General features: G+C 39.4%; 4 protein-coding genes, 2 long non-coding RNA genes and 1 pseudogene across 6 annotated transcripts; 5 read left to right on the top strand and 2 right to left on the bottom strand.

Annotated features, from left to right (window-relative positions):
• The first annotated feature begins 6,327 nt into the window (after positions 1–6,327).
• Positions 6,328–10,596, top strand: LOC137034839 (uncharacterized). Its single transcript, XM_067408042.1, has 2 exons — positions 6,328–6,420; positions 6,647–10,596. Exon 2 carries the CDS (start codon positions 6,894–6,896, stop codon positions 10,479–10,481), a length of 3,588 nt encoding a protein of 1,195 aa, XP_067264143.1. The 5' UTR covers positions 6,328–6,420; positions 6,647–6,893; the 3' UTR covers positions 10,482–10,596.
• Positions 10,597–26,998: 16,402 nt separating this feature from the next.
• On the top strand, positions 26,999–125,715 carry cldn15b (claudin 15b). Its single transcript, XM_067407525.1, has 5 exons — positions 26,999–27,215; positions 60,064–60,228; positions 124,908–124,989; positions 125,226–125,336; positions 125,595–125,715. Exons 1-5 carry the CDS (start codon positions 26,999–27,001, stop codon positions 125,713–125,715), a joined length of 696 nt encoding a protein of 231 aa, XP_067263626.1.
• Positions 125,716–127,112: 1,397 nt separating this feature from the next.
• Positions 127,113–128,882, bottom strand: naa38 (N-alpha-acetyltransferase 38, NatC auxiliary subunit). Its single transcript, XM_067407526.1, has 3 exons — positions 128,724–128,882; positions 128,294–128,462; positions 127,113–127,781 (listed from the first exon to the last, which is right to left on the bottom strand). The coding sequence occupies exons 1-3, from the start codon at positions 128,757–128,759 to the stop codon at positions 127,666–127,668; spliced, it is 321 nt and encodes a 106-aa protein (XP_067263627.1). The 5' UTR covers positions 128,760–128,882; the 3' UTR covers positions 127,113–127,665.
• Positions 128,883–141,043: 12,161 nt separating this feature from the next.
• On the top strand, positions 141,044–145,317 carry LOC137035054 (uncharacterized). The gene is made up of 5 exons (XR_010897013.1): positions 141,044–141,153; positions 141,736–141,800; positions 143,346–143,412; positions 143,528–143,578; positions 143,846–145,317. It is a non-coding gene; the product is annotated as an uncharacterized lncRNA (long non-coding RNA).
• A 22,022-nt stretch (positions 145,318–167,339) lies between these two features.
• sat2b (spermidine/spermine N1-acetyltransferase family member 2b) lies at positions 167,340–215,599 on the bottom strand. Its single transcript, XM_067405483.1, has 6 exons — positions 214,785–215,599; positions 177,353–177,404; positions 177,161–177,244; positions 176,794–176,895; positions 176,669–176,709; positions 167,340–176,503 (listed from the first exon to the last, which is right to left on the bottom strand). The coding sequence occupies exons 1-6, from the start codon at positions 215,019–215,021 to the stop codon at positions 176,330–176,332; spliced, it is 690 nt and encodes a 229-aa protein (XP_067261584.1). The 5' UTR covers positions 215,022–215,599; the 3' UTR covers positions 167,340–176,329.
• A 3,514-nt stretch (positions 215,600–219,113) lies between these two features.
• On the top strand, positions 219,114–231,690 carry LOC137033552 (uncharacterized; annotated as a pseudogene).
• Positions 231,691–233,244: 1,554 nt separating this feature from the next.
• LOC137033554 (uncharacterized) lies at positions 233,245–236,638 on the top strand. Its single transcript, XR_010896850.1, has 3 exons — positions 233,245–233,476; positions 233,588–233,721; positions 235,909–236,638. It is a non-coding gene; the product is annotated as an uncharacterized lncRNA (long non-coding RNA).
• The last annotated feature ends 7,155 nt before the right edge of the window (positions 236,639–243,793 follow it).

Below are 243,793 nucleotides of genomic sequence, written 5' to 3'. Positions count from 1 at the left end.
GGTTTCATCTGGCATTACAACAACACTTGGAAAAATGTTAACTAGAATACAGCAAACATTAACAATCTTATCAAGAAGGATAAATTCTTCATCCTTACAGGGAAGCAACAAACTAATTGGTACTGTTATGTAATAGTGTGTACTTATTGCGCAAGCTACCTATTACCCTTTCTTCGGGTATCCTAAGGTGTGCTATAGCACGTGTGTATTCCACATCCTTAGAGTTGACATTTGCTTTTAGTGAATGCAGGAATTTTAACATCATAACCATCATTCCCACACTGTCTTTAATATCAAAGCCTCGGTCCGCTAACACTAAATTGCCAGGCAACAGTTTGTTAAGAATGCCACAATTCTCGGTTATGTGCTTGTCAGATGGGAAAGATGTGCTTGTCAGTGGGAAAGGATTGTGCGCGCGCCATTAAATTTGACGGCCTCTCTGTATGTATTTCAAAACAGTCGACAATAATCGCAACACGCTTTCCAAAAGCTTCCAAAAATCGATGTGGCATTGTGGCTTGTAAACAGTGTCTTTCAGGCCAGTACAACAAGGGAGAAAGGCGTGCATACAGCACATCGATGGTTTTGGCAAAGGTAGCAGAAAGAGTTCTACGTGACACATTAAAAATGTGTGAAAGACGCTGGATTGGAAGATCAAACCTTAGATGAATGAGTGTAAGTAAAACCATTTGAAATTGTGACAGCTTCTTTGAAACTGGCAGGAAGGGCTTAACAGTAGCAAACATTGACAACAAAATTGCAAAACATGGACGTCCTGTATAATATTGTACCTTCTCTGTATTATCTCTGAAAAACTCTTCATCCATCTTTAGCTTGTTCAACTCAGACCTAAACTCCCTATTTTCTTGCAAAACACGGTTTAGTTCTGCACAGCTTTGCATACAGAACTGGCATTCTACTCTAAGTCTCTTAGCTGCTGGTTTGTCTGTTTCTGTCTGTTCACTATATTCCTCCTCTTCCACAGCTCCTGCCTCTGCTTGATACCCATGCTCCTCTTCTTCTTCTGCAACTCCTGCATCTGCTTGATCCACATATCCCTCTTCTTCTGCAGCTTCTGCATGTTCTTGGACTCCATCTCTCTCATCTTCATTCATGTTGTTTTGTTCACTTTGGCCTCCTCCCTCAGATTCTCTCAAATGGTGTCTATGTTGTCTGCAGCCATGCCAATCTGACACTGTGGCTGTGACTTAAGAGTGACCCAGGTGCAGGGTTGCCCAGTCTGGATGAGACTCGTCCATCTCACGAGATGTTGATGTTGTATTATACTAGGCTAATAATGTAATTTCTGTCAAATTTCTGTTTAGTCTAAATGGCGCCAAATGCTAATAAATACTCATTTCAACTGCTTAACTTTTTTTTTAATTTCCATATTTTACAGATTACAGGTAATCTGACAGCAAACATTGTGTTATGTGTGAGGTAGCTGTTTAAATATTACAATTGCTAGATATCAGTAATCAATTTAAAAAACAAATGTTATACATTTATGTTGCTTATCACTTCTAACAGTACTGCAAGAGATACTGATGATAGTCTAGTGGTGGTGTGTGTAAGGTCCATTTAACATTTTAGCCATGGTCCAAAATTATTAGTCGGCAAGTGTCAAATGTGAGTAAGCTTTACAAGTAGCCTACATGAAGCGATATGTTACTCTGTCACACATTGCGGCATTTGAATATAAATCTGACGTCACGCGGCTCACAACGTTTGGGCGCCACCGTCATTTTAAACGCCAAACAACAGTATTTGAACAAATTAACGACAATATTAGCTATATAGATCCACAAGTTGACTAGAAATGGATTACAAATACCAAAACACTACCACCACTGACACTGTAAACTATCCTGTATATTATAACATTCTTGTTTTATAACTTAATGGTGCATAAACGGTGTCTTTACATTGTTACATGTTTTTACAATTACTCAAATCTGTTGTGTAATTAATAGAATTCTTTAATGTTCTCTTGAGATCATTTAAAGAAAGAATTTCTGAAATGTTTTACATGCCCTGCTTCTGTGTAAAACAACTTTTTATTTTTTTATACATCATTTGAACATTTTGTCCACATTTTTTTTCTAAAGCAAAGGTTTAATGAGATGTAAGCTGCATAAACATTTTTTTTTTATTAATTGCCTTGCAAGTTCACCTTGAATCTGCTAAAATTTTATTTGATAATAATTTAAATGAAAACATAATAAAACACAACATAACATGTTAAATTAAATATGGGTAAAATAAACACTACATACATGCATGCATGCATACATGTCTTACAAGTTTGAAACAACATTAGTGTGAATAAGTTTATTTTTGGTGTGAAGTATTCTTTTAATAGTTTTTAATCAATGTATTATAATGTTAAAGGTGCCCAAGAATGCTTTTTCACAAGATGTAATATAAATCTAAGGTGTCTCCTGAATGTGTCTGTGAAGTTTCAGCTCAAAATACCCCATAGATTTTTTTTAATTAATTTTTTTAACTGCTTATTTTTGCGCATCATTAACAATGCACTGATTTACACTCGGCGCCGCCCCCTTAAATCGCGAGCTTCCTGCCACATGAGCTGTCGACTATATTACAGGGCATTTACAAAGTTCACACAGCTAATATAACCCTCAAATGGATCTTTACAAGATGCACGCTTCGAATTATGTGAGTAAAGTATTTATTTGGATGTTAAAGTTTTATTCTGAGTGTATTTGAGGCTGTTCTCCGTGGCTAACGGCTAACACTACACTGTTGGGAGAGATTTATAAAGAAGTTGTGTTTATGAATTATACAGACTGCAAGTGTTTAAAAAATGAAAATAGCGACGGCTCTCTTGTCTCCGTGAATACAGTAATTAACCGATGGTAACTTTAACCACATTTAACAGTACACTCGCAACATGCTAACAAAACATTTAAAAAGACAATTTACAAATATCAGTAAAAATATCATGCTATCATGGATTATGTCAGTTATTATCGCTCCATCTGCCATTTTTCACTGTTGTTCTTGCTTACCTAGTCTGATGATTCAGCTGTGTGCAGCTCCAGACGTTAACTGGCTGCCCTTGTCTATTTTATTTATTTATTTATTTATTTTTAAAAGAGGACAATGCAAATTAATTAACACAAGAAACAAGTCTCTTATGTAAATGTGCCAGATTTAGCCATTCTGGCTAATTTTCATCTGCAGTCTAATGCCTTTCATAATGTTGGGAACATCATGGGCTGGTATTATGCAAATTTTGGGGCGTACACCCCGACTGTTACGTAACAGTCGGTGTTATGTTGAGATTTGCCTGTTCTTCAGAGGTCTTTTAAACAAATTAGATTTATATAAGAAGGAGGAAACAATGGTGTTTGAGACTCACTGTATGTCATTTCCATGTACTGAACTCTTGTTATTTGACTATGCCAAGATAAATTCAATTTTTCATTCGAGGGCACCTTTAATAATTAATAGAAGCAGAAGTATTTGGGCCATTCCACCGAATGGGTGACATTTAAGTCCCCAGGACATTATATGTATAAAAATGCATGAACATTAACTCTAAAATACATTTTATTATTAAGCAAAGTGTCCTGCACATTATGCTAACTGCAAATTTAAAATATATAATTAAAAACATTTATAAAAACTACTTAGAACACTAAAAATTAGCATTTGTTGCATGTCCCCACGCTCTATCTCTGTATTTACCATGAAATATAATGATTAAAATCCTTCAGAAATATTATTTTGTTTGCATTGTTGTGACGTTTTATCCAATTTATGATATAAAATGTTTTTTTGCATGAGAAATTCATAATATTTTAGATATAATGCACATTTTAGTCGTGTCCCCCGGTTTTCACTCAGTCCTGTTACCCTAACACATTTCCCCCCCTTAAAAACTTGGAATATTCCATAAGGCACATTTTCAACAGGAAGTTGCATCATCTGAATCTTCTGAAGGCAATGGGAAGACCAAAAGTAAGTCCTCTCATTTTCTTTTTTGTATATTTGATGATATTGCAACTTTGTCTGAGAAGGTCAATCTTAACATACTGTCCTGTTACCTAAATTATTTTTTAGATGTTATTTGTTTATTTTAAATTTACAAATGTTTGATAAATCACTAGAATTTGCTTGTATCCTCATGCTATTAGCATTTATGCTATGTGGCTATATTTCATGTATTTGCTAATGATATGCTAAAAACTCAGTCCTGTTACCTTCAGTCCTGTTACTCTTATAAACCATACCAGGACTGAGTAATAGGCAGGGCTGGACTGGGACAAAAAAATGGCCCTGGCATTTTTGCTCAGACCGGCCCACCACAATCGGTCGGACACCACCCACCAGAGTATTACAATTATTTGGTAGAGTTATTAAAAGTACACTTAGTAAGAGTAGGATTTCTAGATGGACAATGTGCTCCATGATATAAAAGCTAACCCTTAGAACGTGGATGTAGAATACTGATAATTCTATAAAGAATTAAAAAAAATAATAATAATTTCAATGAAACAGACAGCAGAAAATCTATAATTTACAATTACAAATATACTTTGTTTTAAAGAGCACAAACCCCTGTTTAAGTGTCAAACATTTACCTCTCATTGTTTAGATACTCCCCATTAAAAACAATGAAAAAGAAAACTATACTACCAAATTACTCACAAAAAACGTCCTAATAAAATGATATTCATGCTATTCACTTGCCATAAACAACCAAGTGTTCATACCAGAGTAATAGGGTACAAGAGCTACAAAACATAACTTTTTATAGCCGAAAAGTGAGATCTAGTAGACCATCATCACGACTAACAGCTATAACACTTATAGTCTCGTTGTGAAATAAACACATCATCAGTAATATTACATTATAATAATAACCTGAATTTTTTTTTTTTTTTTTTTGAAAAATCAAATTGCATCATTTCAGGTTTTTCTATGAGAAGGGCCGTTACTGCATAAGTGAACTATGATAGCTACAAGGGCACTGCTAACTACAAAAAACAGTGCAAAATAACTTTTGCTGTGCTATTTGACTTTAGCTGACTGAGTGACCAGTGCAGTAGGTGACAGTCTGACTTTATAATAACGACGACGATTATGTTGTCTTATAATATTAATTCATTTAAGCATCATCGTCATCGTCGCCTCATGAGTCCCTCGCTGTTAATCATGTAACTACCCTGCTTACCGCTTCTATTATACTCCTGCTTACTCTGTCCCTCATTGGCTTCACTGTCAGACACCTGCTGCTCCTCTGCCTTACAGGTCTCCTCCATGTTCTTCTATGTTCACCTGTTTTTGCACGTCAGGTACTGTAGGTTTGGAAACTGAAGCTACAGTAACCGCACTAAACATGCCAGTAATTTTTGCACGTTGAGGCATCAACCTCTACATTTTTTTATTTTTTTGCCCGCAACTTCTCCGCACCCCCCTTGCACTTGCACTTTTGTTTCTCCATCCTCCTAATCCACAGATGTTCTGGTGAAACAGAGGGGACGGGGTGGAGTCTAAGAGATGTGATTGGGCCAGCCCAGTGTCAGTATGGAAAATGAACCAATGGGCCGCTGTCCCTGCTTAATGGGCCGGTCGTTGGCCAATTTTATGTTTATTAAAAAAAATCATATCATATAGCAGCCCCGCCCTCAAGTGCGTCGGCCCACCGGGCATTTGCCCGGTATGCCAGATTACCAGTCCAGTCCAATAGGTAACAGGACTGAGTATCATCATATGGTGTATTGATTTATTAGTGTGAATATAAGTTTATGTAATACAATTTACTCAATTTTTAAGTTTTACAGTTACTTAAGTTGTAGTTGTCAGTTTTACAATGTGAATACCATGCTTACAGGGAGCCAATCCACCCCTAAGTGCTGCAGAAAAGCAGCGACTCTATCGCGCTCGTCGCAATGCAGACCCAGAGAGGAGACAGAAATATTTAGAGAGAGAATGTGAAAAATACAGGAGGGACATTGAGTCAGGCAGGAGGAAACTAATCAGTGACCTCAGTCAGAGAGTAAGCGAAGACGTCGCAGACAGTGGAGGGAGGATTACCATAGGATCAAGGACAGGAAAGAAGCCCTCCAACATCTCGTCACCCCTCCGCACAGCCCCCAGTTATCACCAGAGCAAGCAGTACATCCAGAGCCAAGCACTTCCAGGTCTACTTCATGAAATGGATCATGTCATGGCATACATTTATTTGTTATTTTTTAGCACCATCTTGTGGCAGTTTGGTGTAACAACAAAGAAAATTGATGACTGTGAGCTGTTTTCTTAGTGGTTGGTTTAGGTCATGTGACTCTTGGGTTAGAGGTTAACCAGGAAATAGTCGCAGTGTTCCAGATTCTTTCCATGCGGTTGGCTCTCTGTTTCCTTTACGTTTTGTGCCTTGGAAAGGCTTTGCCTGTAAGTTGTTACCTTTCTTTTAATATGTGTATATATTTGTAATTAATAAGTTTGAGTTTAAATTGAACTATTCTCTAACGATGGTAATTCACGAACAACAATAATACTAAGCGAAGTTGAATGCAGCCAGTTGTGCGTTCAGAGAACATTGTAAATGCTGTAAATTCATTCATGTTTATTCGTGAACATTCTGTAACAAGACATTTGTAATCTTTGTATGTTTCAGTTTTACAAAAAAGAGAAAGAAGAGGAAAGAACATAACAGTAAAAACCCTCAACTTTACTCCCGCGTCTGACCTTTTCTGACTCCTGTTAGCTATCTGTCAGTTTTGCGTAGATGAAACACGCATCTGGGACAGAATAGTAAAAAGGCATCCGTACAGTGGGCACAACATTTCAAGGAAAGCAAGCTCTAATTCCATTATTCTTCGTTGAAAATCACATCTTGCACTCCTAGACAGAATCAGCAATACATGATGGCGGAGAAAGTTACGGAGATTGAGGAAGCTACAGAGCAAAGCCAAGCATTAGAAACAAGATCTATAGCCTCTGCTTTGACTAATAGATCTAGAAGCTCATCAGCTAGCATTGCTGCTGCCAAGGCTCGTGCCAAGTTGGAAGCTACACGGGCCAAGGCTGAATTCCTTAAAAAAGAATCTGAGATCTTGATTGAAAAGGCTCAATTGAAAGTTACGGAGGCTCGCATGGAAGCATCTCTATCAGCGCTAAAGCATGAGAGTGAGGTGGCAGCAGCCCTCGCTGAGACAAAGGTGCTGGAGGCAGCAGCAGAAAGTGAGCTCGGAGAAAAGATTTCTGATGTGAGAGAGATTTCTGATCGCACTCGTGATTACGTCATGCATCAGTCTCAACTTGAGTTATCACCACCTGTTGGAGACGAACCATACCAATCACCTCTAGAGCCCATTGTTCATGTGTTGAAGCCTGAAACACCCCAAAGACAGCACCGCTTTACTGCTTGGGATGTAAGAGATTCCTACAATAAACCTGATACTGAGAGTATAACGCAGCAGCCTCAGAGGTCATTGCAAACTCCTAGCCATAAATTCCAAGCACCGCCATTCACCTCCTCACCATGTAAGACAACACCACAGCCATCATTCAACAATGACGCTAATGTGAGTGAGATCGCCAGGTACTTAGCGCGCAGAGAGCTTATTAACTCGGGTCTCTTCAAGTTTGATGATCGCCCTGAGAATTATTGGGCGTGGAAGTCATCTTTTGCCAACGCAATTGAAGGTTTGCACCTGTCAGCCACTGAACAGTTAGACCTTCTCTCGAAATGGCTGGGAGAACAGTCTTCGCATTATGTACGAAGGATCAGAGCTGTGCATACAGGTAATCCAGACACAGGCTTAAGAAAGGCTTGGGAGCGCTTGGAAGATTGCTATGGCTCTCCAGAGATTATTGAGAAATCCCTCTTTGACAGGATCGACAGCTTTCCAAAGATCAGCAACAAGGATGCCAAAAAGCTTAGAGAGCTCGGAGATCTTTTACAGGAAGTGGAGTCTGCGAAACACGAAGGCTACCTACCCGGACTTACTTATCTTGACACCGCACGAGGTGTATCCCCCATCGTAGATAAGTTACCTTACAGTCTTCAAGAGAAGTGGATGGCTCAAGGTTCTCAGTACAAAACTGTACATCAAGTTGCCTTTCCTCCATTCTCATTCTTTTGTGATTTCATATGCAGAGAGGCTCGAACACGCAACGATCCGAGTTTTGCTCTGGCTTCTGGAATCAATAGTGTGTTGAAAATGGAGCAGCCAGTCAAGAGGCAAGTGAAAAGTCCAGTCTATTCTCACAAGACAGAAGTTTCATCAGGTACTGCGAGTCAGACAAGCAGCTCAAACTGTGAGTTGGATGATGTGGATAAGACTTGCCCAATTCATAAAAAGCCCCACCCTCTCAAACGTTGCAGAGGTTTTAGGAGCAAACCTTTAGATGAGCGCAAGACTTTCCTAAAGGAGAAAGGGGTTTGTTACAGGTGCTGTGCTACTACCACTCATCTGGCTAGGGACTGTAAATTAGCTATTAAATGTAAGGAATGTAGCAGTGATGCTCATGTTGCAGCACTTCACCCAGGACCGCCGCCTTTAACTTTATCTGAGCATGGCGGGGAGGGAGAAATAGACAGACCTCAATCTGTTGTCACTTCCAAATGTACGGAGGTTTGTGGTTATGGCAAAAATTCAAGGTCCTGCTCTAAGATTTGCTTGGCTAAGGTTTACCCAGCAGGCCGCCCAGAAGAAGTGATCAAGCTTTATGTGATCTTGGACGACCAGAGCAATAGATCGCTCGCTAGAACCAAGTTCTTCGATTTGTTGCATGTCAAAGGAGAGAGCTCAACATATACTTTACGTACCTGTGCAGGTGTGACAGAGATGGCAGGGAGGAGAGCCACAGGATTTGTTATAGAGTCTTTAGATGGAGCGACAAAGGTGAAATTGCCAACTTTGATCGAATGCAATAATATGCCGGATGACAGGGCAGAGATACCGACTCCTGACGCAGCACGCTGGCACACTCACCTAAAGCCCATTGCTCATTGCATTCCTCCTTTGGATCCAGAAGCCCAAATTCTTCTTCTTTTGGGTCGTGACATCCTTCAGGTTCATAAAGTACGGGAACAGCGTAATGGACCTAATAATGCACCCTATGCGCAAAGACTAGACCTAGGCTGGGTCGTAGTAGGAGACGTCTGCTTAGGATCTGTACACAGGTCTGCAGCACTTAGTACTTACCGCACCCATGTACTTGATAATGGACGTCCTTCTCTACTCCCTCCATGTCCTAACAAGCTTAGCGTCAAGGAGAAGTTTGACATCAAGCCTCTGCCTGAGGTATCTTTGGCACGTGACACCATCTTTGATGACTACGTAATAGGGGATACCATCTTCGAGAGGTCAAAGGATGATAACAAAGTCGGATTGTCCATTGAAGACAGGCGCTTTCTTGACATCATGGATAGCGAGATGTTCATGGATGAGAGCAATAGCTGGGTCGCACCACTCCCATTCAGAACACCTCGCCAACGACTCCCTAATAATAGAGACCAGGCATTAACACGCCTATCCTCTCTTCTGCGCACACTGGAAAAAAAGCCTGAGATGAAGTCTCATTTTGTTGCCTTCATGCAGAACATCTTTGATCGTGACCATGCCGAGGTAGCCCCTCCTCTTCAAGAAGGCCAGGAATGTTGGTATTTACCTATCTTTGGGGTGTACCACCCACAGAAGCTTGGTCAGATCAGAGTTGTCTTCGACTCTAGTGCGCAAAAACAGGGCATCTCCTTGAACGATGTTCTTCTCTCTGGTCCAGACTTAAATGATAGCCTCTTAGGAGTCTTATTGCGTTTCAGAAGGGAGCTGGTAGCTGTAACTGCGGACATCGAGCAGATGTTTCACAGCTTCATTGTGAAAGAGGAAGATAGAGACTTCCTTCGTTTCCTTTGGTTCAAGGAAAATGACACCAGCAAAGAGATCATCGAATATCGAATGAGGGTGCACGTTTTCGGAAATAGTCCATCTCCTGCTGTAGCCATTTACGGTCTTCGACGAGCAGCGGCTTATGATGAGAAGGCGTATGGTTCAGACGCCAAACATTTTGTAGAGAGAGAATTCTATGTCGATGATGGACTTTTGTCAACACCCGCAGCTGCGGAAGCAATCGACCTGTTGACAAGAACAAAGGAGATGCTGGCCACTTCGAATTTGAGACTGCATAAGTTCGCTTCTAATAGCAAGGAAGTAATGGACGCATTCCCAATCGAAGATCATGCAAAGGGACTTAAGGATCTCAACTTGGAAGTCGACCCAACTCCTATCCAACGTAGTCTCGGACTTAGTTGGGATGTGAAGAGAGACATATTCACCTTTCATGTAACAGACATCAAGAAGCCCTTTACTCGCAGAGGGATACTTGCTACTGTCAACAGTCTCTTCGACCCACTTGGGTTCGTTGCCCCTATCATCATTGAAGGGAAATTCCTATTACGAGAACTCTCAGGTGAGGCTTTTGACTGGGACTCTCCTCTCCCTTAAGATAAGGAAGAAGCATGGAATGCATGGAGGAAATCCCTAGGAGATCTCAAACTGCTGGAGATTCCCAGACCGTATGTACATACTAGCCTCTCTACAGCTCTGAGAAAGGAACTTCATATTTTCTCAGATGCTTCTGTCAGAGCGATTGCAGCAGTAGCATATCTTCGTGTAATTGATGTAGAAGGAGCATGTCACACTGGGTTTGTCCTAGGGAAGGCGAAGTTGGCTCCACAAGTTGCTCATACAATTCCCAGACTGGAATTAGGAGCTGCGGTTCTAGCTGCAGAGTTAGCAGAGATAATCATAAATGAGCTGGACTTCTCTTTAAATGCTGTGGAGTTTTACACGGATAGCAGAGTTGTCCTGGGATACATATATAACCAGACAAGACGCTTCTACATATATGTAGCCAACAGAGTGCAACGTATCCGCAAAGTGTCAAGCCCAACACAATGGCACTATATCTCTACAAAGCATAACCCTGCAGACCATGCCACCCGCTCTGTTTCAGCAGCACTGTTGAGCACAACTACCTGGCTTACAGGACCCACCTTCCTGTTGCAAGTGCATCAGAATCTGCCACTGGAGGAGGAATTCGACCTCATCAGGCCAGAGTTGGATGTGGACGTTCGTCCTCTTGTTACTACCCTATCTACTGATGATTCTCATCTTGAATGTCAACGATTCGAGCGATTCTCTTCTTGGAGATCATTAGTCAGAGCCATAGCTTCTCTCATACATGTTGCTCAGACTTACAAGTCGTCTGATGATACAGAAAGAACCTGCAGATCATGGCATTATTGTGCTAAGCCTCGTACAGGGAAAGAGTTGCTGCAAGCAGAGGAAGTCATAATCAAGAGTGTGCAGAGGAAAGCTTACCAAGAAGAGCTTACCTGCATTACCAAAGGAAATGACATTCCCAGGTACAGTGCTCTGAGAAAACTGAACCCTTACATAGATAGCAGAGGCCTTCTCAGGATAGGAGGTCGGCTCAAGAATGCAATTCTGGATCTCAAAGAGAAGTTTCCTTTGATCATTCCAGGACGCAGTCATGCTGCAAAACTTCTGGTGGAGCTTTACCATGATCGAGTCAAGCATCAGGGTCGTGTATTCACTGAATCCGCTATCCGCAATGCAGGGTATTGGATCGTCGGAGTCAAGAAACTTATCAACAGCATTCTACACAAGTGTGTCATGTGTAACAAGCTTCGTGGGAAGGTAACTGAGCAGAAGATGGCGGACTTACCCGTCGATCGTCTGAGCACTGAACCCCCTTTCACCTATGTTGGGCTTGATGTTTTTGGACCCTGGACAGTAGTCGCGAGACGCACACGAGGAGGACAGGCACAAAGCAAAAGATGGGCTGTTCTTTTCACTTGTATGAGTACTCGTGCCATACACATCGAGCTGATTGATTGCATGGATTCATCCACCTTTATAAATGCCTTGAGAAGGTTTTTTGCTCTGCGAGGGCCTGCAAAACAAATTCGTTCGGACTGTGGGACCAATTTTGTAGGTGCCTGTAAGGAGCTGGAAATTGTGCTAACCGATTCTCAACAGCCTAGTGTGAAGAGGTATCTGGGTGGAGAAGGTTGTTCATGGGTCTTCAATCCACCTCACGCATCCCACATGGGAGGAGCATGGGAGCGGATGATAGGAGTCTCCAGGCGCATACTGGATTCCATGCTCCAGCAAATCAGTCCTTCCTGCTTGACACATGAAGTGTTGTCTACTCTGATGGCAGAGGTTGTAGGAATTGTCAATTCAAGACCTCTTGTTCCTATTTCTTTAGACCCAGACTCACCTTTCTTGTTGACGCCAGCCATGCTCCTAACTCAAAAGGGTCATTCAGTCCTCTCACCTCCAGGTGACTTCAAGGAAACCAATCTCCACAGACAGCAATGGAGACGGGTACAGCATCTTGCCAACAATTTCTGGAGTAGATGGAGGCCTGAATACCGCACAACGCTTCAAAGCCGAAGCAAATGGCAAAGGGAACGACGAAATCTAAGAGAAGGCGATGTGGTCCTTAAGGATGCTCAAGCCAAGCGCAATGAATGGCCTATGGCTCTTGTAACAAAGATTTTCACCAGCAGTGATGGAAAAGTGAGAACAGTTGAACTAAGAGTTGCAAGGAATGGGACAATCAAGACATTCCTCAGACCTATATCAGAAACTGTTCTTCTCTTGCCAACAGAGGACTGATATTTTGTGAGGTTTATATGAACATTCCCTTTATCTCAGTTGTTTATATAGTGGTATCGAAACAATACCAGGCGGGGAGTGTCATGGCATACATTTATTTGTTATTTTTTAGCACCATCTTGTGGCAGTTTGGTGTAACAACAAAGAAAATTGATGACTGTGAGCTGTTTTCTTAGTGGTTGGTTTAGGTCATGTGACTCTTGGATTAGAGGTTAACCAGGAAATAGTCGCAGTGTTCCAGATTCTTTCCATGCGGTTGGCTCTCTGTTTCCTTTACGTTTTGTGCCTTGGAAAGGCTTTGCCTGTAAGTTGTTACCTTTCTTTTAATATGTGTATATATTTGTAATTAATAAGTTTGAGTTTAAATTGAACTATTCTCTAACGATGGTAATTCACGAACAACAATAATACTAAGCGAAGTTGAATGCAGCCAGTTGTGCGTTCAGAGAACATTGTAAATGCTGTAAATTCATTAATGTTTATTCGTGAACATTCTGTAACAAGACATTTGTAATCTTTGTATGTTTCAGTTTTACAAAAAAGAGAAAGAAGAGGAAAGAACATAACAGTAAAAACCCTCAACTTTACTCCCGCGTCTGACCTTTTCTGACTCCTGTTAGCTATCTGTCAGTTTTGCGTAGATGAAACACGCATCTGGGACAGAATAGATCATGTGCCAAAGACAATGTGCTAGAGGGTTAGGGTTAATGAAAATAGACATGATTATGTTACACAATGGCCCGGTTTCACAGACAGAGCTTAGGTTAAGCCAAGATTAGACCTTAGTTCAATTAGGACATTTAAGAAGCTTTAATAAATGTGCCTTATAGAAAAAACATTACTGGTGTGCATCTTGAGACAGAACAATGGCAGTGACATATTATAATATATGTTAGTGTAAGTAACCTTCAGTTAAAACAGCTCAAACATGCATTTTAGTGTGAAGCCTTGTCTGTGAAACCAGGGTTATGAATTTAGCTATCAGGTCATAGAAGTTAATTTAACAGTGTAACAGTACATTTTCCTGACTATTGCAATGTGTAATTTACTGTGATGCATGTGTTTTTTTAGGCAACATGATCAAGGGCAGAGAAGAATCCGGAAAACACAAAAGAAGCTTCATAAACAAATTCAAGAACTAAAGGTTCTGTTGAAAAAAGAAACCAAAAAAACACAAAAGTACAAGAAAAAACTCCAACGCATTAAAAAGAAAAATGCATCTCCACGCACAAAGGTAAACAAAAAATTGAAAGATGTTTCAAGTGTGGCCATTCGGAAGACTCTTTTGTTTCATGAAGCTCTGGTGGAGGACATACGAAACAATTACAAAAATGCACAGGGGGAGAGGGAAAAGCAAATCGTTTCAAAAGTGATAACAGGAAAAGTTCTGAAAAAGTACAGAATGCAACGCTTAGCTCAAAATTCATTGGGCTTTTCAAACAAAAGAAACAATGAGAAGAATACAGTTAATTACACCTACCAGCGGAAGCGGAACAACAGGATTGCGGATGTTCTGATAAGTAGAGTGAGGGCTTTTTACTCAAGGGATGATGTGAGTCGCATCACAACTGGGAAGAGGCAGACCCTCACTCAGAAGAAAAACAAAAAGCAAAAACGATTCCTTTTGGATACCATGAAAAATTTACACAGGAAGTTTTTGGCTGAAGAACAAAGCTTCATCTCTTACTCACTCTTCTGTAAGCTCAGACCTGCTGCACAGGTTCAAGAGACACACTTTTAACATTAACAATCAGTTTACCCACTACAGGGCATTGAGACAAAGCTTAAAAGCACATGAATGCTTAAATCATGTTGACTTTTCTGAAAATTACCTCTGCAATAACAGCAAAGAAATACAGGCCGTCCACTTCGGAGCATCACATCAGCAGGCAACACTGCACACAGGTGTGCTTTATGTGCATGCAGCCCCTCACCCGATGTCCTTCTGCACAGTGTCACCCTCAAGAATAAAGGGCCTGCCAGCAATCTGGCAGCACCTGTCCCCTGTGCTAGACTATGTGCAGAGTGTATATCCGGAGGTGTCCACTATCCATTTTTACAGCGATGGCCCTTGCACTCAATACAAACAAAGGGGTAATTTGCTCTTGTTTTGTACTGAGCTCTTCAGGCAAGGATTCACTGCTGGTACTTGGAACTTTTTCGAGGCGAGCCATGGGAAGGGTGCCCCAGATGGTGTGGGAGGGGCCCTGAAGAGGAGAGCGGATAGTCTGGTGAGCCAAGGAAGGGACATTACTGATGCTGCAGAGCTGTTTGAGGTGTTGCAAGAGACAAACACAAAAATCAAGCTGTTTTTTGTCAGCGAGGAAGCAGTTGATAAAGCAGTTTTGGAGATGCCCAATGATGTGCCACCAATTCCGTCCATATAGTACAGTAACAATTTAGTAGTTACAGTATAAAGCCTAAAAATAATATTTTTGTTTGTCTAATATTTTGTAATAACTGATAATTTGTCTTTTGTCTTCACAGACATGTGAAATTGGCCTTTTAAAGTGTGACATTTCATTATCTACGTGTACTGCAGGTTACCTTACAGTAAGTTACCTTAAATCTGATAATCACTGAAATGAAAACATAATAAAACACAACATAACATTTAAAATGAAAGGCCTTGTAAAGTGTGTGACATTTCATTATCTACATGTACTGCAGGTATCCTTATCTACAAAGATTGCCCTCAAAGGTGTAGTTGCAGTAAAACAAGTATAAATTATTTTTAACTAACTGATATTTTTCTTTTGCTTTTGTTTAAAGATATGTGATTGTGGCCTTGTAAAGTGTGTAACACTTCATTATCTTCCCGGTACGAGTTGCTGAAACATTTCCATCGAACCTTCTCATACTAGGGACAAGAAATTCTTCAGGAACCAATGATAATAGAGGTCCGAAATCGATGGCCTGCTCTGTTTCAAATTGGAGAAGTAAGTGTAGGAAACGTACTCGGTTACTAACGTAACCTCGGTTCCCTGAGATATGGAACGAGTACTGCGTATGGGGAAAAGTCTTCCTTTTTTCCCCGCTACTGAAGCCTTTTCAATAACGCAGTGTAACTGCACCATCATTGGTTCACTCATAGACAAGTTGTTGAACCAATGGCGGCGCGGCTCAGCTGTGCGGTCTATGGGAAGAGAGCGCGCGCACATTCCCGGCAAAAGGGGCGGGGTAATGTGCTATATAAGTGAGCGATTCGCCATAGGCCATCAGGCCATATCGACTGAAGCGACGACCTAAGCCGCAGCCTTGTGGCACGGCAAGTAACGCAGTACTCGTTCCATATCTCAGGGAACCAAGGTTACGTTAGTAACCGAGTATGTTCCCTTTCGATATTTCACTCGTACTGTGTATGGGGGAACAAATTCAACCGTGCCTTGCCATGGCTGGGGAACGACAGAACTTGAGCAGGCACCAGAAGGGGCCGAGGACAAGTGAAGCCCTGTTACACTACGGAGGAGAGAACTCCTAAGTTTGTGATGTGCAAAAAAGCGGGCCACGAATTTACACTGAAAGGACCCGAGCATGCAAGGTCGGAACATCCAACTGGTAGAATCTGACGAAAGTGGACGGCGAGGACCAGCCGGCCGCCTCACAAATGTCTTTGATAGAGACTCCACTGGACCAGGCCCATGATGAAGCCATGCCTCTAGTGGAATGGGCTCTACCCTTTGGTGCGGCCACCAAAACAAACGAATAGCTGATCAGATTGCCGAAAGGGCTGTGATCGCTCGATGTAGACACGCAAAGCCCTTGGGAATGTAGCCAACCCTTGGTTTAAGCACAACCGTAGAGTCGTTGGGCCCGTATTCGAGGCATGCAGGGCTCACAGAGAAAGCCTGCAGATCGCCAACGTGTTTAACCGACGCCAATGCAAGTAGCAGGGTGGTTTTAAACGTTAAGGGCTTGAGGTCTGCTAGACTTAATGGCTCGAAAGGAGGACCTTTAAGAGCCCTGTGGACCAAAGAGAGGTCCCAGGGGGGAACAGTGAGGGGACGAGGAGGATGCAATCGCCTAGAACCCCTCAGAAACTTTATAATCAAGTCGTTCCGCCCTACAGATTGTCCAGCAATGGGCGAGTGAAATGCCGCAATGGCTGCTACGTAAACCTTGAGCGTGGAAGGGGCTCGCCCCGAGTCCAGTTGCTCTTGGAGGAAGGTTAGCATGGAAGATACTTCGCATTCCTCCGGGTCTATGCTGCGTGTAGAACACCAGCTAGCAAAGACCGACCACTTCTGGGCTTAGAGACGTCTCGTGGACGGAGCTCTTGCCTGCGAAATGGTATCTAGCACATTCCTGGGGAGGTCAGACGGCTCTGGAGCATAAATTAAATGAATTGAATTGAAATGTTAAGTCCAAATATCTATAGAGACTTGATTGCTTTATAAGATAAACATATTGAATTTAAGCTTTTATTTGCATTATAAAATTCATAAATTAAAGCAAATTAAATTGAAGCAAAAAAGAATATTAGTATATGCTTGATGTGCAAGAACCACTGAGGTACTTTCATGTGTGTTATACAGCACATTTGAGCATCCTCGTGTCGTCAAAATGGACTAAACCACTGTAATTAGTTTTACAATCTCTTTATGCACATTTTGGAGTGTTAAAGTGGTAGTTGTGTTAAGTGTCAATGGATTGACAGAATTCTTTCAAATCCTATTTAAAATGCCCACATTTGTGACCTTGCCTAGGAAAACCCATCAATTTTTTTTGTGATTTACTGTTTTTGGCAAAAAAAAAAAAAAAAATGTATAATGTAAAGAATGTTCTGTGAAAATATAACCTTGATATGTTTAATGTTGACTGAGTAAGGTCATGTCATAAATTGAAATTATAGTTAAATTAATAGGTGAAGTCAACCACTCGTTACCTCAGAATTAGAATTTTACACTTTAGCTTGGATTTCACAGACAGGGTGACACTTGTGTTTCGAAGAAGAACATTATGATCTCATTTAAAATCTCCATTTGTTTAGAATAAGGCCAAAAGTATTTGGGGCAATTGAACATGCTTTAAAATTCAGCATTACTTAAATTATCTTTTTTTTGAGAATGAAGACAGACATCTATCTCAATGAACACTTGGAGACACTCATCAAAGAATATGTGGTAAGTGTATGCCCGGCTACTCACATACTCCATGTGCAGTGCATGTACACTATGTGTACATTTATATGTAAGGGATAATGTACAGGCATACGGCTGTTATCGCAGAATAATTATTTCTTTGCAATAACAGCTGTATGCCTGTACATTATCCCGCTTATTACACGGCTATTTACCTCATAATTAAGTTATTAAACAAGAAACATTGTTTTGAAATATTTTATTAGCACATTTTTAAAGCATACTTTCCACCAGGTAAACTCGTTTACTTTAAATTTTAGGTTAAGACACAATGTTTAAATGACACAAACGTGCAATTTGGTTTAATCATTTGTAAATATAATGTTTTCTTCACACTAGACTGAGTCATGCTGGGATAAAAATGGCCCTTCCCAAAGTTTTGCTATAAAATCACAAGTTCACAATTCTCTGGAATATTATTATGTACTGTAGCATTAAGTTCATTGCTCATGGAAATGACTAAAGTAGTCAAACCTGGTCTTTAGAAGGGGCTGTCCCAATACTTTTGACAATGTAGTGTATTTAGGTTGCAGACTTGCAATGCAGAGAGTATATGAAGGTTTGCAAAACATGTATTTAAAACGTTTGCCTGTTGTCAGAACTCTTTGTTTCTCCTCCAGGACTGTGAATGTGAAGAGGCAGAGTCTAGGATTGCACAGACAACAATGGGCATCTATGTTATTCGGGGCGAGGATGCTGATCCTGGAGATGAGCCTGCAGATGTTGGTGTGGTTCTCAAAGTTTTGGCAGTCCTCCAAAACCTGCAGAGCAGTGTGATGCTTTTTGGACTCATTTATGCCCTTAATCTTAATTACCCAAAAGACCTCAAGTGCACATTTCAGAAAATTCTCATGGAACTGGATTCAGCCAAGCTTTCACAAAAAGTCCAAGCCCAAGTAGGGTTTGACTTTTCCATGTACCAAACATAGTTTGCATGTCAGAGTTGTCGGCGATTCTTCCTATTGTAAAGTCATGCAGTGTGAAACCTTCTGTCGCCGATCCATCGTGCAGTTTGAACACAGCAGCGACTGAATGCTGGCCAAGATAGTCATGCAGTGTGAAAAGAACAGTGACCCGACTACTTTGAAAATCATGCAGTCTGAATTCGGCTTTAGATGACACAAAAAACTTAACTAATACACAGACTACTGCACTGCCCAGTGAACACTAGTGAGATCAATTCATGTAACACTGTAACAAAAATACAATAATAAATTTACAGACACAGTAAAATACAGCAATGATTTTTTTTTCTTTATTTTTTTCATTTTACTATTGTAAATTGATCTGGCAGTAGATATGTATGAACTTGGTATGCACCACAATACAGTATACCGTCAATTGCAGTAAAACTAAATTCAGCATCCTCTGCACATTTGGCCAAATTTTATTACAGTATATAAGGTAGGCTACTGTAGCAGTGTATTGGTCTTCTGATACAAGACAGTAATTTCTCAGTTCTGCAAAATACAGTACAACAAATAGCTACAGAGAAAGTTGACAATCACAATGACAATCACAATGACAATGACAATTTAGATGACAATTCCCTCATCTAAAGTACTGGTACTGTGTAAGTTTAAAACCCCTGTAAATTATTCATTCAGCTCTCTCTCAGATTTTAACTGGTGTGTGTCATCAGTTTTGCTACCTAATGTAGTCATTGTTAAACGTTTTGAGAAATGTGTCTTTGTTTTGAGAACTGAACGAATGGTTTGGGAAACTGGGCCAACTGAATCACTTATAGTGATAGCAAATGAGAAAAGCTAAAATACATTTAGATTCTTACCTAACTAGTTTCTGTGATCGGGATCTTCTTATTTATTTCATGTTACCGTTTCGTCGGATGGCAAAAAGACCTTTATCCATGATGAAAGTGGAGCGGGTGGTCGGTGAATCAGCTCGCAAACAATTACGAAAACTCAGGACTTCTGAGTTAGCCGAGAAGCAGTAATTTTCCGATTCACAAACAAATTCGTAAGTGAACTTGGCTGCGCTGTGTTTTTGACTCCCAAAGAACCGGTCCATAAGAGTCATTTGTTAATGAAGCTGACTACACTGGGCATGCTACGTGCGCGTGCAACCGTCATGCAGCTTATTGAAAGATGTGTTTTCTTGCCATTATTTTGCAATACGCTGTCTTTTTTATGTCATCACATTGAAGCGCCGCTGCTGAAAAGCAGTAGTACTTGAAACACTGCTAACATTTATATTTTATCCTCTGATAATTTTGGGGTGGCAAAGCTTTTTCTTAGGGTGGCAGTTGCCACCCCAGTAGATCCGCCCCTGGTAGAAACGCGGCTGGCTCTGGCACGCATGACAGGTTAGGAGTAAAATATAACATCATATGGCTTTGGTGTATCAGTGACAGGTGAAGAACAGACAGCAGGTTGTTCGTGTATTGCAGGGTCAGGATGCTCTTGTAGTCATGCAGCAGCACTTATGTGGAAGGTCAGTAAAGTAAAGGGCAATTAAGGGCACGAAAACTGTTTATTGTATTGTGATATTATTAACTAATAAATGTACTAAACTGAAATGTTGTCCCTGAGCGCCGTAACGATATCTCTCATAAAGATTTGCAACTTTAAACAATGATCCGAAAAACACTTAGCCTCTTCGCTAATTAACACACAAAACACCATTGGTATGCTACTTCCGCTGCCTCACCGGAAGTTGTACCCACATTCTTTTTTACAGTAGCGCCCCGCGGAAACAGGTGGATAGAACCCGAGTGTATATTCTTTGCTTTAAGACAAGCCATCTTTGAAACGCCTCTCGGGCATCCAAGTGCAGCTCCCAGGCACGCCGTTGGCACGGGGGACAGGGGGGTCAGGACCCCTGCAGTTTTGAAAAGACAGAAAGCAACCCCCGCACTTTTGATAAGGGCTGCTTCAATCAGTCACAATATATCATCTTTTAGCTTAGGATATTTTCTTTCAAATGAGATTGTTTTCACGTTTCTGTGAGTTTTTGTTTGTAAATAATCAACTGCTTTGTCGCAGATGTGAACAGGAAATGCGCTCTCGAACGGAGAAACACGCGATCTCCAAGCAATCGATCACAGCGTGTTCAGTATGCACCGTCCCTGGTCATAACAATAACAATCTCAACCAAAAATCCAAATCCATTTAGTTAAATTTTATTTCACCTGCCCAATATTTTCCTACAAACAATGTTCATAATGAAGGCTATGAAAACAAACATGAATGTAACCGTGTAGTCTGTTATATTATGTGCAAAAAAGGGGGTCACATTACATTAGGCCTACATTCTAACATTGTAAAACTACAATCTAAAAACAAAATGTTTTTTAAAGCAGAAGTTTAAATTCACTAAACTAAAAATGAAACAAACAAAAAAACAAAAGCACAGACAAATTTTTATTTGATTACCCTACAGTAGTTACTTTACAGTTACTGCTATAATAAAAATACACTTAGTTGTACGTTCGAAATTCTACATATGGCACATTTATGTTCTCAAAAACAAATAACAAATATTTTAGCTAAATGTATATTTTAGTCAGAATTATTGCGCTCCATCTGTTTGGTGCGCATGCACACGGCGGTGCTTGTTCACGGAAGTTTGTGCTTCCACTCCTGTCTACTGGACAGCAAAATGGAAATATTTTCTCAACTTTCTAACATTTACAGATGGAGAAATGTCTGTGAAATGTAAGTTATGCACTGAGGAAATGACTGGATGTCACTTTAGCTTAAAGATTATAAATAGAGACGTTCCCACCAATCGCTGCACAAGTTAAGGTTATGTATGATGACGAAGGCAAGTTAGTGCTAGCCCTCCCGGAATCCATAGAGATTGCATTGCAGTGCCTGGCAGCAGTTTGAAAAAAGTTTTTTGAATGGAAGTCTATGAGAGCACTCAGGGCAATTGTCGGCCAGAGTGAAATTGCCCAAAAAGAGGTGGTACTCCGAAGACAGTGACAGGACGCTGATTGGACTATAGCCTATATCCAGAGGCAGAACAAACAGCCTAGCAGTGACAGCTAGCATAACTCTGTGATTGATTGTGATTGAAAAAATCCATCCCTTTCTCACTTTGGTGGTGCGTCACCCGATTGCCCTAATGAAGAAACGACCCGCCCAGGTAAAGTCTATGTGTGAAAAGCACTGCATAAGTGTGTTACAAGCCTCAGTGCAAGTAGTCCATTCTTTGCCATAAACCTGATTACATCACAAGTGAAATTAGGGGCAATACTTGCATTAACAAAACCATATTTTACATAAGGTCATTTTTCCCCCTTCCTGGTTCTAGAGCCATGTTTAGGGTATATGTGAAAGAGCCTAAAAGCTGAAAAGCAAAGAGAGAGAGATAAAGTTAAAGCTCTAAGAGCTCTATACGCCATCAAGAAAAAATTCCAAAACATTGAATTACCTATTCCAATCTGGTGTAAAATCTTTGATAGTGTGATTCAGCCCATTGTGCTGTATGGAAGTGAGGTTTTAGGTCCACTCAGTGATCAGAGCTACACTAGATGGGACAGACATCCAACAGAAGCCCTACGCACAGAATTCTGCAAAATGATTCTAAAACCACAAAGAAGAACACCCAATAATGCATATAGAGCAGAATTAGGCCGATTTCGATTGATTATTAATATGAAAAAAAAGATCCCTCAAATTCTGGATGCATCTAAAATCATGTCTCACAGAATCGCTGCATTTTAAAGCATTACAAACCCAAGAACTGAACCCCGAAAAAAGGCCCCCTCAGTCAGCTGGTTCTGAGACTAAGTAACCTGACTAACTCTAACACTAACCAGTCTAAGACCAGCACTGCTTCTCATCCAAATATCAAAATAAACCATACTTTCAAATCTAAAAATACATATATGGAACATTGGGATCAGGAAACACAAAAGTAAATTACAATTATTTGTCATAAACCTGATACACGTGAAAATAAGCACAACTCGTACGTAAACAATGGAGCTTCATCAGATGATTCAGCCTGAAACAAGAAGAAAAAAAAAAGAAAAAAAAATTTAAAAATCAGGTTGTAAGAATATATGAACATATGCTTTAAAAAATTTCAAAAGTTTCACATTTCAAGTAGATGACAAAGTAGATACACGAACGAAAAAAAAATTCAGAAAAGACTATCGTATTCTCAGCCGAATAATCAGTCTTCTCTCAGGCAAACTGATGCTTCAAAAGCGAGAGTCGACGTAAAACACTAAAAGCATTGGGAAAGAAGCTAAAATGTATGCCTGGCCTAGAAATTTGAAATGAGCGTGGGACAAAAAAAATATATATATATAAAAATCCCATAATGCAGTGCCTCTATGGTATTGATACTGTATTACGAGTAAAACTAGCTGAAAACAGAATACTGTACATTTACAGACATTCTGTAAAATATACAGCATGTTACCGTTTTATGAAAATACAGGAATATTGTTAGAAATTAACTGTGTTTATAGTAAAGTTTTACAGTGAGCTTTTATGGCATTTCATCGCAAATCAATAGGGAGACGGAAAAATAAATGTTCCTCAAAAGTGTTACGGGTAGCTGGTAGAGAGAGCAGGCAGATATGGATTTCCACAATAATAGATGCTCTTTAATAAACAAAGGCAAGGAACGCCAGACATACACCTTAACACAACAGAGACCACTCCAGGGCGGGTCCAAGAACCATGGCGGGTCAGGGGCCGAGGGCAGCCATGGTGGGTCAGGAGCTTTTGACGAAGCCCTAAAGCAGTCGAGCCCAGGTGCCGCTGAAGTACCGGCGGGAGATGGCGGAACCAGTGGCTCCGCCGACTGAAGCACAGACAGGGCTCCAGAAGGCCGCAGTAGAACCCAGACGACACAACAAAAGGGAACACAGGAGGGAGTGAGGAGGCCAACTGAGACTGAGGGACGGAGGGACGGAGCGAAGACGGAGGAGTGCAGTCCAGAGGTGAGGGCAGGCTGACGAGGGACCAATGTGTGACCGGAGGCAGGGTGGAGACTGGTGAAGCTGGTGGACTGATGGGCCATGGTGGAGATGAGGGAGGTTGGAGCCAAGGTGGAGGTAATGGGACAGAGGGCCGAGGTGGAGTACTGGACGAAGGGGCTTGAAGTGGAGGTGACATGTGGAGACAAATGGGAGGAGGTGGGAGAGGGAGGCAGGGAGGGAAAAACAGTCTTAGGGCTGGAGACCAGCGGGGAGATTTTTATAACAAAGTTTATAGTTGGAGCGGGCTCGTGACAGGCTGGAGCTGAGGGCTCGGCGGCAGGGACTGGAGATACTGGCTCGGACCAAAAGTCAATTAACCAGGCCGCATCACATGGCAGCCTGTGTGTGGCTGGAGCCTCCTTGGTGAGGGCTGGAGCGGCAGGTTCGTGACAGACGGGGGCAGCTTTTTTCCTCCTCCTCCGCTTTTTGGACCCAGCGGAGGAGTGTGGGTCCAGCGTGGGACAGGCAGGGAGTTCACTGTAGGGGTATGCGGAGGAAGACGGAGGCTGACTAACTGGCCCGGCCAACTGTGTCTCTGGACGGACTGGACGAAACAAACACTCATCCTGAACCTCTTCAACTAGGAATTTGAAGCCATTTAAACAAAATTAAATTGATAGTTCCGCTTAAGGAGAAACGATAATCAGGTTCATCAAAATGGATAGTGTTGTCGTCCAGTCCATCCAGAAACAGGGCGATCAAATTAGCGTCTGGCCAGTCAGTCAAAAAAGCGAGCTCAACGAACTCCTCCACATACCTCTCCAGCGAACGACCAACCTGCAAGAGCCCGATGAGACGATCGCCAGCCGTCATGGAAGTGGGAGGCATGGGAGAAGCTGGAGCCAGGGAGATGATGAAAGCATCCATGCTTTTGGTGGATATCCTGTCGATTTTTAAGGTCCGTTCTTCTGTTACGGGTAGCTGGTAGAGAGATGAGGCAGATACGGATTTCCACAATAATAGATGCTCTTTAATAAACAAAGGCAAGGAACGCCAGACATACACCTTAACACAACAGAGAACAGACAATGAGTGAAGGGAGTGAGTGCAATATAAAGGGGAGTGAGTGCAATATAAAGGGAGTGCTGATGATCAAGTCCAGGTGCAGGTGATCCGTGATGATGGGGAGATGACGAGGGAAGTGAGTGCAGGTGTGGAGAACAGGAGGATCATGGGAAATTAAGTCCAGGAAACAAGGGATCTGTGACAAACGTCTGTTGTGTCATATTTGACATTTACATTAAAAAAAATGTCAAAAGAATTTTTATTTTTTTTAACATTAAAAAATGGTGTATGAATAATCAGGTAAACCCAAGTTGCTTCAGTACAATAAATGTTTATCTTATTGTAACTAACTTTATAAAAATCATTAAAGATTTCTGAGCAAAAAAGACTTTACATAATAAAAAAAGTATGAATTATCAACCAGAGGGCAGAAGACATGAAATAGATTGTGTACAACAGTTTTTTCAGCAAAGTTTTGGTCATATTAATAATTTATAGGGCCTAGAAATTTGCATATTAAATATTATAGAGCATTATACAATTCATAAATAGTTCATTATTGTTCAACAGAATTTTACAAAGAATGTTTAGTTTACGTTATGAGAGAATAAATGGTTCTAAAAATGTGGCTAAAATGTTGTAACATGCATTGACAAACAAGTATACTGTTTTCAATGGATTTATAACCCCAAACAGGCAACGTGACATGGGTGATACAAACATTAAAATCAAAAATAAAAGTTATGTTTTTAAAAAAAATCATGGAATTGTATAATTTGTGTCCTAAGAAGATGGAAAATAGCAATAAATTAATTTTCTGATGTCTCTTTATGGTCTTGCCCTTTTTATGGTTAAAGTAAAAGATCACATTGTCAGGGTGTTATCCAGTTATCTAGTTAGTTATTTATTAAGTGGACGCCTGAATACTTCAAATGCCTATAGCCGTGTTTAAAAACAATATGATAGTCGAGGTGGTGTGTAATTATCAGTCAGATAATAAGTCATCAAAGATTCCTTGATATATCTTAATATCATAGCATATTCAGCTGGATGTGCCAACAGAGCAGAACTATTTATACAATAACATCAAATAGTCAACCCTGAACAAAATCAAGCATTGTTTATGGATTTTATATATTAGGGAAAAAAATGCTAAGTCCTCATCAGCCAAATAGGGGTTGGGGGAATGGGGTGTTGGGAAAAATACACTGTTTATGGTATGTCAAGTAGTACTTTGAACCAATTGACCCTTTTTTTACAGACTGATGACACATTTCCACAGTTATCAATATCGCAAATTTATAGTAATGTTTTTCATTTTTTTATTTTTAAGTAAATATCTGAAATTTTCACGTTCAGATTTTCACGAAATACCTGAAATTAGAATGTTACAAATTAAATAGAAACATTTGGATTTATGTATGGCATATTAATTTTATTACTTTTTGAAATCTAAAAATAACTTAAATAACATCTATCTTTTACTATCTTTATCAAAACTTAGTAAAGATTTAGTGCTTACATTACTAATTCAAAATACACAAAATAAACAATACAATATAACTGAATGTTGTATCTATTAATTCAATCCCTCCAATATAAACAGTATAAAAGATAAAACTATCTATAAATATCTTGAGCTATCCGTTAATACTATGGCAAATATAAACATTTTGTACATGTATTGATCCAAATACACTTTTTAATAAGTACATTCTTAAATATAGCTAACTCTTATAATTGCTAACTCTGTCATTATTTTTTCTAAATATCTGATACTAAATGGAACTTTAATTCTTAGGAGTGTGGTTATATTTTTCACATTTCATTAAACCAGTTCATGAAAAGCTATAAGGCATTGTCAAATTAAAAGGCTTAGTCAAACATTGTTGTACAATAAAATCATAAAAGGCATTACAAGGTTCAGTTCGATTTATTGGTGCAACATATCACTGAATACATACGTTATTTATCACTATCTAGCAGTAGTATTATGAAATTCCATGGTGCTGTATAAAAACGTGAGCGATTCATTGGGTTCATTTGGGTTGGTGGTTCCCTTTTGTACCTGTCTGCCTTTGTCAAAACTCTGCATTTATGTAAGACAATGTTTAACAGGTAACACGGCAAGACAAGCAGACTATATTACTTGGAATGCACAACAGAACATAGACTAATCTCCAGCCACCCAGAACAGATCCAGAGATATGAAAGACATATTGCAAATTATTGCACTTATCTTGGGATTTTTGGGGTGTGGATCTGCTGTATTATCATTACATAGTCACTACTGGAAAGTGTCTTCAGATGACGGTAGTGTCATTGTCACATCCAACATCTTTGAGAACCTCTGGATGTCCTGTGCAGATGACTCCACTGGTACTTTCAATTGTTGGGATTTCCAGTCCATGCTTGCTTTACCAGGTAAATTGCATCCATGATAACTGTATAAATAACTGTTATACTGATAATAGTATACTACTGCTATTGCTATTATTACTATTATTTAGTAATAGTAGAGTAATAGTTATTACTCTTTACTGATTAAGAAGTTACAATTAAAATATACATGTGATTCTTTTCTCTTTTTTATGTTAAAAAGTAACTGTTTTTAGCATTTTAGAATTATTGCAAAGTCACAAAACTCACTCATGGCATCAAAACTAATTATGTTGTGACCAAAAAAAAATGTTATAAGTAAAATAAGTAAAATTTGTGCTTGAACTTCTTTCAATTATGTAAAATTCATTTGCGAAATCACCACCAGATGGCGGAAAGGGAAGGTTAGCACCATTGCTCAAAAAGGCTGGAATTGTGACGTTTTCACTTTTAACTGAAGATAAAATAATTAAATAAATTAAACCGGTCCTTTTTAAGTTACTGATTGCTCCTGTATCACTGCTTTCTGAGACATTATGAAATTATTATTCCTGTGCCACTACTGAATCTAACAGTGAGACACTCCAATTAGTTTGGAAGCCAACTGATTATTTGATACTGTTTATTGAGACATTTCAATGTATTTTAAAGGTCATATGCTTTTTGCGGGTCTTCAAGTGCCTTATGTCAAGTCAAGTCATTTTTATTTGTATAGTGCTTTTTATACAGATTGTGTCAAAGCAGCTTCACAGTTATAAAAAGGAAAATAGCAGAATCAATTACGGAAAATCAACTATGGAGATTGTGTGTGCTGTAAAGCAGCTATAAAAGACAATAGTCCTTATTTAGCTTAAATATAGCTTATATTACCTGTTTTTTGCCATGGTTGCCTTTTTTATTTACAGTAAAGAGCCATTTAAAAGAATAATAGTAGTTTATCTCTCTTTGTTATATACCATTGCCTGGACTGTCGTGAAAATTGGTAGATAGTTATAAATACATTATCACTTCATTATAAATAAATATATTATCACTTTTCACATTAAAAATATATTTTATGTTTTATATTATAAGAAAAAAACCACAACCCCTCATCAGCAGGGCTGGGCGATATATCGCATGCGATTGTCACGCGCATTTCGTCAGTAAAGCCGGTTCCCTGATTACCGCGAAATCGCCTTCACCTGCTTTCAAATGGAGTGGCATTTAATAGACAGAACTCTCTGCCATGCAATATCGCGTTCATATCGCAGATGAATTGCCTTCGATAATGAATGCGATATTGCGTGGCTTGTCAGTGATCTACGGCTCTGTCTATTAAATGCCGCACCATTTGAAAGCAGGTGATAGCGATTTAACGGTAATCAGGGAACCGGCTTTACTGACGAAATGCGCATGACAGATAGCAAAAATCATCTGGCCCAGATCTGGCCCAGATACTTCTTAAGTTCTGGCCCAAATCCGTAAAACGGACTCGGGCCGGTGTCTTTTGGCACAACGGGCCAATACCGGCACGGATCCGTTTTTCCTCATCTGGACCAGCACTGGGCCAGCTCCGGACCAGATGTGGATTCCTTTATGCCGATTTGGGCCAAATGTGGGCCAGATCTGGTCCATCTCTGTTCTGGATCTGGTCCAGAACTGTGCCGGATCAGGGCCATCTCATTTTGTATACAGTACCCCCTCCTTCACCCCTCTAAATAGTATACATATCTAGAATTTCAAGAATCTTCTCATATACGTGATTAAGTATTTTATTGTCTGATATTTTTTCTGTTAAGTTTTAACATGAAATACTTAGGCAATACAAAGTTTAAAGTACTGATTTAGATTTATAGACAATTAATGTACTGATGTACAATTAATGTACAATTCAAAATACAATTGGACAGAGTAAATTTGACATAATCAAGGGCTTTATCTTTTAATCCATCTTCTATTTATTTGGCATATTAAAACAAATACACAAAACAGTGGATCTTTTTCTTTTGATCATTTTTGCACAAGTACTCAAAGTTTATATAAAACACTTAAGTGTCTCTACTTGCCATTAAAGTGTTAGTTCACCCCAAAATAAAACAATGTCATTATTTACTCACCTTCATTTTGTTCTACAACCATAAGACTTTTCATCTTCGGGACACAAATGAAGATCTTTCTGATAAAATACAAGAGCTTTCTGTTCCTGTTGACAGCTATGCAACTACCACTCTGATGCTTAAAAAGTTCATAAAGAGATAGTAAAACTAATCCATATAAATCGAGCGCTTTAGTCCAAAATTTTCTGAAGAGACACAAGCCCTTTATATGATGAATGGATTGAATTTAGGATTTTCTTCACATATAAGCATTTATCAACTCACAAGTCAGTTGTGGTAAAGGGAAGCTATAAGGTTCATTCTTGTGCAAGAGGTTTGTTCATCATATAAAATGATCGTTTAATCCAAATTCAAGACAGTTTGGATTAAACCACTCAATTTATATGGATTAGTTTGGCGATCTCTTTATGAACTTTGTAGTTGAAGTTCATAGAAGTGTAGAAGAGTTATTGTGTAGCTGTCAACAGAGAGACAGAAATCTTTCAGATTTCATCAAAAAGATCTTCATTTTAGTTCCAAAGATGAAAAAGTATTACGAGTTTGGAACAAAATTAGATGAGTAATTAATGACAATTTTCATTTTTGGGTGAAATATCCCTTCAAAGGATTAGTTCACTTTCAATGAAAATTACCCCAAGCTTTACTCACCCTCAAGCCATTCTAGGTGTATATGACTTTCTGATGAACACAATCGGAGATATATTAAAGTATTAAGCTTGAGGGTGAGTAAAGCTTGGGGAAATTTTCATTTGAAAGTGAACTAATCATTTAAGTCTCTAGTTACATCATATTCACTAAGCTTAAAGGGATCATTCACCCAAAAATGAAAATTTGCCATTAATTTACTATCAGTAAAGAAGATTTTTAGCTGAAAATGTGGTCCTTGGTGATTTGTATAATATAAAAGTCAATGGCTACAGTCAGTTTGAAACTCAAAAAAACATATACAGACAAAACAAAAAGAATACCTGTGGCTCTGGATGATTCATAAGACCTCAATGTAACGTCAGCATCAGTCACAGGTATTAACTTTGTTTGGCCTGTAATATGTTTTTATGACACTCAAAGTGACAGTAGCCATTGACTTGTATTATACGAATCACCAAGGGCCATGTTAAAAAACTTTTGTGTAAACTGAAGAAAAAATGTCACCTACATCATGGATGGCTTGAGGGTGAGTAAATTAACAGCAAATTTTCATTTTCCGGTGAACTATCCTTTAAAACATTGATACATGAACAGTTAAAACAATCTCACGAGTTTTCTTAATGTATATTTAAAGAAGAAAAAATAGAAGAAATGGGGGAAAAAAAGCATACAAAAAATAATTTCATATAATGAACCATAAACATATCAAGAACCAATCAGGACAGGTCGGAAAACCATGGTATTACAAACCACTTCATATGTGCCATTTAATTCCCATGAGGCATCTGCAGAAAAAAAAAGAAGAAAGCTGTTAGATATTCATGTAATTGTCCCAGTAAATCAAGAATCTGACAGTTGTGAGGCTCATCTAATATGAGCCTCTACTATTGCTTTGTGTAGTCAATTCTGACTCCACAATTGGTGGAGATGTAAGCCTCATTCAGACTGTCAGTCCAAATCCGTTTTTTGCGCAAATCCGATTAAAATGTGATCATTAAGTGTGAACCACAAAACAAATTACATGAAATTACATTTACACCAACTTTAAACAACTGCTGCAAATTAAAGGATTAGTCCACTTTCAAATAAAATTTTCCTGATAATTTACTCACCCCCATGTCATCCAAGATGTCTTTCTTTCTTCAGTCGAAAAGGTTTTTGAGAAAATCATTCCAGGATTTTTCTCCTTATAGTGGACTTCAATGGCCTCCAAACAGTTGAAGGTCAAAATTACAGTTTCAGTGCAGCTTCAAAGAGCTTTAAACCATACCAGACGAGGAATAAAGGTCTTATCTAGAGAAACCATCGGTCATTTTCTAAAAAAAAATAAAAAAATACAACTGTATATGCTTTATAAACACAAATGATCATCTTGTACGTGCTTCCGCTTTCCTTATTCTTTAAAAAGCTTGCGCTGTATGTCCTACACCTTCCCTATTCTACTTACGGAACGAACGCAGCGCCAATTCTGTTTTTTTTTTTCTGTAAGTTGAATAGGGAAGGCGTAGGATAAGATACAGTCTGTCTGGAACCACTGAAGTCCACTATAAGGAGAAAAATCCTGGAATGTTTTACTCAAAAACCATAATTTCTTTTCAACTGAAGAAAGAAAGACATGAACATCTTGGATGACATGGGGGTGAGTAAATTATCAGGAAAATTTGATTTTAAAGTGAACTAATCCTTTAAAATTACCAGAATAAAAAAAATTCACTCATGTACGTATCATTTGTGATAAAAGTCTGTTCTCTTATACATTTTCACCGTTGTATCCAAGTAAAAAATCTGTAAATTTCTCCTTATGCTTTTCTCATGTACAATTTGAACTAAATATGAAGTGTCTTCAAAATATTAATATAATGCTTTCTGTATAATGTTTTCTAAAAAGATAAGACAAGCCCAGTCCACAGAAAATAATCTCTAAATGTAGAGGTAATTCAGTATTATATAAATAAATGTGCTGCAACCGGGCTTGGCATACACTAACATGTGACAATACAAACTCAACTGCCCCTTTTTTCTTTATGAAGTCAGCTACTATTGCTTATTGTAATGGTATGGTGATGAAACACAACCCGCCACTATGCTGGTTCTATCTGAAATTTACCTCAGTTAAGGCCTCTTTGGCTTTGGCCCGTTCCTTCTGGCCACCGCCACAGTCAAAGGCAAGAATCTTCTGCACTGGTAGAGGACTGGTTATTCCTTACAGCTCCTGTTGAGAAAAATATATATATATGTGCAGTAAACATCTCCAACCTCCAGACTAATAAGCTCCTGAATCTTGATTGAAATCAGTTAAAGGATAAAAAGGTATATAAAGAATTTAAATAATTTAAATTTAGCAGAATCATTTAATATGCTGATTTGGTGCTCATGCAAAATTCCTAATTATTATCAATGTTGAAAATGGTTGTGCTGCTTAATATTTTTGTGGAAATGGTGATACTTTTTTCAGAATTCTTTGATGATTAGAAAATGTTAATTAATTTATTTGCATTTATTGAATTAAGTTTATTACTAAATGTACTAAATAGAATTTTTTTTTGTTATAAATGTCATTTAGGGTTGACTGTCACTTTTGATCGATTTAAAGTATCCTTGATGAAGTGTTAATTTCTCTTTTTTAATCTTACCACAAATGTTTGAATATATGTTTGATATAATTGTTTCCACAAAAATATAAAGCAACACAACTGTTTTGAATACTGATAATAATCATGTTTCTTAAGCATCAAATCAGCATATTAGACTGATTTCTGAAGGATCATGTGACACTGAAGACTGGAATAATGATGATGAAAATTCAGCTTTGATCACAGGAATAAATTATATTTTACTATAGAATGCAGGTTAATAATATTGCACAATATTACTGTTTTTACTGTATGTTTTATTAAATAAATGCAGCCTTGGTGAGAAGAGACTATATCATTAGTTAGCATTAGTTGACATGAACTAAGAATGAACCACTTCTACATCATTTATTATAATAAATTATGTATTTTATAATTATAATCATTGTTAATGTTAATTTCAACATTTACAAATACATTAAATTCTAATGTTGTATTTGTTAACATTAGTTAATGCACTGTGAAGTAACATGAACAATGGACAACTGTATTTTATTAGCTAACATTAACAAATAACTATGTAATGTTATAGTTCATGTTATAAACTAAGAAATGAACCCTTGTTGTAAAGTACGGGTCTGCGGTAGGCCTTAGCTAACTTAAGTTAACACTAGCTTATCACTAGCATTACCGCGCAGTTAAAACTTTAACAGTGAAAATTAAAGCAGTTAAAATGCGTCAGTTATATAATTATAATCCTCTGGATCGTCTGCGTGTTAGCGTGCCCTCTGCTAACATAAGAGTTAACTAACATTACGATTCAATACCGATCTAATAAGCAATAAAAACTCCAAACCTTAAGTTTAAACTTTAAGCCAACGGGTACACAATATAATTAATAAGAAATTAATTAATTAATTGAACAGTTTGACTTACTTTGGTGATGTTTTTGAAGTAGGATACCGACCGAGCACCGTCTGTGTCTGCCTACTCTTCTAAACTCCAGAAAAAAATTTGCGCGCTCGTTTCTGCGGATACGGGCCGAAACTGCGTTGCGACTGTTGTTCCCGCCCACGGAAACCGGGACCGGGCTGGATCCGTTTTAGAGCAGTGAAACGGAGGTGACTGTAACGCGGATTTGCCGGTTTGAAAACGGATCCGGCACGGAATCACTTGCTGTCTGCATCGCATGCGATATCGCCCAGCCCTACTCAACAGCCCCCCCCCCCCCAACTCAGTAACGAAGGCAAATACCAATGACAGGGAACACAGTCAAACAAGAACAGAACAAAACTAAACCAAAACACAGTGAAACTAAAGAGGACTAAAGACATTACACCCCCCTCCGGGTGGGCCTGCCTGGCCACGTGTGGTGTGCTGATCACCGCCAAGGATCCGCATTCCTTCTGCCTGGTCTGCTTTGGCCTTAAGCACGATGAACAGGCTTTGGAGAACCCGGAAAACTGCAGCCACTGCCTCACATTGCCTAAAAAGCTCCTTTGGCACTGTCTCAAAGTCGCCGCGACCCAGTGCGTCGAGCTCGGCCTTTCAGATGATGACGTGCCACTGGTGGCCAGTGGGGGTGCAACATCTCTCAGCTGGGCTGACCAGCCCAATCCTGCATGTTCGTGGGTAACCTCCCGTTTACCAACAAACCGGCTGGTCTCGTGCGAAAACAGCCATTGTCCTATGTTCTTCTCGCTAAAGGTTGAGGACGCGCCCCTTGGGGTGGACGCACTGGCCCACCCATGGCCCAAAGTGCTGCTGTATGCTTTTCCTCCCCTGTGTCTGATAACTCCCACACTGGCCAAGGTGAGAGAGAAGGGCCATTCTGATAGCACCCAGGTAGCCCAAAGCACAAATGTTATCTGTTATCTCCAACGAGGATCAGAGGCAGAATGCTCTGTGTCCGGTTTGTGCATTAAAGATGTATATGACCAGGACCAGTGCTTTCCAGAAGAGCTACCAGATCTTTATTTCATGGGGGCCCCCTCACAAGGGGAGTCCCATATCTAAGCAATGCCGCTAACATTGGCTTGTGGAAGCTATTGACTTAGCATATGAATCGATGGGTGTGCAGCCCCCAGGGAACATCAGAGCTCATTTCATGATGGGCATTGCTGCTTCTTGGGCCTTGTTCAGGGGAGTGTTGCTGCAGAACATCTGCTCTGCTGCCAGCTGGGCCCCTCCTCATATGTTTGTGCGTTATTACCAACTAGATGTCACCAAAACTTCAGTAGCACATTCTATTTTAGGGGCGGGGTCTGCATAGCTCCTTGTTATCTTCCTTCCAATTTACACATTGTAGTAAAGGAATGGAGGGTGAGTGGTTTGGCAAGCCACGCACATTCGTGTCACCAAGCATGCATTTACATTCCTGCCTGGGTGTTTCATATGTGTTGCTGAATTTTTTTACATGTGTGGGCCTCATACATGTTTCATGTCCTGCTGGTGCACAGCAGTCATGTGTGTGCCAGGTGCATGATTTTGGGACATGTCAGGCACGCACCCTTGGGGTGACTGTCCTTCTCTGGCTTACGGAACCTCACTGTGAGTGTATTGGGCAATCAGGGAGCTGTCCATGTCTCTCCCATAGGTGGATCTCGAACACGAGATGATGAAAGAGAACAATAGGTTACTGGATTGGATGCTTCTGCAGAGGTTCGGTACGGATGCCCTTCCCATTGGTGGATCGCTCCACTCAATGTTTTAGAGAAAGTAACCTATTGTTAATTATTATTACTTAAATGCATAATTACACTGTAACACTGACACCTTAAAAATAAAGTGGAACCCAAAGAGGCTAGCGGATATAACCACACAATTCTGCATTCATCTGTGAAAAAAGGATGCACTGACTTTCCAAAAAAAGAAAAAAGAAAAGAAAAAAAGAATCTGGTTGCATCCAGTCTTCACATAGGCCTGTTTGCGACAGCAAACATTAAAGCTGAGTGATACAAACAGTGAAAGTCCTAATGCTGTTGTACTAAATAGAGTGCTACAGGGATGACGTATTTTTCCCAAAACCTTATCATTTTAACATTTCCAGTTCCATCGACCCAAAGTCAGTAAAAACATGGAAAACATATCTCAAATTAAGTGCAATTTTTCAGTTTACCAGCTGGGAAACAAAATAATGGTAAAAGTGAAAGTAAAAATCAATGAAAATAAACAATTTAACCAAAATGTGGCTTTATAATTGGTATTTATATATTTATAACGTATATATTACAGATTCATAATTTCTGAACCGCTTGAATGTGTAAGTGCTCACACTATAAATAATGTATGAAAACACATCTGGAAATGTGACTTGTGGTAGCTCGTTGTGATCATTCTATGTAGTAGCACTCCTTCTCAGCTTCTGAGTATAAGGAACATTGTAGTTGTTCCATTTAAGTCCAGTAAAATTTTTATTACAGAGGGCCATACTGTTATGTTATCCCATAATGCTTTAATATTGAGAATTTAGTGCGATATTATATGTTCATTGAATAAATAATCCACTGGCTGAGATCAAGCTATATTGTATTTATTATTGTATCTTGTAGATAGATCATTGCCACTTTTTAGTTATCAAAAAAAATAAAATGCAAAAGAGAAATCAATTTGGTCTTGTGTGTGGTCCGATAGGTGGTTGAATGATTTTTATGAGTGTGTTTTTGGATAAATGCCTGAAATAAGGTCTGTGGTTAACACAAGCGTATTGTTTTATTCTATGTTCATATATATGTTTTTTTTTTATATATATATATTTCTTGAAAAAGAAGGCTGCTAGCAAGTGGCTAAACGGGACTAGAGGTTGTCGGGGATGTTAATTGTCATCACACCAAACACTAAATCTGCACACTTGTTGTGACTGGAGACTCAGGCAGGGGATCCAAGTGCAGCGTTTTATTAAATGTAAGCGTGGTCGTACAGACAGGGTCAATCAGGAGCAAGCAGGTACAGCAGAGGGTAGACAGAATCGTAATCCAGGTACAGGCAGAGGTCGGGACTGGCAGATATCACTCACAGGTCGGTATACAAAGCAGGGGTCAGGACAGGCAGCAACGGGTCAATAAACAGGGAACAAGCAGGACCGGAAACAGCAAAACAGGCAGACAGAAAACACAGGGGAACGCTCAGAATTGCAACAACAGTTAACAATACTTCGCGGTGAGGTGGTGTGAGTGGAAGTCCTTTATAGTCCTGATAATGAGCAGCAGCTGGGTGTGGTGATTAGTGATTAGTGTTAAGTGTGTGCATGTGAGTGGCAGAGAGGATGATGGGAGATGTAGTCCGGGAACTGACAGGAACAGACGGTGATCATGACATCACGCCCCCCTCCCGGAAGGCGCGTCCTCGCGACCTAAAGGAACAGCTAGGGAGGGGGGGGGTGGGTGCATTGGAGATCTAACAGTAGCCGGGAACGGGATCTCCAATGCAGCCCCAGGGACTCAGGCAGCCACGGTGGGTCAGGTGGCTCGGGCGGCCACGGCAGGTTAGGTGGCCTGGGCGGCCACGGCAGGTCGGGTGGTTCAGGCAACCACGGCAGGTCAGGTGGTTCGGACAGCCACAGCAGGTCAGGTGGCTCGGGCGGCCACGGCAGGTCAGGTGATTCGGACAGCCACGGCAGGTCAGGTGGCTTGGACGGCCACGGCAGGACAGAGTCCATACATGGCCCTAGTGGCCTACAGTCCATGAATGGCTATAGTAGTTCAGAGGCCCTTAAAGGCCATGGTTGAACAGGGTCCCCACCCACAAGCTCCCCACCCCTAGGTATACTGCCCCCCCCCAAAAAGTTCTTGGGGAAATCAAGGGAGGCATTGGCGGGTTCATGGGCAAGGAGCTCGGGTGGCGCCAGCAGGGCAGATGGCCTGAGCGGCAGCGGTAGAGCAAATGGTCCAGGCGGTGGTGGCAGGGCCGACCAAGGCTGCTCTGTGGCCTTATCAAGGAGAGCGGGCAGTTCGGTGACGGCCTCCATGGCCGTATCAAGGAGAGCAGACAGCTCCGAGACGGCAGCGGGCTCGGGCTGCTCCGGGACGGCAGCGGGCTCGGGCTGCTCCGGGATGGCAATAGAGCTCGAGTTCCTCAACGCACGTAGGACAGCCAAGACATAAAAAGTGAGCACAGCCCTCTGGGCCAAGACAGGACAGACCAGGAGAGCAGGCTGTGCTGGAGCGGACTCACTGGCTGGAGCGGACTCAATGGCTGGAACAACCCCTGCATCCTTGAGCACCGCAGGGGCGGCCATCTTGCCCGTGGGCACTGGCAAAGCAGCCATTTCGTCCATCGCGTCCAGGGTGCTTAAGTCCACTGCAATCGGCGAACAAGAGTCCATAGCAACCGGCGAGCTTGAGAGCGTTGAAACCGGCGAGCTTGAGAGCGTTGAAACCGGCGAGCTTGAGAGCGTTGAAACCGGAGAGCTTGAGAGCGTTGAAACCGGAGAGCTTGAGAGCGTTGAAACCGGAGAGCTTGAGAGCGTTGAAACCGGCAGGTTTGAGAGCGAAGCGGCCGGCTGGCTTGAGAGCGAAGCGGCCGGCTGGCTTGAGAGCGAAGCGGTCGGCGGGCTTGAGTGCGAAGCGGCCGGCTGGCTTGAGTGCGAAGCGGCCACCGGGCTTGAGAGCGAAGTGGCCGGCGGAGACTTGAGTGTGGAGAGCGAAGTGGCCACCGGGCTTGAGAGCGAAGCGGCCGACGGAGACTTGGGGATGCCAGCTGCTCGGACTGAAATCAACGGTGGATCGGTCACACTGGAACGCAACCCTCTCCGCTCCCGGACTGATCTAGAGACCTGACGTGACTCTGGGCGATCAGCGGCGACGTGACTTTGCTCTGGGCGATCAGCGAAGGCGTGACGTTGCTCTGGGCGATCAGCGGAGACGTGACTCATTGTTGCGGCCGCCATTTGGTGAGTGTCATCTGGCGCGGCGGCCATCACACACCCAGACGAGGAATCGCGTTCCTCCGCGACACCCACAGTAAACGGAGATCCACTCAGTAGCAACGCCAGCTCTATATACTGTTCTAAAGTCCCATTTGGCTCATGTATTGGCATAATAGAGCTGAGCGGTTCAGACAGTCCCCCGCGAAAGAATGTCATAAGACATAACTCATCAAAGCATGTTAATGGAGCCAGTTCAATAAAGTCCAAAACATATTCTTCAATGGATCTGTCTCCTTGACGGAGACCGATCAACTGGGCGGATGGATTCATAATTGTTGAGACAGGAACACTCACGGTAGCTGCTGGATCTTGGTAGTGGCGAAGTATTCTGTTGTGACTGGAGACTCAGGCAGGGGATCCAAGTGCAGCGTTTTATTAAATGTAAGCGTGGTCGTACAGGCAGGGTCAATCAGGAGCAAGCAGGTACAGCAGAGGGTAGACAGAATCGTAATCCAGGTACAGGCAGAGGTCGGGACTGGCAGATATCACTCACAGGTCGGTATACAAAGCAGGGGTCAGGACAGGCAGCAACGGGTCAATAAACAGGGAACAAGCAGGACCGGAAACAGCAAAACAGCAAAACAGGCAGACAGAAAACACAGGGGAACGCTCGGAATTGCAACAACAGTTAACAATACTTCGCGGTGAGGTGGTGTGAGTGGAAGTCCTTTATAGTCCTGATAATGAGCAGCAGCTGGGTGTGGTGATTAGTGATTAGTGTTAAGTGTGTGCAGGTGAGTGGCAGAGAGGATGATGGGAGATGTAGTCCGGGAACTGACAGGAACAGACGGTGATCATGACAACACTAGTCCACTTTCACAGCCTCATTGTGTTTAATAAGGCTGTGAACACTCTTGCAAACTATTCTAAATCAAACATTCAGGGAAATATGTTTTTTAAATAAAGACTGAAAAGGTTGTCACAAGCTCTGTGCTGGTGACTTTGAAGTCATTTGACCATGGTGTATCTTATAGCCTATGTTTTTGCTTTTTACTTCTGGCAATTAGGCTTCAAAACTTATTGAAGTTCTGTTAATTTTTGAAGATTATCATGATTACCAAAGTGTGTAAATCACTTTTGTTGGTCAAATAGCTTATTTTCTGCAACAATCCAAAAGCCAAAGGAAAAACCTTACTCCGTTTTTGTCGAGGGAACAGGGTGATAGTAACTTCCTGTTTGGCCTACAAAAATACATCATCACTGCAGTTCTCTACATCAAAGGGCAAGCTTTTGAAGCCCCACTTGTGTTGTAAGGCCTACATAAATGTATTGTAATGTTTAGCTTTACAAATAAATGTATATTTAAAACTGTTCCCAGTATAGGCTGTTGCACTTGAGTCACTTGACAGTAATATTGTTTTTTTAGAAGGTATAATTCATTCTGGTCACTATTATGATAAAACATATTGATAATATCAATATATAATGATTTTGTTATGACTGATGCACTTCAGAAATAGTAGGCTTATGTTATTTTTCTTATGAAATCAGAATCAATTATCATAGCACTTATGCATTCAAAGCGAACACCTAAACAACATGTAAAGAAGAATACAACGTGGAAACAAATCTTTCTTAGGTTTTGAACTTTGTTATTGTGGCCAGCTCTCTTTGAGCTGGAGTCTTACACCTGTTCTCGATCTCTAGACCCTACATAACAGAAGAGGGTTGCTGAAGGAAAAAATATTAGATTATAAAGATTTCTAAACATCATTAATCCTTTGGTAAACGCTTCTAAAAGTAACATACATCGAAGTGCGCAGAGAAACTTAATGCATTTGTAGTGCGCACGCAATGCAGCCCATGAACGGGATTGAGAGCGCTTGATTGTTGATCGTTTGAAAACCACACTGTGAAGACACTACGTATTTACCGGGGTTAAAAAATTGGCATTATGGATGCTGTTGTCGAGGCATTGGCTTTTTTCTTTGGTTTTCTGGCTTGGGTGATGATCTGGGTTGCTTTGCCATATAGATACTGGCGGGTATCAAAGACGGGAACGTCATCACCACATCCACGATCTATGAAAATTTATGGATGTCCTGCGCTACTGACTCCACTGGAGTCCACAAATGCCGGGAATTCCCCTCTTTTATTCCTCTCTTTATCAGGTATGTGTAATGGTTCATCACTCGACATAGGATCCATTTTGCAAGCTTTATTAAGAGATGTCGTGGTCATACAGGCAGGGGTCGGAACCAGCAAACACAGCAATGTAGAGCAGACAGAATCGTGGTCAGGGTCAGGCAAGGGATCGAGGCAACAGGCAAGATACACAGTCCAGAGAACAGGCAGAAGGTCGGTAGGCAGGCAGCAACGGGTCAATAAACGATAAGCAGACAGAAACAGCAACAGGTAATCAAACAGGGTACAAACGCTCAGAAATGACAGCCGGGGCAATAATCAAGACTTCGCGTCAGACCAGTGTCTAAGAGCCGCTTAAATAGCGGTCTAAACGAGCTGCAGCTGGTAAGCAATCAGAGTCCAAGGCACGGGGTTATGGGAAATGTAGTGAGGATCAGTATAAGTGGCTGAGTGGATGCGTGATTGTCAGTATTCTGGGGATGGAGCCCTCTGCTGGCTAGGGGTTCGTCTCCGTGACAGTATGTCAGCATGAGATATTAAGTAAACCTTTATAGCCTATATGATGTAGCTGCGCTTTGAACAAAAATTTATGAATTTCCAACCCGATCTCACGGCAATTCGTACGTATTTTACGAGGTGGCTAAATCGTATGAATTCATACGACCTCACTCGTACTAATTCATACGTTTTTTGCTAAATCGTATGTATTTTACGAGTTGACAAATTCGTATGAATTCATACGAATGACCTACCCCAAACCCCGCCCCTAAACCTAACCGTCACTGGGGTTTAGACAAATCGTACGAATTCGCACGAGTGAGGTCGTATGAATTTATACGAAATAGCCACCTCGTAGAATAAGTACGAATTGGTCGTGAGATAGCGTTGGAATTTCATTATTAGGAAACAAAATATCATACGAAGTGATACGGATCTTAAAATTAATCTGCTAAAATCTGCAGAGTAGCCTAATACTGTGTATACTAATATGTATATTTATTTTAAATGCATAAAGTGTCTAAAAAACAAACAAACAAACAAACAAAAAAACAACAACATTTAAATTAGCCACCATACTACGGAGCACTAAAGGAACTGTGTTTGCTAAGTTTCTCGGGGGAACGCAAAACATTTGCGAGAGAACGCAAAAGCATTGACCTATTTTCCTCCCATCTCATATTTTTTCCCCATCAGCATCCAAAGTTTAGAGGATCCATACTAATCAGACACTTAAGCATGTGCGAGACATCACACAAACTGGAGGTGTGTTCCAATTGACAGGGTCCCTACTTTGTTCCCTGCTCCCTACTTCCAGAGCATGGGTTATCCGTTGAAGTGGACTTCGCTAACAATAAACGCTATTTTGGAACGCCCTGCAATATCAAACAAAGGCAACAATGGGGTTGTGAAGATTATGATATAACTAGCCTATTTTAAATAAATAAATATTGTAATTTACTTTACTTAACTGAAATTTACACATAATATATTATATACAAAATACACATTATGTATACCAGGGGTACTCAAGTTCAGAGGCCAAGAGGGCCGCATTTTAACCAAATGAAACGCGAAGGGCCACAAATTTTAACTTGGATCGTAAGACTTTTATTTAGGCCTACTTAAGACAATATTTGTAGTTTTACTGTTTATTTACTAAAAGTGCAGTTTTTAAGGTCTGGCTGTTGTTCACTGGCTGATAAGAGTTTGCCCATAAGACGAAAACATTGCACTTTTTTATAGTCTTTTTATACTCCATTGCACCTTTTTAACACTTTTTATAGCACCTATTTATACTCAGAGAATAAATGTTTTATTATTTGTATTATTATTACCTACCTTTTAATTTGGTCAGAATCCAAAAATATTTTTTCTTTTTTTTAATGTTCAATCACAATTTTATGAATTATCTAACTATAACCAACGTTGTAAACATGATAAATCAGATATTCTCCGTGAGCTCAATGATGTGATGACAGATCTTTAATGGGAGCGCTGCTTGCTTTCTGTTTATAACACATTGACATTAAGAATAAAAGGTGTGTTTTTCAACTGCGGTCAAGTGGGCCGCGCGTCGAAAATACATGGTCAAGCCAGCCGCACTTTTTTTAGGTCGCTCGTCTATTCCTGCACTTACGGTATGGGTGCTGGAAACGGTCTAAATGCATTTAAAGACGGCAGTTTCCTTTATACTCTTGCAGTTACCGTAAAAAGGACAAGAACGTAAAGAGACATCAGATAAGTTATATATTGCTTTTTTCCCCATCTTATTATGTCTCTATATGTGCTCATATGTTAATGTTAATATTAATGGTAATTATTATGAATCATTTATTAATTTGATTTTTTTTAATTATTTTTTTATTATTGATTTTAATGTTTTATAAATATTATACATTAATTATTATACATTATGCATATTAATTAATGCTAATAGTTTTATACATAATTTATTAATTTTATTACATTTTTTGTTGTAATGTTTAATATTCCTTTATTGTTCTACATTATTAATGTTAACATTGATCTTAATAGTAATGTTAATTAATATTGATCATTAATTTTACTATTAAATTAAATTTTTTGATTTTAGTGTTTTTATATATACAATAAATATTTAAACATTATTTCTGAATTTTAATGTTAATTATCATACATGCTTAATGTAAATTGTTTTATTTTTATATATAAAACATATATACATCAAAAATAAAAATTGTAAAAAGTGTCTTCATAGGCTAGCTCATTCTGTCAACTGATATTTATTCAGGGTCACCCTGGCTATTACTGTACCAATTTTCATATAATTTTACTGTACAGTTTGCGAGAAAATTAAAGTCAAACTCACCCACAATATCCATTTTCAAACACTCATAAAAACTTTTTCTTTACATATTTGCTCATTCTGTCAACTGATATTTATTAAGTGCTCTGGCTATTACTGTACTTATTTTTGTATCATTTTACTGTACAGTATGGGAGAAAATTAAAGTCAAACTCACCTATAATATCAAAGTGCATTCAAGCACTTGCACTGTAGCCCATATTCAAACACTCATAAAAATCTTGTCTTTATAGGTTAGCTCATTCTGTCAACTGATATCTATTCAGGGTCACCCTGGCTATTACTGTACTTATTTTCATACCATTTTACTGTACAGTTTGGGAGAAAATTAATGTTAAACTCACCCACAATATCAAAGTACATTAAGTTTGCACCATGGCCCATTTTCAAACACTCATAAAAATCTTTTCTATATAGGTTAGCTCATTCTGTCAACTGATATTTATTCTGGGTCACCCTGGCTATTACTGTACTCATTTTCATACCATTTTACTGTACAGTTTGGGAGAAAATTAAAGTCAAACTCACCCCCACTATCAAAGTGCATTTTAGCACTTGCACTGTGGCCCATTTTCAAACACTCATAAAAATCTTTTCTTTTATAGGTTAGCTCATTCTGTCAACTGATATTTTTTCAAGGTCACCCTGGCTATTACTGTACTCTTTTTCATATCATTTTACTGTACAGTTTGGGAGAAAATTAAAGTCAAACTCACCCATAATATCAAAGTGCATTCAAGCACTTGCACTGTAGCCCATTTTCAAACACTCATAAAAATCTTTTCTTTATAGGTTAGCTCATTCTGTCAACTGATATTTATTCAGGGTCACGCTGACTATTACTGTACTTATTTTCATATCATTTTACTTTACAGTTTGGGAGAAAATTAATGTTAAAATGAATTTTGATATTGTGGGTGAGTTTATCACTTCCACCGTGGTCCATTTTCAAACACTCATAAAAATCTTTTTTTATAGGTTAGCTCATTCTGTCAACTGATATTTATTCAGGGTCACCCTGGCTATTACTGTACTCTTTTTCATATAATTTTACTGTACAGTTTGGGAGAAAATTAAAGTCAAACTCACCCCCACTATCAAAGTGCATTTTAGCACTTGCACTGTGGCCCATATTCAAACACTCATAAAAATATTTTCTTTATAGGTTAGCTCATTCTGTCAACTGATATTTATTCAGGGACACGCTGGCTATTACCGTACTTATTTTCATACCATTTTACTGTACAGTTTGGGAGAAAATTAAAGTCAAACTCACCCACAATATCAAAATGCATTTTAGCACTTGCACCTTGGTCCATTTTCAAACACTCATAAAAATCTTTTCTTTATAGATTAGCTCATTCTGTCAACTGATATTTATTCAGGGTCACCCTAGATATTACTGTGCTCATTTTCATATATTTTTACTGTACAGTTTAGGCGAAAATTAAAGTCAAACTCACCTATAATATCAAAGTGCATTCAAGCACTTGCACTGTGGCTCATTTTCAAACACTCATAAAAATCTTCCCTTTATAGGTTAGCTCATTCTGTCAACTGATATTTATTCAGGCTCACCCTGGCTATTACTGTACTTATTTTCATATAATTTTACTGTACAGTTTGGGAGAAAATTAAAGTCAAACTCACCTCCACTATCCACCTCCACTTGAATGCACTAAAAGTGCATTCAAGCCCTTGCACCGTGGCCCATTTTCCAACACTCATGAAAATCTTTCCTTTAAAGGTTTGCTCATTCTGTCAACTGATATTTATTAAGGGTTACTCTAGCTATTACTGTACTCATATTCGTATAATTTTACTGTACAGTTTGGGAGAAAATTAAAGTCAAACTCACCTATAATATCAAAGTGCATCCAAGCACTTGCACTGTAGCCTATATTCAAACACTCATAAAAATATTTTATTTATAGGTTAGCTAATTCCTTCAATTGATTGTTATTCAGGGTCACCCTAGATATTACTGTACTCATTGTTGTATCATTTTACTGTACAGTATGGGAGAAACTTAAAGGCAAACTCACCTCCAATATCAAAGTGCATTCTAGCACATATGGCCCAAATTCGAACACTAATAGGTTTGCTCATTCTGGCATATCATTTTACTGTAGAGTTTGGGAGAAAATTAAAGGCAAACTCACCTTCAAACATCAAAAGTCATTCTAGCACTTACATCATGTCTTATTTTCAAACACTCATAAAAATCTTTTCTTGATAGGTTTGCTCATTCTGTCAACTGATATTTATTCAGGGTCAACCTGACTATTACTGTACTTATTGTCATATATTTTTACTGTACAGTTTGGGAGAAAACTAAAGGTGAATTTACCCTAAATATCAAAGTGCCAACGTATCCCATCAGATGGTTGATGTGCCAATTCATCAAGGGAGTCGCCCATGAGCTGAAGGCTATTCTGCAGTCACACAGGGCCCCAAACCCATCTTGGAGATGTCTGTCATGACCACTTTCCTTCTGGAAACAGAGCCCAGCATTATCCTGTTCTAATAAAAATGGGACGATTTCAAGGGGACCAAGAACTCAGTGGTGGCGAACTCTAAGAAGGTGCAGGCCTGTGTGCCACTCACGAGGTGGAACACGTCTTTCAACCAGTGCTGTAGTGGTTGCAAATAGCCTTGCCGCTTCTGAAATCTATTGAGGGGAAGAATAGACCCCAACTTGAAAAAGGCTGCCATGCTCCCGATTTTCTGTTCTGTTGCAAAAAAGAGAGGGCCGCGTCTACACACTTCATAAAGTTATGCGGAGCTCTAGAGAGTATGAATTGAAGGAATTTAGGAATTCGTATACCACTCCCTCAAAGGCAAATCTCAAGAATGGCCTTTTGTGGGGGCTTTCTAGATATGAAAGTCAGAGTCTTTCAGATTGACCAATATAAATTAATCTCATGAGGATCCGGTTCAGACGTCACAGATCAAGAATGGGCCTGAGACCGCCATCATTCTTTGGAACAAGGAAGTAGCAGCTGTAAAAGCCTGACTCTCTGCATTCTGAGGGAACTATCTCCACATCACCTTTTTCTAGCAGAGACTGCACTTTGGCTTGGAGGACACGAGACCTGTTGCTTGAGACTGAGGAGTAAATCATGCCCAAGAAGCGTGGTGGTCTGCGAGCGAAATGGAGCTAGTAGACTCGTTCTGTTATTTCTGATATCCAGCTCGACAGCATGGGGATGGCCTGCCATGCCCGGAGTTGAGTGGCGAATTATTAAAGTGCTACTGGCTGTGTTTCGCACTGAAGCAAGTAAGAGGCACCTGTCACAGCATTGAGAGGAGGGGAATGCTATTTTCATGAGAATGCCAAAATTTTGCTTGATGTGTTACAGGCTGCATCTCATGCTGGAGTGGGAGAGCGGCACCTGTTATAGCATTGAGAGGAGGAGGAATGTTCTTTTCAATGACATTTGTCTTTTTGATGAACACAATCAGAGTTATATTAAAGGGTTAGTTCACCCAAAAATCACATTTGTTTCATGTCAAATTATGATATTTATGCAAAATCCAAGAGGTTTTTTCATCCTCCATTGAAAGCAACAAAGTTGCAACAGTCAAGGTCCAGAGTAGTAGTAATCTATTACTATTAAGTAGTAATAGCATCAATAAAATTGTCAACATGACTACAGTGTCACATGTCTGCTGTGTTGTGTTTCTTAGTTTGAACAGTCTGTTAATTATGTAATTAGTTTCCTCCAGTGTTCATTTACTCCGTTATTAGTTCCTTTGTTTGACCTCACCACCAGTCCCACTCCAGTGCCAGAGGCCAGCCAACCACCACCAACGATGAACGATGTGACGGAGATGCTGTTTGAGCCCACCGCAGACAGTGGAGACCGGCCACCATGAGAGACAAGCCCATACCAATGATAAGGAGTGTTTTGTAGCTCAGACCACCTACAGAGTCTTACCAGGTGTGCAAGCTGGCAACACCATTCATCACTGAGCTAGTGATTGTGGAGTTTGAGGGCTGGGAAAAAAACTCTGCCCACAACACCACTGCTGTGGAAATGTGTATGTAAAACTCTGGCAAATATTTTGATGAACTGAAGGATTTGTTGAAGTGATCTTGATAGACTTTTTTGGAGAGGTGATTCTACCCTGTATTTCCAATGGGGCGCTATTCTGCCTCCCACCTGCGACTCCACCCTGGGGCCTCTTCCTGTCTGGTCTCTGGTGTACCATCTGTATCTCCAGCACCTGTATCTGTAGTGTCCCTTGTATTTCCTGAATTCCCACCCAGCCTCCCTCTCACACCTCTTCATTCAGCCAGTTCCTCAGCCCCACCATCACCTTCTACATCCTCCACATGCCAGCAAGAGATGCCAAGTGTCTTCAGGCCAACAGCTCCTTCTCGCACAGAAGATCCCGTTTCCACCTCCAGCCTCTGTGCCCACTGCTCCACTTCAGCCCTTCGACACTTCAGATCCACCATCGGCCATCAGCTCCCCCTTGGTCAAGCATTGACCTGCCTACACCTACAGCTCCATCTGGCTCTACATTCCCCCCAGCTCTGCCTCCATCCTCAGTCCCACCTACTCAGCCTCTGTCCTCAGGATTCCCGGCTCCACCTCGGTCACCGGGACCATCGGCTGCACGTGAGCTCATCAGCTCCATCTGGGTCTCCATCTTCGGTTGCTTCTCTGTTGGTTGTCCTCAGGGTGTTGTCTGCCACCAAGTCGACTGGGTGCTGCAAGAGTTAGAATGCACTTATATAGTGGAGTTTTGCCTTTAATTTGATTCAAAAATGTACAGTAAAATGACATGAAAATAATTACAGTAATAGCCATTGCCATTCTAAGCAAATATCTATTGACAGAATGAGAAAACCTCTAAAGAAAAGATTTTTATGAGTGTTTGAAATCGGGACATTATATGTGCTAGAATGAACTTTGATGTTTGGGGGTGTGTTTAACTTTAAATTTTTCCCAAACTGTACAGCAAATTGATAAAACAATGAGTACAGTAATAGTCAGGTTAACCCTTGTAGTGAACAGCACATTCTAGGGCCCAGTTTATGGCCGGGCCCCTCTCTATCTGTAACAGTGGACAAAGGTTTGCTACATTTTTATTGGATCTTGGTGGCCTAACACATACAAACTGTCCAACGCCATCAGATAAAGATGTAAGGACAACATCCAGACCTCTCTTAGAGGGCAAGAAGAAGACCTCTTGTACCAAGCCTGGGAAGGACAGGACTTCTCATTGGTCCATAGGCAGTTTCAGCCCTTCACCCATCTAGAGACTACTTCCTAAGGTTGGCCACAGGCCTGCCATAAAAATTCCCCGGGACCTTAGCAGTAATGGGTGAAACAAAGAGAGATCACAAAGATCCATCCAAATCCATTCAAAACTATGTTTGAAAACCTTAGAACTGATGCAAACTACACATCCATTTCACCGAAATAAGTATTCTCAGTGACAGCTATTTGTAGTGCAACCTCTGATACAAATCCAGCTGTTAATGTACAATTGAATGTTTTTCTATCTGTTTAGAATATTTCCAAATTTATTCTGGTGGTGGTTTGGAAAGTGAGAAATGCATTGGTAAACTTTAAAGACACTGTAAAGACTTCCAACTTTGTGCTTTATGCAAATGAGTTCCACAGGAGAAAGAAGGGTGGGCCACATTCTGTGTGTCCCCTCTGATGCCAACAGCCAATCACAGCACTCGAATGAAGAAGCGCCAAAATGCAATCTCCTCCTCATCAGAAAGGGATAAAGGGTACCCTCTCAACAGACACTCCCATCGGGTGAGACACAACAGATATGCCGTTCTGAGTCTGTCCTGCACGGAGACAGACATTAACAGACACAACACCGTTCTGAGCCTCTGGTCCATCCAGAAGAGACAACAACAGATCCTGTGATCTGAGTCTACAGCTTGTGAGGCAGCAACAGAGACGACCACATTCTAAGCCTCCAGCTTGTGAGGAAAGAAACATTGACAAACACTACGTTCAGAGTTTCCGTCCATCGAGTAGCGACATCTGCAACAAGGTTAAGCTCAGGAGAGCAAACCTTCACTACAAGGTACCTTCGTCTGTGTGTTCCATATTGTTAAGGACCTTCTGCACCTACACCAGGGCCTCATCTGTATGTTCCAGATTTTAGGACCCTTTGGTGCTTCAGGAGATCAGCATCCCACAGAGCTTCGTGTTCAAGACTGTTGAAACAGATTCTGGCTCCTCTCCCCACTGCATCGTCCCCCAGCACAACCAGTGGAGGACGTCAACGTCGTCGGACTCAACCAAGTGGCACGTAAATATCACTTAACCAAACCTCTTTCCAGACACCTTGGCATTGTTGTATATTATCAGTATATATAATTTCCTAATTTCCATTAGATGTAATATAGCTGATGTTAGTTAATAACAAATAATCTTTCGTTTATTTGTTTGGTGCATAATAAGGTTCTCCACCTTATTATTTTCAGAGAAACACTTTATCTTTCCATAAGATAACGTAACTCTTCCATAGCCACACCCAACTTAATCACTTGTATTCTATGTATCTTATGCACTTTATTCCTTTATCATTCATAGTATTCATTTAGTTGTTGTGTTAGTTATTCTTGTTTATCTTTTTGTTAATAAAATTTATTTTATTACACTTGTGTCTTCCTTGTGCTGATAATACAGAAAAGGTTCTACAAGTTAGCAATATCACCAATCTTTCAGATAAACCAGCTGACCACTTTACATTAATTCTAAATGAATGAAAGCCCCTGCTGGGAGTGTTCTCATACTGCCACGGTAAAACACTTTGACTGGTGCCCTGAACTACGTAAAAAGGGGAAGTGGTCATCTGATGTACTCATAATCACCCCTTAAGTGACGTGTGGTCCTAAAATCACAACGTCAGCGGTGACGTGAATACCAATCCCTACTTTACTTTGTGTCCTTTGATGGACGAAGTAAAAATCACTAAACCCTGAATAAAAATCAATTGAAGGAATGAGCTAACCTATAAATAAAATATTTTTATGAGTGTTTGAAAATGGACCACGGTGCAAGTGCTAAAATGCACTTTGATAGTGGAGGTGAGTTTAACTTAAATTTTCTCCCAAACTGTACAGTAAAATGATATGAAAATGAGTACAGTAATAGCCAGTATGACTCTGAATAAATATCAGTTGACAGAATGAGCTAACCTATAAAGAAAAGATTTTTATTAGTGTTTGAAAATGGACCAAGGTGCAAGTGCTACAATGCATTTTGATATTGTGGGTGAGTTTGACTTTAATTTTCTCCCAAACTGTACAGTAAAATGGTATGAAAATAAGTACATTAATAGTCAGCGTGACCCTGAATAAATATCAGTTGACAGAATGAGCTAACCTATAAAGAAAAGATTTTTATGAGTGTTTGAATATGGGCCACAGTGCAAGTGCTAAAACGCACTTTGATATTGTGGGTGAGTTTGACTTTAATTTTCTCCCAAACTTTACAGTAAAATGGTATGGAAATAAGTACAGTAATAGCCAGTGTGACCCTGAATAAATATCAGTTGACAGAATGAGCTAACCTATAAAGAAAAGATTTTTATGAGTGTTTGAATATGGGCCACAGTGCAAGTGCTGAAATGCACTTTGATATTGTGGATGAGTTTGACTTTAATTTTCTCCCAAACTGTACAGTAAAACGATATGACAATGAGTACAGTAATAGCCAGGGTGACCCTGAATAAATATCAGTTGACAGAATGAGCTAACCTATAAAGAAAATATTTTTATGAGTGTTTGAATATGGGCCACAGTGCAAGTGCTGAAATGCACTTTGATATTGTGGATGAGTTTGACTATAATTTTCTCCCAAACTGTACAGTAAAACGATATGAAAATAAGTACAGTAATAGCCAGTGTGACCCTCAATAAATATCAGTTGACAGAATGAGCTAAACTATAAAGAAAAGATTTTTATGAGTGTTTGAATATGGGCCACAGTGCAAGTGCTGAAATGCACTTTGATATTGTGGATGAGTTTGACTTTAATTTTCTCCCAAACTGTACAGTAAAACGATATGACAATGAGTACAGTAATAGCCAGGGTGACCCTGAATAAATATCAGTTGACAGAATGAGCTAACCTATAAAGAAAATATTTTTATGAGTGTTTGAATATGGGCCACAGTGCAAGTGCTGAAATGCACTTTGATATTGCGGATGAGTTTGACTATAATTTTCTCCCAAACTGTACAGTAAAACGATCTGAAAATAAGTACAGTAATAGCCAGTGTGACCCTGAATAAATATCAGTGGACAGAATGAGCTAACCTATAAAGAAAAGATTTTTATGAGTGTTTGAATATGGGCCACAGTGCAAGTGCTAAAACGCACTTTGATATTGTGTTACAGAGCCCCATGTTTGTCTTCCCCTGTGACCTAGTTTCCCCGTTCTGTTGATTAGTTCATTTGATCCACCTGTGTCTTGTTAATCATCCCATCACCTTGTTTAGCTCCCTTTGTTAGTCATCTGTATTTATACCCTGTGTTCCCATTCACTCCTTGTCCGTTCTCGTTGTTGTCAGATGCTAGTTTGGTGTACTCTGCCTTTGTTTATATTAAAGTCTTATATGTTTGTGGAAATCTGTTATCTGCCTCATCTCTACACCACCAGCCGTAACATATTGTGGGTGTTTGACTTTAATTTTCTCCCAAACTGTACAGTAAAATGGTATGAAAATAAGTACAGTAATAGCCAGTGTGACCCTGAATAAATATCAGTTGACAGAATGAGCTAACCTATAAAGAAAAGATTTTTATGAGTGTTTGAATATGGGCCACAGTGCAAGTGCTGAAATGCACTTTGATGTTGTGGATGAGTTTGACTATAATTTTCTCCCAAACTGTACAGTAAAACGATATGAAAATAAGTACAGTAATAGCCAGTGTGACCCTGAATAAATATCAGTTGACAGAATGAGCTAACCTATAAAGAAAAGATTTTTATGAGTGTTTGAATATGGGCCACAGTGCAAGTGCTAAAACGCACTTTGATATTGTGGGTGTTTGACTTTAATTTTCTCCCAAACTGTACAGTAAAATGGTATGAAAATAAGTACAGTAATAGCCAGTGTGACCCTGAATAAATATCAGCTGACAGAATGAGCTAACCTATAAAGAAAAGATTTTTATGAGTGTTTGAATATGGGCCACAGTGCAAGTGCTAAAACGCACTTTGATATTGTGGGTGAGTTTGACTTTAATTTTCTCCCAAACTGTACAGTAAAACGATATGACAATGAGTACAGTAATAGCCAGGGTGACCCTGAATAAATATCAGTTGACAGAATGAGCTAACCTATAAAGAAAATATTTTTATGAGTGTTTGAATATGGGCCACAGTGCAAGTGCTGAAATGCACTTTGATATTGTGGATGAGTTTGACTTTAATTTTCTCCCAAACTGTACAGTAAAACGATATGACAATGAGTACAGTAATAGCCAGGGTGACCCTGAATAAATATCAGTTGACAGAATGAGCTAACCTATAAAGAAAATATTTTTATGAGTGTTTGAATATGGGCCACAGTGCAAGTGCTGAAATGCACTTTGATATTGTGGATGAGTTTGACTATAATTTTCTCCCAAACTGTACAGTAAAACGATATGAAAATAAGTACAGTAATAGCCAGTGTGACCCTGAATAAATATCAGTTGACAGAATGAGCTAACCTATAAAGAAAAGATTTTTATGAGTGTTTGAATATGGGCCACAGTGCAAGTGCTAAAATGCACTTTGATATTGTGGGTGAGTTTGACTTTAATTTTCTCCCAAACTGTACAGTAAAATGGTATGCAAATAAGTACACTAATAGCCAGGGTTACCCTGAATAAATATCAGTTGACAGAATGAGCTAAACTATAAAGAAAAGATTTTTATGAGGGTTTGAATATGGGCCACAGTGCAAGTGCTGAAATGCACTTTGATATTGTGGATGAGTTTGACTTTAATTTTCTCCCAAACTGTACAGTAAAACGATATGAAAATGAGTACAGTAATAGCCAGTGTGACCCTGAATAACTATCCGTTGACAGAATGAGCTAACCTATAAAGAAAAGATTTTTATGAGTGTTTGAATATGGGCCACAGTGCAAGTGCTAAAACGCACTTTGATATTGTGGGTGTTTGACTTTAATTTTCTCCCAAACTGTACAGTAAAATGGTATGAAAATAAGTACAGTAATAGCCAGTGTGACCCTGAATAAATATCAGCTGACAGAATGAGCTAACCTATAAAGAAAAGATTTTTATGAGTGTTTGAATATGGGCCACAGTGCAAGTGCTAAAACGCACTTTGATATTGTGGGTGAGTTTGACTTTAATTTTCTCCCAAACTGTACAGTAAAACGATATGACAATGAGTACAGTAATAGCCAGGGTGACCCTGAATAAATATCAGTTGACAGAATGAGCTAACCTATAAAGAAAAGATTTTTATGAGTGTTTGAATATGGGCCACAGTGCAAGTGCTGAAATGCACTTTGATATTGTGGATGAGTTTGACTTTAATTTTCTCCCAAACTGTACAGTAAAACGATATGACAATGAGTACAGTAATAGCCAGGGTGACCCTGAATAAATATCAGTTGACAGAATGAGCTAACCTATAAAGAAAATATTTTTATGAGTGTTTGAATATGGGCCACAGTGCAAGTGCTGAAATGCACTTTGATATTGTGGATGAGTTTGACTTTAATTTTCTCCCAAACTGTACAGTAAAACGATATGACAATGAGTACAGTAATAGCCAGGGTGACCCTGAATAAATATCAGTTGACAGAATGAGCTAACCTATAAAGAAAATATTTTTATGAGTGTTTGAATATGGGCCACAGTGCAAGTGCTGAAATGCACTTTGATATTGTGGATGAGTTTGACTATAATTTTCTCCCAAACTGTACAGTAAAATGGTATGCAAATAAGTACACTAATAGCCAGGGTTACCCTGAATAAATATCAGTTGACAGAATGAGCTAAACTATAAAGAAAAGATTTTTATGAGGGTTTGAATATGGGCCACAGTGCAAGTGCTGAAATGCACTTTGATATTGTGGATGAGTTTGACTTTAATTTTCTCCCAAACTGTACAGTAAAACGATATGAAAATGAGTACAGTAATAGCCAGTGTGACCCTGAATAACTATCCGTTGACAGAATGAGATAACCTATAAAGAAAAGATTTTTATGAGTGTTTGAAAATGGGCCACAGTGCAAGTGCTAAAATGCACTTTGATAGTGGAGGTGAGTTTGACTTTAATTTTCTCCCAAACTGTACAGTAAAACGATATGAAAATGAGTACAGTAATAGCCAGTGTGACCCTGAATAACTATCAGTTGACAAAATGAGCTAACCTATAAAGAAAAGATTTTTTATGAGGGTTTGAATATGGGCTACAGTGCAAGTGCTTGAATGCACTTTGATATTATAGGTGAGTTTGACTTTAATTTTCTCCCATACTGTACAATAAAATGATACAAAAATGAGTACAGTAATAGCCAGAGTAACACTTAATAAATATCAGCTGACAGAATGAGCAAATATGTAAAGAAAACGTTTTTATGAGTGTTTGAAAATGGATATTGTGGGTGAGTTTGACTAATTTTCTCGCAAACTGTACAGTAAAATGATATGAAAATTGGTACAGTAATAGCCAGGGTGACCCTGAATAAATATCAGTTGACAGAATGAGCTAACCTATGAAGGTACTTTTTACAATTTTTATTTTTGATGTATATATGTTTTATATATAAAAATAAAACAATTTACATTAAGCATGTATGATAATTAACATTAAAATTAATAATGTTTAAATAATTATTGTATATATAAAAACACTAAAATCAAAAATTTTAATTTAATAGTAAAATTAATGATCAATATTAATTAACATTACTATTAAGATTAATGTTAACATTAATAATGTAGAACAATAAACGAATATTAAACATTACAACAAAAAAAAATAATACAATTAATAAATTATGTATAAAACTCATATTAGCATTAATTAATATGCATAATGTATAATAATTAATGTATAATATTTATAAAACATTAAAATCAATAATAAAAAAAAATCAAATTAATAAATGATTCATAATAATTACCATTAATATTAACATTAACATATGATGTATAGCACATATAGAGACATAATAAGATGGGGAAAAAAGCAATATATAACTTATCTGATGTCTCTTTACGTTCTTGTCCTTTTTACGGTTAACTGCAAGAGTATAAAGGAAACTGCCGTCTTTAAATGCATTTAGACCGTTTCCAGCACCCATACCGTAAGTGCAGGAATAGACGAGCGACCTAAAAAAAAGTGCGGCTGGCTTGACCGTGTATTTTCGACGCGCGGCCCACTTGACCGCAGTGTTTTACATGCTGCTCGGCAACTTACACACTGCAAAGTTTGAGGAATGTCAACTGCATTTCATCATGGAAAAATAAGGTTACTTTGTTTTTTATTGCGCGCACAGTCTCGAGCCTTTGGTGGCGTTCACGAACACAAAGTGCTCAACACATGCGCACTAGAGAGATTCATGCTTGTCTAGTCTTTTTCGCTCAAATAGTTACAATAAAATCTCTTTGTACTTGTTTAAAATTAGAGTTGCTGGTATCTTTTAATCCCCTCAAACGAGCGCTCTTCAACACGGTAGGTGTTTGTTGTTATGCTGTGTTCACACCAGACGCGACTTGCGCGAATAAATCGCGCTATTCGCGCGTAGTTAGACGCTTGAACATTTTGAGTTTACTCGCTTCATTCGCGCGTGAAAATCCCTTCACAACAGACGCGAATTCGCGTCATGAGAGGGGCTCTCCCGCTCCTTTATGTGTCCCAGACTCTCCCACTGCTTCTGCACACTTCCTCTGAATAAACACAACTTGTCAGTGGGGAAATAATTGTAAATTACAGCGAATAAGCTCAATTGGTCGTCTTTAGTTGGCTTGTAGTCTTAATATGTATTTATATATATGTATATAGCTCAAATTGAGTAAAGACCGTTTTTTACAACTTATCAGATTGTCCGACCTCCTCACTCACTTTCTTTCAAACACGGTCCTTTTTATTTCTGTTTCTATAAATGTATGAAGATGTACAGCGACGATGATTTTGTCCTCCATTGTTTCGAATTTCTGCCTCAGCTCGCTACGTCACGTCACTACTAGAGCAAGCTCCCGATTGGTTAACGCGGCGCGGAAATTCGCCAAAGTTCAGATTTTTCAACTTGCGCGATTCGCGCGAATCGCGTCATTCGCGCGAATCGCTCAATTCGCGCCGCGTCATTCGCGCGAATCGCGCCTCAGGATGTCAATTCGCGTCTTTGCATTGACTTAACATGTAAATCACTCGCGCTTATTACCGCTTCATTCGCGTCCGGTGTGAACGCACCATTACTCTTGTTCTGTCTTCTCCGTTTCTTTTCAGACTGAAACAACAGCCCGTTTTAGTGCTGACACCTTGTGGACAAACTAAATTAGTGCAAAAACTATTCAATGCGCGCGTGCAAAGTGCCTTCAGTTTATATTGTTCTTTGCGGTTAGAAAAACTGTGCTGCGCTTGTACACTATACGCGATCTCTGCTGATGATTACTGCGTCACGTGCACTGTACGCCTACCTTTGTGTACGTGTAAAAAAAACTAAGTAATATTCACGCTAATTTTGAACGCAAATTATAATAAAAATACATTTATATGTAGCATGATGCGGGCCACAAATGTAATGCTGACGGGCCGGATGCGGCCCGCGGGCCGCCTGTTGAGTACCCCTGATGTATACATTATCTAAAAAAAAAAAAAATGTTTTTATATGTATATTTAATTGACTACTGCATTTATTAATTGATTATTAACAGATAAGCTGTCATTCGATTTGAAAAATTTGATTTGGGTAATTAAATGTAGCTATAGGCTTACCAGGCTTATGTCTTCTTAAACCATGGTCATAACTGAATTCTAGCGGTCTCATATCGTAGGCTTTCTTTCCCATGAGCAGCCATGTAACACTCCTGAGGTAAAGTAAAATAAAAAATGACAGAGCCTCAGCTGTATTATGTGCCCTCTATTGTCATCATATGGACTCCATTTCCCGCAATTCCCCACCTACAAACCAATCACACACTCACACCTGTTTCTCATCAGTGACACTTTATAAGCTGCACTCACACACACACACACACACATTGCTGAGTATTGTCTAGCCTTTGTTCTACCTTGTCTCCGTGTTTCCTTGTCCTTGCCTAGCCATGCCTGTGTTTTTGACCCTGGAATGTTTTCCTTGTTTGATGATCGTTTGCTGCCTGCCTTGACCATAGCTTGTGTTTGGATTACTCTTTTGCCTTCCTGTATCTGTTTGCTGGTATGACCTACTGCCTGTATGACCATGCTCTCCTGTATTAAAGCCTGCATGCGGATCTCCAATTCTGTTGCCCCGTCCCGTACATTACAAGCTGCTCCTCAACACTTTTACTTTGTTGTACTACTCAAACAATAGAATATGCAAATCCTGCATACAAAATCCAAAGTTTGATTATATTTTATTGTACCAACCTTTTATGAACTCTTGAACTCTACACAGATGACAGTAGCTGCTTTATTGCACGTTCTGCCCATTTGGTGCAGGCTTTCTTTGCCATGTCCCTTTGATCCTACATATCTCATATAAACATCCTTTATAAATACCCCAAATCGCATTTTTGTTCCATTACAACTCCTCTCTATGCAGTACTCGAAGTGAACTGGCTGGTACGCACCTGGTAGGTTTAAGATTAGGTGTGGGGGAGGGGTTAGGATTAGGGGTGGTGTTAGGATTAGGCAATCCGGTGGCGATCTTCAACGAGGGGGTAATAATTTGTCAGGGAGTCGAAATTAGGCACAACAAACGGCACTTTTTTCCCTCACTTCAAGCACTGTCTACATGCTAAACTCATAAATAAATGTGTGTGTAGTGCAGCGCTATCAGTCTTTACCTACATTAATTTTGCCTAGTCTTGTCATGTTGTGTTTTTGAGGCCAAGTGCTGTCTCCCCAAACCCCCCCCCCCCCCCCCCCCCAACCCCCCCCACTTCCTTTCTCTCCCAGACTTGTGTTCCTGTCTTTTTTTGTGCTTGTTGAGGATAAGTGCAAACTATTTACAGTTAATAAGTTGTTATAAAAAAATCTAACTCTTTACATATGAACTAGATAATTAAACAATAATAACTGTTATTTAAAGTGACAATGATAGAAGAACTCAATAGCCTATTAATATATTTACAATGTAGAGACTACAATATATTTACTATTAATTAACTAATTATATAATTAACTCTGGTAGCGCGGCCACATTTTTGGAGTGAAAATGCTAACTGGACAACAGCACAAATACACAGAAACAACGAATGACAACGAAAGAGAAGTCAAAGTGGAATAAAAGAACGCAATGTTCAGCAATCCACTGCAAAAACAATCAGTGTGTCAGTACAAATCTTGCCTTTGATTGTTTTCCCAAAGACACTGACAGGTAATTATTCACAAAAGTGTAGAAATAATTATCTTATTACTAGCCTATTATTAGTTATTGTTACTCCACTTGGTCCGAAATATATATTGTACGTTTTAATCCCCAGGATCATGGTACAAACATGATGATCTTATAATAGAAAATGATGCTATGCCATCCCATAATTGCCACTTTTGGACACAGTGGCTGTGTTTTTTGTTTACATAGTCTTGCTTTAATGGACATTAATATAAGATAATACTATAAAAACAGTCTACTGTCAAGCTCTTATATTACTGTTATTTATTTATTGTCCAACATTCCCAATTTTTCTGATGCATGTCCTTAATTTAACTTCTTATGTTGGTATTAATTCAGTATTTATAATGCTAATACTTCAACTTCAAAGAATATCAACCCAAACTAACTTTGTTTCTAGAGAGCAATGGTTTAAAAACAAAAAGTCTGTAAAAAAAAGTCTGTAAAAACAAATAAAGCCTGTAAAATAAACTTTTAAAAGGATTTGATGAAGACTAGTCTAGTGATTGTACGTTTTCTGTGTTTGCATCGTTCGGGTTGGATTTCAGCTTTAATGTACTTTTTTTCTAAACAAAGCAGCTGATATTGCCACAGCGACAGCAAGAAGATAGTGGACTGTCGAGTCGCTTTCACTCCAAAATGGTGGAAGCATAGGGCTGCTGCTGGGCGCTGAACGTTCTATTGGCTTTCACTTCTTGTCAATATAAGTTCTTTGTCCAAAGCAAAAAAGGGGCTCACATCCAAGCCAACTTCTCTTTGAACTTTTGCCGTCTGGCCAGAGCTACAGGCACTGAGCACCAGAACAGGCACAAAAAAAGTTTCTTCCCCCAGGCAATACCTCATGAACAGTTAAATGTTCTCCCCACTGTGTAGTGATAACTATGTGAAAAACCACTTATGTAAAAATACCCTAACTCATTTTATTCAACTCACTGTTTATTGAATTTATTTATGTACATACATATTTGTGTATTATTAAACTTATCTTTATTATTTATTTTACTATTTGTGTACAGTTGTTGTCTCTGTGCACTGAAATCTGGAAGTTACACCATCTGTAAGATAGGAAAATGTAAATAAATAAATAAATAACCTCCCCACAACCCCCAATCCCTTCAGCTGTCAGACTTGTAACTGTTTCATTTGTGTTTTCTCAGGTTACATCCAAGCATGCCGTGCATTAATGATCACATCCATTGTGCTAGGCACATTCGGGCTGATGGCAACTCTAGTGGGTATGCAGTGTTCTAAGATAGGAGGGGAGAATTACATAATGAAGGGTCGGATCGCTGGGGCTGGAGGCGTCTTCTTCATACTGCAAGGTAAGAACGTTACCAAGTGACGTCCTTTACTGTCTTACCACCTTTCATATACAGTAAAGTGTAATATTCAGTTTTGGTTTCTGTTTCGTTTTCCTGGACTTTTAGTTTGTAACTCTTTGTTTCCTATGTTTCTTTTCTGTTCCCATTGTTTCTAGAATGTTTTCATTTGTTTCCATAGTTTGATTTGAACTCATTGTTTGATTTGATTCACCTGTTCCTGGTATAGCTCTTTTGTTACCTTGTATATAGCTCTCAGTTCTTGGTCTGTTTGGTTCTTGTCTATGTTTAGTTGGTTCTGATTCTCCTGCTTCAAGTATTCTCCTGTCCAGCGTGCACTGTAAAAAAAAATTTGCTGCGAAAACGTAAAAAAGTGAGTCAGCCTGATGCATTAAGACTTTTGCGTTGTCTCAATGTATTTTAAATAATTACACATAGTAATGATACAATGTTCAGCCAACTAACACTTGCTTGTTTTTGCAATTCTGATTTTCATATTTTCCCAATTAAGATTTTTGTTTTACACCAACTACTGTTGTTCAGTTAATTTGCTTTTTTATGTTCTGTGGATGAAGAATTTTCAATTGGCAAAATTATTATGCATGTTAGCCAACTAACACTTGCTTGTTTACGCAATTCTGATTTTTTAATTTTCCTAATAATGATATTTATGTCACCGCAATTGCTGTTGTTCAGTTAATTAGCTTTTTTATGTTTTGTGGATGATAAATGTTCAATTGGCAAAATAAAGACAGGTCATAAAACATTTACTTTATCATTTATTTCAATTAGAAATAAGATGCTACACAAGCACAAACTCGGTTCACAATATTTAACTTTTTTTTAAAGTTGTGACACAACAGATGCACTTTAAAGAAAAAGTTCAGATTCCATCTTCAGTAGGAACTTAAATTTTGCATACACTAAGCATACAAACAATTTTTAACACCAACAAAAATCAGTGCAATACAATTTCTCATTAAACCACTTAACTGTACACAAAAACAGCATAAAACTTGTTGGTATCAATTTACACAGCAAAATTTTGTTAAATTAACACCCAAAGTGTACATATGAGTCCATCTTGCCGGGTGTTAAAAAGTAACACTGAAGCAGTGTTAAAGTTAATGAGATAATTGATTGATGATTGAGTGATGATGGACAATTACTGGAGACACCTGATGTTAATAAGCAAAATCACTGAAGGAAAGATAGAAAAAATGTGTTAATTAATGTTTTATGAATGTTTCATTTCAAGTCACCATGAAATAGGTCAGCGTTTGCTTTAGTTGGGCTCTTGACTCTTTACCTTTATTATTAATTGTTCTCTGGCTGCTCCAACTTTGTGTTTGTAAAGCACATTTGTTATGGTCAGAGAAAATATGATGCAATCACAATATAATTTGATGATGATATAGTCATCATGTGATGGCATGATGTCATATAGAGTCTAAATCTCTGACTGTGTGCTTGATGTGTAGCTTTAGTATTAATGATTGTAGTCCTGTGATTTTACAGCCTGAGATCCAACAATAGTATAACTTTTTTCCCTTTTTTAAAAGAATAATACATTATGCACTGAAGCGTCAGTGTTTAAACACACATGGACATCAAGAATCAGCATCTGATTCTCAAGAACGGTGACGATAAATAAATACAAAATACTGACTAACAGATCAACTCTGAACATCACAAAACAAGCTACTTTCACAACAAAACAACAGAAAAATAAAGCAAACATGAACAATCTACCAAAATTACAGGACAATTCAGCTGCATAATTTATTCATGCAGCAATTCATGATGAGAGCCATGGATGAGTTTTGATTGGTGGCTCCCATCATGCACTGCAACATGAAGCACTTTCTTTGATTGTCACCATTGTTGAGGGTCATATGCTGATTCTTGATGTCTGTGTGTGTTCTGTGTGTCATTAACAATACAAGAGGTGAGCACTCTGTAAAGTCTACTCCAGCACATCCCAAAGACTTTCAATGAATTTAAGGTCCGCTCAGAGGTGCCAATTCACATGTGAAAATGATTCTTCATGCACCCTCCCAACCATTCTTTCACAATTTGAGCCAAATGAATATTAACATTGTCATCCTGGAGTATGGTCATAGCTCCTACATGAACTGTTGCTAACATATAATATGCTAGAAACATAATAATCACTGCAATAATGATCATACTCTTCAACTCTTAAGCATTTGCCTACTTTTTTTTTTTTTTTGGCCGGGCAGCGTATAATTTTATTTTTGTTTGTTTGTTTTTGTTTGGAGATTAGAATTCTCAATAGAAATACTCTTTTAAGCAGTAATAGATAACTGTCAATGTTGTTGTACAAAAAGACCTGGTTAACACTTTACAATTGGATTCAATTTGATAACTTTAGTTAATTAATTAGGTATTGTCACAATTATGTATAGTTTGTCTTAGGACTTTGTATTCAATTGTATTGTATTGTATTGTATTGTATTGTATTGTTTGTTTTCATTCATCACATGTGTTCCTTTATTTGATTTTCCCGCCACTCCTTTGTTACCATGGTCACCATCATTATGCGTTCATTTGGTTCAGCTGTGTTCTACTAATCATCTTGTTTGAGTTCCTATTTAAGTTGTACCCCCACGTTCATTCTCTGTCTGGTCATGTTACGTTTAGTGTGTGTTGCCCTGCTGTGGGTCATTATCATTAAACTTTGTTTTGGAACTTTATTCTTCTGTCTTCTTTGTCTGCCTGCAACAACCTGTGCGTGTCACAGTTATTTTCTGTTAGTTTGTTTTTACAGACTTTCAGTTTGTTTTCGTTTGTCACGTATCTTCTTTGTTCATTTGCCACACTCATCAGTCACCATGGACACTAACCATTCATCATGTTTGTCTTTTAAGTTAATCATCACCGGGTATTTAAGTTCCTCCCTTTGTTCTGTTCATGGTCGGTTGTTGTTTGCGTCCTGTGCACACTGTCTCGCCCACTGGCTTGTTAATCTAGTTCGTAATAAATCTTCTGTTATTTCATCTTCATCGGAAACTGAGCGTTACACAGTGACGGGTATCATCAGCTAACAATAAACAATTTTTTTATATTGGATTTATTACTCTTATTTATAATGGTGATCTGTAAATATACTATTGAATGTTAATTATTGTTTGTTCATAATACATTAATTTATACAAATTGCAATGTTAAAAATATATTGGTATGTGTAGAAAGTAACATTAACCAATATTAGTAATTACTGCATAAGTGTAACAATGCTGTCGGCGAGCTTGAAGAACCCAAGTGCAGTTTGTTAAGATCCAAACATGAACAAAATAAACCTACAAGACTTGGCTTGGCACATGAACATGAAACTCAACAAACAGCAGGTTACACTTAACAAAGCTAGACCAGAGAACAATGAAACATGAGGGCTATTTATACAAAGTCAAGTCAAGTCACCTTTATTTATATAGCGCTTTTTACAATGCAGATTGTGTCAAAGCAGCTTTACATTGATAACTGGTACATAATTTTGGCTGCACAGCAGCTCTTAAAGAATAGTGTCAATGCAGGCAGATCAAAGCACTCTTGAATAAATGTCAAGAATACTGTTGAATATCAAATGTCAAGTCAAATGTCAAGTGTCCCCAACTAAGCAAGCCAAAGGCGACAGCAGCAAGGAACCCAAACTCCAACAGGTGACATCAGGTGGCAAACAAGTGGCAAATAGGTGTTAAAATCTCCTCTGGCAAACAGTGCTTTTTTACGAATCAGGTTGCTATCATAAGTCTGATAGGATCGCAACAATCAAAGTATTTATTTCAGTTCCATCCAGTTGATGATCGTATTCATCACGCCGGTATGGATGGTCTGTTGAGGAACTGTGGCACTGGCTGTCGTGCTGATGATGTCTTCACAATGGATGATCTAGTCGACTCGATCTCTGCTGATACTTCAGGGCTGTGTTGTGGTCGTGTCAAGGCACAGGTCCTTGGTCTCAGCTGGATACGGCCCGGATCCGGTTGACTATGGTAAACCTCGGGATAAACAGAAAGACTAATATTAGCGTAGATGCCATTCTTTTTCTGATGTAACAAGTACATCTGGTGCTAATTTATGCAGCCTAATAATCCTTTAATGGATTTGAAAATATAAATTGATAATGTGTTATGTGTATGCCAGGTTAAAGAGATGTGTTTTAGTCTAGATTTAAACTGACAGAGTGTGTCTGCATCCCGAACAATGCTAGGAAGATTGTTCCAGAGTTCGGGTGCCAAATAGGAGAAGGATCTACCACCTGCAGTTGATTTTGATATTCTAGGTATTATCAGCTGGCCTGAATTCTGAGATCGCAATAAACGTGAAGGATTATAATGATTTAAGAGCTCGCTCAGGTACTGGGGAGCTAAACCATTTAGTGCTTTGTAAGTAATTAGCAAGATTTTAAAATCTATACGATGTTTAACAGGAAGCCAATGCAGTGATGACAGAACTGGGCTAATATGGTCATACTTCCTAGTTCTAGTAAGAACTCTAGCTGCTACATTTTGTACGAGCTGTAGTTTATTTATCAAGTGGGAGGAACAACCACCCAGTAGAGCGTTATAGTTATCTAGCCTTGAGGTCATGGACGCATGAATACAAAGAGACTAAAGACAAACAAGAAACACCTGTGAACAATCAATCAAGACACTAGGTGTGTTCGACATCGGTTGCGGCTGGATGCAACCGATAGGCGAGAGTAGCCGCGTGCAGTCAGGGTGGAGCTGAAATGGAGATGTGAAGTCGGACACTTTCTGCTTCCCGTAGTGACGCTCATGCTGCGTTTGATTCAGCCAACTGCTCTCAAATTGCTCTTGCGGTACTGTGATGCCATACATCACAGTTACAAGTCGGACAAAATTTCTAACCGGCATGCACTGCTTCAAGTCAGCCGCTGATCAGTCTGTGCAGCACTGCATGAAGTCGAACAAGCCTAATGACCTATTCCCAAAATAGAACTGAGAAACCATGACTAAACCAATGACATTAGGCTTGTTCGAGATGCATCGGCGCTGTGCAGACTGATCGGCTTATGACATCAAAGTACCGCGAAAGCAATTCAACGGCATAAGGAGTCATATGCTCTCTAAACACTCTCGTTCAGGTGCAAGACCTGTACCATGGACCTGGTCCATGGAGCATGGGCATAATTGGACCTTGGAGCATGGGTGGATCAGGGCCATGGAGCAATGGCAAAACTGGGCAGTGAAGCAATGGTGGATATGGGCCGTTAAGCAGAGTGTCTGAAGACACAGGCATGTGGCCATCTTGTCAAGATTCTTGCTTGGCAGGCATGACGTGAACAGGCTCAGGCTTGGCTGGCATGATTCGAGCAGGCTCAGGCTTGGCTGGTGTGATGTGAACAGTCTCTGTCTTGGCAGGCATGATGTAAACAGGCCCTGGCTTGGCAGTCATGGTGTGGTGTGAATAACTCCAGACATGACAGTAGGGGGATGAAGACACTCTGGTGTGGTGGGTACTGTGGGATGCGGGGCTCCTCATCCACAAAACCCATAGTAAATGATGAGCTGCTCAAGAGAAGGGCATGATCGATGTTTGGCTAGGGAAAAATGAACTTTTTCCCTTTTTTTTGAGTGAGCAGGTTTGTTAAGTCCTTGACAAAAAAAATTCCTTGAGCACAGCATCATTAAAATCCACCAAGTTAAGAGAGTTCACAAAAATCCTCTACATAATCCTCAACACAGTGATCCCATTGATGGAGGTGAAGGATAGTAACTGCTGGTTTCATAAGTCTAGCTTTCTGTAACAATGATCCACTGTAGGTGAGCTTGAAGTACCCAACTGCAGTTTATTAAGATCCACACATGAACAAAAGGCTTGGCAAGGCTTGGCATGGCTCAAAGCCAGACCAGAGAACAATGAAACATGAGGGCTATTTATACAAAGAGACTATTGACAAACAAAGAACACCTGTGAACAATCAAGACGATGACCCAATAGGCTTGTTTGAGATGAGCAAATTCTGCGCAGAATCGATCAACGGCGATCACCGCGAGATGCATGCCGGTTAGAAATGTGTCGGAGGGTGGTCCGCCTTGCTCTGATGTCATGCTGACATGTGTCAAAAACCTCTCGCGAGGGTGAGGCGGCCTCATCGGATTCTGCAGTCGAGCGCAGTTGTTCTCCACCGACTGCACTAACCAAAAGCACGATGGGAAACGACTTGATGACGACACAGCTTAAAGCTTATTGGTTTAAACAACCGTGATGTATTGATCTCTTTTAAAATGTTTGATTTTGAAACACTACCATGATTTTATGCGTATAAATTATGTGTGAATATTCCAAAAGTCTCTGACAGTGCGATCTCTCTGTGGGTTATGTGATTGTTATCATATTTATAAAAATATATAAAAACATGTCTGTAATTAAAATAAAAATGAGTGATACACACATCCTTCGAATGGAAATAAATATCAAGTACTTTGGGTGTGTTGTTCATTATATTTATTTTAATTTAAAAGCAACAGAGCGTAAATTACATCCAGCGCACGAGTGTGAATCCCGCGATATCCGCCTTTGATCTCGCAGGTGTCTGATGCACTCCGAGAACGGAGAATTGTCCATCTTGCCTGCACTTTTTTCACTCCTCCCCTCACTGCAGCCGCCTACCTATGGGATCAGATTCCCGCCAATAGTATTGCGGTCACGGATCAAAAAATAATACCACATGTATAACACATGTAAAAATATATAGCACAAACTTAAAAAAAAATAATGCAAAATGATCGGAATGGCAAAGAACATGGTCACGGATCAAAATATAATAAGCGTAAATCGAAAAATCAAAAGCACATTTAAAAAAATAACAAGCATGAATCAAAACTTTAAACACATTAAAAATGATATTGCACAAATCTTAAACTTGTGTTTATGCGTTCTTAAAAGTTGTTTTCCTTGCTTTTATTACTCTTTTCTTTCTGCTCTCTTTACATTTTCTGCTTATATTTTACTCTTTTGTGCGCTTGTGCAGTTTTTCTCTTTGCTCTTCTTTCTACGTTCTGCTCTTGCTTTTCCAAATGTTGCAGTTCGAGTTTCATGTAAATTAGACTGGGCTTAAGCGCCACCATTGGTCCACTAGTTCTAGATTGACAGCTCCTCCTCTAGCCAATCAATCGAAGGGAGGGAGATGACATCACTTCAATGCGACTCATGGCTACTGATGCTCACACTCATACAGGAGAAGATAACAGTTTAATCTGAAACTTTACAAGGACTTTCAATCTGTAAAGTTATCTGAACTATGGACAAATAATTCCTCTTTTTGAGATACTCTTTTTATTGTGCAGTCTACTTATGATTGTTAATCTTTATGTTCATAATATATGGTATTTGGTGTTAAAATATTACTTGGCTCATGGTGCTAATATGCTAAGGCTACTGTAGCTAATATATTTCTTAATTGTTGTTAAACGATCATAGGTAAATTAATTCTAAGACTGAATGTATCATCTCTGCATTGACTACGATAGTGTTACAGAGAAGATAGTTACAGAAACCAGGTGGATTTGATATGCAGTGATTTATTCACACATTTATTGTGTTTAATTAAATAACTACATAATTGCACAATACTATAAGATTAATGTTTTAAATAAAAACAAAATTACAGATACAGATATGTAGGTGGCGAAAAGTTCATTCAAACTTCTCGTTCAAATCAGGAATTCATTAATGAAACACTGCTGTGTTGCTCAGAGACGAGCGAAGCTGTTCTGCTGTGACTTTGTTTGATACTCCTTTCATTAAAATAGTGCAAAAACACATTCAAAATTAACTTATAGCTATATTGATTTATACAACAGCTCAATAAACATTTGCAATTGCTCTAATATTGGGGAAAACACTGATGTGAAGGCTATTGCTTAACTTTATAATTTTATAATCTCAGTGTTAAAATGTGATCAAATTCATAAACCAACACCCGTGTCAATGACATACTGTACATGGAAGACAAAATCTATAAATCTGTTTACAGGAAAACAATACATGACAAAATATGCACAGTTTACTATTACGAGCAACATACAATGATCTGAACCAGTGGTTCCCAAACTTTTCAGAGTGGAGTACCCCCTGAGACACTTACCATCCTTCTGCGTACCCCCTCTCTTCCACTTAGTTTGTAAATTTTCCATTAAGGGACAATATTTGCCCCCTAAATTGACTTTCTAGTGCAGTTTTTGATCTTTATGAATACCTTTACAACAATAATAATGTTTTAAATTAAAAAATGTTCAATAGAGAAATATGCAATGCTAAAAACGTGAAAAGTGATTATTTTAAATACTAAAACCGCCAGTAGATGGCGGTAAGTCACTGTCTTAATGCCTGAGTCATCGAGTCATTCATTCAAATAAGCAAGTGGCTGTATTTATGAATGAATCATGACTTTCACGAACAATTCATTCAAAGTTGCAGATTCGTTCTCGAAGCACTGCTGTGTTGTAATCCTGCTGTTGTTTTCGTTGCAAAATAGAGCAAATACTGACAATACTGTGAAGAATAACACTTAATATTACCCCTTTGTTTGTTGAACTGTTGTGTGGATATTTGGATTTACATTCTTGCTCATATAATATTATCAACATTAAAAACAAGAACTCACAAAAGGTAGGCCATGTTTTGTATCAAGAGTTTGAATCTTAAATTGATATTTAAGCCCGTTTTGTGCCAGGCTATTGTTCTCCGTGCTAGTAAGTGCTAAATCTGCAGGTACAGAATGGCAGTATGTTGCGCGTTTTGCTCAGGCTGCAGACTCCCCACGCAACCTATACTGTGTAGGCTATATGCACCCATATGTGCGCTGCATGTGGAAATGGACTCTGTCAGATTTGACCGCAAAAGATGTGGTATTTTGATTGGATGTCATATGGCATATTGTACCTGTTAGAAAATACATGATCAGTTTTAATGTTATTTTAATGTAGAGAAGAATTAAATGAATGGCAAAATTCTGCATTTTGTTCGCGTAATGTTACCCCCTCTGTCACCTCACGTACCCCAGTTTGGGAACTACTGATCTAAACAATTGCCATGGCATATCTTACTTTAAATGTAATTCACAAGCAAATATATTAGCCTAGTAAGGTAGGTTTCATATGTTATATTCTCTTGTGCAAAAGACAGGAATAAAAGAGACAACAAGCAAGCATATTATTATTAATATTATTGTATGAATACTAAAAATATCTAACAGTAACATAACAGGTATAGACGAGCCAGGCACACATATGAGTGATGTTGTGAGGCTGCTGCATGGTGGACGCTGCGTTTCACGGTGCCAAGTCCAGTTGTAGGTGCATTAAAGATTAATATAACAATGATAGATCGTCAGACAGGCACAACTGTGACAGGTTGTCGTTAGGATGGTAAATTTAACAATAAAAGATTGTCCAGGTAGAAGTAGCCTATATACCGGTGACAGGTCGAGTTGCAGGTACATATGTATGAAGGTATATAATGTACATATGTTATAATGTATATATATATACATTATAACAGTGTCCTGCAACAGAAAGAGTTTACCACAGCTCGGAAATTGCCAGCTGTGATGGTTATCTTCTCCTGTATGAGTGTGAGCATCAGTAGCCATGAGTCGCATTGAAGTGATGTCATCTCCCTCCCTTCGATTGATTGGCTAGAGGAGGAGCTGTCAATCTAGAACTAGTGGACCAATGGTGGCGCTTAAGCCCAGTCTAATTTACATGAAACTCGAACTGCAACATTTGGAAAAGCAAGAGCAGAACGTAGAAAGAAGAGCAAAGAGAAAAACTGCACAAGCGCACAAAAGAGTAAAATATAAGCAGAAAATGTAAAGAGAGCAGAAAGAAAAGAGTAATAAAAGCAAGGAAAACAACTTTTAAGAACGCATAAACACAAGTTTAAGATTTGTGCAATATCATTTTTAATGTGTTTAAAGTTTTGATTCATGCTTGTTATTTTTTTTAAATGTGCTTTTGATTTTTCGATTTACGCTTATTATATTTTGATCCGTGACCATGTTCTTTGCCATTCCGATCATTTTGCATTATTTTTTTAAGTTTGTGCTATATATTTTTACATGTGTTTTTAAATTTGTGATTCACCTTTATTATTTTTTGATCCGTGACTGCAATACAATTGGCGGGAATCTGACCCCATAGCCTACTCTCGGCTGAACTCGGCGCATCTCAAACAAGCCTAATCCCAAAACAGAACTGATAAACCACATGACTAAATAAACCAATGACAACAGGCTTGTTTTTTTGAGATGAGCAAATTATGCGCAGAACCGATCACCGGTGATCACCGCGAGATGCATGCCGGTTAGAAATGTGTCCGAGGGTGGGCCGCCTTGCTCTGATGTCATGCCGACGTGTGTCAAAAACCTCTCGCGAGTGCGAGGCGGCCTCATCGGATTCTGCAGTCGAGCGCAGTTGCTCTCCACCGACTGCGCTGACCAAAAGCACGATGGGAAACGACTTGCTGACGACACAGCTTAAAGCTTATTGGTTTAAACAACCGTGATGTTATTGTTTGATTTCAAAACTCTAATATCATGTTTTTATGTGTAAAAATAATGTGTGAATATTCCTAAACTCTCTGACACAGTGATCTCTCTATGGGTTATGCGAACGTTGTCATTTATTAAAAAAAAATATATATATATAAAAACATGTCTATTATTAAAGTAAAAATAATTGATACAGACATCTTTCGAATGGAAATAAATATCAAGTACTTTGGGTGTATTGTTCATTATGTTTATTTTCATATAAAAGCAACAGAACTTAAATTACATCCAGTTTATCAGCAACACAGCGCAGGAGTGTGAATCCTGCGATATCAGCCTTTGATCTTCTGATCCCCCAGCTAACACACGACGTAACAGTTACGTAATGTATTCATACTTTTTGGTAATGTCATGACTTACTAACTGACAACGTAACTATGACGTCGCATGCCAGTTATTTCATTACCTTCAGATTACCATCTCACAACGTCGTCAGTACGTTCTCCTAACGTTATAAGATTACCAAGAACGTTCCAGATACGTCCTCTATTCGTAATATATTGGTAATTCCATGACTTACTAGTAACGTAACTACAACGTTGTATGCCCGTAATAATATTACCATCAAATTACCATATCACAACGTCGTCAGTACGTTCTCCTAACTTTACAAGATTACCAAGGACGTTCCATATACGTCCTCTATTCGTAATATAATGGTCATTCCATGACTTACTGGCAACGTAACAGCAACGTCATGTGCTCGTAATTTCATTACCATCATTTACACATTCTTTATATGTTATTATTACCAGAATCAGAATCAGAAATCAGAAAGAGCTTTATTGCCAGGTATGTTGTTTACACATACTAGGAATTTGTTTTAGTGACAGAAGCTCCACAGTGCAACAGAGTGACAGCGACAAGACAAGACACATAATAAAAAGAATAAAATAATAATATACAAATTTACAAGATAGACAAAGTGCAAAAAAAAAAAAAAAAAGCAAAAGACAATATATATTATAGACAATTGTATGTACAATTATGTGTGCAAATTGAGATATAAATAAGTGTTTTAAGTAAATAATGTGTAATAGTGTTATGTGTTCCGTGTTTGTTAAGTGTTCATGAGATGGATTGCTTGAGGGAAGAAACTGTTCCTGTGTCTGGTCGTTCTGGTGCTCAGGGCTCTAGCGTCGACCGGATGGCAACAGTTCAAAGAGGGAGTGTGCTGGATGTGAGGGGTCCAGAGTGATCTTCTTTGCCCTTTTTCTCACTCTGGATAAGTACAGTTCTTGGAGAGTGGGGAGGGTTGTGCCAATGATTCGCTCAGCAGACCGGACTACCCTCTGTAGTCTTCTGAGGTCAGATTTGGTAGCTGAGCTGAACCAGATGGTAATTGAAGTGCAGAGGATGGATTCAATGATGGCAGAGTAGAACCGTTTCAGCAGCTCCTGTGGTAGGTTGAACTTCCTCAGCTGGCGAAGGAAGTACAACCTCTGCTGGGCCTTTTTCACAATGGACTCGATGTGGTTGTCCCACTTCAGGTCCTGGGAGATGGTGGTGCCCAGGAACCTGAATGACTCCACTGCTGCCACAGTGCTGTTCATGATGGTGAGTGGGGAAAGAGCAGGGGGGTTTCTCCTGAAGTCCACGGTCATCTCCACTGTCTTGAGCGTGTTGAGCTCCAGGTTGTTAAGACTGCACCAGACAGCCAGCTGTTCAACCTCCAGTCTGTAAGCAGACTCGTCACCGTCCTGGATGAGGCCGATCAGTGTGGTGTCATCCGCAAACTTCAGGAGCTTGACAGAGGGGTCTTTAGAGGTGCATTCGTTTGTGTAGAGGGAGAAGAGCAGTGGGGAGAGAACACAGCCCTGAGGGGCGCCGGTGCTGATGGTGAGGGTGCTGGATGAGAATTTTCCTAGCCTCACTAGCTGCTGCCTGTCTGTCAGGAAGCTGGTGATCCACTGACAGACAGAGGTGGGCACGGAGAGCTGAGTTAGTTTAGGCTGGAGGAGTGATGGGACAATGGTGTTAAAAGCAGAGCTGAAGTCCACAAACAGGATCCTCACATAAGTCCCTGGTCTGTCCAGATGCTGGAGAACATAATGCAGTCCCATATTGACTGCATCATCCACAGACCTGTTTGCTCGGTAAGCAAACTGCAGGGGGTCCAGTAAGGGTCCAGTGATGTCCTTCAGAAAAGCCAGAACCAGTCTTTCAAATGACTTCATGGCCACAGACGTTAGAGCCACAGGTCTGTAGTCATTTAGTCCAGTGATTTTGGGTTTCTTTGGGATGGGGATGATGGTGGAGCGTTTGAAGCATGAGGGGACTTCGCACAGCTCCAGTGATCTGTTGAAGATCTGTGTGAAGATGGGGGCCAGCTGGTCAGCGCAGGTTTTCAGACAGGCTGGTGAAACGCTGTCTGGGCCTGGTGCCTTTCTTCTCTTGTTCTTTCTGAAGACCTGGCGCACGTCATCTTCACTGAACTGAATTGCAGGTGTGGGGGAGAGGGGGGTTGTTGGAGGTGTGAATGGTGATTTTTCAAACCTGCAATAAAACCCATTCAGATCGTCTGCCAGTTGTTGATTCTCCACAGAGCTGGGGGATGGTGTCTTGTAGTTGGTAATGTCTTTCAGACCTTTCCACACTGAAGCTGTGTCATTAGAAGAGAACTGATTCCGAAGTTTATCAGAATAATTCCTCTTTGCCACTTTGATCTCCTTTTCCAGTGTGTATTTGGCCTGTTTGTACAAGACTCTGTCCCCTTTTCTGCGAGCATCTTCTTTGGCCTGACGGAGCTGGCTGAGTTTTGCAGTGAACCAGGGTTTGTCGTTGTTGTAAGTTAAATGAGTCTTTGTAGGAATGCACAGATCCTCACAGAAACTGATATATGATGTAACAGTCTCTGTGAGCTCGTCCAGATCGGTGGCAGCAGCTTCAAAAACACTCCAATCAGTCCATTCAAAACAGGCTTGTAAAGCTCGCTCTGTTTCGGTGGTCCATCTCTTTACAGTCTTTGCTACAGGTTTAGTTGATTTCAGTTTCTGCCTGTAGGTTGGTATGAGATGAACTAAACAGTGATCAGAGAGCCCCAAAGCTGCCCGTGGGACAGAGTGATATGCATCCTTTATTGCTGTGTAACAATGGTCGAGTATATTGCTGTCTCTGGTGGGACAGGTAACATGCTGTCTGTATTTGGGCAGTTCACGTGAGAGAATCGCTTTATTAAAGTCCCCGAGAATGATTAGAACAGAGTCCGGGTGTTGTTGCTCGCTCTCTGTGATCATATCAGCGAGTATCTGTAAAGCCGAACTCACGTGTGCTTGCGGAGGAATGTAGACGCTCACCAGAATGAACGAGCAAAACTCCCGCGGCGAATAGAACGGTTTGCAGTTAATGAAGAGTGTTTCAAGATCTGGACAGCACATCTTCTTTAACACCGTTACATCTGAACACCACCTTTCGTTGATGTAAAAGCACGTCCCGCCGCCGCGCGATTTCCCCGTTGATTCTGCGTCGCGATCTGATCTAAACAGCTGAAAGCCCGGCAGACTTAACACGCTGTCCGGAATGGCGTCGTTCAGCCAGGTTTCCGTGAAGCACAGAGCAGCCGAGTTCGAGAAATCCTTATTGGTCCGGGAGAGCAGAAGGAGTTCGTCCGTTTTGTTGGGCAGAGAGCGGAGATTCGCCAGATGGATGCTAGGCAGCGGCGTTCTTAATCCGCGCTGTCTGAGCTTCACGAGGGCGCCGGCGCGCTTTCCCCGTCTGCGCGTCCTGAAGCGTCTAAACAGCGCTGCCGCTCCGCCGACTACAACATTCAACAAAACGTCTGAATAATCGAAATCCGGTAAAAGATTTTGTGGTGTATACTGCCGAATGTTCAGCAGTTCATCCCTGGTAAAGCTGATGGTGTTTGAAAAACAGAAAACAGGAAAAACTAACAAAAACAGAACAAACACTGAAGAGCTAAGCACTGTGGCTGCCATGCGCGGCGCCATCTTGATCTTAATTTGCAATATAAAACGTGTAATTAAATGTCAGACACAAGACTGAAATGTCCCCTTAAGAAAAAAAAATGTTTCTTTCCACCAAATCAGAGTATGGATGACTGCTTTTTGACGTGACATACAGCGCGCGCCTCCACAAATGTAGTGCGCGCGTGCCCACAGTGTTGATAAGAGTGTAAAGTTAATTTTTCTGAGGGAAGAATTTATTTTTCCGAGGTGACAACGAATAAATGGCTTTTATAAACATGTATAAAGTTAACTTTGGAAAGACGCAAAACCTTTTTTTATTGTTATGTTTACGTTAGTGCAGGTGGCCGATAGAGTTGCCATGGCAACCGGGAAAACATTCAAGCTGCTGGAGAGGACAGCGTCGACGTTTCTCCGTGTTTCTCGTCAGTTTTATAGCAATAAAGTTCAACAACTGCGTCAGATTGGTTAAGTAACATTACCCACAGTCTACTTTAAGTACTTTTGTTACTATTTTTACCTCTGTGATTTCCTTGATCGTCTGAAATATATGTTAGCAAAATGTTACGTTAGCGTTTTTAATGATACTGAGAGCAAAACGTCTTGAATGCTTTTATTTTATGTTTCGCTGTAGGCTAACGTTATATGTTTTTATTTATAGTTCGAGTGTATATCATTATTTTTATTTGGAGTTTTGTTCATGTTCTGTTTGTGTTTCAAAATAAATGAATTGAATTCATTTCGAGTCTGCATTCATCGTTCACAGCTGTTGGAATAGCCTTTACATTAGTTTGGGCAAATGAGGACATAAATTAGGTTAAACTACTGCATGTCCGCCCATAGAAAAATAAATAAATATAATAATTACCAACTGATGACCAACACACAACTATTGATACACAACGTTGCCACGACGTCGCAGTTACCAACTGGCAACGTCACAAAGTTACGTTGTGGCGACGTATAGGCACCTTTCACTTTTCCGGTTGCCTTACGTCGCCACTACGAAAGTTTGGTCACCAAATTACGTTGCAGTTACGTAACAGTCACGTATTTTGGTTAGCGGGGACTACGAGAACAGAGAACTGTTCGTCTTGCCTGCACTTTTTTCACTCCTCCCCTCACTGCAGCCGCCTACTCTCGGCTGAACTTCAGGCGAGGCTAGGCGCATCTCAAACAAGCCTAGGCCGGGTTCACACCGCAAGCGGCAGCAGAGCAGAAGCAGCGCGTATTTTTTCGGCGCCAATGTTAACAGATGAGAGCGTTCACACCGCACGCAGAGGCTGCGCTGCAGCGCGGAGCAGGAGCAGAGCAGAAGCAGCAGTGCCGCGATCGTTTCGGCGCTGGGTCTATTTTTGCTGCGCTGCTAACGCTCAATTAAAGTGAAAGAACACCTTTGATGGACAAAATAAATATGATTTCACAGAAAAACTGCTCAAAATGCACAGAATAAGCATATAGTGTGTTTTAACAAGAATTGAAGTATGTCAGGAAAGAAATTTAATTTGAAAACATAGTTATACAAGATTTACTCATTTAAAATTGTTTTTAATTATTCAGTTTGGGTTAAAGTATGGTATATTATAGAAAACTAAACTAGCCAGAAAATATGATATATTATTTTAGCTATTACACAGACAGCCATAGGCTCTTGCATACCTAAATCAAACCCGAGTTTGCTGTCTTTGTCGCCGAGTTTGCAGTCTTGTAAACATGTTCATGCGTCAGATGATGTAAAACACAAAGCTTACCTTATTCGTGTGCAGCAATGGACGACACGAGGCTTTTATTTATTTATTTTTATTTATTTTACGTTTATATGTGAGTGTTGTACACCTTGCATGTTAAACTTTCAAGACTATCAAGTTTAACAATGACCAATTATAAAAACAAATTTCTAACTGTCTTTCTAAAGAAATGCTCACTTTATGCACCTTCGAGCCGCTGCTGTGACGCTGTACAAACGCTTCCAGCTGGAAGTGTGAATACTCGCGCGTCTCTGCAGCTGCAGTTCACGCTAACGCCCTGCTTCCGCTCTGCTGCCGCTTGCGGTGTGAACCCGGCCTTAAGGTGTGTTCGAGCTCATGCAGCACCGCACAGACTGACTGACGGCTGACTTGAAGCAGTACATGCCAGTAAGAAATTTTGTCCAACTTGAGACAGCGCCGACACCATGTGATTGTAACTTATGGCTCCAAGAGAGCGATTGCGGAGTAGGCTTGTTCGTGATGCATCGGCGCTGCACAGACCGATCGGCAAATGACATCAAAGTACCGCGAGAGCGATTGGAAACCAGACGACTCCTTATGCAACACAGCTGTTTCACGATTGGCCGGATTCACTGCATGACAACGATCACGTGTGTTTCGTGTTTATTGTCACGCCTTCAGTTCCAGTAATGCTCAAAAGTCTGTGTTTTTATAATATGGCGGCATTTTAATGCCATTAATGACCGAGCGCACAATTGATGCTTGCGCGCGCAGTAAATCACTTCCGCGAGAGGATGCAGATCTGCACGCGAGGAAACGGGAGCCCGCGAGCTCATTTTAAACCCGCGCGAATGACATCTCCTCTGCGCGCAGATCAAGCCCTTGCGTGCTCGGACAAGACTCGCAGCACGCGCGTCATCATTCCCCACACTCGCGCGAACACTTTTGATTTTTGTCAGTCGTGGGGCGGAACTTTACTTATTTCAGTGTAAGCTCAAATGTCATTGGTCAATTCAGTTTTTCCAGAAGTCTGTTTTGATTGGACGTCTGTTGTAAAACGATTAGACATGGCTTCATCAATGGACCAGATGCAAGTGAGTTAAACTTTATTTATTAACTGATTGATTGCATTATTATTATAATATGGCCTACCATATACATTAACTTGATTTATTATTATTTTTATGGAGGTGTAGCCGCTGGGGAAATAAGAGAACACATAGCCTAGTTATATTTGCTGTAGTTCACCGCAACATTACCACTATACTTCCACTAAACAGTATCTGTTTACCCAGCCAAAATTATGTCAGTTCTGAGAATTACAGAAATGTCAAAAGTGTCCATTAAATAGTTGTAACTATGATTCGAAATCCAGAATTGCTTTGTGTGGCTTTGGATGAAAGATACATATCAACAAGAGTTGTTGTGTAAGCTTTTTGTTATCATTCTTTGTCAGTTTAATATATTATCAGGTTATATATATTACCATATTCTTGGTCCGGTTCCCCGACACACTGCCGCTCGGTCCTCAGCCTGCCAAGAGGCTCTTTCTCGCGGTGCCATGCGGTGGCACTGGACGCTCGGTGGACGGCCCGATCCTCGACCGCCTCCTGGCGGCCGGCGATGGCTCCTCCGACTGAGGGCAGCCGGCAGCGAGTCCCCCGTCCCCTGCTCCTCCCCTTCATGGCGGACGGCAGCAGGCTCCGGCCCACGGCAGACGGCGGCGACTCCTCCGCTCCCTCCAGGTCCAGGACGGCAGCCACCCCACCTCGTCCCAGGAGCAGGGCATCCGGGTCTCCGTCCCACCTTTCACAAGGCTCCAGCACCACCGCCTCGGGCAGCCTCTCGCGGTCTTCACTTCCGCGCTGCCCGAACTCCGCAGCACCGCGATCCCCCTCAGCAGCGAGGGCTCTCCGACAGCATGTCCCTCCTTCCTCCCGGGTTTCGGCACCAATGTAACACAGTTCGTAAATGGGAAGAAGGAGGCGGGAACCAGCGAACATTCAACGTAACTTTAATTTAAAATAAACAAAGAACAAAACGAAAGTAATGCCGGCAGACCCTCGCGGACGTCTGCCGGCCACACAAACATAATAAACCATAAAATAAAGTCCAGGCCTGGTCCTCTCTCGTCCTCCACGGTCGTCGCTCCTCCTTTTATGCTCCCGGAGCTCCTCCGTGAGAGACTCAAGGCCGGTGCGCCTCCCAGGTGATGCTTGTTATCACTTGCGTCACCGGCCTCGCGCCGTTCCCTCACGGCTCTCGCCCGCCCTGGTCGCCACATATGTGTTCTCATTTTTCCCCAGCAGCTACAGCTCCATAAAAATAATAAATCAAGTTAATATAGTATCTAATAAGGACATATAATAATAATAATAATAATAATGCAATCAGTCAATAAATAAAGTTTAACTCACTTGCATAATAATAGTAAATACTAGGCTATAGTGTTTTGGACCATACTATAGTAAAGTGTAGTATACTATACATTATACTATTTACAACACTTTGTTAATGAATGATTCAGTATACAGTGTATTAACTATGATGAACTGATAAACTGTAATAAATACTGTATAGGCTACTTTAGTTTTTACTACAGTAAATTCTAGTGTATATTGTAGTAATATACCCTATAGTTGTAGAAAATTACAGTATTTGGGTAAAGTCAATTTGTTTATATTACCCTCAACAACTATAGAATTACCACAGCAAATTAAAGTACTTTACTTTAGTATGGTTCAAAAAATTACTATAGTATTTTTTCATCTGGTCCAAGCATAGACAGTAAAAGAAATGGACACAGCGACCCCATTGGAACTCAATTGAGTCAAGTGAAGCCCATTTTTAGCGATTTTTAGCACTTCCCTTTCTGACGCGCAGACTCACACTAAGCTTGATGACGTCCGCAACCTGTCTGACAGATGTAAATCTTCTAGTAGCTGTGCGTGAAAACTGCCTTTGCCCTTAATCTTGCAGAGACGGCGAGCTTGAGCGGGGAGTTCTTTGGCGTGAGTGAGCAGGAGTAAGTATTCTGATTAATTATTTTGTATAGTATTTTAAAATGTAACGCCAGTACGCCATATTAAGATAATCTCCCCAATTGCCTGCGAGCTTCTCTTCCTGTCTGTACGGTTATTTCTCTACTGTGCGACAGAGAGTCGAGTGGTTATGACGCAATCGTTAGTTTACTTTTACAAAAACTGTTTCTACGGGGCCATAATGTAACATAGATGGTAATGGAGCCCTTTATACATTGTCGTGTATCTTTGGAAATAAATAATGGACAAATGGAGTCTTTAAACGCCTCAGATGTAAAGTTATTCACTGTCAAAGTGATGCCAAAATGAATGGGAGTCAATGGGGATGCTAACGCAAGTGAAGTTCTGCTACAAGATGGCGGCACCCGGCCGACTTCAACTTCCGGTCGACTTCCTTGGGCACTGGGTCCAAGCCATGTCTAATCGTTTTACAACAGGCATCCAATCACAACAGACTTCCGAAAAACTGAATTGACCAATGACATTTGAGGTTACACTGAAATAAGTAAAGTCCCGCCCCACGACTGACAAAAATCAAAAGTGTTCGCACGAGCAAAATAGAAGATTGAGTGCGAGTGTGGGGAATGATGACGCGCGTGCTGCGAGTCTTGTCCGAGCACGCGAGGGCTTGATCTGCGCGCAAAGCAGATGTCATGTGCGCGCGGGTTTAAAATGAGCTCGCGGGCTCCCGTTTCCTCGTGTGTAGATCTTTTATTCTCTCGCGGAAGTGATTTACTGCGCGCGCAAGCATCAGTTGTGCGCTCGATCATTAATGGCATTAAAAAGCCGCCATAGATATCGGCGAAAGTTTTTTTTCTAAGGTAATTTTTTCACTTCACCACGTCGCTTCCACATTGAATAGCTTCTCATCCTTACATGACTGTTAAAGTTAACTTACATTTTCGTAAACCTTATTTTGTGCTCTAAACACTGACATATTGTGTCATAGCCAGCAGCTATATCACCATGTAGCCCAAGACTGGTTGCCCACTGAAGCTAAGCAGGGCTGAGCCTGGTTAGTACCTGGATGGGAGACCTCCTGGGAAAACCAGGTAGCTGCTGGAAGAGGTGTTAGTGAGGCCAGCAGGGGGAGCTCACCCTGTGGTCTGTGTGGGTCCTAATGCCCCAGTATAGTGACGGGGACACTGTACTGTAACAAGCACCGTCCTTCGGATGAGACGTTAAACCGAGGTCCTGACTCTCTGTGGTCATTAAAAATCCCATGGCACTTCTCGTAAAGAGTAGGGGTGTAACCCCGGTGTCCTGGCCAAATTCCCTCCATAGGCCCTACCAATCATGGGCTCCTAATAATCCCCAACCCCAATTGGCTCTTTCACTCTCTCTCCTCTCCACCTTCAGCTGGTGTGTGGTGAGCGCACTGGCGCCATTGTACTGTGGCTGCCGTCGCATCATCCAAGTAGATGCTGCACACTGGTGGTGGATGAGGAGAGACCCCTGATATGATTGTAAGGTGCTTCGGGTGTTCAGTAGTACATATGAATGCGCTATATAAATGCCTCATTCATTCATTCATTCATTCATTCATTCATACAAGGTCATCGTAAAATCTAGAGAAATGTTCGAGGTGGTCAGCGGGGTACAGTTGAGACAGTGTATCACCATAGAATCCTATTGCGGCCCATGCAGTTTAGTTGCACGATGTAAGTTCTATTAAGATCTATTAATCTATTAAAATTAATAGATTTCATCTGTTTTATTATTGCTGTTTGCAATTGTTCAATGTTTTTTACTGTTACTCAACTTTTCAACTGTTAATATTAAATGTATGGCCTAAAATTAAATATTGTATCACTGTTTGACATTACTGCACAATGTTTTACAAATGGACTACTTTTAACTAAACAAAATAATAAAATAAAACACTAAATGGAAATAAAAACTGTTAAATTCTCATTTTTAAATGTATTTTACATTTGTAGTGAATTGGTCAGGCAGCTTTGCAGCATTCCGGATGGGTGTCTCAACTGTACTAGGGTCCCAGCTAACAAAAAAAGGTCCCCAGAACGTCCCCTGAATGGCCTCTGCGAACTTCCCCCGAACGTCCATGTGTAGGGTCCTCTGGCTGTCCCGGGGACGTCCGCAAAGACGTCCTCCGGACGTCCACGGGGACGTTCACAGGACGTTCAGCGGCCATTCATGACGTTTAGGGGACTTTCGATTAAGTCCTCTTATTGTTTTTTATTTTACTACTAGGTTAACAAAAGAACACAAACACGTTGTAAGGATAAAAATACATTTATTTATAATAAATGAGCAGTTTCATAATTGTTGTGCTCTTTCCGTGTGTGTGTGTTATGCAGTTGTGCACGCGCGTCTCTCGTTGTCAGCTGTGGTAGACAAAACGACAAAATGAACACATTCAATAATGTTTCAGGTATCGTTTGTCTATTAAGAAACATTTGTTACTGACAATTTGGATTCGTGAGACCAAGATTAGCGTACATTTGAAGATAGGCCGTAACGGTCAGCCGCGACGGACAACAACTTCAGCAAACGTTTGTAAATGTAATCTTGTCATATAATTTAAACTTTACAAGATAAACAGTGGTTATGGTAGCTAATGTCTGCTAAACTAAAATTTAAAATACCTTTTCGACCGACGAAAGAGAAAACTCAAGGCCTCATCTGAGAAAATCACCGGCAGGACCGTTAACTGTCGACGCAGCCGAGCGTTGCCATGGATACATGCGCGTAACCTAAAGAATGACGTCACTCGATCGTCACTTGCTTGTATCTCACAGTGTGGCTATTCACCTTATTACGCCACGCCCATTTTTAATTATCCGCTCTTCCGCATTTTGTCATCCGACTTCCGCTAAACTGGCTCGGCACATCAGGTAGCTAGATCAGTAATTAAAAGATTGTTTATAGCGAGCTATAACTTTAGAAAAATGACAAATAACGTTAATGCAGTAAATGTTTCAAATTGGGAGCACGGAGAAAACTTTATACAACGATCAGATAGTCTCATATTGTCACTGTTAACGACCGGTAGACGATATGAAGAAGTGGCCAGAGTAAACCATGGGACTGTCAGGAGTTGATGGAGCAGCATATAGAGGGTGTAGGTGAAGACGACTGGAATTATTTTAAATCAGTTTTGTTAAAGATAACTTTGTGATTTGTATTTTAGAAAATGTGTAATTTAATAAGTTGTGATAAAATCAGTCGTAAGAGTGTTTGTTGTTATCAGGAAGCTAGACACCTTTTACTGACCTTCATGTAGAGATAATGTTTCACCATTTAATTTTCATATGCATTAAACCAAGATAGAATTAATTTGCAAACTTGACATGACTTATTCTATTTAAATCAGAATACTTCATCCCTTTAAATTGTAAGAGCTCACATTATATGGTTTTATTAAAAAGATCCTTACAGCTAACATCTGGCCACATTGTAAAGATAAAAAAAAAAACATCACATATGATCATATTGTAAAGGTTTATAGAAATAATTTTAGGATAGACAACATTTGGTCATATTGTAAAGGTTCATAAAAATATCTACATACACTATTTACACTGATTAGTTAAAGTAAAACCACAGCAGAGAAACATACCTAAAATCAACATTTATTCCTCTACATCAGAAATTATGTTGCTCAGAAGGGTAAAATGGTTCTTTAATTCTCTAAATGATCAATTTTAGGGGTGAGGTTAATCTGAACTGTTGTAAGAAAGAATTTTGAAGATTTTCAGTCATATGACCCATGTACATTAGCGATGCGCCTGGTGTTGGTGGTGTCTTCTTCAGAGAGTTGCATGTGTCTCTTGGTGAATGCTGGAATGACAAGTTTCACCTTCCTTTGATATTCAACAGTGTTTTGATCTGTCTGCATTGACAACATTGTATGCGAACTGAACTTAGCTGGATGATGACATCACTGTTTACTCCAGTGCTGATATAGATAAATTATCATCCTGATATGACCACCCTAATGATCACCCTGCAATAAATTACGACGCAGCTCCATCAGAGTCGTCAGGAGCTGATCCCACGTGTGTAGCTGGAAACTGTTGGTGTATATATTGGTAAGGTGCTTGGCGACTGAATGAATGGTGGTTGTTTCTCAGCAGAGTTGTGTACAATGGCGCCAGCTCAACGTATTTAATTCTCATATCAGATGTAAGAGGCTTCAGATTGAGATGTGATTTTGAAGTGTAGTTGTGGTCAGAGACAGATGGATCCTCCCAGTGTGTTTCTGCATCACAGTTCAGGGTATGTGGATGTGATCATCCTCACAGTTGATCACTGACGCTCATCGATGCATCTGTGGAAATAATATAACCATACACATTTTTTTTTACATTAGTAATTATTGATCATGAGAATTAATATAAGATTGCACTCATACTTTAACAGAACAGTGTGAGAGAGAGATGCATTAAAAACGAGACAGTATATACACAATCTCTAACTCTAGTGTTAATAGTTAGGTCAATATCAATATAAGAGATGTAGCTAGCTGGCCTGCTATCACCTGCAATCTCTATAAATTACAGGAATAATGCAAGTAACTTAAGCTATTATTAAACTATAATGTACCACAATCCTATCTTAAATATGTACCATTGTACTATCTTACATATGATATAGGTGGCAATTGTAATAATGCAAGATTTGTTGTATTTTGTGAACTGCTCTTTACTGATCTTAACTGTATTCATAGAAGGGACTTCACAAATCTAATGTTAGGTTAACATGTACATGGCTAGCTAAGTTAGCTTACCTGAATCCGACAACCTGTTCAGCATCCGCCGTGACTTATTTACCGGAACATCGTTGCCGAGCCATTTCTCGGGGAAAGGGTGTTTGTCAGTAGGCCTCCCGTCCATGAAATGGTACGAACACACATAAGGGCGCTTGGGTGGTCACTTCAAGTTTAGCGCCTTCAGCCATTGCCTCAGGTGCTCCTCATCTTAAGGTGGTGTAAATTGTAAAGTGCACCACAACACTCGGACCGCTTCACATTGTATTCGTAACATCGTTGATGGCGTTTCAACTGTTCTCTCTTCTTAATCCCTCAACCGGAAGTAAGATGACAAAACGAACGTAATGGCGCCACCCTTGTTGTCGCGGAAAATAAGGTGAATATTACACTTTTTGCCACATGCTATACCTTTCTTATGTGTAAAAAAATAAAGTAATTTTTTTAAAATAACTTTTCTTTAATAAAACCATGTTTGACAGGTATTTATGGGTATAGGAATTGTCTTACCTGTGTTATTTTCCAATTTCTTTGCCAGCAAAGTGCTTTTCCATTCTTCATCTTTTCTTTGGCTGTATTCATCAGTTGAAGTCAATAACATTATTTTAGAGCTCCAGTTCAGGGTTATTGGGACACTTTTTAGCATTGAGATGACTTGGATAAAATGTCCCATTCTTATATTATCCCACATCTTATATTCAGTAGCCTACTATTGGGGGGCATCATGATTTTGATGTTTAAAATGATAACTGCTGAAAGCACACATGATCTGATGACATCTTTAATTAGTTATTAGGTTGAAGTTACTCCATTATTTTTTCCCATATGTAACGCGCGCGTCACGGCGCAAGTGCAACCCTCCCTCTAAACAGTAAATAACGGAAATGAGCGGAAAAGGAATACACCAGTTCTAAATTTGGACCAGCGACCAGAAGATCAGACTCGCTCAAGAGACGGTGTTAGCAACAAGGGTAGAAAGAAATGATGACAACACTGGCTGCATCAAAAACAGGTAAGATGTATTAAAGGATATGTCAATAATGCAATAATAAAAGGAGAAAAATCAATAAATAATAATAATAATGTCAGATATTCAATACATCAAAACCAATAAACAGACAAAAAAACAAAACAAAACAAAAATGGATATAGTGACCAAAAAGGGGTAATGGAGAATTAAATAAATGAAAAGAATAAAATAAGTAAATGTGTTCTTCTTATAACCCTTATATAGTTAAATTTTCTATTTTTCTATTTTATTAATTGTTTATATTTCATTAATAAATCTCTTTTAACCTATTTAAGTTCAATCTAATAAAGCTAACCGACTCTTATTCTGCTAATATGGAATATAGATATATAGAATATAACATTTATGTTTACCTATTTATTCAATTTGTTTCTAATTGGCTTATTTAATATATATAATAACTTTGAATTTGACTATGAATACAATTCTTCCAAATGACACTTTGAAATACTTTTTTTTTTTCACTCTTGTTCTTCAGAAAAATAACAACAAAAATAAAATAAAATAAAACCAAATAATTTGACAGTGGAATATGAGAGTAGAAAACCAGAGAAGAAAAAAAAAAAGAAAGAAATTACAATAGATAAACCTTAATGCTCACAATAAGAGTCCCAATGTGGATTAGGGTTTCACCAAACTTTAACTCAGTTCAGTGCTGCTTACACGAGATCGGTCTTCCGCAATTTAGTTCTGAGCAACACAGTTCAGTCAGGAAAACCGAAGGAAAAGCGTGTGCACAATCCTACCACTTTCTTGATTCACGTAGCTCGATCCGTATATGGGCATGGCTCGCCAGTTCCTGCTCGCAGGCTCTTTGTAGTGCAATGCAGGGACAGTTCAAGTTCAAAGTCTTCTTCGACGATCGTCCGATTCCAGAAAATATGCTGCACCCGACTCAAGAGATGATGGAAAGCAGAAGATAGGCAAAAGACAGACAGAGATGGGAAAGGGAAAAAACAAACAAACAAAAAAAAAAAAAAACCAACCAAGAGAATTCTACTTTTCTAGTTATGAAGTTTCCAGACAGGCAAAACTCCAACCTCCGGAAGTTTCTCTATCCTCTATAACAGTTTGCGCTAGCATCAACTGTGATAATCGACTGACGATGATCAATTCACATTTCTTCTCTCAAAATATGTTATTTTTCTTAATACAACTGCTGATTTATGTGTTCTAATTCTGTTTTCTTCTTCTTTTTCAGGACCGTGTCGTAACTGCTGATTCTCTCTTTCACATTCGCGCGTTCTCGCTTCGTCTTCTCTCTCGCACAGCTCCGATCATAGGGCGGGGCTAACTCTTCGCTCTCCTAATTGGACCAATCTCAAATTTGTTTTATTTGAATATTTTTCAAATTAGTTTATTTCTTTTTGAATTTATGCATTTTCCTATTTTCTATTTCACAAATGTTATTAAAATAAATTACTGATTTACATATTCATGAGTGTTATAGTTTTTATTCCCTTTTCTGTTTTTCATTAACAAGGCTCTTAGTAACCTGGGTTACACATAGGCTATAACATGAAAGTTGTTCATTTTTAATATTTACTTCATTTTACAATGAATGGGTCATTCTACAGAAAAGTCAACTTTTCTGTCCCTTTACAGAAATATTACACTTGAAAACACTTTTTTTTATATTGAAAACATTTTTTTTTATATATATATTTTAATATGAAACAATATTTGAACAATTAAACCTTCTTGCGCATCAATGTGGCAGTATTTGTTTTTTAATTATAAAAATTCCAAACAGCACAGAAGTGCTTGTCCCCACAGTCATGTGGGAAAGTGCTTTATTTTGAGCTCAGAAACAGGGTTTAAATACAATAATGTATGCATAACATTTTACATTTACATTTACATTTAGTCATTTAGCAGACGCTTTTATCCAAAGCGACTTACAAATGAGAGTAGTAGAATCAATTAAATCAACATGAGAACAACAGTATGTAAGTGCTGAGTGAAGTCACAGTTATGTCAGTAAAGTGCTCATAGCGAAAATTTTTTTTTTTTTTTTTTTTTTTTTTTTAAATAAATAAATACACAGATAGGAGAAGAATATTAGTCAAGGTAAGTGCTACTACTACTGGGTCAAGTGCTGACGAAAAAGATACGTCTTTAGCATTTTTTTGAAAATGGCTAGAGACTCGGCTGCTCGGATAGAGCGTGGTAGGTCATTCCACCAGCCAGGAACAGTCCCGGAGAAGGTCCGTGAGAGTGATTTTGTGCCCCTATGTGATGGCACCACAAGGCGCCGTTCACTTGCAGAACGCAGGTTTCTGGAGGGCGCGTAAGTCTGAAGTAGTGAGTTAAGGTATAGCGGTGCAGAGCCAGCTGTCGTTCTGTAAGCAAACATCAGAGCCTTGAATTGGATGCGAGCAGCTACTGGCAGCCAGTGCAGACTGATGAAGAGAGGAGTGACGTGCGCTCTCTTCGGTTCGTTGAAGACCAGTCTTGCTGCAGCATTTTGGATCAGTTGTAGAGGCTTGATAGTGCATGCTGGAAGGCCAGCCAAGAGAGCATTACAGTAGTCCAGTCTGGACAGAACAAGAGCTTGGACAAGAATTTGTGTGGAATGTTCAGATAGGAAGGGTCTAATCTTCCTGATGTTGTACAAGGCAAATCTGCAGGACCGGGTCGTTGCTGCAACATGATCTGTGAAGGTTAGACCATCATCCATCACCACTCCAAGGTTTCTGGCTGTCCTGGAAGGAGTGATGGTTGAAGACCCAAGTTGAACTGAAAGGTTGTGATGAAGTGTTGGGTTTGCACCGATCACAAGCAGTTCCGTTTTTGCAAGGTTGAGTTGGAGGTGGTGGTCCTTCATCCAGGCAGAAATGGCTGTCAGGCAGGCTGTGATGCGACCAGCAACCGTCGGATCATCTGGTTGGAATGAGAGGTAGAGTTGTGTGTCATCAGCATAACAGTGGTAGGAGAAACCATGATCCTGAATGACCGATCCTAGTGATGACGTGTAGATGGAGAAGAGAAGTGGACCAAGCACAGAGCCCTGAGGTACCCCAGTAGCAAGATGATGTGACTTGGACACCTCACCTCTCCAAGATACCCTGAAGGACCTACCTGAGAGGTAAGACTCGAACCACTGGAGCGCGGTTCCCGTGATGCCCTTCGACATGAGTGTAGACAGGAGGATCTGGTGGTTCACTGTGTCAAAGGCAGCAGACAGGTCCAGCAAGATGAGTACTGATGATTTTGAAGATGCTCGTGCCAGTCTCAGGGCTTCAGTGACTGAGAGCAGGGCAGTCTCAGTAGAGTGGCCACTCTTGAAACCAGACTGGTGGTTGTCAAGGAGGTTGTTCTGTGAGAGATAAGTAGACAGTTGGTTGAATACAACTCTCTCAAGTGTCTTAGCAATGAAAGGAAGAAGGGATACTGGTCTGTAGTTTTCTAAAAGAGCTGGATTCAGAGTGGGTTTCTTAAGCAGTGGGGTAATCCTAGCCTGCTTAAAAGCTGTGTGAAATGTTCCAGTGTGAAGGGAGGAATTGATAATGTGAGTGAGTGCAGGTAGAATTGAGGAGGAGATGGCCTGAAGAAGAGGAGTGGGGATAGGGTCTAGCGGACAGGTAGTAGGGTGATTGGAAAGAATGAGTTTGGAAACATCTGCCTCAGAAAGCATGGAGAAGGAGGGGAGAATTTGTGTGTTTTCAATTAAGATGTTCTTGTCAGTGTGTGGTGTGGAGAATTACTGTCAAATATATTATGTAAATGACATAAAAAAACAAAAACAAATGCTGAATAAATATTATAATATATATATATATAAAAAAAAAACCTGGAGTTGTGTCACTGGTGTTACCTTTAACAAAAATCTCTTATTTTGAAATAAAAATCACACTGTTGACATCAATTGACTACCTTCTTCCTATTGTCAGGGTTCAGATAAATAGAAGACTCAAATGCAGTGAACAAAGTGAAAAGTTTATTTAGGAAATCTTGATGACAACGTGAAACGTGAACTTGAAGAAACTGTATGGTGATTCCCGTGTTCTCCGCACATCAAAAGCGGAAACACAGACTTGGGATATCACCGAAGAAACAGGAGGCCAGCAGGAGATAAAGTCCCGCTACAGACTCCTCGTCTTAGGGTCCTCAGCACAACAGCAAAATAGCAGGTAGGTCACGAGAGCACAAACACAAGACAGAGAGCACAGACAGAGAACACAGATAAAAACACATCCTCGCGACACAACATAGTGATCAACTGACAACAAAAGGAAGAAACAGCTAGGAATAAATAGGGAAAGGGAAACGAGTGACAGGTGAGGGAGATCAACTCGTGATTGTGCACAAAGTGCTAAGGCAACGCTGATTGCCCGACTCATGAGCTGCAGAAAATGACAGGACACTAACAAACAACAGAGACGAACTGGCGACACACCCTGACCCGTGACAGAACCCCCCCCTCAGGGACGCCTCCTGGCATCCCCAGACGACTCACCATGACACCGATGGAATTGGTCAATGAGAGCGCGGTCCAGCACGTCCCGAGCCGGAATCCAGCATCTCTCCACCGGACCATAACCCTCCCAGTCTACCAGATATTGGTGACCTCTACCCCTCCGTCTTACATCAAGAAGTCGCCGTACCGTGTAGGCGGGCAACCCCTCGACAAGTCTGGGAGGCGGTGGGACAGAGATCTGGGTTTGAAGGGGGAGCGAATAAGGGGCTTGATTTTGGAAACATGAAATACCGGGTGAATTCTTTTAAACTGAGGGGGTAATTTGAGTTGAACCGTCACCAGGTTGAGCACCTTGGTAACAATATACGGTCCAATTAATTTAGGTCCCAGTTTACGAGCAGGAAGTTTGAGGGGAATGTCCTGGGCTGACAACCAAACCTTCTGACCACACACGTAAATCGGGGGCTTAGAACGGTGACGGTCTGCCAATGCCTTGTTCCTTTCGCCAGTCCGAGAAAGGGCTTGTCTGGCGAGCCTCCATGTACGAAGGCACTTCTGAATAAATGCATGCGCGGATGGAACAATGGCATCGGATTCTTGAGAGGGAAATAACAGGGGCTGGTAGCCTAAACAGCACTGGAAGGGTGATAATCCCGTAGACGAGACCAGGAGTGAGTTATGTGCATACTCGACCATGGTTAATCTAGAACTCCAAGTCAACGGTTCTGCTGACGCCACACAGCGCAGGACCCCCTCCAAGTCCTGATTAGCTCGCTTGGCCTGACCGTTGGTCTGCGGATGGTAACCGGAGGATAAACTCGCAGTCACCCCCAGCTGTCGACAGAATTCTGTCCAAAACCGAGACACAAACTGGGGACCCCTGTCAGAGACCACGTCCACCGGGAGGCCATGAATGCGAAAGACGTGATCCAAGACGATGGCCGCTGTCTCCCTCGCTGAGGGTAATTTGGGGAGGGGGATGAAATGAACTGCCTTCGAGAACCTGTCCACAACGGTGAGGACCACGGTATTGCCACTAGACGGGGGTAGGCCTGTGACAAAGTCCATGGCTATGTGTGACCAGGGTCTTGAAGGAGTAATTCCATTCAGAAGGGGTGAGACGATGAGAAAAAAAGGCGCATGGGTGTATTCTGTCATCCGCAGATGATCTCTGGGACAAAACTGCCCCTACTCCTACCTCAGACGCATCCACCTCCACAATGAATTGGCGAGACGGGTTGGGGTTGGTGAGAATGGGAGCCGAAATGAAGCGACTCTTTAAGTTTGTAAACGCCTCTTGAGCCAGCGTTGACCAACAGAAAAGCATTCGTGTGGAGGTGAGACTTGTCAGTGGTAGGGCAACCTGGCTAAAACCCTGAATGAATTGCCTGTAAAAATTGGCAAACCCCAGAAAATCGCTGGACCGCCCTACGACTATCTGGGGTGGGCCAATCAGCAACTGCTTTTACCTTAGCAGGATCCATTCGAATACCTTCGGGTGACAGAACGAAACCCAGGAACGGAACCGACCGTGCGTGAAACTCACACTTCTCCACCTTAGCGAACAACCGATTCTCGAGTAGCCGCTGCAACACTCGCCTGACGTGCTGAACATGGTCACGCTCGTTCTGGGAGAAGATCAGGATGTCGTCGAGGTAAACAAATACAAACCGGTTGACCATGTCTCTGAGCACGTCGTTGACGAGTGCCTGGAAGACCGCCGGGGAGTTAGAGAGTCCAAAAGGCATAACCAAATATTCAAAGTGACCTGTGGGGGTATTAAAGGCGGTCTTCCATTCGTCCCCCTCCCTAATCCGAACCAGGTGATAAGCATTGCGTAAGTCCAACTTCGTAAAGATGGTCGCTCCCTGCAAGAGTTCGAACGCTGAAGACATCAACGGCAAAGGGTGGCTATTCTTTACAGTGATGTCATTCAGCCCTCGATAATCTATACAGGGACGTAACGACCCATCCTTCTTCCCCACGAAGAAGAACCCCGCCCCAGCCGGAGAGGAAGAAGGACGTATTATACCGGCTAGTAGAGAATCGTTGATGTATCTCTCCATGGCCTCCCTCTCAGGACTGGAGGGCGAGTAAAGGCGCCCCTTGGGTGGAGAAGTGCCAGGTAATAGATCTATCGCACAGTCGTACGGGCGGTGCGGAGGGAGAGATGAAGCTCGGGACTTACTGAACACCGCCCTCAAGTCATGGTAAGCCTCCGGTACATCCGCCAGGTGCACCAGTTCCTCCTGTAACATAGAAACAGACATTAAAGGAGATGATGCAGAAACTAAACACTGAGACAAACAGAATGAGCTCCATGCTAACACAGAATTCAGAGCCCAGTCAATGTGAGGGTTATGTTTAGTTAGCCAAGTGTGCCCCAAAACCACTGGAGCGGAAGGAGAGTGTATGAGGAGAAATTGAATCTCCTCAACATGATTGCCTGAAATGGTGAGGTTGACAAGCTTAGTGGAATGAGTAATTCTTGCGAGAGGAGTACCACAAAGGGTTTTGGCTGAAATAGGTTCCGCCAAGAGAGAGCACGAAATGCCCAAGTGTTCAGCCAGCCCAATGTCCATGAAATCACCCTCCGCTCCAGAATCAATCAAAGCGGACACCTGATGAACAGCCCCCTCCGACTGCAGAAGAGCCGGGAGGACAGCACGGCCACCAGATGGCAGCAGCGTGTTAGTTACGCTCACCGTGCTTTGTCCCCTGAAAGGTGCGCGCCGCTTCTTTACGTGACAAGCAGCCGCCATATGCCCCGCCTCCCCTCAGTAGAGGCACAAGTTATTAACAAGCCGATGACGATGCTCCGTGACACTCAGATGGGCTCTCCCGACCTGCATGGGTTCCTCCTCAGACGAGTTAAAATCCTGTGACGTAGCGCCTCCCGCGCCTGGTGTATTGGTGAAGGACTCGTGAAAAAAGCCCGCCCTCCGATGCTGGGAATGGATAGAAATCCGGTTGTCGACCCGAATAGCAAGATCGACCAATCCGTCGAGAGAAGGGGGTAATTCCAGGGAGTAAATCTCGTCCTTAATGTGTTCCGCTAGTCCATGGAGAAAGTGGTCCCATTGTGCTTTAGAATTCCAGCCACAGGATGCTGCGAGTGTACGGAACTCGATGGAATACTCCGACACTGAACGAGTTCCTTGTTTTAAAAGCGACAATGCTCGTGCCGCCTCAGTGCCCAACGCAGAACGGTCAAACACTTTACGAAGTTCCTGTGAGAAATCCTCGTATGATCTGCAGCAGTCGTGTACATTGTCCCACATGGACGTTCCCCACTCTCTCGCAATCCCTGCAAGGTGCATGATGACGAAAGCCACCCTGGACTTCTCCGTCAGAAAGCAGGAAGGCTGTAGTGAGAAAGTCAATGAGCATTGCGACAGAAATGAGCGACATGAATTAGGCTCACCGGAGTACGGAGCAGGTGGATTAAGGCGAGGTTCAGAACGGCGAGGAACGGCCACTTCAGCCTCAAGTTGATGGGAAGCAGTAGGCATCACAGGAGGGTTGGTCTGAAGTTGTTCCAGCCGTTGAGTTATCCCGGCTAGCTGACGTGACATCTCCGTCATGGCCTGATGAGAAGCCGTCAATTCCTCCTGCTGCCGTCCCAAAAGAATGCCCTGTTGAGTAATGGCTCGACGCAGCTCAAGTTCATCCGCTGAGTCCATCCTTTGGTCAGTTGATTCTGTCAGGGTTCAGATAAATAGAAGACTCAAATGCAATGAACAAAGTGAAAAGTTTATTTAGGAAATCTTGATGACAACGTGAAACGTGAACTTGAAGAAACTGTATGTTGATTCCCGTGTTCTCCGCACATCAAAAGCAGAAACACAGACTTGGGATATCACCGAAGAAACAGGAGGCCAGCAGGAGATAAAGTCCCGCTACAGACTCCTCGTCTTAGGGTCCTGAGCACAACAGCAAAATAACAGGTAGGTCATGAGAGCACAAACACAAGACAGAGAGCACAGACAGAGAACACAGACAAAAACACGTCCTCGCGACACAACATAGTGATCAACTGACAACAAAAGGAAGACACAGCTGGGAATAAATAGGGAAAGGGAAACGAGTGACAGGTGAGGGAGATCAGCTCGTGATTGTGCACAAAGTGCTAAAGCAACGCTAATGCCCGACTCATGAGCTGCAGAAAATGACAGGACACTAACAAACAACAGAGACGAACTGGCGACACACCCTGACCCGTGACACCTATTTCCTGAAGATCCATGAAGAAAGACACATGGAAAGTCCACTATCTCTTTTCAGTTATCAGAAATTTTAATTAGAAAATCATAATTTCATATGAAGCTTTTAGTTGAAGTCACTGGTGTGACCTACTTTATTATTAGGGAATTTAAAAAAAAAACTAGAATACAAATGGATTAAACTACTTAATTAAGTGAATATACCATGATTGACAACATGTGGATTGATACCTTGCAGCAGCCATAAAATGCATTTTTCATGAAAAATGTCACTGGTGTTACTGTCACTGGTGTTGTTTATAGAAAAAAAAAAAACTTTATTCAAAGCTATTTATTTAGTTATTTTGCATAAAATAGCACTAAATAATGTGATTCTAACTTTTTTTCCTATTGTTAATCCTCCTTTGGTCAGATATGGCTAAACTGAGGGTATTTTTTACTGACTGCTTTCACTAAGTGTCAATGAAAAGTCTTTGATTGTATAAAAAATGTAAAAAATTTAGTCTCCTCTCCTTGATTACAGTTGAAGAATAAGTAGGCTATCTTTGTTCGTATCTGTCACTGGTGATTCATTGTGTCACTGTTGTTACTGTTTTTTGTCTGTCTCATTAAATAAAATGTGTCACATGTGACATGATAATACTTTTACATTCATTGAATTCTGCTAAACTCAAGAATTAAGATGTAAAGGATTGCATTACTTGTTTATAACTGTTTTTTCAAATATTTCCATTGTTATAGCAAATACATGCATAATTAAATTAGCATAATTCAATCACTTTTAACTAACCTGATTGAAAAAAACAAAACAAAACACATAATCTCCTTATTTTTTTCATTATCTTTTTTTCTGTAACTCTGACTGCATGTGCTGAAAAAAAATTGAGAAATATCATTTCATAAAAATGTTTAAAATGCCAGAGAAGTATGGTAACACCAGTTACAAAAAAAATAGTACATGCTGTCTTTAAATGCACATAATAATAATAATAATAATAAATCATAAAGCTGTCATTTGTATTCATCAAAGTCAATGTGTAATATAATAATGTGGTCTAAGTTTAAACGTTAGAAAAAGAAATACATTTTAAGACATTTTGTCATACCAAAAGTGGACTTTTCTGTGGAATGACCCGAATTCAACTACTATTTTTACTTGAAGTAAAACCATAATATCAACCTGCACAACAAAACAATCATGGTTTCTGTAAATCCATTATCATGTTTAAAGGGATTTTTAAGGAACACAACCTCCTTTAAATCCAGTAGGTTTAGTTTCATTTGCCCTTTGTCTGAGTTTCAAGGTGTAAGGTCTGTTGATAAAAGGCAACACAAGTGTTGTTATGGAAATACCAGATGAGGGACGTCAGTAGGACTTTCGCAAACTGGCAAGGAATGTCCTCCGAACGTCCGCCAGCGAACGTTAAAAAGCGGACCAAGCGCGGACGTCCCCCGAACGTCCGCCAGCAGCGTTACAAAGTGGACCAAACGCGGACCAAAACAGACGTTCACAACGTCCGGGGGACGTCCCTTGTTTGCTGGGGTACTGTTTCATCTGTACCTGACTGTTTTCGACATGGGTACAGTTGGAACAAAAAATCTTCTTGTGTTTACGACCTAATTGTGAAAAATATGACTTACATATGGATGTTAATAATTAATAATATTTTAGTAGACAAGTAAAAGAAATGTCATATAAAAAATCACTTTGTTTCACTTCTTTTCAGTCCCATAATTTTGGTGTGGTAACGGTGAAAGCAAAAAGTGTACCAACTGTACCTGGTCTACCCTAGACAGACTGACATCTGTCTCGAGTATGCAGAAATTTGCCAAATTTGGCATTTTGATATCCCACAATCCTGTGCTTTCCATTCTGTGACAGTTGAGCTAGAAAAATAAAGATGGCGTCCGAAGGTTGCGTTTGCTGCTCAGTTTGTGTATAAATGTACGATTTTGATCAACATATTTCAATTTTGATATCATTTCTATCGAGAAATTACTACTGTAGTAATTAAATATTTGTTTAGTTCTCACCAAAGCTCGCGCTATATTGCTGTGCATTAGTGTTTCTCAACGGGGGCGGTACCGCCCCCCATGGGTCGTTCAGAGAACAAACGGGGGCAATGGAAGCAAGATTTTTAAAAGGGGGGCGTTCACGAGTTTAGATCAAAGATCCAGGCAAGACAAGATTAAACTTGTAATTACTTGCAAAAGAATTGCCTACAACATTCTAAAATATGCCAGTTTAACGCAACATGTAAGCTAGGCTATGTATGGTTTCTTTTTCAACGATTATTTTTCCAGTCAAGAATTCACGTGCACAAAAATGTGTTTCGCGCTGACAACAATCCGGTGGTGGCTTGGAGGAATGGAAAGTTGACAAGCCATTAAAAAACCTTAAAAACCACTTATATTTTCAAATATTTTCAATAAATCATGTTCCCATTCACTCCAGTGACGAATTTTAAAATGAATGAAACTAAATTCTATTTATAAGGTAAAACTTTTACATTTGTAATGCCTAATGACAAAATGTTTTCTTTAATTTACTGGGCATTATTGTTAACTCGCAAGACTGTGAGGAGAAAATGACAATTTGATGGATAATTAATTTAGGTAATCACATTTAGGTAATTTCGCCGTCACATCTGAGCGCAAAACTCTGCTTGGATAATTTCAAGATAGGCTAGCTAGTAACAAATAACTAATAATACAATAATAATTTAATCTAATTGTTCATATTGTTACGTGCTGGTGTGGTAGAGATGAGTCGGTAACAGATATCCACAAAGTAGAGCGTTTATTCACAATAGTAGCGAGGATACACACATCAACACATCAAACTAACATTCAGGACAGACAAGGAGTGCAGGGGGTGAGTGCATTATAAAGGGTGTGCTAATGAGAGAGTCCAGGTGCAGGTGATCCGTGAAGATGGGGAGATGACGAGGAAGTGGGTGCAGGTGTGGAGAACAGGAGGATCTTGGGAAATGGAGTCCAGGGGAACAAGGGATCTGTAACAGTACTCCCCCCTCCCGGTAGGCGCGACCTCGCGCCGTAGATGGAGACACCGGGAGGGGGGGGCGGGCGCCCTGGAGATCTCATGCCGGTGCAGGGAGAGGAGCGGACAGGAACGGAGGTCTCCAGGGCGGATCCATGAACCATGGCAGGTCTTGAGCCGTGGACAGCCATGGTGGGTCTGGAGCCGTGGGTAGCCATGGCGGGTCTGGAGCCGTGGGCAGCCATGGCGGGTCAGGTGCAGCGGGCTGCCATGGCGGGTCAGGTGCAGCGGGTTGCCATGGAGGGTCAGGTGCAGCGGGCTGCCACGGCGGGTCAGGTGCAGCGGGCTGCCACGGCGGGTCAGGTGCAGCGGGCTGCCATGGAGGGTCAGGTGCAGCGGGCTGCCATGGAGGGTCAGGAGCCCTGGTGGGCTCTGGCGCTTCCGAACCCCCGCCCAGGAGTTCCCCACCCACAGGTACCGGAACGGGTACTAGGCCCCCCCAAAAAATACATGGGGAATTTAAGGCAAGTCTTTAAAAGTCTGAGGAAGGGATTGTTTCTGTGGGCAGGAGTGGGCTTTAGGGCGGTGGAGCATGGAGAACTTGGCTCGGCGGCGGAGACTGGAGAACTTGGCTCGGCGGCGGAGACTGGAGAACTTGGCTCGGCGGCGGAGACTGGAGAACTTGGCTCGGCGGCGGAGACTGGAGAACTTGGCTCGGCGGCGGAGACTGGAGAACTTGGCTCGGCGGCGGAGACTGGAGAACTTGGCTCGGCGGCGGAGACTGGAGAACTTGGCTCGGCGGCGGAGACTGGAGAACTTGGCTCGGCGGCGGAGACTGGAGAACTTGGCTCGGCGGCGGAGACTGGAGAACTTGGCTCGGCGGCGGAGACTGGAGAACTTGGCTCGGCGGCGGAGACTGGAGAACTTGGCTCGGCGGCGGAGACTGGAGAACTTGGCTCGGCGGCGGAGACTGGAGAACTTGGCTCGGCGGCGGAGACTGGAGAACTTGGCTCGGCGGCGGAGACTGGAGAACTTGGCTCGGCGGCGGAGACTGGAGAACTTGGCTCGGCGGCGGAGACTGGAGAACTTGGCTCGGCGGCGGCGGCTGGAGCGGCGGGCTCGTAGGCGGCGGCTGGAGCTGAGGGCTCGTAGGCGGCGGCTGGAGCTGAGGGCTCGTAGGCGGCGGCTGGAGCTGAGGGCTCGTAGGCGGCGGCTGGAGCTGAGGGCTCGTAGGCGGCGGCTGGAGCTGAGGGCTCGTAGGCGGCGGCTGGAGCTGAGGGCTCGTAGGCGGCGGCTGGAGCTGAGGGCTCGTAGGCGGCGGCTGGAGCTGAGGGCTCGTAGGCGGCGGCTGGAGCTGAGGGCTCGTTAAAAAAGTCAATAAGCCAGTCCAGATCTGGCGGCTCGCACAGGGTTGGAGCGGGCTCTGGAGATACAGGAGCGGGCTCTGGAGATACAGGAGCGGGCTCTGGAGATACAGGAGCGGGCTCTGGAGATACAGGAGCGGGCTCTGGAGATACAGGAGCGGGCTCTGGAGAGACTGGAGCGGGCTCTGGAGAGACTGGAGCGGGCTCTGGAGAGACTGGAGCGGGCTCTGGAGAGACTGGAGCGGGCTCTGGAGAGACTGGAGCGGGCTCTGGAGAGACTGGAGAGACTGGCTCGCAGGAGACTGGAGAGCGCTCGCCCTTCTTCCTCTTCCTCCTTTTAGATGTACCGGGCCCAGAGGAGATTTGTGGGCCCGGCAGGACACAGGGGAAACATTCCCTGGAGGGGTATGTGGAGGAAGATGGAGCTTGACAAACTGGCCTGGCCACCTCTGTTTCGGGGGGAACTGGACGAGATGGACACATATCCTGAACCTCTTGGACCAAGAAATTGGAGCAATTTAAATACAAAACTAAATTTATAGCATCAGTTAAGGAAACATAATCGACAGGTTCTTCAAAACGGATAGTGTCCTCGTCCAGTCCATCCAAAAACAGGGCGATCAACCGAGCATCCGACCAGTTTGTCAAATAAGCCAACTCAACAAACTCCTCCACATACCTCTCCAGCGAACGTCCCACCTGGAAGATGCTGATGAGCTGGTCAGCCGCTGATGTCGGCGTGAGAGGCTGTGGGGGAGCTGGAGCCACAGGAATCAGAAATAACCCCATCTGTTGGCTTGTGGATATCCAGCGGTTTCGGTCTGTCCTTCTGTTACGTGCTGGTGTGGTAGAGATGAGTCGGTAACAGATATCCACAAAGTAGAGCGTTTATTCACAATAGTAGCGAGGATACACACATCAACACATCAAACTAACATTCAGGACAGACAAGGAGTGCAGGGGGTGAGTGCATTATAAAGGGTGTGCTAATGAGAGAGTCCAGGTGCAGGTGATCCGTGAAGATGGGGAGATGACGAGGAAGTGGGTGCAGGTGTGGAGAACAGGAGGATCTTGGGAAATGGAGTCCAGGGGAACAAGGGATCTGTAACACATATGTGTTTATTCTTGTTAGAAGATTTTTTATTTTATTTTACTGATTATGGACACAAATTAATCATGACAAACCAAATAAATCATACCATTGATGATAACAAGCTGATACCAAGGTATTTAAGCCCATAATTATAACATAATTTTTCATGAAAAATCATGATTGTATTAATTTTTTTCAAAAGTAAGATTAATGTAAGCAGCTTTTTGCAATACTCTCCTAAATGCTTAATAAAACCTAAGTGCACACATTAGCGCTGAAATTACCGTATAGCCTGTGGTCGTTTTTACTGTCCAATGACAGCCCATACTCTGAGTGGCATGGGAGAGAGTTGGAAGTTGATTTGTTGCCCCTACGAGTTAATAATAACATATTTTAACTATATTTTCAAATGGATAAAAAAAACTGTCAAATTGTTTTTAAATGCTAGCTTTATTAAACTATGTTTTAAAGATGTCAATATACAGTCTCATATGTCTATTTATTTTTAATATAGGCCTACTATATTTATTAATTTATTGTTCTATTTTATTTAGCATTTTTACATTTAACATGAATAATCAAACATTTAACATGAAACAAGTATTGCACAACAATTTTAAATGTCTACTCATTTGTCCTTTTTAAAATAATTTATTAATTTACATTTTTATGTTTTAATTAAATTGACTTATGCTATTCCTTATTCTTTCGGTTTATAAGGTGTCACAACAAATCTTGCATTCCTATTCTTCCATTCATAATATAATAGCCATAATAATGTCAGAATTATCAAAGAAATTCAATAGGCAGGCGCAGATTATCTTGAGTTTTGCGTTAGTTCAAATGCACGTTAAGGTGATGGAAACCATTTATTGGCATACTCATGGTGTGCAGTGACCATTTGTGCGTAAAACACCATGGCATTATGCATTAGGCCCAACAAAGTCTGACAAACAGCCCTCGACATAGAAATCAGATGTTTAAACTCGTATTTTGTGCGCGAGCGAGTTCATGTGGAGAATGCCAGTGTATGGGCACACGCGTTTAACCATTTCATCAGTTCTTCTGCGTCTCCTCACAGCATTTCAATAAAACAATATCCAACAACACAAATAGCTCTCTCTGTAGTCACAAGTTCCCTTCATAATGCAAAGCATGGGACTTGCACGCTTAAATTTCATAAAACATTGTCATCGAAGTTTATATGTCTATAATTTATGTAATTATATAATTTATAGGCTATCTTTATATCACAGGTTTTCAAACCCTGTGCCACAAGACTTAAAAAATGGGTTGGCATTTTCAAAAAAGCATAGTCTAAAATGAATAAATAAACAAAATATATTTGACTTAATTGATTAACAAAGCGAAAAGAAAAAACTGTGCCCAATAGTAGCCTATATACTGCTGAGTTTGATTCATTTTTGTGAGGCGCAGCGCTCCACAAACAAGTTCAAGGAAAGGAAACTGAGATGGCAAAAAGCGCATCCTATTTTCTTTATTTTGCAAAAGCATAATGTTCTGTTTTTAGTGTGAGTGTATAAAAGTAAACTTCGCAGTATCGAATAATGTTTTACTCATATCTGTAAATGACGGAGTATTTAAGTTGTATAATGTATAAGGAAACAGTTGAAGTGATCGCGCCGGCGTCTCGCGTGCGCAACATATTCATTGCCCAGATGCGGCCCACACCCTGTAAAAAGACTCTTATTTATGTGGCCCAGATCTGACCAGCACACTGGAAATTGACTTAAATTGTTTTATGTGGCCCAGGTCTGGCCCAGGCACAGTAAAACACATCTGGCTGAGATTCAGCTTGGTCCCCGGGCCAGATGTGGTCCAGAAACTGCTAAATGTAATTCAAGTGAAACATAATCAACCATTTAAAAAGATGAAGACATTTTATTATAAAATTAACAAATACACTATAAGTATTAACAATGAATACACTATAAACATTTATTAACAACATACATTTTAAACCACTAAATACTAAGTTAATTATTTACTGTATATTAAATGGAGAAACAACATCCTTTCTCACACATAAAAATTCTTTTAACAATAATTTCCAAATTTCAAGTTGAGTCACCTTCACAAAGTGCTTTATAACCTACATTACAGTTTGTTTCAAAGAAGCTTTACAGTGATAAACTGGAAAATAGTAATTCAATTATGCAAACAGGATTAAATTCTGTAATGGAGCAAAAGACAGTGTGATTGTTCAGCTGAAGTCATTTCAGTGTTGTTTCAGTTCAATTCAATGAGTACAATTCAGCTATAAAGCAGTTCTGCAGAAAACAGTAATGTCATAATCCAGCTCTGTTGAGCTCTCATCCAATAGTGTCAATGCAGTCAGATCAATATTATTGAAAAGTAGGTGTCCAACTATGCAAGCCAGAGGCGATAGTGACAAGAACCCAAACTCCTTCAGATGACAGAATGAAGAAAAAACCCTGGGAGAAACCAGACTCAGTTGAGGGCCAGTTTTCCTCTGGCCAAACAAATACAGTGTGATTATGATTCAGCTGCATCAGAAGTTAGATTGTGGACTGATATCATTCAGCTTGAGGATCGAACACAGCACAATGGCAAATGAAGAGGGAAGAGAAGTTGAAGTGGCCTTGCAGAGGACTCGTCTGGTTCTCGTGATCTTTGCTGAAGATCTGTGCTGTAGACTGTTGTGTCGAAGAGGTCATCACAGCGGATCTGTCTCCAGAGCTCGTTTGTCATGTTCTCTGCTGACATTCAGGGCTGTTGTGGTCATCTCAATCACCTGTTCTGGAAATGGAATGAGACAGAATTTTAGCATAAATGTCATTCTTCGTATGATGAAACAAGTATATCGGATGTTGTAGGTAGTGTTTGTGGTTATAGTTTACCTTATTTATGCAACATGACAATCCTAACATTCAACAAGAGATGGGTGTTTAATATAGATTTAAACAGACAAATTGTGCCTGTCACCTGGGGCCTGATGTATAAACATCGCATACTCACAAAAAAGTACAAATATTTGTATTGGATGTGCTGCTTTAGAACCCTTTTCCTATGGCATGCTGTGTTTTAATGTTTTAACTACAACGACGATTGCTTGGTGCATGATAATTACGCTTTAAATAAAAAGTCAAGCTCTAAATAGCAGAACTCGAAAATATTTTTGCACGAATAATGATCAATGATGCGCACTTCGTGTAAACAGAGATAGCTGAGCAACATAATGGCATAATGACACTGAAGGAGTCGCGCGGTGATCATCCGACGAGTAGCTACTGTACACAGTACTGTACAACCTCTGCTGAACGCAGGTGTGCTACTGGTGTCCTGCACATTTCATGGTCTTACCCAGTGCCGGCCCTAGCCTCTTTGGCGCCCTAGGCAAGATTTTTTTTGGCGCCCCCTTATATTGCGATTTATCCAAAGGGGCGAATCTAGAATATTATTTATAGGGTGGCAAAGGGGTGGCATGAAGTCTATGAGGGGTGGCAACACCAAAGCAAGCGCTCATGCATAGTTTTTGGAGATTTATAGCCGTACATACACAATTGTGTTCACAAACATTGCATTACCAGAAAGTATCTATATACTGTTTAAAATTAATAAATAAAAAAATGTCAATATCCATCTTGTCACCAAGTAAATAAACTATATGAAAAACTTCTAAATGAGTCTGAACTTGTATCACTAAAGGAGATGAGCAGTTTTATCAATATTACACAGGCTACTTCAATGGTATAAATCACATTTTAGTCCAAGAGTAACAGAACAATTTTTGAGTTTCTGTTATTAACAGAGGTGGGAATGTCTGTGTGTGTTCACCCAGAACACCCTATCAACTACATACTCTAGCAACACCCCAGCAACTGCAGAGCCTAGCAACCACCCAGAATCTCCTAGCAACACTTTAGCAATCATCCAGAACATATATTCTGGACTAACTGACCAAAGTTTTTACATTTTTTAAACAAGACTTGAAGTTGGGTTTATGACAAGCCAACCTAAATTTGTCCTTCAAACTTTTCAGTCTCTATTGTTTTTCTTGATTGCTAATGCACAATTCATGAAACAATTCAACATTTTCTCACAGCAAAATACAATATCAAAACTATACACCAACTTGCACAAACCTCAAACGTCCAGGGCTGCGTTTCCCAAAAGCATCGTAAGCCTAAGTTGATCATAGCTCCATTGCTTTCAATTGCTCCATTGCTCCAAAAACTCCATTGCTCCATTGCTTTTGGGAAATGCTACCCAGGTCAAAATAAAATGTTCTAGTCAAAAACTTATTCTTGTCTGACAAAATCAAACTTTGGCATCAGATGACACACAAAACATAACAAATACACAGACTACTGCACTGCCTAGTGAACACTAGTGAGATCAATTCATATAACACTGTAACAAAAATACCTTTTTTTTTATTTTACTATTATAAATTGATCTTGCAGTAGATGAAAAGCCTGAGAAAAATAAGTATGAACTTGGTATGCACCAAATTACAGTAAACTGTCAATTGCAGTAAAAGTAAATTCAGCATCCTCTGCACATTTGGCTAAATTTCATTACAGTATACAGTACTTTAGCAGTGTATTGGTCTTCTGACACAAGACTCTATATCCCTAGGCAATCATTTCTCAGCGCTGCAAAAAATACAGTAACTTACACATATAACAAATGGTTACAAAGAAAGTTGACAATCACAACGTGAAATTTTCCTCATCTAAAGTAGCCTACATGGTACTGTTTTAAGTTTAAAACCCCTGTAAATTATTCTTTCAGCTCTCTCTCAGATTTTGACTGGTGTGTGTCATCAGTTTTGCTACCTAATATTGTCATTGTTAAATGTTTTGAGAAATGTGTCTTTGTTTTGAGAACTGAACGAATGGTTTGGGAAACTGGACCAACTGAATCACTTATAATGTGTTAGCAATGGAGAAAAACTAAAATACGTTTAGATTCTTACCCCATCTCTGCTATTAGTTTCTGTGATCAGATCATCGGGATCTCCGTATTGATTTCATGTTATTGGTTCGTCGGATGGCAAAAATAGGCTACCTTTATCCATGATGAAAGTGGAGCGGGCGGACGCTGAATCAGCTCGCCAAAAAATTACGAAAATTAATCTCAGACATATTCGGACGGGACTACATTTCTCACAGGACTTCTGAGTTAGCCGGGAAGCAGTAATTTCCGATTCACATACAAATATGGAAAAAAATCGTAAGTTAACTTGGCTGCGCTGTGTTTTTGACTCTCAAAGAATCGGTTCATAAGAGTCATTTGTTAATGAATCACATTGGGCGCGCTGCGTGCAACCATCATGTACAGTTTACTGAAAGACGTGCTTTCTTGCCATTACTTTGCGTTACGCAATTTTTTTAGTCATCATAATGAAGTGCCGCACCTGAAAAGCAGTACATGAAACACTGCTTATTTTATTCTGTGATAATTTTGTGATAACCCCGGTAGATCCTCCCCTGTCCACGCATCCGGCCTCTTTGGCGCCCCTAGCGAGATTGCGCCCTTAGCATTTGCCTATACTGCCTATATAACGGGCCGGCTCTGATCATAATGAAGTGCCGCACCTGAAAAGCAGTACATGAAACACTGCTTATTTTATTCTGTGATAATTTTGTGATAACCCCGGTAGATCCTCCCCTGTCCACGCATCCGGCCTCTTTGGCGCCCCTAGCGAGATTGCGCCCTTAGCATTTGCCTATACTGCCTATATAACGGGCCGGCTCTGGTCTTACCAATATTATGAAAAACACCATTGTATTTGAAGGCTAGATTTAGAAGGAAACGGTAAGATATGCACGTTTTATTTTTAAAATGCTTGTCAGTGATACGCTGAGTCGTACAATAATTTACAATGCAAAAATAAGCCTGAATATCTGTTTCAATTAAAAATATATAAACATCCTAAAATATAGGCTATGTTTACTTTCTAGGAAAAAATGCATACATTTGGAAAAAAAAAAATACTATTTGGCTACTAGACAACGGTTTAAAATAACTCTTCACTGAAACCATTCTGAACAGTATTTTATACAATTTATTTTTTTCTAAAACAAGAGAAGGAGAGTGAATGATTTTTAGCAATGTAATTTGACGGCATTTATCGTCATATTTTCCTTATGTCTTGTACAGTTAAACACAGTGTCACGTGGATGGGAATATGCATGGAAATTATATGCAGGTGACGTAATGCATAGTAAACGTTGTAAGTTCCATATATGGTGATTTCATGGAGGAGACGGGAAAAGATTCATGTATGCACAATCTTGGGCTGACTGGGTTTTATAAAGATAATTTTGCGCAGGTTCTGGCGTAAGCATGGTGTCATAATTTTGAAAATCTGGCTTTTATGCATACACACACTTTTAGTATGAAATCTATGGAAAGTTTTATACATGAGGCCCCTGAACAACATTAAGAAGACTTACCATGCATCCGCCCTTTCAATTTGCTGCCAGTTGCAGCCACCTCTTCATGGTCCTCTCATCCTCCATTTCAGCAGGGTTTCTCTGAACTGCAGCTTTGAAATAAATGAATACATATTGTAAGGTCATTAGGTCTTAAGCATTACTTTTCTTTAGCGCCTATATATTTGATAAATTGCATCCAGAGTTTATGCATGAGTTTAAAATATCTGTAAAAAAAAAAAAAAAAAGACTCCAAAACAGTATGTTCAGGTTAAACGTTAGTTTATGACACAAAATCATAGAAATTCCCTTTGCATTAAAATATATTAAGTACTATGATTTTAAACATATTGTATGGGGGAGATATATGTTATCAGGGTCAGAAATAAACTTTTCCAGTAAAAGGCATTATTGAGAGGCATTTTTTTTTCAACATCAAGGAAAGCCATCATTACACTGCAAAGGTTGAACATAAGTGATATCTGACATGGCATTTATGTTTATTGACACAGACTGTTTAAAGCAGCACATGTTCAAGTATTTAGCCTACACAAAAAAGGATCTCTGAAGGCGAAGCTGCAATTTTATAACAGAATTATTATTGCTCCTATGTTAACAATTATTAATAGAAAGTTTTTGTGGGGAAAAATCACGTTCTTCCACCCGAAACGTTGTGCTTTACGTTAGGCCTATTATATGGCGCCACCGCATACTCCGACTCAATTCAATAATCACTCGTTGGAAAAGATGAATTGACTGACTGATTTTAGTAGACAAAATATAACGTTAACTCGATATTACATTAACCAACAGTGCTCCAGAGCTCAGCAGTTGTTCTAAACATGTTATTCAAAACTATCACTGGGACCGAATGGATACTGCATGACGTTATGTTATCATTGCAAACCATTAATTTATCCATTTAAAAACACTAAACTTAACATTAAATAAATTAAATTGCTTACCGTTTTGCAGCTGATCCTTTCTCTCGATCATGAAATGTCGACTGCGGGATTCTCCTCAGGATTTAACCGCCAAAACTCTTTTTCAGGCGGCTGAAGTCCTTAACTCCAGCAGTGGCCCGCCCGTGACAAACGTACTCGGTCCGAAAACAGATAACGCGCTTTCAGTCGTGATTGGCCCGTTCAGAAAAAGCCGTCTGTCAGCCGTACAGTCCACACGGCTCTGGCCCATTATCTTTTCAAAGACTCTGAAATTGAGTCAATGTTGGTGCGCTTAAACCTGAATCGGCCCAAAAGTGCTTGATATTTGGGGGGCCACATTACGAAACAAACTCGGGCCGATAGATCTACCTTCCGCGAGTACAACTATTTCAGCCGAGACAGGCCCATAAAGAAAACGCTGTCTGTCAGCCAGATGCGTTGTACAGTCGGCAGAGTTATGGCCCATAATCTTTTCATCGACGTCGACAGTGAGCCGACAGTGCCGCTTTTCTGCCGGAATCGGCCCAAAAGTGCTTGCTATCTGGGAGGCGTTTAAGGATAAGACAAAAACACGGTTTGGAAAATGGATTCATGATGTAGGCTACTCACCGATTAAATTTGGTAGCGTACATTTTAAATACAAAAAAGTTACGGATTTAATATTAATTTGTCGGTATTTGGGGGGCGGTAAAGGACCTGGATAATGGACTCAATTGTTTTGGCCCAAAAAAGGTTGAGAACCACTGCTGTAGATCATTAAACTGTTACTGCCTCAGAAGTCTGTCCGAAATCAATTTCGTGAGGTACCTTCATGCACAAACGCTGCCGTACAAGACTCTCTTATAAGACAGCGAGGCAGCAAGACAGCTATAGGTTTTCGGAAGCAGCCCATGTCTCCGTTTTCAGCTCCTCCCTGACTGCACGCGGATACTCTCGCCGATCGGTTGCATCCGGCCGCAGCCGATGTCGAACACACCTATTCACAAGGGGAGCTCATGGCAAGTTCACATGAGGAACATGACAAAAGAAAGGACATGACAAACATAAACAAAGCAACATAGCATGAACCTGAAAATAAACCATAAAACATGAACATGAACATGACACAAGACCAAAACAAGACGTGACAATAAGTATAACGTTAGTTCATGTTCATGATACCCAACGCATTAATGTTAATGAATTAAATAAAAAAGTGTTACCAAGAACTATGAAGATTATGTTTTCATAATAGAAATGTCTTCAGAATAGCCCATGATAGACTGTATTGGTAAGGAGAAGCATCCCTGATAGCACACGTACATCTCGGAGACGTCTATTTGATGTGTGTGTTTATGTCTGGAAGACGTATTATTTAGGGTGTTTGCTCATCTGGAATACGTCTATAGGACGTATCCTGTCAGATGTCAAATAGACGTTTAGAAGACGTCTTTAAGATGTTTATGATTTAGAATGTATGTAAAACTGACATCTTAAAGACGTCTATTAGATGTTTGTAAACAGCAGATGCTTTCCAGATGAAGTGATCTTTAACAGACGTCTTGCAGACGTACGTGTGCTATCTGGGATAGGTCTTTAACACTAGAAGTCCCAGAGATTTGTAACCCTCCTTTAGCCAAGTGGATGCTAACTGGCTAGTCTTTTGGCTATCATTAGCATCAATTCATGTGTAAATATGGTCATTACCTGAGCAATCTGCAGGGGGGTTGGGGGTGTGTGTGTGTGAATGGTTGCTGGTGGCTTGTTTGTATGTGTGGGGGAGGGAGGGCTGCTAAAAGCAGAGAACTTGATTGACCATGGGCCGGTTTCAGAAAGGAGGTTAAGTGAAAACTCTGAGTATGTTAACCCTGAAATGAGGGAGTGCAAGTGATGTTTAAAAAGTTAACTCACTCATTCACACTGCAAAAATGCTTTTCATACTAAGTATTTTTTTATCCTATTTCAAGTAAATTTAAAAAAAAATCTTAAATCAAGATAAATTTTCTATATGAGAAAATTATATATGATATTTAGTCTTGTTTCCTGGGGGGATCTAAATTAAGTGCATTTTACTTAAGTAAAATGATCAATATCTGCCAGTGTGGTAATAAAAATAATCTTAATGCAAACGGAAAGTGTTGGAGTGTCTACCCAGGTGAAAAAAAAATGCAGTAAAATACACTTTATTTTAGTACACTTATACACTTCCATAATGTACAGTGCTCTATTTCCGTGCACTTATTTTGTACTTAATATACTAAAAGCTCTTCTTTAGTACTTCTTAAGATAATCTTAAGAACAACTAAGTGTACTCAACTGTGCTATTTTGAGACACCATGAATTTGAACTAAAATGTGCTTTTAACATACTATCTCTGTATAGAAAAATGTATTTAGTTACCACTTGTAAGTACGCTTGAACCCATCGTTCAAACACTTTTAAAAATGAACTTATGATGTATTTCAAATATAAGATTAATATATAATGAATATATACAAAATGTATTTATAATATATTGCCAGGCAGTGCCAGGATTGTGAGTGATTGCTGGAATGTACTCACTCACTTTTTAATATTATTTGTAAATATGTGTACAAATGGTTGGTTTCTTTATTTTATTTTGTACTATTTTTATCAATAGATCTCAGCAACAAAGGAAAAAAAAAAAAACATGTGTGTTCATTTCTCCCCAAGATGGCAAAGTGAAACACAAGTTTCCTTGAAGTGGCTCAGCATGGCCCCACATTGTTTACATAACAAAAGCAACTGTCACAGCTGATTAAGGATATTAGCCTAAAGCAGGGGTACTCAACAGGCGGCCCGCGGGCAGCATCCGGCCCGTCAGCATTACATTTGTGGCCCGCATCATGCTACATATAAATGTATTTTTATTATAATTTGCGTTCAAAATTAGCGTGAATATTACTTAGTTTTTTTTTACACGTACACAAAGGTAGGCGTACAGTGCACGTGACGCTGTAATCATCAGCAGAGATCGCGTATAGTGTACACGCGCAGCACAGTTTTTCTAACCGCAAAGAACAATATAAACTGAAGGCACTTTGCACGCGCGCATTGAATAGTTTTTGCACTAATTTAGTTTGTCCACAAGGTGTCAGCACTAAAACGGGCTGTTGTTTCAGTCTGAAAAGAAACGGAGAAGACAGAACAAGAGTAATGGTGCTTTCACACCGGACGCGAATGAAGCGGTAATAAGCGCGAGTGATTTACATGTTAAGTCAATGCAAAGACGCGAATTGACATCCTGCGGCGCGATTCGCGCGAATGACGCGGCGCGAATTGAGCGATTCGCGCGAATGACGCGATTCGCGCGAATCGCGCAAGTTGAAAAATCTGAACTTTGGCGAATTTCCGCGCCGCGTTAACCAATCGGGAGCTTGCTCTAGTAGTGACGTGACGTAGCGAGCTGAGGCAGAAATTCGAAACAACAATGGAGGACAAAATCATCGTCGCTGTACATCTTCATACATTTATAGAAACAGAAATAAAAAGGACCGTGTTTGAAAGAAAGTGAGTGAGGAGGTCGGACAATCTGATAAGTTGTAAAAAACGGTCTTTACTCAATTTGAGCTATATACATATATGGGTGATTCTTCAATTAGGGGAACTTTTATGTCCCCAGATTATACATTCATGTTAAAAATAATATATTATAAAATAAATAGTTTAGTTATGTCAAATAATATTTATTGCACCACCAAAAAATGTTATACACAAAAATCAGTATGATTTCCATGTTTAAAAATGTTTTCATCACTAATATTTGGCTACTCAAGCCTTGTCCCCAACCCAGACTTTAAAACTTGTCTGCTCTGAAAATGTGATAAAATGTTATCAGTTCATTAAAAAATCACAATATATGTTTAAACAGTAACTTAAAAAGGCACTTGATGCATAATTTGGGTTCATATCTGTGCAATTTGTGAATATTTTTAACAATTTAGTATTGTCCACAACAATACTGTCATTACCGCGACAGTCTATGATTACAACAAGGATTTTTTTGGGGGTAAGACTTGTTTATGCCGTAACCATGGAAATGAAGACCAGCAGGGGAGCACATGTCAGCCATGGAAGAACAGTGACATTTGATGTCTGAAAAAGTAAGTAATTTAATCATGAATTCCTTCTGATCATGGAGTAGACTTATTCAGCGTCATTACCATTAATGCTGTAGCGGCAATATTGTGATAAATATATGTATATATTCACATGATTTATGTGTATTTAAAGTTCTTTTTGTACTAGCTGTTGAGTGATGTTAGCAAATCCATGACCTAGCATCTTTTTTTCCTGAAAAACAAAAAAAATGTCATTACCGCAACACGTCATTACCAACACACAACTTGTTGTGATGGTAATGACAAGTGATGGTGGTAATGACATGTTCTGTGTCACTATCTATATCATATTATGTGTTTATAAATTAAGTTAAAGAAGCATAATAGTGTTATTTTACAATGAAACTTAAATGAGATGCCTTACTTCCTAAAACTATTTTTTCTTATTTTTTAACTAGAATGGCTCCCAAGAAATCAGCTAAAAGGTCTAGAGATTAAGGAAAAAAATTTAAGGAAGATCCTGTAAAATACATGTTTGAAAGCAAACACATTTCATTATACACTGTGTGCAGAATTATTAGGCAAGTTGATTTTCTGATCATATTTTTTTCCCAAGCACATTTTACCAATTCCAATCCACATCAATCTTAAGAACTACTATTAATATTGTTTTTAATAATTTATAAGTGATATATAATTGTTCATGAAGGCTGGAAATGAAAAATGCCTTATATTCAGGTGTGCAGAATTATTAGGCAGGTTTTCTTTTACAGGCAAAATGAGCCAAAAAAGAGAGGGTCATACAAAAACAGCTGGAAAAGAAAAGACACATGTTAACTTCAAAATAATTAAGAATTAAGGTGAAGAATTAAGTTTGAAACCATCAGGAACCCTTTAGTCTCCAGCGGCACCATTTTCCAGAACTGCAACCTACCTGGAGTCTCCAGAAGTGCAAGGTGTCAGGATCTCAGAGACTTAGATTAGCTAAAGAATCCTAAAAAATGACCCGCTCTTAATAAGAATCACAAGCTGAAGTGTAATAAAGTACATGAAGACTGGGTTTTTATAGGCCTTATAGACAGACAGCTTGAGAGTGACTCCTGAAGGACCAGCACCACATCCTCTTGTACCACTGTTTGAAGAATTTATTTTCCAGAATCTGGCAGTAAGGTGTGGGAGTTCACTTTTAGTCCATCTCTTATCCTGAAATGTCCATCTTGCAGAGATGGACTAAATGATCTTCCAAAACTTACTGCCAGATTCTGGAAGATAAATTCTTCACAAAGTGGTACAAGAGGATGTGGCGCTGGTCCTGCTGGTATGTATTTCACAACACTTCAGCTTGTGATTCTTATTAAGAGCAGGTCATTTTTTAGGATTCTTTAGCTAATGTAAGTCTCTGAGATCCTGACACCTCACACTTCTGAAGACTCCAGGTAGGTTTCAGTACTGGGAAATGGTGGCGCTGGAGACTAAAGGGTTCCTGATGGTTTCACACTTAATTCTTCACCTTAATTCTTAATTATTTTGCAGTTAACGTGTCTTTGCTTCTCCAGCTGTTTTTGTATGACCCCGCTGACCCAATGAGCATTTCACTGTCCAATGGTCATGCTTTAACTTTGCAATTTTCTAGTATTACATTAGTATTGTGTCCTTCTCATGAGTATTTAATAATTTTTGACTTTTCAGTCTGAGTTAAATCTTATCATTTTATCTGTAAAAGAAAACCTGCCTAATAATTCTGCACACCTGAATACAAGGCATTTTTCATTTCCAGCCTTCATGAACAATTATATATCACTTATAAATGATTAAAAACAATATTAATAGTAGTTATTAAGATTGATGTGGATTGGAATTTGTAAAATGTGCCTGGAAAAAAAATATGATCAGAAAATCAACTTGCCTAATAATTCTGCACACAGTGTATGCATTGTTAGTTTTAACTCAATGCAACTTTTATGAGTTTGAAAACTTTTGTTTTCTGTTAACTTTATGTTAAACTTTTATGTTAAAAACTTGATTTCACCTAATAGTCATAGTTATGAAATGTTTCTGAAGGATATTTTTATGCTGTTTTATCCCATTGTGACAACTGATTCTCTAGAAAATATTGTATGGTTTCTTCATGATTGAAATAAACATGTTCAAGTTGATGGTTGTGTCATATTTATATATATCTCCTCACATCTGTCCATTTCTTTCAACAACACTCACCAGAAGTCATTATTTAATCCTTTAAATTTGCTTTATGTATCAGTGCACTTTTCATTTATGTCATTACCAAAACACTATGTCATTACCAGAACAGTATGTCATTACCGCCACGTTGCTTAATTTACAGAAAACATACCTTTAAAACTGTTTTATGTTCAATCTTGAGGTGCTACATGAAAAGCCTAATGAAATACTCATCCACCTATTCAAAGAAAAAACATCTCAAATTAATTTTCCAGAAATTAAACAAAAGTGTGCTTTGATGAACACAGAAAAACACATTTTGATGGTAAGAACAAGAAAATATATGTAATTCACTGAATGGAAACATTTTGTTTTTTATACGTATTGTTGAAGGTTAACAATGTTTACAAGATAAATGAGTTTAAATGATCTCGTTGATACATTCTTTGCATTATGATACTTTTTGATGTTGTGATGGTAATGACGTTTTGCAGTGCCAGTTGGCAAATAGATATAAAATACTCAAATTATATTTAAGCTCAGTCGTGGCCATTATTATATCTTTACATCAAAGCATGTAAACATTGTCATGACATAATTCTAACAAAATTCAAACAAATTTCATTCATCAAAATGGAAGATGGCAAAATAGCCCCCAATTGAAGAATCACCCATATATAAATACATATTAAGAAAACAAGCCAACTAAAGACGACCAATTGAGCTTATTCGCTGTAATTTACAATTATTTCCCCACTGACAAGTTGTGTTTATTCAGAGGAAGTGTGCAGAAGCAGTGGGAGAGTCTGGGACACATAAAGGAGCGGGAGCCCCTCTCATGACGCGAATTCGCGTCTGTTGTGAAGGGATTTTCACGCGCGAATGAAGCGAGTAAACTCAAAATGTTCAAGCGTCTAACTACGCGCGAATAGCGCGATTTATTCGCGCAAGTCGCGTCTGGTGTGAACACAGCATAACAACAAACACCTACCGTGTTGAAGAGCGCTCGTTTGAGGGGATTAAAAGATACCAGCAACTCTAATTTTAAACAAGTACAAAGAGATTTTATTGTAACTATTTGAGCGAAAAAGACTAGACAAGCATGAATCTCTCTAGTGCGCATGTGTTGAGCACTTTGTGTTCGTGAACGCCACCAAAGGCTCGAGACTGTGCGCGCAATAAAAAACAAAGTAACCTTATTTTTCCATGATGAAATGCAGTTGACATTCCTCAAACTTTGCAGTGTGTAAGTTGCCGAGCAGCATGTAAAACACTGCGGTCAAGTGGGCCGCGCGTCGAAAATACACGGTCAAGCCAGCCGCACTTTTTTTTAGGTCGCTCGTCTATTCCTGCACTTACGGTATGGGTGCTGGAAACGGTCTAAATGCATTTAAAGACGGCAGTTTCCTTTATACTCTTGCAGTTAACCGTAAAAAGGACAAGAACGTAAAGAGACATCAGATAAGTTATATATTGCTTTTTTCCCCATCTTATTATGTCTCTATATGTGCTATACATCATATGTTAATGTTAATATTAATGGTAATTATTATGAATCATTTATTAATTTGATTTTTTTTATTATTGATTTTAATGTTTTATAAATATTATACATTAATTATTATACATTATGCATATTAATTAATGCTAATATGAGTTTTATACATAATTTATTAATTGTATTATTTTTTTTGTTGTAATGTTTAATATTCGTTTATTGTTCTACATTATTAATGTTAACATTAATCTTAATAGTAATGTTAATTAATATTGATCATTAATTTTACTATTAAATTAAAATTTTTGATTTTAGTGTTTTTATATATATATAATAATATATACAATAATTATTTAAACATTATTAATTTTAATGTTAATTATCATACATGCTTAATGTAAATTGTTTTATTTTTATATATAAAACATATATACATCAAAAATAAAAATTGTAAAAAGTACCTTCATAGGTTAGCTCATTCTGTCAACTGATATTTATTCAGGGTCACCCTGGCTATTACTGTACCAATTTTCATATCATTTTACTGTACAGTTTGCGAGAAAATTAGTCAAACTCACCCACAATATCCATTTTCAAACACTCATAAAAACGTTTTCTTTACATATTTGCTCATTCTGTCAGCTGATATTTATTAAGTGTTACTCTGGCTATTACTGTACTCATTTTTGTATCATTTTATTGTACAGTATGGGAGAAAATTAAAGTCAAACTCACCTATAATATCAAAGTGCATTCAAGCACTTGCACTGTAGCCCATATTCAAACCCTCATAAAAAATCTTTTCTTTATAGGTTAGCTCATTTTGTCAACTGATAGTTATTCAGGGTCACACTGGCTATTACTGTACTCATTTTCATATCGTTTTACTGTACAGTTTGGGAGAAAATTAAAGTCAAACTCACCTCCACTATCAAAGTGCATTTTAGCACTTGCACTGTGGCCCATTTTCAAACACTCATAAAAATCTTTTCTTTATAGTTTAGCTCATTCTGTCAACTGATATTTATTCAGGGTAACCCTGGCTATTAGTGTACTTATTTGCATACCATTTTACTGTACAGTTTGGGAGAAAATTAAAGTCAAACTCACCCACAATATCAAAGTGCATTTTAGCACTTGCACTGTGGCCCATATTCAAACACTCATAAAAATCTTTTCTTTATAGGTTAGCTCATTCTGTCAACTGATATTTATTCAGGGTCACACTGGCTATTACTGTACTTGTTTTCATATCGTTTTACTGTACAGTTTGGGAGAAAATTATAGTCAAACTCATCCACAATATCAAAGTGCATTTCAGCACTTGCACTGTGGCCCATATTCAAACACTCATAAAAATATTTTCTTTATAGGTTAGCTCATTCTGTCAACTGATATTTATTCAGGGTCACCCTGGCTATTACTGTACTCATTGTCATATCGTTTTACTGTACAGTTTGGGAGAAAATTAAAGTCAAACTCATCCACAATATCAAAGTGCATTTCAGCACTTGCACTGTGGCCCATATTCAAACACTCATAAAAATATTTTCTTTATAGGTTAGCTCATTCTGTCAACTGATATTTATTCAGGGTCACCCTGGCTATTACTGTACTCATTGTCATATCGTTTTACTGTACAGTTTGGGAGAAAATTAAAGTCAAACTCATCCACAATATCAAAGTGCATTTCAGCACTTGCACTGTGGCCCATATTCAAACACTCATAAAAATCTTTTCTTTATAGGTTAGCTCATTCTGTCAACTGATATTTATTCAGGGTCACGCTGACTATTAATGTACTTATTTTCATACCATTTTACTGTACAGTTTGGGAGAAAATTAAAGTCAAACTCACCCACAATATCAAAATGCATTGTAGCACTTGCACCTTGGTCCATTTTCAAACACTAATAAAAATCTTTTCTTTATAGGTTAGCTCATTCTGTCAACTGATATTTATTCAGAGTCATACTGGCTATTACTGTACTCATTTTCATATCATTTTACTGTACAGTTTGGGAGAAAATTTAAGTTAAACTCACCTCCACTATCAAAGTGCATTTTAGCACTTGCACCGTGGTCCATTTTCAAACACTCATAAAAATATTTTATTCATAGGTTAGCTCATTCCTTCAATTGATTTTTATTCAGGGTTTAGTGATTTTTACTTCGTCCATCAAAGGACACAAAGTAAAGTAGGGATTGGTATTCACGTCACCGCTGACGTTGTGATTTTAGGACCACACGTCACTTAAGGGGTGATTATGAGTACATCAGATGACCACTTCCCCTTTTTACGTAGTTCAGGGCACCAGTCAAAGTGTTTTACCGTGGCAGTATGAGAACACTCCCAGCAGGGGCTTTCATTCATTTAGAATTAATGTAAAGTGGTCAGCTGGTTTATCTGAAAGATTGGTGATATTGCTAACTTGTAGAACCTTTTCTGTATTATCAGCACAAGGAAGACACAAGTGTAATAAAATAAATTTTATTAACAAAAAGATAAACAAGAATAACTAACACAACAACTAAATGAATACTATGAATGATAAAGGAATAAAGTGCATAAGATACATAGAATACAAGTGATTAAGTTGGGTGTGGCTATGGAAGAGTTACGTTATCTTATGGAAAGATAAAGTGTTTCTCTGAAAATAATAAGGTGGAGAACCTTATTATGCACCAAACAAATAAACGAAAGATTATTTGTTATTAACTAACATCAGCTATATTACATCTAATGGAAATTAGGAAATTATATACTGATAATATACAACAATGCCAAGGTGTCTGGAAAGAGGTTTGGTTAAGTGATATTTACGTGCCACTTGGTTGAGTCCGACGACGTTGACGTCCTCCACTGGTTGTGCTGGGGGACGATGCAGTGGGGAGAGGAGCCAGAATCTGTTTCAACAGTCTTGAACACGAAGCTCTGTGGGATGCTGATCTCCTGAAGCACCAAAGGGTCCTAAAATCTGGAACATGCAGATGAGGCCCTGGTGTAGGTGCAGAAGGTCCTTAACAATATGGAACACACAGACGAAGGTACCTTGTAGTGAAGGTTTGCTCTCCTGAGCTTAACCTTGTTGCAGATGTCGCTACTCGATGGACGGAAACTCTGAACGTAGTGTTTGTCAATGTTTCTTTCCTCACAAGCTGGAGGCTTAGAATGTGGTCGTCTCTGTTGCTGCCTCACAAGCTGTAGACTCAGATCACAGGATCTGTTGTTGTCTCTTCTGGATGGACCAGAGGCTCAGAACGGTGTTGTGTCTGTTAATGTCTGTCTCCGTGCAGGACAGACTCAGAACGGCATATCTGTTGTGTCTCACCCGATGGGAGTGTCTGTTGAGAGGGTACCCTTTATCCCTTTCTGATGAGGAGGAGATTGCATTTTGGCGCTTCTTCATTCGAGTGCTGTGATTGGCTGTTGGCATCAGAGGGGACACACAGAATGTGGCCCACCCTTCTTTCTCCTGTGGAACTCATTTGCATAAAGCACAAAGTTGGAAGTCTTTACAGTGTCTTTAAAGTTTACCAATGCATTTCTCACTTTCCAAACCACCACCAGAATACATTTGGAAATATTCTAAACAGATAGAAAAACATTCAATTGTACATTAACAGCTGGATTTGTATCAGAGGTTGCACTACAAATAGCTGTCACTGAGAATACTTATTTCGGTGAAATGGATGTGTAGTTTGCATCAGTTCTAAGGTTTTCAAACATAGTTTTGAATGGATTTGGATGGATCTTTGTGATCTCTCTTTGTTTCACCCATTACTGCTAAGGTCCCGGGGAATTTTTATGGCAGGCCTGTGGCCAACCTTAGGAAGTAGTCTCTAGATGGGTGAAGGGCTGAAACTGCCTATGGACCAATGAGAAGTCCTGTCCTTCCCAGGCTTGGTACAAGAGGTCTTCTTCTTGCCCTCTAAGAGAGGTCTGGATGTTGTCCTTACATCTTTATCTGATGGCGTTGGACAGTTTGTATGTGTTAGGCCACCAAGATCCAATAAAAATGTAGCAAACCTTTGTCCACTGTTACAGATAGAGAGGGGCCCGGCCATAAACTGGGCCCTAGAATGTGCTGTTCACTACAAGGGTTAACCTGACTATTACTGTACTCATTGTTTTATCAATTTGCTGTACAGTTTGGGAAAAATTTAAAGTTAAACACACCCCCAAACATCAAAGTTCATTCTAGCACATATAATGTCCCGATTTCAAACACTCATAAAAATCTTTTCTTTAGAGGTTTTCTCATTCTGTCAATAGATATTTGCTCAGAATGGCAATGGCTATTACTGTAATTATTTTCATGTCATTTTACTGTACATTTTTGAATCAAATTAAAGGCAAAACTCCACTATATAAGTGCATTCTAACTCTTGCAGCACCCAGTCGACTTGGTGGCAGACAACACCCTGAGGACAACCAACAGAGAAGCAACCGAAGATGGAGACCCAGATGGAGCTGATGAGCTCACGTGCAGCCGATGGTCCCGGTGACCGAGGTGGAGCCGGGAATCCTGAGGACAGAGGCTGAGTTGGTGGGACTGAGGATGGAGGCAGAGCTGGGGGGAATGTAGAGCCAGATGGAGCTGTAGGTGTAGGCAGGTCAATGCTTGACCAAGGGGGAGCCTGAGGGATGAGGGAACCCAGATAAGCTATATGGCCGATGGTGGATCTGAAGTGTCGAAGGGCTGAAGTGGAGCAGTGGGCACAGAGGCTGGAGGTGGAAACGGGATCTTCTGTGCGAGAAGGAGCTGTTGGCCTGAAGACACTTGGCATCTCTTGCTGGCATGTGGAGGATGTAGAAGGTGATGGTGGGGCTGAGGAACTGGCTGAATGAAGAGGTGTGAGAGGGAGGCTGGGTGGGAATTCAGGAAATACAAGGGACACTACAGATACAGGTGCTGGAGATACAGATGGTACACCAGAGACCAGACAGGAAGAGGCCCCAGGGTGGAGTCGCAGGTGGGAGGCAGAATAGCGCCCCATTGGAAATACAGGGTAGAATCACCTCTCCAAAAAAGTCTATCAAGATCACTTCAACAAATCCTTCAGTTCATCAAAATATTTGCCAGAGTTTTACATACACATTTCCACAGCAGTGGTGTTGTGGGCAGAGTTTTTTTCCCAGCCCTCAAACTCCACAATCACTAACTCAGTGATGAATGGTGTTGCCAGCTTGCACACCTGGTAAGACTCTGTAGGTGGTCTGAGCTACAAAACACTCTGTCCTTATCATTGGTATGGGCTTGTCTCTCATGGTGGCCGGTCTCCACTGTCTGCGGTGGGCTCAAACAGCATCTCCGTCACATCGTTCATCGTTGGTGGTGGTTGGCTGGCCTCTGGCACTGGAGTGGGACTGGTGGTGAGGTCAAACAAAGGAACTAATAAGGGAGTAAATGAACACTGGAGGAAACTAATTACATAATTAACAGACTGTTCAAACTAAGAAACACAACACAGCAGACATGTGACACTGTAGTCATGTTGACAATTTTATTGATGCTATTACTACTTAATAGTAATAGATTACTACTACTCTGGACCTTGACTGTTGCAACTTTGTTGCTTTCAATGGAGGATGAAAAAACCTCTTGGATTTTGCATAAATATCATAATTTGACATGAAACAAATGTGATTTTTGGGTGAACTAACCCTTTAATATAACTCTGATTGTGTTCATCAAAAAGACAAATGTCATTGAAAAGAACATTCCTCCTCCTCTCAATGCTATAACAGGTGCCGCTCTCCCACTCCAGCATGAGATGCAGCCTGTAACACATCAAGCAAAATTTTGGCATTCTCATGAAAATAGCATTCCCCTCCTCTCAATGCTGTGACAGGTGCCTCTTACTTGCTTCAGTGCGAAACACAGCCAGTAGCACTTTAATAATTCGCCACTCAACTCCGGGCATGGCAGGCCATCCCCATGCTGTCGAGCTGGATATCAGAAATAACAGAACGAGTCTACTAGCTCCATTTCGCTCGCAGACCACCACGCTTCTTGGGCATGATTTACTCCTCAGTCTCAAGCAACAGGTCTCGTGTCCTCCAAGCCAAAGTGCAGTCTCTGCTAGAAAAAGGTGATGTGGAGATAGTTCCCTCAGAATGCAGAGAGTCAGGCTTTTACAGCTGCTACTTCCTTGTTCCAAAGAATGATGGCGGTCTCAGGCCCATTCTTGATCTGTGACGTCTGAACCGGATCCTCATGAGATTAATTTATATTGGTCAATCTGAAAGACTCTGACTTTCATATCTAGAAAGCCCCCCACAAAAGGCCATTCTTGAGATTTGCCTTTGAGGGAGTGGTATACGAATTCCTAAATTCCTTCAATTCATACTCTCTAGAGCTCCGCATAACTTTATGAAGTGTGTAGACGCAGCCCTCTCTTTTTTGCAACAGAACAGAAAATCGGGAGCATGGCAGCCTTTTTCAAGTTGGGGTCTATTCTTCCCCTCAATAGATTTCAGAAGCGGCAAGGCTATTTGCAACCACTACAGCACTGGTTGAAAGACGTGTTCCACCTCGTGAGTGGCACACAGGCCTGCACCTTCTTAGAGTTCGCCACCACTGTGTTCTTGGTCCCCTTGAAATCGTCCCATTTTTATTAGAACAGGATAATGCTGGGCTCTGTTTCCAGAAGGAAAGTGGTCATGACAGACATCTCCAAGATGGGTTTGGGGCCCTGTGTGACTGCAGAATAGCCTTCAGCTCATGGGCGACTCCCTTGATGAATTGGCACATCAACCATCTGATGGGATACGTTGGCACTTTGATATTTAGGGTAAATTCACCTTTAGTTTTCTCCCAAACTGTACAGTAAAAATATATGACAATAAGTACAGTAATAGTCAGGTTGACCCTGAATAAATATCAGTTGACAGAATGAGCAAACCTATCAAGAAAAGATTTTTATGAGTGTTTGAAAATAAGACATGATGTAAGTGCTAGAATGACTTTTGATGTTTGAAGGTGAGTTTGCCTTTAATTTTCTCCCAAACTCTACAGTAAAATGATATGCCAGAATGAGCAAACCTATTAGTGTTCGAATTTGGGCCATATGTGCTAGAATGCACTTTGATATTGGAGGTGAGTTTGCCTTTAAGTTTCTCCCATACTGTACAGTAAAATGATACAACAATGAGTACAGTAATATCTAGGGTGACCCTGAATAACAATCAATTGAAGGAATTAGCTAACCTATAAAGAAAATATTTTTATGAGTGTTTGAATATAGGCTACAGTGCAAGTGCTTGGATGCACTTTGATATTATAGGTGAGTTTGACTTTAATTTTCTCCCAAACTGTACAGTAAAATTATACGAATATGAGTACAGTAATAGCTAGAGTAACCCTTAATAAATATCAGTTGACAGAATGAGCAAACCTTTAAAGGAAAGATTTTCATGAGTGTTGGAAAATGGGCCACGGTGCAAGGGCTTGAATGCACTTTTAGTGCATTCAAGTGGAGGTGGATAGTGGAGGTGAGTTTGACTTTAATTTTCTCCCAAACTGTACAGTAAAATTATATGAAAATAAGTACAGTAATAGCCAGGGTGAGCCTGAATAAATATCAGTTGACAGAATGAGCTAACCTATAAAGGGAAGATTTTTATGAGTGTTTGAAAATGAGCCACAGTGCAAGTGCTTGAATGCACTTTGATATTATAGGTGAGTTTGACTTTAATTTTCGCCTAAACTGTACAGTAAAAATATATGAAAATGAGCACAGTAATATCTAGGGTGACCCTGAATAAATATCAGTTGACAGAATGAGCTAATCTATAAAGAAAAGATTTTTATGAGTGTTTGAAAATGGACCAAGGTGCAAGTGCTAAAATGCATTTTGATATTGTGGGTGAGTTTGACTTTAATTTTCTCCCAAACTGTACAGTAAAATGGTATGAAAATAAGTACGGTAATAGCCAGCGTGTCCCTGAATAAATATCAGTTGACAGAATGAGCTAACCTATAAAGAAAATATTTTTATGAGTGTTTGAATATGGGCCACAGTGCAAGTGCTAAAATGCACTTTGATAGTGGGGGTGAGTTTGACTTTAATTTTCTCCCAAACTGTACAGTAAAATTATATGAAAAAGAGTACAGTAATAGTCAGTGTGACCCTGAATAAATATCAGTTGACAGAATGAGCTAACCTATAAAGAAAAGATTTTTATGAGTGTTTGAAAATGGGCTACAGTGCAAGTGCTTGAATGCACTTTGATATTATGGGTGAGTTTGACTTTAATTTTCTCCCAAACTGTACAGTAAAATGATATGAAAAAGAGTACAGTAATAGCCAGGGTGACCTTGAAAAAATATCAGTTGACAGAATGAGCTAACCTATAAAAGAAAAGATTTTTATGAGTGTTTGAAAATGGGCCACAGTGCAAGTGCTAAAATGCACTTTGATAGTGGGGGTGAGTTTGACTTTAATTTTCTCCCAAACTGTACAGTAAAATGGTATGAAAATGAGTACAGTAATAGCCAGGGTGACCCAGAATAAATATCAGTTGACAGAATGAGCTAACCTATATAGAAAAGATTTTTATGAGTGTTCGAAAATGGGCCATGGTGCAAACTTAATGTACTTTGATATTGTGGGTGAGTTTAACATTAATTTTCTCCCAAACTGTACAGTAAAATGGTATGAAAATAAGTACAGTAATAGCCAGGGTGACCCTGAATAGATATCAGTTGACAGAATGAGCTAACCTATAAAGACAAGATTTTTATGAGTGTTTGAATATGGGCTACAGTGCAAGTGCTTGAATGCACTTTGATATTATAGGTGAGTTTGACTTTAATTTTCTCCCATACTGTACAGTAAAATGATACAAAAATAAGTACAGTAATAGCCAGAGCACTTAATAAATATCAGTTGACAGAATGAGCAAATATGTAAAGAAAAAGTTTTTATGAGTGTTTGAAAATGGATATTGTGGGTGAGTTTGACTTTAATTTTCTCGCAAACTGTACAGTAAAATGATATGAAAATTGGTACAGTAATAGCCAGGGTGACCCTGAATAAATATCAGTTGACAGAATGAGCTAACCTATGAAGATACTTTTTACAATTTTTATTTTTGATGTATATATGTTTTATATATAAAAATAAAACAATTTACATTAAGCATGTATGATAATTAACATTAAAATTCATAAATAATGTTTAAATATTTATTGTATATATAAAAACACTAAAATCAAAAAATTTAATTTAATAGTAAAATTTATGATCAATATTAATTAACATTACTATTAAGATCAATGTTAACATTAATAATGTAGAACAATAAAGGAATATTAAACATTACAACAAAAAATGTAATAAAATTAATAAATTATGTATAAAACTATTAGCATTAATTAATATGCATAATGTATAATAATTAATGTATAATATTTATAAAACATTAAAATCAATAATAAAAAAATAATTAAAAAAAATCAAATTAATAAATGATTCATAATAATTACCATTAATATTAACATTAACATATGAGCACATATAGAGACATAATAAGATGGGGAAAAAAGCAATATATAACTTATCTGATGTCTCTTTACGTTCTTGTCCTTTTTACGGTAACTGCAAGAGTATAAAGGAAACTGCCGTCTTTAAATGCATTTAGACCGTTTCCAGCACCCATACCGTAAGTGCAGGAATAGACGAGCGACCTAAAAAAAGTGCGGCTGGCTTGACCATGTATTTTCGACGCGCGGCCCACTTGACCGCAGTTGAAAAACACACCTTTTATTCTTAATGTCAATGTGTTATAAACAGAAAGCAAGCAGCGCTCCCATTAAAGATCTGTCATCACATCATTGAGCTCACGGAGAATATCTGATTTATCATGTTTACAACGTTGGTTATAGTTAGATAATTCATAAAATTGTGATTGAACATTAAAAAAAAGAAAAAATATTTTTGGATTCTGACCAAATTAAAAGGTAGGTAATAATAATACAAATAATAAAACATTTATTCTCTGAGTATAAATAGGTGCTATAAAAAGTGTTAAAAAGGTGCAATGGAGTATAAAAAGACTATAAAAAAGTGCAATGTTTTCGTCTTATGGGCAAACTCTTATCAGCCAGTGAACAACAGCCAGACCTTAAAAACTGCACTTTTAGTAAATAAACAGTAAAACTACAAATATTGTCTTAAGTAGGCCTAAATAAAAGTCTTACGATCCAAGTTAAAATTTGTGGCCCTTCGCGTTTCATTTGGTTAAAATGCGGCCCTCTTGGCCTCTGAACTTGAGTACCCCTGGCCTAAAGCCTTCCAGCCCATCGGCTGTCCTGCGGGTTTTATAGTTAGAAAAGCCAAATGGCTGCTCTCTGGGACTTCTAGTGTTAAACCTTGGTAGTTTGTCGATAGAAACAAAATTATTATTTTTTTATTTTTATGTTTCAGGTCTGTGCACAATGATTGCAGTGTCTTGGTATGCTTTCAGCATCACTCAGGAATTCTTTGACCCACTTCATCCAGGAATAAAGTAAGTGGAAAGAAGAGTCTTTGTCTTAGTATGTAGAGCTATTAGAGAAAACATTTAGACCTTTTTCATTGTATTTGGAGTTATTTAATTAAGCAATATCGCATGAGTAAGACCACTGTTGTACAAGCATGTCTGTGATTATGTTTCAGACAATATTGTCCTGTCATGTTGCAATAAATATCATCAGTCTTGGAATGCCTCTACTTTGTAAATTTAGATGTGTCCTTTGTGTTTAGGTATGAAATCGGAGAAGGGCTGTACATTGGTTGGAGTTCAGCCACAATGGCCTTATGTGGCGGCAGCTCTTTGCTGTTTTCCTGTGGACTGTGCAACCCAAAGGGAAAAAAGTGAGTTTAGTATGGCACTTCGTTCACTAACCATTTCAGCTATCAGTGACCTGCCCGAGACATTTTCAGGACAGTGTTTAAATGAAAGGTGACATTAGTTCAGGGCCATCCCAAACGGGTTAGTCGGTTCTCATCCACCACAGGGCCCCTAAAGCACAGGGCCCGGTGCGGTCGCACGAGTTGCACCGCCCTTAGAACTGCATCAGTTGTTTTTGCAGATGTCTGTGCTAACTTTCTATTTCAATTTTTTTTGTTCAGATCACATCTTCAGAACGTAAGATCATACTCCAACCAGCCTCAATCCAGCCATATGGTTCAGACTGCGTCTACAACATCCAATGTCCCTTTCAGCCAATATGGACTCAATGCATATGTTTAATGCTGGAAACACACTACACAATTTTCAAAGTCATTGGATCGCTTTTCTTGTCACTTTTACTATTAGTGAGGTACTATTTAGTACTATTAGGTACTATGTAGTTGCTGATGTGTGTACACTAAATGACAGATGGTGTGTTCCCAGCATGAGGAAGGTACTGAATCCATGGAATCAACAAAGTCAAGTTACAGATGTCACAAAACACATAGAACACAATTCAAGACACAATACTGCATTTTCCATGCAGGATGATCAGAATCTTCTATAAAGCAGACATGTCACATTTCTGTAAATATACTCTAAAGTTTACTGAAGAATGGAACCATGTACTGTACAGTGGACATAAAAAGTCTACACCCCTGTTAAAATGGCAATTTTCAAAAAATCCCAAAAAGATAATCATAGCAGAACTTTTTGCACGTTTAATGTAAGAAGGCAAACCTGTGGAATGCCACCAAAAACCAAAGTGATGCATTTCAGAGAAAAAAAAAAAAATGGTGTAACTAATTGCATAAGTATGCACACCACTGAACTAATACTGAAGCCCACTGTGATGCTATCAGCCTGGCACATCCTGACTTGGGATTTTCCCACTCTTCTTTGCAAAAACATTTCAGATTCGTTACATTGTGAGGGCATCTCCTGTGCACAGCCCTTTCAGGTCCCCCCACCCCCTCAGTGGCATTGCAATTTGTAATTTTTAGATTAAATGCACAAAAGTTCTAATATGATTTATCTTACAGTTTTTACATCACAAAAAAACAGCTGTTTTAAGAGAGTTGTACCGACTTTTTATATCCACTGTAAACTAAATAGGTTATAATTGTACATTTTGTCTATGACTAAATTATTTGCATGTAGTAAATAGTCGTGTACAAGAATTTGAAAGAAAATAATTTTGATAAAACTAAAATATACTGTATATCTTTTCATTTTACATGAATTTTACAATTATGTTGAACCAGGATGTTTAGTCATTCTTTTTCTATAATCATATTCATAATTAGTAAATATTATGTTGTTACAAATAGATATGAATTCTGTACAAAACATTTCATTTGAATGTTATATATATATATATATATATATATATATATATATATATATATATATATATATATATATATATAGTACCAGTAGAAAGTTTGGAAATACTACTATTTCTTGTTTTTGAAAAAATATTAAGCAGCAACTGTTTCCAACATTGATAATAAATCAGCATTATTAGAATGATTTCTGAAGAATCATGTGACACTGAAAAGTGAATGAATGAAAATTCAGCTTTGCATCACAGAAATTATTTATATTTTAACGTATATTAAAATAGAGAACCGTTATTTTACATTGTAATAATATTTAACAATATTACTGTTATTAATGTATTTCTGATCAAATAAATGCAGGCTTGATAATCAGAAGAGACTTCTTTCAAAAACATTAAAAATAGTAATGTTTCTAAACTTTTGAGCGGTACTCTATATATTTTGTATTTACACCCTAAATCACTCATAATTTCAGCAAAGTTGAAAGACACCGTTTTGTTTATATATGTGCAATAATCAACATGTAATAGAATAAAGGTCTGTGAATGACTTCTGCTGGTGATATTAAGTTATGAGGAAATATTAATGAATAGTGCAATGACATACAATATCAGAATGATTCTTAATCTCTTATTTAAAAATGACAATGTGCATATATATCTGCTCACAAACAAGCAAACACACACAAGCAAATGGGGTACAGTTTACAAGCAATGCCATTATTATTTTTGTTTCATCACAGAGGACCAACACATTGTGTATTGCATTTCCATAAAAATAAGGAAAAATCCATTTGGGTTACAGTAACTCCAGCTCTAGTGGCCATCTCTGTAGTTGCAGACACAAAGTGTGTGTGGAAACAACATTCTCTATAGTCCATATGTGATCTCAAATGTCTCTAAAGTTGTCAGAGTCCATGGGTGGTGGTCTCAAGGCTTTCAGATTCCACCTCTATTGAAACCACGTGATGGCCGGGGATCATAGCCAGTCCCAACACTCTGGGCTCACCCTGTGAGAAAGAATCTGAGGAACAGAATATAAATAGATTTTTCATTTTTAGCCATGATTCTGAAGAGACATGCATGGTTTTACCTGACTACTATCAATCAAGGTATGTGCTAGTGTCCCAACTCAGTGGTCAAAATATAATTTTAATATAATTTAAAGGTTACCATCATATATCATTATTCAAATAATCCATATTACATGTTTTAGCAACATGCAAAATTTTATCGCACTATTTTTAACATGTTGCTAAAACATAATATGGATTACAAGTAATTTGTAGTATTAGTATTAAGGCACTGACAAACTAATCATTACTCATCAGTGTCACTATATTGTCAACTATTGCTTTATATTGTAAGAAATTTTAATCACAATTATAATAATAAAAATACTTATAATTATTATAATAATATAATTATAATTATTAAACTCAAATTCAAATTCCTGACAATATAAAGCAATAGTTCACAATAAAGTGACACTGAAGAGTAATAATGGATGGGGTGATAAGGCATTAGGTTGTGTACCTGTGGATTTGAGGAATTCTTGTGCAGATCCCAGGATGACGTTGCAGTCTCGGTCTGTGCACAGGAAGAGCCCCACTAGCGTGCGCCCGTCTGTCATCCGAATCCTCATGCTCTTATTGAGAAGATTCTCCAGCTTACACCGAGCCAGCGAATAAGCAGACTCCTCCACCTGAGACACAACAATATGTTTGACATCAACAACACAGAGGTAAAACTAAAACGTGTTGACCCTGTTCAATGGGATCAGAATATTTAGCCACATGTAACGTTAATTGTTTTCCGCTCAGAAGTAATCGTTTTGAAAACAAAACGTATTTGATTAAAAGTGTGATCCAAATAAAGCCACTGACAAACTAATCAGTCATACTGCTTGCTAGCAATAGCTTCAGCGCTAATATTTCACTAGCTCCAAGTGACAACGTATTCAGACCTCAGTTTGCATTCCCGTGCCGTTCTCTGTTTCCATTTGATCCTTTTTGGTATACAAAAGTTTTTGTATAAATGCGACTAAAACTGGAAAAGGAAGATGAGAGTTACTCCAACAAAGAGGTAATCTTCAGTTCGTGCAATCTGCTGTAAATATCACGTATAAACTCGTAACAGCGCCCCAGGTGAAGTGGCGTGCACATCGCTGTTTCGAAGCCCGCACGCTATAATGACATCTGCTGGTTAAGCCGTGTAAATGCAACGAGACCACAACCAAAAATGTGTTATATAAAACTGATTAGTTTGTCAGTGCCTTTAGCCTATTTGGATCACACTTTTAATCAAATACATTTTTTTTTAAATGATCAGCCTTATGATAGATGATTACTTCTAAAAGGAAAACAATTACATGTGGCTAAATATTCTGATCCCATTGAACTGGGTCAAAATGTTTTACCTCTGTGTTGTTGATGTCAAACATAACATGTTTCTAGCATGTTTGGTTGGTACTTCATAGCATATGTAAATGTGTTTCAGGGAGTGAATTACATTGTAAAGCATGCCATTTCCTGTTGCCAACAGGTGGTGCTATGATTGAATATTGGCATGTATGTCTCAGGCCAGGACTCTTATAGGCAGGGACACACCACGCTGACGGTTGGCCGTTGTTGGGCAGTTTTTGTTCGTTAGCTGATTAAGTTTTCTCAGTATGTTCGCACTGTTGGCTGAAGTTGGTCCTCGTCGGCTTTTTTTTGGGCGATTCGACATCAGTCAGCGTCAGAGCCTATGGTCAGAGCTCGTCGGTCCGTCGGGCCATCTGATCATTCTGATTACAGTTTTTTTCAATTGCTAACATACTTTTGTCCAATCTGTAGTCATATTTTCAAAACTCTAAAAACATTTAGCAGAACATCCGTCTGTTGTGGCCATACTATTAACACAATTCATGTCGTTTTCATACAAAATGCAGTCAATTAAAGCTGCAGTAGGGAGTTTTTAGAAAACGTTGACTTAGCCTGAAAATTTGAACAAGCATAACTCACAGGTAACTCCCTCTTGCTCTCTGCTGCGCTACAGCCCCAGATAGCAAACTGACGTCGATTCAACGTTTATTTTTGGTTGTAAAGATCAGTATCAGTCGCCGATCAAATTTCAATGTTGATTCAACGTTCACTATTTGATCGGAACATCAGAACGTTATTACGTCGAAAATATAACATCGATTCAATGTCGAAATGAGGTTGTTTCATCAACGTATAGCACGGCGGTAAAGTTAGTTTAACGTTTGACATTCGTCAGACATTCGGTTTCATACCCAATTAAACTAAGCACATTTCACGTTTTCAGCCCAAACCAACTCAGATATGCATAAACAAATGTCCTTTGCATTGCACAAGGCTTAATTTCACCAAATAAAATATATAATAATTAGCCCTATAAATCAATTAAACAATTTAACTATATGACATTATGATATCAAACTAATGGTAAAATGTTCAGAAAAATATCCCCTTTATTGCACAAGGCTCCGTTTTTGGAATTAGCATTTCACTTATTTTATAATATTTTTATTTTTTATTTTAATGTATACAATACTGTAAATCCATTAAACCACAACACCATTTGACCTGAAAGTATCAAACCAACTGTAAATTACACAGAATATTATTCTCTATGATGCACAAGGCTTATTTTCCAGAGTAATAATCTGGTATTTTTTATACGTCTTATTTTCCAGATTATTAATCTGGTATTTCTCATATACAGTACTAAACCCATTTATATCCATTAAACTACAACACCGTTTGACCTAAAACTGTCAAACCAACTGCAAATTACTCCGAATATTATTCTCCATGATGCACAAGGCTTGTTTTCCAGATTAATAATCTGGTGATTTTATATTCAGATTATTAATCTGGTGTTTCTTATATACAGTACTGTACCCATTTAAATCCATTAAACTACAACACTGTTTGACCTAAAACTGTCAAACCAACTGTAAATTACTCAGAATATTATTCTCCATGATGCACAAGGCTTATTTTCCAGATTAATAATCTGGTGATTTTATATTCAGATTATTAATCTGGTGTTTCTTATATGCATTACTAAACACATTTAAATCCATTAAACTACAACAACGTATGGCCTAAAAGTGTCAAACTAACTGTAAATTACTCAGAATATTATTCTCTATGATGCACAAGGCTTATTTTCCAGATTATTAATCTGGTGTTTTTTATATGCATTACTAAACACATTTAAATCCATTAAACTACAACAACGTATGGCCTAAAAGTGTCAAACTAACTGCAAATTACTCAGAATATTATTCTCCATGATGCACAAGGCTTGTTTTCCAGATTAATAATCTGGTGATTTTATATTCAGATTATTAATCTGGAGTTTCTTATATACAGTACTGTACCCATTTAAATCCATTAAACTACAACACTGTTTGGCCTAAAACTGTCAAACCAACTGCAAATTACTCAGAATATTATTCTCTATGATGCACAAGGCTTATTTTCCAGAGTAATAATCTGGTATTTTTTATACGTCTTATTTTCCAGATTATTAATCTGGTATTTCTCATATACAGTACTAAACCCATTTAAATCCATTAAACTACAACACTGTTTGGCCTAAAACTGTCAAACCAACTGCAAATTACTCAGAATATTATTCTCTATGATGCACAAGGCTTATTTTCCAGATTAATAATCTGGTATTTTTTATACGTCTTATTTTCCAGATTATTAATCTGGTGTTTTTTATATACAGTACTGAACCCATTTAAATCCATTAAACTAAAACACTGTTGGGCTTAAAACTATCAAACCAACTCTAAATTACTCAGAATATTATTCTCCATGATGCACAAGGCTTGTTTTCCAGATTAATAATCTGGTGATTTTATATTCAGATTATTAATCTGGTGTGTTTTATATACAGTACTGTACCCATTTAAATCCATTAAACTACAACACCATTTGACCTAAAACTGTCAAACCAACTGTAAATTACTCAGAATATTATTCTCTATGATGCACAAGGCTTAATTTCCAGATTAATAATTTGGTATTTTTTTATACGTCTTATTTTCCAGATTATTAATCTGGTATTTCTCATATACAGTACTAAACCCATTTAAACTGCAACACCACTTGGCCTAAAACAGTCAAACCAACTGTAAATTACTTAGAATATTATACTTTATGATGCACAAGGCTTGTTTTTCAGATTATTAATCTGGTGTTTTTTATATGCATTACTAAACCCATATTAATCCATTAAATTACAACACCGTTTGGCCTAAAACTGTCAAACCAACTGTAAATTACTCAGAATATTATTCTCTATGATGCACAAGGCTTATTTTCCAGATTAATAATCTGATATTTTTTATACGTCTTATTTTCCAGATTATTAATCTGGTGTTTTTTTATATGCATTACTAAACACATTTAAATCCAATAAACTACAACAACGTATGGCCTAAAAGTGTCAAACCAACTGCAAATTACTCAGAATATTATTCTTTGTGATGCACAAGGCTTGTTTTCCAGATTTTTAATCTACTGTTTTTTTTTGTTTGTTTTTTTTACAGTACTAAACCCATATTAATCCATTAAATTACAACACCGTTTGGCCTAAAAGTGTCAAACCAACTGTAAATTACTCAGAATATTATTCTCTATGATGCACAAGGCTTCTTTATTTCAAGATTAATAATATTATGGCTATTATTTTTTTGACGGCCCGCTTTTACGGTTTGATAATGAGGGGCTCTTTTAGGCTTTATTTTCCTTTCATGTGGAAAATTAGGAATCTTCGGTCTTCGAGCCGCAGGAAGGTAAGCTGGGTATATATTTTATATTTTAAAATATGTCAACCTTGGTTTTCCTGTATAGTTTTTTTTCTGAACATGTAGTCAGCCAGGAGGCTGGTCCATCTCTAGCTGAGGCTCAGAGACAGGACCAGAGGTCCAGTATGGCCGCTCGGGCGCCTCCTCTGTCTTGGAGCAAGTCACAAAGATGGCGGGACCCGAGGTGGAAGAAGCAAGTTATTTGGGAGGTGATCGATCGCAGACGCCAGCACCGTCGGTAATCGATTCCCTCTCTTTGCAAGGGTGACTTCACACCTGCCCTCGCCCCTTCTTCCTCCGCCTCCTGGGTTTTGGACTCGTTTAACATACTCAGGCACTTCTTAAACAGTCAGGCTGAAGGCTGGGCCCTTGATGAATATTTTTCTAAAGGCCTGCAAAGGGCTTGATAGTGAAAGAGGCTCTTTTACTCTTCAAAGAACCCTAGATTCCATCCTTCCTTGTGAAAGAAAAGGAAAAGAGGAATCTTTGGTCTTCGAGCTACAGGAAGGTAAGCTGGGTTTATGTTTATGTGTATAAATATATTGACCTTGTGTTCCTGCTTGGTTTTTCCTGAGTATGTAGTCGGAAAACGTTATTGGGCAAAGTTTGTTAGGTTGGCTAGAACGATATTTGTGCAGGCCACAAAAGCCACCATTGTACAGAGTAGGTTCTCCTCTGGTGTTAGCTAGAATAAGTTTGAGTTAGCACTCGTCACATCAGTTAATAGTTATGACTAGTGTTGGCCTTAATCAGCCACCTCACATTGTTTGCATGTTGAGTTTTGCTTTATTTCCTCTTATTTGGCTCTAATGGATTTAGCCTCCTTCTAGTTTAGCAGCTTGTGTTCACAAGTGTTGTTGGTCATGAGTTTTGCTCAGTTTAGCACTGCCAGAGGTCTATGCTCGTGTCAGTTTGAGGTAGTAGGCCATTTGTAGGCCTCCCTTAGACCATGATAGCATTTCATTCATCCCCTGTAACTGTGTAAATTCCTGTACATTTCCTTTTGGAATGTGCAGACTTAGCTCAGGTTGTGTTGAGATAGTTTCCCACAACTGTTTGTTGGGTTTAGAGCCCTTTGAGCTTTATCCCCTTTATAACCACTAGCTGGCGCCATGTGTTGTTGAAGTTGTAGGCCCCATTAATGCCTCCTTTCAGATTACATGTTGGCACAGTTCTGTGTTGGTTTTGTATGGCCCATCACCGCCACTGGCCACGCCCCGTCTCTGCTAAGAGTAGGTCCTAGGTAAGGCCTCTCTCAGAGTATTGTGGTGGAGTGTGTACTCCTCTTGTTTTAAGAGTTTAGGAGTTTTTACTGAGTGCATGAAATACACTCAGTAAAAACTGGTAACTGGTATGTTCATGATTGCCACTAGCAGATGCCATGTGTTTACGAGTTGTAGGCCTTCTGGGCCTCCTATGTTGCATGTTGGTGTAGTGAACAGCACATTCCAGGGCCCAGTTTATGGCTGGGCCCCACTCTGTCCGTAACAGCAGACAAAGGTTTGCTACATTTTGATTGGATCTTGGTGGACTAACACAAACAAACTGTCCAACTCCATCAGATAAAGATGTAAGGACAACATCAAGACTCTCTTAGAGGGCAAGAAGAAGACCTCTTGTACCAAGCCTAGGAAGGACAGGACTTCTCTTTGGTCCACAGGCAGTTTCTGCCCTTCACCCATCTAGAGACTACCTCCTAAGGTTGGCCACAGACCGCCATAAAATTCCACGAGACCTTAGCAGCAATAGGTGAAACAAAGAGAAATCACAAGGATCCATCCAAATCCATTCAAAATGATGTTTGAAAACCTTAGAACTGATGCAAACTACAAATCAATTTCATACTTATTCAAATAAATAAGTATTCTAAGTGACAGCTATTTGTAGTGCAACATCTGGCACAAATTCAGCTGTTAATCTACAATTGAATGACAGTTCAATCTTTTTTCATCATGTTTAGTCTCTATTTGTTTAGAATATTGCCAAATGTATTCTGGTGGTAGTTTTTAAAGTGAGAAATGCATTGGCAAACCTTAAAGACACTGTAAAGACTTTCAACTTTGTGCTTTATGCAAATGATTTCCACAGGGGAGAGAGGTGTGGGGATAGACATACAGGGATAGACATTAACAGATATACCAAGTCCCGGCTTGCGAAGCTGAGACACTAACAGATACAACACCGTTCTGAGCCTCTGGTTCATCCAGAGATACAACAACATATCCCATGATCTGAGTCTACAGCTTGTGAGGCAGCAACAGAGACGACCACGTTCTGAGCCTCTAGCCTGTGAGGAAAGAGACATTAAACACTACGTTCATAATTTCTGTCCAGCGAGACAGTAACAACATCTGCAACAAGGTTAAGCTCAGGAGAGCACACCTTTAATCCAAGGTACCTTTGTCTGCGTGTTCCAGATTGTTAAGGACCTTCTGCACCTACACCAGGTGCTGACGCCACGTGTCTGTCTGAAGTTGTAGGCCCATTTTTGGGCCTCCTTTAGATCATGATGGCGTATGTTGTACTCCTCTTGCTTTAAAGAGTAAAAGGTGCTTTTACTGAGTACACTGCTTGTTGGATTGTGTTAGGTGGACTGTTATGTGGGCACTTTACGGTCTTATCTGTCTTGTAGTTATTTCTTGCTCCCAGCAAGATTGGTGTTCAAGGTGAGTGGCCTTTACAGGCCGCCCTTGGATTTTCCCACTCCCACTTCTGGGGTTGTGACTTAAGCAGAATGACATGTATGAGTTTCTACTCAATGTAGAACTATTGTCATGTTGTAGGCCCCTCTCTGGCCTCCGTGATTATGTGCCTACTGTATGGTCTATCTGTTAGGTTGAGCTTTATACTCCCCTGCTAGGGTTGTCTTGTATAGTCCTTAGTTCCCTAAGCTAATAATTGGTTGCAGGCTTCCATGAGGCCTCCCGTTAAGGATCAGCCCCCAGACTGGTTTGTGCGCCCCTTTATCAGGATTTCTTAGCACACAGCCTGCTCAGTGCAAATAATCAGACGCTGAGTAGATCCTAGGATTGAGCAGAGTATACTCCCCTCAATAAGAGGGTCCATAGCACTCAGCTGAGTTCTGCTCTCCAGGATGCCTGTCTCTACGTGTAGGTTTGAGTTACTTACTGCTTTTTTCAGTCACTCTCACTTGCTGTCTTCTCTGAAGAATGCATTGTTGAGACTCTGTATTCAGACAGGGTTGGCCAAGACTAAGTTTGTCCTCTGTCAGACCAGGTCAGGACCATCTTTCTTTGGAAGATTTGGTCCCATAAGCCTTGGAGCAGCTTTGGTAGGCTCTCTGCGGAAGGCCTCTTTGAGGTTCAGCTTGGGCTATTGGCCATAGGGATGCTGTCACTGACAGCCTTTGTGTGACCTGAGGGTGAGTTGCTATCTGGCATTTCTTTTGAAACTGCTTGTCGTTTGTCTAGCCATCTTTGGCATGCACTCTCCTCAAGCATGGCGGCGTGGGAATATCGTTCCCCAAATGCGGTAAACGCAGAGATGAGTTCCCTTTCGAAAGGGAATGTCTCCGGTTACGTATGTAACCATGGTTCCCTGAGAACAGGGAACTAGACTCTGCATTGCTTAGCCATGCTTCGGGGCTGCTTGCTGAACAGATCTTATCGTCTTATCAAGACAATAAGATACTGACTGATTCTCTAGGCACTCCTTATATAGATCCGGGTCACGCAATGATGATGTCATAGGCTGTCGCCGGCCAATAGGATTGGAGAGATTTGATACTTGGCTTTCAGACATCGGTTCACGTGTGACGTTCCCCAAATGCGGTAAACACAGAGTTGCAAGCCTTGTGCATCATAGAGAATAATATTCTGAGTAATTTACAGTTGGTTCGACAGTTTAGGCCAAACGGTGTTGTAGTTTAATGGATTTAAATGGGTTTAGTACTGTATATAAAAAACACCAGATTAATAATCTGAAAAACAAGCCTTGTGCATCATAAAGAATAATATTCTGAGTAATTTACAGTTAGTTTGACACTTTTAGGCCATACGTTGTTGTAGTTTAATGGATTTAAATGTGTTTAGTAATGCATATAAAAAACACCAGATTAATAATCTGGAAAATAAGCCTTGTGCATCATAGAGAATAATATTCTGAGTAATTTGCAGTTGGTTTGACAGTTTTAGGTCAAACAGTGTTGTAGTTTAATGGATTTAAATGGGTACAGTACTGTATATAAGAAACTTCAGATTAATAATCTGAATATAAAATCACCAGATTATTAATCTGGAAAACAAGCCTTGTGCATCATGGAGAATAATATTCTGAGTAATTTGCAGTTTGTTTGACAGTTTTAGGTCAAACGGTGTTGTAGTTTAATGGATATAAATGGGTTTAGTACTGTATATGAGAAATACCAGATTAATAATCTGGAAAATAAGACGTATAAAAAATACCAGATTATTACTCTGGAAAATAAGCCTTGTGCATCATAGAGAATAATATTCTGAGTAATTTACAGTTGGTTTGATACTTTCAGGTCAAATGGTGTTGTGGTTTAATGGATTTACAGTATTGTATACATTAAAATAAAAAATAAAAATATTATAAAATAAGTGAAATGCTAATTCCAAAAACGGAGCCTTGTGCAATAAAGGGGATATTTTTCTGAACATTTTACCATTAGTTTGATATTGTCACAATCACAGTCAGTTCCTGTCACTTCCTGGACTACATTCCCCATAATCCTCTCTGCCAATCACCTGCACTCACTCCACCAATCACTACACTAATCACCACATCCAGCTGCCATGCATTACCTGGACCATAAAAGACTCACACACTCATCACCTGATCGCGAAGTCTTGTTTTCACTCGTGTTACATTTCTGAGCGTTTCCTTGTATCCTGTTTGTCTATCTGTGATTGATCTTGCCTGATTCCTGTTTTACGACCCATTGCTGCCTGCCTCGATCCTTGCCTGTACCCTGACTACGACTCTGCCTGTTCCTTATTGCTCCTGTTTGTTCCTGTTTGACCCTGCCTGTACGACCACGCTCACTTCTAATAAAACGCTGCATTTGGATCCCTACCTGAGTCCCGCCTTCGTTACAGAAGACTTCGCCATCTACGATCCAGCAGCTTCCACAAGCGTTTCCAGCCTCAACATGGACCCAGCTATACGTCTCATCCGCCTTCGTCAAGGTAATAGTACCCTGGAGGACCACATTCAGAAGTTTCTGGATATTGCCTATTATGCAGACTGGCCTGACTGTGCACTTATAGACTTTTTCTGCGATGGCATTAATCAACCCCTCCAGGATAAACTTAGACAAGAGGGACCGCGTTCATCACTTACTTGCTTTCTGGATTATGCATTATTGACTGTTGGTTCTCTGTTTACTGTGGGGGTCGCGGAGGAATGCGACACCATGGTAGATCATGTAATGGCCGCCTCGCCAGATGACACTCACAAAATGGCGGTCACCACAATAACAACACCAAGTCAAGTCAGCACTGATCGCCCAGAGCAACGTCACGCCTTCGCTGATCGCCCAGAGCAACGTCACGCCTTCGCTGATCGCCCAGAGCAACGTCACGCCTTCGCTGATCGCCCAGAGCAACGTCACGCCTTCGCTGATCGCCCAGAGCAACGTCACGCCTTCGCTGATCGCCCAGAGCAACGTCACGCCTTCGCTGATCGCCCAGAGCAACGTCACGCCTTCGCTGATCGCCCAGAGCAACGTCACGCCTTCGCTGATCGCCCAGAGCAAAGTCACGTCGCCGCTGATCACCCAGAGTCACGTCAGGTCTCTAGATCAGTCCGGGAGCGGAGAGTGTTGCGTTCCAGTGTGACCGATCCACCGTTGATTTCAGTCCGAGCAGCTGGCATTCCCAAGTCTCCGTCGGCCGCTTCGCTCTCAAGCCCGGTGGCCGCTTCGCTCTCAAACCCGGTGGCCGCTTCGCACTCAAGCCAGCCGGCCGCTTCGCACTCAAGCCCGCCGGCCGCTTCGCACTCAAGCCCGCCGGCCGCTTCGCACTCAAGCCCGCCGGCCGCTTCGCACTCAAGCCCGCCGGCCGCTTCGCACTCAAGCCCGCCGGCCGCTTCGCACTCAAGCCCGCCGGCCGCAACGCTCTCAAGCTCGCCGGTTTCAGCGCTCTCAAGCTCGCCGGTTTCAGCGCTCTCAAGCTCGCCGGTTTCAGCGCTCTCAAGCTCGCCGGTTTCAACGCTCTCAAGCTCGCCGGTTTCAGCGCTCTCAAGCTCGCCGGTTTCAGCGCTCTCAAGCTCGCCGGTTTCAGCGCTCTCAAGCTCGCCGGTTTCAGCGCTCTCAAGCTCGCCGGTTTCAGCGCTCTCAAGCTCGCCGGTTTCAGCGCTCTCAAGCTCGCCGGTTTCAGCGCTCTCAAGCTCGCCGGTTTCAGCGCTCTCAAGCTCGCCGGTTTCAACGCTCTCAAGCTCGCCGGTTTCAACGCTCTCAAGCTCGCCGGTTGCTATGGACTCTCGTTCGCCTATTGCAGTGGACTTAAGCACCCTGGACGCGATGGACGAAATGGCTGCTTTGCCAGTGCCCACGGGCAAGATGGCCGCCCCTGCGGTGCTCAAGGATGCAGGGGTTGTTTCAGCCATTGAGTCCGCTCCAGCCAGTGAGTCCGCTCCAGCACAGCCTGCTCTCCTGGTCAGTCCTGTCTTGGCCCAGAGGGCTGTTCTCACCTTTTATGTCTTGGCTGTCCTACGTGCTTTGAGGAACTCAAGCTCTATTGCCGTCCCGGAGCAGCCCGAGCCCGCTGCCGTCCCGGAGCAGCCCGAGCCCGCTGCCGTCCCGGAGCAGCCCGAGCCCGCTGCCGTCCCGGAGCAGCCCGAGCCCGCTGCCGTCCCGGAGCAGCCCGAGCCCGCTGCCGTCCCGGAGCAGCCCGAGCCCGCTGCCGTCCCGGAGCAGCCCGAGCCCGCTGCCGTCCCGGAGCAGCCCGAGCCCGCTGCCGTCCCGGAGCAGCCCGAGCCCGCTGCCGTCTCGGAGCTGTCTGCTCTCCTTGATACGGCCACGGAGGCCGTCACCGAGCTGGCCGCTCACCCTGATACGTCTGCCCTGCTGCCGACGCCACCCAAACTCCTTGCCCACGAGCCCGCTACGGACCCCGCTGAAATCCCCAAGAACTTTTTTGGGGGGGGCAGTATACCTAGGGGTGGGGAGCTTGTGGGAGGGGACCCTGCTCGGCCACTGCCGTCATCGGCCTTTGAACTATTCTGGCCATTTATGGACCCTGACCCGCCGTGGTCACCCAAGCCGCCTGACCTGCCGTGGTCACCCAAGCCGCCTGACCTGCCGTGGTCACCCAAGCCGCCTGACCTGCCGTGGTCACCCAAGCCGCCTGACCTGCCGTGGTCACCCAAGCCGCCTGACCTGCCGTGGTCACCCAAGCCGCCTGACCTGCCGTGGTCACCCAAGCCGCCTGACCTGCCGTGGTCACCCAAGCCGCCTGACCTGCCGTGGTCACCCAAGCCGCCTGACCTGCCGTGGTCACCCAAGCCGCCTGACCTGCCGTGGTCACCCAAGCCGCCTGACCTGCCGTGGTCACCCAAGCCGCCTGACCTGCCGTGGTCACCCAAGCCGCCTGACCTGCCGTGGTCACCCAAGCCGCCTGACCTGCCGTGGTCACCCAAGCCGCCTGACCTGCCGTGGTCACCCGAGCCGCCTGACCTGCCATGGCTACCCAGGCCACCTGACCCGCCGTGGCTTTCCGACACTCCGGACTCGCCATGGTTGCCCGAGTTCCTGGACCTGCATTGGGGACCCCGTTCCTGTCTGCATGCAGGTCTCCAATGCACCCACCCTCCCTCCCTAGCTGTTCCTTTTACGCCGCGAGGACGCGCCTTCCGGGAGGGGGGCGTTATGTCACAATCACAGTCAGTTCCTGTCACTTCCTGGACTACATTCCCCATAATCCTCTCTGCCAATCACCTGCACTCACTCCACCAATCACTACACTAATCACCACATCCAGCTGCCATGCATTACCTGGACCATAAAAGACTCACACACTCATCACCTGATCGCGAAGTCTTGTTTTCACTCGTGTTACATTTCTGAGCGTTTCCTTGTATCCTGTTTGTCTATCTGTGATTGATCTTGCCTGATTCCTGTTTTACGACCCATTGCTGCCTGCCTCGATCCTTGCCTGTACCCTGACTACGACTCTGCCTGTTCCTTATTGCTCCTGTTTGTTCCTGTTTGACCCTGCCTGTACGACCACGCTCACTTCTAATAAAACGCTGCATTTGGATCCCTACCTGAGTCCCGCCTTCGTTACAGATATCATAATGTCATATAGTTAAATTGTTTAATTGATTTATAGGGCTAATTATTATATATTTTATTTGGTGAAATTAAGCCTTGTGCAATGCAAAGGACATTTGTTTATGCATATCTGAGTTGGTTTGGGCTGAAAACGTGAAATGTGCTTAGAGTTTAATTGGGTATGAAACCGAATTTCTGACGAATGTCAAACGTTAAACTAACTTTACCGCCGTACTTCACGGGTGAACAAATCTACATCACCGGAGGGGGAAGAGCTGCTGACAGGAGTAACTTTATGAAACTCAGGTGAACTGATGAAGATCATTAATTAACTTCATACGCATTTATTCCACAAAGGATAACACTTTAGTATGGGGAACAATTCTCACTTTAAACTAGTTGCTTATTAGCTTGCATATTGGCTGTTATTACTTATAAAGCAGATATCAATGCCTTATTCTGCATGACCTTATTCTACAACATCCCTAAATCCCACCTGATATCCACCCTTAAATGCTGTAACTACCTTACTGTCTATTAATAAGCAGTTTATTAAGAGTTTGAGGCAAAAGTTAATAGTAAATATGTTTCCCATTCCAAAGTGTTGCCCCACAAAATATTTTACCTATATCACCATGCATGTTATTTTCTTTTGCAAAATTATTTTTTAATATTACAGTTTGTAAGGTTCTGACATCCAAATGTAAGTAACACAGAGCAATATAAAATGAAGTAAGCCTAAAACAAATTTTGTTAATAAATTTTTGTTTATATATTCTGTTTATTCTACTTTCTCTTACCTGCATTTCACCTTTGCTGTAGCTGGTTTGATTCTAATGAACCTGACATTATATAGGCTCTGTGATAAACTGTTTGTTATGTTTCTAGATTCTTCCATGCTGATGGCCTGCACTCCTGTCCAAGAAAATCTCAGGCTAAAAACCATATAACCAGTAAGCAAATCCTCAAACATACACTACTGTTCAAAAGTTTGGGGTCTGTAAGATTTTTTTTTTGTTTGTTTTTGAAAAAAAAAAAAAAAAAAAAATAACATTTTAAAATCATTTAAGGGTTAGTAGTTCACCCAAAAATGAAAATAACATCATTAATTACTCACCCTCATGTCGTTCCACATCCGCAAGATCTTCATTAATCTTCAGAACACAAATTAAGATATTTTTGTTGAAATCCAATGGCTCAGTGAGGCCTGCATAGCCAGCAATGACATTTCCTCTCTCAAGATCCATTAATGCACTAAAAACATATTTAAATCAGTTCATGTGAGTACAGTGGTTCAATATTAATATTATAAAGCCACGAGAATATTTTTGGTGTGCCAAAAAACAAAATAACGACTTATATAGTGATGGCCGATTTCAAAACACTGCTTCATGAAGCTTCGGAGCATAATGAATCAGTGTATCGAATCATGATTCGGATCGTGTCAAACTGCCCAACTGCTGAAATCACGTGACTTTGTCACTTTGAACCGCTGATTCGATATGCTGATTCATAATGCTCTGATGCTTCCTGAAGCAGTGTTTTGAAATCGGCTATCACGTTATTTTGTGTGTTGTTTTTTTTTGCCGCACCAAAAATATTCTTGTGGCTTTATAATATTAATATTGAACCACTGCACTCACATGAACTGTTTTAAATATGTTTTTAGTACCTTTATGGATCTTGAGAGAGGAAATGTCATTGCTGGCTATGCAGGCCTCACAGAGCCATCGGATTTCAACAAAAATATCTTAATTTGTGTTCAGAAGATGAATGAAGGTCTTACGGGTGTGGAACGGCATGAGGGTGAGGAATTAATGACTTTATTTTTGGATGAACTAACCCTGGTTGTTTCAGTGAGAGTGTCTGTGAAAAAAGCCTTTAGCATAAAATAATCAGTGAAATGAGATGAGGTGACAAATAATGTTTTAGTGGTTGTAGTTATGATAAACTATTATGATAACAGGATGTTATGGTCATTAATATATTTTCTCTAGGTCTTTTTTGAGTTATTTATTTGTATGTTTTACTGATACATTCTTAAATACGTTTTACTAAATATTTGGTAACACTTTACAAGACGTTTCATTAGTTAAACATTAGTTAATGTATTAACTAACATGAACTAACTATGAGCAATACATTTGTTGCTGTATTTACTAATCTTTGTTAATGTTAGTTAATGAAAATACAGTTGTTCATTGTTTGTTCATGTTAGTTCACTGTGCTTTAACTAATGTTAACAAGATTTTAATAATGTATTAGTATCTAATGTTAACTAATGGACCTTATTTTAAAGTGTTACCAAATACTTAAATACTTTAAATGCTGACTGGTTCAGGGGGTCGACAACTTTAGGCATTCAAGTTATTTTTCACATAAATCTGGTCAGCTTACACACTGCTCATACTCAGCCTCTAAAATGCTCACCAATACAATATCAGGGGGTAAAGATTACATTAGGGTTCTTACAATTATGGCTGTGCTCTTGTTACCAGATGAGATATGATCGCCAGCGTTTGGCGCGGAGATTCTTCAGGACGTGGCCTTGATGCCATGAAGATGGTGAGTTTCCCCAATAGCTGCCACTACCCAGATCAAGAGACTGATCACAACTTCAATCTGTATTAGTCTATTTTGATAGGTATATATGTTATGTGTCTTTTCTTTTTCATTACAGCTCATCGCTGAAAGGCTTTCCTGTGTAAACCATCATATTTATCCAAATGAGGTTTGTAAATGCATGAATTCTTTATATTTTACATTAATCATTAATTTTGAATAAAAATTACTTATAGAAGAAAATGTGACAAGGCCTCTCACAAAATGCCATATTAAAGGACTATTCAAAACTGTTTCTTTTGGGCAATATTATGCTACAAATACTGTCTATTGAGCTAAAGTTAAATTGAACCTGGAATGTTGATTTATGTTACCAGATGCGATACTTGTAATGGGCATGTACAATGGATTTTGAACTCTACTATTTTTATTGCAGGGTCTCTGGGATCCCCAGCTGAAGGCATGAAGACATCAGATCTTGGCCTGGACAGATGTACCAACAGTACACCACACCGACCTCTGCTTTTGCATGGATGGCTGATTACTACCATGTTCTGTGAGGGTATTACTATAGCAAAACTGAGCACCTGTGACACTGGAATTTCTAGTTGTAAAGAATAATCACACAATGTTTTTAGACGTTGCAAACTTTTCTCTCTCTTTCTCTCTTACAAACAACACAACAGTTAAACCTTTGTAAATTCTTTTCTGGTGGTGCACAAGTCCTATTCTATGAAACAGAAATTAAGATATTCATATGTTCACATTTAAGCTGCGGACACATTACTTTGAGCATGCGAAATTTCTTCGGACACTGCAACTGGCGTGATATGACGTCTATCGAGACTTTTTATAAACATGAATTCAACATTTAACAAATAGTATATTCAAAATATAAAAATATACAGTCTACTTGACTTTACTACACTTTGTATTTTTTTATTTAGCCATTAGGTCACACCTTCATGTAGCGATTTTGTACTCTTTACACATAGTCGTGTGATGTGAATTCGCAGGTCAGAGTTCCAAACCGAACTTTTTGCATGAGCTTGTGTTTCTGGTCTCCCGCATTTGTGTGCATATGAATGGAGGTCAATGGAATGAAAAGCGTAGTGTGATCACACCTTTATTCTGCAGTTGCTGTTCACCTGTATCAAAAGTGTGAAGTCATGGACAGATTTTATTTGTGAACTGATATGCGAGATCTCACATATGACATATCAGTATGTGACATCCCACTCAAACACGTGCTCTATCCAGCGATAAACATGTTCTTGTCATTATTAATCAATCAGTAATCAACACAGCACCACCCCAAAATTGCCTTGCACTGTAGAATTATGCTTTTGGCAAGAAATGAAAAGTAGCCAATTATTTATTATAAATGCTACTATTTTACAATTAATATTTAAGACTATGTTAGAGAGGGATAGGAGTCATTTTTATGGATGATAGGATTTTTTTCATTACAGTTCATTTATTTGAATGATCAGCAAAAATTTGAGCCTTTGAGAATAATTTGAATTCGTAGAATAAGATTAGTACAAATTTAACTGTTGTGGTTGTGAGAGAGAAAAGAAAACTACAAGTTTGAAAATCCTACATTTTCTCAGTGACTTTACTGAAATATTCTCTACAGATTCCACTGTCACAGGTGCTCAGTTTTGCTACAATAATACTATATATTACACAGCACATGCATAATTTGAGACAATATCCTGATTAAATTTCCAGTCTCATTTTACCAATGACAAACCACATCTATCTTATTAACTACTGTTCATTTTGTGTATAATCAATATATAAACAAGTGATATTTAATTGTTAATGAGGGATTGGCTGGACCCTGCTGACCCAATCAGTATTTTTCGTCCAATGGTCATACTTTAATTTTCCGGTTTCTCTAGTATTGCATCCTTCTCATGGGCATTTAATGACTTTTTAGTGTGGGTTAAACCTCTTTTTTGACCCATAATATGTATTTTTTTTTAAAGTAATTAAAAATACTTTTGTCTATGCTATTGAAATTGTGGGTTACATCTTTGTCACCTTTTTCACCCAAAGAGTTTACATTCCTGGCAATACAAGAGCGAGGAACTTGCATTTTAATTACAAAGGAAAACCAATTCATCTGCTATATTCTTCTGTCCTCCGTTTTCAAGGGTAAGATTTCTTTATAAATCATCAACTCACCCATATGTCTTATTTTTGTGGAACATAAAAGGAGAGAGTCACAGTCTGTCACCATAAGAAAAGAAACTGATAGTGAATTATGACTGAGACTGTCATTCTCGATGTTCTGCCTTACATTTCCTTTTGTGTTCCAATAAAAATAACATGTACAAAAGAACATGACCAGTTTTGTTCATGAGTAAATATTGTTTTTAATTTTTTGACACGACTGTTGAGCCTGTAATTTTCATGTAATCCTGTGTATTTGAATGTAAATGCCTTCTCTATTAGTCATATTGACGGTTTGTATAGGAGGATGTATGCTCTAAACATGCAGGCTATATGTAACTGTATTTTGTAAATATTAAAACAATGTTAACTGAATGTGATGTGTGATTATTACATAAGCATGCTCATTTATCTATTAGTATTAAGTATTTGAGATTTTTAAAAACGAAAATGTGTTAACTGTGTAAAACTTTAGCCCAACTGAAATCAGCATCGTTTCAGCATAAGGTAAGCAAACCATCCGCGTCGATTTTCCGTTCGTTTTGAATGGCGTGTGTGACGTTGGTCTTTGATGTCGTGAGAAACATCGATTCTAGGTTGATTCTGTGTCAATGTGCTATCTCGGTGTAGTCTGAAAGGTTCAGCCTAAATAAATAAAGGTCATATAAAGCCCCTGCACAGCGGCCAGTATTTACAGCTTTGCATCGTCCACACATCGGCCAGAGAGCATTCGCGATCAGAGGCCGACGTCTCGGCGACATTTTCCCGATGAGCAAACGCTCCGTGAGCTACGTCCCGGCGATGGAACTTTGTCCATCGAGACAACATCGGCCCGACGTATGTGGGTGATTCTTAGACTATGGGCACTTTTATGTCCTTTGATCATATTTTAAAAAATACATATATTTTTTGACATTCTTTTTTCTTTGTCAAACTATCAACAAAACCACCTTTAAAAAAATTTACTACCTTTCTATTATGATTTTTTCATACTTTCCAACCTCCTTATAGGTGTCAAAATCACTGTTTTCTCCTTGTCCCACACCCAGACTTTTAAACTTCAACAATGAAAATACAGTTTAAAAATATGATTTATCTGGTAACTATTAATGTACCTGAATTAAGCACTAGTAAAATAATTAAAATACATTATAGTATTTAATGTGAGACTACTATCAATATTACTTTTTACACAAAATATAGCTGTCACACAGTATCGGTGTCATTTCCACCACAATGCTGTAATGTCCCTTTAAAAAGTTTGTGTGAAAGATTGTTTAGGTGGTTTCTGTGGAAATGTTCAGTGACATCAGAGCACATGTTGGACATGGAGGAAATTTTAAATTTTCATCAACAACAAATGAAGAAAAATCAAGGTAAATATTGCTAGATCAGTAAATATATTTATTCTACGTCATTTCCAAACATGCTGTACCTTCAAGGGTGTTTTTAAAAAGCTAAACATTTTAAGTTAAATAAGAGTATTTTGCGTACATGAAATGCTAAGTAGTAATTCAAAGTGAATCAGTGAAGCTATCTTCCATTTTTTCACAAAAAACTACAGAAATGTAATTTCCACCACAGTCATTTCCACCACACTGCCCTCTGTGGTGGAAAAGACAGCATGTGGTGGAAATGACATTTATGGTTAAGAAGTACAATTGATATGGATAGTGGGAGTATAGTTGTGTAATACTTTTTATAACAATACACTTTATTGCCAAAAGTATTAGGACACCCCTCCAAATCATTGAATTCAGAAGTTCCAGTCACTTTCACTTTCACAGGTGTGGGTCACTTTTAGGAGCTCAGTGAACTCGAGCGTGGTACCGTGATTGTGCAATAAGCGCATTTGTGAAAATTCCTCACTAGTAAATATTTCACGGTCAACTGTTAGTTGTATCATAACAAAATGAAAGCAATTGGGAACAACAGCAACTCAGCCACGAAGTGGTACAGTAGGCCACGTAAAATAACAGAGTGGGTCAGCGCGTGCTGAGGTGCACAGTGCACAGAAGTTGCCATCTTTCTGCAGACTCAATAGCTACAGACCTCCAAACTTCATGTGTCCTTCAGATGAGCTCAGGAACAGTGTAGAGAGCTTCATGGAATTGGTTTCCATGGCCGAGCAGTTCCATCCAAGTCTTACATTACCAATGCAATGCAAAGAATCGGATGCAGTGGTGTAAAACACGCCGCTGCTGGACTCTAGAGCAGTGGAGACGTGTTCTCTGAAGTGAGGAGTCACAATTCCCTGTCTGGCAACCTGATGGACGAGTCTGGGTTTGGTGGTGGCCAGGAGAATGGTACTTGCCTGACTGCATTGTGCCAAGTGTAAAGTTTGGTGGAGGGGGATTATGGTGGGGGGTTGTTTTTCAGGGGTTGGGCTTGAACCCTTAGTTCCAGTGAAAGGAACTCTTAAAGCTTCAGCATACCAAGACAATTTGGACAATTTCATGCTCCCAACTTTGTGGGAAGTTTGGGTATGACCCCTTCCTGTTCCAATATGACTGCGCACCAGTGCACAAAGTAAGACCATAAAGACATTGATGAGTGAGTTTGGTGTGGAGGAACTTGGCTGGCCTGCAAAGAGTCCCGACCATAACGTGATAGAACACCTTTGGAATGAATTAGAGCGGAGACTGTGAGCCAGACCTTCTTGCCAACATCACTGCCTGACCTCACAAATGTGCTTCTAGAAGAATGGTCAAAAATTTCCATAAACACACTCCTAAACCTTGCTGAACAGCTCCATATTAAACCCTACGGATTAAGAATGGGATGTCATTAAAGTTCATAAGCACTAAAGGCAGGCGTCCCAAAACTTTTGGCAATATAGTGTATGTTACAATACTTTTTATATTTATAATTATATTATGATTTTTTATTTCTAAATTATATTACGTTTATATTAATTGATTTCATTTTTTTCTATTTTTAAGATGCCACCTAAGACAACAAAAGAAAGGTCACAGGCCTATAGGGACAAAATAAAAGCTGACCCTATAAAATATGAAGGAGAGACTTAAAAGAGACAGATCTGTCAAACGCTCTCTCTCACACACATGCAAACATACTCACGCATTCAAGGTGCTCAAAATTTTCCACATTCCACACCTCCATTTAAATGATACAGTTTCAGGTGTTCTTTACAATTACTCTTTACAGAAGATAAGTATTCATTCAAGAGACCAATAAGAACATTTCAGTATCAAACTCTCACAATTATATAGCCTCATAATTATCTCACAATGTTGAAATTTTAATGCATCATTTATTGCTTATATTTTTGCCTTGCCATCATTTGTGTGGGTTATTTACAGTATGCACTGTAACTTTCATCTGTGAGACAAATCTTGTTTTATACATCAAACTCAGCACTACGCTAAAACAGGTGTGGTTATGTTTAGTGATTCTGTGAATTGAGTTTAATGAGTGTGAAGACTTTAAGTTTTTTCTAATAAATATTTCTACTGTTTCTCTACATTCACATTAACTCATTGTCATTTCCACCACACCCTGTCATTTCCACCACCGCCCGTCATTTCCATCACCACACACATTTTTAAAAACTATTAAAAAAGTTGTCATCACACATTAAAAATGTATCCACAATTTATGAGATCATGCTCTACTTAATATAAAAATTATAGTTATTTATTTTCTAATAAACTCTTACCCAAACCAATATTAAATTTCAGAGTGTGACAGGTGTACAGTTCAGCATTTGGTCCTTAGGGCAGTTGATTTTATCTCATTGGCAAATGTATAATTAATGTACATTGTGGAAAAACTGGTAAAAGTTACAAAAATGATCTTAGATAATTCTTAAGTGGCATAAGTTATTCTATTTTTAAATAATAGCTGTATATTGAGATGTGGTGGAAATGACATTTGTTCATTGCAGGTCGGAAAAAATGTAAAATATTAACAATTTCTCTTGTAATCTAAGTTTGTCCTCTTACAGACCTTAAAACTAGAGAAATTATTTAAACTTAAGGGAATGTGTTACATGACTTTTGAACAAGTTTATTTTATTCAACTTCACAAGGCTAAAAGTGCCCCTAGTTGAAGAAACGCCCATGTGTGTTATCTGGGTTGCCGCTGATTGGGCTGACATTTCTAACACGCCCACCAAACAAGAGAAAACGCATCTCAAACCCGTTGCACACCGTTTCCAGGAAACATGTCGTTCAACCCGGAAAACGTAGCAAAACGTTGCGCACCGGTGTGAGCTTGAACGTGCCCCTGCTGTGATTACAAAGCAGAGCACGGTACTCGCTTTCTGTGTAATTCACAATAAAAGTTATTGTTTTTCATAAGATTTTGTGAGTATTTCATACTTCACATTGACAAAATGTATTTTAAACCTAGTTATTTTTTTAATGTTTAATATTTAGTCAAAAACGAAGTGAAAAACGTTTAGAGGAAATGGCTGATATGTGCGCAAATAAATGCTACTTTGCCGCCATCTGGTGGTTAAAATGCTAATTACTGTCTTTTTTTATTTTTAGATAAGTGTTTTCTATCAAATGTTAAATTTCCTATATTTTTAAACGTTCGGTTTTACAATGGGGACAATCTCAGAAGGATGAACAAATAATGTTTGTGGTCATCACATTAAAAATAACATTTGAAGTGCTGGGAAAAAAATGTGTGTGAGGCATTTTTAAACAGTCCCAATAGCTTCGTCTTTATTGCAATCAATAAATGTGATAACTACATTAAAATATAAATACAACATCAAAAAGTCAACCATAGATGGTTTTCTGTCGATGTACAACGACTACAGAATGAACAGCTAACAGTTCACCGGAAGTGCTCGAGCTGGCTTAACTACAACCAGGAAGTAACCCGTGCATATAGTCCATTATCATGTGCAATTGACCAAATGCACGGTTACTTCCTGTTTTTCGTTAAGCCAGCTTGGGCATTTGTGAACTGTTAGCTGATCATTCTGTACTCGCTGTACATCACTTGGGTAAAGTTTTTTATATTCGGACATCCGAATCACACTACATTGGACATTCAGTGGACATTCTCAAGTAAATATGCCATTAAAACAATACTTGCCAAACCTTGTCGCTGCTTAAAATTCGCAAACATTAATTTATTGCACATTTATTGGAAAGTGAATTCATCAGAAGTCCGAATGTGCGAATATAAAACCAACTTTACCCAAGTGTATTAGACACGCAACATTGTGATGGCCACAAACATTATTTGTATGAGTTTTTGTCATATTACAATATCACACGAGCATGAACAATATGAGATACATTTTAGACACAGTATTGTTAATATTGTTTTTTTCCCTTTATTTCGCCAATGAAAATTTCAAAATGATGACCAGCAGAACAGAGACCCCGTGCAACAGAAATGTTTTTGTTATACTGACTGAATCCGCGTTTAGAACGAATGAATCCGAGCTTCGTTCCTGAATGAATCGGTCATTTGAACACATCGGTTGACTCACTCATTACAGTTTTTTCCAATTGCTAACACACAATTTTTCAAACTAGTCTGGTTTTATCAAAACACTTAACACAATTCACAAAACCACACACCCAAACTGCAAAATACCTCATATATCCTGCAAAATGAAGCACTGCAACCGAAACTACACAGAGCATTATCAAAATCAAACTTTTGCATGAAATGGCACACACTTCATTCATATTACCAGATTTTTGCCTAACCACCTACACACTGTTGGGCATAATGAAAAGCACCCCCATCTTTAGTATGCTTTGCCATAATACTAAAATATGTATCAGATTGTTCACATGCACAGAAATATTTGCAGATACACACACATGCTGTTGCAACATTTTTATTTTTTTTTCCTTCACTACAGTAAACAAGTCAGTACAACATAAGCACAGCAGATATATTTACATGGGACTGAACAAAAATATTCTTACAAAAAAAGTAAACTGAAAAAGAAAATTTCTGAAAAAAAATATATTACAGTAAAAAAAAAAAAAAAAAAAAAAAAAAAAAAAAGGCAAGAAAAATAATTAGGCAGCATCTTGCCGCACAGCCGGGTCTGGCCACAACGCCTCGTCAACATCACAGGCAATATCTTCCCTTGCCAGACATCGAGGGAAGAAGCGCCTTGAGTGCCTTATCCATCCCTGAATTGCACCCACATCAATCTCATCACATGCCTCTTCCATGGCCTGCACAAGAGGCATGCGCACAAAGGGCTGCCGGTCGTATACCTTCCACCGCCATGCCGAAAAGAATTCTTCTATGGGGTTCAGAAATGGTGAGTATGGTGGGAGGTATTGCACGAGAAATGTTGGGTGCTCAGCAAACCAGTTTTGGACTGGGGCTGCACGATGAAAGCTCACGTTGTCCCATACTACAACGTACCGGTTTCTTTGATGGTCTGCATCATTCATACGCTCTGGTGGTATGAGAATGTTGTGAAGTCTGTCCAGAAATGTGAGAATATGGGCTGTGTTGTATGGTCCAAGTTTGGCATGACGGTGGAGGACACCATGCATATTGGAGATGGCAGCGCACATTGTGATGTTCCCACCACGTTGGCCAGGAACATCTATAATGGCTCTGTGGCCAATGAGGTTTCTCCCTCTTCTTCTGGTCTTTGCTAGGTTGAACCCAGCCTCATCTATAAAGATGAACTCATGTGGGATTGCATGAGCATCCATTTCCAGTACTCCCTGAAAACAAAGAACAAAAATCACTCAATATGGTGTTATCCAGTACACTGGGAAACAATGTTGTGTGTAGTGTACTGCAGTCAATATAGTACTTACATCCACATATGCTCGTCTGAACTCTTTGTTTCTTTGAGTGTTTCTCTCAAACGGCACCTTATAAAGTTGTTTCATTCTGATTTGGTTTCGCTTGAGAATGCGAGCCAATGTGGACAGACTAACTCGTTGAATGTTGTTGAATAAGGTGTTGTCTTGGATGATGTGGCTTTGAATTTCTCGTAATCTGATTTCATTATTTTCCAAAACCAAGTTTACAATGGCAGCTTCCTGTACCCCGGTGAACATTTGGCCCCTTCCTCCACCATGGTGTCGTCTCTCAGTCCTTTAGAAAAAATAAAATAAAAATATATATAGGGCTTGGACAATGCAGCCTAAATATTTTCCCCCACAGTAGAGTACATTGTACAGGAAACTTGTACAGTTCATGAATGGCTGATGTCATACACTAAGTAAACAGGTGTCACCCAACTGATACACTATGACATGGGGTATACTACATGTGTACTACATGAAATTTTGGTTACATACCTGTTCTTCAGTCTAAAGGTCCGGATGACAGAGGCAACAGTAAAACGGCTCAAGTTTGGCTGCACTCTCTGTCCAGCCTCACGCATTGTCAACCCATGGTTGATGACATGATCTACTAAGGTTGCTCTGATTTCATTTGAAAGTGTTTGTCTTCTTTGGCCATGAACTCCTCTACCTGCTCTACCCCTACCTCTCACTCTTCCTCCCCCTCTTATTCTCAACCTCCCTCTTCCTCTTCCTCTTCCTCTCTCTGCAATGTCTTCCATTGTTGTTGTAAAAAAAAAAAGGTTCTCACCTGTGGTCTTTTCATAGTGCTTACATCCTGATTGAAGTGTTAACAATTAACCACTGAGGTGTTTGGCCAGGTGGCACATGTAATTGGCCAATTAGCTCATGTAGTGTCATTTTGAATGGCAGTGTTTTGAAATGGCAAACATGTGACTTTATGTCAGATTGTTGTGTCTTATGCAGAGAACTGTATTTAGTGAATTTAAAAAGTGCTATTTTGAAATGCAAAATGTGTGTAAAACAGAAAAGGTGTTTAGACTTTTGGAGACTTGAGAAGAAGTTTTGCTCTCTGTGTGTCAGTTTAAATAATTGTGCTGTGCATGTCATTTTAGTGTGTTAGCAATTGGAAAAAACTGTAAGACAGTGACTGCTGCCACCTACTGGCAGTTTAGTTTCATATTTAAAGGGGTAGTTCACCCAAAAATGAAAATGTGATGTTTATCTGCTTACCCCCAGCGCATCCAAGATGTAGGTGACTTTTTTTCTTCAGTAAAACACAAATGCTGATTTTTAACTCCAACCGCTGCCGTCTGTCAGTCAAATAATAAGACTGATTGGGAACTTGAACAATAAGAGTCGAAAAAACTTCCATAGTTGGACATAGTGTTTTAGAGGTAAAAAATTATATAAATACTGTTCGGTTTCTTGCACAAACCGATCGTTTCTTGTCTTAGGACATCAGTGTGTCGTCACGAGCCGCAGGGTTTAATTAGGATTTGTCTATGGAAGTTTTTTCGACTCTTATTGTTCAAATAAAAAAATTTAAAAAAGTCACCTACATCTTGGATGCGCTGGGGGTAAGCAGATAAACATCAAATTTTCATTTTTGGGTGAACTATCCCTTTAAGGTACATTTTAATTAAAAAGTAAAAATTAGAAGAAAAAAAAAATTTAAATATTGAATTAAATTTATGTAGACAAATTGTAAAATGCTGTGTAAATATATTAATGCCACTTCTCATTCTGTGTCACTTCTGTGTTGCAAAGATGGATTTTGTTGATGATGATTTAATTTGATTGGTAATAGCCATAATGTATAGGCTACTATGCTAGTATTAATTTTTATTTCTTCAGGTCTTAAAAAGCCTTAAATTTGACTTTAAAAAATGTGCAGCAACCCTGAAAGAGAAACATTAAATAAACAAAGTAAAAATGATTTAGACTGATACATTTTTCCCCAATAATGTTATATTCTTTAAAAAATTTGGAATATACAAAAATAATGGAAATGATGGTGGGAAATTTATATACATGTAAACATGAAATTAAACCGCCAGTAGGTGGCGGCAAGTGACCGTCTTAATGAGTAAACCATTAGCTGGGCTGAGCGTCATTTTCCACCAGTTGAGATCACGGTCATTTGATTGCTTTAATTGAGGTAAACCCATCTAAAACGTGAATCATACAAAAGAATAAAGTCAGAATATTATATCAATAATAATAAAATTATGTATTTCCATGCAGCGAGAGTTATTAGAGAACGCGTTATACTCGCGTCTCAGCAGTGGCTAACAAATTTCCTGTTTAAACATTAAAGCACAATAGTTTGATAAACTTTTCATATTTTTTTGAAAATTATCCACAAAACACATTTTTCACTCAAAAACTGAGATAAGCTCAGATCAGGGCTATGAATGATCCATTCGAAAAATAAAACACAAAACCTGTCCTAATTTGTCCTAAATTAAATCCAGTATTTGGTGATAAGGTATCATAACGAGAGATTTAAAAGCTATTTTTTTCCAGGCCCGTCATTTTTGACCAGGAACATTACGAGTGTGATAGGGTTTTAATGACATACTTTAAATTTTGCAGCTGTCGTGTTTCTGTTGCTGTAGATCAGTGGTTCGGAGTGGATAAATATCTCTTTGATTAACATAGTCACTTAACACGTTGAAGGACTAAAACAACAATTCTGCCTTTATTTCACTGTGTTACGGAAGTATACTCAGAACACAGAGATATCGATGGATGGACGTTTTTTGACAACAATGGAGTTAAGGCAGAATATCAGGGGACAACAGAGCAATGATACTTTAGCAAAGATAATGTTGATGATAACAGTCTTTGTCTTACAGGTTTTGGATATTGTGGACAAGCAGATGGAATATGAATGCACACACACTTGTGGAACAGTGAGTAGACATGCAGAGACGATGGAGAACGACGACAAGGAGAACACATTGGGGGATCATTTGAGAATCTTGCTTGGAGAATTTGTAGGAGAAACGGGGGAAGAGGCCATTATGTGTAAACAAGACTGGACACTGGAGTGAGGTATGTTCTTATAAAACCAGCGTGATGGTTGAGTTGATGAGTGGCAGGTGTGCATGATCAGTACTCTGATGAGGGAGTGTGCTGTGATTGGCTGGTGAGGGAGCTGGCTGATCTATGACAGGCCCTGTGTTTCATTCGGAGGGGCTCATCCCTATGCCCTAATCCTAATCCCTTCAAAGGATTTACCCTCTGGAGTGAGAGCTGTGAAGGGATGAAGGGGTCCAAAAAACTAAAAAAAACTTTATTGGAATGCACTTCATATCGCTGTTGCATGTCATGGCGTCGCATCTGGTTATGACTGTGTGAGTCAGAGATCCCTTAAAGGTATAGTTAACTCAAATGAAAATTCTATCATCATTTAATCACCCTCAAGTTGTTCCAAACCTATATAAATTTCTTTGTTCTGCTGAACACAAAGGAAGATATTTTGAAGAATGTGGGAAACTGAACTGTTTTCATTTGTGGGTGAACTATCCCTTTAAGTTGCCCAGGAAAAGACCTTTCAGTTGACATGGAAGAGCAGTTAATTAGAGCGACACCAGATTGTGACACCTCTATAGCTCCTGCTCTCTGTCTTCATTTTGGTTGAGTGTGGTGTTGTGACTTAATGTCCTCAGTTGTCTGACGCCACCCTAAAATTACTTCTTCCATCCGCCTCAACTTAGCTGTGCGAGGCTGGGTTTTTTCAAATCGACTGCTTTTATAACCAAGTACCGAAATCGGCTCCAGGTGGAGGATGACATCAGGCTTGTACGACTCAAAATGACAAAATGACATTCCGGTTCAACACTGCTGCCTGCCTGCCTGCTGTCCGACCTATGCTCGGAGCTTCGTGGAGTTTATCCTAAATCCTTCTCTTTATTCCTATTCACATAATATAACTTTCTTATCTTTCACTAGATTACTTAACCTATTGCATAGTATTACTAAACGGAACGATTTATTACTAGCAATCCACCAGCGTAATCACCTAGTGTTAGCCATAGCCTGCTAGCTACCGTCTACTTTCTTTTTTCCTCTAAACCAACCTTCCTTGTCGATTTAATGGCGGATTTATCCGATGCATGTTATTCTGATCTGTCCTCGCCAGATCGGGAAGCTGTGGAGACGTTGCTGCCCGGCATTCATCGATCCACCGCGAGGTACAGTGTCCCGCACATCACCCTTTCCCCAGGCACCGGCAAGCGACCGAGACATCCAGCCAGCGAGTCCCGTGTGCGTTGTAGTTTTTCGGACGGCGTTCATCAAACACACGGTCAGTCATGTCCGGCGATTACCATGTGCATTAAATGCAACATGTACAGCTTAGCTCTTTCTGTCAGCAGTGACACTTACACATGTGATAAATGCAGGGATATTGTCAGGCTGACAGAGAGAATCTCAGAATTAGAGACACGCATCCAAACTTTAATTGAGGATAGTGAGAATGAAAGGGCCTTAGATACTGCTTTGGATGCGACTAGCCTAGTAAACACTGCACATTCGGTTCCGGTTGTAGAAGCCACGCAGCAGGCTAACTGGGTGACTGTGAGGTGGCATAGTGGCAAGAACAAACACCACTCTTCCGTTCCGGTTAGAACATCAAACAGGTTCTCCCCACTCAGTGACGCACCCACTGAGAATCCTGTTGAAAGTGCCCTAGTTATTGGCGATTCTATTACACGGAACGTGAAAATAGAGACACCAGCCACCATAGTCACATGTTTGCCAGGGGCCAGAGCACCTGACATCAAAGCAAATTTAAAAGTGCTGGCTAAAGCTAAACGTAAATATTCTAAAATCATTATCCACGTCGGCACAAATGATGTTCGACTTCGCCAGTCGGAGATCACTAAACATTAAAGAGGTGTGTGAACTCGCCAATTCAATGTCAGCAGAAGTAATTTGTTCTGGCCCTCTTCCTGTTCGTAGGAGTGATGAGATAGTTAGCAGGTTATCATCACTCAATGGCTGGCTGTCTAAGTGGTGTGCGCAGAATAATATAGGTTTCATAGACAATTGGAAAAGCTTTTGGGGCAGACCTGATCTGTTGAAAAGAGATGGTATTCATCCCTCCCGGGATGGTGCTGCTCTTCTATCTAGAAATTTGGCAAATAGTCTTAGAGCTGAAACATGACAAACCAGGGCCCAGATCAGGACGCAGACAAACTGGCTAAACCGACCGTCTGCTAGCCGTCTGCTAGCCGCCTCAGAACTCAAATAATTCACAGCACATAGAAACTCTTTCACCTAGATATTATCACATAGAGACTGTGTCTGTACCTCGAACTAGTAAATACAAAAAACTTCCGAAACCTTTTTAAGGGTAAAAATTTAATTGATGTTCAAAAAATGAAAATCACAGATAAATCAGATAAACAAATGATAAAGCTTGGGTTACTGAATATTAGATCTATTTCTTCAAAAGCACTTATTGTAAATGAAATTATCACAGACAATAAACTAGACTTGCTGTGTTTGACAGAAACCTGGCTAAAACCAGACGATTACATTACTTTAAATGAATCTAGTCCTCAAGGTTATGATTATCGACACAATCCTCGACAGAAAGGCAAAGGGGGAGGTGTTGCTGTAATTTATAGTAATATATTCAGAATCACTCAAAAGAATTTCAAATATAATTTCTTTGAAGTGATGGTGCTTTATGTAACATTATGTAAGTTGACATTTGTGCTGGCTACTGTATACAGGCCACCAGGACACCATACTGACTTTATCAAAGAATTTGCTGATTTTCTATCAGAGTTAGTACTGGCTGCGGATAGAGGAGTCCTTGTTGTTGGTGATTTTAATATCCATGTAGATAATAATAAAGACGCATTTGGATTGGCATTTGCAGACATTTTAAACACTATTGGAGTTAGACAACACGTGTCAGGACCCACTCATTGTCGTAATCATACCCTAGATCTAATACTGTCGCATAGAATTGATATTGATGCTGTTGAAATTCTACAGCAGAGCGATGATATATCAGATCATTATTTAGTCTCGTGTATAATACAATTAGCCAAGGCTACAAAACCACCACCCAGCCATAAATATTGTAGAACCATCACATCTACCACTAAAGATTGCTTTATAAATAATCTCCCCGAGCAGTTTCATCGCCTTAGTAAAGAGGTGTCAAGTAACGAAGTACAAATACTTCGTTACCTTACTTAAGTAGAAATTTCGGGTATCTATACTTTACTGGAGTAATTATTTTTCAGACGACTTTTTACTTCTACTCCTTACATTTTCACGCAATTATCTGTACTTTCTACTCCTTACATTTTAAAAATAGCCTAGTTACTCCTATTTCATTTCGGCTTGTTTTAATTCCGGCTTGAAAAAAAAACAAAAAAACAACTATCCAGATAAATCGCGCCATCCGGATAGAGTGAATTTGATTGTGGTTGGATGAGAATAAACATACCATTCTGACATCCTATTGGTTTGTACGCGATCCATCACACCTGCACATGTCACAAATCACGTCACACTCCAGCAAGGATGACAGTGTTGGGGGTCGTTACTCAAAAAAGATTATTTCTTAAAAGTTATTATTTCTCAACTACTGGCTCATTTAGGCTATCAAACGGGTGCTTTCTCTTCGTCCTCTGCAAATTAAGCTAGGTAGTAGAGAGACGTTTGAATAAATTAGCGTATGCTATACACCGGTTTTTAAACTTTTTTTTAGCGCGACCCTTTTTATTTATGTGACCCATAGTCATATACAACCATGTAGCTAAACAAGCCAAAACTAATTAATTTAAAACAAAACTGAAGGTAAACCTGCGTTGCTCTCATGTTGTTATGCCTCTCACTTGCGGTGAAGTGGAGCAGTGCTCTTGCTGAATGGCATGGATTGCACTACGGACTATTGTTCCTTTTTATATGTTTTTTTTTTTTTTTTTTTTAAACTGTATTTTATTTTTTATAACGGACAAGCTGCGATGTCACGTTTCCAGTGCTTTGTTGTGTGCGCGTGAGGCGCGGGCGCGATCAATCAGCTGTCTTTGCCGGGGACTTGCCTCATCGTCATGGCAACGGTTCGTGGCTAGGTTAGATTACGTCAGGCGCTGCGTTCCATTCGGACGGGCTCATCCCAATGCCCTAATCCCTTCAAAGTGTTTACCCTCCGGAGTGAGAGCTTCAAAGGGTGTAGGGGTCAAATTACTCCTTTTTTGGAACGCACTTCTGCGTCATCTTAATGAGACAGTCAAGGAGGATAGATTGTGCAAGATGCGCCCTTTGTTTAACGTTAGTTTATATATTTATTTTTGGATTATCGCACCATAATGTATATTGTGTCTATGTATTTGAAACATTTGAATGGACTGATAAAGGGAGCTGTAAAATATTTTTGTTGAAGTACAATGTCATTTTGACCATATTAATGTACTAAATCTAACTCGTATAAATATTACAGTAGTATAGAAAAATACTATATATACATTTATAGGTAAAATCGAACTCCTAACCTCCTGTACCTATTCTGTAATGTCAAACAACTTCCCTGTGAAAAGGATTATGGGGGCCTGAAGTGTCCATCAGTTGTACCCTTCGAAATCCTTCATTCCGGAGGGCCCTTTAAAGTGGTTTGAACACTTCGGTTTGGAACAACCCTTCAATATGGCGGCCATGATTGTTTTCACTCTGAAGTGCTCTTCAGAGGGCGATATATCCTGTTTGGAAAGCGCCGAGAGTTTGTTGCCGTTTGTTGGATGCTCAGACGACCAAACAAACGCAGATTAAACATGTTCAGTCTGGTTAAATCAGACTCCGACCAACCCCAACAGGGTTATCACACCTATCCAACAAAATCTAACAGACGAGTGTGGTGTGAACTGAAACAGCTGAAAACTACCTGCATTTGGCAGGTTGGAGGATGTTAATGTCAAGCCCTGATTGTTACTAAGCCTGCCCTGGATACACCAAAACTACCCGCATTTTTCTTGTCCGCTGCCCTCACAGATTCCTGCATTTAAGTTTGGATGTACATTTACATTCCAATATAGGTTATTGATGACATTTTGAGGAGGTGGAGTGCACAATAGACCCCTGTGGCGCAGCATAAGCTTTTGTCCTTAATGGCATTTTTTTCCTTACATTACTTTTACTTTTATACTTTAAGTAGTTTTGAAAGCAGTACTTTTACACTTTTACTTGAGTAAAAAGCTTGAGTTGATACTTCAACTTCTACAGAAGTATTTTTAAACTCTAGTATCTATACTTCTACTTGAGTATTGAATGTGACTACTTTTGACACCAGTGCCTTAGTATACCTGACAACTTAGAAGAACTCGATGCTGCAACAGAAACTATTGGCTCTCTCTTTTCCAGCACATTAGATGCAGTCGCTCCTTTACGTCTAAAGAAGATTAAGGAAACTAATACAACGCCGTGGTATGATGAGCACACTCGGGCTCTAAAACGAGCTGTTAGAAAAGCTGAACGTAGTTGGAAGAAAACAAAACTAGAAGTTTTTCGCCTTTTGTGGAAAGAAAAAATGATTGAGTACAGAACGGCTATAAGAAATGCTAGATCTACTTATTTTTCAAATCTCTTAATAGAAAACAAACATAATCCTAGGTATTTATTTGACACAGTGGCTAAATTAACTATAAACAGAGATTCAACTGCTGATGTTTCCATAGAGCACAGCAGTAATGACTTTATGAACTTCTTTACTTGCAAGATTGATAATATTAGAGAGAAAATTAAAAACATGCAACCGTCTACAGTTTCGCTTCAGACAGTGCACTGTAGTGTCCCTGAGGTAAAACTAGAATCATTCGCCGCTATAGGAGAGGAAGAATTATCTAAACTTATCAAATCATCAAAATCAACAACATGTATGTTAGACCCAATGCCGACTAAACTACTGAAAGAAATGCTTCCAGAGGTCGTAGGTCCACTTCTTGATATAATTAATTCATCTTTAACACTAGGATACGTGTCAAAAATCTTTAAGCAGGCTATTATTAAACCTCTTATTAAGAAACCTCAACTAGATCCGAGAGATTTAGTAAATTACAGGCCAATCTCGAATCTACCTTTTCTGTCAAAGATACTAGAAAAGGCAGTTTCAACACAACTGTGCTCCTTTTTAGAAAGAAATGGAATCTGTGAGGATTTTCAGTCAGGATTTAGACCATACCATAGTACTGAGACTGCTCTCGTTAGAGTTACAAACGATCTACTCTTATCATCCGATCGTGGCTGTATTTCTCTATTAGTGTTATTAGATCTCAGTGCTGCTTTTGACACTATCGATCACAACATTCTTCTAAAAAGACTTGAAAACTATATTGGCATTAGTGGAATTGCTTTGGCGTGGTTCAAATCGTACTTATCTGACCGTTATCAGTCTGTAGTAGTTAATGAAGAGATGTCATATCGATCACAGGTTCAATATGGAGTACCACAAGGCTCAGTACTAGGACCGTTGCTTTTCACTCTGTATATGCTGCCCTTAGGAGAGATAATTAGGAAGCATGGTGTTAGTTTTCACTGCTACGCTGACGATACTCAGCTCTATATTTCCTCGCGCCCTGACGAAACCTACAAATTCACAAAAATAACAGAATGCATAGCTGCCATTAAAAACTGGATGACAAGAAATTTCTTATTATTAATTTCAGAAAAAACTGATATCCTAATCTTTGGACCAAAAACTTCCTCACGAAAAAACCTTGAATACTCTCTAACACTTGACGGGTGCTCCATTAAACCTTCGTCCTCAGTTAGGAACCTGGGTGTGCTCTTTGATACCAATCTTTCATTTGAAAGTCATGTTTCCAGTATCTGTAAAACCGCCTTCTTCCATCTAAAAAATATATCTAAATTACGACATATGCTCTCAATGACAAATGCGGAACAGTTGGTTCATGCATTCATGAGCTCAAGACTAGATTATTGTAACGCTCTACTGGGTGGTTATTCTGCTTGGCTTTTAAACAGACTACAGTTGGTCCAAAATGCGGAAGCTTGAGTTCTTACCAGAACCAGAAAGTATGACCATATTAGCCCAGTTCTGTCAACATTACATTGGCTCCCTATTTAACATTGTATAGATTTTAAAATCTTGCTACTTACTTATAAAGCTCTAAATGGTTTAGCTCTGCAGTACCTAAGTGAGCTCTTAATGCATTATAGTCCTTCACGTTTATTGCGATCTCAGAATTCAGGCCAGTTGATAATACCCAGAATATCAAAATCAACCGAAGGTGGCAGATCCTTTACCTATTTAGCACCTAAACTCTGGAACAATCTTCCTAGCATTGTTTGGGAAGCAGACACACTCTGTCAGTTTAAATCTAGACTAAAAACACATCTCTTTGCTCTTGCATACACATAACACATTATCAATACATTAACATTTTTCAAATCCGTTAAAGGATTGTTACGCTGCAATAATTAGGTCAGCCGGAACCGAGAACATTTCCTATAACACTAGATATACCTGTACATCAGAATAAGAATGGCATCTACGCTAATATCTGTCTCTCTGCTTATCCTGAGGTTTGCCGGGTGCTGGATCCAGGCCGTATCCAGATCAGATGGAGAACCTGTGTCTGGACCTGACTACAACGTAGCCCAGGAGACAATGGGCCTACAGATCCAGTTCTGGCTGCATCTATAATTCAGATTTTTAATCCCTGTATCCGCTTACATATATTTATATATAATCTATTTTTAATCTCTATAATAAAAATGTATATGTAAATGTCAGATTTTGATCTCCATAACCATTTACATACATTATATATATCTTCCAAGGGGTTTTTTCCCTCCTAGGACTTTTTTCCCAGTGCTAGCACGCTGGGTTTTTCTCTTAGGGGTTTTTTTCCACCCCTGGGAATCAGCCGACATTGGCTTAATGTAGCACCATCTTGTATATGTTACATATTACCACGCTTGTTTGTACAGCTTATATTTAACCACTTCCCTTTTTTTTCTGTGCTTCTAATATGTAAAGCTGCTTTGAAACAATTACCAATTGTAAAAGCGCTATATAAATAAATTTGACTTGACTTGTACTGATTTGTGCTTCTTTGTTAAAAAAAAAAGAAAAAAGAAAAAAATGAGAAACTACCATTTATCACAATTTACAGATTGCAAGATGAAACTCAAAATTCAGAACCTATAACCAGCGTAATTTTCCCATGTTGGTTATTTAGTTTTTTAAATCCTGTTAATACTTCCCCCTTAACATACTATCTCTGTATAGAAAAATGTATTTAGTTACCACTTGTAGTACACTTGAACCCATCTTTCAAACACTTTTAAAAATGGACTTATGATGTATTTCAAATATAAGATTAATATATAATGAATATATACAAAATGTATTTATAATATATTGCCAGGCAGTGCCAGGATTGTGAGTGATTGCTGGAATGTACTCACTCACTTTTTAATATTATTTGTAAATATGTGTACAAATGGTTGGTTTCTTTATTTTATTTTGTACTATTTTTATCAATAGATCTCAGCAACAAAGGAAAAAAAAAACATGTGTGTTGATTTCTCCCTAAGATGGCAAAGTGAAACACAAGTTTCCTTGAAGTGGCTCAGCATGGCCCCACATTGTTTACATAACAAAAGCAACTGTTCACAGCTGATTAAGGATATTAGCCTAAAGTCTTCCAGCCCATCGGCTATGGAGGACCAGGGGTGCCACTTAAAAATAAAAAGAAGAATCAATTAATTAATTTAATAATTCAAACATAAAAATGTATATAAATGATTCACTTTTTATATGGGCAAATTAATAGACATATTTAAAGTTGTTTATTTAATTCCTGTTTTTAAATGTAGTTTAATAAAACAATAAAACAATAAATTTTAAAAATCTTTTTTGAATGTATAAATAAATAGACAAATTTGAAATTGGATATTTAATTAATTTTTTAAAACGTAGATCAATAAAACAATAAAAAGTTCATTAGTAAATCATTTTAAATGCGCATTTAAATCGCTTTTTTAAAAAGAATTTGGCAAATGCTTTTCTTTCTCTATTTACCAATTGCTTTTCTTTGTCGGTTTGCCAAATGCTTTTCTTTATCCATTTGTCAATCGAGTGGTAAAATGCCATTGGACAGTACACACGTGGGAGCAACCAATCAACTTTCGCCTCAATTTGAAGAGCCAATCCTCTCTCACTTGTAACACTCACTGTCATTGGACAGTTAGTACGGTGACCGGGAGGGGACATGTTCGGTTCATTTAGTTTTGTCGTGGCCACAACATATAAACTCGTGTGAACGTGATAATATGCCGTGGCCAAAGATTAATTCGTGGGAACGGCCACGAGATCGTTTTGTCGAGGTAACGACATCCTTATGTCGTGGCCACGCCATGTAAAGTCGTGGCCTCGAGATCATATGTTGAGGGAACGATATATTGTTCTCATGGCCACGAGTTAAATGTGTAAACAACCTGTGCAACCATAGCAACCTGGAATTATCACAAATGGACAATACCATAATAATATTTTTAATTAAGAAAAAGAACGGAATTAAGAAATTATTATATTAACATAGTGCATATTATATTGTATTGCGCGCGATGTTGCAGACAGCATTCTTTTAAATCCATTCACTTATCGTTTATTTTTTATTTAATATTTTTATATTATTAGTTACATCAGGGTGCGATTTGTGAAAAAACCGTAGGAGGTGGATGTTTTGAAAAGTTTTTTTTTTTTTTTTTTTTTTTTTTTTTTTGTTAAAAACCACAGTGGAGCTATATACTATTTTTGGCAGCTGTTACAGAAACATTTTTACAAAAAAATTCTGATTTAACTTTGAGATTTGAAGTATTAGATATAGCTTAGATATTTATATAGCTATGATAGAAATGCAAAATCAATCGGTAGTTATTAATAGAATAACGAGACACAACCCTTTACATTCAATCGCGTTTGGTCCCATTTATTTATACACGTTTTACCTCAGATTTCATTAGATAGAATATAAGCTGTGCTGTACACAGAGTTTCATAATTTACCGAGGTCAGGAAATGTAGTTTACTAGGGGGGTACAGGGGCATGCTCCCCCGAGAAAATTTAGATTTCCCTGGTGTACATATGTGCATTTTTAAGACTTTTAAAGGCCAACAAATTGGATAACAATAGCTTTAAAACCATGTCAACAAATACATGCATGCACAGTTTTGAGGCAGCTTTAATCGCATGTGTGGTAATTTCATGACTTAACTTACAACAGAACACCGAAAGCCATTGCTCATAGTTTCTTTTGCGCTTTATTTATGCTATAATAAAGTAATTATGCAGCGCGCGCCGGCGCATTTGCTCATGCAATTCTTGAGTGCGCGCCACGAGCACAGTATAACGGCTGATTGGACAGTCGTGTTCATTTTTCTGAGTGTTTATTTTTCTTACTAACATCATCCGACCGCAGTTCACTGTTGTTCAGCTGAAGCTCACTCGTTGTCACCGGCACCTTTTCCGCGCTTGTTAGACTTGTCGGAATGCGCGTCTGAAAAGTGTCCCATTTGTTGTGGTGGTAAAGAGACAGTTCTATATAAACGCAGCGTTGTATTTTGCGATGTTTTAAAAAAAGATTTTTATTTTTGGTATTTTATATGCTCTTGGTGGTTTGTGGAGTAGCATCACCCAGGGGGGATATTTTTTTTTATCCCCACCGGTCTGTTTTCTCTTGTAGCCCCTCGTGCCTGTGACAGCATTCGAATTAATTCAGAGTTTAAGTTTTAAAAATGTGTTACTATTTTAGAATATTTTGTTTATTATTTGTATATAACCTATGAAAGCTTTATTTATGATTTTATTTTATTTCTGTAGGCGCACGGGAATTTTACAAGGAGATCATTTACGGGAATATTATTTATATATAGGCCTATATATATATATATATATATATATATATATATATATATATATATATATATATATATATATATACCACCCTTATTTTTCATTCTTAATTAGAAATATTATTATGGTATTGTCCATTTGTGATAATTCCAGGTTGCTATGTGCTATGTTAGCGCAGGTTGTTTACACAACTCGTGGCCATGAGAAATTATGTCGTTCCCTCAACATATGATCTCGAGGCCACGACATAAGGATGTCGTTACCTCGATAAAATGATCTTGTGGCCACAACTTATTATCACATTCCCACGAATTAATATCTTGTGGCCACGAGTTTATATGTTGTGGCCACGACAAAACTAAATGAACCGAACATGTCCCCTCCTGGTCACCGTACTAACTGTCCAATGACAGTGAGTGTTACGAGTGAGAGAGGATTGGCTCTTCAAATTGAGGCGAAAGTTGATTGGTTGCTCCCACGTGTGTACTGTCCAATGGCATTTTACCACTCGATTGACAAATGGATAAAGAAAAGCATTTGGCAAACCGACAAAGAAAAGCAATTGGTAAATAGAGAAAGAAAAGCATTTGCCAAATTCTTTTTAAAAAAGCGATTTAAATGCGCATTTAAAATGATTTACTAATGAACTTTTTATTGTTTTATTGATCTACGTTTTAAAAAATGAATTAAATATCCCATTTCAAATTTGTCTATTTATTTATACATTCAAAAAAGATTTTTAAATGTTATTGTTTTATTGTTTTATTAAACTACATTTAAAAACAGGAATTAAATAAACAACTTTAAATATGTCTATTAATTTGCCCATATAAAAAGTGATTCATTTATATACATTTTTATGTTTGAATTATTAAATTAATTAATTGATTCTTCTTTTTATTTTTAAGTGGCACCCCTGGTCCTCCATAATCGGCTGTCCTGCGGGTTTTATAGGTAGAAAAGCCAAATGGCTGCTCTCTGGGACTTCTAGTGTTAAAAGCATACTAATGCATGTGTAGCCACATGACTCTGACCCGTCCAATCATTGGCTTAAAAGCCAAACACGGAGGTGAATGTCGGTTCAACACATAGTGATGGCGTGTGAGCGGTGAGCCTTGCATCTTCACTAAACTTTGTCAGTTGTATTTGTTTTATGGTTTGGACATTCAAGTGATTAGACGATCGGATGTGTATTATTATATCGAGGTACCGCACATGTGCTGCTGCATTGTGGCACGAACACTCATACAAACAGTAGCTGTCAAGATCGCGCGCAGAGAGGAACGCAGAAACTTGTTGTCAGCGCTGTCCTGTGATTTATCACTAAAGTAGCCCAGAAACTCTAATGTTATTATAGCATATACTTTTCTACTTTTGAAGGAACTATTTACAACCCACAGCTTCACAATTAATAGAGAGACGGTATGACTAACTCACACACTCAATCACTCATACTACTAATTTATCTGATTTACAACGTTATAAAATCCAAATCTGGCCTTAACCTGTCTACCACCAGATTAAAGATATTACTATTAGTAGTAGTAGTAGTAGTAGTAGTAGTAGTAGTAGTAGTAGTAGTAGTAGTAGTAGTAGTAGTATTAAAGTGAAGAAATGTTTGCTTAACTTGCGCTCTGTGCTGGCATTAGCTGAAGCAGTGATACACGACGTGATACACACATATGCACTTACTCTCACACACACACACAATCACGCACACTATATACAAGAATTTAGTAGTTTTAATAATAATTATAATAATAAAAATTATAGTAGTAGTAATATTAGAAGTAGTATCAATTACTCAAATGGAAAATGCTTATATCCACTGGAGTCCTCAGTGGTGCTGCGTTATCCACCACTGTCTTATATGTCCTTCTGACTGCATTTATCACAACCATGGTATGTGTTTGCTACTGGCAAATAAAATGAGGAACTAAAACATTTGCTCATTTAAAAATGTATTTAAAAATGAAAAATATCTATAATTCTTAACTCTTTTTTTATTATTATTATTTATGCAATAAGTATGTGTTTTTAACTTCTGATCCATTCAAAGCCTGTGTCAAAGCGCCACTATTTGTTTGCCTGACTCCAAATGTTCACACAACACAAAACAGTAGATGTGGAAAAAAATGCATATATAACACGGATGCTTCAATGGGTATATACAGTCCAATCCTATGTAAGCAATTCAAATTTATTCTAAGTTTTGCACCATTTTTTATGTATTATTTGTATTACTGTATTACTTTTTGTTTGTTGTTGTTGTCTTCCCTTCCTATCTACAGGCCCCCCCGTATCAGGTATCAGGGAAATAAAGTATCAGGGACAGATAAAAGAGGAGTATTTGCTCTATATGAGTACAGCAGTGGCTCACAGTTGAATGTATTCATCCACTAGAGAACATAGACCTTTATATAGAAACAATAACAGATAGTAAATATGTTCAGCATTCTGCATATACTATTTCAAGTCATAACGTGACTTTAATGCATGATTTTAATAGGCATGTATGATGAAGTCGGTGCCACAGCACTCCACAATTTTCCAATGTAAGTCTGTGGTGAAAAATGGCCATTGGGGCTCTGCTTATTTTCACATTGCCTTGTGTACACTGTTGGGGAACGAACAGTTTTTAGGACCCTCGACCAGATATGTTGAATGAAAGACCAGGAGTCAGAGATGCAATCAATAGAAGAAATTTTACTGAAGAATAGTTTGCAGTTTCATCAGCAGAAGCCAGCTTCAAGTCTCACAAGGAGTTCGTAGGCCGCTCTGCGTACATTCATATTTCCACAACAATTATACTCTAACAGAGTCCACTAACTACGTCATTACTTCAGGTTGGATGATTCTGATTGGCTAAGGAAAATAGACAAGGTTAGAAATTTTCCACACAGATAGTAAGAAGCATATCTCCCTTCGTCACGGTGATGACGAGGGGGACCCTAGATTTAGGTACCGGATGTCCTTTTGGGGTCATGATGTGGCGTCTGCTGGTCTCGAGCAGAATGCCAGTTGTCCAGTACAAAGGGACCTGCACAAAACACTTAGCGCACATACACAGATACACATGATTCACAGCTTCTTCAAGGCTGAAGTTGATCTGAGCTCTGCTCTGAGCAGGAAACTTTCCCCAAAACATACTGATAACATGTTCTTTTCTCTCAGTGAGATGTACAGAGGAAAATAGATCCTTTAACATACATTGAAGAAGTCATTCAAATAATTTAACAGAAATATAAATGTTGATTTATAACTTAAAAGATATATATTGAAGCGGTAGTGGATTCCAGAATCCACCCCTTCAACACCTCACTCCAGACCAATATGTTCTCAGTCCGCTTCAGCTATATGTTTATTAGTCTGCATTAGGTGAGTAGATAGTTAGTATGTCTATTTTTCTTAAGGTATATGTGGAGTAGCATCTAAATAATAAAAATATAAATCCTTTAATTTAAACACCCATGTGAGAGACCTTTATTCTGTTGTGTTAGATTCATGTTTGTTTTGAGAATATACATGACATTCTTTTCTCTCTCACATAAGTTCCTCCACAATTTGTAACTTTATAAATCAACATTGAGAGGCAATAAATACTAAATTAAGGGAATTCAACAGCATTATGCATCATAATCAACATTAAAGTACTGCCCTCAGGTTGAATAATGCAAGGATAATGACTTCTTACCTCTTCCAAAAGTGTGTCTGCAATTAGAACATAATATAGACAGTTTATCATTAAATAGTGTTAATACCCAGAATCTGCCCCATCTAAATTTAAGGTCAGGAGTTGCTACTGGTCAGTGTTATTGGGTGAAATGACCCCAAAACTTACTTTTTTATCTTGACAAATACACGGCACAAAATCTCATCTCTGCTCTTTTGATGAATGACTACCCTATTTTTAATAATTGATGCATCAACATGCATATGCTAAACTTGTATCTAAAATATAAATGTACAATTTAAAAGTAAATGCACATTGTTCTTAAGTGTGGCATCTTCCCCCATCATACCTTACAATTTTCCCTTTATTGTTCCTGTTAAGGGGGATCCAAAATACACTTTTAAGTGTATATTTTATATCACTTTATCTATTTGTGTCTGTAGATTTCAATTATTTCTAATTATTTTCAATTACAGTAGGCTAAATATCTTTAAAGGCCATTTTCTCAAAATGAGTTTTTTCTCCTGCTTTGAGTCAGAGATCTCCACTTCACCAGAACTTATATACCATAGTTTACAGTTTTATTCTTGTCTATTTTCTGAAGGTTTTTACGGAGGGATTTGTGGATATATATTCTGCCTGATTTAATACATTTTATTCCTTAAAAAATTGTTTGTTTTGTTTTTGTTTTTTTCTGGCTGTTGATTGTATTATTCTGAATTATGGAGTGATAAAAATAGATATCCAAAACCCCCCCTGTAAAAAACCTTTGAATTATGTCCAAAAAATTAAATGAGAATTTTGAACTTGATGTCATCCAATATTAAGATTTTTGTTCTAGAAATGTATGCAAATTAGTGCATATTTAATTAGATAACGCCTCATTAGTGTAACGAAGGCGGGACTCAGAGTAAGATCCACATGCGAAGCTTTATTAAATGTTGAGCGTGGTCGTACAGGCATGGTCAAACGGGGTAAACAGGAACATCAGAGACAGGCAGGATCGTAGTCAGAGAACAGGCAGTGGTCAAAAGGCAGGCAGCTATCAATCACAGGACAGAAGAACCAGACAGGGATCAGAAACAGGAACCGGAACAGACAGGATAAACAGGACAAACGCTTGGAAATGTTACACTGGGAAAACAAGACCTAGCAGTGAGGTGATGTGTGTAAGAGTCTTTTATTGTCCTGGTAATGAGCTGCAGCTGGGTGTGGTGATTAGTGATTAGTGTTAAGTGTGTGCAGGTGAGTGGCAGAGAGGATGATGGGAGATGTAGTCCGGGAACTGACAGGAACAGACGGTGATCATGACATAACGCCCCCCTCCCGGAAGGCGCGTCCTCGCGACGTGAAGGAACAGCTAGGGAGAGGGGGGTGGGTGCATTGGAGATCTAGTAGCAGCCAGGAACGGGATCTCCAATGCTGCCCCTGGAACTCGGGCAGCCATGGCAGGTCAGGTGGCTCGGGCGGCCACGGCAGGTCAGGTGGCCTGGGCGGCCACGGTAGGTCGGGTGGTTCAGGCAACCACAGCAGGTCAGGCGGCTTAGGCAGCCACGGCAGGTCAGGCGGCTTGGGCAGTCACGGCAGGTCAGGCGGCTTGAGCAGCCACGGCAGGTCGGAGTCCATACATGGCCTTAGTGGCCTACAGTCCATTAAATATCTGGTTTACAGATTGTGTATATTAGTAATTATCCTGTTAATACTATAAGTGCATATACCTGTGAACTCATAAAATAAATCTACAAATCAGCATGAAAAATGTAATTATGCATGCTTTATTGTTCATGCAAGACTGGATAAAGCATCAGTACATTTTTACACTACAATTCTACAAAAGATTCAAACATGCGCTGTCAGATTGGATGGTTTCTCTGTGAAAATCTCAAAACAGTCAATAATCTCTGCTACTCTGTATTTAAACAAAGGAGACATATTTCTGTGCAAATCATCTGTCTGCCCATACAGCTGAAAGCTTCAGGTTTGCATATAGATATGACAGTTTCATTGAATGTTCTGTATACCGTCTCAGGGGAAACATGAGAAGTGTTGTGTAGGCAGATCAAATCTGAGGTACATTAAGGTTCACAGAAGCATTTGAAATTTGTATTTGTTGCGTCTGGAATCAGAGACACCAAAAAAAAAAATAAATAAATAATTGTAATAACGCCATAAAGGTTCCCAGGTTTGGCAGACACGTATAGTACATTAACATCATCTCCAAAACAAACATCAGACATCCTGTACATATCAAGTCGGTTTACTTCTGCACATGCAGATCACCATCTCCTCCAGCCTCCTGCATCTTCTCAGTGTGAAGATGATCACTTTCTCCAGCCTGATGGACCATAGTGTCAGCTGACTGACTTGGGTAAAGTTGGTTTTATATTCACAAATTCGGACATCCGTATTCAATAGCCTTGTTAATCACACTACATTGGACATTCACAAGTAAATATGCCATTAAACAATACTTGCCTATTTTGATCGACTGTGAAAAATGTTGTAAGTTGACAATCGTCGGTTGTCAATATCATGTTGCTGCTTAAAATTCTCAAACGTTAATTTATTGCATATTTATTGGAAAGTCTGAATTTATCAGAAGTCTGAATGTGCGAAGATAAAACCAACTTTACCCAAGTAGCTGACTGCATTGTTTTTCCTTACTTAGTGTCTGTGTGTGCATCTCAATCAGCTCTGAGCTCTCCTGATCAGTTCCCTAACTACTGAACTAGGGAGCTGATTGAGACACAGCCTGTGTTTAATGCTGATGTGGCCTTAATGTAGGGAGGGATGGTGTCCAGTTGGGGTCAGTCTCCATAATCTTTAAGCAGGCTGATCTGCAATGAAATCAGAAGGTTTTTAGCTACATAACATAAGACCACAGCTGTAAAAAGTAGTCAGAAAATTAGAATCAGCATATGGATACAGAGCAAAAATGTCGTACCTTAAGTATATCAAATAAAAATGCCTTAGCAAAATGAAGAAAAAAAAAAATGTAGACATATTCAAGTAAAGGGATTCAGTTTAAATTGACTATTGTTTCATAGCACATAAAATCCAAACAATGCGTTGCTATAACGTTTGCTACTTTAGAAAACAGAAATCTCTAACTCACCTTTGTGAAAATGTAGAGAGCAAGCATACGTGAATGGAGATATCTTGACGAAAGTGATGTTTTGCGTCTCACCGCGGCAACCCATGCGATCCGGCACCTCTGTTACTGCCTCTACATACTCTCCGTATAGCCTTTTTTCAAGTAGGAAACCGACTAAATCTAATCTCGTAATAAAGTTTTTGACATTTTCTATCGTGGGACATATTATTGCAGCTTTTCACACAACAAAAGTGTGCCATTTTTACAATGAAAAGAAGCCAAAGAAGAAACAACTCTGCACTGATACAGAGATTGTTTGGATACCTCACAAATGGCGGCGACACCCATAATGCACTTCGGTTTTCACGAGTGTGACGTCATCTGACAAAGACCGATAGGACCACTGGGAGGAGCCAGAGCAGCTTGATTTTTTCACAGATTATCTGTCTCATATTTTACTGTCAGGACATAATGACAGGTTTAACAAATATGTAAAAAAAATACATTTTTACAAAAGTTACTTACTGCAGCTTTAACACGTTTCTAAAATGCTTACATTTTCTTTTCATATAAGCATACCTCATACCAAAATCATGGATCTTTCTCATATTATTTGCAAATGCTTAAACACAGCAAATCAGAAATGAAGACCTAATGTTCCAATCATTAAATATAGGATAAAACCTATACTTCTGCAACAACAGCAGCTCAAAAGTATTGAAAATATACATATAACACATACTGAAACAATTGATAAGTATTTTTAATTAGCAGATCACTTTGGCAGATTCCAGTCTCAGTAAAATAGGACACTTTGTATCGGATTTGTTCAGTGTGTATGAAGAACAACACAGAGGAGCAGAGAGAAAATAATATCTGGGTGAGGGAGAGGAATTGATGAAGGAGGAGAGGAGAAGTTGGATTAGGACAAGTGAGAAGAAGAGGTAGAGGAGAGGAGGAAGAATGTGTGAGATATAAACTCACAATTGCAAAATAAAAAATATTTTTGATAAAAAGTCACAATTACCTTTTATGCTTTTTTATTCTGTGGTGGAAAAAAAAGCTTCCATAATAACCAAAGACCATTTATGTTGGATTTGTTGTTGATCAATGGCAGCAATTTCATGTTTTCATTTCAGTAAAAGCTTTATACTACAATGATTCCACAACCATTGTTACATATTTACAAAATATGTGGTCTGCACAGGGCACTAGCTACCAAGTGGACACCATCCCACCCTCATGAGTGCACCATCAACACCACACACCCACCCCCAGAAAGAGATTTCAACCAAGAGGGACACTATAGTTCTGCATAAGGGACCAGTAGTTGCCCTGAGCAATTCTGTTACTTTCTTCTTTTTCTTTTTCTACTGCACATTCTATAAAATAATGACTCACTTCTGATGCCAAGAATGCACACATTCAACACTCAACCAAACACGTAGAATGGCTTACATGCATTATACTTTTACTGCAGTAAAAGGAAACTGAATTTTAAAAACTATGAATTTCATATTTTCTGCAGGTAGAACTGAAACATGACAGTAATGCAGTTTTCATAATGCCATCAGCTGTTAGTATTTTGACAGTCATTGCACTTTGATTGACAATATGTTCATGTGGATAGAAAACTAGTGCTAGTGTTTGACAGAACGACTCGATTTTGTATCAGGTTTGCTGTGTTTTGATAGAGTTAGTATGTGTAGAAAAAGGTTTTTAGCATTTTGAAATGTAGAGTTTGTGTTTATTTAACAAAATATGATTCTGAGCAGAAAATTAACTATTTGGCTAATTGTGTAATGTAGGTGCATTGCTGTGTTAATAGTTTAGAAAAAGTACTTTAAGTATTGGTAAACGCTTGTTAGCAATTGAAAAAAACTAACAGCGAATCAGCCACAGCTACTGCCACCTGCTGGTACGGAAAGGTATTTCATCTTATGCAGGCGCAGAACTTACGTGCTACTTGGCTGTCGGTTTGGTGTGTCAGGGCAACTTTGGACCCAGACGCTGCCGATGTGAGCCAACCCCGCAGTCTGCTTTTGTCGCCACTAGCTCATCGGCGTCGGCTTGGTGTGTTCCTACCTTATCACACATGTGAAGTTTGGGGCAGGTCGGACATTGTATGCCAGACTTACAACAGCTTCCTGTTTCATGGCGAAACATCAAACTTTGTCAGTCCACCACATACACATCATTCAATGAAAACTCCAGATCTTCGCAATTTAATGTCACAAAGGCCTTAAGATTAGATTGACCAAATATGTTGTTGTTCTGGTTAAATCTCAGTGAGGAGTTAATCACAGTGTAAAACATGTAATTTCCTGCTGCCCCGCAGGCGCTATGACTGTAACTGAATATTGGAATGTAGATGTCTTGAAGTTTGGGGTAGATCGGACATTGTATGTCCGAGTTACAACAACTTCCAGTTCCACGGACACGCCCTTCAGCAAAAACTCTAGATCTTCACAATTTAACGTCACAAAAAACTTTAGATTAGACTGACCAAATATGATGTTTATCTGATAAAATCTCTTGGAGTCGTCATCTGGAAATGGCAAAAACTGTAAATGATTTTGCAGAGAAAATTCAAAATATCTCACTTACTGTGGGTTTTCAGATTTTGCTCTCAGGGACTTTTTTTTGTAGGTATTGGGCTGTTACACATGTCTACAGAATTTCATACCTGTGAAATTTTGTAGATGGTGCTATGGAGCCATTTTGCCACACCTAATTCTGAAACCATTTCAGGTGTAAATTTTCACCACTTCTGATGCATGTGCAAAGTGTCATGAGTTTTCGAGCATGTTTAGGCCCTCAAAAATGTGATTCATTTCGGAGAAGAAGAATTGACCAAGCAATTCCAATAGGGTCCTCACACCACATGTGCTCGGACCCTAATAATTCTATAGAATGTCTTTGTAATGGCATAGCATTAACAGGTTGCAGTAAATAAGTGAATCAGAAGGTTTGGTTCACTTGCAAATGTCTAGGGAGAAGTGCAATTTGAAATTGAGGACAGATGCTTAAAATATTCCAACTAATTACAATAAAAACAGTACTTGCAAGAGGTTATTTATTACAAAATGTATTTTAAAGATGTCAAAATGAGTTTGCATTGAACAGTGGCACAAAAAATAATTATCATACATTTTTATTGTTTTTCTTACATTTTTTTAAAAATATTTTAACACAGAATATATTGCATTTAAAAAAAAAATAACCAAAAATATGCACAAAGTATTTCTACTGACAATAACTAAACTTGTCAGATGTCTTAATGTTCTTTAAGGTGCTTCCTGTGCTAGATTATCCAGAGCTATTCCATGAAAGCGGAGAAAATGCCAGCCCTCCTTAGCTGTGAGGTCCTCTGCACCTTTAGCTAAATAAAAATCTAAAGAGGGCTTGTTCCAATCCAGTACAGAGAACTGTAAACGCACACAATGCTGCTCTTTGGCCACCTATAAAGTAAAAAGAAAAAACTGCATTTACTCTTTTACAATAAAGCCATACTGCTCAATCATTGAGATAACAAAGTTTGTTTAACCACAAAAATCCATACGATAAAATTAAATACAATGATGCAAAAAGTTATCCAGATAAAATATATATATATATAAACTCACTTTGGCGACAGTTGCCATTAAAGCCTTTCCAATGCCTTTACCTGTAGCAAAAGCAGGAATGAGATAATCAATACACAGTTCTGCATTTTGTATCATACTCTGGTTTACTGACAAGATATACACACTTCTGTACTCTGGCATCACATACAGATCCTCCATATACACAGTCCTCCCTTTCCAGGTGCTGTACGTATAGAAGAAGAGAGCATAGCCAACCTTTGTGTGTCCTGTGGAAAGCCAGCTGCAGTAAGAATACTTGTGAAGACTATATAATGATAAATGTCCAATTAGAGATTAATCATTACAGTGGCTGATCAGAGATATTTCTGTCCAAATTTAATGCAACTAAAAATATATATTGATATGTAAAATAACAAACATATTAACTACATTTAAATAGGCTATATCAGGTAAACCAAATTGTTTACCATATTCCTACTCTGTTTTCTCTGGACGTTATGTCACTTTTGGTCTTTTAGGAGTCATTATTACCATCTTTAGACATGAGCTCCTCGGGTACCTCAGCTACAAGACACTGGTAATAAGGATTAGGTCCAAATCCATCCCTCTCCAACTCTAACAGAAAACAAAAAAAACCAGCAGAGCCAGACTCTAATTAGTAAGCAACATGTGGCTTCATTTTGACTGTAATAACTTAAAATGGGTCAGCTTATTTAAAATAACCTTTATGGGATATCTTCACTTGGTCAGGCATCTTTTCATAAACAGCCAATTCCTACAATAAAACAAACACATATAATCAAAACTCATTCTGCATTCAACAAACACTGGGTGCGTCTCAATCAGCTCCCTCATTCAGTAGTCAAGGCACTTATCAGGGAGTCAGCCTTTTTAAGGGCTGTCTCAATCGCTACCCACGTAGAAGGCAACATTCTCAGAACCTTGCGCAATGTTCCCTGAAAGTTCTCAAAAGGTGACAAAAATTCCGAACCTTTACAGAACATTCGGGACGTTCCTAAAACATCCTCTTTTGGTAGTGAAAGTGCTGCAGTTCAAGTTTCCTTATATGTCTTTAGGGGGATGTTCCATTTTGGTTATTTTATGGTCAAAAAAAGAACGTTACAAAGAGCACATTTGGGACATTAACAGAACGTTCCCACACAGTCCTCTGTTGGTCATTTAATAACATTCCCAATATGAGTTTAGGGGGACATTCTATTTTGGTTATTTTATGGTCATGTGAGAACATTACAAAGAGGACATTTGGGAAGTTAAAAGAACATCCTATAGTAATAGTCCTCTAAACATTCCCAGAACATCCTGAATGTACCCTGAAGGTCCACCAAATAATGTTCCCCAAACCTTAAAAGAACTCCTCATCGTGACTGTCTTTGAACGTTCTGGGAAGGTTACTAGGTGACAGGTTACCCCGCTAGAAATGTTACATTCCCATGTAAGGTACCCTTAGCCTTACGTCATTTATTAGCTCAATTTAATTGTTAAAGGGAATAAGAATTGAATCAACTGTGAATGATTCACTGTAAATGATTCAGAATTAATATTTAACACTTCACCAATTATTCGTCCAGCGAAAATTGAGGTTAGAGTATTTTACCAATTCTGGATAAAATATTATTCTGTGGCCAACAGTAACAATATTTTATTATGATTATTATTATAATTATTATATTATTATAAGCTAGAGGTAACTTGATCTTAAGTTTAAGGCAGTAATTTGACACACAATACAAGAAACACTATATGTGAAAATCAAAACAAGATTTATTGACTACTTCTAACGATTACAGGAAACTAAGGCTAAACACACACACACACACACACACACACACACACACACATACATACATGCACACACATTCGCGGAGTTGATGAGTTATGAAAAGTCCCATTTCAGTGCTAACTCATAACCTGAGGAAAATCACAAAAGCAGAGCTTTGGCTTGATTCTTTAGGTTTAAAGGAGTTTCACCAGTTTCCAGCAAGAGAGAGAGAAGTTTGCTTGTACCTGCGTTTGCTCTGACAGCTGAGGTAATCGGGTTGTTCCGTGACTCGTGTACAGCGGAGTCCCGCGTTCTGGATTGGCTGTCTTTCAGGTGACGTCTTCTCGGGAAAGCCCTGTGGGTTGCGCGGAAGCTTTGAAGGATGCTGCTGGCTGGTGAAGCTGTTCTGATCTGAGCGTCTGGCTTGAGCGGCTCTCTTCTTGGGAGACTTTTCAAATCCGTTAAAGGATTGTTACGCTGCAATAATTAGGTCGGCCGGAACCGAGAACATTTCCTATAACACTAGATATACCTGTACATCAGAACAAGAATGGCATTTACGCTAATATCTGTCTCTCTGCTTATCCTGAGGTTTGCCGGGTGCTGGATCCAGGCCGTATCCAGGTCAGATGGAGAACCTGCGTCTGGACCTGACTACAACGTAGCCCAGGATCCCCGTATCCGCTTACATATATTTATATATAATCGATTTTTAAACTCTATAATAAAAATGTACAATTCAGATTTTGATCTCCATATACATTTACATATATATATCTTCCAAGGGGTTTTTTCCCTCCTAGGACTTTTTTCCCAGTGCTAGCACGCTGGGTTTTTCTCCTAGGGGGTTTTTTCCACCCCTGGAAGTCAGCCGACATTGGCTTAATGTAGCACCATCTTGTATATGTTACATATTACCACGCTTGTTTGTACAGTTTTAACCACTTCCCTTTTTTTTTCTGTGCTTCTAATATGTAAAGCTGCTTTGAAACAATTACCAATTGTAAAAGCGCTATATAAATAAATTTGACTTGACTTGACTTTTGTCAGATATTTCACCGAGGGTTGTGGAGTCTGAATGTGACGGTTGTTGATCAGCGGCGTGGCTCGTAGTTGAAATCGGCGGCTGTTAGATGGAAAATCAGCCCCGATAAAGGATCTTCTCAACTTCTTCTGTTCAGCATGACCCAAGCAACTTTTCAGCCGTGGTCACAGTATTTCTGACCGACTTCTGACTTCCAGCTTCTGACTCTGACTTTACTTCATATTTCTCAACTGCCTTGACTTTAGCTTGTTCGGACAGCATAGTTTTAAAGGAGCAATTCTGGCTCCATCCTTCAGATGCGATCCTCCAATGAGACGTTGCTACGGAGATTAGACACGCCTCGTCTATTGTCTATTGATCACATCGCGTGATATCTGCAGGACATTCTCTTGTTTTATTAACAACTTTATAAAGTTTCTTAATATTTTCCTGATACTGAATTTCAATGTTTCATTCACACAGAATTACAGAGAATTATAAATTCTGCATTTAGAGCTCAAACACGACACATTTCTTCCACACATATTACTAGACTGACCTAATTAAAACAATGATTATAAGAGAAAGAAGATGCATACAGGACTACAAACATATAAAGCATTGACTCCAACATATTAGTAATCACATCATAGCAAATGTTATTCTGGATATAGTTAATACTTTAAGTAATCGACAATTGTCCCTTTTGAGATTCAAGATTGAGTCCTAAGCATAGTTTAACTTTGACCGGAGTCATGGGTGACCGGGTCACGATGGACGGCCACACAAGGGAGGTATTGATAGGACAGATTTGTCTTTAAATCCGTTGATGGGTGTTTTCCTGTTCCGTCCGATAATACAAGAGGGTTTTGTGAGAGAATCAATAGATTTAATGTGATCAGACCCACGTGATGGGTTCTGATTAGTTTATTGCTGATGAGCAAAGAAGTCCTTTAGACAGAGTCCTTTGTTAAAAGAAGTCACCTCATCATTCCTGTAAAAGCTAGGTTTTCCCTGTCAGGAAATGGATCTTTTGGACCAAATGAAGCTTTGTTCAATCATGCCTCTGGCTGATAAAGCCATTTGGTAACGTCTGTCGAACGGGTCCCTACGGAGTCCCCCTTTTGCTTGGCGAGGTTCTTGGTGCGAACGTCGGCAGGCACTGGAACAAGAGGCAGAGAGAGAACAGACACATACAAGACACAAACAACATCTCCATCACTGACTGAATTCTGGTGAAGGACTTGGGTATCTTGGAATAAACGGGTTCGGAACACTCCAACTAACATAGGGGCGTACTGTTTAAGATCAGTTGTAATTGGGTGGTTTCGACTAATCTAATTGTCAGTGGTTCGACGAGGAGGTAGAGGCGTGATTTCAATCAGGTTGGTTGAGTTCTCGAGTTCGGGTTCAGGTTCTTGGTCGATTTTATCACGTCGGAAGATGCGCGGGACGCCTGACGTGCATCTATCAAAAGACTCTTGCACGGCGTTCACTCGCTTGTGCAGGATGAAGGCCAGTGTCAAGGTCACAATATATCCTACAATAGTAGAGATGCAAAGTGCTGTGTCAGCAGCAGACCAAGACCGAATGAAGGCCAGTGTCAAGGTCACATTATATCCTACAATAGTAGAGATGCAAAGTGCTGTGTCAGCAGCAGACCAAGACCGAATGAACGACACGCCAGCGGGCGGAAGGCGAGCTATAGCTTCTAAGGCTGTATCAACAGGAGTCAGATCAATAAGTTGTGTTCCTTCCTCCCTGATCCTCTCTTCCGATTCTGGATCGAGGACGAAGGAATGCTGTTAGAAGTACGGTGAGATTTCGAGTTCAGCCTAGTGCTCATCGTCGTGATACACTGCAAGATCGTCGATGTGGAGGATCGAGCCCTTAGGGACATTGATCCAGAGAGTTTGGTTAGGCAGGATAATGCGTGTGGCAGCTAGTGTCGGGTCTAATTGATTCTAGGCCGCAGAAGCCCTCGGTATTACCAAATACGAATGGTTTACTCGGGCAAAGGTAATGAATGTCTTTAATGAGTGTACACATTTTTAGGTTTGGGGCCAGGTACAACTGTTTGTTGTTGTCGTGGTACGCCACGACCTCAGGAGTGTGTACTTTGACATAGGTGTTCCCTTGCCAAAATCAAACATTCACAACGTCTTTGAGCCGGTAAACATTATTCAAATCGATAATGGGCAACTGAGGAGGAAGACTAATGATAGTGAAGGAGGAAAAAGGGAAAGCATGAGGAGAGAGAGAAAAGAAAACACAAAGAGGCACAAGGACACTGAGTTTACTAGAGCAAAGTGAGTGTCACATGTGTGAAGCAACTCCTTTCTACTAGAGGTTGTTCCTAGCAGTGCTGTGGAGGAGCATGTGTAAGTGTTGTGTAAAACAAAACCAGAAAAATAAAAGAAAAAACTTTCCCTAAAATGACAGTCAAAATGAGTCATTAGTGTGGTGTAGCGTAGGGATTGTCGGTCTGTGTCAGTGGGTTTGAACCTCCCCCTTTTCCTGTCGGTTGGAACCTTGGTGCCTCTTTATCTGGTTTCGATGGACCCATCGAAGGACAGGCTCGTTGCGGCCTTGTCCGTTCTTGATTCGATAGGCGACAGGTGAGAGCTTATCCACGATCTCATGTGGTCCCGTCCAGTGAGGTAGGAATTTCTTTGACAGGCGATGGGGAGCTTTCTGCCTTGGCTGGGCAAAGCTGTAGTACCACACTTTGTCTCCGACATTGAGTTCTTGGTAAGAGGCCCTTTTATCGTAGTAGGCTTTACTACCTTCCGCGCTTCTTTGGAGGTTTTTGTTGTGCGAAGGCGAAAGTCGCTCTCAGGTGCTGATGCAACTCTTCCAGATACTGATGAGTGGTGTAGGCGGTGACGAGGTTCATGTCACCAGGTTGGTACAGCAGGTGTAGTGGTGCTCTGTGGTTTGGGTTTGCCGGTTGGAACTGGCAACACACCAGGCATCCTTTTACGTATTCCGTCACATCTTGCTTCATGCCAGGCCAATATGCTACTTGTTTGAGCGTTTCATAGGTGGCCTTGGCGCCATGGTGTCCAGCGCATGGTGCATCATGGGCGTGTGTCAGCATCATCCCCCTCTGAGGAACTACAAGCTTTGGCGCAGTTAGGGGCTCAGGGACATATGTGAAAACGCCGTCCTTGAGATGCAGCATGTGCTTGATTGAGTGAAGGTGGCGGACATCAGAGGACTTGGATAGGTCGGAGGTGGAAATGGGATGAGTTATCGGGTCGGAAATGTGAGTGACAATGGTTTGTAGCGTTGGATCCGACGCTTGGAGGGTGAGGAGATCGTCAGCAGTGAACTGGCTGGCGGCGGGTTATGGCTGCAACTGAAGGGTTGGGTGGGAGGGAGGGATGGGAAGTTCCAAGGCTCTCCATGTGATGCACCTGCTTTGGCAAGGGCATCGGTTTGGTCATTGAGATCTTTGTCTTGGACATTTATGGCAGTCATGATTCGGAGGGAACCTGAGTCTGAGTCAGACGCTTGCAATGAGCAGAGGAATGGGTCTTGGTTCCTGTTGCTTGGAGTGGAACTTGCTCTTGGTTTTGAACTTGCATCGTCAGTCAGTAGATAGGGGGCGGTGTCTGTGACTTGACACTGCGATTCGTTGGAGTTTACTGACTGGAGAGGCAGAGGCTCACGGACTTGCGTCCATATCTTCAGGTGCTTGAAGTCTATTAAGGGTTCAAAGCGGTTAAGCAGGTCCTTCCCAATGAGGAGAGGATATGTGTTGAGTGGTGAGACGTATACTGGGTGAACAAGGTTCATTGGCCCCACAGTTAGGTGAATTGGGGCCACATGTTTTAGTTGTAGGCCTGTGTGGGAATATGCTTGGAGGTTTAGCTCACACCTTTGAAGTTTAAAGGTTCCATTAGACCTCTTTGTTCTGCTTTGGACTTCTTCAAGGAGTTCTGTTGACATTAAGGTGATGTCAGCTCCAGTGTCGAGGAGGGCTTCAACCTTGATGTGTTGTTCGATGATAATGGAGAGGTAAAACTTTCTTGCTATACCTTTCTCACTGAGATCACCCAGGAGTTGTGGGACTGGAGTTTGGGATGAGAGAGGTAGGATGTCAGCATTTATTTCGTTTTCTTCGGGGGAGTGGCAGACGACCAAGACAGCACTTTCAGGAACTGGAGTGGTTTCCACAGCAGGTGTTTGTTGGATGCTGCTGTGATCTGACCCATCAGGCGTTGGATCAGTTTCTGACTGTTTTGTGGGATGTTCAGGTGGGATTTCTTGTCCGTTTGGAGTTATGGTGCTTGTGGTTCTCTGGGAGAGAGATGAGGTGCTGTTCTCTGGGGTGTGTTGAGTCAGGTGGTCGCTGCCATCTCGTCCGGCCGCTAGTCAGGATGAATCTGGTTTCTTTTTCTCTTCCCACTTCCGGTCTTCCTCCTTTCGTTGGAAGAACTCTTTCATCATCATTTTCATCAGCTCTTGAGAGTCGAAACAAGGTGAAGTCTTTTGTTCTGGTATGGATTCATTTTGAGCTCGGTCAGCTTGGAATCTTTGTGAGTTTTTTCGTCGATTCCTTGGGCTGGTTGCTTCAGGGTGTGTTTGTCGTTTTCCCTTGGATTCCCATGAGCCTTTTACTCTAGGGTTTGGCTGATTCCAAGTTTTCTCCCAATGACTCTCGTGAGGTCTTGATTGGTTCCATGAATTTTCCCAGTGACGTCCAGGTGAGCGTTGTCGTCCACGTGGTCCATCCCAGCGGTTGTCTCTCTGTTTAGGTCGAGTACCAGTGTGGGAGTCCCACTCTCTGTTGGACGAGGATGCATTCCACTCTTTGGGTGTCGGCTTGGCAAGGTCTTGACGCTGGGTGCCCTCTAGGGCCAGCCCTTGACTCTGTGTGTTGAAGTCAAGAACTGTGGTGGTTTTGGTGCCCTTTTCTAAGGCCATCTTCTGTTTGCAGTAAGCTTTATGCGCCAAGTCTCTTAACTGTTGAGCACTCATTGTGCGTGGACAGGCAAGGACGCCAAGATGGTGGCTCACCCCAGGATGGAGGTTTCTCAGGAAGAGAGTTTTGAAGTTCAATTCCTCCTCCATATTCTGTTCGTTGCGAGACCCGAAGTACGCTAGCCTGAGTCGGCTATAGAAGACTTGAGGAGATTCATGGCGACCTTGTTTTGTTTCCAGGGCAGCTACTAGTCCTTGTTCTGACTCAGGGTCAGCGAACTCTTTAATGATAGCTTCTTGGAGCAGGTGGTAATCAGTCTTTGTGTGGGCAGGCTGCCGGTCCAGGAAGCTGCGCACTTCAGAGCTGGATGTGGCTCTGAGCAAATAAAGTCTATCTTTGTCAGTGACATTGGGTCTCATCTCCAGATGGAAGTCAATATCTTGCAGATAACTCTGAACATTTGGGCTACCTGGCACATTTGGAGTGAATTTGCCAATGTTTTTAGCAAGCTTGTCAAGGTCTCTGAGGTCCAAGCCATGAGATGATCTGTGGCTGGCTGGAGCAAAGTCTTTTAATTTAGTGGGGAGATATGATGCATCGGAGGGAGCTGGTGACTGTTTTGGCACTGCCCCCTTCTGATCATGTGCCAGTCCAGGAACAGGGGAGCCGGTCCTGCTTGGCAAAGGTGAAGTTGGTGTCCGACGTGTTCTTGACGGCTCACAGCGCAATTCATATCCATGCTTGAGTTCCTCTTTAATAATGTCGGACTCTTCTTTGATGTAGTCAAGCTGACGTGTTAGGCGGCTGACCTCATTTCTTGACTCATTCAGGTGAGTTTCGAGAGCTTTAATTCGGCTGTTCTTGTCTCTGAAGTCAGCCTTTGCTTTTTCCAGTAGCTGTTCTGCATACTGTAGCTTGTCGGAGAGATCAGCGTAGTCTGTTCTGCCTCGTTCCATTTCTTGCGTAGTAGCTGCTAGGGTCTCTTTTAGCCTGTTGATCTCCTCCTTTGCGCCTTGTTCCACTTCATCAGGCCCTTCTTGTCGTTCCTGAGCCTCCAGCTCCAGCTGTTCGATGCGTCGTTGTGCACGTGTCAGCTCCTGCTGGCGATGGGCGGCTTGCCTGTCGCTCAGTTTGAGGGTGGCGATGAGTGTGTGGCTTAAGGAGCCGGTGATCTTGGCTAGTTCTTTGTGGCTGTAGCTCTGGCTTGGGTCTTGTTTCATGACGCTTGCTATGTTGTCATCCAGCTGGTCCTGTGTCTGATGCTTTAGTGTTTCAGCGGCTTTAGGTAGGATGCTGTCTGTTACAACACTTATCCAGGTCTCCAGGTCCTCCCAGTGTCCAGCAGGGTCTGTTGTGCGAGACATGTTTTGGCACTGCGAGGGAGATCTAAACTGACACAGACCTTGAAGAAAAGAACAAAACAAAACACAACGAAACAAAACAAACAAGCAGGGCAAATCAAAGGTGTAAGGGTGCAATGTCAAGTGTGAGCTAATGGGAATGAGTAATGAGTGTGTAAATGTGCAGGTAAGACTGGTTCTCGACTGTGGTCCTCTCGTGGATGTGCTTCTAACTCGGAGTCTCTGCGAAAAGAATCAGTAAGCACACACAGGTAGCACAGCTAGAGAAGAGCAGAAGAAAAGAAAAGCACGAAACAACAGAATAGCATTTAGCAAAGAGCAGAGTAATAATGGGGTGCTTCCAGTTTCCCTATAAAATGAAGTTTTCGTCTTTAACACTGTTTGCAGAATGAGTTTTGTAGAATTTAATTTAGAAGGATGGTTCTAGACAGGGGTTTTGAAAAGGATTTCAAAGTACCAGGACTGTGATTGTTATTAAAATTCCCTTCGGGGTGAAAGAAAAACAATAACAATGACAGTATTGGTTTCTCAGCTAGTAGGATTGACAACCATGCACCACAAAGTGTTTCTAGATGCGCGATCGGGGTTTGGACGCCTACCAGTCTCCTTGTCAACCTGCTTGATCCTAGGCTGGGTAGGATAACAGGATGAGGAGGGAAGGTAAAGTGAGTGTCATACAATTTTGAAAGAAGTGTTCCGTTTCCCAAATATTTGTTAAATATTTCTCAAACACTCTGCTTTTATGACTTTCACAGGTACAATTCCAAAAACCAGCAGCAGTAGTCAAACCAGAAGAGGACAGCTGAGAGAGAGAGAGAGAGAGAGAGAGAGAGAGAAAGAAGAGAGTGAAGTTTTGCTCCCAAAATTTGGAAAAATTACAGGGTTGACAGAGTGGTGGCGCTAGGGAGTCGCTACACCTAGGGGGTAGGCTTACTGCGCTAGCAGAAGTCAACTGACCCAAGTATTGAGGGAGACCCCAAAATGTTCCTTTGAATAAATGAATTAAATCAAAGACTAAGGGAGTGAAAGTCTGAGACTAAACTTTATTTTAAATGAATTTTGAATTTAAATTTGGAAGTTGTGAATTAAAATTGTAATGGGTTCAGCATTAAACATTGAGAGCAATTACAATCAAATTAATTAATCAAGTATCATCTGAATTAGGGAAGCCCAAATCCTAATTAATGACTAATGAAATTAAAATTTCAAAGAAATAATGATTAGTTAATGATTAAAATTGCCAGATGTTTGTAAGCAACTACAATTAAATTAATCCACAAATATCCATACCATATGAAAGCTAAACTGAAATTATGAACTTGATTTTCAATTAAAATTGAAATCGAATTAAAATTCCCAATCAAAAATTCATATTCCCAGATGTCATTAAAATCAGTAAGAGCAGTTACAAATAACAGGAAATGTCCTTAAATGTAATCAGGATGATTGCTAATTGCTAAAACCCAAAAGATCAAATTTAGGAGAGAGACAACTCTTCAACAAATGAGATTAACAAAACAGGTTTATTAATTTAACATTTGTCACGTTCCCTCAAATGGGAGGAGATGAGAAAAGATAAGATGTGTAAGTTAGAGAGAGAGAGAGAGGTGAAAGCACTAGAGTGAATTAAAGTTCAGTAAGAAAGAAGTCATTCCAACATTGCAACATTGCATTCAGACCACAAAATGCTATGCTAGCCATTAGCCCTTTAGCAATGCTACTAGCTTTACATAGACTGTAATGCAACCGCGCTAGTTTTAGCTAGCTCAGCTTATGCTAGGCTTTGTTTACACACAGTTAAATATGGCGCTGGCAGTCTGCGCATGCGCACTTAAAGGTTGTCCCGGAAAAGGTTTCTTAGGGCTTCCGGGTTACAGCTGTCACTGTCGTGGTGACTAACCCACAACAAAGAATACACTTGTTCTATACTCTTTGCACACAGATAACAAACAACAAAAGCACAATAATTATTGAACTGACAGCGCAGTTCATTCACAATGAACCATTCAGCTTCTCGCGTTTCAGAGCTGAACAACCCCCTCAAGTTAGAGTGAGGCACATTAATCCACAGATTTTTCTGCAATTAATAATTAACGTTCCTAAGATCTCGGCGATCTGAATTCGTGTCAGTTTCTGGACACGCAACAACATGCAAGATTTACTGCAACAATACTTGATCAAGAATTTTAAAAATAATCCCATTCAAATCAAACTCAGACACGTGGTGTTTAGAGTATTAATATCTCATCTCACGAATGAGCGGATATAGGCGGCACATTAGGTAGCTACTCTCTAATGTAACCATGCAGGGATTTTAGCTTAGTTGAAATAACATTGGAACACGCAATATTATCCACTAGCTACAAGTCCTTAAGAACAAAAGCAAGGAAAACGCTTACTCTGTCCTGGTGCACTCTAAGGCGACTTTCCTTTTGTCTTGGCAGACAATCTTAGATTCATTTACTGCAGTTTTAACAACAACAACTAAACGTACAGACAAACAACTCGAGTTCAGATTTCATTCATCCACCGCGCCTTATGTGCAATCATGACAATCAAAAAGCCTCGTTTCTGTTTCTAATCTATTTTCCGGACCAATAGAAAAGATACAATCACACAAGTTACTTGTTTTGTGTACAAATTAGATTAAACTGCACGAATTTTCTCCACCATTACTGTTAAATATTCTTAGCCTTACGTCATTTATTAGCTCAATTTAATTGTTAAAGGGAATAAGAATTGAATCAACTGTAAATGATTCACTGTAAATGATTCAGAATTAATATTTAACACTTCACCAATTATTCGTCCAGCGAAAATTGAGGTTAGAGTATTTTACCAATTCTGGATAAAATATTATTCTGTGGCCAACAGTAACAATATTTTATTATGATTATTATTATAATTATTATATTATTATAAGCAAGAGGTAACTTGATCTTAAGTTTAAGGCAGTAATTTGACACACAATACAAGAAACACTATATGTGAAAATCAAAACAAGATTTATTGACTACTTCTAACGATTACAGGAAACTAAGGCTAAACACACACACACACACACACACACACACATACATACATGCACACACATTCGCGGAGTTGATGAGTTATGAAAAGTCCCAAGTTCAGTGCTAACTCATAACCTGAGGAAAATCACAAAAGCAGAGCTTTGGCTTGATTCTTTAGGTTTAAAGGAGTTTCACCAGTTTCCAGCAAGAGAGAGAGAAGTTTGCTTGTAGCTGCGTTTGCTCTGACAGCTGAGGTAATCGGGTTGTTCCGTGACTCGTGTACAGCGGAGTCCCGCGTTCTGGATTGGCTGTCTTTCAGGTGACGTCTTCTCGGGAAAGCCCTGTGGGTTGCGCGGAAGCTTTGAAGGATGCTGCTGGCTGGTGAAGCTGTTCTGATCTGAGCGTCTGGCTTGAGCGGCTCTCTTCTTGGGAGACTTTGGTCAGATATTTCACTGAGGGTTGTGGAGTCTGAATGTGACGGCTGTTGATCAGCGGCGTGGCTCGTAGTTGAAATCGGCGGCTGTTAGATGGAAAATCAGCCCCGATAAAGGATCTTCTCAACTTCTTCTGTTCAGCATGACCCAAGCAACTTTTCAGCCGTGGTCACAGTATTTCTGACCGACTTCTGACTTCCAGCTTCTGACTCTGACTTTACTTCATATTTCTCAACTGCCTTGACTTTAGCTTGTTCGGACAGCATAGTTTTAAAGGAGCAATTCTGGCTCCATCCTTCAGATGCGATCCTCCAATGAGACGTTGCTACGGAGATTAGACACGCCTCGTCTATTGTCTATTGATCACATCGCGTGATATCTGCAGGACATTCTCTTGTTTTATTAACAACTTTATAAAGTTTCTTAATATTTTCCTGATACTGAATTTCAATGTTTCATTCACACAGAATTACAGAGAATTATAAATTCTGCATTTAGAGCTCAAACACGACACACTTCTTCCACACATATTACTAGACTGACCTAATTAAAACAATGATTATAAGAGAAAGAAGATGCATACAGGACTACAAACATATAAAGCATTGACTCCAACATATTAGTAATCACATCATAGCAAATGTTATTCTGGATATAGTTAATACTTTAAGTAATCGACAATTGTCCCTTTTGAGATTCAAGATTGAGTCCTAAGCATAGTTTAACTTTGACCGGAGTCATGGGTGACCGGGTCACGATGGACGGCCACACAAGGGAGGTATTGATAGGACAGATTTGTCTTTAAATCCGTTGATGGGTGTTTTCCTGTTCCGTCCGATAATACAAGAGGGTTTTGTGAGAGAATCAATAGATTTAATGTGATCAGACCCACGTGATGGGTTCTGATTAGTTTATTGCTGATGAGCAAAGAAGTCCTTTAGACAGAGTCCTTTGTTAAAAGAAGTCACCTCATCATTCCTGTAAAAGCTAGGTTTTCCCTGTCAGGAAATGGATCTTTTGGACCAAATGAAGCTTTGTTCAATCATGCCTCTGGCTGATAAAGCCATTTGGTAACGTCTGTCGAACGGGTCCCTACACCCAGAACATTGTCAGAATGTCCACTGGTATTAAGGATGCTGTCTAGTAACGTTCCCAGAACGTTCAGAGATGGTCACGATGTGGAGTTGACCAACAGAGGACCATGTGGCAATGTTCAGATAATGTCCCAAATTTCCTCATTGTAACATTCTTATGTGACCATAAAATTAACCAAATTGGAATGTCCCCCTAAAATCATATAAGGAACCTTGAACTGCAGCACTTTCATTACCAAAAGAGGACATTTTATGTCCCAAATGTTCTGTAAAATTTCAGAATTTTCTTCACTTTTAGAGAACTTTTAGGCAAAACGTCCTAAAAAACTTTTTAGGGCCTAAACGTTCTCGAAAACTCATGAAACTTTGCACACGCATCAGAAGTGGTGAAAATTTACATCTGATGTGGGTTTCAGAATTAGGTGTGGCAAAATGGCTCGATAGCGCCACCTACAAAATTTCAATTAAGCGCCCTTCGTGCTACATTTCACGTACAGTTATGAAATTCGGTAGACAGATGTAACAGCCCAATACCTACAAAAAAGCCCATGGTTGCAAAGTTTGTAAACCCAACAGGAAGTGAGATATTTTGAATTTTCTCTACAAAATTGTGGCAGTTTTTGCCATTTCCACATGTTGTACTTTAACGAACTCCTCCTAGAGCTTTAATCAGATCAACATCATATTTAGTCAGTCTAATCTAAAGGCCTTTGTGACGTTAAATTGCGAAGATCTTGAGTTTTCACTGAAGGGCGTGTCCGTGGCGGCATGACAAAGTTCGATGTTTCGCCATGAAACAGGAAGTTGTTGTAACTCGGGCATACAATGTCTGATCTGCCCCAAACTTCACATGTTTTATTACAGTCCTGGCCTGAATACATCTCAATGGCAATATTCAGTTACAGTCATAGCGCCACCTGGGGGCAACAGGAAATTACATGTTTTACACTGTGATTAACTCCTCATAGAGATTAAACCAGATCAACATCATATTAAAGCTGCAAGCAGCGTTGAGAGGGCCCTCGCACCCGGGCTCACCGCCACCCGTTGGCCTCAGGAAAACAGTGAATAGTGGGCGTCATGCATTTAAGTGAGTGAATACAGGAGAATTATGCCAAAGTCATTTCGAAATGCCACACTTCCTGCGGCCAACAGGTGGCGCTTTCACCATAACTGAATTTTGCCATGTTGATGTCTTCAGGCCAGGACTATCATTGAACACGTGAAGTTTGAAGCAGATCGGACATTGTATGCCTGAGTTACAACAACTTCCTGTTTCTTTTGTGGCGTTAATCGCATAAATTAGCACTCAGCCAAGTGTTGCATGATTTAACGTGTCTCTAGCATGTTTGGTACTTCGTGGCATAATGAAATGTGACTATGGTAGTGAATTACATCCTGAAGCATGCCATTTCCTGTTGCCAGCAGGTGGCGCTATGACTAACTAAATATTGTCATATAAATGTCTTTAGGCCAGGACTCTTATCACACATGTGAAGTTTGGGGAAGATCAGACATTGTATGCCTGAGTTACAGCAGCTTCCTCTTTCATGGCGAAACATCAGACTTTGTCAGGCCGCGACGGACACGCCCTTCAGCGAAAACTCAAGATCTTTGAAATTTATCATCGCTAAGGTCTTGAGATTAGACTGACAACATTTGATGTTGATCTGGTTAAATCTCTATGAGGAGTTAATCACAGTATAAAACATGTAATTTCCTGTTGCCTGCAGGTGGCGCTATGACTGTAACTGAATATTGTTATGAAGATGTCTTCAGGTTAGGACTCTAATAAAGCATGTGAAGTTTGGGGCAGATCCGACATTGTTTGTCTGAGTTACAACAACTTCCTTTTTCATGGCGAAGACATCAAACTTTGTCAGGCCGCCACGGACACGCCCTTCAGTGAAAACTCTAGATCTTCGCAATTTAACGTCACAAAGGCCTTTAGATTAGACTGACCAAAAATGACATTGATCTGATTAAATCTCTAGGAGGAGTTCGTTAAAGTACAACGTCTGGAAAATGCAAAAAACGGTGAATTAATTCAAAATATCTGACTTCCTGTTTGGTTTCGGATTTCGCTCCAAGAGAATTTTTTGTAGGTACTGGGCTGATAAATGTGTGTACCGAATTTCAAAGCCCTAGTGTAATGTAGCGAGCGGGGCTGTACGTTAGATGGTGCTATCGAGCCATTTTGCCACGCCCAATTCCGAAACCCATAACAGACGTAAATTTTCACCACTTCTGACGCGTGTGCAAAGTTTCATGAGTTTTCGAGCACGTTTAGGCCCTCTAAAATGCGATTCACTTTGGAGAAGAAGAAGAATAAATATAGCTGCGAGCAGCGATGGCGGGCCCAAGCCCGGTGGCACCGCCACCCCGGTGGCTTCAGGGCAACTGTGCACAGCGGGCAATAGGCACTTAAAACGGTTAAACATCAAAGGACTATGTCAAATTCACTCCACATTTACTGCACTACAAGGTGCCGTTATAGAGCCCCTCCTCCCTGCCCATTTTCAAAGGATTACATGTGCCAAGTTTTAACATTATTCTGATGAATTTTGAAGCAAATCAGGTAAAAATAAGAGGGTGATCTCAATGTATGCTGAAAGTGACACATTTTCTGCTTCCAGTTGGTGGCGCTATGACTTTGAATCACAATAGTCAAATCCATGTGATCAGCCTTGTACAACGAAGACTAAGCCAAAGTTTCATCAAAATCAATTAATGTATGCAGAAGTTATAACACTTTGTTTCCCTTTTCTTGCCATAAATTCGTTGCCTCGCCACGGCCAAACCGTTTGAGATATCCAAAATCCGTTTGCAATTAAACAACTTCAATGTGTTAGCAACAAGTTAAAAAAAGCTTGGTGTAAATTGGATAAACCCTGTAGGAGTAGTAGTATAAAATTCATAGCCTGTTTTTTCAAAAAATTAACATTCAAACCAAAATAGCTGACTTCCTGTTGGTCGGAGCTAATGAATGTAAATTAGAAAATTGTCCGGCTTGATGAGAATAATATGTGTACCGAGTTTGGTGACTGTAGGAAAAACTAACCCCCACTTTTGTCAAAAGGTGGCGCTACTGAGCCCCTCCACCACGCCCATTTCTATGGCTTTGTCCATGTCTACTGGTTGACAATATTGATGTGTGTGTCGAGTTTCATGCAATTTGAAGCATGTTAAGAGCCTCAAAAACACTCAAGAATATTATTACAGTTTGACCTGTTGCCATGGCAACAATATTTCAAATATCAAAAATCCTGTCATAGGTCTACATCTGCTGTGTATTGACATTACACTGATGAAGTTTGAAGCAAATCAGGTAAAAATAAGAGGGTGATCTCAAAGCATTTTAAAAGTGATACACTTCTTGCTGCCATTTGGTGGCGCTATAACTTTGACTCACAATAGTTACATCCATGTGATCAGACTACTACAACCAACACACTCCTGAAGTTTCATAAACATCAATCAATGTATGCAGAAGTTATAACACATTTCCTGTTTCCCTTTTCTCGCCATAAATTCGTTGCCTCGCCACGGCCAAACCGTTTGAGATATCCAAAATCCGTTTGCAATTAAACAACTTCAATGTGTTCGCAACAAGTTAAAAAAAGCTTGGTGTAAATTGGATAAACCCTGTAGGAGTAGTAGTATAAAATTCATAGCCTGTTTTTTCAAAAAATTAACATTCAAACCAAAATAGCTGACTTCCTGTTGGTCGGAGCTAATGAATGTAAATTAGAAAATTGTCCGGCTTGATGAGAATAATATGTGTACCGAGTTTGGTGACTGTAGGAAAAACTAACCCCCACTTTTGTCAAAAGGTGGCGCTACTGAGCCCCTCCACCACGCCCATTTCTATGGCTTTGTCCATGTCTACTGGTTGACAATATTGATGTGTGTGTCGAGTTTCATGCAATTTGAAGCATGTTAAGAGCCTCAAAAACACTCAAGAATATTATTACAGTTTGACCTGTTGCCATGGCAACAATATTTCAAATATCAAAAATCCTGTCATAGGTCTACATCTGCTGTGTATTGACATTACACTGATGAAGTTTGAAGCAAATCAGGTAAAAATAAGAGGGTGATCTCAAAACATTTCAAAAAGTGATACACTTCCTGCTGCCAGTTGGTGGCGCTATAACTTTGACTCACAATAGTCACATCCATGTGATCAGACTCCTATAACGAACACACTCGTGAAGTTTCATAAAGATCAATATATGTATTAAGACGTTATAACACATTTCCTGTTTCCTTTTTCTCGCCATAAATTCGTTGCCTCGCCACGGCCAAACCGTTCGAGATATCAAAAATCCCCTGGCAATTTTTAATCATCAGTGTCTTGACTTCATGCTGACCGAGTTTGGTGGCGATCGGATTAATCGTCTAGGAGGAGTATATCAAATTCCAGAGCATGCGTTTTTCAAACAACCCTTAATAGCTGACTTCCTGTTGGCGTGGCGATTAACTTAGAGCGCGAAAGTTGTTCGGCCCGATGAGGTCTATATGTGTACCGAGTTTCATACTAATACGTGCAAGCATGTTTAATATATGGACCAAATTTTCAGACTTTTTTTCAAGGGGGCGCTGTCGAGCCCCCCTGCCACGCCCGGGTACCAGCCTCTCCGGCGTCCTAATGGCCGCGGATTCCAATGTGTGTGCCAATTTTCAAGAGTTTTTGAGCATGTTAAGGCCCCCAAAAAGCCCCGGAAGACGAAAAAAAAAAAAAAAAAAAAAAAAAAAATAATAATAATAATAATCCTTAGAAGAACAAGAGGGCCCTGCGCGAATTTTCGCTTGGGCCCTAATAATCCTTAGAAGAACAAGAGGGCCCTGCGCGAATTTTCGCTTGGGCCCTAAAAAATAAATATAGCTGCGAGCAGCGATGGCGGGCCCAAGCCCGGTGGCACCGCCACCCCGGTGGTTTCAGGGCAACTGCGCACAGCGGGCAATAGGCACTTAAAACGGTTAAACATCAAAGGGCTATGTCAAATTCACTCCACATTTACTGCACTACAAGGTGCCGTTATAGAGCCCCTCCTCCCTGCCCATTTTCAAAGGATTACATGTGCCAAGTTTTAACATTATTCTGATGAATTTTGAAGCAAATCAGGTAAAAATAAGAGGGTGATCTCAATGTATGCTGAAAGTGACACATTTTCTGCTTCCAGTTGGTGGCGCTATGACTTTGAATCACAATAGTCAAATCCATGTGATCAGCCTTGTACAACGAAGACTAAGCCAAAGTTTCATCAAAATCAATTAATGTATGCAGAAGTTATAACACTTTGTTTCCCTTTTCTTGCCATAAATTCGTTGCCTCGCCACGGCCAAACCGTTTGAGATATCCAAAATCCGTTTGCAATTAAACAACTTCAATGTGTTAGCAACAAGTTAAAAAAAGCTTGGTGTAAATTGGATAAACCCTGTAGGAGTAGTAGTATAAAATTCATAGCCTGTTTTTTCAAAAAATTAACATTCAAACCAAAATAGCTGACTTCCTGTTGGTCGGAGCTAATGAATGTAAATTAGAAAATTGTCCGGCTTGATGAGAATAATATGTGTACCGAGTTTGGTGACTGTAGGAAAAACTAACCCCCCCACTTTTGTCAAAAGGTGGCGCTACTGAGCCCCTCCACCACGCCCATTTCTATGGCTTTGTCCATGTCTACTGGTTGACAATATTGATGTGTGTGTCGAGTTTCATGCAATTTGAAGCATGTTAAGAGCCTCAAAAACACTCAAGAATATTATTACAGTTTGACCTGTTGCCATGGCAACAATATTTCAAATATCAAAAATCCTGTCATAGGTCTACATCTGCTGTGTATTGACATTACACTGATGAAGTTTGAAGCAAATCAGGTAAAAATAAGAGGGTGATCTCAAAACATTTCAAAAAGTGATACACTTCCTGCTGCCAGTTGGTGGCGCTATAACTTTGACTCACAATAGTCACATCCATGTGATCAGACTCCTATAACGAACACACTCGTGAAGTTTCATAAAGATCAATATATGTATTAAGACGTTATAACACATTTCCTGTTTCCTTTTTCTCGCCATAAATTCGTTGCCTCGCCACGGCCAAACCGTTCGAGATATCAAAAATCCCCTGGCAATTTTTAATCATCAGTGTCTTGACTTCATGCTGACCGAGTTTGGTGGCGATCGGATTAATCGTCTAGGAGGAGTATATCAAATTCCAGAGCATGCGTTTTTCAAACAACCCTTAATAGCTGACTTCCTGTTGGCGTGGCGATTAACTTAGAGCGCGAAAGTTGTTCGGCCCGATGAGGTCTATATGTGTACCGAGTTTCATACTAATACGTGCAAGCATGTTTAATATATGGACCAAATTTTCAGACTTTTTTCAAGGGGGCGCTGTCGAGCCCCCCTGCCACGCCCGGGTACCAGCCTCTCCGGCGTCCTAATGGCCGCGGATTCCAATGTGTGTGCCAATTTTCAAGAGTTTTTGAGCATGTTAAGGCCCCCAAAAAGCCCCGGAAGACGAAAAAAAAAATAAAAAAATAAAAAAAAATAAAATAAATATAGCTGCGAGCAGCGATGGCGGGCCCAAGCCCGGTGGCATCGCCACCCCGGTGGCTTCAGGGCAACTGTGCACAGCGGGCAATAGGCACTTAAAACGGTTAAACATCAAAGGACTATGTCAAATTCACTCCACATTTACTGCACTACAAGGTGCCGTTATAGAGCCCCTCCTCCCTGCCCATTTTCAAAGGATTACATGTGCCAAGTTTTAACATTATTCTGATGAATTTTGAAGCAAATCAGGTAAAAATAAGAGGGTGATCTCAATGTATGCTGAAAGTGACACATTTTCTGCTTCCAGTTGGTGGCGCTATGACTTTGAATCACAATAGTCAAATCCATGTGATCAGCCTTGTACAACGAAGACTAAGCCAAAGTTTCATCAAAATCAATTAATGTATGCAGAAGTTATAACACTTTGTTTCCCTTTTCTTGCCATAAATTTGTTGCCTCGCCACGGCCAAACCGTTTGAGATATCCAAAATCTGTTTGCAATTAAACAACTTCAATGTGTTAGCAACAAGTTAAAAAAAGCTTGGTGTAAATTGGATAAACCCTGTAGGAGTAGTAGTATAAAATTCATAGCCTGTTTTTTCAAAAAATTAACATTCAAACCAAAATAGCTGACTTCCTGTTGGTCGGAGCTAATGAATGTAAATTAGAAAATTGTCCGGCTTGATGAGAATAATATGTGTACCGAGTTTGGTGACTGTAGGAAAAACTAACCCCCACTTTTGTCAAAAGGTGGCGCTACTGAGCCCCTCCACCACGCCCATTTCTATGGCTTTGTCCATGTCTACTGGTTGACAATATTGATGTGTGTGTCGAGTTTCATGCAATTTGAAGCATGTTAAGAGCCTCAAAAACACTCAAGAATATTATTACAGTTTGACCTGTTGCCATGGCAACAATATTTCAAATATCAAAAATCCTGTCATAGGTCTACATCTGCTGTGTATTGACATTACACTGATGAAGTTTGAAGCAAATCAGGTAAAAATAAGAGGGTGATCTCAAAACATTTCAAAAAGTGATACACTTCCTGCTGCCAGTTGGTGGCGCTATAACTTTGACTCACAATAGTCACATCCATGCGATCAGACTCCTATAACGAACACACTCGTGAAGTTTCATAAAGATCAATATATGTATTAAGACGTTATAACACATTTCCTGTTTCCTTTTTCTCGCCATAAATTCGTTGCCTCGCCACGGCCAAACCGTTCGAGATATCAAAAATCCCCTGGCAATTTTTAATCATCAGTGTCTTGACTTCATGCTGACCGAGTTTGGTGGCGATCGGATTAATCGTCTAGGAGGAGTATATCAAATTCCAGAGCATGCGTTTTTCAAACAACCCTTAATAGCTGACTTCCTGTTGGCGTGGCGATTAACTTAGAGCGCGAAAGTTGTTCGGCCCGATGAGGTCTATATGTGTACCGAGTTTCATACTAATACGTGCAAGCATGTTTAATATATGGACCAAATTTTCAGACTTTTTTCAAGGGGGCGCTGTCGAGCCCCCCTGCCACGCCCGGGTACCAGCCTCTCCGGCGTCCTAATGGCCGCGGATTCCAATGTGTGTGCCAATTTTCAAGAGTTTTTGAGCATGTTAAGGCCCCCAAAAAGCCCCGGAAGACGAAAAAAAAAAAAAAAAAAAAAAAATAATAATAAATATAGCTGCGAGCAGCGATGGCGGGCCCAAGCCCGGTGGCACCGCCACCCCGGTGGCTTCAGGGCAACTGTGCACAGCGGGCAATAGGCACTTAAAACGGTTAAACATCAAAGGACTATGTCAAATTCACTCCACATTTACTGCACTACAAGGTGCCGCTATAGAGCCCCTCCTCCCTGCCCATTTTCAAAGGATTACATGTGCCAAGTTTTAACATTATTCTGATGAATTTTGAAGCAAATCAGGTAAAAATAAGAGGGTGATCTCAATGTATGCTGAAAGTGACACATTTTCTGCTTCCAGTTGGTGGCGCTATGACTTTGAATCACAATACTCAAATCCATGTGATCAGCCTTGTACAACGAAGACTAAGCCAAAGTTTCATCAAAATCAATTAATGTATGCAGAAGTTATAACACTTTGTTTCCCTTTTCTTGCCATAAATTCGTTGCCTCGCCACGGCCAAACCGTTTGAGATATCCAAAATCCGTTTGCAATTAAACAACTTCAATGTGTTAGCAACAAGTTAAAAAAAGCTTGGTGTAAATTGGATAAACCCTGTAGGAGTAGTAGTATAAAATTCATAGCCTGTTTTTTCAAAAAATTAACATTCAAACCAAAATAGCTGACTTCCTGTTGGTCGGAGCTAATGAATGTAAATTAGAAAATTGTCCGGCTTGATGAGAATAATATGTGTACCGAGTTTGGTGACTGTAGGAAAAACTAACCCCCACTTTTGTCAATAGGTGGCGCTACTGAGCCCCTCCACCACGCCCATTTCTATGGCTTTGTCCATGTCTACTGGTTGACAATATTGATGTGTGTGTCGAGTTTCATGCAATTTGAAGCATGTTAAGATCCTCAAAAACACTCAAGAATATTATTACAGTTTGACCTATTGCCATGGCAACAATATTTCAAATATCAAAAATCCTGTCATAGGTCTACATCTGCTGTGTATTGACATTACACTGATGAAGTTTGAAGCAAATCAGGTAAAAATAAGAGGGTGATCTCAAAGCATTTTAAAAGTGATACACTTCTTGCTGCCATTTGGTGACGCTATAACTTTGACTCACAATAGTTACATCCATGTGATCAGACTACTACAACCAACACACTCCTGAAGTTTCATAAACATCAATCAATGTATGCAGAAGTTATAACACATTTCCTGTTTCCCTTTTCTCGCCATAAATTCGTTGCCTCGCCACGGCCAAACCGTTTGAGATATCCAAAATCCGTTTGCAATTAAACAACTTCAATGTGTTCGCAACAAGTTAAAAAAAGCTTGGTGTAAATTGGATAAACCCTGTAGGAGTAGTAGTATAAAATTCATAGCCTGTTTTTTCAAAAAATTAACATTCAAACCAAAATAGCTGACTTCCTGTTGGTCGGAGCTAATGAATGTAAATTAGAAAATTGTCCGGCTTGATGAGAATAATATGTGTACCGAGTTTGGTGACTGTAGGAAAAACTAACCCCCACTTTTGTCAAAAGGTGGCGCTACTGAGCCCCTCCACCACGCCCATTTCTATGGCTTTGTCCATGTCTACTGGTTGACAATATTGATGTGTGTGTCGAGTTTCATGCAATTTGAAGCATGTTAAGAGCCTCAAAAACACTCAAGAATATTATTACAGTTTGACCTGTTGCCATGGCAACAATATTTCAAATATCAAAAATCCTGTCATAGGTCTACATCTGCTGTGTATTGACATTACACTGATGAAGTTTGAAGCAAATCAGGTAAAAATAAGAGGGTGATCTCAAAACATTTCAAAAAGTGATACACTTCCTGCTGCCAGTTGGTGGCGCTATAACTTTGACTCACAATAGTCACATCCATGTGATCAGACTCCTATAACGAACACACTCGTGAAGTTTCATAAAGATCAATATATGTATTAAGACGTTATAACACATTTCCTGTTTCCTTTTTCTCGCCATAAATTCGTTGCCTCGCCACGGCCAAACCGTTCGAGATATCAAAAATCCCCTGGCAATTTTTAATCATCAGTGTCTTGACTTCATGCTGACCGAGTTTGGTGGCGATCGGATTAATCGTCTAGGAGGAGTATATCAAATTCCAGAGCATGCGTTTTTCAAACAACCCTTAATAGCTGACTTCCTGTTGGCGTGGCGATTAACTTAGAGCGCGAAAGTTGTTCGGCCCGATGAGGTCTATATGTGTACCGAGTTTCATACTAATACGTGCAAGCATGTTTAATATATGGACCAAATTTTCAGACTTTTTTCAAGGGGGCGCTGTCGAGCCCCCCTGCCACGCCCGGGTACCAGCCTCTCCGGCGTCCTAATGGCCGCGGATTCCAATGTGTGTGCCAATTTTCAAGAGTTTTTGAGCATGTTAAGGCCCCCAAAAAGCCCCGGAAGACGGAAAAAAAAAAAAAAAAAAAAAATAATAATAATAATCCTTAGAAGAACAAGAGGGCCCTGCGCGAATTTTCGCTTGGGCCCTAATAATCCTTAGAAGAACAAGAGGGCCCTGCGCGAATTTTCGCTTGGGCCCTAATAATCCTTAGAAGAACAAGAGGGCCCTGCGCGAATTTTCGCTTGGGCCCTAAAAAAAAAAATAAATATAGCTGCGAGCAGCGATGGCGGGCCCAAGCCCGGTGGCACCGCCACCCCGGTGGCTTCAGGGCAACTGCGCACAGCGGGCAATAGGCACTTAAAACGGTTAAACATCAAAGGGCTATGTCAAATTCACTCCACATTTACTGCACTACAAGGTGCCGTTATAGAGCCCCTCCTCCCTGCCCATTTTCAAAGGATTACATGTGCCAAGTTTTAACATTATTCTGATGAATTTTGAAGCAAATCAGGTAAAAATAAGAGGGTGATCTCAATGTATGCTGAAAGTGACACATTTTCTGCTTCCAGTTGGTGGCGCTATGACTTTGAATCACAATAGTCAAATCCATGTGATCAGCCTTGTACAACGAAGACTAAGCCAAAGTTTCATCAAAATCAATTAATGTATGCAGAAGTTATAACACTTTGTTTCCCTTTTCTTGCCATAAATTCGTTGCCTCGCCACGGCCAAACCGTTTGAGATATCCAAAATCCGTTTGCAATTAAACAACTTCAATGTGTTAGCAACAAGTTAAAAAAAGCTTGGTGTAAATTGGATAAACCCTGTAGGAGTAGTAGTATAAAATTCATAGCCTGTTTTTTCAAAAAATTAACATTCAAACCAAAATAGCTGACTTCCTGTTGGTCGGAGCTAATGAATGTAAATTAGAAAATTGTCCGGCTTGATGAGAATACTATGTGTACCGAGTTTGGTGACTGTAGGAAAAACTAACCCACCCACTTTTGTCAAAAGGTGGCGCTACTGAGCCCCTCCACCACGCCCATTTCTATGGCTTTGTCCATGTCTACTGGTTGACAATATTGATGTGTGTGTCGAGTTTCATGCAATTTGAAGCATGTTAAGAGCCTCAAAAACACTCAAGAATATTATTACAGTTTGACCTGTTGCCATGGCAACAATATTTCAAATATCAAAAATCCTGTCATAGGTCTACATCTGCTGTGTATTGACATTACACTGATGAAGTTTGAAGCAAATCAGGTAAAAATAAGAGGGTGATCTCAAAGCATTTTAAAAGTGATACACTTCTTGCTGCCATTTGGTGGCGCTATAACTTTGACTCACAATAGTTACATCCATGTGATCAGACTACTACAACCAGCACACTCCTGAAGTTTCATAAACATCAATCAATGTATGCAGAAGTTATAACACATTTCCTGTTTCCCTTTTCTCGCCATAAATTCGTTGCCTCGCCACGGCCAAACCGTTTGAGATATCCAAAATCCGTTTGCAATTAAACAACTTCAATGTGTTCGCAACAAGTTAAAAAAAGCTTGGTGTAAATTGGATAAACCCTGTAGGAGTAGTAGTATAAAATTCATAGCCTGTTTTTTCAAAAAATTAACATTCAAACCAAAATAGCTGACTTCCTGTTGGTCGGAGCTAATGAATGTAAATTAGAAAATTGTCCGGCTTGATGAGAATAATATGTGTACCGAGTTTGGTGACTGTAGGAAAAACTAACTCCCCCACTTTTGTCAAAAGGTGGCGCTACTGAGCCCCTCCACCACGCCCATTTCTATGGCTTTGTCCATGTCTACTGGTTGACAATATTGATGTGTGTGTCGAGTTTCATGCAATTTGAAGCATGTTAAGAGCCTCAAAAACACTCAAGAATATTATTACAGTTTGACCTGTTGCCATGGCAACAATATTTCAAATATCAAAAATCCTGTCATAGGTCTACATCTGCTGTGTATTGACATTACACTGATGAAGTTTGAAGCAAATCAGGTAAAAATAAGAGGGTGATCTCAAAACATTTCAAAAAGTGATACACTTCCTGCTGCCAGTTGGTGGCGCTATAACTTTGACTCACAATAGTCACATCCATGTGATCAGACTCCTATAACGAACACACTCGTGAAGTTTCATAAAGATCAATATATGTATTAAGACGTTATAACACATTTCCTGTTTCCTTTTTCTCGCCATAAATTCGTTGCCTCGCCACGGCCAAACCGTTCGAGATATCAAAAATCCCCTGGCAATTTTTAATCATCAGTGTCTTGACTTCATGCTGACCGAGTTTGGTGGCGATCGGATTAATCGTCTAGGAGGAGTATATCAAATTCCAGAGCATGCGTTTTTCAAACAACCCTTAATAGCTGACTTCCTGTTGGCGTGGCGATTAACTTAGAGCGCGAAAGTTGTTCGGCCCGATGAGGTCTATATGTGTACCGAGTTTCATACTAATACGTGCAAGCATGTTTAATATATGGACCAAATTTTCAGACTTTTTTCAAGGGGGCGCTGTCGAGCCCCCCTGCCACGCCCGGGTACCAGCCTCTCCGGCGTCCTAATGGCCGCGGATTCCAATGTGTGTGCCAATTTTCAAGAGTTTTTGAGCATGTTAAGGCCCCCAAAAAGCCCCGGAAGACGAAAAAAAAGAAAAAAAAAAATAAATAAAAAAAAAATAAATATAGCTGCGAGCAGCGATGGCGGGCCCAAGCCCGGTGGCACCGCCACCCCGGTGGCTTCAGGGCAACTGTGCACAGCGGGCAATAGGCACTTAAAATGGTTAAACATCAAAGGACTATGTCAAATTCACTCCACATTTACTGCACTACAAGGTGCCGCTATAGAGCCCCTCCTCCCTGCCTATTTTCAAAGGATTACATGTGCCAGGTTTTAACATTATTCTGATGAATTTTGAAGCAAATCAGGTAAAAATAAGAGGGTGATCTCAATGTATGCTGAAAGTGACACATTTTCTGCTTCCAGTTGGTGGCGCTATGACTTTGAATCACAATAGTCAAATCCATGTGATCAGCCTTGTACAACGAAGACTAAGCCAAAGTTTCATCAAAATCAATTAATGTATGCAGAAGTTATAACACTTTGTTTCCCTTTTCTTGCCATAAATTTGTTGCCTCGCCACGGCCAAACCGTTTGAGATATCCAAAATCCGTTTGCAATTAAACAACTTCAATGTGTTAGCAACAAGTTAAAAAAAGCTTGGTGTAAATTGGATAAACTCTGTAGGAGTAGTAGTATAAAATTCATAGCCTGTTTTTTCAAAAAATTAACATTCAAACAAAAATAGCCGACTTCCTGTTGGTTGGAGCTAATGAATGTAAATTAGAAAATTGTCCAGCTTGATGAGAACAATATGTGTACCAAGTTTGGTGACTGTAGGAAAAACTAACCCCCACTTTTGACAAAAGGTGGCGCTACTGAGCCCCTTCACCACGCCCATTTCTATGGCTTTGTCCATGTCTACTGGTTGACAATATTGATGTGTGTGTCGAGTTTCATGCAATTTGAAGCATGTTAAGAGCCTCAAAAACACTCAAGAATATTATTACAGTTTGACCTGTTGCCATGGCAACAATATTTCAAATATCAAAAATCCTGTCATAGGTCTACATCTGCTGTGTATTGACATTACACTGATGAAGTTTGAAGCAAATCAGGTAAAAATAAGAGGGTGATCTCAAAGCATTTCAAAAAGTGATACACTTCCTGCTGCCAGTATGTGGTGCTATAACTTTGACTCACAATAGTCACATCCATGTGATCAGACTACTACAACTAACACACTCGTGAAGTTTCATAAAGATCAATATATGTATGCAGACGTTATAACACATTTCCTGTTTCCTTTTTCTCGCCATAAATTTGTTGCCTCGCCACGGCCAAACCGTTTGAGGTATCCAAAATCCGTTTGCAATTAAACAACTTCAATGTGTTAGCAACAAGTTAAAAAAAGCTTGGTGTAAATTGGATAAACCCTGTAGGAGTAGTAGTATAAAATTCATAGCCTGTTTTTTCAAAAAATTAAGATTCAAACCAAAATAGCTGACTTCCTGTTGGTCGGAGCTAATGAATGTAAATTAGAAAATTGTCCGGCTTGATGAGAATAATATGTGTACCGAGTTTGGTGACTGTAGGAAAAACTAACCCCCCCACTTTTGTCAAAAGGTGGCGCTACTGAGCCCCTCCACCACGCCCATTTCTATGGTTTTGTCCATGTCTACTGGTTGACAATATTGATGTGTGTGTCGAGTTTCATGCAATTTGAAGCATGTTAAGAGCCTCAAAAACACTCAAGAATATTATTACAGTTTGACCTGTTGCCATGGCAACAATATTTCAAATATCAAAAATCCTGTCATAGGTCTACATCTGCTGTGTATTGACATTACACTGATGAAGTTTGAAGCAAATCAGGTAAAAATAAGAGGGTGATCTCAAAACATTTCAAAAAGTGATACACTTCCTGCTGCCAGTTGGTGGCGCTATAACTTTGACTCACAATAGTCACATCCATGTGATCAGACTCCTATAACGAACATACTCGTGAAGTTTCATAAAGATCAATATATGTATTAAGACGTTATAACACATTTCCTGTTTCCTTTTTCTCGCCATAAATTCGTTGCCTCGCCACGGCCAAACCGTTCGAGATATCAAAAATCCCCTGGCAATTTTTAATCATCAGTGTCTTGACTTCATGCTGACCGAGTTTGGTGGCGATCGGATTAATCGTCTAGGAGGAGTATATCAAATTCCAGAGCATGCGTTTTTCAAACAACCCTTAATAGCTGACTTCCTGTTGGCGTGGCGATTAACTTAGAGCGCGAAAGTTGTTCGGCCCGATGAGGTCTATATGTGTACCGAGTTTCATACTAATACGTGCAAGCATGTTTAATATATGGACCAAATTTTCAGACTTTTTTCAAGGGGGCGCTGTCGAGCCCCCCTGCCACGCCCGGGTACCAGCCTCTCCGGCGTCCTAATGGCCGCGGATTCCAATGTGTGTGCCAATTTTCAAGAGTTTTTGAGCATGTTAAGGCCCCCAAAAAGCCCCGGAAGACGGAAAAAAAAAAAAAAAAAAAAAAAAATATATATATATAGCTGCGAGCAGCGATGGCGGGCCCAAGCCCGGTGGCACCGCCACCCCGGTGGCTTCAGGGCAACTGTGCACAGCGGGCAATAGGCACTTAAAACGGTTAAACATCAAAGGACTATGTCAAATTCACTCCACATTTACTGCACTACAAGGTGCCGTTATAGAGCCCCTCCTCCCTGCCCATTTTCAAAGGATTACATGTGCCAAGTTTTAACATTATTCTGATGAATTTTGAAGCAAATCAGGTAAAAATAAGAGGGTGATCTCAATGTATGCTGAAAGTGACACATTTTCTGCTTCCAGTTGGTGGCGCTATGACTTTGAATCACAATAGTTACATCCATGTGATCAGACTACTACAACCAACACACTCCTGAAGTTTCATAAACATCAATCAATGTATGCAGAAGTTATAACACATTTCCTGTTTCCCTTTTCTCGCCATAAATTCGTTGCCTCGCCACGGCCAAGCCGTTTGAGATATCCAAAATCCGTTTGCAATTAAACAACTTCAATGTGTTCGCAACAAGTTAAAAAAAGCTTGGTGTAAATTGGATAAACCCTGTAGGAGTAGTAGTATAAAATTCATAGCCTGTTTTTTCAAAAAATTAACATTCAAACCAAAATAGCTGACTTCCTGTTGGTCGGAGCTAATGAATGTAAATTAGAAAATTGTCCGGCTTGATGAGAATAATATGTGTACCGAGTTTGGTGACTGTAGGAAAAACTAACCCCCACTTTTGTCAAAAGGTGGCGCTACTGAGCCCCTCCACCACGCCCATTTCTATGGCTTTGTCCATGTCTACTGGTTGACAATATTGATGTGTGTGTCGAGTTTCATGCAATTTGAAGCATGTTAAGAGCCTCAAAAACACTCAAGAATATTATTACAGTTTGACCTGTTGCCATGGCAACAATATTTCAAATATCAAAAATCCTGTCATAGGTCTACATCTGCTGTGTATTGACATTACACTGATGAAGTTTGAAGCAAATCAGGTAAAAATAAGAGGGTGATCTCAAAACATTTCAAAAAGTGATACACTTCCTGCTGCCAGTTGGTGGCGCTATAACTTTGACTCACAATAGTCACATCCATGTGATCAGACTCCTATAACGAACATACTCGTGAAGTTTCATAAAGATCAATATATGTATTAAGACGTTATAACACATTTCCTGTTTCCTTTTTCTCGCCATAAATTCGTTGCCTCGCCACGGCCAAACCGTTCGAGATATCAAAAATCCCCTGGCAATTTTTAATCATCAGTGTCTTGACTTCATGCTGACCGAGTTTGGTGGCGATCGGATTAATCGTCTAGGAGGAGTATATCAAATTCCAGAGCATGCGTTTTTCAAACAACCCTTAATAGCTGACTTCCTGTTGGCGTGGCGATTAACTTAGAGCGCGAAAGTTGTTCGGCCCGATGAGGTCTATATGTGTACCGAGTTTCATACTAATACGTGCAAGCATGTTTAATATATGGACCAAATTTTCAGACTTTTTTCAAGGGGGCGCTGTCGAGCCCCCCTGCCACGCCCGGGTACCAGCCTCTCCGGCGTCCTAATGGCCGCGGATTCCAATGTGTGTGCCAATTTTCAAGAGTTTTTGAGCATGTTAAGGCCCCCAAAAAGCCCCGGAAGACGGAAAAAAAAAAAAAAAAAAAAAAAAAAAATAATAATAATAATCCTTAGAAGAACAAGAGGGCCCTGCGCGAATTTTCGCTTGGGCCCTAATAATAATAATCCTTAGAAGAACAAGAGGGCCCTGCGCGAATTTTCGCTTGGGCCCTAATAAAAAAAAAAAAAGAACGCCAACAATAACAATAGGTGCCTCCGCACCTTCGGTGCTTGGCCCCTAAATATAGCTGCAAGCAGCAATTATGGGGCCAAGCACAAAAACGGCACAAGAAACCAACCAACACGGCTGGGAGCATCAGACCAACTGCAACAGTGAACAATTAAAGACGTATTACGATCATTTTAGGCATAAAAGCTGAAAAATTATCAAAAATGAGGATTTACTGGTTCATAACTTTCGACCAATAGGTGGCGCTGTGTCCAAATTGTTGTGGTATGGTCAGAGTGAGGTGACAATGACACTTCCAAAGTTTGGTGTCAATATGTCAAAGCACTGAAGAGATACAGCTTCAAGAGTCATTTTTGAATCATGCCTCAAATTCTTTGCTCTGGTATACAAAAACGGTTTGACATATGGACTTGAAATCCATAACTTTTTGTCGGCATGGTCTGAAGATGACACGGTTCAATTTTGGTGAAAATCGGAGCAACGGTCTAGGAGGAGTTCGAAAAAGTAGGTTTTTAAAGAAAAACAATATGGCGGACAGGACGTTTAGCTGACTATGGCAAATTTGATATCTATGTTCTCAGCATAACCCAAGGAATCTACAGAGACCAGTTTCATTACAATTGGTTAATATAGACAAAAGTTATTAGCATTTTTGTAAATTTTGTTATAACTTTTGACCACGAGGTGGCGCTGGTCCGAAACTTCTCAGGCTCCTTCAGGGCATTGTCCTGATGACCCATACCAAATTTATGAATTTTGGTCAAACTCATCAGAAGTTATGAGCAAAATAACAATTTTTCATATCTCCACTCCAGTAGGTGGCGCTGCACCGAAACACTGTATAATGCCTCAGGTCATGCTTGTGATGACATGTACCAAGTTTGGTCTAAATATGTCAAAGCATTGTAGAGATACAGCTTCAAGGGTAATTTTTGCATCACATCTCAAATTCTTTGCTCCGGTATACGAAAACGGTTTGACTTATCGACTTGAAATCCATAACTTTTGTCGGCATGGTCTGAAGATGACACGGTTCAATTTTGGTGAAAATTGGAGCAACGGTCTAGGAGGAGTTCGAAAAAGTAGGTTTTAGAAGAAAAACAATATGGCGGACAGGAAGTTTAGCTGACTATAGCAAATGTGATATCTATGTTCTCAGCATGACCCAAGGAATCTACTGAGACCAGTTTCATTACAATTGGTGAATACAGTCAAAAGTTATTAGCATTTTTGTAAATTTTGTTATAACTTTTGACCACAAGGTGGCGCTGTGCCGAAACTTCGCAGGCTCCTTCAGGGCATTGTGCTGATGACCCATACCAAGTTTTGTAAAGATACGTTAATGCGTTCGTAAAATACAGCATTTTAGCACAAAATTCAAAATGGCAGACGGCCAAAATGGCCAATATGGGAAAATTGGATATCATTCGACTCGGCATGATTCCCCGAATCCAACGAGACCAAATTTATGAGTTTTGGACAAACCCATCAGAAGTTATAAGCAAAAATACCCATTTTTCATATCTCCGCACCAGTAGGTGGCGCTGCGCCGAAACACTGCATGGTACCTCAGGTCATGCTTGTGATGACATGTACCAAGTTTGGTCTGAATACGATAAAGCGTTGCGGAGATACAGCCTTACTTCTGTTTTCGCAAGCACTACGTACAATTCGTTCGTGAGTTTTTCGAAAACGGTTTGAGGAATCAACTTGAATTCCATAACTTTTTGTCAGCATGGTCTGAAGATGATCTGATTCAATTTTCATGAAAATCGGAGTAATGGCCTAGGAGGAGTTCGAAAAAGTAAGTTTTTCAGAAAATTCAAAATGGCGGAAAAATTTTCATGACGGAAAATGACGTCATAGGATGCGATCGATTCGTCTTGACCCAAGGAATCAGAGGAAAAAAGAATTTTGTTTCTAGCCCTTATGGTTCAAAAGTTATTAACATAAACATAAGTGCAACTTTGGACAGCTGGTGGCGCTAGAGGGATTGAGATAGAGACTCCAAATTTGCTGTGGACAAAGGTCAGACTGTCCTCTAACTGTGTGCCAAATTTCACAACTTTCCCGCAAGCGGTTCTATGGGTTGCCATAGACTTCAAGAGCGGAAGAAGAAGAAGAAGAAGAAGAATAATAAAAAAAAAAAAAAAAAAAAAGAACGCCAACAATAACAATAGGTGCCTCCGCACCTTCGGTGCTTGGCCCCTAATAATAATAATAAAAAAAAAAAAAAAAGAACGCCAACAATAACAATAGGTGCCTCCGCACCTTCGGTGCTTGGCCCCTAATAAACGGACCAATTCCAATAGGGTCCTCACACCATCGGTGCTCGGGCCCTAAATATGGCCAGTCTAATCTTAAGGCCTTTGAGATGTTAAATTGCAAAGTGTCCATGGCGGACTGACAAAGTCTGATGTTTCGCCATGTAAGGTGAATCGCTTTTTTGAGGGCTGAAACATACTTGAAAACACATGAAACTTTGCAGATGCGTTAGAAGTGGTGAAAATTTACATCTGATATGGGTTTCAGAATTAAGTGTGGCAAAATGGCTCGATAGCGCCACCTAAAAAATGTCAACGAAGTGCCCCTGACACTACGTTTCACGTACAGGTATGAAATTTGGTACACACATCTACCAGCCCAATACCTACAAAAAAGTATCTTGGAGTGAAATCTGAAAACCAACAGGAAGTCAGATACTTTGAATTTTCTTTGAAAAATTTGTGCAGTTTTTGCCATTTCCAGACGTTGTACTTTAACGAACTCCTCCTAGAGCTTTAATCAGATCAACATCATATTTGGTCAGTGTAATCTAAAGGCCTTTGTGACGTTAAATTGCGAAGATCTAGAGTTTTCACTGAAGGGCGTGTCCGTGGCGGCATGACAAAATTCGATGTTTCGCCATGAAACAGGAAGTTGTTATAACTCGGGCATACAATGTCTGATCTGCCCCAAACTTCACATGTTTTATTAGAGTCCTGACCTGAAGACATCTCTATGGCAATATTCAGTTACAGTCATAGCGCCACCTAGGGGCAACAGGAAATTACATGTTTTACACTGTGATTAACTCCTCATAGAGATTAAACCAGATCAACATCATAATTTGGTCAGTCTAATCTTAAGACCTTAGCGATGATAAATATCAAAGATCTTGAGTTTTCGCTGAAGGGCGTGTCTGTGGCAGACTGACAAAGTCTGATATTTCGCCATGAAATAGGAAGCTGTTGTAACTCAGGCATACTATGTCTGATCTGCCCCAAACATCACATGAGTGATAAAAGTCCTGGCCTAAAGACATCTATATGACAATATTCAGTTAGCTATAGCGCCACCTGTTGGCAGCAGGAAGTGTGACACTTTTACATGATTTTGCCATAATTCTCTTGTATTTACTCGCTTACATGCATGTTGCCCACTGTTCGTTGTTTTCCTGAGGCCAACGGGTGGCGGTTAGCCCGGGTGCGAAGGCCCTTTCATCGCTGCTTGCAGCTTTAATTAAACATTAGATTTTCTCTGGCGGTTGTGTTTTCAAGACACGTTTGTTACAGCAAAAACGCAGAGAAATTCTGATCCAATGAATTGGGTTGTTTAGTGCTGTTGATTCACTGATCATCACCAGAGTCTAAACTATGAGTGTATTATATGTTAGTTTTGCATTCATTAATGGTTAGTCTTTTTTTAATTCATTATACAGAGTTTTGAGCAGCGTCTTGTAGACTCACACAGACATCATGAATCAGCGCATAATCCTCAACAATGGTGACAATAAACAAAAATCTTTTTTGTGACTTTAGTAGCTTGTTTTGTGATGTTCAGAGTTAATCGGTTTATCTGAAAATTTTGTCACCATTGTTGAGGTTCATACGCAGAATCTTGATGTCTGTGTGAGTCCACATGACCCTGTTTGAATGATTTCTGCGTAATGTTAAAAACGTTCAAAATATCAAAGCAGGACAGGATTTTATGCATTATCATAGGACTACAACAACATGAAAGAAAATACAATATTCAGAGATCAGTGAATAAGATCACTGTATGATGATATAATCATCAATGAGCAACCAAATCCATTTGATCAGATCTCTAAAGCAAATGCTTTAGAAACACACAGTTACAACAATTGGAGAAAAATTTAAGTTAAAATATCAGGAGCCCAACTAAAGCAAGCGCTTACCTCCGTAATGGTGACATTTATAAATTTTGAATACATCAACACGTCATTAAGAAGATTTGTATGAAAGAAACAAAGTCAGAGTGATGCTGAGATCTAGAGGGATCTGTTAAATTTTCTGTTTTAATTTTCAATTCAATTTTTTGACAAGGGCAGCAGGGACGTTTTGAGAACATTTCCAAATAAAGTATGGTTCCCTAAATGTTCAGAGAACGTCTTGAATGTTCTGTGAAGGCCCACCAATTAACGTCCCCCAAACCTTAAAGGTGCCCTAGAATAAAAAATTGAATTTACCTTGGCATAGTTGAATAACAAGAGTTCAGTACATGGAAAGACATACACTGAGTTTCAAACTCCATTGCTTCCTCCTTCTTATGTAAATCTCATTTGTTGAAAAGACCTCAGAAGAACAGGTGAATCTCAACAAAACACTGACTGTTACGTAACAGTCGGAATCATTAATATGTACGCCCCAAATATTTGCATATGCCAGCCCATGTTCAAGGCATTAGACAAGGGCAGGACGTCTGGATGTGCACAGCAGAATCATCAGACTAGGTAAGCAAGCAAGGACAATAGCGAAAAATGGCAGATGGAGCAATAATAACTGACATGATCCATGATAACATGATGTTTTTAGTGATATTTGTAAATTGTCTTTCTAAATGTTTCGTTAACATGTTGCTAATGTACTGTTAGATGAGGTTAAAGTTACCATAGTTTATTACTGTATTCACGGAGACAAGAGAGCCGTCGCTATTTTCATTTTTAAACACTTGCAGTCTGTATAATTCATAAACACAACTTCATTCTTTATAAATCTCTCCAACAGTGTGTAGTGTTAGCTTTAGCCACGGAGCACTATCAAACTCATTCAGAATCAAATGTAAAAATCCAAATAAATACTATACTTACATGTTCCGAAGCATGACGTACATCTTGTAAAGATCCATTTGAGGGTTATATTAGCGAGATTTAAAGGGGCCGCAGCCTGAATCGGTGCATCGTTAATAATGCCCCAAAATAGGCAGTTAAAAAAATTTACATTTACATTTATGCATTTGACAGACGCTTTTATCCAAAGCGACTTACATTGCATTATACTATACATTTGTATGTGCAATCCCTGGGATTGAACTCATGACCTTGGCATTGCTAGTGCCATGCTCTAACCACTGAGCTACAGGAAAGCTTAAAATTAATGAAAAAAAAAACGATAGGGTATTTTGAGCTGAAACTTCACAGACACATTCAGAGGACACCTCAGACTTATATTACATCTTGTGAAAAAAAGTTTTAGGGCACCTTTAAAAAGAACCCCACATCGTGACTGTCTCTAAACGTACTGGGAACGTTACTAGGCAACGTCCTTAACACCAGTGGGGACGTTCTGAGAATGTTCTGGGAACATAAAATATCTAGCAAGGTAAATCCTACCAATCTAAAAAAAAAATAATTTCAATTTCAATTTCAATAATTTCAATATATAAATAGCATAATTTTATTTATAAGTGGAATCTTCGCAAAGTAACCCAGAGTGTCTACAGTGCCTAACACATTTTTTAAGGTTGTGTATTTTATTCATATTAATCTATAATTATTGCATTCATAGTGGCCTTGATTTAGTATCTTTAGCATCCAGTTTTACTTTTAAAGAGAAGTATACCAGTAATGGAATGAAGATGTCACATCACCGTAAATGTAACAATGAAGATGTCATGTCACCGTAAATAAAGTCACCAGTGTCCCCATAGACAATAAATGTCTAAGAATGTCCAAATGTGTTGCAAAGCCACTAGATGACAAGCCTGCAACCTCAGCCAAAAAAGCGTAACGGCTAATGCTAATGTTGCAGCCATAGACATAGACCCTGCGTTCCAATGTCCATACTATCCATCCTAAATAGTATGTGAGATTAAAATAAGTGTGTCCCAAAGCATAGTATGTTGAAAAGAGTATGCCAAAAGTCCCCGGATGGTCTACTATTTCCGGTAGATTTTCGAAGTGTGGATCCGTGCACACTATAAAGGCTAATATTGCCCACAACCCATTGCGCATTGGACGAGGATTCAGTTCAGAACTACAAACACGAGTAAAAAGTGTTAAAAAACTACAAAACATGGCGGATACGCGCGATCGACGCTGAGAGATTTGAGTGACTAATAATCATTTTAACCTGATAGAAAATATATATTTAATGTTACCCGTGTTATTTTTCATCTGCAAATACCAATGTGGACTTTTATAAAGATCCGAATGGCCATTAACTTTTAAATGCATCATTATGCATAAATATGAGCACAGTTCTCCACAAAAGACTCGCGGCTGCAGATCAACGTGCTGCATTTCTCTCCGATACGGTAGGAAATTAACTAAATGAAATGTGGAGGATGTAAGATGATTGACAGGCCAGTTTACGGTGACAGGGTGCGACAGAGAGAAAAGACGCGATTGTATGACGTGTTAGTATGTCCCAAAGCTTGTCTACTCTTTTGCTACACACTCAAAAGTAAGTACTTTTTGTTCACAGAAAGAGTACATACTTTTAGGGCGTAGTACAAGTAGGCGAATTGGAACGCAGCAATGGTGTCTATGGTTGCAGCTGCGGTAAAGACTGCCAGTACGCAGGAAAGGAGACCAGAGGCCATTACAGGATAGGCTGAGAGGTGTCGCACATGATTAAATTAGCCGTTACGCTTTCTCAAATGGTAGTAAGCCAGGGTCCTTACCAGTGCTCAAAATATTCACGACCAAGGAAGCGAAGGAGCTTTTTGAAACCCACTGTCTTTAAACACTAAACTCTGCATGGTGTTTGCTCACCATAATCATGCGTTCTATATCTTTGCAGTCTTCAGGTTTGGCAGCACAAATTGTAAATCTCATTTTGGCAAACAGCGTCTTCTGATTCCTGCAGTACCTTTGATCAGTCACCAGTATTGCCTGTATTCCACCAAAAAGCCGACTGTAGGCTACAGTCGGGTGTGTCTCATACGTTCTGAAAAGTGAAGCCACGGGCTCTTTGATCGCCCCCTGGAGGCTGGATGCAGTACAGGTCATAAACACCGCCCTCTCAATGCAGTCGAATGAGACTCCAGTGAAAACTTAAAAATAAATTCTGCTTCAAATAAAACTTTCTGAAAGATGGTTTTGGTCATTTAAGGTAGTTGTTATCACACTGATATATATTCAATTGTTCGTTTTTGTGATGATTTAGATTTTAGCTATCAATTTGATTCTATAAAAACGGGGCGTGTCGTCATGATTCGAAGTTGATTGACAGGTTGTCTGAGGACTGTCGGAGCTTCGAGGGGAGATCGAAGATGTATTAACTAACTGTTAATTTTCGATTTCTTTGTCATTAACACCAACAAAATGAGTTGTTCAGCAGTAAACTGTACTAACCGACTGTACTACAGGATCTGACGGATCACTGAACTTTTTTTCTGTAACATCAAATGTGGGCGTTATAAGCTAATTAATAAATGTTATTAGTTAAGATAACACACCTAATGTTAACCATGTCGGGAAAAAGCAGGTGATCGTTATCTGGCAGTTACTTATTATTTTTATGGGTATAAAATAATAATTAGCTGGACAAAACGAATGATAGCTTACTCTAATTACAGCAATCGATCTCCTGTAACGTTAGTTGAACCCCAGCTAACACACGACGTAACAGTTACGTAATGTATTCGTACTTTTTGGTAATGTCATGACTTACTAACTGACAACGTAACTACGACGTCGCATGCCAGCAGTAATTTCATTACCTTCAGATTACCATCTCACAACGTCGTCAGTACGTTCCCAGCTAACCAAAATACGTGACTGTTACGTAACTGCAACGTAATTTGGTGACCAAACTTTCGTCGTGGCGACGTAACAACCGGAAAAGTGAAAGGTGCCTATAGTCGCCACAACGTAACTTTGTGACGTTGCCAGTTAGTAACTGCGACGTCGTGGCAACGTTGTGTATCAATAGTTGTGTGTTGGTCATCAGTTGGTAATTCTTATATTTATTTATTTTTCTATGGGCGGACATGCAGTAGTTTAACCTAATTTATGTCCTCATTTGCCCAAACTAATGTAAAGGCTATTCCAACAGCTGTGAACGATGAATGCAGACTCGAAATGAATTCAATTCATTTATTTTGAAAAACACACAGAACATGAACAAAACTCCAAATAAAAATAATGAAATACACTCTATAAATAAAAACATATAGCCTACAGCGAAACATAAAATAAAACCATTCAAGACGTTTTGCTCTCAGTATCATTAAAAACATATGCTATGCTAACGTAACATTTTGCATAACATATATTTCAGACGATCAAGGAAATCACAAAGGTAAAAATATTAACAAAAGTACTTAAAGTAGACTGTGGGTAATGTTACTTAACCAATCTGACGCAGTTGTTGAACTTTATTGCTATAAAACTGACGAGAAACACGGAGAAACGTCGACGCTGTCCTCTCCAGCAGCTTGAATGTTTTCCCGGTTGCCATGGCAACTCTAACGGCCACCTGCACTAACGTAAACATAACAATAAAAAAAGGTTTTGCGTCTTTCCAAAGTTAACTTTATACATTTTTATAAAAGCCATTTATTCGTTGTCACCTCGGAAAAATAAATTCTCCTCTCAGAAAAATTAACTTTACACTCTTATCAACATACTGTGGGCACGCGCGCACTACATTTGTGGAGGCGCGCGCTGTATGTCACGTCACTATATATAAAAACCAGTCATCCATACTCTGATTTGGTGAAAAGAAACATTTTTTTTCTTAAGGGGACATTTCAGTCTTGTGTCTGACATTTAATTACACGTTTTATATTGCAAATTCTGGTAATAATAACATAAAGAATGTGTAAATGATGGTAATGAAATTACGAGCACATGACGTTGCTGCTACGTTGCCAGTAAGTCATGGAATGACCATTATATTACGAATAGAGGACGTATCTGGAACGTCCTTGGTAATCTTGTAACGTTTGGAGAACGTACTGACGACGATGTGATATCCCTTGTCAAAAAATCCTATTGGAATTTCATTTTATCTTTTAGGATCTTATTGGATTCTTGAAATCCTATTGGACATTCTGATATATTTTAATGGAATTTTACTTTGTCCTGTAGGATCTTATTGGATTCTTGAAATCCTATTGGTCATTCTGAAAAATTTTAATGGAATTTCACTTCGTCTTGTAGGATCTTATTGGATTCTCATAATCCCATTGAACATTCAGATTTATTTTAATGGAATTTCACTTTGTCCTTTAGAATCTTAGAATCTTATTGGACATTGTGATTTTATTTAATGGAATTCTACTTTGTCCTGTGACATTTATTTTAATGCTATTTATTAATTAGGCTAATTAATTATTTTAGAGTAACTTTACTTTTCTAGAGTAACATTGTGTGTTTGTGATTTATGAGGACAATTCATATGAATACACACCACACTAGAGGGACATTTTGTATTATGAGGACAGGGCCGGTGTCCTCATAATTCAGACAAAGTAGAAGTGCAAAATCAAAATTTCTGCTCATGTCCCCATAGTTCACAATTACCTGATTTTGTGTATACACTGTGTGCAGAATTATTTGGCAATTTGATTTTCTGATCATATTTTTTTTCCAAGCACATTTTGCCAATTCCAATCCAAATCAATCTTAACAACCACTATTCATATTGTGTTTAATCATTTATAAGTGATATATAATTGTTCATGAAGGCTGGAAATGAAAAATGCCTTAAATTCAGGTGTGCAGAATTATTAGGCAGGTTTTCTTTTACAGGCAAAATGAGCAAAAACGGTCATGACCATGGGACAGCAAAATTCTCATTGGGTCACTTATAAATGATTAAAAACAATATTAATAGTAGGCTAGTTATTAAGATTGATGTGGATTGGAATTGGTAAAATGTGCTTGGAAATATGATCAGAAAATCAAATTGACTAATATTTCTGCACACAAGCTGTGTATTGAGACAGCGCCCTCGTAGGTGGTTCTGTGGTACTGCACCCCCTCCCCTCTTGTTTGGAATCGAGGCATTTGATTGGCTGACAGCCGGGAGTCCTCATAATCTCTGGTTTTGTCAAACTTGTGTATTAATTTAAATGTTAATACAGTTTTCTAATTATCAAAAATATATTTTTATATAATTTATCAATCATAAATTAAATATATAACGCAGAGTGATTGTGCAGTGATGAAGGTCATTTGAAAGTTGTTATCAGTCAGTTTAAGTAACGTTAGTGATACGTCACAATCATTTCCCGTTGGACCAAATGGAAACACTAGCTGAGAAGACATCTACACTGTTAAAAATTGCTGTAGTTTTTACAGTAAATAATTACAATAGACTACTGTTTTTTTAATTTTACAGCATTACTGTATTTTGCCATGTGGGAGCATGCATAATTGCTGTGAATTTTAGAGGTCCAATAAGATACTGTGTGTTTTTTTTTTAAGGTAGATCACTGTTATTGCATGTTCCTATGACTTCTGCAGTAAATGCTTTTTTAAGAAGAAGAAAAAACAGTTGCAAAAGTTTTCGTCATCTTCAGTGGACATCTTGGGAGTTGGGACTTTCCAGTGCTTGGTTTTTATGTTTATTTATATTTGTATATTTTTATATGTATAGGTCTAGGTAAAAAAAAAAAATATTTTCATGAAAACTATTAAAATGGATTTATAGCGTTATGGAAAAGAGCTCTTTATAAAAGCAAACAACTTGATCCATATTCCATTCCAGTTGGTGGCGATAATGCACCAATAAGCTAGGTTGCCAACCGAAGAAGTTGGGACTTTCCACGCGCTTGCGTCTTCATCGCCAGCACTCAATTTTCGCGCTCAACTCTTGTTCTACGGTTACCGGAGGAGGAGGAGGAGGATCTCTAATGAGAGCGAGTCGAGGTGTGTTACATCTACAATATGGAATCCTTTTACATCCACTTTGCAAAATTGATTATTTGTCCAATTTTATGATGAATTTGCTTGATGAGTCAGTCGTCACAGATTAACGATTAACGTTAGCTGTCTATATTTTCTTCACCATTAAAATGTGGCCGGGCTGTCATTTTACTATAACATTTTTGATAACTGCTCGGTATAAAATTCTTTTACATTGTTGTTGGTAGTAGACATGTAAGCTTTTAAACGTTTTAGGCTTTTAACTTGATTGTGTAGGTTTTATGCAGTTAAATAGTGTTTAACTTGACTGCCAAGCCATTAACGTTAGTTTGCAATGCACATGCTTTATTGCTGTGCATTTATTAGCTTGTGAAGTTTATATTTTTTTAAAGTTGAAAATGTTTATCTGTCACTTTTGTAATAATGAGAGCAGTACAATCCTGAGTTTTGTGCAGCATGTGAAACTGCATAGAAATGTGCCTAAATCAGGTTTTAGATGTGCTGTACCTGATTGCCCACATATTTTCACTAAGTTTTCTTCATTGAAGTCCCACATATACAGAAATCACAGGGAACATCACCAGTCTACTCCTAAAGAGCATCAGGCACAGATGTGTGATAAAACTTTTAAATGCCATGTAGATTTTTGTGAAGTTCAATGTGGGACCCTAACACAGCTTTTGTCTCATTTAAAGAGCCATATTCAGTCAGGTCTGGAGATCCGGTGCCCATTTGGTTGCAACAGGACATTTAAGGTGAGATCTACATTTGCATCACATGTATCACGGACACATAAAATGTGCTCTGTAAACCATCTGATAGAGCCTGCTATGACCATGGAAACCTCAGTTTCAGATGTCGTGTCTGAGAGTGAGAGATCAGAAGTTGCAGAGCAAAATCTTTCTGAAGTTGTGGATGAATCTCTTTTTCTAAGAAATTTAACCCTCTTCTATCTGAAACTGCAAGCTAAATTGCTATTGCCTGAGTCTACCATTCAAGGCATTGTTGAAGAATTTCAAAACATCCATGACATTGGGCAGTCATTTTTTCTTAGCAAACTGAGAGAAAAGCTTGCTTTGCTTGAATTACCAGAGGAAAGGATTAATGATGTGATTGATCAGTTGTCTAGGGAGGATTTGCTGACAGCTTGTAATAGTGGAGTTCTAAGTACAGCACAGAGGAGAAGGACTACTTTCAAGCAAGATTTCCACTATGTTGAGCCAGTCCCTATTTTTTTAGGAGTCAGTGAAAGAAATGGGAAAGAGTGCTTTGCTCAATATGTCCCAGTTAAACAGACCATCAGTGCTCTGTTTCAGTGACAGTCTGTGAGGGATCAATATGAACAGATGCACTCGCAAACAGCTGAAAATGATCTGTTTCGGGATGTAAAGGATGGTAAGAATTTTTCTGAAAATTCTCTCTTTCAAACTGATCCATCATCTCTGGGTTTGATCATTTACCAGGATTCATTTGAGGTGGTAAATCCTTTAGGCTCAGCTAGAAAAAAACACAAATTACTGGCAGTTTATCTTACCTTGTCTGATATTTTACCTCACAACAGGTCAAACATAGACCACATGCAACTTGTTCTTTTGTGTAATGAGCAAGATTTTAAGTACTTTGGACCAGCTCATGTTTTTAGATCACTAATTGAAGATCTTAAAGATCTTGAGGAGAATGGTGTTGTGGTGAATGATGGCAAAACTTTGAAAGCTTCTTTGTGTTCCATCGTAGGTGACAACCTGGGATCCCACATGATTGGTGGTTTTGTTGAGAACTTTAGCCGAAGCCTACATTTCTGCAGGTATTGCACCATTGAGAGAGACTCATTCCATGCCACACCTTTAGAACCTGCTATGAAGCGAACTGTGGAGTCTTACGAGAGAAACATTCAGGAACTTGCTACCTTAGGCGATAATGTAGTTGATGGAGTCAAATTTAACTCTCCTTTTAATCAGCTGAATTCTTTTCATGTTTGTCAGCCTGGCTTGCCCCCCTGCCTTGGACATGACCTCTTTGAGGGTGTTGTGGCATCTGATCTTAAGTTGTACATTGATTACTTGGTAAATCAAGAGAAATTCTTTACTTACACAGAGCTTAATTGCTATATTAAATAGTTTAAGTACACAGGAAATGATGCTGCCAATAAACCAGCTGAGGTTAACTCGGGGAGTGAGAAGCTTTGTGGTCACGCTGTTCAGAACTGGTGTCTTCTAAGACTTTTACCAGTTATTGTTGGACACCGAATTAAGGATCCAGAATCAGAAGGGTGGCAGCTCATTCTACTCCTCAGACAAATTGTAGACCTAATTTGTGCACCCGCAATACTGGCAGATCAGGTTGCATATCTGAAAGTGCTCATTGATGAGTACATTCATTTTAGGTATGTGACTTTGCCTTCTAAGCCTCTCAAGCCTAAACATCACTACTCGTGCCATTACCCAGAGCTTATAAAACAATTTGGACCACTCATTCGCTTATGGACTATGCGGTTTGAGAGCAAACATACCTATTTTAAACAATGTGCTAGAAAATTGCACAACTTCAAAAATGTATGTGCAACACTTGCAGAAAGGCACCAGCTTCTCCAAGCCTATTTAAGTGCTGGAAACCTCTTTCAGCTTTCTGTGCAAGTTGAAAAAGGCTCTGAATTTTATTCTTGTGATTTTAACGAAGCGATCAGGGAATCAGTTGATCATTTTGATTTTCAGCCAGGCAATACATTAGTAGCTACTGAAATCACTTTGAAAGGAACAAAGTACAGGAAAGGCATGGTTGTTCTTTTGGCCAGTAATGATGAGGGTTTGGAGGTTGGCAGAATTAAACTAATTCTTGTTCACCAGAATTCTGTGGTTTACTTTGTGTCTGAGAAACGGTGTGCTGTGCGGTTGGTGGATTTGGGTGTATACTGCATAACAGATGAGGACCCAAGACATGTCTGTGTACTTCAAGAGGATCTATTAGATTATTACCCTCTTCAGGAGTATAACACATGTGGCTTGTCTGTGATTGTGTTACACCACTCTTTTCCATCTTTTTAAGGTATGTCTAATTTAGAGGAAATAAAACTTGCCATCTCCTCTTCGTTACCTGGTCTCTCTGATGAAACGCTTCAAAAATTTATCCATGGTCTTTCTGCTATTGGTGTTGAGACAAAAGATGACCTCCGGTATGTCAAAGAAGAAGACCTCATGGAATTCCTCAGGCCTATACAATGCCGCAAACTACTGAATGCATGGAAAAATGAAGGTATGTTTTATTTGATTTGATTTAAAATGATTAATGTCAATTTGTCAAATATTGTAAAATGTTTCATGTTCAAATTTCATTTTTTTTTTTTTTTATTTGGTTATTTGTGTTAGAACAATCCAGCTGCTCGACTCCCAAACGATCATCGCGTCAAGTTCTTTCAGATATATCAAGCCCAGGATCAGAGAGTTCAAGTTCTACACCATCTCGTTCTACTGCTTGCTTTTCTGCATCTTGCGCCTGGGCTGAAACATTTAAGGTGTCTTGGGAAGTCATGCCTTCCGAAATTAAACTGGCCATTGCAAATAAAAAAAGACCATCACCAGCTGATCGAAGGAAGCTAGTAAGAATGTTAGTGGATAACATGCAAAAACATGAAGTAAACCCATCAAAGGCACAGTGTCAGATTGTAGTGCAGAATATTGTTAAGCAGTACCCGGACAGCTTTGCTGATGTTCTGTCTGATGGAACAAAAATAGGTAGTGGGTATGCCTCTTTGCTCATGCAAGTTAAAACCCGTGTTGAACATGTAAACCGAAACAACACTTTAGCTCGTCGGAGAAAAGAACGACTACGATCATCGTGTAGAACCATAAGCCAGAGCTCAAGAAGGCTGGCTGATCAATATGGTTGTGTCAGTTGGCAGCCTGAGGAGTTTCCTGCAGGAGAAAATGATGACACTTTAGAAGAGAAGCGCAAGCAAATGGTGCTGCTTCATTCTACTGAAGGAATGTCTGGAGCCGATAGAGGAGAACTTCACAAGTTGATGGAGGTCACATATTACCGTCAGCGCCGTGATATAAACGCCACTCCACCACTGTCTGAACTAAAGAATTCATGGCCTTACCTGTTTTGTCTGAAGGGGATCTTTTTACATTTCCAATTGCTTACTGACATCTCACTGCTACAAAAAATCATGGAGAGCATTGAAGGAAAAGGAAAGAGGATTCTAAGATTTTTTCAAGAAAAGCCAACAAACAAAGAGGTGTGTGCTGTTCTGTCAAAGTATCAAGAGGGAAATTCTCTGGTCCTGTGCATCTTGAAACTCTTAATGGCCCATTTCAAAGAGAGAACAGAATCACTTCTAATTGAAGCTGATGTAAGTATAACATTTAGATTTTTAATGTCTTAAATATTTAATTGCAAATATTTAATGCAAAATTGATTTTTGTTTTTCTTAGGCAGCAGCAACTGCAGCCGACATGGAAAGAGAGGGATTACCGGATTCACCCGCACTGATCATCCAAGGTTTGTTGCTTTACGTTGTGTCTCTCTCCATCAATTATTTGCTTTCTAGCTCTTGTACCTCTTTGTCCTGTACTGTTTTTTTTTTGTTTGTTTTTTTTTTCTCACTTTAATGGCCATTTTAAAAATACATTTTTGCCACCTCTGTTCCTGTATTCTATTTCACAATTATATTCTCATTCCTATATTCAGGGCTCTCTCTGTGCCCTGTTTTTGTTGTTGTCTCTGAACCATTCTCTCTCAACAAAAATCCTTATTAGTAACATTAGTCTTCATTATAAATCCAATAGTGTATAGTGTCTATCTAAAAATTAAAAATTACATCATGATTTACTCTAGGGCTGCACGATGAATCGCATGAGATTGTCATGCGTGTCTCTTCAGAAAAGCCGGTTCTGTGATTAGCGGTAAATGTCCATAACCTGTAGTTCACGGACAAGCTACGCAATATCGCGTTCATAACCGCATGCGATTCATCTGTGATTATGAACGCAATATTGTGTAGCTTGTCAGCGAACTACGGCTCAGTATATTAAGTGCCGCTCCATTTGAAAGCAGGTGATGGACATTTACCGCTAATCACAGAACCGGCTTTACTGATGAGACACGCATGACAATCTCATGCGATTAATTCACTGAAAGGCTGAAATATGCTGAAAAGTGGATATTTTAGTTTATATGGTTTTAAATATGGATATTTTTCTTAAAACGAATGCATCGTTTCACTTCAGAAGGCCTGAGCCATGTGGAGTACTTTTATGATCGATGGATGCACTTTTTGGGCTTCAAAATCTTGCCTGTCATTCACTACCATAATAAAGCTGAGAAGAGCCAGGACATTTTTTTTTTTTTTTTTTTGTAACTCCGATTGTATTTGTCTGAAAGAAGAAAGTAATTTACTCCTAGGATAGCATGAGTAAACCATGGTAATTTTCACTTCATTTAATTCTTTTCAGACTATCCCTTTAAAGGGATGGTTCACCCAAAAATGAAAATTTGATGTTTATCTGCTTACCCCCAGCGCATCCAAGATGTAGGTGACATTTTTTTCTTCAGTCGAACACAAATAAGGATTTTTAACTGCAACTACTGCCGTCTGTCATTCAAATAATAGGTGCAGATGGGGACTTCGGCTATAAGAGTAAATAAAGCTTGCTTAGACAAATCCAAATTAAACCCTGCAGCTCGTGATGACACATTAATGTCCTAAGACACGAAACGATTGGTTTGTGTGAGAAACCGAACAGTATTTATATAATTTTTTACCTCTCATACAAGACACTTCAGAAAGATTTTGCTCTGCAACTTCTGATCTCTCACTCTCAGACACGACATCTGAAACTGAGGTTTCCATGGTCATAGCAGGCTCTATCAGATGGTTTACAGAGCACATTTTATGTGTCCGTGATACATGTGATGCAAATGTAGATCTCACCTTAAATGTCCTGTTGCAACCAAATGGGCACCGGATCTCCAGACCTGACTGAATATGGCTCTTTAAATGAGACAAAAGCTGTGTTAGGGTCCCACATTGAACTTCACAAAAATCTACATGGCATTTAAAAGTTTTATCACACATCTGTGCCTGATGCTCTTTAGGAGTAGACTGGTGATGTTCCCTGTGATTTCTGTATATGTGGGACTTCAATGAAGAAAACTTAGTGAAAATATGTGGGCAATCAGGTACAGCACATCTAAAACCTGATTTAGGCACATTTCTATGCAGTTTCACATGCTGCACAAAACTCAGGATTGTACTGCTCTCATTATTACAAAAGTGACAGATAAACATTTTCAACTTTAAAAAAATATAAACTTCACAAGCTAATAAATGCACAGCAATAAAGCATGTGCATTGCAAACTAACGTTAATGGCTTGGCAGTCAAGTTAAACACTATTTAACTGCATAAAACCTACACAATCAAGTTAAAAGCCTAAAACGTTTAAAAGCTTACATGTCTACTACCAACAACAATGTAAAAGAATTTTATACCGAGCAGTTATCAAAAATGTTATAGTAAAATGACAGCCCGGCCACCCTTCTGATTCTGGATCCTTAATTCGGTGTCCAACAATAACTGGTAAAAGTCTTAGAAGACACCAGTTCTGAACAGCGTGACCACAAAGCTTCTCACTCCCCGAGTTAACCTCAGCTGGTTTATTGGCAGCATCATTTCCTGTGTACTTAAACTATTTAATATAGCAATTAAGCTCTGTGTAAGTAAAGAATTTCTCTTGATTTACCAAGTAATCAATGTACAACTTAAGATCAGATGCCACAACACCCTCAAAGAGGTCATGTCCAAGGCAGGGGGGCAAGCCAGGCTGACAAACATGAAAAGAATTCAGCTGATTAAAAGGAGAGTTAAATTTGACTCCATCAACTACATTATCGCCTAAGGTAGCAAGTTCCTGAATGTTTCTCTCGTAAGACTCCACAGTTCGCTTCATAGCAGGAGTCAAATTTAACTCTCCTTTTAATCAGCTGAATTCTTTTCATGTTTGTCAGCCTGGCTTGCCCCCCTGCCTTGGACATGACCTCTTTGAGGGTGTTGTGGCATCTGATCTTAAGTTGTACATTGATTACTTGGTAAATCAAGAGAAATTCTTTACTTACACAGAGCTTAATTGCTATATTAAATAGTTTAAGTACACAGGAAATGATGCTGCCAATAAACCAGCTGAGGTTAACTCGGGGAGTGAGAAGCTTTGTGGTCACGCTGTTCAGAACTGGTGTCTTCTAAGACTTTTACCAGTTATTGTTGGACACCGAATTAAGGATCCAGAATCAGAAGGGTGGCAGCTCATTCTACTCCTCAGACAAATTGTAGACCTAATTTGTGCACCCGCAATACTGGCAGATCAGGTTGCATATCTGAAAGTGCTCATTGATGAGTACATTCATTTTAGGTATGTGACTTTGCCTTCTAAGCCTCTCAAGCCTAAACATCACTACTCGTGCCATTACCCAGAGCTTATAAAACAATTTGGACCACTCATTCGCTTATGGACTATGCGGTTTGAGAGCAAACATACCTATTTTAAACAATGTGCTAGAAAATTGCACAACTTCAAAAATGTATGTGCAACACTTGCAGAAAGGCACCAGCTTCTCCAAGCCTATTTAAGTGCTGGAAACCTCTTTCAGCTTTCTGTGCAAGTTGAAAAAGGCTCTGAATTTTATTCTTGTGATTTTAACGAAGCGATCAGGGAATCAGTTGATCATTTTGATTTTCAGCCAGGCAATACATTAGTAGCTACTGAAATCACTTTGAAAGGAACAAAGTACAGGAAAGGCATGGTTGTTCTTTTGGCCAGTAATGATGAGGGTTTGGAGGTTGGCAGAATTAAACTAATTCTTGTTCACCAGAATTCTGTGGTTTACTTTGTGTCTGAGAAACGGTGTGCTGTGCGGTTGGTGGATTTGGGTGTATACTGCATAACAGATGAGGACCCAAGACATGTCTGTGTACTTCAAGAGGATCTATTAGATTATTACCCTCTTCAGGAGTATAACACATGTGGCTTGTCTGTGATTGTGTTACACCACTCTTTTCCATCTTTTAAGGTATGTCTAATTTAGAGGAAATAAAACTTGCCATCTCCTCTTCGTTACCTGGTCTCTCTGATGAAACGCTTCAAAAATTTATCCATGGTCTTTCTGCTATTGGTGTTGAGACAAAAGATGACCTCCGGTATGTCAAAGAAGAAGACCTCATGGAATTCCTCAGGCCTATACAATGCCGCAAACTACTGAATGCATGGAAAAATGAAGGTATGTTTTATTTGATTTGATTTAAAATGATTAATGTCAATTTGTCAAATATTGTAAAATGTTTCATGTTCAAATTTCATTTTTTTAATTTTTTTTTTATTTGGTTATTTGTGTTAGAACAATCCAGCTGCTCGACTCCCAAACGATCATCGCGTCAAGTTCTTTCAGATATATCAAGCCCAGGATCAGAGAGTTCAAGTTCTACACCATCTCGTTCTACTGCTTGCTTTTCTGCATCTTGCGCCTGGGCTGAAACATTTAAGGTGTCTTGGGAAGTCATGCCTTCCGAAATTAAACTGGCCATTGCAAATAAAAAAAGACCATCACCAGCTGATCGAAGGAAGCTAGTAAGAATGTTAGTGGATAACATGCAAAAACATGAAGTAAACCCATCAAAGGCACAGTGTCAGATTGTAGTGCAGAATATTGTTAAGCAGTACCCGGACAGCTTTGCTGATGTTCTGTCTGATGGAACAAAAATAGGTAGTGGGTATGCCTCTTTGCTCATGCAAGTTAAAACCCGTGTTGAACATGTAAACCGAAACAACACTTTAGCTCGTCGGAGAAAAGAACGACTACGATCATCGTGTAGAACCATAAGCCAGAGCTCAAGAAGGCTGGCTGATCAATATGGTTGTGTCAGTTGGCAGCCTGAGGAGTTTCCTGCAGGAGAAAATGATGACACTTTAGAAGAGAAGCGCAAGCAAATGGTGCTGCTTCATTCTACTGAAGGAATGTCTGGAGCCGATAGAGGAGAACTTCACAAGTTGATGGAGGTCACATATTACCGTCAGCGCCGTGATATAAACGCCACTCCACCACTGTCTGAACTAAAGAATTCATGGCCTTACCTGTTTTGTCTGAAGGGGATCTTTTTACATTTCCAATTGCTTACTGACATCTCACTGCTACAAAAAATCATGGAGAGCATTGAAGGAAAAGGAAAGAGGATTCTAAGATTTTTCAAGAAAAGCCAACAAACAAAGAGGTGTGTGCTGTTCTGTCAAAGTATCAAGAGGGAAATTCTCTGGTCCTGTGCATCTTGAAACTCTTAATGGCCCATTTCAAAGAGAGAACAGAATCACTTCTAATTGAAGCTGATGTAAGTATAACATTTAGATTTTTAATGTCTTAAATATTTAATTGCAAATATTTAATGCAAAATTGATTTTTGTTTTTCTTAGGCAGCAGCAACTGCAGCCGACATGGAAAGAGAGGGATTACCGGATTCACCCGCACTGATCATCCAAGGTTTGTTGCTTTACGTTGTGTCTCTCTCCATCAATTATTTGCTTTCTAGCTCTTGTACCTCTTTGTCCTGTACTGTTTTTTTTTTGTTTGTTTTTTTTTTCTCACTTTAATGGCCATTTTAAAAATACATTTTTGCCACCTCTGTTCCTGTATTCTATTTCACAATTATATTCTCATTCCTATATTCAGGGCTCTCTCTGTGCCCTGTTTTTGTTGTTGTCTCTGAACCATTCTCTCTCAACAAAAATCCTTATTAGTAACATTAGTCTTCATTATAAATCCAATAGTGTATAGTGTCTATCTAAAAATTAAAAATTACATCATGATTTACTCTAGGGCTGCACGATGAATCGCATGAGATTGTCATGCGTGTCTCTTCAGAAAAGCCGGTTCTGTGATTAGCGGTAAATGTCCATAACCTGTAGTTCACGGACAAGCTACGCAATATCGCGTTCATAACCGCATGCGATTCATCTGTGATTATGAACGCAATATTGTGTAGCTTGTCAGCGAACTACGGCTCAGTATATTAAGTGCCGCTCCATTTGAAAGCAGGTGATGGACATTTACCGCTAATCACAGAACCGGCTTTACTGATGAGACACGCATGACAATCTCATGCGATTAATTCACTGAAAGGCTGAAATATGCTGAAAAGTGGATATTTTAGTTTATATGGTTTTAAATATGGATATTTTTCTTAAAACGAATGCATCGTTTCACTTCAGAAGGCCTGAGCCATGTGGAGTACTTTTATGATCGATGGATGCACTTTTTGGGCTTCAAAATCTTGCCTGTCATTCACTACCATAATAAAGCTGAGAAGAGCCAGGACATTTTTTTTTTTTTTTTTTGTAACTCCGATTGTATTTGTCTGAAAGAAGAAAGTAATTTACTCCTAGGATAGCATGAGTAAACCATGGTAATTTTCACTTCATTTAATTCTTTTCAGACTATCCCTTTAAAGGGATGGTTCACCCAAAAATGAAAATTTGATGTTTATCTGCTTACCCCCAGCGCATCCAAGATGTAGGTGACATTTTTTTCTTCAGTCGAACACAAATAAGGATTTTTAACTCCAACCGCTGCCGTCTGTCATTCAAATAATAGGTGCAGATGGGGACTTCGGCTATAAGTGTAAATAAAACTTCCATAGACAAATCCAAATGAAACCCTGCGGCTCGTGACGACACATTAATGTCCTAAGACACGAAACGATCGGTTTGTGTGAGAAACCGAACAGTATTTATATAATTTTTTACCTCTAAAACACCACTATGTCCAACTGCATTCAGCACTCTTTTAATGATGTCTGAGTGCGCTCTGACAACGGCAGTGATGTCTGACACTCATTGAAGTATATGCGCATCACTGCCGCTGTCAGAGCGCGAACAGACATCACTAATAGTGCTGAACGGAGTTGGACATAGTCTTGTATGAGAGGTAAAAAATTATATAAATACTGTTCGGTTTCTCACACAAACCAATCGTTTCGTGTCTTAGGACATTAATGTGTCATCACGAGCTGCAGGGTTTAATTTGGATTTGTCTAAGCAAGCTTTATTTACTCTTATAGCCGAAGTCCCCATCTGCACCTATTATTTGAATGACAGACGGCAGTAGTTGCAGTTAAAGATCCTTATTTGTGTTCGACTGAAGAAAAAAATGTCACCTACATCTTGGATGCGCTGGGGGTAAGCAGATAAACATCAAATTTTCATTTTTGGGTGAACTATCCCTTTAACATGAGCTATACAACACTTATTAATCTATGCCCTGCCATATTCTTATTTTATTTTTTATAGGTGAATCCATGACCCCAAGCAAGTGGATGTTGTCCGTCGAGAGGGAAGTTGTCCTGGGCCCATTTTCAGAGGCGTTCGTTGAGGGTCTGGCAGCATTGTTTGCGACCTATTACAACTTAAATCTTGCTTATCAGGATGACGCTGCATGCACGCTGGAATTTATTCAGAGGTATTTCAGAGCATAAAATCTTACTCAATATTTATTGTTACTTTCACTTTTTTTATTTTTTATTTTTTAGGTTTTCAATTTAGGATAGTTTATCAGAATTAGATATTTTATGGAAAAGTTTTCAAATGAACAACAAATTGCTAACCACATACTGAATAGAGAATTATTTTATTCACTGCATGTTACTAAAAAGTGCAAAGTGCATCTGGATTAAAAACTAGACGAGCACAAGCAGATGCTTCAAGTTGCTTTTCTTCAGTACTTCATTTCCAGCAAACATTCACTCTTTTTTCATTGTAGACTATTTATGAATAACCACCTGGATTCAATTAGCAAGAGTAGAATGCCAAGAGTATAGCAGTTAAGTATAGCACAGCTGTAGCAAATAATCTATTATAAACGTGCAAATAATTCAAATACTACAAACAATGCTAAAACCATATAAAAAAAAATAAAAGAAATTATTATAATGACTAAAATAACAATGAATCTATCTAAATATCTAAACTTGTGTATTTATTAAATACAAATAAGTTGGTCAGTGAAAATATTGGAAATATTTCCTTTGTACTTTTTTTTTTTTTTTTTTTTCAGTTAAAGTTGAAAGAGTATTGACATCACAGATTCTTGATTTTATTGCATTTTACAAAATGTGGTTGCACTTCCAATACAGTACAACTACCTTGTCTTAAATCTCTTAAGGAGATCATTTAACAGCTGTATAGTCACTGCAGTCTTCCTGTACACAGTGCACTAGATGCAGTGGATTGCAGTGTGTAATGATTTACATGTTCTATAGCCAACTTTTTAGAAATTTTAAATCTGTATAATAATATAATCTGTACATTTTGTTTATTGTAAACATGGAAGGCTAAATATTTTTACATTAATTTCTGATAAAATTAAATATGACCCCTACTCTTCATTGAAATTAAATGTAATTTGAATTGTCTGACTAATTTTGAATTTTATTTTTAAGTGTATATTGTTTTTGATAATTAGATGGTGTGTGTGTGTGTGTGGGTGTTTTTTTTTTTTTTTTTACACAGAGGACTTGTGGGCATCAACCCGGAAACTGGATCAAAAGTTGCTGCTGGAAAGCGAGACAAGAAAATGCATGGAATGAACCCACATGTATGCACACTGTTGCGTAAACTAATGGACTTTGAATGGCTTGTCATTTAAAGATTTCCAATAGAATTGATACCAGAGACTGACCCGATTTGAAGTTCATATTCTTGCCTTTAAGGTAGGCACAGTTCAGACCATTTCTTTAGTTTATGACTTTAGAACAATCACTTTAGGAATATGTGCACTGCATAGTTAATATTTAAGTGCTGCTGTTCTCCGAGGTTTTTTCCAAGGCTAAAGCCTTACATTTAATGTGCAATTTCCTCTTTTTTTTTCTTTTTTTTTTTCTCCTCCATTGTTTTTCCAAATACATTTTGGAATCAGGTTGTTAAATAGCCATTATTGCACAATAAATTTGTTATATTAATGAACCAAGGCTAAAGCCTTGCATTTAATGTGCAATCTTTTTTTACATTTTTTTTTTGTTTCACCAAATACATTTTGGAATCTGGTTATGTTAAATAGCCATTACAATAAATTTGTTATGTTAATGAACCTGTTATTGTGAGTTTTATTTGACAAAAATGCTTTAACTTACAGCAAACAAATAGTGAATTGAATTCCACATCAAATGCTCTAATTTACTGTAAAATGTATAGCAGTACATGTAAGTTCATTGTTGCTCTTGTAATTTCACTTGCATTCATAAACATTATTTCGACTTTAATTTTAGTTACAGCTGTAAAAAATGTACAGAATATTCATGTATATAAGGCAGTGTGCTGTGTTTTTTACAGTACAATTGTAGTTAATGATTTACAATACTCTTGGAAATTTTACAGTATTACTGGCAACCAAAATTGCCAGTAAGTTACTGTAAATTTTACAGTACATTTGTAGTTAACAATTTACAGTGCTCTTGTAAATTTTACAGTCTTACTGGCAACCGGAGTTGCCAGTAAGTTACTGTAAATTTTACAGTCAATTTTTTACAGTGTATGATTTGGACCTTTTTGAAGTAACTATTATACGAAAGGTAAGTTATACTAATTTATTCGTCAGTTTAACTGCATGTTCAGTTTGTTCATGTTTTGTAGTCTCCTCGCTGATTACAGTCAGAAAGCAGCTAGCGCGCGATTCTAACGGTCCGTTAGCACCATTAGCATCGCGCTAGCTGCTTTCTGACAGTTATTGTCATTCTGTTAACAGATTGTCAGGATCAGCGATGCTTGTCAGTAGTTAGTTTTAAACTTGTTTTCTGTCAGCAATGTATAATTGTAACTGTAACATAAAATTGTCTAGCAAGTAGCCGTCATAATATTGCATTGTCATGACTACAATCTGTGAAAGGGAGGGGTTTCCCATTCCCACCCAGTAGGCTACAGTGTCCTGACATGCTGCCCTTATGAAGAAATACTGTAGTAAACTATATTATTTGTAGGATACTGTAGCATAATATATCATTTAATAAATTACAACATACTGTAGTATTAACTATAATGAACTGATAAACTGTAATATATTGTAGTATACCTTAGTTTTTACTACAGTAAACTGTGGTGTATTGAACCCTATAGTTGTAAAAACTTAGTACAGTATTGGGTAAAGTAATTTGCTTATATTACTATAGTAGATTTACTAAATCATCTATAGAATTACCACAACAAATTCATTCAAGTTACTGTAGTAACTTTACCATATGGTTAAATAACACTAGAGTATTTACTAAAAATTACTATATTATTTTTTTCGTGTGGGTTCTGTTAAATATTACTACAGTTTAGCTTGGTTTAAAGAGATTAAGAAACCTAAAGAGTTCAAGATGTGTTCTTGTTAACTTATTAATACACAAATTGTCAGTCTTAACATTTATACTGAAAACAAACATGCTGAATAATGGCAAATTTAAACTTATTGATGTTTTTTTTATATGACAGCAGACATCAAATAATGTCTGAAAGCCCTAGCCACTGGAGGATACAGATATCACTTCAGAAGAGAGATGCATCAATGCTTTTAAAGGTTAGTTAAATGGTTTGATAGGTGTACGTTAAAGTGAAATTAATTTGTTTAATAAAGCTGTCTCAGGTTGATTGTTATTTACAGTGATGATTTTTCTTCTCTGTTGTGTAGGGAGAGGTGTTCAGCTGTACTGAGTTTGATAAGGGGGATTTTCTGCTGAGGAGGCTCAAGCAGTGAAGAATATATCATCATGACGCCCTCAAAGTAGTCACGTTTCAGTTTCATTACAATGGAAAACTCCTCTGGTATGTAAAAGTGTTTAATGTGTATGTAAGATTGTAATTATGAGCCTGTTTACACATGATTTGTTTTGGTTGATCTGATCACTGGGAGCTGGGAGACACATTGCCATTTGCACCTGGTGTTTTAATCCCTCTCTTTTGTTCATTTTCATCCACTTCTGTCCTGATTTTGTCATAGTTCAATTAATGCTGGACAGTTTGAGCAAAAATCTGTATCATTTTTTTGTCTTTTTTTAAAGATTCTCGCGGTTTCAAGGTATATATAATATATATATTATACACACACTCCCACGGCATTAACCTGTTGTCTGGACAGGGTTGTGTTCTTTTCTCAGCCGCGATGATATGTAATACTGAAAGTTGTTAATCAAGATTTGATGGATGAACTCGTGGCTCAGTTGGACTTGTCGTGTCAAATGTGAAGACTTTTCAGTTTTATTGGCGTCAACCAGGGGCGGTTTCTTCATTAGGGTGACGCACCACCAAAGTGAGAAAGGGACAGATTTTTCAATCACATTCAACCACAGAGTTACGCTAGCTGTCACTGCTAGGCTGTTTGTTCTGCCTCTGGATATAGTCCAATCAGCGTCGAGTCACGCTCTGTGGAGTACCGCCTCTTTTGGGGCGATTTCAGTCTGGCCGAGATTTGCCCCGACTGCTCCCATAGACCTCCATTCAAAGAACTTTTTTTTCGAACTGCAGGCACTGCAATGCAATCTCTATGGGTTTCGAGAGGGCTTGCACTAACGTGCTTTCGTCATCATACATAACCTGAACTTGTGCAGCGATTGGTGGAAACAAACATACCTCTATTAATTTTTTTTTTTTTAAAGCTGAAGTGACATTTAATAATTTCCTCAGTGCATAATTTACATTTCAAAGACATATTCTCCATCTGTAAATGTTAGAAAGTTGAGAAAATATTTCCATTTTGCAGTCAGGTGAGGACGAGCCTTCAGCAAGCACAAACTTCTGTGAACGTGCGCCGCCGCGTGCACGCGCGCCAAAGAGACAGAGTTCAATCTGAGTAAAATACATTTTGCTAAAAATATTTGTTGAAAATTTATTTTTGTTTGCGAACATAATTATGCCATATGTAGAATTTCGAACCAACAACTAAGTGTATTTGTATGATAGCAGTAACTGTGTAGTGACTGTTGTAGGGTAATCAAAATAATAATAATAATGATTAGTCTGTTCTTTTGTTTTTATTTATTTTCATTTTTAGTTTAGTGTATTTAACTTCTGCTTTAAAAAGCATTTTGTTTTTAGATTGTAAAGTTACAATTTTAGAATATAGCCTGACCCTTTTTTTGCACATAATATAGCATATCTTGTTTTTATAGCCTTCAATATGAACATTGTCTCTAGGACAATATTGGGCAGGACGTGAAATAATTTTTTAAAAATTAAATACAGATTTTTTTTTTTTAGATCCCAGCCCTATGGCATGCTCTAAATACTGAATTTTCCATGTTTTAGATAAGCAGTAATGATACATTATGATGTCACTTGTTAAATGATTATTTAACAATTAGCCTATTCATTTCTGCATTTGTAATTTTTTTTTTGCGCCCCTCCCAAAAAATGTTTGCACCAGCCGCCACTGGTGTCAACATCTTTGCTATTACTTTGGTCATTTCGACCACATGAACTGAACATCTACACTATGAAAACAATCCGAATGCATTTTCAACTACCTCTGGAAGTGATTGAAAGTGGACAAGCTCAAAACCTTTTAGATCTCGTTTACGCCTTTATTTAGCATTGTGCACTGACGATTGACTAAAACTAGCTCATTACCACTTGTATAGCGTAGTATGTCATGGCATTGTGTACTACGATGTCAGACTGACCGGTCGGTTACTAGTCTGAGCCGATTCCAGTCCTTGGCTGGTCGATCGGTGCATCTCTAATTTTTTCTGGCACTAGCAACCAGGGATGCATTGCAAACTATTTTCCTCTGTACAGTTTAAATGCATGACTAACTACAGCATGTACAGGAATTCTAATGTATAAAACTTATTTTAAAAAAAATACTGAATATAGATTAAATCTATGTAATAGAAAACAAGAACTAGTTTTAGGCTCAGCCTTGAGGAGTTTTTTTGTACATAGATGGCAAATACCATTTCTCAATAATTGTAATGTTTTGTAAACTTGCGTTCTGTTTATTTCTCTCTCTTACAGGCTACATCAAAAATAAATTCAATGTTGAAGCAAATATAATTATCCGTCTCCTTGTGCAGACAAATGCAAGTTGGCAAAAAGGCACCACAGTGACTTTGTCAGTGTGTGTAAACCAGACTGATTTCTGGAACATTGTATTTCACAGTTACTGCTTTATAGTTAATTGTTTTTTTGTTGTTGTTGTTGTTGTTTTTTGTCTGTAATGAAGCCTCTCATGAATATAATCTAGAAAGAGTAAAAAAGGTAATAAATTCAATATAATTCAAGTAATGAAAGAAGAGTAAATTAAATAAAATACTAATGAAAATAAAACATGCATTTGTTGATTTGTCTTTTATTTCAAATCACGTCTGACATTTATAATGTGACTGCAGGTTATGCAACATGTATTGAACAATGATACGTGTCTACATCAAGGTGAGTTTAAGTAAACTGTAAAACACAATCAAAAACTACCATTGGTTAGTTAAGGATACAGTGGAAAAGTGCAACTTTAGAATTCTGTAAAGATTCTTTAAGATTAAAAATAAATAAATACAAATTCACATATAGTCCTGAATAGGGACCCAATTGGATCCCATTAAAATCCTGTAGAAATTATCCTACAGGATATTTATTTATTGTCTTATAAGACAATTCTCACAGAATCCTATAAGAATCTTTTAGGACAAGACATAAATATCCTATAAGACAGTTCCTAACAGAATCCTATAGGAATGGTTCCAAAATATGATAGAAATTCTAATAGAAATCCTGTACAGATTTCTTATTGGAATCCTTTAGGATTTTTTGACAAGGGATGGTAATTTGATGGTAATATTATTACGGGCATACAACGTTGTAGTTACGTTACTAGTAAGTCATGGAATTACCAATATATTACGAATAGAGGACGTATCTGGAACGTTCTGGGTAATCTTATAACGTTAGGAGAACGTACTGACGACGTTGTGAGATGGTAATCTGAAGGTAATGAAATTACTGGCATGCGACGTCGTAGTTACGTTGTCAGTTAGTAAGTCATGACATTACCAAAAAGTACGAATACATTACGTAACTGTTACGTCGTGTGTTAGCTGGGTGGTGGCTCACTTTGCGAAGTGAATGTGTCCAATTTTGGATAGACCTCTTTGACAAGCTGAGAGAAGACGGGCACTTCGCAGACACTTTTTTGGACAAATCTTTGGTCCAGTTCTGTTTCCTTAACAAAATTCAGTTGAGTTTATCTCGTTAATCTAATTGCCTTGCTTGCCTATACATTATTTAATTCATATTGAAGAGACCCAGCAAGCACTTTTGGGCCGATTCCGGCAGAAAAGCGGCACTGTCGGCTCACTGTCGACGTCGATGAAAAGATTATGGGCCATAAGTCTGCCGATTCTAGCGCATCTGGCTAACAGACAGCGTTTTCTTTATGGGCCGGTCTCGGCTGAAATGGTTGTACTCGCGGCAGGTCCATATAACTCGGTCTATCGGCCCGAGTTCGTTTCATAATAGGCGGGCCCCCAAATATCAAGCACTTTTGGGGCGATTCAGGTTTAAACGCGCCAACATCGACTCAATTTCAGAGTCTGTGAAAAGTTAACGGGCCAGAGCCGTGTCGACTGTACGGCTGACAGACGGCCTTTGAATGGGCCGATCACGACTGAAAGCTCGTTACTGTTTTCGGCCCGAGTTTGTTTGTCACGGGCGGGCCACTGCTGGAATTAAGGACTTCAGCCGCCTGAAAATGAGTTTTGGCGGTTAATCCTGAGGAGAATCCTGGAGTCAACATTTCGTGATCAAGAGAAAGGATCAGCTGCAAAACGGTAAGCAATTGAATTTATTTAATGTTCAGTTTAGTGTTTTAAAATGGATTAATTAATGGTTTGCAATGATAACGTCAGTATCCATTCGGTCCCAGAGAGTGATAGTTTTGAATAGCATATGTTTAATAGAAGAACTGCTGAGCACTGTTGGCTATGCAATGATATCGAGTTATATTTTGTCTACTAAAATCAGTCAGTTAATCTTTTCCAACGAGTGATTATTGAATTGAGTCGGAGTATGCAGTGGCGCCATATAGGCCTGTATAGCACAACGTTTCTGGTGGAAGAATTTGCTTTTTCCCCACAAAAACTTTCTATTAATAATTGTTAACATAAGAGCAATAATAATTGTGTTATAAAATTGCAGCTTCGCCGTCAGAGTTCCTTTTTTATATATATAGGCGGCATTATGCTATTTTGTGTAGGCTAAATACCTGAACATGTACTGCTTTAAACAGTCTGTGTCAATAAACATAAATGCCATGTCAGATATCACTTATGTTCAACCTTTGCAGTGTAATGATGGCTTTCCTTGATGTTGAAAAAAAATGCCTCTCAATAATGCCTTTTACGGGAAAAGTTTATATCCCATACAATGTTTAAAATCATAGTACTTAATATATTTTAATGCAAAGGGAATTTCTATGATTTTGAGTGATCACAAACTAAAGTTTAACCTGAACACTGTTTGGAGTCTGACACCAAATCTTTTATTTTTTTACAGATATTTTAAACTCATGCATAAACTTTGGATGCAATTTATCAAATATATAGGAGCTAAAGAAAAGTAATGCTTAAGACTTAATAATGACCTTACAATATGTATTCCTTTATTTCAAAGCTGCAGTTCAGAGAAACCCTGCTGAAATGGAGGATGAGGGGACCATGAAGAGGTGGCTGCAACTGGCAGCAAATTGAAAGGGCGGATGCATGGTAAGTCTTCTTAGTGTTGTTCAGGGGCGTCATGTATAACTTTCCATAGATTTCATACTAAAAGTTTGCGTACGCATAAAAGCCAGATTTTCACGAATTTTCAAAATTATAACACCATGCTTACGCCAGAACTTGCGCAAAATTATCTTTATAAAACCCAGTCAGCTGAAGATTGTGCATACATGAATCTTTTCCTGTCTCCTCCGTGAAATCACCATATATGGAGCTTACAACCCCTAGTTTTATTATGCATTACGTCACCTGCATATCATTTCCATGCATATTCCCATCCACGTGACACTGTGTTTAACTGTACAAGACATAAGGAAAATATGACGATAAATGCCATCAAATTACATTGCTAAAAATCATTCACTCTCCTTCTCGTTTTAGAAAAAAATAAATCATATAAAATACTGTTCAGAATGGTTTCAGTGAAGAGTTATTTTAAACCGTTGTCTAGTAGCCAAATAGTATTTTTTTTTCAAATGTATGCATTTTTGTCTATAAAGTAAACATAGCCTATATTTTAGGATGTTTATATATTTTTAATTGAAACAGATATTCAGGCTTATTTTTGCATTGTAAATTATTGTACAACTCAGCGCATCACTGACACACATTTTAAAAATAAAACGTGCGTATCTTACCATTTCCTTCTAAATCTAGCCTTCAAATACAATGGCGTTTTTCATAATATTGGTAAGACCTTGAAATGTGCAGGAAACCAGTAGCACACCTGCATTCAGCAGAGGTTGTACAATACTGTGTACAGTAGCTACTCGTCGGATGATCACTGCGCGACTGCTTCAGTGTCATTATGCCGTTATGTTGCTAAGCTATCTCTCATCATTGATCATTATTCGTGCAAAAATATTTTCGAGTTCTGCTATTTAGAGCTTGACTTTTAATTTAAAGCGTAATTATCATGCACCAAGCAATCGTCGTTGTAGTTAAAACATTAAAACACAGCATGCCATAGGAAAAGTGTTCTAAAGCAGTGCATCCACTACAAATATTTGTACTTTTTTGTGAGTATGTGATGTTTATACATCAGGCCCCAGGTGACAGGCACAATTTGTCTGTTTAAATCTATATTAAAGACCCATCTCTTGTTGAATGTTAGGATTGTCATGTTGCATAAATAAGGTAAACTATAACCAGAAACACTACCTACAACATCCGATATACTTGTTTCATCATACGAAGAATGACATTTATGCTAAAATTAGTCTGTCTCGTTCCATTTCCAGAACAGGTGGTTGAGATGACCACAACAGCCCTGAATGTCAGCAGAGAACATGACAACTAAACAAGCTCTGGAGACAGATCCGCTGTGAAGACCTCGTCGACACAACAGTCTACAGCACAGATCTTCAGCTAAGACAACGAGAACCAGACGAGACCTCTGCAAGGCCACTTCAACTTCTCTTCCCTCTACATGTGCCATTGTGCTGTGTTCGATCCTCAAGCTGAATGATATCAGTCCACACTGCAGTCCAAACTTCTCATGCAGCTGAATCATAATAACACTGTATTTGTTTGGCCAGAGGAAAACTGGCCCTCAACTGAGTCTGGTTTCTCCCAGGGTTTTTTCTTCATTCTGTCTTCTGATGGAGTTTGGGTTCTTGTCACTATCGCCTCTGGCTTGCATAGTTGGACACCTACTTTTCAATAATATTGATCCGACTGCATTGACACTATTGGATGAGAGCTCAACAGAGCTGGATTATGACATTACTGTTTTCTGCAGAACTGCTTTATAGCTGAATTGAACTCATTGAACTGAACTGAAACAACACTGAAATGACTTCAGCTGAACAATCACACTGTCTTTTGCTGCTTTTTGAATTCTGTTTGCATAATTTAATTATTATTTCCAGTTTATTACTGTAAAGCTTCTTTGAAACAAACTGTAAGTTATAAAGCACTTTGTGAAGGTGACTTAACTTGAAATTTGGAAATTATTGTTAAAAGAATTTTTATGTGTAAGAAAGGATGTTGTTTCTCCATTTAATATACAGTAAATAATTAACTTAGTATTTAGTGGTTTAAAATGTATGTTGTTAATAAATGTTTATAGTGTGTTCATTGTTAATACTTATAGTGCATTTGTTAATTTTATAATAAAATGTCTTCATCTTTTTAAATGGTTGATTGTGTTTCACTTGAATTACATTTAGCAGTTTCTGGACCACATCTGGCCCGGGGACCAAGCCGAATCTCAGCCAGATGTGTTTTACAGTGCCTGGGCCAGACCTGGGCCATATAAAACAATTTAAGTCAATTTCCAGTGTGCTGGCCAGATCTGGGCCACATCCATAAACAAGAGTCTTTTTACAGGGTGTGGGCCGCATCTGGACCAGAGGAAGTTGTTTTTGTCCGTTTTCAGTGTGAGGACCAGTTTTGGGCCGGGGACCCAGCCAGAACTGGGCCGGAATTGAAGCAAGGATGTGGCCTAGTAGTGGGCCGGACAAATTTTGCTATCTGGGGATAGTTACCAACATTCTGTGAAGTTCTGTAGATAGGCTTAATAATGCCTAAATTTGTCGTGACGTATTCAAAATTATCTGGCTAAGCTTTAATGTTACAAAAGTATTCTTAATATGTTAAAAGGGAATACCGTAGGCATATGTGGTTTAAACCAACAATTTCAAAACTCATGAGTCATGAATTATGAAAACAAATAGCCTACCATAGATGTTAACATGAGAAAAGCTTTAATTTAATCTGATTGAAGAAAAGCTCTGTAATTTTGTCTACACAGGGCTTCACAACACACACAAAAAAAACATGATATTTTATTTCATGTATTTAACTTTAGCACAGACCTGGTGTTAAGGGTCAAAATACGGAGCCCCGGACATGACATGCAGGAAAAAAATAGGCCTAGTAATTCGTTCCCTCGTTTTACTAAATTAAATTAGTAAATCGTGTGCACGATATTCCCCTTGCATACCATGTGCGGGGCTCCATACAAAACTCACTATGGTTGTTTTGTTTATATTGTCACTTCCAAGTGTCCACCACCACCAGATGTCACCAAAGGGATACTTCACCAAAAAATAAAAATTTTGTCATTTACTCACCCTTATGTTGTTCTAAACCTGTATGAGTTTCTTTATTCTGTTGAACAAAAGAAGATATTTTAAACAATGCTGGTAATCAGACAGTTGATTAAGGAAGTCAATGGCTACCATCAACTATCTGGTTACCAACATTTATTTTTATTTTTTAAATATCACCTTTTGTGTTCAACAAAACAATGAAACTTGTACAGGTGTGGAACCACATAAGGGTGAATACACAATGACAGAATTTTTGGGTGAAGTATCCCTTTAATTAAAACATGGAATTGTAACTTGGTTCACCTAATATTCATTATTGTCCTCACTCATTTTGTGTATATTTAATGTTATAAATCATTTATAATGTATTATGCATACCAAATATGTAAAATACCTTAAATTACTCTTCATTGCAGTTTCTGTGATTTGATTACCTGGTTCCATGATTCACGCTCTGTGTGGTTCTCCTGCTACACGCAAACAGCTTTCTAATCATGTTTTAAAACATGTTTCCTTACAGGAAGAGCTTGATGACATTGTCTTCGCTTGGAACAACCACAGAATAAGGCCAGTCCACAACTCACGATCACCGCATGGCCGACCTTCCATCATGTATGCTGTGTCTCATCTATATGGAGCCACAGACCACCTGCATCCAGTGTGTCTGGAGAAGGTTCAAGTCTGTTTAGAAGAGTGTGTTTTCAAGGACTTTCCATGCGAAGAAGACATTTTTAACATATGTGTTGATCTTATGTCAGAGCATGATTTGAACCTTACGAACGATGTGTTTGCAGAAGTGGACTTGTACATATCTCTTAGGGAGCTAATTAACAGTGAGTTGGAGCCTCATAACTAAAAAAAATATGTTGCTGCAGACCTAACATTTGACATTTGTATTCTAAGGGTCAGTAGTGAAGACAAACAGGTTATGTTTTAAACAGGGAATGCTTTAATTGTCCCAAAATAACACATTCCAACATATCAGCAGAAAAAATAAAAAATAAATTGTAGAATATGTGTTATAGTCATGACAGAACAGTGATGATGAGAATACTAGAAAAACAAAAGGAAAGTGTTATATAATAAAAAAGTGCATCAAAATAAAATTTATCATCGAATATACATGACAGATTATTTTGTAAACTTGTTGTAAAGTTGTAACTGGGCCTTTTAAACCTTGTGCCTCAGAGAGAGTATTAACAGGAACTTTGGAAATATGAACATGTACAACATATCTTGAAAAAGAAATAAAAAAATAAAGCCTGCTGTGACCTCAATTATGTTGTTGAAGCTTAACCTTCCTAATAGTAAGTCTGTACTAGACTTTCTATTACTATAAGTGTACTAGACTATATCCATGACCCATATGTTGCTCTCTAACACTTTGTTCATTTCATGGCGAAACTCTGGGTAGTTATCATAATTCACAGGCAGCTCCAGGTAACAGCCACATGTGTGTGCAATAGGTCGTCTCTGAAAGCCTTCCAACTGTGTGAAGCTAATGGTGATGTACTTTCCCAGGAACAAATCTGACCCGGTGCAAAACCGAAGGAAGAGGGACAGGTGTTGTTTATCTGCTTCTCTGAGAAATGTACTTAGATACCTGCCAGTGTGTTTTTGTTGTACGTTCATCGTAGCAGGGTAGGCTATTGATTTCATGACCTTTCTTGATGTCGGTTGTAGTTCATCATAGGCAGCTGTGATGTCCAGGAGCTCAGTTTTCATAGGTGCAAGCACATAATGCCACTGCTCTATCACAAATGCAGGTTCTTGAATTAGTTTCTGATGTGCCATCTCTTCCAAGAGCTGCTCGATATTATCAGCTGTTGGGACTCTTCTGCAGTTATGATGATCCATGACCTCAAACAGCTCTTCTTTGTCCACATCTTCGAAATCTGAACGGCATGATTCTAGGATCATTCTGTCTGATTCTGTAACATACTTGAGAAAGCAGTCCACAAGACTTGTTGAAACACATCCATGGGCTGCCTGTTCCAGCATTACAGGTGCTATTTTTACAGGCAGGTACTTCTCTTTTTGCCAACCAAATGCAAGGATTCGTCCAATGCTTTCCCA

Source organism: Chanodichthys erythropterus, chromosome 13 (genome assembly GCF_024489055.1).
Source record: "Chanodichthys erythropterus isolate Z2021 chromosome 13, ASM2448905v1, whole genome shotgun sequence".
In the NCBI taxonomy this organism is placed as follows: domain Eukaryota; kingdom Metazoa; phylum Chordata; class Actinopteri; order Cypriniformes; family Xenocyprididae; genus Chanodichthys; species Chanodichthys erythropterus.
The sequence above is the reverse complement of the archived record's forward strand: the minus strand, read 5'-3'. Positions and strand labels throughout refer to the sequence as shown.

Coding starts and splice junctions, on each gene's coding strand:
- LOC137034839 (XM_067408042.1), top strand. CDS start 6,894: ATGATGGCGGAGAAAGTTACGGAGATTGAGGAAGCTACAGAGCAAAGC.
- cldn15b (XM_067407525.1), top strand. CDS start 26,999: ATGAAAGACATATTGCAAATTATTGCACTTATCTTGGGATTTTTGGGG. Junction 27,216..60,063: donor GTCCATGCTTGCTTTACCAG/GTAAATTGCATC, acceptor GTGTTTTCTCAG/GTTACATCCAAGCATGCCGT. Junction 124,990..125,225: donor CCACTTCATCCAGGAATAAA/GTAAGTGGAAAG, acceptor CTTTGTGTTTAG/GTATGAAATCGGAGAAGGGC.
- naa38 (XM_067407526.1), bottom strand. CDS start 128,759: ATGGAAACAGAGAACGGCACGGGAATGCAAACTGAG. Junction 128,463..128,723: donor GCACGGGAATGCAAACTGAG/GTCTGAATACGT, acceptor GTTGTGTCTCAG/GTGGAGGAGTCTGCTTATTC. Junction 127,782..128,293: donor AGAATTCCTCAAATCCACAG/GTACACAACCTA, acceptor TCTGTTCCTCAG/ATTCTTTCTCACAGGGTGAG.
- sat2b (XM_067405483.1), bottom strand. CDS start 215,021: ATGACCTGTACTGCATCCAGCCTCCAGGGGGCGATCAAAGAGCCCGTG. Junction 177,405..214,784: donor ATATAGAACGCATGATTATG/GTGAGCAAACAC, acceptor GTTTTATTGTAG/GAATTGGCTGTTTATGAAAA. Junction 177,245..177,352: donor AGTGAAGATATCCCATAAAG/GTTATTTTAAAT, acceptor GTTTTCTGTTAG/AGTTGGAGAGGGATGGATTT.